Source organism: Pelodiscus sinensis, chromosome 1 (assembly GCF_049634645.1).
Source record: "Pelodiscus sinensis isolate JC-2024 chromosome 1, ASM4963464v1, whole genome shotgun sequence".
Classification (NCBI taxonomy): Eukaryota; Metazoa; Chordata; order Testudines; family Trionychidae; genus Pelodiscus; species Pelodiscus sinensis.
Window position 1 is genome coordinate 192,017,322 of NC_134711.1, and position 284,103 is coordinate 192,301,424.

At 44.2% G+C, this 284,103-nt stretch overlaps 5 protein-coding genes across 10 annotated transcripts; 3 read left to right on the plus strand and 2 right to left on the minus strand.

The window, feature by feature from the left end:
• Positions 1-2,359: 2,359 nt before the first annotated feature.
• Positions 2,360-102,534, plus strand: TRAPPC10 (trafficking protein particle complex subunit 10). The gene is made up of 23 exons (XM_006137887.3): positions 2,360-2,659; positions 32,253-32,334; positions 32,967-33,102; positions 36,410-36,606; positions 43,218-43,413; positions 45,108-45,219; positions 46,352-46,599; positions 52,973-53,119; positions 56,172-56,286; positions 57,632-57,708; positions 62,120-62,211; positions 64,166-64,306; positions 65,382-65,494; positions 68,419-68,933; positions 77,043-77,184; positions 78,148-78,306; positions 79,608-79,837; positions 80,984-81,084; positions 81,590-81,716; positions 88,710-88,880; positions 92,118-92,295; positions 96,906-97,100; positions 99,011-102,534. Exons 1-23 carry the CDS (start codon positions 2,563-2,565, stop codon positions 99,247-99,249), a joined length of 3,810 nt encoding a protein of 1,269 aa, XP_006137949.1. The 5' UTR covers positions 2,360-2,562; the 3' UTR covers positions 99,250-102,534.
• A 2,394-nt stretch (positions 102,535-104,928) lies between these two features.
• On the plus strand, positions 104,929-139,219 carry PWP2 (PWP2 small subunit processome component). 2 transcript variants are annotated; one of them, XM_075912638.1, is made up of 21 exons: positions 104,929-105,086; positions 105,584-105,696; positions 107,020-107,114; positions 107,460-107,559; positions 108,391-108,534; positions 109,106-109,241; positions 109,674-109,900; positions 111,653-111,796; positions 115,627-115,697; positions 116,744-116,880; positions 119,509-119,657; positions 120,875-121,022; positions 122,059-122,209; positions 125,564-125,744; positions 128,049-128,196; positions 129,889-129,997; positions 132,189-132,254; positions 132,867-133,085; positions 135,424-135,547; positions 137,797-137,871; positions 138,057-139,219. In XM_075912638.1, exons 1-21 carry the CDS (start codon positions 105,069-105,071, stop codon positions 138,205-138,207), a joined length of 2,706 nt encoding a protein of 901 aa, XP_075768753.1. In that variant the 5' UTR covers positions 104,929-105,068; the 3' UTR covers positions 138,208-139,219. The 2 variants fall into 2 exon arrangements, with proteins under 2 accessions (XP_075768753.1, XP_075768744.1); XM_075912629.1 differs by having other exon boundaries at positions 135,397-135,547; positions 138,057-139,218.
• A 2,360-nt stretch (positions 139,220-141,579) lies between these two features.
• On the plus strand, positions 141,580-151,314 carry GATD3 (glutamine amidotransferase class 1 domain containing 3). Its single transcript, XM_006137889.4, has 7 exons — positions 141,580-141,847; positions 144,646-144,698; positions 146,035-146,148; positions 146,808-146,927; positions 148,799-148,891; positions 150,260-150,416; positions 151,042-151,314. The coding sequence occupies exons 1-7, from the start codon at positions 141,758-141,760 to the stop codon at positions 151,168-151,170; spliced, it is 756 nt and encodes a 251-aa protein (XP_006137951.2). The 5' UTR covers positions 141,580-141,757; the 3' UTR covers positions 151,171-151,314.
• Positions 151,315-152,570: 1,256 nt separating this feature from the next.
• Positions 152,571-207,222, minus strand: LOC102447648 (CD276 antigen homolog). 5 transcript variants are annotated; one of them, XM_075912655.1, is made up of 9 exons: positions 207,064-207,222; positions 192,116-192,281; positions 191,905-191,983; positions 181,872-182,013; positions 173,757-173,846; positions 172,232-172,284; positions 166,911-167,252; positions 166,083-166,124; positions 152,571-160,994 (listed from the first exon to the last, which is right to left on the minus strand). In XM_075912655.1, exons 5-9 carry the CDS (start codon positions 173,762-173,764, stop codon positions 160,891-160,893), a joined length of 549 nt encoding a protein of 182 aa, XP_075768770.1. In that variant the 5' UTR covers positions 173,765-173,846; positions 181,872-182,013; positions 191,905-191,983; positions 192,116-192,281; positions 207,064-207,222; the 3' UTR covers positions 152,571-160,890. The 5 variants fall into 5 exon arrangements, with proteins under 5 accessions (XP_075768770.1, XP_014436504.1, XP_075768773.1 ...); XM_014581018.3 differs by lacking the exons at positions 191,905-191,983; positions 192,116-192,281 and adding an exon at positions 182,180-182,357; XM_075912658.1 differs by lacking the exon at positions 192,116-192,281.
• A 25,834-nt stretch (positions 207,223-233,056) lies between these two features.
• Positions 233,057-255,518, minus strand: ICOSLG (inducible T cell costimulator ligand). Its single transcript, XM_075912693.1, has 7 exons — positions 255,136-255,518; positions 248,443-248,483; positions 246,467-246,826; positions 242,823-243,107; positions 241,636-241,806; positions 238,788-238,823; positions 233,057-236,515 (listed from the first exon to the last, which is right to left on the minus strand). Exons 1-7 carry the CDS (start codon positions 255,147-255,149, stop codon positions 236,484-236,486), a joined length of 939 nt encoding a protein of 312 aa, XP_075768808.1. The 5' UTR covers positions 255,150-255,518; the 3' UTR covers positions 233,057-236,483.
• Positions 255,519-284,103: the final 28,585 nt, after the last annotated feature.

A 284,103-nucleotide genomic window follows, 5' to 3' on the forward strand; every position in this document is an offset into this window, starting at 1 on the left:
GCGTAGTGCAGGGTCTGTATTGTGCCACAAGCGGTTTTCCCTGTAGCTGCAACTGTAAGCTGTGCCGGAGAAGGGAAACCATAGAGTTCTGAAGGGGCATGGGTAGAGTGGCCACCAGGGCAGCTGTGAGATGCCCTGGAGGCCAATTATTTCAAAATAAGCACTGCTGTGGCATCCACACACACCCTATTTCGAAATGGGCATCATTCCTCTCAAAATGCAGGTTTACTGTTTCGGAATAAGAAGCCTGGTATATATATAGTAGCCCAGTGTCTGAGTCTGTAATGCCAAAATGCTGGCTGTTCCCCCTGGGGGGGGAGGGGAGCTGTTGCCTGAAATGCTGGCTGTTCCCTCTGGGCGGCCCGTGCTGCATGTGGAGTGCGGGGCCCAAACGGCCGCTTGCTCCGCCACGGCAGCCCGGCTGAGTGGCACAAAAGTCAGCCGAGCGCCATGGTGGGAGGCGAAGGGGAGCAGGGTGGTGATGTGTGGCATGACAGCAGCTCCAGGCCCCGCCCCCTGGTCATGAACATCACCACCCCGCCCCATTTCGCCTCCCACTGTGGCGCTCGGCTGACTTTTGCGCCACTCAGCCGGGCCGCCGCGGGGGCGCAAGTGGCCGTTTGGGCCCCGCACTCCCCATGCAGCAAGCAGCGCAAGCAACCATTTGGGCTCCACGCCCCCCATGCAGCACGGGGAGTGTGGAGCCCAAATGTCCATTTGGGCTTTGCAGTCTCCCTAGTGAGATAGTGATAGAAATGTAGCCGTGTTAGTCTGGGGTAGTTGAAGCAAAATGCAGGACAATGTAGCACTTTAAAGACTAACAAGATGGTTTATTAGATGATGAGCTTTCGTGGGCCAGACCCACTTCCTCAGATCAAATAGTGGTTGTGACTACTTTCTTCCACTATTTGATCTGAGGAAGTGGGTCTGGCCCACGAAAGCTCATCATCTAATAAACCATCTTGTTAGTCTTTAAAGTGCTACATTGTCCTGCATTTCCCTAGTGAGAGGCGGGGTGGGAGGAGAAGTGAAAGAGAAAGACAGAGAGAGAGGCAGGAGGCGAAGGAGAGCTGGGGGGAGGGGGAGGAAGGAGGAGGAGGAGAAGAGAGACGGAATGAGACACCAGAGGCTCAGGAGAGAGGACGGATGTGGAGGAGAGACCTGAAAATCCCAACGGGCTAATTGGCTCGTCATATATATAGTAGCCCCATGTCTGTGACTCTGTAGCATTACGAGTCATCTCTGGGGGCGCTGTTGCCTTGTGCCGTGCTGCATGGGGACCGCGGAGCCCAAACGGCTTCTTGTGCTGCTTGCTCCCCAGCAGCAGGCTGACTGAGCGGTGCAGAACTCAGCAGAGTGCCATGGCGGGAGGGGAAAGGGTCAGGGCGGTAATGTATACGGCCAGGGGGCGGGGACCGGCTGTGTACATCACCACCCCACTCCCCTTCACCTCCAGCCGTGGTGCTCAGCTGAGTTCTGCGCTGCTCAGCCGGGCCGCTGCGGGGAACCATGCGGAGCAATCCGCTGTTCAGGCTCCACGGTCCCGTGCTGCATGGGGGAGCGTGAAGCCCAAACAGCCGCTTGCCCCCGCACGGGGAGCACGGAGCCCAAACAGCCGCCGTTTGGGCTACGTGGTCCCCCGAGTGAGAGGCAGGCGGGGGAGGAAAAGAGAAAAGGAGAGAGAGAGAGGCAGGAGCGGGAGGAGAGCTGAGCGAGGTAGGAGGAGAAGAGGCAGAGGAACAGACATGGAGGAGAGACCAGAAAAACCCTGTTCTAAGGCGGGCTATTGGCTAGTTTCCGGGCTTGCTCTGCAGGCGCGCACCCTGCTAGTTTGAAATCCCTCTGTAGGAGGGGCAGGCCCGAAAGAGGCCACAAGCCGACTCCCGCTCTCCCGAGAGAAAGAAAGAGCGGGCGGGTCAGCAACGTGCGAGCCCGGAGGGGAGGAGAGGAGAGGAGGGCTGCAGGGCGAGGGGCAGCAGCCCCCGGCCGGGGAGGGGCGCAGCGGCGGCGCGAGGGCAGTGGAGGAGGCAGCTCTGTGCCCGCCCTGCGGCGCGTGCCACCTGCAGCCCCTTGCGCCTCTCCCAGCGCGAGCCGGACGTGCGCTGCTGCTCCCCGCTGCTGCACGCGGGCCATCGGCCCGGCGCGTGCCCCCCAGTGACGTGGGTGGCGCTGGCCAGGCGCTCAGCTAGCCACGCGGGGCAGGTCTGACAGCCCCCGTCTCCCACTGCCCTGGGGCTCGCGCCGCGCTTGCCCCACCCCCTTTCTCTGCGTAACGGAGTCTCCTCCCGCCCTCTCAACGTATTTTCTGCCGGCGGCGCCCCGCCCCTCTCCCCTTTCACCCCGCCCCTCCCCCCGGAAGCGGTAATGCTCCGCCAGCCGCACGGGAAGTGGAAGAGCCCGACTCCCCTCAGTGTGGAGCAGCAGGGCCGGTGGGGGAGGGGGGAATCCCGGCGCGGACCGGCCCATCCTGGCCCTTGGCGCGGGGGGGGGGGAGTCGGCGGCAGCAGCAGCGCTAGTTCCATGGCGCGGAGCGGGCGCGGGGGCTGAGGACCCCGCCCGCCCATGGACCCCGCCGCGCCGGCGGCCGCCGAGCAGCAGCAGGAGGAGAAGCCGCAGCCCCCGGTGATCTACACCATGGAGAACAAGCCCATCGTGACCTGTGAGTGCCCGGCCGGGCGGGTCCCGGCTCCGACCGCTTCGGGGAGGGCGGGGCAAGGCGAGTGCGCCCGGGGGAGGCGGCCGGGCACGGGCTGCTGGACCGGCCCCGGGGCAGGGCTGCGTGGGGCCCGGGGGGCGCGTCACGGGAGGCTTGTTCGTAGCGCCTGGGGCTGGAGAAACCGGCAGTAACCGCGCTGCTTGTTCCCCTCCCCCTTCCTCCGCCGCCTCCCTTAGCCCCTCGGGGCTGTCGCTGGCCGGTGCGGCGGGGCCGGTGGGTTTTGCGGGTGTCTGTGCGCTGTGACCCTGCAGCCTCAGCGAGTCTGTGCGATGGGTGTAAAGGAGCGGCCCGTGTTCGTTAGGTTTGGGTTTGGCAGAAAGCTCGGCTGTGCTCTCACGCTGGGTAGTCTGCTCTGCAGGAATGGCCGTGGCGGCTAACCGCTCCGGGAAAGGAGATGTTCAGGCTCCATGTTGCAAACCAATCCGTATTAGCGATTCGGGTGAAAGCTAATGTTTAGTGCAGGCCCCACGACTACACCGTTCTTACGCTTTATTTTGAACTGCCTGGTGCTGGCTACTGACAGAGACAAGGCTAAATGGGCTTTGGGAATTAGCCGTTCTAACCATTTCTGTTTTCTAACCATTTCCCAGAAGCACAAGTTCCCTTTAAACAAACAACTTTCTCTTAGGGTTTGGGGCATGTCTTTAGGACTGACATACTGGAACGTGCAAGATAGTTTTCAAATCTTGCTATGTTTTAATTTTTGGCACCAGGATTTGTGATTCGTTGATATGCATATAAATTGCTGGCAACAAGGAATCCATTCAAGTATGGCTAAATCCTTGCACATGTTTTCATCCATCAAATTGCTACAGTACTTTCTGTTGAGGTAGGATTGTGGGAAGAGGGGAAGTTGTGAGACTGCTACTTTTTACTGCTCCTTAAAAATACTTGTGCTTCTTTGCAAGTCGTCCTCATCCATATGTCCACGTTTACTTATAAGATTTTTTAATGCATGTTAATGCTATGTTGCCTGAAATGAAGTTTTCACTTCTTGCAAAACCTTTAAAAATATCTGGTATTTTAAAAATGAGTACCTGTATTTGTCTTTTTAATTGATACTGCTTGTAACTCTATTACGAAAAAACTCTGAGAAATGTATAGTTCTGCTATAATGAACAGCTTTTGGAAGAAACAGGGGTAGAGGCAGGGCAAGTTTATTTTACAGGGCATTGGTAATTGGGGAAGAGCAAACTTGAAGCTTGGAGAAGAACAAAGTCTAGACTAGAGCAGTGTTTCTCAACCAGTGTTACAAGTACCCTTGGGGGTACTTGAGAAGTCTGGGGGAGGGGGGTATGTCAACACAATTGAAACTTGGAGAAAACTGAGTTTTTGTTTTGAGTTTTACAGCACTTTATTATTTTTGTACTTTTTACACCTCAAAATGTCATCACTCACCCAGTTACGATTAAGCTGTTTAAACAAATGTGGTGCAATGGTAGAAAAAAGTTTGTGTCTGAAAACTGTAGGTACCGGGGGTATTTATATATATATTTTTTAAAATAGGTACTTTATAAAAAAAAAGTTTAGAAACACTGGTCTAGAGAACATGATTAGCAGATTAGTTTAGATAACAGTGAAAAGGTTTTAGTACGGTAGTTCTGTCTGGGAACTCAATCAGATCTGCTTTATACTCATATGGACTATCCTGATGCACACCAGAATTATTAATTAGGAATTGTTAGTATTTTATCTGTCCAAGTATTTATAGGCTTACTGTCAATTCCAGTTGTTATAACTGTTCACTGTCGCTGTTCACTATAAAAGTATCAAAGATGCTTAATTAGCAAATTCTTCTCCTATTTAACAAAATGGAACTGTTAACTGATTGTTCATTTTGTCTGTTGGGCAAGACTTAGGGGTTTTTTTTTTCACAGCTTTATATTGGTGACAAGTAAAATACCATCTTCAAAATGTAAAACTAAGTTTAGAGTACTGAGTACTGTAGTACTACATGCAGTACACCTTTTTGAGCTGACTATAAAATAAACCACAACCCACTGGGTGTATACTGTGCACCTTCTTTATCAATGTTATATTTTTGTATCTGATTATGATAGTCACAGATTTTACAGAACTAACTCATGTACCAAACCAGTCTAGAAATACTTCTCTAATCCTAACAAACTCCCATATAGCCTGGAATGATTTTTTTTTTTTCTTTTTGCAAAACCCTTAGAAATATTTTTCTATTTTAAAAATGACTACCTGAATGTTTTTCATTGAGACTGCTTGTAAGCTATGTTAAGTGATATGTTGAATTGCCCTCCTATTTCCCCCTACTTCACAACCCTTTCAAATCAATTTGACTCCAAATTTACACTAAGAAAAATACACATGAATGAAACTTTAAAAATGCCTTCATGCTTTCCTTGTTATGTTAACATGATTGGGCTAAGAAGAACAGTATTTGTAGTAGGGATGTTGGCCTGTACTTTAAACAATTAATCAATAATCCTGGGTTTATCTGGTAATCCTAACTACTCCCCGCCACCCCCTTGCTGCTTCTGTATCAAGCAACAATAGGGTGGGAGCCAATGTTTGGCCTGAGCTGGTTTAAAAGCCAGTTCCCCATGAGCACTGGCTCCTGTGGAACTGCCTGACCCCTCTCTCCATGCTGCTTTCTCTGATAAAGAGGGACTGAGAGGGGCAGACAGGATTTGGTACATTTGGGAAGCTGACTGCCCGCACATGCCTGCTCCCATGCAGGGCCAGACAGGAATGGGCGAGCCGGGCAGTTGCCCGGCGTGCCAACCGATAAGGGGCGCTTGATGGCAGCTGTAAGGGGCGCGCAGCGTCCCTTATAGCTGTCATCAGGAGCCGCGTGCCCGGCTCCTGCAGTGCTGGCCCTGCAGCGCCCTTCCCCCTGCGGCTGCGGGGCCCTGCATGCGCGCCATCAGCGCTGGCTGGGCCAAGCTGGGCAGCGCGTGCGCCCCGGGTGCGGGCCCCAGGCTGTGCGGCAGTGGCTGTGACCAGTGTGCGCATGTGCTGTGCGCCCCGGGGGGCGGGCACGTACCCTGCGCCTGGGGGCAGCGCCGCGCACCTGGGCCCAGGGCGCCAAAAGGGTTCAGGCCGGCCCTGCTCCCATGGAGCTGCCTGTCTCCAGCCCCTCACTGCCCAGTCCTCCCTCCTTCCCCCGCTGCTGCTTCTCTGTTAGAGGGGGCATGTGGGAGTTAATGCCCGCGGGAAGCCCCAGCTACCCCCTGCCCTCGTGTGTGTGTAAATGTTTAACCACTGAAAAATTCAGTGGTTACACGTTTATGAAAATAAATGTTTGCTAACACCTCTAATTTGTAGACTTGCTGTTTCGAACTGTTACCCACTAGGGATGTTAAATACTGGTTAATGGAATAGTCAATTAAGCTCATCAGTTCTTACTGGTAACTCAACTGTGTAGGAAGCAGGGCTCGCAGCCAATGCACTAAAGTCCCTCGCCCGAGGAGCCCTCTGCACTGCGGGCCGTGTGTTGAGTAGCTTTGGACTATACTATTAGTACACTATTCCCCACCCTTGCCAAATGTGACTTTAGGATGAAATATTTTGTGCGAGAGATCAGTCTGTTTTGTTAACTTGACAATTCTGATGAAAGTTGATTCAGTTTTTTTAATTGAAAGAATACAAGACATCTTTTTAGTAATTGCATTCATCCCGCTTAAAACATTTCAAAATGATAGTTAGGATTTCATTCTCATTTAGCACCAATCATCTTGGAATTAACAATTCATCTGTGAGTTTACATACAGTAAATGAATTTAGGATTTACCTACACTACAGAGGTTTGTTGACAAAACCAATGTTAATACGAAAAAATCGACAACATCTCTGTGCCCAGCAACATTATCTGCTGCTAGACATTGTGGGAAAGCAGAACAGAGAGCTGTGCATTTTGGGACTGTGCAAAATGTCCTGTCAGGCACTGCTTTGTGTTCCAGCCCTCCAGAGGTTTCCAGTTTTCTTTTGTGCCGTTTTTCCAGCTGTCATTCTTTGCTGTTCACTTTAGCATCTGCAGAGAGAGAGCACTTTTCTTAAGCGTTCTGTTAAGTGTTGTGAGCACATTACGCATGGCAGCACAATTTATTGGAAGAGGAAGACTCATGAGCATCTAACATTCTGCGTGATATAGACAGCAACAACTTCACATTGTTTTTGGCATTCACATAGTAGCTACCTAGGGTAGAGTGTTGCTTTTTGGGCTAGGAAAACCAGCACTAAATAGTGGGTTTTGCATCATGATGCAGGTGTGAAGTAGGGATGTTAATGGTTAACTGGTGAGCCTCACCCTTAACAGTTATGGTTAACTGGTTGGGGCTGCAGCAGCCTCATACCTGCTGTGGGCATGGAGCTGCTCCAGCTCTGCAGGGCCCACCATAGGCAGGAGTGGCAGAGGGAGGGTGCTTCAGCTTGACTAGAGCAGCCCTCATCCACGGTGGGTCCGTCCTGTGCACGTTGTGGGCTGTTAGTCCAGCCCAGGTGGCACGGGGAGGGAGGGTGTCGCCTGCCCCCATTTAATCAGTTAACTGGATAAACTTAACATGTAACTGGGTAACTCATTAATTAATTACATCTTTAATGTGTGGGGGAAAGAGCATTGGCTACAGAATGTGTAAAGCAACCTTCCTGGAGCTGTGCACTGAGCTGGCTCCTGACCTTCTGGGCCAAAGCACTATAATGAGAGCTGCCTTCTTAGTTCAGAAGCATGTGACATTTACTGCCTGGAAGCTGGTGACTCCAGACTGCTACTGGTCAGTTGCTAATCAGTCTGGAGTGAGGAAGTCTGTCATTGGGGTTGTATTGCTGCAAGTGCACAGAGCAATAAATCACAGTCTACTACAGAGGATTGTGATCTGGGATTTGTGCATGAAATGGTGGATAGGTTTGCAAAGATGGACTTTCCTAACTTGGGGGGAGAGGGTCAACAGACAGCAAATATATTCCAGTGTTAGCATCAGATCACTTTGCAACAGAGTACATCAACAGTAAGGGATATTTCTCCATGGCATTTCATGTGCTTTTGGATCATCATAAGCGTTTTACAGACAGCAGTTTGACGTGGTCTAGAAAAATGCATGTTGCACTCATCTGTAGTTACACTGGACTGTACAGAAACTGCAAGAGGAGACGTTTTTTACAGACCACAAGATTACAGTAGGGGATGTGGAAATGCTGACAGTAATCCTGAGATTACCCGAGAGGCTTACCCCTTATAGCCTTGTCTCAAGAATACCTTACAGAGTGCACCTGTACAGCAGTTAGGAGCATTTTAACAGGCAGAACAGGTACCATATAGTAGTTGAATGTGCCTTTGGCAGATTGAAGGTGAGATGGGGGTGTCTTTGTGGTAGGCTAGACCTTATTGAGGTTAATATTCACATGGTGATAGCTGTGTGCTGCACTTGGCATAATCTATGTGAATCTAAAGGTGAAATGTTTGCCCTGGGTGGAACACTGAGGCACAGTGCTTGGCTGCAGAGTACGAGCATCTAGATATGAGGGCTGTCAGAGGAGCGCAGACAGCAGCTATTAACGTCAGGAAGGCTTTGAGGAAGTACTTGGACAATGAAGGGCACCAACATACTTGTTTTGGGAGTTGCTTGCTTACTGTGTCCCATGTAAAATTTTGGGTCTGCGTACCCATGCAAGAAAATACTTGGAAATCCTGCACCTGGGGATGAATTGATTGCTATGGGAATTTGTGGAACACAAAACAGTTTTATAATGGTACAATGCTTATTATTGATCAAGAGAAAGTTCAGTGACACACCAAAACACATGTTTGCTGCTAAAAGAGGAGGTTGGAAAGGGTAAAACTTCCCAATTATGTGTAGGTCCAGCTATCGTTGTCAAAGTCTTGAAAGGGGGTGGAGTGAAGGGGAAACCGAGGACTCCCATGACATGAAAAAGAATGTGTGCGGGAGTTGGTAAAGAATTGTGCGTGTGCTGCAGGCGAGGTTTACCCCTGAATCTAATCACTCTCCAGCATTGTCAAAGACTTGAGCATCTCTATCTGATCTTCAATTATTTGTATCATCCACTCAATCATGTTCCTAGCAGATGCTTGATTCTGTTTTCAGTCCTACCTTTTGGCTTTCCAGCACTCATTTTCCTTTTTTTCTGGGAAGGGGAGTGCAGTAGCGCCTCCTTACAAATATTATCTTTGCCAAGTCTTGGCCTCTTAACTGCCCAAGATGCTAAGCGGGGATGAGAGTTGTGAACCTCAAGGTGTTGGCCACTACAGACATTGTACAAGAGGGATTGTTAAATTCTAGTACAGCATTTAAATATTTCACTTACAAACACCTTCTGTGATGTGTACCAATCATTTTCTCACTGATCATTGTCAGGCACACATCTCTGCTGGGTTTGGGTGGGGGGTGTGTGTGTGTGTGTGTGTGTGTGTGTGTGTGTGTGTGTGTGTATATGGACAAAAGAAAATAGTTTTTTTCAGAGAACTCAGTCTAAAATCATCTGACACTTTTCCACAGGGGGTATAATTCTAGCAGACATCTCGTTGCTAAGGGGTAAGCAAGAAAACGAGGTTACAACTACTGCATGCTTATGGCTTTTCATCCTGCTCCATATGCAGCTCGTTCGTGTGCCGTTTTGGTCTCTGCATAAGTGATCGCAGAATGGCACAAGACCGTGTCCTACAGTGGGGGAAGGAACAAAGCTGCACTTTCATGCAACCTGCAGTAGAGGATTAACAACTACTTCCAGGAAACTTTCCAGAACATCTCTGGAAGATTCTATTGATCTTGGTGTGCATCAACAGCCTCCTGGGCCATACCTATTAGCTAGGATCTTGGGAGTTGAGGTGGAATCACCACCAAAGATAATGTTTGTAGTCTTACTGAAATATCAGATCTTTGGTGCAGCACTGGTGTGATGATTTACTTCCCTTGCCTTGTGATATGACTGCCTCACTTCCTTTATCTTCACTCGGCACTGCAACATGTGTCCTTTTCTCACAAGCTTCATGAAATATGCCTGTACATGTTCCAATTCCTATGGGTCACTTGCGTCTGGGACTGCAGTCTCTTCCCTCCACACACTGGTAAGATCCAAATGCTCCATGGTTGTCTAACCTGGAGAGCATTTGGAGCAGCTGTCACCAACCAGTAGATTGGGATCTACTGGTAGATCTTGGAGCCTCTGACGGGTGATCTTGACTGGTTTGGCCAAGAGGCTATCAAATGCTGGCACTTCTGCTGCCCCTCCCCTCACTTTTCCCTGCCCTGCACAACAAGCAAGGGAGGGTGGACAGCTCCACGGAAAGGAGAGGAGGGGGTGGGCGCTGATGTCAGAGTGACCACTCCCCCCAGCCCCCCATAGTCTATCCGCACAGAACAGAGGGGGGCACAACATGTCTTGGGATGGAGGGAGTTTGCTGGATGCTTTTGGGAGTGGTGCAGGGCCAGGGCAGGAATAAGCCTGCCCTAGTCCCCTGCACAACCACCCAGGAGCCACCTGTGGTAAGCAGTGCCCATGTGGAGCCTGCATCTTGAACCCCTGCCCCAGTCATAAATCCCCCTGCACCCGAAGCCCCAGCCATAGCCCTGACCCCTCCTAGACCCAAACTCCCTTACAGAGATTGTACCCTGAACCCCCTCCTGCACCCCTGCCCCAGACTCAGCTCAAACACTAAATCCTTTAGCCCAAGACCAGAACGTGCACCCCAACCCTCTGCCCCTGCCTGATGAAAGGGAGGAAGGATGGGGGAGGGAGGATGGAGTGAGCTGGGGCAGGGCCTTGGAGGAGGGGCATAAAGGAGGCAGGGCATGGATATTTGGATTTAAGGTAGATCCTGGATTGAACTTAAATTTAAAAGTGATCTCGTGTTTAAAAAGGTTGGAGACCACTGATTTGGAGTGATAGTCAGTGTTGATCTGCTGTCTGGCTTAGCAAGAAATGGAATTTAAAGTACCTGGGGCTTGCAAAGGGAGGAGGAGGAGTGCAGATTTCTGTATACCTACCTGGTGGCAAGGCAGCAGAGGTCAAACTGCTGACCAAAGCGGCAGCATGGGGATTATGGGAGACTTTGTGGAAGATAAGAAAAGCGCAAAAACACCTTATGGTGCATAGGCAGTCCCCGGGTTACGTACAAGATAGGGACTGTAGGTTTGTTCTTAAGTTGAATCTGTATGTAAGTCGGAACTGGCGTCCAGATTCAGCCGCTGCTGAAACTGACCGCCAGTTTTGACTTACATAGAGAATCAACTTAAGAACCCCAAGCGTCCCCAAGTCAGCTGCTGCTGAAACTGATCAGCAGCTGATTCCAGGAAGCCTGGGGCAGAGCAACTCTGCCTCTGGCTTCCTGTAGTCAGCGCTGGTCAGTTTCAGCAGCAGCTGACTTGGGGACGCCTGGGGCAGAGCAGCTGGGGTGCTGCTGGGTTGCTCCATTAGCGCCGTTCCTTGGCGCTACTGGACCAACCCAGCAGCACCCCAGCTGCTCTGCCCCAGGCGTCCTGATTCAGCCGCTGCTGAAACTGACCAGCAGCGGCTGAATCAGGAAGCCTGGGGCAGAGCAGCTGGGGTGCTGCCGGGTTGGTCCAGTAGCACCCAGAGCGGCGCTGTGGGACCAACCGGCAGCGCCCCAGCTGCTCTGCCACAGGCGTCGGGAGAAAAGCCTAGTCTGCTGGGGGGGCGGGGGGGGCGTACTAGCTGCGCGCCCCCCCCCCCCCCCAGCAGACCAGGAAGACGCGGGCGGCGGACCGAGACGCACAGCGGTCCTGCCGCCTGGGTCCTCCGCGGCTTTGCTCCCCGTCTCCCTGGTCTGCTGGAGACCAGCATACCAGGGAGACGGGGAGCAAAGCCTCTGAGGACGCCAGCTGCGGGGCATCTGGGCTGTCCCGCTGCTGGCTTCCCCCGAGACATTGCAAAGCCGCGGGGGGGCTCGGGCAGCGGGACAGCCCAGGCGCACCTGGGCTGCTCCGCTGCCGGCTTCCCCGAAGCTTTGCAAAGCCCCTCCGTGTCTTTGGTCCGCGTCTTCCTGGTCTGCAGACCAGGGAGACGCGGAGAAAGCCCCGGAGTACACGGGCGGCAGGACTGCGAGGTCCCGCAGTCCGTGTCCTCTGGGGCGAGCCCCATTCGTAACTGCGGATCCAACGTACGTCGGATCCGCGTAAGTCGGAGACTGCCTGTATATGCTGTATATTTGTTGACAACCAAGGAAGGAGAAGAGAAAAAGGTTTCTTGTAGTGGTGACAGCTTTTTGTTTTTAGAACTGAGTGTTTTTTGCAACAAAAGTCTCATTGCATTGTTTGTGCTGTTGCCAAAAAACAATTTTCAGTAGGAAAAAAACTTGGTAGGGTAGACAAGGCCTTAGTGCTTGTGAAAAGTGCTGCTAATAAGCTGAAAACTGAAATCACCTCTATGCAACGTAGATGTGGCATGAGATGCAACAGTACTACATTCACCATATAACTCTGCCATGTATCTCAGTATTAAATTGAGAGATTTCTGAAACAACTTACAATAATTATAGTTGTAGTGTTTTTTGAGATGTGGACATTTCTTGAGAAAACAGGACTATGACTACTTAACTCAGACTGGTGAAAAGGTATAGATGGTGAGTATTTCAGATCACTACTTTCCTGAGCTGGATAGGAACATATGGCTTAGTGGGCAGAGACTTTATAACTGGGGCTCTTTTTAAGTCATTCAAAAGACCACCTCTCTCTCTCTCTCTCTCCTTTTTTTTTTTAAGTGAGTGGGAGATGCACTTTGGTTCTACTTCCTATTTTCCCCATCCGTATAGGGAGAGGTACTGGGGACCATGGAATTACAAAAAGGTGAAAACAGAAGTAGACCCAGCTTGTGGGAGCTGAGGGATGCATTGTGGATGTGTGTAGTTGAGAAATCCTGATGATGGCAAGTGCTATTTTGCAGAGGCTACCACAAAAACCTCTGAATAGTCTTGCTTACAAAAATTTGTGACCATAAGTGGTCAGGGCTTTGGCGAGTGGTGCCATGGGTTTTGGTTTTGGGATGAGACATGCAAACCAAAGGGTGAACCTGCTCACTACCTCAATACTGACCTGAGAGAAGGGCCAATACTAGACCCTCAAAAAACATGGCTTTTGTTGGGAAAGGTTTGGTTATTTTTCTGTTTTTTTTTGTGACCCAAACTGTCATTCAGTACAGTGTCAAATTTAACTAACTTTCTGTTGAAGGATTTTTCAGTGCTCTGTGGGAGTACTTCTATAGCTACTACATGCAAATCTAGATACATGAGCTATAAGACTAGGGCCTATCATTTTCATTTTATACTTCTCCGTTTTTTGCACTGAATTTCATCTGGTTTTGATAAATTCCTATCAGTAATTTTGTAGGTAAATATTGTGGCTTATTTTGGAGGATGGCAGGACAGTGAAGTATTCAGTAGACCAGGGGTCTCCAAACTTTACACCCAAGATCACTTTTTAAATGTCAGGACAAGCCAAGATCTACCCCATCCCTTCCTCAGGACCCCACCCGTTCCTTGAGGCCCTGCCCTCTGTTCCCCTTCTCTCCATCACTTGGTATCCCCAGCCCTTATACACTCTCAGGATACGGGTACACTGCTGCTTTTATTCGATCCTTCTGTTGGAAGAAATTTGTTGTGGGGGTGCAGGAGTTTGGTGATGAGGCACAGGACAGGGGGTTCTAGTATATGGTAGACTCAGGTTTGGGGTTGGTGTGGGGGTGTGTGTGTGTGTGTGTGTGTGTGTGTGTGGGAGGGGGGGGTTCAGGAATGTTGTTATGCTGTGGCCAGATTAGGGTTTGGCCCCAATTGGGGGCTTGTTGGCTAGGCTTCACTTCTAAATAAAATGTCAAACACAAAAGATTTCAGCACTGTCTTTATTTATAAGAGGGGCAGGGAACCTGTTTTGAGTCAGGGGTCACTGACCCACAGAAAAGTCAGTCAGGGCTACGCAGGTGAGATACAAAAACACAACCCCTCCAAACCTTTCAAGCCTCACTAATGTGGCCCCAACTGTGCTGGTGGGGGCAGGGGACATGATACTGGAGCAGGGGACAGGGTGCCTGTGGGTGCTGGGATAAGGGACTGGGTGCCGGTGGGTGCTGGGGCAGGGTACTTGTGGGGCTCTGGGTGGGGAGAGAGGACAGGGACCGATACCTGGGGATCCTGCAGATGCACACTAAGGCCCAGGAAATGTGTGGGCTGCTCCCCCATTCCCCAAACAGCAGCATGGTACTTGAAATGCTGGTCTGTTGCGTGCCTGATGCCTTCCTGTGCCGTGTGGGAATGGGGAGGGGGAGGAGGAGCCCCTGACTGCGCCAGCTGAAGCCGGCATGCTGGAGACTATTCTCCTGCTGCCTTTCTGTGCGGGGGAGGAGAGAGGAGTTGGCCAGGGCTGCACCAGCCCCAGCTGCTTGAGCAGCGCATGCCTTGCTCCTCCACTCCCTATGGCAGCATGCGCTGCCTGAGCATCTGGAGCTGGCGCAGTCCTGGACCCACCTCCTTCCCTGCGCGCAGGAAGGCAGCAGGGGAACAAAGTCTCCAGTGCATGACAGTCTGGTGTTTTAGGTACCGCGCTGGCTGTTGGGGGGGGAGGAAGAGCAGCCTGCGCACTTCCAGGACCTGGCGTTCAGCTGCAGAACTCCCTCCCCCCCCACACTGGAGGTAGCATCAGCGTGGCGTTCATCTTGGGGGTCGGGGGCATTGAGGGGGGGCCCCCGAAAGCCTTATGATCTACTGGTCGGTGACCACGGCAGTTGACTAATGCTTCAGATTCTTATCGTCATTGTAGTTTGCTGCAGAACTAAAACAGACTCTAAAACATCTGTGTTAAGTAAAATGCAGGACAATGTAGCACTTTAAAGACTAACAAGATGGTTTATTAGATGATGAGCTTTCGTGGGCCAGACCCACTTCCTCAGATCAAAGGAAGTGGGTCTGGCCCACGAAAGCTCATCATCTAATAAACCATCTTGTTAGTCTTTAAAGTGCTACATTGTCCTGCATTTTGCTTCAACTACCCCAGACTAACACGGCTACATTTCTATCACTGTGTTAAGTAAATCTCTAATCCCCACATAAATTTTTCATTTGAATAAAGTGGTCTGTTGTAGACTTGTAAATATTTACAGGCTAATAGTTCTATTTAATAATTGGGCCACACTATTTGCATTGCATACACTCAGTTTCATCCATTCCTCCTATTTTTTTCCTAATAATTGTTGGACCTTGCTGGTCTGTGGCACCTTCAGAAACTGACTGGTCCCTAATGAGGGATTTTGCCAGACCGCAGAAGGTCCCTCCCCTTGTTGCTGTGCTGCTATTGGGCTAGGGGTCCAGCCTCCCGCTGCTGCTGCCTGGAGCTTTCCCTGGCCAGGCTGCTGCTGGGGTCTGAGCACCATTGCTGCCTGGTTCTGCAGCTGGGCCCAAACTCGCTTGCAGGGGCTGGGGCTTAAGTTCCCTGGCCGCTGGAGCCAGAATGGAGCTGGAGCTCCATGGCTGGGGATGGGGCCAGAGCTCCCTAGCTGCTGCTGGGGTCAGAGCTCCCTGGCCAGCGTGGAGGTCCATGGCTGCATCCAGACTAGAGCTCCCTGGCTGCTGAGGCCAGGGAGCACCTGAGGGCCAGAACTCCCCACCATGCTGTCTGTCCACTTTCCTCCCTCGCCCTCCCCACTGCGGGCTCTGGCTGAGTCTCCAGTGCCCCTTACGGTGCTTTTACCCCACCACCAGACCTCCCTCTTCCTGGGCTCTGTGGTCCAGGGACATCATGGTCCTTGCCCAGACCACAGATGATGCTGGACTTGGGAGTCCTGGTTAAGGGAGGCACAACCTGTACTACTTTGCATTCTGAAACTTATTCTGACACGAATTTTCATTTTCTTTCCATTTTGTGTAAAATCTGTGAGCTGTTATCTGCTATCATCTTGAAATGTGTGTGGTGAATGAAACACTCATCAGGATGTTCAGAAGCAGCTGCACTTGAGAGTATACTTATGTGTCTGACTATCTTTTAGAGTAATACAGGCAGTCCCTGGGTTATGTACAAGATAGGGACTGTAGGTTTGTTCTTAAGTTGAATTTGTATGTAAGTCGAACTGGTGTCCAGATTCAGCCGATGCTGAAACTGACCAGCGGCTGACTACAGGAAGCCCGAGGCAGAGTTGCTCTGCCCCGACTTCCTGGAATCAGCCGCTGATCAGTTTCAACAGCGGCTGAATTTGGACGCCTGGGACAGAGCAGCTGGGGCGCTGCCGGGTAGGTCCCCGTAGCGCCACACCTCAGCGCTGCAGGGACCAACCGGGCAGCACCCCAGCTGCTCTACCCCAGGTGTCCCCAAGTCAGTCGCTGCTGAAACTGATCAGCAGCTGATTCCAGGAAGTCGAGGCAGAGCAACTCTGCCTCGGGCTTCCTGTAGTCAGACGCTGGTCAGTTTCAGCAGCGGCTGACTTGGGGACGCCTGGGGCAGAGCAGCTGGGGTGCTGCCGGGTTGGTCCAGTAGTGCCGAGGAGCGGCGCTGTGGGACCAACCTGGCAGCGCCCCATCTGCTCTACCCCAGGCGTCCTCGGCGAGAAAAGCCTGGTCTGCTGGGGGGGAAGGGCGCGCACTAGTTGCGCGCCACCCCCCAGCAAACCAGGGAGACGCGGGTGGCAGGACCGCCGAGACGTGCCGTGGTCCCGCCCGCATCCTCTGCGGCTTTGCTCCGCGTCTCCCTGGTCTGCTGGGGGGGGCGCTCCTCCCACCCCAAGCAGACCAGGGAGACGCGGGGCAGCTTTTCTCGCCCCGGAGGACGCGGGCGCGGGACCGCGGCGCATCTGGGCGTCCCACCGCTTCTGTCCTCTGGGGCGAGAAAAGCCCCGTTCGTAACTGCGGATCCTACATAAGTCGGATCCGCGTAACTCGGGGACTGCCTGTATATAGCCTTTTTTCAACAGGCAGCTTTGGATATGCATACAGATCAATATGCTGTCACAAATGCGCATATCTTATGCAGCGTATTGTGTTTACTTAAGTTATTTTTATATATATTTGAATGAGTCAAAAGTAGGGTGGAAACGGGGGAAAAAACCTGAATATACTTATGTAAAACCTGGGAATTTTCCAGGAAAAATAAGTTTAAACTGAAAATGAAGGGGTTTAAAGATTACATACCGACATCTAGGTGATCTGGTGATTTCATGGTAACTGTGACAGTAAATCTTGAATGGTTTGTGACCTCGTTAGAATTGAGTTTTCCATATTTGGTAATTTCGGTGATCTTTTCTGTACTTGACATCACATGAGAGAAATGCTTTAAGTCTTACACAGTACAAAACATCTTTGTGGCTATGTGATGGGGCGTATCCACCCCCTGCTGTTCAGGAGGGGGTTAACTCCTCCTGGAGAGTAGGGGAGGCCACAACCCCTTTTTGCTTATAAGGCATGCTATGGCTGCACTAGTATAAGAAAGGGCTGCTTAGCTCAGTTGGGGTAGATGGCTGGAGGGAAAGAAGCTCAGGATGGAGCTTGTGAACAGCCACTTCAGGAGCAGCAGCCCTGGCAGCCACCGCTGCCCCAGGAGAGGCAGCCCTGGCGGCAACAGCCACAGTCTCAGTAACCACCCCAGCCAGTGAGGCCGTCAGGGGGTTAGCAACTCACCGAACACCACCACAAAGTCTACACTACATACTGAGAACGGTAGGAAGTGGCCTAGGGTGGAGGGTTGTTCTTCAGGAGCTCAGCACGCTTTGGTTGGAATCGCTGCTCGGCAAGTGGTGGAAGCTTCCACTGCCAACAGGGCCCTGGGCTGGGACCCTGTGGAGTGAGAGGGCCCAGGTCCCCCTACCTCCCCCAACCCATAGTAATGTCTCTCCCAGGCTCCTGTGGAGGCTTACATTTGAACTAGGCTTGCAGGGCTGTCTGTACCCTTGAGAAAGGGAACTGTACTTTGGGACTAGGCCAGTGAAGCTGTATTTACTGTAATAGGGGAAGCTGTACTTTGGGAGTACCAGCAGGAGTTGTCCTGGGGATGAGGACACCCCTTGACAGGCTAGTACAGAAAATAATTTAATGTAAGTACTTTGTTGGTGCTAGTGTTATGATGTTAGAAGTAACTCAACAAATAACACTGCTTACTTTGTGTACTGCAGTTCTATTTTAAAATTTTGTAAATGGTCTCTTATATTTAAAAAGGTTTTATGATGTATGTACAGTGTTTAGATAACTATCACTGGGAGTAATATTTGTCCCCAGCTAATAGTAGACTCATTATGTCTGATTAAACGTATAAAACGTTGATTTTGAGGAATTGAGATGCTGAAAAATAAAATCAAATAAAAATAATTGCTGCCATAGGAAATAATAGAAAGCCTCGAAGTTGCTTTGGAAAGAGTGCTACTTTTTTCTGCAGCAAAATTGATAATTCATTTGTAATCACATGCCTGTGAGTAGTTCAGCTCTGTCAAAATAATTTATGAATATATTGGAAAAATCAAGAATTCTAGGTTTTTCTGCATTAGCTGTTTTATGGTGGGATTATTATATACATACTTGATTTTTTTTAATCTTTTTTACATGCAAGTAGTGATTAGTCCCCAAATGGTCAGTATTTTTTCAGAATTCAAACTTGGATTTCTGAAATGGAAGCTTTTACAACAGTGAGGGGCAATCTAGGCTATATCAGTGAGCTACAAAATTATCTTAACCAAGACAGTCTCCTGGGATATAGGGTACTTCTATCAGTGCTTTCTTACTAGAATCTGCCTCTTGAACTGTAGCAGCACTTTGGATGCATAGGGAGCACACAACTCTCACAATGTTGTGTGCAGTCAGCACACATCTCCCTTCATGTACCCTTGCTTTATGTGCATGTTACACTTGTAATAGTGTTAGGAAGAAAGCTACTCAGATGAAAACCAGCAGAATCTGGCAACCCTGTTCATGGGCAACAGTTAATGTTTCATGGGCCATACATAGGACCTCAATGGGCCGCAGGTTACCCACCACTGTTCTGCTACCATCACCTATGGGTGCAGAGTGAAACTGGTAGACAAGTCAGTTTCAAGATTGCTATTCAGAATCCTGTAAGTACTTTCTATGTTTAAGTTCTTATACTACGAAACTCGTTCAGGTGTCTGAACACCTTATTTCATATCTCTGAAATGGTTCATTTCCAACGAGGTATGTTAACATGAACCTGTGCACATAGTTAACCAGTGAGCCTGGACTCATTGGTTAATCCTCATGGTTACATGCACTCCATCTGTCCCCATGCTGCTACCCCTGTATCAGAGGCAGTAGTGTGAGCGGGGGGACAGGCAGGAGATGGTGATGCAGGGAGCCGGCTTTCAAACTGGCTCCCCAGCGAGCACTGGCTTCCGCCTGCCCTCTGTTATAAACATGTAACTTCAGAAAACTTCAACAGTTTACAAAAATAAATGCATTTTAACATCCCCATTTCCAACAAATGATGAATGCATTTGACCATTTTTGGCATGTAGCAGGGAGGCTGGCAAAATATAAATGTTCTTAAACTCTTATAGTTGACAGCTCTTATATGTAGTTATTATTCACTTAGATTTAGGAATGTTAAATATCAGTTAATTGAATAGTCAAGTAACCTCATGAATTCTTATCGGTTAGTTGATTATTCTATAGTCCCTGGGAGGTGGGACTGACAGCCAGTGCGCTCTGGCCTCACTCACAAGGAGCACCTGCCAGTCTGTACTGCAGTCTGTCAGGTGCCAGGCAGGAGCTGGTCTGTGAGGGAAGCCAGTTTAAAAACTAGCTCCCCTAGTGGATGACTGCCTATTGCCCTATGCTGCTGCCTGTGTCAGAGGTCTGAGCTCCCAGATCCTACAAGAGCTGGAACTGAGCTGGGCTACCTACCTGCCCAGCTCCCTAAAACACTTTAAAGGCAGACCCTGAGCAGAGGGCGTAGGTCCTGGGCCTGGTGTGAGCCAGGGCTGACCCGGGCTGCTGGCCAGCCTGCTAAAGAATTTACTGGCAAGTGGAGGAAGGGAAATTTGTGTAGTCTATAGCATTAACCTAATAAGCTTTTGATATAATCGATTATACTATTACATTCTAATACTATACTATTACATTCCTACTTAGATCCCCAGAAAAAAATCCTTAAGGTTCAGAATAAATACAACTTAGCACCAACAGTAATTTAAGCAATACAAATACCAGCGCTAATGTGGTAGGTAGTTAGTGTATTTTTTTTAAACTCATTAGAAATGTAGACGTACAAAGTTAAGACCCAAATGTTAATGCTGCCCTTATTATAATGTCAGTCTCTACTTTCCCATCATTGTTCATTGCATACCTACAGTCTAGTTAGGCAAACCCCAATTCACATGAATTAAAGTCTTGAGTATCAGACTGCTGTGTTATAAGCTGTTTATGGATCCAGGACTTTATGGATCCAGGACTTTTTAAAGGTTTTAAGAAATTCAAATTGTCAGTGGATACCTTATCTTCAAGAAAGCTGATGCTGGGTGTACTATTGCCACCATTTTTTTCGTTATCTTTTTTCACAAGGGCTCTAAATTGCCTGCAGAAGCTGAAATTTTAAATATAAAGGTTGTGATTAGCTTTTATAATTTGTATGTTTGATACCAATTGTAAGTGCAGCATTTGGTATAATGCTTTTGCTTTATATAATTTAAGTACTATAATGAAGAATATTGATTTTCAATCTCAGGAATTTGTAAAATATCTATTTATGCAATTTCTCAGGAATTTGTGAAATCTTTTTTTCCTGTGGACGGGAAGATAGCCACATCTGGCTAGATCAACATCCATGTTACGTGTTAGGCTTTTTGTTTCTCTGAATAGACAGACAGATCTCAGAGGAGAACTAAGCTTTAATTATAGTTCCATAACCATGACTATAGACAGCGCCCATAAAGCTCAGCAGATCACTGGAGGTCGTCTTTTCTTCTATTACATGGAGAGAGATTTGTTGTCCGATGCCCCAAAAATGGTTGCCTTGGAGTTCGTTTCTACAAGCACGCTATGTTATGCAATCTAGTTTCTCCTACTTTCTGCTCTTTCCGTATCCCCTCCATACCTGCTCTTTCTATGATTGTTTGCATTATCCCTTTTGAGGCATTAAGAGTTCCTTTCTCTTCTCCCTCTCCTCAACAGTTTCCCAGGTTGTAAAAGTAATTACCATGGAAAGTCTGAATAATTTTTCTGAAATAGCCAGTGGGGCTCTGCATCATGATCTGAGTAGCTATTTCATCACTGTTGGGTTGCAAACCAGAGGGTTGCACTGGAATCCAACATTTTGTGTGTGGCTGTGCAGCACTACTGCATTGCCACTATCGCCCTGACTTCTAGTTCTTCTTCTCCTTCTTACTCCATGTTTATTCCAGAAGAAGAATATTTCATGAACAGGAATATGCTGTAGCTTTCTACCATAATATTTTCATGCAGCTGCTGGAGTCTGAAAGATCATTTAAGTGGTTCAAGTAAGCTTCAAACTTTTGGAGCCAGTGCTGCTGCAGAAGTATTACTGTGCTGCAAATTTGTTAATTAACCAATGTTCTTTTAATGTGAACAGACAATATTTGGGTGTCAGGTAAATGAAGGAGCAAACTGACAAGTCTTGAACTCAGGTCTTTGTTTTCCTTTGAAGTAACTTTTCTCATGAACATCTTAAAATAGTGCAGACTGCATTCTTTGGTATTGTAAGTTACTTTTTGAAAGAGTTGAAATGTGAAGTTTGACATGTCAACATTTGTCCTAACATGCTTAATACGGTCATCCATGCACTTTAAAAAATAAAGTGAAAGAATTTTAGATGCTCTGTCTAAACAATTGCCAGAATAGTCAATGTACTTCTAGCTGACTTGCTTTTAAATGTTACTATCCAGATTATACATTTGTATCATAGGATGATACCACTTGGCAGAGATCTGTCAGTGATTCTTCTCTGTTTGATCTCCTACATCCCTGCAGACTGACTTGTCTTTTTGCTCAACTATCCCAAATAAAGGAATATCTCTGGAGATGCAAAAATACAGCCATCCAGCAGCTGCTCCTTTTTGTAATTATTTTTGTAGTTTATCCACAATGCTATATGGCTGGGGTGGCCTGCCATATAGTATTACTTTCTTAGTTGGCATGATGAATAGGAAGGGTGTACAAATACAAGACTATGCCTAACTTGATACCTTTGACTCTTTGTTCAAGGAGTGCTATTTAATCTGGTATAAACTGCAATTCATATGAAATTGAATGTTACATCTAATTAAAAATCCTGGATCTCTTGCTATGTGGAAAAGTAATGGTGTAACAAGTTTGTTCATTAAGGGTTGTGTTAGGTTGTTTTCCAAATACTGTAGCTTCTTTTATCACTTAATATCTTGGTTTACGGCATATAGTAGCGTGCTTTGTCAGTTTGCAGCAATAGATCTCCTCACTCAGATGTTCTAGTTATCGGCCTGTGTGTGTGTGTGGGGTGTTTTTTTTAAGGTAAGGGAAGTCCATCCAGGCTTTCTCTCCAGCTCTTTTCACTCTCTGCACTGAAGGATTTTGTTGTAGTGTTGATCTTTTGGCATGAGTCTAAATGTTGAAGCCTTTGGGAGTGTCTGCTAGTGGGATCCCTGGGGAACAATGTGAAGTGTTCCATTTAATTACATTTACTCTTCAACAATAAATGTGATTTTTTTGTTTGTTTTGTTTAAAGCCTTTGACAATTCAGGGAGTTTTGGATGAGAACTGTCTTTTCCCATCATGTGCCAGTAAGCTGTTACTACACCATTAAGGAATAGTTCATTTTGTACAAACTGCCATAATTTGCAAATCAGTATCTGTCTTTGGTGTCTTAGGTTACCCAGTGATAATTGGCCTTAGGTTTGTTTAAATATTAAGCATATAGTAAATTCCATAGATTGTAACATTATATCAGTCGTAGGGTTGGGTGCAACACTGCTGGATTGCAATGCAGGAAAAATACTGTGGTGAAGAATAGCAAAATTTCTGTAGTTCAGTATAAGTATATGGAGATAGGGATGTTAGATATGGGGTAATAAGATTCATGTGGTTACACAACTATTTATCAGTTACATGACTATTCAGTAGCCAGTGCATTCCAGCCTCACTTCTGGGGAGCCCCCAGACACCTCATACTGCTGCCTCTGGAAGGGGGTGTGGGTGGGGAGGCTTTGCAAAGCAGTCTGTTTGCAGGGGCCCGGGCTAGCTGCGGGCAGGGGCTGGTCCGCAGACAAGGCTGCTGCTAGGGAGGGGTCCAGGCTCCCCATGGACAGAGCTGCTCTACCTCCCATGGAGCCGACTGGCAAGCCTGGGCCTGCAGCAGGCAGAGGCTGTTCCCTGGCAGCAGTGCGGGGGTGGGAGGGAAAGAGTACTGCAGAGCTGGTGCTGGCTGGAACCAGCTTTTAAGCTAGCTCCCTCCAGCCCAAGCTCCTGCTTCTCTCCCTTCCCCCTTTGCTGCCTCTGAGACAGAGGCAGTGGGAGGAAGGGAGCGGGGGGTGCATATTCAACAAGCATTGGCTTATTGGTTAATATAATCAACTACATGTTTTGGGCAGTTCGTCTGATCCGCCAGCTGTGACCCTTCCTGAATAAGAACGACTTGGCTACAACAAAATACAGGACTATGTAGCACTTTAAAGACTAACAAGATGGTTTATTAGATGATGAGCTTTGGTGGGCCAGACCCACTTCCTCAGATCAAATAGTGGAAGAAAATAGTCACAACCATATATACCAAAGGATACAATTAAAAAAAACACACATGAAAAGGACAAATCAAATTTCAGAACAGGAGGAGGATGCGGGGTGGGGGGGGAGAGGTAAATGTCTGTGAGCTAATGGTATTAGAGGTGATAATTGGGGATGCTATCTTTGTAATGGGTAAGATAGCTAGAGTCTTTGTCGAGACCCCCCCACCCCACGTAGTGTCGAATTTTAGCATGAATGACAGTTCAGAGGATTCCCTTTCAAGTGCAGATTTAAAAGGCTTCTGAAGCAGGATGCAGGTAATTAAGTCATTGAGACAATGTCCTTTCTGGTTGAAATGGCAAACTGTGTTTTCTTTGTGATCCTGTCTAATATCTGTTTTGTGGGCATTGATCCTTTGGCGAAGTGTGAGACATTTGGCTACGGTGATTCATGCTCTTGTCACATCCCCATTGGATTATTGTAATGCACTCTATAGCTACGTCTAGATTGCATCCCTCTGTCGACAGAGGGATGCAAATCAAGCATGTCGAAATTGCTAATGAAGCAGGGATTTAATTATCCCGCGCTTCATTATGATAAACATGGCTGCTGCTTTTTTCGAAACAGAGTTTTTTGAAAGCCCTTCCCTCCCCCCAAAAAAGGCAGTCTAGACGCGGATCTGTCAAAAATAAACCCTTTTTTGACAGATCCTGTAAATCTCATTTTTTGAGGAATACAGGATCTGTTGGAAAAAGGGGCAGCTGATCCTGGACTCTGGCACAGCATTTCAAATTGGCAGCACAGCATGGAATCCAGGGTCAGTGGGGGACTGAGTCCCCCACTGACCCCAAGCTCCATGCTGCATTGCTGCTCTGAAATGCCTGTACTGAGGACTTCCCACTGGCCCTGGGCTGCATGCAGAGTTCTGCATTACTCCCCCAGCGGGGGCTCTTGTACATTTCAAAGGAGGAATGCGGAAGTGCCTATTGACTAGTTGATGGAAATTCTGTTGACTGCTTGATTAGCAGATTAATGGTTACTTAACATCCTTATCTCTTTCATTGTTCAGTCTATTCAAGGAGTGGCCAAACATACTGACCCTCCAAACTTCATTTAGGAGTCTTCAGAAGTTTGAGAGCTGGGGCATATCTGCCAGGGGTTGGGGCTTCAGCCTGATAAGGTTGTGTGGCTAAGGGTTTTTTCCTATGGGGTGGGGCATCTCAGGGCTTCAACCCTGCTCCTACTGAAGCGGTATGCCCCACCACTCTGCTGCATGCCTGAAGCCCTGAACTTGCCCACATTGTCTGGTAGGTGGAAAATGGGGAGAGGGTACATGTGGGGGCTGCATGAATTGCACTTCAGTTGTACAATAGCCACATGCAGCTTGAGAGACAGTTTGGACTAGGGATGTTTGATATTGTGTAATAGAATAATCATGTAACTGCATGAAATTTTAGTGGTTATACAATTATTTGATAGTCCCTGAGGGTGGGGCTGGCAGCCAGTGCATTCTGGGCCCACACCCGGGGAGCCCCCTGTTACTCTATGCTGCTGCCTCTCTATCCAAGGCAGTAGCATTGGTGGAAGGTGGGAGCTGATCTGTGAGGGGAGCCAGTTTAAAAACCAGTTTCCCACTCAGATTGGCTCCCTCCTGCCACCTTGTGCTGCTGCTTCTGATACAGAGACAGCAGTGTGGAGTGGTAGCAGCCGCTGTTGGGCAGGGAGGAGGAGGAAAGGGGTCTGAGCTCCCGACAGGAGAGACTGCTCCATGGGATGCAGTCCTTTTCCCCCACCACCCTGTGCTGTTGCCTTTGATAGAGGCAGCGCTGTGGTGGGGAGGGCAGATGGCAACATGGAGCTGGTGTTGGGAAAACTGGCTTTTAAGCCAGCTCACCCCAGCAAAGGCGCCTGCCTTCCCTCTCTCCCCCTGCTACTTCTGTAGGAGGCAGCAAGGGGAGGCAGATGGGTCTGCTTGAAAGCTGGCTCCCCATGTGTATCAGCTCCTGCCTGCCCCCTTCATCCTCCACACTGCTGCCTCTTTATCAGAGGCAGAAGTGTAGTGGAGGCAGGTGGATCTGGCCTCGTGGGGAACTGGCTTTTAAGCCAGCTCCTGATACTGGCTTCTGCTCTTCCCCGACCCCACAGCCTCTGGTACAGAGGCATTGGGGGAGGAGGGAACAGTGAGTGTAGTTGACAAGATTAACTGATAAGCCCACTCCTGTTGGTTAATCGTGTTGTCTATATGTTGACATCCCTAATTTGGACACCCTGACCTATTTCCTTCAAATACAAGGTGGTATTTCTGTCAATACCTTTTTAGTTTCTTGCAAAGATTGTTGGAAGGAAAATATGTACAGGCAGTCCCCGACTTACGCGGATCCGACTTATGTCGGATCCGCACTTATGAACGGGGCTTTCTCGCCCCGGAAATCGGGGCGAGAAAGCCCCGTTCGTAAGCTGCTCCGGTGCCCCTGGTCTGCTGGAGACCGTCTCCAGCAGACCAGGGGCACCGGGTGGGTTCCCGCGCTTCTGAGGCTTTGCCAGAGCAAAGCCTCAGAGGCGCGGGGAACCACCGCTGCTGCCGCTTCAATCTGGGTGCCTGTGGTCTGCTGGGGACCGTCCAGAGCAAAGCCTCAGAGGCGCGGGACCCCCCCGCGGCTGCGGCTTCAGTCCGGGAGCCTGTGGTCTGCTGGGGACGGTCCCCAGCAGACCACAGGCACCCAGATTGAAGCGGCAGCAGCGGCGGTTCCCCGCGCCTCTGAGGCTTTGCTCTGGCAAAGCCTCAGAGGTGCGGGACCCCCCCAGCGGCTGCGGCTTCAGTCCGGGAGCCTGTGGTCTGCTGGGGACGGTCCCCAGCAGACCACAGGCTCCCGGACTGAAGCCGCAGCCGTGGCGGGGTCCCTCCCTCTGAGGCTTTGCCAGAGCAAAGCCTCAGAGGCTCTGCTCCCCGTGTCCCTGGTCTGCTGGGGAGGGGGGGGCGCAGCTAGTGTGCTCCTCCCCCCCCCAGCAGACCAGACTTTTGTTTTGGACTCTGGGGCAGAGCAGCTGGGGCGCTGCCGATTGGTCCTGCAGCGCCCGCTCTGGGCACTACTGGACCAACCCGGCAGCACCCCAGCTGCTCTGCCCCAGGTCCTGATTCAGCCGCTGCTGGTCAGTTTCAGCAGCGGCTGAATCAGGACGCCTGGGGCAGAGCAGATGGGGTGCTGCTAGGTTGGTCCAGTAGCACCCAGGAGCGGCGCTACTGGAGCAACCCAGCAGCACCCCAGCTGCTCTGCCCCAGGCGTCCCCAAGTCAGCTTCTGCTGAAACTGACCAGCGCTGACTACAGGAAGCCCCAGGCAGAGTTGCTCTGCCCCGGGCTTCCTGGAATCAGCTGCTGATCAGTTTCAGCAGCAGCTGACTTGGGGACGCCTGGGGTTCTTAAGTTGATTCTGTATGTAAGTCAGAACTGGCGGTCAGTTTCAGCAGTGTCTGAATCTGGACGCCAGTTCCGACTTACATACAGATTCAACTTAAGAACAAACCTACAGTCCCTATCTTGTACGTAACCCGGGGACTGCCTGTACTGAAAGAGCAGCACCTATCACTTGCAAGGCCATACTGTGGAAGATTTTCTGATTACTTAATCATGTTATGACAGTAGTTTTCAACCTGTGGTCTGTGGACCCTCAAAGACTTTTATGTTAGAATTGACTATCATGTCTAACCTCCTCCATATTACAAGCCACAGAGCCTCATCCACCCACTGTAATAGACTCCCCTACTCCCCACCCCTCCCCCTGGCAATCTCTGGTTGACTTAATGAAGTCCTTCAATCATGGTTGAGTAGAGATGTTAGAATGAGGTAATTCGCTATTTGTGTAGTGGATAGAATTTTTATCAACTACACGATTAGTCAATAAGGGAAGGCAGCCTGGCTCAGTCTTGGCTCATGCCAGATCTGGGACCTATCCCCACTGCAGCTCTGCATTTAAAATGTATTAAGAGCCCCCCTGTAGAGCCACAGCAGGGTTAGGTCTTGGACCTGGTGTGAGCTGGGACTGAGGTGGGCTGCCTGCCTGGCTGGAGCAGCCTTTGCCTGTAGCCAGCCCAGGTCACCGAGGACAGGGACTGCTTCATTGCAGCAGCCCCTGTCCATGGGGGGGTTCCAGAGGCAGCAGCGCAGGGGGTGGGGAGGAAGGCAGCAGCACAGATGGTGCTGTGGGGAACCAGCTTTTAAGCTGGCTCCCCCAAGTACTGGCTCCTACTCCCCCCCCCCCCCCCCCCCGCTGAAATTATACAGAGGGGGAAGGGGGAATGAGTAGTCGATTAGACCAGTGTTTCTCAACCTTTTTTTATAAAGTACCCTCCCTTTAAAAAAAAAAAAAAAAAAGTTTTAAATGTACCCACTGCCCCAGACTTCCCTTGAGTACCCCAAGGGTACTCATACAACTGGTTGAGAAACACTGGACTAGACTAACCGGTAAGCTTAGGCTTATCTATTAGTCAAGTACTCACATCCCTAGTTCAGAGATGGTTACAGAGAACTCACATTTTACACTAGTTTAAGCCTGCAAGTGACCAGTGCCACACTCTGAAAGGAAGATGAAAAATCCCTAGGGTCTCTGCCAATTTGACTTGGATTGGGGAAAATCTTTCCTGACCTCAAATATAATGATCAATTAGATCTTGAGCATGTGGGCAAGACCCATCAGCCTGATATCTGGGAAAGAATTCTCTGTAGTAGCTTAGAGCTTTCTACATCTAGTATCCCATTACTGGACTTTGGAGATGTTTGCTGCTAGTAGTCACAGATCAGCTACATGCCCTTGCAGGCAGTCTCATTATACTACCCCTTAGTAAATTTATCAAGCTCAGTCTTGAAGCCGGTTAGGTTTGTGTGGTGTGTTTTTTTTTTTTTTTTCTTTTTTTTTCTCACTGCTCCCCTTGGGAGGGTGTTCCGAAACATCACTTCTTCGATTACAAACCTTCATAGAATTTCAAGCCTAAACTTTTTGATGGCCAGTTTATATCTATTTGTTCTTGTGTCCACATTCTTACTTATCAGGGAGGGGAGAGGAGTTCTTTATCTCTCTGATGTAATCAGCGCAATCATATCTCTCTTCAGCCTTCTATTGGTTACGTTAAAAAAACCTTGCTCTTTTGAGTCTCCTCTAAGGTAGATTTTTCATTCCTTGGTTCTCTGCATTTGTTACATTTTGAATGCATCTTTCTTAAAGATGGGAGACCAGAACTACACACAGTATTTTTGATGTCTGACCAGTGCATTCTACTATAGCACTAACTTCTATATCTCTACTGGAAATACCTCACTTCATGCATCCTAGAACTGCATTAGCCCTTTTCACAGCTGTGTCTCTGATCAACCAACACCCCCAGGTCTGTCTGTCTTTGTCACTTCCAACTGACAGGTCCCAGCTTACAAAAATAATTCTTATTGTTAAATAAAATACCTTGTACTTTGCTTTATATTTCATCTTACTTCTGTTGTTCCAGTTTACAAGGTCATACAGATCATCTTGTAAGATTGTCTGATCTTTCCCTTCTGTTGGCTCTATCCCAATATTTGTCTGCACGTTTTATTAGTACACTTAAACTGTCTAAGATTTCTAAAGGAGTTTGCACCTCCTTTTGTAATGTTTAGGGGTCTGCAAATGAAAAAAAGGTTGAACATGACTGTTCTACACTACTGCCAGTGGAGCACAGAAGCAGGATATCTACTCTGTACTGTCATTCTTATATTAAAGATAGAACTCAGAATCAAACTTTTGGTATCAAAATGTTTTATAATGTGAAATCTGAAACTAAATATAACTAAACAGCCAATATATCTCAGTGCATTTATAAAGATGAGTTAATGCTAGTTGAGATCTTCATAAGCACCAGTTTTTTCAATAAAAATATGAACAAATTCAAGTGCGTTAGTATGATATATATTTTTTTGGCCTACTGTTCTCTTCCCCCCCCCCCAAATAACACTTGTTGCACATTTTTGGTAGAAACGAAAAATATCCAAATCCCCTATTTAGGTGCAGAACACAAATTACTTTTCCTCCTTTTGGTACTTTAGGTGGTGGTGACTGATGGTTCCTTACTCTTTACTAAAAAACTAAACTAAGAAACATATGTTCTGAGCTATGTTATCAATCCAAAATGTGATTTATGAACCAAATTAAAAGATGACTGGTTCTCAAGTTCCTAGGCGTTAAGGCAAAATAAGGAAAGGCTGGATATGTAAGTGTTAGCGTGAACTGAGAAGAAAGAAAACTCCTTTACAGGATGAGGTTGTACTATATGCTTAGTAGTGATCGTTCAAGTTGAGAGGCAAAGAATCCGCCAACACTTACAAGTCCATTCCTTCATTAATTCAGCTTATGATGCTTTGGAATGACATTATCCCCAACCTTAACTACATCAGGCTTTTTTCATTATGTTGTAGATTTTGGATCATCTTGTTTGGTTTTATAGGTCTAAAATTTGACCCATTAAAATTTCAATCTGGTAGGTACTGTAATTCAAATTGTGTTCATTATTGATTAAATTTAGTCTCTTATATCAAATATACAATTTGAATCTACTCTGACCTGCAATATTGATGCCATTTTAATGGAGGGGTGGTGCTTAAATGATTGAAAGAACAATGTACTGAATGGAAAAAATCAATAGCTGACTCATGCGCTATTTTAAAAGCAAGCAAAATTAATATGTAGTAATTAGAAGATAAAGTTGCTTGAAAGTAAACTTCTGTTCTTGAGGTTTGAAGTTTATAGGATGTGAACTTTTTTATTTATTTATTTATTTATTTATTTGGAATGTAACTTAAGGAGTATTGAAATAAGGGATATAGTCTTTCCTGTTTTTGTAATACTTAAAATTGTTCTAAAACTAAGGGATTTGTTTGCTTAACTTAAACATTTTTTTAAAAAGAGGCTTAATGGTATGGATGATTTCATACTACCTCTTGTTGCCAAGTTCGTAAATATCAGCTAGCTACTGTTACTTTTCTGAAAATCCTTTACTGTTTTCTGTGCTGGATTGTAAATGTTTTCTGTTTATCTTGTTTCATAAGACCGTGGATTTGGTATCTGATATGCCTTTTGTAAGCTGGTTGATGTTTTTGGATGCTGGCTTTTTTTTTTTCTTTAAACCAGTGATTCTCAAGCTTTTTGACCCATGGACCACCTGGCGCAATGTAAAACTTTATGCGGACCACCAGTTGCTAATGGAAACTCACAGTCCATTACATAATTTCACCCGAGCCATTTTGCTAGTGCTGGAGCAAGGGAGACTAGTTTAATTTATTAAATAGATGAAGTGCTTTACCTTTCTCATGTTAGTTTATCAAACTTCATTTTAAATAAAGTAAAATATTAATTTATGTCCAACACACAAGGTTTGAATGTTTTCTTTCTTTATGGCAGGTGTGGGGAACCTTTTTTTTTTTTTTTTTTTTTTGGTCATGGGTCACCGACCTGCAGAAAAATCAATTGGGGACCACACAAGTGAAAAGCAAAACTCCAACAAAATCCTTCAACCCTCACAGATGTGGACCCCAACTGAGACACCTCACTCCTCTGGCATTCCAGCCCCATGGGGCAAGGGGAAAGGAAAGAGACAGGGAAGACTAAGGTTCAGGGCTTTCCATAGGCCAGATTTTCCTTTCTGGGGTTCCGGAGTTAGTGGATTTTATGGACCACTTAGGCTCTGGGTTGGGGACAAAAATGAGAGGTTCAGTGTGCAGGACAGGGCTGCCATTGAGTAGTATAAGGATAGGGTGCAGGATCTGTAAGGGAGGTGGGGTGCAGAAGAAGGCTGGGAGTAGGGTGTCTTGCCAGAGGGAGTGAGCAGGAGCAAGGGAGGATGTAAGGAGCAACTGTGGATGTAGGAGCAGGGTTGGGGGTAGGTGTCTGGCCTGGTTTGGGGCAAGGAAGGGTGCAAAAGCAGGCTGTCTGGCCAGAAAGGCGTGCTGATGGGGGAGCAGTGTGGCTGAGGGGGTTCAAGGAGATGGGGGGGCAGGGTGCCCTTAGGAATAGGCCTGGGGTCAAGGTGGCTGGAGGGGTTGTTCCAGGGAAATGGAGGGGCAGGGAGTCTGGGCGTGGCACAGCAGGGCAAGGGGTGGGGTCCCACCAGGTGTCCAGGCCATGGAACTTTCCCTCCAGACCAAGCCCCTGTGGGTGCAAACCCCCGAAGGGCCCCAAAACCTCACCTGCTGCATGTGTGTGCAGGGTCCTCAGCCTCGCATCCTCCCACGGCTACTGGGTCTTGTGCAGTCCAACATGTTGAGGGGGAGGCGTTGGCTGCTCATTCACTGCGAGAGCCTGCCCAACCTGCTCCCTGCTCCGTGGGACCAACTGAAGGATGCACTGCTCTTACCATGGTGGCGACACTCCTCCACATGTAGCTCCATGGCCTGCGTGGGGGGAGGGGGGTAAGTTTGCTTGCTGGCTGTAGCTGGTGCTGTGGCCTCGTGGCTCTGCCGACCACAAGGCTGCAGTGGCAGTGCAGGCTCCTCGTGAGGGGAGTAAAAGGGGTGGATGAGCTCCCACCACAGACCATCTGGAAGGCAGCCACAGACCACTAGTGGTCTATGGACTGCGGTTTAAGAACCACTGCTTTAAACATATGACATTGGCTGTAGCAGAGTTTCTTGCAACTTCTGTGAAATTGGAATAGCTATATCAATGGTGTTTTGTAGAGAGATTCTATTAAGATGTTATTTGTAAAGCATTTTCTGTACAGCAGTATTATCCTTGCATGCAGTATGAAAATCAGTCTCTTAAAGACCTAGCATGCAAGGATAATACTGCTGTATTAGTCTAGCCTGTAGACCTTTTTAAAAGCCCGTAGACTAATACATATATTTTTTTAAAAGGACCTTTTTAAAATACGGCTCTCTTTTTAATTGTAGGTGCTGGAGATCAGAATTTATTCACTTCTGTATATCCCATGCTTTCTCAGCAGCTTCCAAAAGAACCCATGGAATGGAGAAGGTAGAATATTTTTCCTGCAGTATTGCTCTATTTTACATGTTGTTGGGTTTAGAAAAATGCAGTTGATTTGACACTGTGCAGTGATTTGTGTTGAGTTTAAAAGATGAACAGAAGGAAAGATGCCTGGTTTTCAGAGCCAGTCATCACTGAATTCAGGATGTTGGGCACGGAGATGGATGTTCCTGCATTTAGCCCAAGCTAATTTTCAGAGAGATTGGCAGCAGTAAAGATTAGTTTTTTTCCGCCTTGCAGGTTGCCATGCTCTGAAGATAAGCCTGGTTCTTGCTTTAATGGGAAAGACTTAAGAACAGACTTTGAACCCTGTGAATCCCACAGCCAAAGGCCTCCTCTAATTTTGGAGGAACACTAGTACATGTAAAAGATTCTCTTTTTAAAATAAAAGCTGGAAAATTTCCAGCCCTTCTCCTTGAAAACTGAATATCTTATTTTAAGAGAAAACAGGTTATTATTTTTTGAGTTCATACAAATCAAGCCACAGAGAACATAGATAAGTTTTGTGAGTTGTTTTTTAAAGCTATATTTTAAATAAATGTTTGCCTGTCATTTCTGTTTTTATAGTTTTACTGCTTATATTAATTTCCAATTTTAATTAAAAAAAAAATTCTGTATAGGTCTTATGGACGTGCTCCGAAGATGATTCATCTTGAATCTAATTTTGTTCAATTTAAAGAGGAGCTCTTACCCAAAGAAGGGAACAAGGCTCTCCTGACTTTTCCCTTTCTTCATATTTATTGGACAGAATGTTGTGTAAGTATTATGAAAAATATTAAATGGGAGCCATGCATGTAGTAAGGTATATAAGTGGGACTGAAGGTAAAATAATCTCTAGCTTATCCCAGGTTGGTAATTGGGACCTGCTGATACAGTATCCTATCCCCTTACTCCTGTTGATCACATTGGTTACCTCTAGGGTCACTAATGGGGGTGAGTGGGAATTGTACAGTGTTAATATAAGACAGGTTTGATGTTGCCAGATGGGACTTAAGTAAGATGAAGCTTTAGGGCAACTTAAGTTTCTCAAGTGCATTATATCACTAGGGTAATCAACATGTGTAATTTGATGGAAGATGAGGTGTAAAATGTTATGCAGTGTACTAAAACTAGTAGACTAGGAAATCACGGATGTGCAGATCTGTCTTTGCTAAAGTAGGAAGTTAAGGAGATCTGGGAATTATGGCTCCTGATAGTGGGAATCAGAAAGTAAGGATGGTAAAATCAATGCTTGCAAGTATTGATGTGGACTAAATAAAGGAAAAATCCTGTGCTAACCATCTAAAGTTACTTGAAAAGTTAACAACAATAAAGGTAAGGTGATTACAAGACTTTAAAGCTTTTTATAAAATCTACAATACTAAGTAACTAATATTGACCATGTTTTATGGTATGGACTAAAAAGTAATTAAGCAACACCCAAGTCTTACTGCAGGGCAACATGCATGACTGCACAGTTTAATGCGGAGCACCCTGGAAGTCTGTTTTGGGAACAGTCATATTAGTAGATTGGTTTGAAGGAGACAGTAGCTAATGACTTAGTGACAGTTTTAGTAAACACTAGAGGTGGGTGAATAACACCAAAAATCCTGCAAGTTTCTACTTGTAGCTTTTTTACTTCACTGCTGTCCCCATACAAAACTTCTTTTGTTTACCTTCCGCGACAGTTCGAATAATCAAATCATTCTTGAAGTGCTCATGAAAAGTAAATATTAACTTGCCCACAAGGGATGTTAAATATCGATTAGTTGAATAGTTGATTAACCTCATGAATTCTTATTGGTTACTTGACAATTCGATAGTCCCTGGGGGGAGGGGTCGGCAGTCATTGTGCTCCAGCCCTACTCTTGAGGAGCCCCCTGTATCCGAGGTATTAGTCCCAGGTAAGGAGTTGGTCTGAGAGAGAAGCCAGTTTAAAAACTAGCTCCTCTCATGGACATGTCTCTGTGCTGCTGCCTCTGATAGAGGTAGAAGCATAGGGTGGCAGCAGCCCCTGTCTGGGGCTGGGGCGGGGGCTGAGCTCCTGGACCTGGTGAGAGCCAGAACTGAGCCAGGATGCCTGCCCACCTGGCTCCTAATACACTTCCAGTGCAGCTGGCGTAGTCCCAAACCCAGTGTGAGCCAGGACTGAGCTGGGTTGCTGGTCAACCTGCTAAAAAAAACTTACTGGCCAGGGGATAGAAAATTCATGTCTATAGCATTAACAGATAAGCTTTTGCGTATTGGTTAATTGACTACACTATCACATCCCTATTGCCCACTTGCGCATTTGAACTGTAAATTATATTTACAGCAGTAAGGATAGGATTTCCAAAAACCTCTTCTGAGACCTTTGGCATAGTGGAAACTAAACTTCACAAGGATCTCACAATGTCTTTAGCAGCAACACAATGTATCCATGTCCCATTATGAAAATGGGAGAATTCATGCAGCCAGTAAATCGGAAGCTCATGTGCTAGAAGAATCATGTGTTAGACAAAGGTTAGTGATCCAAAATGGAGAATATTTGAAACGCCTTAATCTTGCTTATCTGCAATGTCTCCTTCACTGGAAGTTAACCTCGTTACAGGAAAAACGCTCATACTATAAAAAGACTAAGCTGCTGATTTGTGACCAATCTTAACTAACCTAACACAGCTTTGCATTGTGAATATTCATAGCAACATATTCATAGTTGATCTGTAGAAAGAAAATTGCAGAAAATTATTTCAATGGTTTAAATGTAAAGTCACTGAAGATACTAACAACCTATAAACTTTCTAGTACAGGCAGTCCTCGGGTTACGTACAAGATAGGGACTGTAGGTTTGTTCTTAAGTTGAATCTGTATGTAAGTTGGAACTGGCGTCAGCCGCTGCTGCAACTGATCAGTTTCAACCGCGGCTGAATCTGGACGCCAGTTCTGACTTACATACAGATTCAACTTAAGAAACGCAGGCGTCCCCAAGTCAGCTGCTGCTGAAACTGATCAGCGGCTGATTCCAGGAAGCCTGGGGCAGAGCAACTCTGCCTCGGGCTTCCTGTAGTCAGCCGGTGGTCAGTTTCAGCAGCGGCTGACTTGGGCACGCCTGGGGCAGAGCAGCTGGGGTGCTGCTGGGTTGCTCCAGTAGCGCGGGTCCTCGGCGCTATTGGAGCAACCCAGCAGCACCCCAGCTGCTCTGCCCCAGGCGTCCTGATTCAGCCGCTGCTGAAACTGACCAGCAGCGGCTGAATCAGGATGTCTGGGGCAGAGCAGCTGGGGTGCTGCCGGGTTGGTCCGGAGCGGCGTTGCAGGACCAACCCAGCAGCCCCCAGCTGCTCTACCCCAGGGGTAGGCAAGAAAAGCCTGGTCTGCTGGGCGAGGGGGGGGGGGGGGGGGGCGGCGCTAGCTGCACCCCCCTCCCCCCCCAGCAGACCAGGGAGACGGGGGTGGTGGGACCGCCCAAGTCCTCCACGGCTTTGCTCTGTCTCCCTGGTCTGCTGACCTGGGAGACGCGGAGCAAAGCTGCAGAGCACGCGGGCAGCGGGACAGTCCAGGCTGTCCCGCTGCGGGCGTTCTCCAAAGCTTTGCTCCCCGTCTCCCTGCAGACCAGCAGACGAGGAGCAGCTTTTCTCACCCCGGAGGACGGGGGCGGCGGACCGCGGCGCATCTGGGCGTCCCGCCGCTCCCGTCCTCCGGGGCGAGAAAAGCCCTGTTTGTAACTGCGGATCCGACATAAGTCGGATCCGCGTAACTCGGGGACTGCCTGTAGTGTTCAAAAACCTAAATGCCACAGCACTGTTGGTGTAAAAGAATCAGAAAATGAAAGTAATCAGTCTAGTTTCATTTTTCTTAGTTGAGTTGAGTTCTAAATTTCAAGGAGATGTTCAGGGTAAATTTGACTTTTTTTTGTTTTCAATAGTCTAATCAAGTAAGCAATTAAAAGAATAAAATCTTACCTCGACTTTGTTCTTGTTTCCCTTTTTAATAATATGTCACTGATTCAATTTTGATGTTAATTTTTTTCATTTATTTAAAAAAAAAAGCCTTTAACATTTTTCCAGATTGTCATTTTTATTTGCTAATTGATTACTTATAATCGCAGGACACAGAAGTGTACAAAGCTACAGTAAAGGATGACATCACCAAGTGGCAGAACGTTCTGAAGGTTCACAGCTCTGTGGATTGGCTAATTGTGGTGGTTGAGAGTGATGCAAAAAAAAAGAACAAAACGAACATCCTTCCCCGAACATCTATAGTAGATAAAATAAGAAATGACTTCTGTAACAAGCAGAGCGACAGGTAAGGACTTTTTGGAAATATTGTTTTAATAGATCCAGGTTCTCACTTCAAAGAATAGTAACTTCCCTGATGACTAACAGTAAGTGCATGGTTTTGGTAAAATGTATACACTTTCTCAAAATATGTAGCAATGGAGAAAAAGATTTGCTGACTTACTGCGAGGAGGCCCCTTATCACGCCTGCCCCTGGGCCACCTGGGACTTGGCCGACTCGACCTGACCCAACTCGGAATTAGTAGCTGTTTGGGATTAAAAATAATAAAATTTCTGTAAGGGCTACAGTTAAATTTGGGCTGTTCTCCTCTTCCACAAAAGGTAAAAGGCTTTAAGCATATGAAAGCAAACTTTTTTTTGTAGATGCAGATTCAGAATGAATGAAGTAACCAAAATCAATTTTCAGAACTTCAAATCTTTGTTTTTCCAAGATTTATGTAAACCCACCGCCAGCGGAGAAGCACAAGAGTTAAATCTTAAGCCATGTCTACACTACAGAATTAGGTCGACTTAAATTTTATCGCTGATCATAAGTCCCTTTAATGACATTGGTGAAGCACATGCAGAGTCATTGTTCTTGCATCGACACTAACCATTGCGTCAGGGATAGCTGTCTTTCCACCCCCTGCCACCTAGAGTTTTGGGAACAGATGACGGTTCACCATGCTTGCCATTACAGGATGAAGTACTTCTTGTCCCTTCATTCCATGGGCTTTCTACTTCATTCTTTACTGTTTTTTCAACAGCCTGTATAAACTGCATCCACCATCTCTACCTGACAGCATAATTTCTGAGCTGTAGAACAGTTTGATCATGAACACAATGTGGCTGCTCTTGCAGTATTTCACGAGCTGCAAAACAGTCAGTCGCCAATGCCTGCCCATCTGTCTGCTGTGGAAACATAATTCAAAATTATTGGTGCTGCTCATGGACCAGCTTGCCATGGTGGACCATCAGTACTGGACTCTAGACACAAACGCTGAGTGGTGGGATCGCATTGTGATAAATGAAGCTTCAGGGGGTAGTTGCGTTGGTCTGTACAGGATAAACTTAAAAAACAACAAATGATCTGGTGGCACTTTATAGACTAAATAAAACATGTAGATGGTGGTATGAGCTTTCGTGGGCACAGCTAATGACCCTTCATCTGACTGGTCATCTGAAGTGGGCTGTGCCCCCGGAAGCTCATGATATCATCTACATGTTTTGTTAGTCTATAAAGTGCTACCAGACCGTTTATTGTTATTAATGTATGGGATGACGGAGTGGTTGCAGAACTTCGGTATGCACAAAGCCACCTTCCTGTGTAGCGCTCACCCTGGCACAGAATGAGAGCTGTCCTCACTGAAAAAGTGTGCAATCACTGTGTGAAATCTGGCAACTTCAAACTGCTACCAGTCAGTTGCAAATGAGTTTGGAGTTAGAAAGTCCATTGTGTAGGCTGCAGTGATGCAAGTGTGCAGGGCCATTAATTGCCTCCTACTTTGAAGGACTATGAGAATCACTAATGTCTAGGAAATAACCGATGACTTTGAAGCATGAGATTCTCTAGCTATAAGGGGCTGATATATCCCTATTTTGGCCTCAGACCATCTTATGACAGTGTATATGAACTGAAAAAAACTATTTCTCCATGGTCTTGCAAGCGCTGGTTGTTCACCAGGGTTGACTGTTTGACATCACTGCAGAGTGGTCTGGGAAGGTGCATGTGCAAGCATTTTTCAGATTGGCAGGGTGTTGCTCTGTACTGGCCCTTTAAGAAATTGAGACCTAGAGTCAGGAGGAAGCCCAGCTGCGGCAGCTAACGAGGGCCTGGCTGGAGGCCATATAGAGCAGCTCCTGGGAGGAGGAGGAGAGACCTGCCTGAAATGGGGGAGGCTTCGGCGTAGCAAACCCAGGCTACCCGGTCTGAGGCCCTGGGCTGCAAGGAGACAGTCATGGAGGGCAGGGCTCACATGGAAGCAGCCCTAAAAGGCCAGGCTGCAAGGAGTAGGGTTGTCAGATGGTTGAAACAAAAATACTGAACCCCCCCCCTCCAAAAAAAACACAGGGAAAAAATTCTGGTGCAGGAAAAAGGGGGACCAAAGTTGTTGGGGCGGGGGGAATTAAAATAAAACAGTATGTCCCCTTTAAGAGTGCATGTAGTGATAAGAACAGGGGAGTGGTTGAGCACTAAGACCCAGGGCTTCCCCTTGGTTGGCAGCCATCTTCCCCTGCAGCCTTGCAGAACCAGGTAAGCATGGGGGCTGGGGGTGTTGGGAGCTGGTGGGGGAGGGAGAGGCCGGGCGCTGAGTGTTTATAGGGTTGCTAGGTGCCTGGCATTTTCGCCTCCCGGCCGGGGAAAAGTCACAAAGTACCAGACATTTTAGGTGTCCAATATCTCTGAATTTTTTTCCTCTAGACAGGAGGCAAAAATACTGGACTGTCTGGGGGAGTTTGAGCCAGGGAAGCCCCAGGCCATAAGTCTGCAAGGCAGGGTTGCAGGAGGCAATTGGGCAGGCAGAGTGGGAGAAAAACTGGGGGTCCTAGGGAGTAGGGAGGACTCTGCAGGAGGAGTGGAGGAAGAACAATGACACCCCCTCCCCCCCCGGAAGGAGGCTCAGACCAAGATCAGAGTGGTCACTGCCGGAGGGCAGTGCCCGGAAGAGAACACCTCACCCAAAAGAGTCGGAGCCACCCTGAGGGAAGGAGCTGTGCGGAAAGTGAGTTGAACCCGCTACAAGACACTGGGCTATTCAGAAAGCTGCACACTGAGACTTTCTTTCCAGAGCAGAGCATTCCAATAGGGTATCTGTAAATGTCCATAGTTATCCTTGGAAACCCCGCCGACACCTTATTCCAGAATAATTGTGTGTTTTGTGTATGCATGTCACAAATTAAGACTCACGTTTAATAACCGCATAAACCAAAAATTGTAGAACGGGGATATCAGGGTTCAGGCTTCCCCTCAGGCTTACAACCCATTCATCATCGGGGTCGCCTACCCCAAAATCACCCCTCTCCCCCTGTACTCTTTAATTCAAAGTCTCAGACCGTCCTGTCCTCTGAGTGCTCCTCCCCGTTGCCCGACGGCTCAATCCACCTTCCGGCTAGTCCCTTGTTGGTGCTGGACATAATCCGGGGTCTACCTCCCTCCAGGTTCCGGCATGGGGTCCTGCCTGCCTGCCAGGATGTTCTCCTCAGGCGGAGACTCCGCCCACAGCTTGCTGGTTCACCCCCGCATTGCTGTGGGCTTCTTCCCCCAGGCCCCTCTCCTTTTCATTCTGGCTCTCCTTCTTCCCTCCCTCCAGGCCGGTGTCCCGGCCTTTTGAATCCCCCTCCAACCCTAGCCCCGCCCCCTTACCTGTGGGGCGCAGGCTGATGATGTCATCCGGTGTCTCTGCACAGCCAGCTCTCCCAGCCCAGCTGGTGTATGCGCGTTGCGATCCCGCTTGGAGTTGGCAGGAGGAATCCCCCTCTTTGCGGGTGAGCTCCCTTTTTGTAATTTCCGCTTACTCTGGCCCCGCGGGGGGTCGGAGAGTGCGGGGGGCCGAGGCCTCCGTTGCGTCGGAGCCTGGCGCCCCGTCACAGGGGATATAACAAAAAGAACAGTTTCACAGTTAGGACTCTCATGGCTGGATATAACTTCAGCTTTCATTGGGAAACCAGTCCTTAGCCCTGGAGTGCCTGTGTTGTTACAAGGGTTCTGAAAGATATGCATGCATTGGAGGCGTTTGGGGAGGGCATGGACTGGAGTTCAGTAGTGGTTGAAGAGAACTGGATACACATTTGCTGTGATTGGAGGCTGACAAGGCACTTGAACATCTGTCAGCTCCTTGAGGAGCTTTATTATCTCTTCCTCCCTGTGTCCTTTCCTGGCTATCCAACCGTAGTCTTTCATTAATTATTTCCCTCCTTGCAATTGTTTCACTCTTCTGTATCTGTTGACTGCAACACCTCACAAACTGTGTTGTGTCTTACTCCTCCTGGGTTGCCACCTTATCTGATGGATGCACTCCACTTGTGTCCAGGAGTATAGTCTCAAGGGCTTGTGTGGAGGCCAAGAAAAGGCAATGACTAAAGACAGTATTCTGTGTGCTCACAGCTGTGAATGACAAATTACATGCACACCTTTCTAGCTGTCCTTTGACTAGCACAAGTTGCTGAGAGTCCCAGTTTTGGTGAGTTTACAGGGAAGGAGAGAAAAGGGCAGGAAGGGACAAAAAGTGGTTTGTGAAGGTAGTTACTGTAAGCATCTAGGGAGCCTATTCTGAATATTTGTACCCTTTTCTACAGGTGAAGGCCATATCTTTTCTCCAGGGAAGATCAATGCTGCTGCAATCAATATTTGAGTTTGATTTAGTGGGTCTAGTTAAGACTCACTTATCAAACTCATAGGATGCCCTTGTCAGTGGCTGGTACTCTTGGTCCTGCAAGGACTAAGCCTCCCACTGTGGAGATGGCAGGAAAACTTAGATCAAGGTACCTCAACTCCAGAGATGTAATTAACTGGAGTTGTGCACCTTGATTCAACGTTCACCTTTGGTATAGACCTGACCTTTGGTAATAAGGGTAACTCAGAATGCAAGGATGCATCTCCTGCATGCATGTGTCTTCAGACTGGCTTTGAGTAATGCCTATCTGTGTGTCGCTCTGGTCCCTGCAAAAATAGAGTGGGACTGCAAAAGTTCCAACAGCAAAGGGAGAAACAGAGCAATTTTCCCAAGGAACTTCCTTCAGAGGATTGCAGAATGCCTACAGGAATGTTTCCTAGAGGTCATTATGGAGGATTCCAGAGACATCCTGTGTACATTAAACTTTTTTCTGCCATGGCCCCACTATAGATGGACAGGCTCTGTTAGTTTCTCTCCCTTATGCTACCTCTACCATATAACAAAGTACATGAGAGCTCAGTTGCCTTCCACTGTTCAGTATCAAAGCAAAATGAGCACTTTACCAGAGCTCCCCTCTCCTGCATCCTATGTGCTGAGACTATCTAGGACCCTCCAGATTGGAAGACTCCTAACTCTCCATGCCACCAGCTGACCCTGCCATGTGCTCCACATCCATCACTTCCCAACTAGTTAGTGTAGACAAGGCAGTAGTTTGAACCACTACTTTCCTACCAGTGTTAAATGTTTTTTTCCCTCTGTACTGCATCAAATTCAATTTTCGAAGCTTTTGTTATTTTAAGAAAAATACAGTGATTATCACAACCTTTTCCTGTTTTGGAAGCGGGGAATGAGATTGGAGAAATCACCATTTCAAATCAATTTAGCATAGTTTACTTTTTAACTAAGAGCAAAGAATCTTTGTGTAAAGAATGAATGACAAGATGTTCCGTTGCAACATCAGGTGTGAACACTCCTGAGATGTAAATCTAAGTTGACAGTGTGACTATGTAGTATGTTGTCAGCTTCTTGTTTGTATTTGGATACCATCGGCCTCTTAAATTTATGGTGGCAAATAATCTGAATTAAATGAAGCCGAGGTAGTTCAATTTCAAATGGTCTATCTTGGATTGAAAATTGTATAGCAAAATAACTTTGTTTTCCATAATTGGGAACTCTGAATTGGGAAGGGGATTTCCTTCTGGCTATGTCTAGAATACAGGATCCTGGAAGAACTCAGCTGCATCTAGGGAACTTGTCTGCTCTTCCACAAAAAAAAGTGGAAGAGCAGATGCGCTCTTTTGGGAGCCCTGTCTTCCTCCTCCTATGAGGAAGAAGGGCTCTTCCAAAATTTGGCCGAGTGTAAACGGGCCAAATTTTGGAAAAGCCTCCTCCGCAATTTACGTACCTTTTTCTGATTGTTTTTTCGGAGTGAACTTTGCGTACCTTTTTCTGATAAAGCTCTGTAATGAATACATAGTCTCTGTCTGCAAGGGTTTGTTACTTTTTTGAATATTAATTAGAAAATCACAGGACGAAGCCTGTCCCGAATGTGAGTTCTCAAGTGACTTTCACAGACTACAAGGGAAGCTGTGGGAGTCCCACCATGTGGAACATTTGAAATAAAAAAGAAACCCAACAACCTTACAGAATCTACTGTAGGAATATTTTTGCCTTGTCCCATGACAGATGGTCTAGATGTGAACTTATAGTGTCTTCTTTGTTACATAGAAATGACTTTCTTGGAATGACTTTAGCTATTGCTCTGCTAGCAATCTTTCCAAGCATAGCTTTTTTTTGTGTTAAAAATGTAAACATACATACTGATTTAAAAATGTCCCTGTTTTTTAAATTCTCCTGCCTTGTGGAACACAGATTTAAATTTCTTTCTAAGCCTGTGATAGAAGTGTATGTTTGGAAGGTAGATCATCCTGCCACTCCTGACCAGTGTCAGGACCCTCTCAGCCTTCCTCCCGAGTCTAAGTGCTTCCTTTCTATCTACAGTATGCTCAAGGCTGTTCAATATTCATTATAATTTTAAAACTACTATGTTACATTCATTGACTGTGTCCTTAGCTCATACCATTACTTATTAATAAAACTCTTGAATTGATATTGAATGGAAATCTGAGCTCCCTTATGCCTTCCATTTTACACTGTTTATAGTATTTAATTGTAGGGGTTAAGATTATTTTATGTATGGATGTTACTTTTTATTCCCACAAAATTTCTGTCAATATCTTTACAGATGTGTGGTACTGTCTGACCCCTTGAAAGATTCTTCCCGTTCTCAGGAATCCTGGAACGCCTTCCTGACAAAACTTAGGACTCTGCTTCTCATGTCTTTTACCAAAAATCTAGGCAAGTTTGAAGATGATATGAGAACTTTGAGGGAGAAGAGGACTGAGCCAGGATGGAGTTTTTGCGAGTATTTCATGGTCCAGGTATAGGCTCTAAAGAAGAAGTTTAAAAAAAAATTAGTCCTTTATTTTGTCGAAAGCATTCTTCTTTTGGATGTATCTTTTTAGATCAAACTCTCCTTTTAAAAAGATAGGAAGATTAGTATTATGGCAACACTTCTAACTATTATGGCCTGCTATGTTCACCTGCAAGATCTGTTCAGACTTCTGCGTCTTATGCTATGGATTACTTGGGAGCACATATTTTTTTACAAGCATTTTATTAGTTGTTTCCTTGCCTTTTGTGTGAAAGGTGTCTTAAAAATTCAAATATACTTAGGCTATGCAAATGAACTCTTATAGTTAAAATAATATATCAATATGCTGTACTTTATTTATGTATTTATTTATTAATTAATTAAAGCATTCTTTTGCATAGATTATCAGAGTATAAATGGACCTTGGTCTTATGCCTGAAAATGGAATAATGTAATTCTCTGGAAAGAATCCTGGTATCAGATACATTTCCAGATTTGGATGGTTTCTAAATGTATGGGATTTACTATTAATAAACATTCAAACACTTACAGGAAAAAAACACACGTTCAAATTATGACATTAGTGATTGATTTGATTATAATATTTCTCTTAAAGTATTTCTCTCCCATGTGTCATGCCATATAGTACTGAATTTTTACATTGTTAGATTGGTCTCACTACCTCTTGAGACTCACTTCTGCTTATGTAATACAAAAGTAGGTGGTTGGACAGGAAAGATCACATTAAGGTGGAGTTAAGGGTGAAAGTACATACCATAATTTAGGGTAAAACACAGTATAACAATGGTGTTGTAATTATCCCGAATCCAAGTATGTTGAATGCAGCAAATTTATCAGTTAAAAAAAAATCTAAACGTGTTAAAGCCTTTACTTTGCTTATCATGACAAGTGGGGAAGAGAAGAAAAATAAATTCAGTTTAATCTGGAGCCAGAAATACTAAATATCTTCATAGTCATACGACCATATGCTGAAGTTCAAAGTCTTTGCATTATTTTGTTAACCCTGTTCAGGATGGGAGGAGAAATGACATGAAGTGCTAAATTTCTTAAATAAACTGTTTAATTTTAACCCTTAAACTCATTAATAGATTTACTTGTAAATTCACAGAAAATTTATTCAACTCAGTAAGTGCTGTTATTTGGGGGATAATAGGTGGAATTTGTCAAACAGAACAGATGTTGAATCCTCACTTTTGAGGTTAAAATTCAACTTTTAATTTTGGAGCTACTATTAATGTTTCCTTAATACAGATAGAATGAATAAATTATAAGTGCATCAGTGTTTTCTGAAGAGATGGGTTTTCATGAGCTTCCTGAGAGTTAAGGCTTGTTCTAAATATTTTATTGTAGTGAGTCAGGGCTTGTCTGTATGGAAAAAATGGTCCAGTATAACTGTACCATTATAATTTCCATGTGGATTGTCTTACTGTAGTTTAGTTTTTTTCCCATTTAGCTTTGGAAGCAGTATAGGCTAACCTGGAAAAAGGCATTCTTGTTCTGGAATAAGAGGATCCACATGGGGAATTAGAGCAGTATAGTTGTAACATGACCTTGTCCTGCGTATTGATGTCCTTTGAGACAAGATTGGAGAAGTGCTTTTGTGTGTGTTAGTTCTTAAAATCCACATTGACTACAACACCTTTTGATAGTTTGTACCTTTCTTTGCCTTTGTGTTAAAAGGAAGAACTGGCCTTTGTCTTTGAGATGCTGCAGCAGTTTGAAGATGCCTTGGTGCAGTATGATGAGCTTGATGCATTGTTCTCTCAGTATGTTGTTAACTTTGGTGCTGGTGGTAAGTATTTAAATCAGCAAGTGAATATGTGCAGCAGATTAGTTACTCACTCTGTTCTGCTCAGGACCAGATTAAAGTAAGAGGGGTCCCTAAACATAAACTATATTGCTTTTCCATTCCCTTGCCTGGGATGGCAGCTGATTTCAATTAAGTTGAATGAGAGAGTTTGTGCTACTTGGAGCTGTTTCATGCTCTCTCCTTATTGAGACAGGCAACAGTTGTACTCTGGTCATGTGTTCGTGTTTGCATCCATGAAACAAAACTGGGGCCCTAGGCATGGGTTTAAAGTACCTATATCTTGACTTGGCCCTGGTGCTGCTGCTTTTTCCTACAGCTTGCTTTCGAGTCATTAAATAATGCTATTTTGAAGGTTTCCCGATTAAATAATGCTATTTTGAAGGTTTCCCGTTGATTCTAACACTGTTTTTAAACAACACACATGATTACAGACTGCCTGAGGCATTGACTAAAATGTGGCTTTCAAATTAGATATTGTAAAGAATTCTAGACACTGCAGTTATGCCATGCCTAGTTGATGCATATGCATATAATTCTTTTCATATATTTAATATAAATTACTTTCTACAAGCAGCATGAGGCTTGAGAATTCATTTCATTTTGATAATACTACTGGATACACACCTCTTTGGAAAGTGTCATGTAATGTGAAAGCCATTTTTGTCTGAGATGTCGTGGTATTTCATAATTCAGCATGAGGTGCTCAGGTATCACTAAGTGTAGATCTAAAAATACAAAGGTATATGGACCACATAACATGTTACTTAGCATAGTAGTGGGAGAGAGGCCGATATGCAATAAGCATGGGAGACACTTGTTATGGTGAATTGTAATTAATGGATGCTCAGATACAAAGCTGAGTAACTTTAACTTCACTTAGGTTTACTTTAATCACTCAGAAATGCATTGTAAACCAATTCTTACAGCTGTCAGGCATTTAGGTCAACATTTTGGAAATTGGGAGCCTACATTTAAGTATCCACAGTAAGTAATGGGAGGTGTGGGTGCCATAGGCTGTTGATATGGTTGAGTTAGTTGCCCAACATTATTGTGGGCTTGAAAAAAGTCTTATTTATAACATGGATTTGTATAATAACTGTCTTTGTTTACTTAGATGGAGCAAATTGGTTGACCTTTTTCTGCCAGCCAGTGCGGAGCTGGAATGGATTGATTCTTCGTAAACCAATAGATATGGAGAAACGAGAGCTGATTCAGAATCAAGAAGCCACTCTATTAGATTTGCGCAGTTACCTGTTTTCTCGCCAGTGCACATTGCTGATCTTCCTGCAGAGACCGTGGGAGGTGTCCCAGCGAGCTCTAGAGCTTCTTCACAACTGTGTGCAGGAGCTTAAGCTGCTAGAAGTGAGTTAATGTAATATAATGCATTATTTGTTTTATATCTTTTAATAATTACATAGGTTTCTGTCCAGTTGTTTAACTGCTGACACATTTAGCACTGTGTGCTGTCAATATAATGCTATGAAGGTTGATAATTGTAATATTGCCACAATTCATGTGACAGTTTTAAAACAAATCCCTACATGTGAGGCTCATTACCTGTGTGGTGAGAGCGTCCCAGAGCTGGAGCACCAGCCAGAGTCCAAACACCTGCTCAGCAGTGAAACAATTCTGCAGACTGAGCCCCGCAAGCCTGAGTTGGCTGGCATGTGCTACCCATGGATTTTTCTTGCTGGGTAGCCACACATTTGGAGACTGCTTAAAGATTTGATTTCCTGGAGGCAGTATTATGATTGCATTGTATTGATAAAATATTCTGAGCATTATCAAAAAAACTAATATACATTTACTATGAAGCTGATTAAAAAAAACAATGATGAGCTCTGTAGCATCTTAAAGTCTAACGGATTTATTTAGGCATAAACTTTTGTCAATAAAACCCACTTTGTCAGATGCATGGAGTGGCAATCACAGAGATTTGGAGCTACCTCTCTTTCCTCACTTTCCTATCAAAAGAAGGAAGTTGCTTATCAAGAGTAGGCCCAATGTTAATGAGGCCAATTCAGTCAGGGTGGATGTGGCTCCCTCCCAGCAGTTGACAGGGAGGTGTGAATACCAAGAGAACCATTTAGTGAGAGAAGCATTATTCTAAGTCCTTATTCAGTCCTAATGTGATTGTGATGAATTGCAAAACTGCTGTTTCTCTCTCTCCTCTGGTTTTCAAGTGTTTTGTAAAAAGGTGGCTACTTTTAAGTCTGTTGCTGAGTGTCCAAGAAGGTGTTCTCTTACTGGTTTTTGTATGCTACCTTTCTTGATGTCTGGTGTCTGACCATTTATCCTTTGGTGCAGAGATGATCTGTTTTGTCCAATATACATGACAGAGGGGCATTGCTGGCACTTGATGGCATATATCATGTTAGTAGATGTGCAGGTGGATGAGCCCCTGAAGGTGTGATTGATGGGGTTAGGCCCTATAATGGTGTCACTTGTATAGAGATATGTGGACAGAGTTGGTAACAGGATTTGTTGGAGAGAGATTCCTCAGTTGTGAAGCTGAGTCATTCATTTGCTTCTTGCCTGAATTCTTTACCTATGTCATGATCTATAGCCTATAATTAACTTAAATAAAGTAACACATATAGCTGTGTAAGAAATCGGCCTGGAAAGCTGTCAGCTCCCTTCATAACACCTTTTTTGGATGTGGGTGTGTCTGAGTGTATGTGAAGGAGTATCGTCTACTGCAGTGGTCTCCAATGGGGGTGGGGCCATGTATGAGCCTGGAGGCGAGGCCACCCATACGCTGCGTGCCCGGAGTTGGCGCCACCCATGTGCCATGCTCCCGGGGCTGGCACCGCAACTGTGCTGCATACCCAGGGGTAGGGCCACCTATACACTGCACGCCCAAGGTCGGAACAGCCCATGTCCTGCATGCCTGAGCGCGGGGCCGCCACCGCCCATGCGCTGCATGCCCAGAGCCAGGGCCTGTGCCACACACTCAGGAGCTGGCAGCACCCATGTGCTGCGCGCCCAGTGGCGGGGCTGCCCATGTGCCGCGCGCCTGGGGCCGGCGCCGCCCCTATGCCACGCACCCGGGTCGCCGCTGCCATACGATGCAAGCTCGGGGCCAGCACAGCCCTCGCGCTGCTCACCCGGTGGCGGGGCCTCCCATGTGCTGAGTGCCTAGGGCTGGCGCCGCCCCTGTGTCACACGCCTGGCCTGTTGCCACCCATACGCCGCAAGACCAGGGCCAGCACAGCCCTCGCAGCGCGCACCCGGGGATGGAGCCGCCTAACCGCTGCACGACCGGGGCTGGCACTGACCATGTGCTGCGTGTTGTACCAATAAAAGCAAGCAGGATCGTATGAGGGGGGATAAGGCAAAAAGCCACATTTATTGTAAAGATAATAATAAAGAATAAAGAAAAGATAGAAGCAAACAATGTTGTTTAGCTACTTATTCCTGTCACTACTTACACACACACACACACACACACACACACACACACAGATAGACAGATATAACCATTAATTTAATCATTCATCCATTCATTCAGGTTCTGTGTATTTGTTATAGTTACCAGCCTGGAAGTTGCTTGTGACAGAATACTGGCCAGGTATTCTGTACACAAGTGATGGTAGTGGGAGCGAAGTCCTGATCAGATGCGCATCTGAAGCTCCTGGTGGGCTGGCAGCAGAACCTTGAACTCTGACTCCATAGTCTTTTGGTCCAAACTTTATAGGAATTTCTTCCTATGCCAGTCGATGGGAATTGCTGCATCATGCTGATGTCCAGAGTGGCTGTCAGGTGCGCGTCAGTGATCTCATAGGGTGGACCTCCAGTATTTGGTTTTCTCCACTTGACACCTTTTGGTTGCACTGGCACCTGACGCCTTCTTCAGCCCTTTAATGCGGCATTCTCAGGCTGGCACCTCTCAAAACCATTCATTCATTGTCCAAGTACTCTCTCTTACATACATTCCTTAATTAATGTTTCACATACAGTATTTTGTATAATAATAACTTTACATATACAAGAGTTGTAGTTACAAAAAGTCACAAGTTTCTGGGTGGCATTTTTTAAAACATTCTCTCTCTGAGTGCTGAGTTAGTTACTGTTATAGTTACAATGTTTCACTTTGATTAGGGTTAATTGTTTCACAATGCTTTGAAGAGAATGGGCATCAATTGTGTAACACTAAGTTTGAGAGTGCCCTGGGACACAGAGAAGGGAGCTGTTTCTGGCTACATAGTATTATATTTTTAACAGTTTTAAGTTACATGACCTAATATTACATTCCTAACCAATTATATTCTCGAGGGGCAATAATTATAAATCTAAACATTTAACAATCTTAACTAATAATAATAATAAATCTAAACACTTATATGCTTCTTCTACTTAAACTTATAGTACTTAGACTTTTAGTTGTGGGGAACAAATTATGGGGAGTCACTTCCACTTGGGGGAATCATTTTTAATACTTTAAGATGTTATCCCATCATGCGTGCCCGGGGCTGGCTCCGCCCGTGCACCTGGGGGTGGTGTTGACCCCCATCACTTGGCGGGCGCACAGAAATGGCCCAGCGGGCGCCACGGCGCCCGTGGGCACCGCATTGGAGACCACTGTTCTACTGTGTCTTAGGGTGTGTTTAAACTACAAAATTTTGTCGCTGAAACGAATGTTGACACAAGTAAGCAAAAAAATCACCAAAGCATGTTTATACTTGCTCTTTGTCTAAATTTTTAGCTTCCTCTTCAACAACATGAGCAATGCACTGTGAGTATGTATCCCACTGTACCTGGCAACACCAGCTGTCACTAGGCCCTGGTGGGAATGTGGAATGTAACACAGTGCATCTTGGGACCATGCAAAATGTCCTGTCAAGCACTGCTTTGTTTCCCAGGCCTCCGGGGTTGCAGGATTCCTTTCACACCATTTTTCCAACTGCCATTTGTTATCCACTCGTGCATCTGCAGTAAGAAAGCATGGATCTCACACTTCTCTCCTACTTTTTGTTCAGTGTTGTGAGGACAACACATTACATCAGTCTGTCAGAAGATGTCTGAATTGGAAAGGTCTGATCTGTAACTTAAAATTTAACAGTTATATTCTTTTTCAACATTGAAACATTTCCCTTAAGCCCTTTTTGCAACATATGCAGCCACTTTTCCACTGATCTTTGCAAGGCACATGCACATCTTTGCAGGTATTGTAAACATGGCGAGTGTGAGAGGAAAGGGAAGAGGGGAGTGAAGAGTGAGCACATGGGCAAAGGAACACACAGTTGTGGCTTGTGCAGCAGGTTTACAAGGAAGTACTGTCATGCTTCTTCACAGGCAAGTATATCTGTAGGAGACATCTCAATACTGAGGGTAAGGAGGGAAACCAGAGTTTAACTTTTGGATGATAGTGGCTTTTGCCCTGCTCCATACGTATTTCATCTATGAGCTGCTTTGATCCCTGCACCAGTGATTGCAGAATGGTGTGGGAGAGTATCCTGCAACAGGGGAAGAAACATGGTTGTACAGCCTTGGAACCTGCAAGAGAAAATCAGGGAGTTTCCAGAACATCTCTGCAAGATTCCATTGACATCTTGGTATGCATCAACACCCTGCTTGGACTTAATGGCTACACAAGGCTATGTGCAATTCACGAACACTGCCAGCCTCCCACTTTACAGTGCTCTGCCCCTACCTTTGCACACTCCAAACCAGTCACTCTGTGTCTCATTTCCTGCTTCCCTTCTCCTTGTGGAGCAGCTACTGAGAGTGACCATTCACCTCAGGAGTGGAGAATAGTTCCTGGCTACCTGCTCCACTGGGAGACCCTGCTGGGATTAGCACATCCTTTCTAGCTCTACGTTTCTCAGCAGAAGGTGATCTCCTGCTGACAAGCTTCTGCCTCTTATTTCTTCCCCCCTCCCCCTTAATATTTAAAAATGTTGACTTCTGTTACCAAGATACTCAGTCTACTTTGTTAGGTTTTTCGGGTTTATTGCCATCCACCCTAACCTGAATAATTTTGTATTCTTAGCAATTTTGATACTTTAATGTGTTCTAGTTATTTATTAAATGCATTGATCCTTGTATTCATTTTTGAGCTATTGCAAAAATAACCTTTTCTCATGTGTTTATCTCTGTTTTACTCCGTTATCTGTAACAAGATTTCTTACCTGACAAACTTCCTTCTATGAGGGGCATCTGTAGTCTTTTGAAATATTAAAATCTGTTGGATAATTTTTCCTTTATCCATTAGTTAATGTTTGTTAAATTTCTGTAGCTAGTTAGGTGTGATGTATCCTGACAAAAGGTGTGCTGAATCTATAGATCTTGATCTACTTTTTTTTGTCCCCTTCAGATTATTCTAACTTCACCATTTTTAAAAATACCTTTTTCATCTTCCATAATACAACTTAAAGTTCTCTCCCTCGCCTTCCATCATGGTGAGGCAGTCAAATCTAATTATAATGTGGTCATTTTATTTTCTTGGTGGCTCAACCACATTTGCTTCCTGAATTTTGTATATTTTTCTGGAAGGAGTCAAGAGTTAGTGTCCTCTTGTATGCTGCAGAGCAAGTTGTTCTAAGAATTTATACTATGTAGTATACCTTTTTTTTTTTTTTTTTTTTTTTTTTTTGGCCCCACTATGTCCTAATATGATCAGGCAGTCCCCGGGTTACGTACAAGATAGGGACTGTAGGTTTGTTCTTAAGTTGAATCTGTATGTAAGTCGGAACTGGCATCCAGATTCAGCCGCTGCTGAAACTGACCGCCAGTTCTGACTTACATACAGATTCAACTTAAGAACCCCAAGCGTCCCCAAGTCAGCTGCTGCTGAAACTGATCAGCAGCTGATTCCAGGAAGCCCGGGGCAGAGCAACTGTGCCTCGGGCTTCCTGTAGTCAGCGCTGGTCAGTTTCAGCAACGGCTGACTTGGGGACGTCTGGGGCAGAGCAGCTGGTGTGCTGCTGGGTTGCTCCAGTAGCACCGCTCCTCGGCGCTACTGGACCAACCCAGCAGCACCCCAGCTGCTCTGCCCCGGGAGTCCTGATTCAGCCGCTGCTGAAACTGACCAGCAGCGGCTGAATCAGGACGCCTGGGGCAGAGCAGTTGGGGTGCTGCCGGGTTGGTCCAGTAGTGCCCAGAGCGGCGCTGCGGGACCAACCGGCAGCGCCCCAGCTGCTCTGCCCCAGGGTCCACAACAAAAGCCTGGTCTGCTGGGGGGGGGGCACACTAGCTGCGCCCTCCCCCCCAGCAGACCAGGGACACAGGGAGCAAAGCGGCAGCGGGGGGGGGGGTGCCTTGCCTCTGAGGCTTTGCTCTGGTGCCGGACCGCTTTGCTCCCGGTGCCCCTGGTCTGCTGGGGACCGTCCCCAGCAGACCAGGGGCACCGGGAGCAAACCCGCAGCCACGGCGGGGTCCCCGCGCTTCTGAGGCTTTGCTAGAGCAAAGCCTCAGAAGCGCGGGACCCCCCGCTGCTGCGGGTTCGCTCGCGGTGTCCCTGGTCTGCTGGGGACGGTCCCCAGCAGACCAGGGGCACCGCGAGCCAACCCGCAGCAGTGGCGGGTTCCCGCGCTTCTGAGGCTTTGCCAGAGCAAAGCCGACCAGGGGCACCGGAGCAGCTTTTCTCGCCCTGGAGCTCGAGGTGGCTGACCGCTGCCTGTGAGCTCCGGGGTGAGAGAGCCCCGTTCGTAAGTGCGGATCCGACATAAGTCGGATCCGCGTAAGTCGGGGACTGCCTGTACTCATTTCTCAAACTTATCTGTTCATTTTTCAGGTCTGTGTTCCTCCCGGAGCTTTGGATTGCTGGGTATTTTTGAGCTGTTTGGAGGTTCTACAAAGAATAGAAGGCTGCTGTGATCGAGCTCAAATAGATGCCAATGTTTCCCACACAGTTGGCTTATGGAGCTATGCCACTGAAAAGGTAAGTATGCTGATATGTTTCAGTTAGAGACTTCACTTGAAATGTGCCAAGGTTCTATGACAAACATGGACATGTTTTAACATGTATTTAGAAGTTCTTTAATACACCGATCTATAGACTATCCTGGTGTAGTACTCTGTGCTATATGACATAACCAGGCTTAAATTTTTCCCCCTGTTTCATTGGGAGGTTCCATGCTTAGCTCCTTGATGTGGGGAATGAAGAAGTGCTTCATTTTGCTAAGCAAGTGACCACTCTAGCTAATCAAGTAGTGGTGCTAATTTGCTTTGAAAGAAGCCTATAAAGTCCATCAGCTGAAAGGAGGAGGTTGCAGTGAATGTGCTGCAAGAAAACAAAACCTGAGCTGAATTGAGAACCTTTACACCTCCAGGATTGTTATCTCTATTTTGATGTTTTCCCCCAAACTTCTTGTTTGTTCTAACAGATTTACTAGAAATCTGGTAAGAGTATAGAAATTGTGGATGTTGAATAATTACAGGAGAAATAATTGATCCTTATCTTTGTTGACAATGTTTGCTTAAACAGCCTGCTTATTTGCTACTCACCCAGCTGGATGTTTTCGTATGCTTCCCCTTACACAAGGGATGAAAGTGTCTGTCAAAAGCCATTACCTGATCCTTCATTATACACTTCCATAAGCATCACCTCAGCTATGTTAACTTTAGATCCCTGCCAACAGCAAGGAAAGAAGCAGGTTGAGATTTTGTGTTACTGAAATTTCTGTGTACTATGTTAACCTTGCTTGTCTAAGTGTTTTCTTCCCCCACCTTCCTGTTTGTCTGATTTATCCACCTGCTGTGTCCTGTCAGAAATTAGACCACACTCTTTGTGGCAGGGACTTTCTTTTATTACTTGTTTTTACATAGTGGAGCACTAATCCTAAATTGGGATTGCTAGGCACTATTGTATTAACTCCTCTTACTAATAATAGTAACCATGTATCAGTTAGTCATTGTGACACAGTGGTAACTTAAATGTTAATTACTGACTTGTGAGCATTTTTTTACTGAAACTCGATCTGTAAATGACTTTATTGTTCTTGCTGCAGGTGTTAGCATTTTATGCATACCTGTGTGAATGGGAATGAGCTGTGTGAGCCGATTTCCTTCATACTGCTAGGTGGGAAAGAGGGACTGGAGAAATCTAGCCTCTGTTTTTTTGTCTTTTGTTTTTTTCCTTACCTAGTCCCATCAAAGCTTTGGTACTCCCTAACCAGGTAGGCAGTGGAGAAGAGGCTAGAGTGAAGGACTTGAGAGATGTTTTTGGTGAACTGGCATGGATGAGAAATCATACTAGACAGATTGATGATACAAGTTGAATGCTTCCAGTGGAGCCTTGTGGTTATAGCTCAAATAGTTAGTGTTTTTGGTGGTTCTTAACAGAGGCTTTCCTAAGATTATATTGGTCTGCCCCCTCACCAGATGAGTCTGAGGAACTGCAATGAATGCCAGCTGTACCCCATCTCTTCTGGTTGGTATCTTCTCAGATGACTAGCTGAAGCAAAAAAGTTCTAAAAATTCCCCAAATCTGCATGTAAATTTTAAACAAGACTGTTTGTCTACTGCTTCCACTATGGCAGGAAAATACTAAACTATGTGTTTGACAGTGGCAGGTATGTAAAGGCTATTATTCTGGCCTCATTATAAATTAAAAAAGTGGCTCCCTGCATGCACTGGCTCCCTCCTCCCTCCCTTCACCTCACCCCCAATTCCCATGCTGATATAGAGACAGCAGTGTGCGGGGAGAGAGGTGCGGAATGTAACTATGTAGGTTAACCGATGAGCTCAGGCTCATCAGTTACGTGTGTACATTATCAAATCCCTAGTATGGAATGGAGAAGATCCAGGATTAATAGCAAAACAGCAAATGAGGTGGAATTTAAAAAGTCCCTTTAGAATGATTAAAAGAAAATTAGTCCATGCACTGTGAAATTTACTACTTCATAAGGGCAAGACAAATAATGAAACCCTTTTATAAAATAGGCTGGGTAACTGGTTGATGGCTAACCTCTCTCGTTATGCTAAAATGACAGCCTAATTCTTCAGGTCAAAAAATAATCACCAGGGTTGACTGTCAGTCAGACAGTATAATTGGACACAGAATATAGCATATTACCCCAATCCAGTCCCATAATGATTGGTAATTCTTCACCTATGTCTTTAATGACACTAGTGATAGAAATATAGCCGTGTTAGTCTGGGGTAGTTGAAGTAAAATGCAGGACAATGTAGCACTTTAAAGACTAACAAGATGGTTTATTAGATCTGAGGAAGTGGGTCTGGCCCACGAAAGCTCATCATCTAATAAACCATCTTGTTAGTCTTTAAAGTGCTACATTGTCCTGCATTTTACTTTAATGACACTGTACTTGTTAAAGGAAGTACTGCTAATCATCTATTTTGTTCAGGAAGAAATGTTACACTTCCCATAGAGAATTTTATAACTCATTAGGTGTGAATTTTCAGTGTGTATATCCACCCAATCTATTCTTTGGAGACTCAGCACTTCATAGAGTTCTGTGTATTTTAATTTTTTTTATTGAAAAGTAGAATACTAATTAAATATAAAAATCTGGAATTTTAAATGCTCTTGTCAATTGATAGCTGCCAGACAGATGAATGTTGTTCTATGTACATTTAAAAAAAAACCACCCTAAAATCTCTACTCCTGGGTTTGATAAGTATTGATATTTCAAGTGTTTCATAAAAATAAGTGCTAAGTGTTTACATTTGTAATGTGTTTAATACCTAAAGTTATTGACTCATAAGTTTAATTTAAGCATAGACAAGATTCCTTTCAGCTTTTCAAGTAAAAATGTGTGTCCATTTTTAGAAGGCTCCTATCTGTCCCTTTAGGAGGCAATTTTAATAAGGGTTTTTAAAGAGTTGTAATATAACAACAGTATTTTTATGAAAACATCCTTTACTGATCTATTGGGATTCATATTGTAGAAGACATTTGGTTGCAAGACTTTTTGTATTGATATTTGTAACATTTTGAAGCACATTTATTGCTTGTTTTATTTTCATAGCTAAAGTCCCTTGGTTATCTGTGTGGACTTGTGTCAGAAAAGGGACCTAATTCAGAGGATCTTAACCGAACAGTTGATTTATTAGCAGGCTTGGGAGCAGAGCGCCCTGAAACAGGTAATACTAAAACACATGCATGCTTTATTTAATACCTTACTGTCTGTTTAAATATGTGATGACTTCCCTCTTAGATTAGCTCTTCAGGGAAAATTTAATTCTATTGTGTAAGTGGACACACGTACAGATAATAGTGGGGTTGGAGTAAAGAAGGGGGTCAGGTGTTCTTTACGAGTGATATAGTTTGTATTTTTTCAATTTAAAAAAAAATATAGCGCTGTGATGTTGCTTGAATTACCCAGTATATATTTAGTTTATCAATGTTATGAGGTGCCACTTAGTAATCTAATCACCTTTGGTTTTGAATTATTTATTACTTTTATTACTGCTCCTACAGCAATCCTTAACTTTAAAATTCAGTTTGAGAATGAAATTAAAGAATCCTGATTTGATGTAGTATACTCTACATGAAACTAGGGCTATAAAGTGATATCATTATACTATATTAGTCAGAAACGTAGATTTAGTTATCTTTGTGTTTCTCAGTCTGAATCGCTAAACAATTAATGGAAAAAATTCCAGATGTTAAATATCTCCTAGTACAACTTGTGTGTGTGTGTGTGTGTGTGTGTGTGTGTGTGTGTGTGTGTACCATTTGACACAGGCTGGGATGTAATTCTGCTTTTGCAGTCTGGCTGAGTGAAAGGGAATCCAAACCAACTACAGCAAATCAAAAATTATAAGAGGGAAAACTAGCTTTTAATGGAATTGCAGTAGAATGAATATTTATTTCCCCTCTTCACTCCCTCTCCCCCACTGCCACACCAAGTGTGTGGAGTGACAGAGATGAATTGCAGACTTAGAATGCAATACTTTAAGATAATTTGAGATTAAAATACCATATAAAGTACAGACCTGAAGAAGAGCTCTGTGTAAGATCAAAACCATGGCTCTTTCACCAACAGAAGTTATTACTTTACATACCTTATCTCTTTTCTAATATAAAGTACAGTAAACTTCTGATACTTTTTATAAAATCCTGTGATGGGTAACTAAGTATGAAAAGTTTTAAGATAGGAGGAGTAGCTAAATGTAATCTTATGTTCTGACAGATTTTGGTGAATATGGTAAGCAGTATTTTAAAAACAGTGTAGGGAAATTTTCTTTGCTGTAATGTCACTAAAATGTAGTCTAGAGCAGGAAAGGTAGTCATCAGTAAAATAAATCCTGTTAACTAGACCTTTAATTTAGAATTTGAAAATGTGAAAACAAGATTACGCTACCCAAATAGTCTGGACAATCTTGAAATGTAGCACATAACATTATTTTGTTCTCTTTCTACCTTTTGATTATTGTGTGTTTAAAATAAGAATCTGTAAATCAGTGTCTTCACTTTATTTTGTAGCCAACACTGCACAAAGCCCTTACAAGAAACTGAAGGAGGCCTTGTCATCTGTAGAAGCTTTTGAAAAACACTACTTAGTAAGTATGGCATATAAATATTTACACTGTAGCAAATATACATACCAAAAATGGTGAACATATTATGCATATTCATGGATAGTTACGGCCAACATTTTCAGACCTTGGGTACCTAATATGAAGTTTTCATGTGTGTTTTGGCACTTACGAGTCAGTCTAACTTCCAAATGTGAGCATTGTCGTTTAGTGCCCCCATATGGAGTGGGGAACCTAACATTAGGCACCAAGTTCGCAATTTTTGGTTTAATTTGCATAAGTATTACTATGGCGATGTAAAGGAATTTGTAATTTTTATATGTTCTAAAAAAAATTGGCCATAGGCTTAGAATAATAGTTTCTGAAAGTAAGTTACCTGATGGATAAATTAGATGCATCCAGCTTTTCAGGAAATTTTGTTAAGGTCTTATCTGCAATGGGACTTACTCCCTCTAATTATAATATCATTAAAGCTGATAGCCAGACTAGATTAAGGGTCAGAGTTAGCAAATCTTATTCAGAGATCAAGACCTTAGTTTTGTGTTGAAGAATCATAACTGGTTAGTTTGAAACCTAGTTTTTCTTTTCTCTATTATGGAGCCACAGCAGTGATTATGTAGTTATATCTGTAAGCTACTTTGGATTCAATCTTATCTTTGTCACTCAATTTTTGTTTCTTCATGGAAAAAGCTACCCTGTGCCTGAAAGTTACGTATATTTTTAGGCCATTAACATTCGATATAGAAGATGTTGAGGGCAATTGAACAAATCACATTTAAAGTACTAGAAGGCTTACTAGAAGGGCAGCGGGGGGGCGTGCAGCCTGTCTGCTGGCTTCTCCCCAGGGACTGGCCAGGGGCTGCTCCACTGGGTTGGGGTGCTTTCTGCCTCCCTGTGGTCATTCATGAGTATAACTGTCCCTGCTATCTAGGGACATGAAGAAGTAAACAGTTAGCCTATTACTTGGTAAGCATCACCCTTTCAGGCAATGCTTATTGGGTATCGGTTAACCGGTGCCCAGGAGCAGCCTCCCTCCCACTGCCTGCAGTGCGTGGAGGACTTCTCCAGTCCCCCATTCATCACTGCCTACTGGTCAGCTGAGTGGGAGCAGTCCCCTGCCTGGGATCCTGCTTAATTGGTGAAACACTTAAATCTAACATTTAACCTATCAAACAGGATTTTATATCCCAACTGCTATCATACCTTCCTTTCTGTTTGATGCAAAACAATCTCATTTCATGCACATCCCATTGTCTTGGTATAACCAAACCCTGACCTTGCTTTAAGTTCTGATAAGAGGAAGCTGCCTACCAAATTTAGTGATCCTAGCTCTTTAATTTAGGAGGAGTTCTTCAACAAATGAACTCAAGGACAGACACACATTTCTAAAATATTTTGTAAAATGGGATTTTGGAAATTGGAGTGCCCTTTTTCAAAAGACACTTCAAGAGTATTTCATAAAAGATTTAGTCCAAACACTTCAGATTTGTTATACGTTATTTCTTGGTATGCTCTAACGTAAATTAGCAGACTAGCAAATTTTTGGAATGTCTGTAAAAGTTTGAATTGAACTTATGAGAACATGTCAAGGTCTTTGGTAAGTTCTCAGATCTAGCACAAATTAAGAAATGTAAACTGAATAAATGCCTGCAGAGCTTGGCAGTTCCATTATTTAAATTCCTTTTTGTTTCTGACTGTCATATTTTTATACATTAGAAATTCAAATAAGTAACCACGGCTGCAGAACTGATAAGTAAACAAACCAGAGCGGCCTGGTAGCAGCTTTCTCAAAGTGGGTCCATGGACCATTTTGAGAAACACTGATAGAGACTTGATAGGGATGATCTTAATTGTGAAGTGTTAAATGGAAAAATCTTTAGACCATATGTGGGAAGTGAAAGGTTGCTGAGCATAGCAGGAAGGGAGGGTTGTATTTCTAACATGTATATGCATATAACGATAGAAAGTGTTGGAATCGGTGGCCCAGAGCCTGGGGTCTGTTGCCGACATGTGATGGCTTTCTGGGGGAAAGAGGTCTGTAGCCATATTAGAAATTTAGCTAGGGTGGACTAAGAAGACTAACCTACAAATTGTGGCTGTGTACGGAGTGGGGCTCAGGGTTAGTTGCAGAACCTTGTGTCTCAGAATAGTTTGTGTTAAGCAGAGTGCCTCAAACTATTTGTCTGTCTGTCTGTCCATACTTTTTCCTGCAGGCTACAGTGATGTCAGCATGTCCATCTTGTGTCGTGCAGGAAACATTTTTGTCCTTCCATCCTCAAACTAGTGGATCCTCCTCTCTGGCCGCTCCTGCACTTCTTTCCTTCATACTCTGTGCCTGGGGTCCTCTCCTAGGCAGCACCTCACTGTGGCAGTAGGGCTCTGCAAGCAGTCTCTTCAGCACTACCACTCCCTGCGCCTGCCTCAGATCGAGCGCCAGGGAGCGTTTGCCCTGGCCCTGCACATTGGCAACCATGGCTTAGTGGGGCAAGCAATTCACCCGCACCACCTATGCCCCCAAGTTGGCCAGGATCATGCTGCGGAGTGGGGAGGGCGCCAGGCACTCCAACACCTATGCCCCAATCAACGCCGTGGCAGTGGGGCTCACTCTGCAGCCGCCTGCTAAGCGATGAAACATCAAGTGGCTGTCATGGCCTGACCCATCCTAGCCCCTCTGGAATAGACACCGAGCCTACCCAGCCCCTCCATGTTGGGGGGGACTCTGCGGCGCAGCAGCTCCTGCCTGGCTCCTTTCCCCTAGCCAGGAGCAGGGCCCCTCTGGGTGAGGGTAATGGGGCCCCTCATCATAGGCATGGTGGGAAAGGGGGACACGCAGCGGAAAGGGGAGCAGAGAGCAGCAGCACGCAAGAAGTGAGGGACACAGGGACCTGGAGGAAGCAGGGACACTCAAGACAGGGGGCTCAGAACAGGGCCTTTCTCTGTTGCAGGTGATCCCCGCTTCTCCCTGCTGTTGCGCTGTATTTTATCTCTCTACAATTTTTTTTCCTTGTCATCCCTCCACTGTGTGGCCTCCACTCTGCTTCCTCCCTGGTGCTCGGGGGAGCTGGGGCTGTTGTGGCCTCAGCCCAACCTTCTCCACTGGCCTGGGTGGGGAGAGCCAAGGCTGCCACACCATAGCCTTGACCTGGCAGCCCGGAGGGAAAGCTGGGGCTGGTGCGGCCTCAGTGCTCTCCAGTGGCCGGGGAGAGCCAGGACTACCTACCCCCAGAGAGAGGGGTATTGGTGAGCGGGGGGGCAACACCCCCTAGTTTAACTGGAAAAGTGTTTTGACTTGATTTTTAGTTTGAGAATTGTAGTTGTTGATGGAGTTTTCTCTTTCAGGTTAAACTTCTTTAGAATAAGACCAGCTATATGATCACTTTCACACCAGCAGTGCGCATACACGTTTCCAAGTAGTGATGCATAATGTGTTTAATTAGAGCACCAGGAGAGAAAGCTCTTGTGCAAACTTTAACTATTTTGATAAATATGAACATGATATTCAAAGGTCTAGCCTAGAGAGTTAGCGAATATTGTCACCTCGAAATATGGTCACTTCAATACATGAATTTTAAATAGTTTTAACTACAACAGCTGCTCTTGAATCACTATTTGCGGTATTAAAATCTCATTATCCTGTTTAAAAAGGGGTTTTTCTTTCCTTTATTCTGTGTGTAAATGTGAGACAGAGGGTTACTGGTTATACATGGCCAACACCGATGATGAGTTAGATGTAAAGCAGGGCTACTCAACATGCAGCCCCTTTGTTTGTGGCCTGCGGTGCAGTTTGGGTTTACACAGGGCTCAACACACGGCCTGCTGGTGGCAGCCAAAACAAAACAGTAGCCAATATAATGGTCTTCTGTTGATATGCATTTTAGTAATACAATTCCTGGACTGCCGTTCATTAAAAATGCTGTCATATGGGTGGAAATTGGGTAAATATTGCATTTTATTAATATCAGCAGAACTGACTTAAATAGGGCCTGTGTGTTGTAAAGTCTTGCCTTAATCTGTGTATTCATGTCCATCAATGTGAAAGAAGCTATTTGCATATACATTTGCATGTATATGCAACCACACTTAAGTTGTGGCCCTTGGCATGTGCTGAGAGTATCATTGTGGCCCTTAGGGCTTCCAAAGTTGAGTAGCCCTGATGTAAAATGTTACCAGTTGTACAAAGTCCCCACAACATTTCTCCAATTTTTTTCAGTTGTAGTAATTGATAACTTGTTCAAAAACATTTTTGAGTTGATGATTGTCCATTTAAATAAACTAGCATAATTGTGTGGCATTTCTCTTGTGAAGTATCTCTTATGTGCACCACTTATGTTGACTTGGAACTGTACATTGTGGGTTTTGGATTAAGAATGAATTCTTTTCTCTTCCATGTTTTGCGCTTGTTACACTCTTCATTTTTTTTTTACCTTTTAAACAGGATCTGTCCCACGCCACCATTGAAATGTACACAAATATTGGAAGAATTCGCTCAGCTAAACTTGTTGGAAAGGACTTGGCAGAGTTTTATATGTAAATGAACTTTTTTAAATGTCTTCTAAAAATACCATAGCGTTGAAAAGCTTGGACACAGTCTGTAAGGGAATTCTGACAGGTGCATTTAACAACAGAATATTTTTAATAGTACAGATACTGTTAATACAAATACTTTAAGTTTTCTTTTGCAAGAAAATATATAATACAAAAATTAACAAGATATGCTGTCATGCTAAATCATGATACCCAAAATAATAAACAGATCATCTGACTATTAGCTACAGTGTGTATTAATAGGAATTAATTGCAGTATGCTCAACCATAAATTACACTGCAAGGTAAACACCAATGTGCAGAACAAGCTACACTGAGAATCTAAAGTTGGTGTAGTATACAGCTACCTCCTGGTTTAGCAGCATCAGCTGTAAAGAAAAAACTTCTAGCAGTTGTCCAGAGATTCATATTTTCTTAGCAATCCAACTTCAGATTAGGGATGTTAGCGACCAGTCAACTAATCGATGGATAGTCACTTTCCTCCCTCCCCCTGCTTCCTCTATCAGAGAGAGGCAGCAAGTAGGTGGCAGAGGAGGAGCAGGAGCTGGTGCTAGGGGGAACTGGCTTTAAGCCAGTTCCCCCCCAGCACCATCTCCGCATGGGGCACGGGATGCAGAGGCACAGCGGGAAACCGGCGTGAGTGGGGACTGCTGGCACCAGTTCCCAATGCTGGTTCTTCTGCTTTTGAAATGTACAAGAGCCCTTTGGCAGAAGTGCCCCAGGGAACACAGGGTGAGCGGGGACTCAAGCAGTTCCTGCTTGTGCTGTGTTCTCTGTGGCACCCCCTGCTTGCTGCCTCAGAGGCAGGAAGGGTGGCACAGGAGCCGGTGCTGGGGGGAGCCAGCTTAAAAACTGTTGCCTCCAGCATGGTCTCTGGAGTGCCACCTCCCCACTGCCTCTGGTAAGGGAGATAGGGGATGCTACTGGGAAGCAGCCCCTGTCTGCAGGGGACCCAGTGGGGAGCTGAGCCCCCCTGCAGACAGGGATTGTTGCCACCAAGAGCCCAGTGGCTCTTACTACCTTTAAAATGCAGAGCAGCAGCGCAAGTGGCTCTGGACCTGGCTCCTGGAACTCATCTCTGCTGTGGCTCTGCATAGCAGTGCTTATTGCATCAGCTATACAATTACCCAGATAATTGCATTTTAACATCCTTACTTCAGATATTGATTTAGATCTTTAAAGATTTTTTGGGGGCTCTAACTACTAGAGAAACTGAAACTCTCCTCTGTTAGTTAAACTCTGCTGAAGAGCTTTCATTTAAGGGGTTCAGTTTTACATTTACATTTCTAGGAGTTCCAGAGTAGGGTTTTAATTTGGGTCCTGTTATACTGGACCTTGTTCCTTTGTTGGCCATGGTAGCTAATTAAACCTTCTAGTCATAATTAAAGGCTTATAAATTTACTAAGGCTTTTGGCCTGAGGGACATGAGAGAGGGATAGTATAGTGCTCATTTTTAATTAAATGGTCCATCTTCCTTGTTCTTTTAGTTTTAGTATATTTGGAACTTGTTGAATAAGTGGTTTTGTTTTTTTTTTAATTATAAAAACAAGACAGCTGCATCACACTAATGAACCCCAGTGGGCTGGAGGAAAACTTTAGTTTAGTTCCTGTGATGTTGGGTGGATTTGTGTTTGGAGGCTTTGTGTAGACATGCTATAGGATTTCTTAAAAAAAAAAAAAAAAAAAAAAAAAAATTGTTGGGATGAAATGTATAAGCAGTCCCAAATATACTGTGTTGTATTCACAACATTAATGGCATCATCCATTACAATGCTTTGTCAAGTTCATATCAAAAGATGATATTTCAGTGGCTGTTTTTCAGTTTTGTTAATTTAATAGAACTTTGAGGTTTGGGATATATGTAGGGAAGCTTTGTGTCCATGGTATTCTATTATACTTAGATCAGCTGTGAACTATTTGTTCTTTATTTTCCAAGGAGGAAGAAGGGTCCACAGAAGGCGGAGGTCTATCTCCAAGGAGCGCTAAAAACTTACGTTGCTGAGGGCTGGGCATTGCTTATCACACATACAAGAAAACAGTTGGCAGAATGTCAGAAACACCTAGGGCAAATTGAAAAGTATCTTCTAAAATAAACATGGAAAATTCAGATTGGAGTACCTTTGACATGTGCATATTTTCTGACATAAGTTTGATATGAGGCTGGAGTCCAGTCAGTAAAATTAATCTCAATCTATTCTTTGTCTTTGACCTCTTATACCAGTTTTTCTTGTGTTTGCCTGTTTTCCATTTCAACATCTTGAGACAGAGTTGACAAAGCCTAGATAATGTGATGCATTATATTAGACTAACAAGCCTAGCATACACATTGTCTGGCTCTTGTGGAAGGGATATACTGGCCCTGAAGTTTGTATGATGATACTTATTTTTGGTCTAGTAAACATCATATTATACACTGTTTCTACTAATGTGTTAACATAGTGGAGGCTAATCTAAGTGGCAAGTGTCTTCTGAAAGTGGGATCTAGGTTCTTAAATCACTTGGGCACATTGGAAAATTTTGTTCTATATATTTCAAAATGTGCTCTTATGAAAAATACTGTTTAGACAATGATAATGTAATGTTAGTAAATATTGTACTGCAGCAAATTCGTACTTGCAGTACTTCAAAAGACCATAAATTCTTTTCTTAGATTAGTTGTAAGTGTTGCTGTTCTATTTGGTGGATTCCCAGAGTGGAGTTCTGTACACTAAGTGCATGGTACGCACCAATAAATTACAGTTTAATCAAATGCTAAAACTTATTTAAAATTTAATTTTTATCACAGTGTAATGTAATCCATCAATATTTTGGTCATGCAGTGCTTTTATCTGTGGTTAGTAAAGAGCAAATGAATTTTCTACCAGTCAGTAATATGTTTGAGATGCTGTTTATGTAGCAAAGTGTAGATTAAGTGTGGAGGATAAAATGTTTATTAGATAATCTGCATTGAAATCTGTAGTGAAATTTTGCATCAGTTAACGTTCCATTGCTTTCTTTTCAAATGGGAGTTAGTTGATGCTAAAGCAGCTCATCCAGTATCTTGAGGACAGAAAAGCAGTAACACAGAAATTCAGTTTTCCCCACCCCCAGAAAAGTGTTTCTGAAATGGATTGTAGTCCTTTTCCTTTCAATTCCTTAACATGGTGCATCAGCTATCTTCAAACAAGCAGTCTTTTAGCTAGTGATGATCACTTAACAGAAGATGAACGCCAACACTTCTGCCAAGAAATTTTAAATTTTGCCAACCAGCAAACAGAGGGCAAAGGTGAGACTGGATTTAAATACTTGTCCATAGTATTTAGCTAATCAAATGTATAATAGCAAGTCTTTCTGATCACAGCTGACTTCCCTGAGTAACTTCTGGACCATAACCCATCATGTATTTAGTTACTTAATTTCATTATCTGACACATGGCAATCTCTTTCTACCTTCATCACCCCAAATTCCTCAATTTTCTGCTGTGTCTGTGTGTCTGTGTGTTAGGGGAGTTCTTCAGAGTAGGTTTTTTTCTCCTGTTGCCTCCCCCCCTCCCCCCCCAGCCCAGTGGCTATACCTACACTAGCATATCTTAGGTCTGTAATGTGCTTCTGGAGAATTGGTGTTAGTGGTGTAAGATGTAATATGGACAAGGTGCAAGCATTTTTTTACTACAGGTTTTGTCTGTGCTCGCTCTTAGCTACACCTCCCACCATTGCTTCAGCTAGTGAAGCTCCACCAGTAGTGAATTATAGCTCTGAGGTTCACTATTATGGTTTTTGTTTTCCAAATGTTTCTTGATATTTGTGGTCCCTTTGTTTCTGCATATTATTTCTTGTTCATCCCATATCTGCTAGTTTCAGCTTGTTTTAAAAGTCACACATGCTCCTGCACAAGTTTGCCCCCAGAAGAGCAGAACACCATTTTAAAACTGTCTGGTAACATGTTTCTAGTTGCTTTAATCATTAGTTGCATGTAGATTTGACCTTAGTGTTCTATAATTCTGCTAATGCGCAATTAGCCTTCGGTTTGAGAATCATTAGGTTCTGTTAATGTTACAAATTGGAACCATGTTGTAACAATAGTATAGGCAAGCCCAGAGGTTGTGATGTGATATACTTAGTTTTGTGTCTGTTCCTGGAGTCACAGGGGATGTGCTACTTGTATCCTAAACTGTAGCAATCAGCAAGATGGCTCACTATATTATGGGAGATATAACTGTTTAAAGAGAGCCAAATTTTGGGCGCTCAGATTCTGTTTCTCTGGAATTTGAGTAGTTAAGTATAGGATAGAGCCTGACAAGATCTGAAACTTTGAATTGCCTGGCTTTTGCAAGTTTGTTATACTGTTACTCAGTGGATTCTTGAATATATGTTTCTGCTTTAGCTTTATAACTCACACTAGAACTTAGATAGCTCTATTATATCCTTTTCATGTAATGGTATTCATTAGGCTGAGATAATTTTGGAAGTCCTTCTTAGCAAAAAAGGATTATTGCATTATTGGCAATAATGGATGATGCACTAATTAACATGACTAGTTTGAATACCAAAAAGGTTCTTTGGGTTCTTTTATTTTTTTCCCCCCTTTCTACTTTTCCAGGACAGCTCTCAGATATCTCTGGCGATCTTATACACCCTGATTTATCTCTCCGCCTCTGGATACCGCTATCTGGAGCTCTGAAAGCATGCTTGGCAGACTGTTGTCCTGCCTTCTTTGGTGTTAGGCTTGTACTCCTTTCTGGCTGATGCTTTCTTCTGGCTTTCTTCTGCCTTGATACATTATTTGATTTCCTTCTCTCTCCTCCACCCTGCACTTTACTTTCAGAAGTATTTACTATGATTTAGGCTACAAGTACACTGTGGGGCAATTTTCCTGAAAATGTACTGCTCATCCCTATGTGCATATTTTTTTGATATTCAGCTTGGATTACAATAATGAAGGCAACTTGGAAATATGAATGATTGTGTCAAGTTAGGCCTGCTTCTTATTTGCAAGATTTTTCTTTTTAGTGTTTGCTGTTGTTTTCTGGGATCCAGTAATGATGTAAGAGGGAGGGGAACACAATCCTATTGCAGATAATGGCTCCAGGCACCATTCTGATTATGGCTTTCATGAGTTTGCATTTTCTACTATGGTGTTCTCTCTGGAATATTTGCTCTGTCGTGTTACATTAACTGTTCATGTGTACAGTAGCATAAGGAATAATAGCCCATAGGGATATAAAATCCCATTTAAAATGTTAACCAGTTAAACTATGTTTAACTGATTAACCAGTACTCTGTGGGATGAAGCAGTCCCTTCCCTCTGCCTGTGGCACATCAGGCCTGACCAGGCTAGAGCAGCTCCTCACCCACAGCATGGGCACAGAGCGGCTCCAGCTGAGTTGGGGCCTGCCCATCACACCATGGTGTGGGGCTGCTTTGCCCCAGCCAGGCATGGGAGTGCCGCTGCATTGTGGGTGGGAGGCTGCTCCAACTGCCCACAGCTCCAGCGAGGGGGCTGCTCTGCTGCGGTTTGGGCACCCCTTTAACCAGGTACCCTGGTAAGCATGCCAGTAAGGTAATGCTTATTAGGTAACCAGTTAACCAGTTTCCCCTTTACTTACCTAATTAGTATTGTGATACTGTGCTGCTTAGATTGGAAACCTTTAACTGCAGTAGTAAGTGATCCTGAAGAAGTTGAAGGAATAACAGGTCTTGCTATGGGCACATTTACACTGGAAAAAAAGTGCTCTGAGACCCACTCCACTGGATTCCAGAGCCTGGGTTCTAGCCCAATTGAGAGAATCTGCACTGCTGGTTTTAAACCTTTATAGCAAGCCCAAGTCAGTTGAGGCGCAGAATTGCTGCCATAGGTATGCTTTTTGGTTTTTTTGCTTTGTTTACAGTGTAGTGTACTATACAGCTTAAAAGCTATTGGAAAAATACAGTTGTAGTGAGAAAAGGACAAAATAATTGTATTTGACAGAAATAAAATTGTAACTTTGTAATATGTCTAATCTTAGGAGTCATGAGAATTTTAGATTCTTCTTCCATTCAGATTAGAAGAAGATGGTAGTTTTTTGGTCACTTTGGCGCTGTGGGAGGGAGACAGGGATTTTTTTTTTTTTTTAAAGTTTAGAAAATTTAAAACTGATTTCTGTAGAGGCTAATCTTGTATTATCAAAAGCAGAGTGGAATAAAATACCTTGGTTTTGTTTGTATTTCCAGGTCAAAAGGTTATACTGTCTCTGCATTCCTTTGCACAGTTGAAAACTCTTCATTTTGACCCTCCAAATGCTGTTATCCATGTGGGTGGAACATTGTCCGTTGAGCTGACATTGCTGAGTCAAATGCCCATGCCAGTCCAAGTGGATCAGATTGCCCTCAATGTCCACTTCAGCATTGAGAAAAATAGTTACCGGAAAACAGCTGAATGGCTCACTAAACACAAAACTTCTAATGGTATTATCAGCTTCCAGAATGATGTTGCAGGCTTCCCTTTGTCAAGAAATAGCTTGCCAGCACTGGAATTATATGAAATGTATGAAAGAAGCCCTTCGGATAATTCTTTGAACACGACGGGAATCATCTGCAAAAATGTGCACATGCTACTGCGAAGACAAGAGAGCAGCTCCTCTCTGGATATGCCCTTAGGAGTGACTTTAGAGGATGGGGCACACATGTTAAAATGTAGCAACTTTATACTGGAACCGGGGGTCAATACAATAACATTCAGAACTCAGGTATGTTTTTACAATTGAGTGAATGTAGCACTCATGAAAGAAGATCTAAAAGCACTGACTAGAGAAGGGCGTAGTGCTGGCAAGCAATATCCAGTTTGCTCCCATTCCACAGCTTTGCCAGTGCAGCTTAACCTCTTCCTGGCTCACCCCTTTTATTGCAGACTTTGGCCTATCCTGAAGAGAGGCTGCTAATCCTGCCAAAGGGTGTGGTTGGTTTTCTGTTGTGCATAAATGGGACACTAGAATGATCCCACCAAACTCATTTTTATTTATCCAGTTACCATTTTCATAAAAATAAAACTTCTCTAACCATTACAATTCAGATGAGTATTGCATCTGTCCCAAACTGCAATGTTCATTGTTCATCATGTTCTAGAAAAGGTAAGATTTCCTTGTTTCATAGTCAGAGTTGCTTAGAGTAATGCATAAAAGATTCCAGCCAGGGAGTTATTTTTCTTATTTTGTTCTGTTGCAGGTAATCTTTTTTCCCCTAGAGTCAGTATCTGCCAGTCTTAGCTGTAGCAATACACAATCACATTGGTGGTTGCTCTTTTCCAGTGTGTGGCTGCTTATTTAGCAGATGTAGTACTTATTTTTGTATGCAATGGTTAAGTAAAAGAATGTAAGATTTCAAAGTCAAGCACCTGCTCTTAGGAAATGTCAAAGTTTAATTCTTCCTTATGAGTATGATAGTCTTTAGTTACGTTATCACATACTCTTTTCCCCAAGGGACCATGGTCCCTTTCATTCCAGAAGATGGAAGGTGTGTAATGATTAAGGGAGAGAGCTGCAAGAAGAGAGAATAAATATATGGTTACGTCCATACTAGAAACTAGTTGTATTCCTGCCTCTGCCACAGTGTTTCTTAATATGATGCTGGTCACATCATTTGAAAGCAAAATTCTTAAAGATAGCTTCAGGGGGTAGCCAAGTTAGTCTCTACAGAAAAAACAACAAATGGTCTGGTAGCACTTTACAGACTAACAAAACATGTAGATGGTATCATGAGCTTTTGTGGGCACAGCCCACTTCTTTAGATGACCGGAGTTTTGAGTTTAGGATGTGTAGACGCAAAATAAATAGGAGGGAGGGAAGAGGAGGGAGAAAAAATCCATCAATTGTGCTGAAGAATGGTTGGGGCACTATCAACTTAATAGTCGTTGAAGGTGCAAACAGCTCTTTGTGTAGACTCCTATGTCAGGAAGGATCGTAGAATCATAGAATACTAGGACTGTAAGAGACCTCGAGAGGTCATTGAGTCCAGTCCCCTGCCCTCATGGCAGGACCAAATACTCTCATCAGACCATCCCTGATAGACATTTATCTAACTTACTCTTAAATATCTTCAGAGATGGGGATTCCACAACCTCCCTGGGCAATTTATTCCAGTGTTTGACCACCCCGACAGTTCGGAACTTTTTCCTAATGTCCAACCTAAACCTCCCTTGCTGCAGTTTAAGCCCATTGCTTCTTGTTCTGTCCTCAGAGACCAACATGAACAAGCTTTCTCCCTCCTCCTCATGACACCCTTTTTAGATACCTGAAAACTGCTATCATGTCCCCCCTCAGTCTTCTCTTGTCTAAACCCAATTACAGGCAGTCCCCGACTTACGTTGGATCTGTAGTTATGAACGGGCTTTTCTCGCCCCGGAGGACGCGGGCAGCGGGACTTCCCAGACGCGCCGCGGTCCCGCTGCCCGCGTCCTCCGCAGCTTTGCTCCGCGTCTCCCTGGTCTGCTGGGCGGGGGGGGGAGGGAGGGCACAGCTAGTGCGCCCCCCCCCCCAAAGCAGACCAGGCTTTTCTCGCGGCAGCTGGGGTGCTGCCCAGTTGGTCCCGCAGCGCCGCTCCTCGGCACTACTGGACCAACCCGGCAGCACCCCAGCTGCTCTGCCCCAGGCGTCCTGATTCAGCCGCTGCTGGTCAGTTTCAGCAGCAGCTGAATCAGGACACCTGGGACAGAGCAGCTGGGGTGCTGCCGGGTTGGTCCAGTAGCGCCGAGGAACGGTGCTGCGGCACCAACCCGGCAGCACCCCAGCTGCTCTGCTTCAGGCGTCCCCAAGTCAGCCGCTGCTGAAACTGACCAGCGGCTGACTACAGGAAGCCCGAGGCAGAGTTGCTCTGCCCTGGGCTTCCTGGAATCAGCCGCTGGTCAGTTTCAACAGCGGCTGACTTGGGGACACTTGGGGTAGAGCAGCTGGGGTGCTGCCGGGTTGGTCCCCGCAGCGCTGAGGTGCGGCGCTGCGGGGACCTACCCGGCAGTGCACCAGCTGCTCTGTCCCAGGCGTCCAGATTCAGCCGCTGTTGAAACTGATCAGCGGCTGATTCCAGGAAGCCCAGGGCAGAGCAACTCTGCCTCGGGCTTCCTGTAGTCAGCGGCTGGTCAGTTTAAGCAGCGGCTGAATCTGGACACCAATTCCGACTTACATACAGATTCAACTTAAGAACAAACCTACAGTCCCTATCTTGTACGTAACCCGGGGACTGCCTGTATTTCAGCCTTCCTTCATAGGTCATGTTCTCTAGACCTGTAATCATTCTTGTTGCTCTTCTCTGGACCCTCTCCAATTTTTCCACACCTTCCTTGAAATGCAGTGCCCAGAGCTGGACCCAGTACTCGAACTGAGGCCTAACCAGCGCAGAGTAGAGCAGAAGAATGACTTGTGTCTTGCTCACAACACACCTGTTAATGCATCCCAGAATCGTGTTTGTTTTTTTTGCAACAGCATCACACTGTTGACTCTCATTCAGCTTGTGGTCCACTACAACCCCTAGATCCCTTTCTGCTGTACTCCTTCCTAGACAGTTGCTTCCCATTCTGTATGCGTGAAACTGATTGTTCCTAAGTGGAACACTTTGCATTTGTCATTACAGCCGCTCCCTGAGTTATGACCACCTCCACTTACGACCATCTGCACTTACGACCAAAGCGGTCGTAAATGCGGATCAGAGTTATGAACGGCGATCCACGCTTATGAACAGCACAGTTGCCATGTAACTCTATGGGATCCAAGTTACGAACACTTCGAGTTACGGACCAAATGTTGGTCCGTAACTTGTTCGTAACTGGGGGAGTGACTGTATTAAACTTCATCCTGTTTACCTCAGACCATTTCTCCAGTTTGTCCAGATCGTTTTGAATTATGACCCTATCCTCCAGACCAGTTGCAACCCCTCCCAGTTTGGTATCATCTGCAAACTTAATAAGCGTACTTTGTATGTCAATATCTAAATTGTTGATGAAGCCATTGAACAGAGCCGGTCCCAAAACAGACCCCTGTGGAACCCCACTTGTTATGCCTTTCCAGCAGGATTGTGAACCATTAATAACTACTCTGAGTACGGTTATCCAGCTAGTTATGCACCCACCTTATAGTAGCCCCATCTAAATTGTATTTGCCTAGTTTATTGATAAGAATATCATGCGAGACTGTATCAAACGCCTTACTAAAGTCTAGGTATACCACTTCCACCGCTTCTCCCTTATCCACAAGACTCGTTATCCTATCAAAGAAAGCTATCAGATTGGTTTGACACGATTTGTTCTTTACAAATCCATGCTGGCTGTTCCCTATCACCTTGCCCCAGGAGTGCGGCCTCCAGCCCCTGCTGCCTCCATTCCTGGGGAGGAGGCTTTGCTGTGCTCTCTGCAGCCAGCTCCTCAGGAGTGGGGCTGGGCAGAGTTTAACCAATAATATAACTGATAAGCATCAGCCTATCGGTTAACCAGTTAATCTATTAAACTCTTAATATCCCTAATAGTAACTGACCTTCCTGACAGGGTTTTGTGAGGAATAATTTGGTATGTCTACATAGCTTTTTAAAAATTCTGAAAAATAGGTGTTTCAACGTTCAGCCTCTTGCAGGGTTTTTTTTTTTTGCCTTAATCACATTGTGCTTCAGTTCCCAGCCTACATTTCAAAACAAAAAAGAAGTCTTCAAACCTTCAGCAGGGTGTTCATTAGACCTGGATACTATAGTGATGAGCACACTGTAGATACACCACAAGGAAATGAATAACTCTGTATTCTGTGCAGTGTCTGGGTGGTGTACAGTCAATAAAGCATGGGACAGTGGATTGAGTATAAAAAGAAATGATGACTTTCTGCCTCCATTTCCAGAGCTCTGCCTGTCCTGTATATTGAGTTAGGTCAGGGTCAAGTGAATAAAACAGTATATGATCTTGTAATTATATGTCTCAGGGATTTTGGCATTTCCTAATGGTTTAGTACTTAACTTGCAACATTTTTACAGAACTGAACAAAAGCAGAATTGTAGATTATTTTAAAAATTGAAAGTTTAACAGTGCTGGTCATAGAATTTTTTTTCAGTGTTCTCATATTGTCTTGTGTATTTCCCCACTTTAAAGCCCTGTACAGATACAAAGTTGGTATCTGCATTCACAAAAATGATTCATGGGTATAAAGCAGATATCTGCAAATTTTCAGGGTTCTAGATACAAATTTTGCATCTATCTGCAAAAATGAGCTGTGGATATCCGCATCCACAAATAAAGAGGATATCTGCAGATTTGCAGGACTCTCTCTAGTCTCCTGAGACTTGGATTCATCTTTTAGTTTTTCATACCCTTTTCCCATTGTCAGTCACCATTGTCTGTCAGCCTGTAAACTACACAGAAACATTATATGCGAAGTGCCGTATGTGCTTTCCCATTTCAGTCTCTGCAGCATTTAGACAGCAGGTACTAAAGAGACAGTTGCTCACATAGGGGCAGGCTAGCACTATGAGCCTCTATGGGGTACTTTCTGGAGATGTAAGTTCACATTGGTACAACAGGTGCTTGGATTGAGAGCTGGCAGCCATGTGATCTGTATGTTACCTACTGACCTAATTTTTAGGTTGTTGAAAATCTCCTGTGAATCAGTTGCTGTTGCTACTAAATATGTCTAGGTAGAATATCATAGAGGCAGTGTAGTATGATTTGAAGATTTCTGATAGCTACAGATGCAGTTTCATGTAGATACAAAATCAGACCTGAGTCTGAAGAGCCTGACTGGGAGAAGGCTATAGGTGATTAGTGTGCACATTATTCTTGGCTTCCTGGGTGAGGAAGCCACCTACTAAACTGTAGAAGCAGAAAAATGGAATATAAATGAAGATACAATTTACTACTTGGTCTCTCACATTCCTGGTAGCCACTATTGTAGGAGGGACAGTTAAGTTCCTAGTTCTCCTATTTTTCAAATCTTTTCCTGTAGTGAAGGAACATTATGGGGAAATTGTGCTGTGACTGTAGGAAGGTGGCTTCATATTGGATCCCTTACTCCTATTACATTATGTAACAGGACAAGGGATTTAAAATAAAAAGAAGATAGAAACCTTTTCTCACCTTTGCAGGATTAAGGACATGTCAAAGCTAAAAATGGCTGCACTGGTTTAGTGTCTTAGTGTAGGCACTTCCTGCAGTTGGAAAGCTTTTTTTCCATCACTGTAGATTTAATCCACCTCTGAGTCTGGTAGCTAGGTTGCTGGAAGCGTTCTGTTGTCTGAGCTGTATCTACACTTGGACTTAGGTCAGCATAGTAATGTCCGTCTGGGGGAGCAATGTAAGTGTGCTGATCAAAATTTTAAGTATAGGCCAGCCTAACAATCAATTCCATGAGGGAACAATAAAGGGGAACTTGCTTTTTCCACCTTCATATGGGATGTATGTGCATTCTGCTTTGTTTCAGGTTTTTAGACTGACCATAAGCACTTCCTTCTTGCTAAATTTGCAGCAGTCTCCAAACTGAACTTCTTTAACTGTATTAATCCTACAGTTTTATAGCAGGTCAGAAAATGTTTTCTGGGTTTTTTTGGATCTGTATTTCCTTCTCCTATGACTCCTAAAAATTGCTTACCTTTGAATTACGTAAAATCTCCCATGACACTTGCATATAATATGAACTAATGATTTTATCTACAGTAAACTTCCAATAATCCGGCACCTTTAGGACCCAGGGGGTGCCGGACTATCAGAAGGGGGGGCTATGAGGGGTCTGGAGTGCGGTGGGAGGGGATGCCACCCCAGAACCCTCATAGCCCCCCCTTACGATAGTCCGGCTCTGCCCCAGGCGTCCCTGATTCAGCCGTTGCTGGTCAGTTTCAGCAGCAGCTGAATCGGGGATTCCTGCAATAGAGCAGCTGGGGTGCTGCCGGGTTGGTCCCGTAGCGCTGCCTCTCGGTGCTGCGGGACCAACCTGGCAGGACCCCAGCTGCTCTGCCCCAGGGGTCCCCGATTCAGACGCTGCTGAAACAGATCAGCGACTGATTCCAGGAAGCCTGGGGCAGAGCTGCTCTGCCCCGTGCTTCCTGGAATCAGCTGCTGATCTGTTTCAGCAGCGGCTGAATCGGGGACCCCTGGGGCAGAGCAGCTGGGGACTTGCCGGGTTGGTCTCGCAGCACCGTCCTTTGGCGCTGCGGGACCAACCCGGCAGCACTCCAGCTGCTCTGCCCCAGGCGTCCCCAAGAGCAGCTGGGGTGCTGCCGGGTTGGTCCCGCAGCCCTGAGGGGCAGCGCTACGGGACCAAACCGGCAGCACCCCAGCTGCTCTGCTCCCGGTTTCTCCGATTCAGCTGCTGGTCAGTTTCAGCAGCAGCTGAACGGGGGAAGCCTGTCCAGCTGCCCCAGCACTTCCGGGTTCCTGATGGTGCCGGACCCTCAGGAGTCCCGGAGCATTGGATGCCAGACTAATGGAGTTTTACTGTACTTACAAGATGGAAAAAGGTGTGAGAAAACACTCAGATGGTGAAGCTTTGGGGCTATAATTTGGGGGCAGTACCCCCTAACTTAAAATTGAAACATTTTGGATTTGAGTATTCACTTGTCAGATCAAACTCCATGTAGTTTGAAGCATTTGGGTTTTTTTTATTATGGGTTAATTTCACATTAGGTGAGATGTGATATGGCACAGATCTTATGTTATGCTCAAAACAAATTAGGAAGATTTTTTTTTTTAAGAGAACCTATTCTACCTAGATGCAAAATGTATCACTGGCCTCTCAAATCTGTAGTATTTTGAATTTTTCGTGTTGAAATGCCCTCAGTGCTTTTAACAGGATAAACTGAGGTATTTCAATTTTTTCATCAGTTTACTCTAACTCTGCTGGTTTGATTAAAACTAAAGTTCATGTCCAATGCCCAAACATTTCTAATTCTGTTATGAGAACATTGCGTGACATTGACAAGATTTAAGAATGAAAAGAACATCCATACTGGGTCAGACCAAAGGTCCATCTATCCCAGTATCCTGTCTGACAGTGGCCAATACCAGATGCCCCAGAGGGAGGGAACATAACAGGTAATCCTCGCATGATCCCTCTCCTGTCATCCATTTCCAGACAAATTTGTAGCATTTCTTATGCTGTGTAGTAATAAGTGACTAAAGGGGGGGAACTCACTACCAAACCTCAAATCTTGTTTTATCAGCAGTGGCTTTATTGTCCTTAACAAGGATAGAAATTATGCATCTTCTGAAAGCACGCCTACAGGTGTACCATTTTATTATCTTTTTACAATGGTGTAATACTATCATTTAGAGTTTGAAATTGTGTGGACACCTATTAAAGAATAATGTATTTCGATGTGGAAGAGAGTGTGAAGACATTATAGGCTTACATTGATTGAAGGCTGTGTTTTGCACAGTGTGGGGTTTTTATGAATGTTAGCCAAATACACTCTGCTGTTTATGACTACCTAGTAAAATCTGAAATATTCGTGAGCATATTCATTTTATTTTAATGTATGTAACCCTCAGTTCATGTGTATGTATAATATGTGCTATGCTAGGTACTCTGGGTGACTGTTAAGGCATTTGATTCAAATGGATAAAATTCCTATACCCCCCTCACATTATTAGATGGGGTCCTTTGAGGTAAACGGTTTTACTGGATACTTATGAAAATTAAATTGAGTGCTTAAGGAATTTCAAGAACTTTTTTCTTAGCTCTTTTATCTAGTTATATTGATAATTGTACCAGTTAGAAATGGTCTGAGACATTTTGTCCTTCATTTGTCAGAAATTCAATTGCAAAAACATTTTTCTTGAGAAATGTAAAGGTAATTGCTAGCTTGAAAACTACTTTTCAGTTTTGTGTTTTTATTTTTCAAAGGCCAAAGAACCTGGGACATATACTCTCAGGCAGCTGTGCACATCACTGGGTAAAGTGCATTTTGTCCTTCCTCATATTTACCCAGTTGTGCAATATGATGTGTACTCTCAGGAGCCTCAGCTAAAAGTGGAGCCATTGACTGGTAGGTAAACTTGTAAAACTAAGCCTTTGTTTGTTTTTGTTACTTGTTTAAACAAGAAACAAACTAACTTTGCTCTTTTGTGTTTTACAGCTTCCTTTTAAAACTAGGAATGTTACAATGCGTTCATTTTGGCAGACATGTAACTGCTGTAATTTTCAGGGATTACATGTTTATATACAAGGGTTAGATGTTTACACTGGGCTGGATGTAGCCACTGGCTGGCCTGGATTTGGCCCTGAGGTTCAGGGCTTCCCCTTACTCTTTTTTCTTTTTCTTTTTTTAACGTCAATGCATTTTATTTATTGATTTATTGATTGTGTTTTACTTGTGTGGCCTCAGACTGATTTTTTTTTTTTCTGTGGGTCAGTGGCCTCCAATCCAAAATAGGTTCCCCATTCCTGGTTTACACTTATTCCTATTTAAAATTACTTCTATTGATAACACATATGAGAGTCATAAGGCTTTAGTGAATCTGAATACTATGAAGCCCATTTGCCAAGTGACGACACAACTAGTATATTTGAATTGCAGAATCTGGCGCTCTGTGTGTGTGAGTAATATATATTTGCTTTTGGAGCATAAAGTGAGATTTTTGTCTTGCATCATTGGACACTTTGATGGGAAAATAGTGATTTGACTTCACCAGTGATTGTGAATTTCTTTACTAGTTTTGTGACATTGTATTGGCTTCAATAATTTAATGAAATCCCTTTATTTTGCATTCTCACTTACCAAAGAGGCCCTGATATAACTTTTTTTAAATCAATAGGAGTCTTTCCTTTGAATTCAGTGGAAGGGGAATCACTAATCTAAGTTTTTTCTATAAGATGTGTCACCATGCTTAAGAACATTCCTAGTGAATTAGATTTTAACTGGTAATGTTTACCATTTGCAGCAAACTGTAACAATTTAATAACTAGAGTGCTGGAATACACTTCCACTGTTTGCTTTCTTTTTCTTCAGACAGCCTTTTGGCTGGTATTCCTCAGAAGGTGAAGTTCACAGTGACTACTGGCCATTATACCATGAAGGGTGGAGATACTCTGCAACTCAGTAATGCCGATGCCATGCCTTTCTTATATCATCCAGAGAGCAAAGCATTGATCTATTCCAACACCAGGGGTAAGCAGCATGCCTGAAATTCATTATCTGTCACCAGTCTGAATATACAGAAATCCTACAAGCATGTTATGAATAATATTGCATTAGCAGCAGTATACAAGAATGTTTAACACTGTTGTAACAATCAATTTAGGATCTGGCAACTCAGAAACATTTAAACAGGTCCTATGCCACCTTCTCCTAAAGCTATGCCTAATGCATCTTAATGCTGTCCTTCAGCTTGTATGTAAAAGCAAGAAGCAAAGACTCAGTAGTTGAATAAAGCGAGGTTCAAATGTAGATACCTTAAATTTCATATAGGATATGTTACTGTTGCTTGTGGAATCCTCATTTATCACAAGTACACAGACTTGTGCTATCAGCAGGGACGGATATAGGGCAGGGCGAGCAGGGCAGCTGCCCCGGGCCCCACACTTCAAGAAGCATGCGCTGTGTCAAAGGGGGGGCCCCGTGAATTTGTGCTGCCCTGGGTCCCGTAAAATCCTCATCTGCCCCAGCTATCAGTAATGAAGCTTGTGTAAAATGAAAGGAATGAAGTAATAGGATATGAAGAGTCACAGGGACTAGTGGCGAAAAACAGATTGGCTAATGTGACAGATGAGAACTGAAGGAATGTTTATTGATAAAGTTCAAGTTAATCATTAAATTGCTCTGTTAAGAATGCACTTGAATCCTGGCATGGACTACCAGGAAGGTAGCCAGTATAGCCCTTCACCATTTCCCACTAGTGTTTCCTTAATTCTTTGTGAAGGGTAAGGTTCTTCATAATATGGGGTCTTTGGCTTGATCTACACTTGAAAGTTATGTTGATATAGCTATATTGGTCAGGGATATGAAAAAAACCCATATACCTAACTAACATGGCTATGCTGACAAACATCTGGTAGAAATACAACTATGCTGATAACAGAAGCATGCTTCTGTTAATGTAGCTACTATCATTCAGGAAGGTAGTGTTTGCTTATGAACAGTAAAGCTAGTTCTGTTGGTGAAAACTGTCTCTCTCTGGGGGGCTCTGCCAGCCTAAGCATCATAGTGTATGTGTAGTCAAATATTTAATCAAGGAAGCCTATGTGGAGTTATTTGAGTTCTACAATGAGTCCTGTGGCTGCTATCCTTGCTAATGGGAAGGCATGGCTTCCAGACTCCGTAAATTCCAATCATTCAGGGCTCCTTCTTGATCTAAGAAGGAATTTCTAGCTTTTCAGTATATGGTCTTATGAACTGATAACGAGAGACTAAAAATGGTTGTGGAGGGCAGAAATGTTTCTGAATCTACTTCACATTCTACACAATTATAGAAAAAGTCTCAGAATCATCATTACTGATCCAGTCTTCTGAAAAGATCACAAGCATCGCTCTGCCAGTGGCTCCTGCATATCATGTGATTGAATTTGAACTAGAAGTTATCTATTTGCCATCAACCCCAACAGCTTCAGTGGAAAGTGAAAATCTGGTAAATAAAGAACTGCACAGGAAGAGCAAAGAAAAGCAGAAAACGGACAACTGCATGGCTACAGTTGACCAAAAAGTAAGGTGACAAAATAATGTTTTGATCACAAGTGCTTAAATTGACCAAAATATAGGTGAGACAATCTTACTTGCACAGAACACCTTCTAGCTGAATGGATATGAAAGCACTTCAGACTTGTATGAAATGGATGTATACTGAATCATAGAATAATAGAACTGGAAGGAACCTTGAGAGGTCATCAAGTCCAGTCTCCTACATTCATGGCAGGACCAAGCACCATCTATGCCATCCCTGACAAGTATTTGTCTAATTTGCTTTTAAACATAACTACTGATGGAGATTCCACAATCTCTCTAGGCAATTTATTGCAGTGCTTAACCATCTTGACAGTTAGGAAGTCTTTCCTAGTTTTCATCCTAAATTTCCCTTGCTGCAATTTAAACCCATTTCTTCTTGTCCTGATACTTAAAGTATATACAAAACCATACAGTACTTTATATGAGGATAAGTCTCTCTTCGCCAAATACTATCTTTCTCTGAGATTTGATATGCTGTGCCAATAACCCACATTAGAATCTGTCCAATAAACCACAGTTAACACCCCTTCTCTTGCTTAAAGTGACATGGAATCTTTATTGACTTCAGTGTTCAAAGCCTCTCTTCTGATCCACCAGAGAGAGAGAATTTCTATCTTCATAGTAACCTTGCACCGTTCTGGGACACTGCTTCAGTATTAAGATAAAAGAATATCCCAATTAAACTAGTAACACCACTTCCTAGTGGTGGGGGTGTTCCTAAAGAGTGTGAACATATATGAAAAACGATATTTCACTTTGTGTACATGTTAAGTGAAAACGTTGCGTTCAGTTCTTGAGGAACTTTCTTTTGAAGCTCTCTGCTGAAGTTTAGAATGCAGTTACATCATCCCTTATGTTACACTTATGATAATAGGCTTTGTTCTTAGTAATTTATATTTTTGTCAATATAAAATCAGGGAGACATCAAGCTGACAGCACCAAAATAAATCCTCTTCCCATCTTGATAACCTTTGTTTGTTTGATATCATTTTTTCCTCTGTTTTGGATGCATTAGGTTTGAACTGGTGAAGACAAATTTTCTGGGAAATGTTTGAGTGTTTGGAATTGGAAAATAAAGCCATTACACAAATGAATACCATGAATAAGAATTATTTTTTTCCTCCAGGTAACCATTGATTGTCCGTGGTCAATTTACTCCACCATTATTGCATTAACATTCAGTATACCTTTTAATGCCAAGCATTCCTTACTGTCAGCAGGCAAACGGTAATGTAGTCTTTAAATATTTATAGTCTCTTTCCTCTTAGAAAATGTTTGTTGAAGTTGATATTCTATGTGTGATCTTTCTACATAAGCTTTCTTTTGTAAATGGGTGGTGGAGTTGATAGATTTTGTTACACTATGAAATGCTTATTTTTGGCTTCACGTATTCTCCCTTTTCCACAACAAATACATTATGTATATTAAGCAATAGTTACAGGTTGATTTTCATCATCTTTTGTTCTCCATGTAAAAACACACTAAAAGCAAAACTACATTTAAAAAAAAACACCTGTACCATAGAGCTACTACTACAGACTCAGAGATAAGCAATTAAACAGAGGAAAAGAAATAATATGCCTTCAGTTTTTCTTGTTCTTACCTAAGCCACACAGGGAAACTTATATGGCAAAGATTTAAATGTTTTAATGTAGTTTTCTTTGAGCTTTCAGTGAAACTGTTCTCAGTATACAGTATACATTATTGTATGTTCAATATGCTTAATTTTCAGGAAATATGTACAGGTTTGTGTACAGAATTTGTCAGAACTCTGCTTCCAGCTGTCAGACAATAACCTGAAAAATTTTGGTAACTGCATAGATCTACAGTTATTACCTCTGAAGCCAGAATCCCAACAGGTAAAGATTCTTCTTGGTGACTCATTTACTTTAAGTATGCAGAATAAGGTGAATGTATCCAGGCACAAGTGAACTCATCTTAAATTGAAAAATTGGAATCTTGTATTGCTGAAATTCTTAGCATCTAGGTAAATACCTTTTGTAAGTGTATAACAAGACTGACACACCCAAATGGAAATATTCAGACCTTTGCATTCACTGAGAAGCACATCAGCGTGATTTCCACTCAAGGGTATTTTGGGAACTATGTCACTGAAATAGATTTTTGCATCTGCAGACTCAAGATGAAAACCTGACATGGGTTGCAGATGATTAGTTCTTTGAATGATGTCCCTATGGGTGCTTCACAGTAGGTGCAGCAGTGCACCATGCACATGGTAATGGAGATCTTCATTTGCAGTCCCCTTTGTAATGCACATGCACTCCTCCCCATTGAGTGCCATGAGCAGTATGTATATCTAGCACTTAGCGATCCAAGCACCCACCAAGTTCTTAACTGCCTTTTGGTCTGGGACAGAATCTGCAGAAGATTCTGCTTATCATTTGAGCTGTTAGTGCCTTGCCTGTTACTTTTAGTGTTTGAATTTACTACTTGTCCTCTCCCTTAAAAAATAAAAATTCCTTATGCTTGTCTTCCCCATTAGTTCATCGGTTGGGACTTCATTTTTTGCCCTTTTCAACTAGGAAGATTTCTCCCTCACCCTGAGACCTGGATCTCCTGGACTTAAGAGATGCATTTCCTGCTGTGACACTTTTTTCCAGTAACCAGTGGTCCACCATAGTGCATTCATTGCCTGCAAGAACAATATGTCCCACAGAAGTCTTTGCCACACATTGCCACAACCTGATTTCCAAGGCCAGAAAAGACTGGATATTCAGCCGCAACTTCTCATGGAGAAATCCTTCATCTAGCTTCAAACCCTGGCCTGGGCACTTCCCCCACATGCATTTTACGATCTACTAGGTTGTATACTGACCCTTCATTCACCCCATATCCTAAGAAGTATTCTCTTTCCCATGCTGATGGGAAGGAACTGACACTTGCATCACCCGCTGAGGCTCTGCCCACCAGAATACCATCCCCTGTGAGATCAGTGGCCTTGACATTTTCAGGGATGAGATGTAGCTTCAGGACCATGTAAATCTCTTAAGTTCTGGAATTAAACAGAGGTCTAAGGGCCCTAAATGGGTAAACTGCACGTTGGCACACTTTGGAACAGGAGTCTGCAATGTGAGACCTTCAAAAATAGCACCAACCACCCTGATCAGAAACCACTGGCAGCTCTACCCACACTCATGTACCTTTCAGCACCGACCAAGCTCTCAGTACCAACTACACTGGCATTGAACAAACTCTCTGCCCTGAGCAAGTCCTCAACTCCATCTGCTGGCTGCTGAAGAAAATGCACCTCTTCCTCTGTACCAACATATCATTGGTGTTGATTGTACGCTTCCCTCCTCCCTTGTAATTCAGATGCTCCAAAAACTTGCTTGTATCTGACCTGCCTGAATTATTGCTATTCAGACATGAACTCCCTCCATCTTTGCCCACTTCTCTAAAGTAACAGCATCACTCCCTTTTCTGTCCTGTCCCAGCGAGGAAGACAAGGAGCATAATCCCGCCAGCCCTTATATTTGGGAAACATAAAAAGCATGTTCTCTGTATGTCCTCACTATCTGCAACCTCCAACTGATCCAAGGTCGTGGTATGGACTGTTGTGGATGCAACTCCATGCGTCATTACCATACTGCAGGCTATGGGACATGTACAGATTGCAGTTAAGGAAGACTCCTATAGAGCAAAGCCAGAGGCCTGCATGTTTACCTTTCAGATTGGTTTCTTAACCCTAAGAGACTGAGCCACTCCTGATAACACATGTACAAGAAAAACTGGAGAAAGTGGTTATACCACCACTCTGTTTCTACTCCTCTTCCCCAGATGAGGCTATTATGCCTCCACCCTTACACTATACAGGCAGTCCCCGGGTTACATGGATCCGACTTACATCGGATCCCTACTTACAAACGGGGTGAGGCAACCCCGCACTAGCTGCTTCCCCCCAGCAGACCAGGGAGATGCGAAGCTAGCGCCCCCTCCCAGCAGACTAGGGAGATGCGGAGCGGCTTTTCTCAGCAGACACCTCAGCTTGAGAATAAAGGACTGAGGGAAGTGAGGTGTGGGAGAATAAAACTGAACTCTGGAGAAATGTTTGGCTAGAGTTTCCCCTACAATATGTACCAGTTCCGACTTACATACAAATTCAACTTAAGAACAAACCTACAGTCCCTATCTTGTACGTAACCCGGGGACTGCCTGTAGCTAGTGAATTCAAACACTTTCAGAAGCTGTTTTGCAGGATAGCAGACTCCTTTCAGGTTCCTTTAGAGGAAGTGTAAGAAAAATAGCATAAGCTGCTCAACATCCTTCACGCGTCCTTGTTCTCCAGAATAGCCCTCCCTGTCAATGATGCTATTCTTGACTCAACCAAGATGCACTGGCTGATGCCAACATCAATCCCAGTGACATACAATGAGCAGACACAAATTATTACGTTCCTACTAAGGATATGGATTTCCCCCCTCAGTCTACTGCAAATTCCTTGGTTGTCAATGTCATGCACAAAAAAAGATACCAGTACCAATCTAGATCCACCCATTAGGACCAGGATTGAAAGTGACTGGATCTATTACTGCAAAGTGTATTCATCTGCTACACTCCAGTTCTGCATCTTCAACTATCAGGCTCTTTTAGCCAAATTTGTCACTTTTTTCCCAAAATACAGGAACTCTGCCAAGACTTTCCTGATTACAAGAAGGAGCTGATCCTCCTATCTGAAGGACTCCCTCTCAGTCCATACAGCTTCACAAACTTCCTTGGATTCCATGGATATTGCTGTCTGTTCCATTGTGACTGCCGTAATCATGAAACAGGCATCATGGCCACACATCTCCAGCCTCTGTAACGTGGTACAAACAGCCATTAACTACCCTTTTGAGGGCCCCAAATTATTTGCACATTGCAGAGATGAGTTCACATGCTCCCTGAAGAACTCTTGCGCAGCTCTGCTTTTCTGGCATTTGTGCCAGTGCTGAAGAGACAGCTAGAGAAATGTTAATCTCCTACATGATCCTTACTATCTCATTCCACTCCTCGTTGATGGTACAACACACAGTACCATCAACAGAAGCCCCCTACCTAGGTGCAGACATACAACTTTTCAAGGGGCTATCTCTCACTTACCTTTAGCCAAACAGCAATTTTGAAGGTGTGGTTGAGGCACCAAGAAGCCTCCCCCAATTCTAATCACAACAGCCTTCTCCAGCATGCCACCCATTTGGCAATCATTTACTCCTTTTCTTTCCATTATGGTGGCTAACTACCTCAGGCAAGTGGATTCTAGAGATCATCAAGAAAGGATACCTCAACCCATTCCTATCTCACCTTCCCTTTGTATCCAGCCATCTTATGGACTGTTCTCATGAATACATACTGCGAGAAGAAATAAAAACACCTTCTGTAACTGGGATCTACAGAGCTGGTCCCATATCAGCACAAAGGGAAGGGCTTCACTCCCATTGATTTTTCTAGTCCAAAACAAATCTGACAGGGGGATACTGATCCTGAACCCTTTGAATCCTCAACAGCTTCATCAAACTGCAGTGTTTCAAGAGGATTACCCAGTCTACCATTAACTCAGTACTGGATTGGAAAGGGATATATGATATATTTTTTTGTTGTTGTTTGATGTGACAATACACATCTTGGAGAACAAAACAAAGTATAGCCTGACTAGAAAGCTACTCCAGTTCATTCTGGGGACTAATCACTGTCCATACAAAGTACAGCCTTTGGTTTCATTATAGCCCCTCAAGGGTTCTCCAAAGTCCTTGTGGTAATGGCTGCCTACTTACACAAAGAGGGCTTTGTCATATTTGTGTACTTAGATAACTCTCTCCTCCAAGCTGCATCCAAATCTGTCCTTCACGCCATATGAGAGATAATGAACCTTTTTTCAAGCCTCAGCGTTTGCATAAGCCTGGAGAAATCTACACTGACCACCTATGAAGCACCTGAAATTTGAGGGCACAATTGGATACCATACAAGCCAGAGTTTTCCTCCTGTTTATAGATTTTCAAAATAGTCTCTGGTATCCATGATGAGAACCTGTTCCCAGATCTCAGTAAGGATATGCATCTTGTTGTTCGGCTACATGGCAGCACCCATGTTCATGGTAAAGCACACATGGTTGCACACTGTCTCCAGCCATGGCTACATACAGTCTATGTACCTTATGGACACAGCCTTCACACACTCCTATCTATGCCTGACAAGAACTTAGTACTTTGGTGGAGACAACCAAAAATATGTAAGTGCCCCTTTCATGCAACCAGGACTATCAGAGACGCTTATTTAATTTATTGTGGAGCACAGCTTCAGACCCATATAGTGCAGGGCAGGTGATCTTGACCAAATCCACCCTACACCTCAATCTCTGAGAGCAGGAGTGGCCCACATGTTCCAGACGAAGAGCCACAATAGCAGCGGAGACAACGTGAAGAGCCAGGGCAAAGTTGTTGAGGGTCTTCCCCCTCCCCACCCCCAAAAAAATTTCCAACCCTAGTGCACCTCCAATCATGTCAAGGCAATGATCGCTACATTACCACTCATCCTGGACTATATTTTACATCTTAAACATTGGGTTATCCAACAGCTCAATTTGAGCGCATTCGGCAGCCATTGTGACCTGGCACCCTGAGGTAGACTGCCACTTTGTGTTCAGCTACCTGCTAATGAAAAGATTCCTGAAAGGCTTCTAAAATCTTTACCCTCACATATGGGCACTCACCCCAGCATGGCATCCCAAGCTCATCCTCTGTTCTCTTTCTAGATTTCTGTTTGAACCCATGGCAATGTGTTCTTACGTTCACTTATCCTTGAAAACAGCATTTCTTGTCACTATATCACCTCTGCGTGTTGAGTTGCTGAAATTGTGCGTACCCTCTGCACACAATTTTTATAAAGACAAGATTGTTATACCTACATCCCAAACTTTGACCCAACCCTACTATCTTCTTTACATTTAAACCCACCTCTTTACTGGTCCTATTTCTTTCCAGAGCCACACAACAACCAGCAGGACCTGACATTATACACCTTGGACATCAGACAAACATAGCCTTTTACCTGGACAAAACTAAATCTTATAGACAAACGCCATGCTTTATTCCTAGCAACAGCTGAAAGATCAAAAGGTGCGGCTATTTCTAAACAATGTCTTTCCAACTAGATCTTGCTATGTATACATGTGTCCTGCCAACTACACAATTGAATGTGTGACTCCTCACACATTCCACCTGCTCTCTTCACCTTGGTTACCTTTCTTAATGTTCCATTTGAGAGAGGCAGCAGCATGGGGGGAGAGGGGAGCGGGAGAGTGCAAGACAGGAGCTGGTACACATGGGAAGCAGCTAAACAGCTTTTAAGTTTGGTCTGTGTGTGCTGGCTCCATGGAGCTGTCCTTCCTCTTCTCTTCCTCCAGCCCTCCTCCCCCGCCTCGTGGACCGGCTCCCCACTGCCACAGTGGGGGGGGGGGGGGGTTGGTTTCCAGGTAGTGTGACTGGGAGTGCTTTGTAACCACTAAAAATTATTGTGGCTACACGATTACTAAAATACATGGTATCTAACATCCCTATTATTCACGACATAGCATCAGACACTGCTAGGGGACAATGTCCTATCATCCACATTATATGCTGCTCCAATGCTCCAGCCTTCCAAATAGGGGCACTGTTTCATAGTTGCCTACTGTGGAACACTCATAGGAACATCGCTCGCAAAAGAAAAGACAGTTACTCACCCTGTGCAGTAACTAAAGTTCTTTAAGATGTCTGTCCCTGTAGGTGCTCTACTGCTTGTCCTCCTTCCCTTTGCTTTGCAGCTGAAAGCTAAGTTCCGTGGTAGAGAAGGAACTGGATGGCATTTGGACCTCACAGCGCTATATACATGCTGCTCATGGTGTGAGACAGGGAGATGCATGTATATGGTCCAACAGGCACTTCTAATGAAGACCTCCAATCTCAGGTGCAGGGAGCAATGCCACACCTACAGTGCAGTACCCATAGGGGGACCTCTAGAAGAACCTTATTCACTGCACATGGTGATTAACCTTTTCTTGGGTTTCCTAATCCTTTCTTGTTTCTCTTGCAAAAAGCTACTACATAACTTATTGGAGTTGAGGGCTTATGGTCAAGAATGGCCAAAAAATTGAGTAGCTCAAGTGCTGCAAACTAGGATTGAGATGCAATGGCACAACAGTGCTCTGCAATATGCATCAGTCTGCTTTGTGCCTGGACTTAAGACAGTCATGTTTTTGTGTGTTTTCCTGAGTAGCAAACTTTAAAACAAAATTAGACTTTTTTGCATTTACCCTTCAGAAAAAAATTATGTCTAATATACCGATTCTGATAACGAAACTTTTTCCTCCTCTAATTTTAGCAGTCTGGGTCAATACATATTTAGGGATTTTAGATAGAGAATTGTAAAAAGGTTATAGTTTCATGGAATGATAATTGTATGCATGTATAAATATAAGTTCTGGCATTATAGGTTGGACCTCTCTGGTGTGTCGGTTCTGGTCGGTCCCGAATGAGGGAATTTGCTGGACCAGAGAAGGTCCCCTGTCACTGGCCCCACCCTTCCCACTGCTAATCAGTGCTATTGACTCCACTTTTGCCCCAGCCAGGCTGCCACCCCAATCCCCTCCCAAGGCTGGCCGTCATTGCCACTAGGCTCCCAGGACAATCTGGTCCAGGATCATCTGTGATCCTATCAGACCGCAGATGTTGCCAGATCAGAGATTGCTGGTTTTGGGAGGTGCATCCTGTATTGTGTATAACAAGACTATGGTAAGAATTCCCTTTCGTTACACAAGCAGCATAGAATCTGATATTAAGACAAAAGTTCATACTATGAATCAATAATTTTCTTTCAGAACGTACACAGTAAGCAGTCAGTATTCTTTGTGTGGGAATTGAAGTGGACAAAAGAACTTCCTCCCTCCTTGCAGTGCCAATTTTCAGTTAACTTTTGTCCAGCTACCTCTGAAGAGCAGTCATTCTCCTTGAAGCCGTACACTTATGAATTCCAAGTGGAAAACTATTTTGTAAGTATTTTTATCTACATACACTATGTCTTAGGCTTAAAAGGGAAAGGAGGAATTTGGGTGATAGGAGGCCCAGGGAGAGAGAGCTCTCTAAATAGAATGTCTTTAAATGGTTGCACATGTCCATTCCAATTCAGTTATGTGCCTGCCCACTACTTTGAAAGTGGATAATTTTTACCCATCCTGAGAGCTATCAGGACAGTGTGTGCAACCTCCACATGCACATACTGTCAGGTGATGGCATAAAAGGCAGCACTGTCCCTGCTGTTCCCTTGCTTCTGTTGCTGGTAGCCAGTCTCTTTACACAACTTCTTCTTGCAAAAAAACTTTTTGTAAATAGTTTGTATAGTTAAGTAGTAGTAGTAGGAAGAGGAAGCAGTTTCAGACTCACCAGAGATGTGCTTTTTATCCAACAAGACAGCCTGAGCAAATTAATACACAGTAAGTTCCAAAGAAGGAGAGCACCTCCCTTTGCTAGTCTGATTTGGCTTCAAAATCAAGGCCGAAGTGTGTAGTCTGCTGCCAAAGGGACGATAGGAGATTATCTGACTTCATAGCTTCTTGGATGCTTATTACAGCTGATCACTGATTGCTAAGCACCACAGAACTGGGGTAAGCCTGAAGTTTGTCTCTGTCCTCCTTCCCCATCCCTTCAGGGACCAATCTTCCAAGAATTTTCTTGTTCAAAATAGTATTTTTTTTACAACCAGTGGCTATACAGATGGTTGAAATAAAAATACTGAACCCTCCCCCCTCCCCCCCCCCAAAAAAAACACCAGGAAAAAATTCTGTTAAAGGGGGGAAAAAAGTGGGGGGAGACCAAAGTTGTTAAATAAAACAGCATCATGTCCCCTTTAAGAGTGAGTGCAGGGATAGGAACGGGCGAGTGGTTGAGCACTAAGACCCAGGGGAAGCATTGCTTTCCCTAGGTCTTTTTGCCGGCAGCCATTTTGTACCGACAGCCTTGGGGAACAAGGTAAGCATGAGGGCTGCGGGTGTTGGGGGGGGGGGGGGGGGGCAGAGGCCGGGTGCTGAGTGTTTGTAGGGTTGCCAGGTTGCAGGTGGGCTGTGGATTCAGAGCTTGCCTCTATCCTGCAGCGGAGAGCCTGTGCTGGTGGTGTTCTTAAAAGTACTGCACGGGATCTTCTCCGGGGAGAAGGCAAAACACCACATTTATTGGAAACACAGTAGCAATCAACCCTTATTGTATGCATATGCTATATTACATTCACACACATGCACACCCTGTCTTGTTACCAACAGTTGCTCCCTCTAACTGTACTGGCCAGGTGAGTTAGGTGGGGGAGGGGTGGAGCCAGGCTTCTGCTGATCCAGATTGATGTTCCCATGTTGACAAAACCAAACCCGGGGTCCCCCTGCAAGATGCTGTAGATTTATAGTGTCTTCCCTCTCGCTAACACCAGTTAGTCATCACATGCATATACATAATCTGTGAGAGGCATATGCAGTTAGTCATCTGTGGCGCCTTTCTTCTGGTGTCTCAGTGCTGCAACATTCACCTTCAAAGAGGATGCTTCCAAAAGCAGGCACTTACTGTTGACTTCTAAGGCCATCCATGTGTCTTGCAATGAGCCCACTTCACAGGTCCCATTGTTCTTCTCATTGTTCTTAGATCTTGCTTCCATCCCCTCTCCAACCATTGCAAGTACCTGGAGGTGTTTGCCTTTCACGTCTTATCCATTCACACCTCATTTACTCAACAGGGAAATCAATTAAGCAAAAAGGAGGTACAAGGACATTCTCTTTTTACCTTATTTTTAGGAACGATTCTATGAGATACAAAGTTGCATTGTAAAAAGACGTAATACCAATGATTTATAAAAGGACTTGATACAAATTAAAACTTCAGTGAGAAAATGATTATTACAGGGATTTATGATTAATACAGAGCTGTATCTACACTGGCTGTCCAGCCCCACATCCCTCTGTGTGGTTGGAATGCCAGTGCCTGCTTCAACTGGGTGGGTAGGTGGGATGGAAGAGGAGCCCCAAGCCTCGTTAGCTGGATACAGTTCATGGGGCAGGAAGCAGCTCCATGTGCTGCCACATCCGTCCCTTCCCCTCCTTTGGCTAGGGGAACAACAGTGCAGAAAACTGTTCACTTTCCCCACTGCTCCCATTGGCTGGAATCCCAGCCAATAGGAGTACTGGGGTGGGAGTGGAGCCAGGTAGGTACCCCCCCCCATCCGCCTCATGATCAGACTCTGTACCCTCAGCCCGCACCTGCCCACCCTTCGTCCCACTCCTACACGCATTTTGTTGTCATGGGTGATTGGCTGGTGGTCTGCGGAAAGGTTTGCATTGAGCAGGGTGGGTCATGGGCCAAAAAGTTTAAAAACCATTGCTATAAGAGATGATTACTACTTGTCAGTGAGGCCAGCTAGATGCTATGGACCTATATCGGGATACCGTCATTGCTCAGGGTCTGAAATAGGGATGTATGTGACTAGTTGACTATCTGATAAGCAAAAGTTTATTGGCTAGTGGACACACTAGTTGACTAGTCACTCCCTTCCCTCCCTGCTGCTGTCTCTATCAGAAAGAGGCACCAATGGGGGAGGAAAGAAGAGGGAGTTCTGGGGGGAGCTGGCTTAAAAGCCGGTTTCCTCCAGCTCCATGGGAGGGAGCAGGTGCGTGGCGGCGGCGTTCCAACTTTTAAATGTACAAGAGTTCCCGCTGGGACTCTTGTGCATTTCAAAGCGGAAACACTGCCAGGAGTCTGGGGTCAGCCAGGGACTCCCTGCAGGCCCTAGGCTCCACATGATGTTTCAATATTCTGGGGTTCTTGTACATTTTAAAGTTGGAACTTTGTGATAGTCCTCATTGATTAATTGAATAGTTAATTAATCAAAATTTAACATCCCTAGTTTGAAACATCCTGAAGTGGAATGCCCTGAACAACATAGTTATATTAGAGACAGGGTCAAAAGACCTTTTCCCACCCACGTACCTGCTGCCTCGGGGAGGTGGATTAACTCTACACCAACAGAAGTTCTCTTGTTAGCATAGTTGTGTATTCATTAAAGCACTACAGTGACTTTTGTAGAGATGTATTACAAAAGACTATGGGGTCGTCTTCACATACAGGTTGTAGTATGACATGGAACTTAAGTATGAGTTTGTAACTTACATCGTCAGTTTTAATTTATGTAAAAACAATTTTTTGTATGATTGATTCAGTATTTACAGAGCACTATTTTTTTTTCCTCTTGCCAGACATTGTATAATGTGAAGACACAGATTTTTCCACCATTGGGGGCTGAGTATTGTAAAACGGGCTCACTCTGCTCTTTGGAGGTGTCAATCACCCGACTTTCTGACCTCTTGGATGTGGATAAAGATGAAGCATTAACAGAATCGGATGGGTACTGCACAACAAAACTTATGTATGAAGGTAGTGACTATTTCTTCTCCTGTAATTTTTGAGGAATTAGTGCAGTTCTCATTATTGGTTTTGCTTCTGTTTTGGTACTACCTGCCAAACTTTCTCATCTTAATGCTCTCTTATAGACAATGTTGTATATTAAAATATTTAATTCTCTCTATTAAAATATACACACACAAACAGGCCTTGAGCAACATGGAGTTTGACACAAGTCACACAGCGTGCAAAAGGAGATATAGCACATTATTTTGAAGTAAGACTAAGAGAACAGCTGCAAACAAAAAAAGAAGAAACTGGCAAAATTATGCACTGAGCAGAGCAGAACCCTGAAACCTTCCATGACAGTGGAGGAAAGATTATTATTAATTTTTTTAAGTCGTGCAATGTACCTGTTAATTTTACAAGAGAGGCTAGCTGTGTAAAGCATTTTAAAAGTACAACTCAAACATGCAAATGAAGGGAATAAAAACCAGATGAAGCTAGAAATTAAAAAAACAAAACCAGTTACTGATCTCTTTAATACCAAGGCTGCATGGCAGCTTTATAGGAGAAATAAAATGTTCAAATTAACAGAAGCTTTTTCTTCTGCAAGGTATCCCCTGCATATTCTTGACAATTTAAAACAAAGGATTTTTAGAGAGCAAACTAGGTGTTATACCAAGTGCAAATCAACTTAGAAAGTTTTACCTACCCAAAGTTCATCTCACTGAAGAACTAAAGGAAAAGTACAGCTGTGTCGGAATGGTCACTGTGTGTATGATACTACTGATGAAGATGGGTATGTACTTGTTTTGCCATCCTATTCCCAACAAGCAGTGAAAATACAGGCACTTCAGATGCAGATGATCGCAAGCTGGATGTATTTTTGTTACATTGTGAAGTTTTGGAAGCAGTTAAGTCAACAATGACAGATGGAACACTATTGAAAATTTTTTAATATCCTTTGATCACGTCACTGTTTGTGTGACTGATACATACATGTGGAAAGCTTCGGATCAATGTCTGAAACCTTTGTTTTTTAAATGCTGTACATCTTATGTGTATGGCACATTTGCTTAACCTGGTGAGTGATCTTTGGAAGAGGATACTTTAAGTAAATTATGACTCTAAAATGTGCTTTCACTGCATGCCCTGTCAGAAAATCCCAGTTCCATATGTTCATAATGAAAAGAGGGAAAAGTCCTTTCATCCCACCAACCTCTCTAATGCAGATGGAACAGCTGTGTTCAATGCAGCTCTTTATCTAATCAGACACCATTGAGGATTGTTTCCTTTTTTACTGAGGAGAATAGTAACAGCAGCAATACAAGTGTCAAGAGCAGGGATGACACCTGGATGGGGCATGTGCCCTCCCCTGAATGCTCTGGGCAGCTAAGGGAACTACCTCTGCTCCCCAGCTCCCGCTGTGTCACTTGGGAGGTGGCAGGACCACCCCTGCATTCATGGTCAGGAAGCAGTGTGGTGATGTAGGAGTAGTAGGGGAGGAGTCCTATGGGATACCAGTTGTGGCTGGTAGCATCCACCCTCCCTATGTCCCTTGTCAGCAATTGCCACTAGAGATTATGGATCTTTGCCAATCTGCAGCAGTTATTGAAGAATTCCAGGCTCTAAAAGAGTTTGCATTGGGAATTATGAACATGCTTACTGCTATGAAGAGCCCACAGTTTGTGCTTCTCACATCCATCATTTGTGACTTGGTGTTGTGAGCTCCTCTGAAACTTGCCAGCACCCAATAGCTAAAACAGCATTCTCGGAAAGCTTAAAAACAGGCATTTATGGCTACGGACTCAATCTGCCACTGTGTGTGCTGTGTATTTGAGCCAAATGAAACAAAACATCTTGATATCTGAGAGGCCACAGTATTTGAAAAATCTATTGTTTGAAGACAGTATTCCAGCACACACAGAATGAGGCTTAATATGGAATAGCTCAAGAATTGAGGAATGAGAAGTTTTCCTGTGCTGAGGAAGTATGATGGCCTGATTTCCAGCTCTGCCTGTAGTTGTCCTGAGATTTTTAATACCAGTCAACAGCATAGACACCTTCTTATCTTATAAAAATGTGCTTGAAGACAACAGATGCTGCATTGTTATTTTTAATCAACTATATTTTTGAGAGAGTTTGTCCAATAACACCTCTTAAACCGTAAGCTAGGACTACCAAATTTGGTATGCCCCTTCCTCTTTTCGTAACTTTAAGCAAGATAAGGGGACAATGGGATGTTCCTGGAATGGGATTGCGTCTCATAAAACCATACAGAATCACTAGGCAAATGAAAGGGGCTGGCTGGGGTCATGCACCCTCACCCCCAGTCTGGAACTGCCCCAGCTATGAGTCTCCACTCCCCCAGGCACCCTTTGGGGGAGGAAGGGGGACTGAAGCTTCCCCTCCTTCTGATTCATACGGGGACATTGGCTCTGTTTCCCCTTTCCCTGATGAAGGGGAAGTGCACAATTTGTGGCATTCCTCGCTTTTTGGCTGGGAAGTGTAGAGGGCAGATGAGTTGTGCACTTTGCTCTCGCTCCATGATAGGGACAGGAAAGGAAGAGCAAGCAGTGCTGGTACGAATCTTGGGCGAGGGGGGGCCCTGGGCCAGCTCCCCGCGCGCGCAGCGCGCGCGCGCGCGCGCGCACACACACACACACACACACACACACACACACACACACACACACTCACTCTTCCCTGAGCAGATCCCTTTCTCATTCTCCCAATCCCAGACTCCTGAAAACCCAACTCCCCTGCCCAGAGCTCCCCCTTATCCTCCCAACCCAGACTCCTGCACATACCAGCAACTCCCTCAAACCAACCGCCTGCCCTGAGCTGCTCCTCACACCTAATCCTGACTCCTGAACCTCCTGCCCTGAGCCCCGCCTCATTCCAACCCTGTCTCCTACACATCCCTAACCCCCTTCCCAACTCCTGTAACCCCATGTTCCCACACCTTGACATGCCCTAACCTCCTGCCTTGAGCCCCCTGCACTCCACCTCACACTTAAATTTCTTAAAGGTTCAGTTGTATTGCAATCCCATCTCCCAGCTTCCTGCCCTGAGAAGCCCCATAGTGGGGGAGGGGTGTTCGTGATATGACAGTGCCTGTAAGAATTTAAGTTACTTTCATTCCTGGACTGAATCAAGATGAGCCAGAAAAATAGGATGAACCTGCGATAGGATTGCTTCTCAAAAAACCTTACAGAAAAGAGAGCAACTGGAGATGGTTTGGAGTACTGCTGTATCTTGGCATCACTAAATCCCCATGTTTATGGTTTGAAAACTCCTTCTAAGGGGTAAGAGCTAGGACCTCCAAATTCAATATACAGCTTCCTCTTGTAACTTAAAGCAAGGTAAGAGTTTGGTTGTGCCAAGAAAATGGGATATGCCTGGAACAGGATTGCTTCTCATAAAACCAAACGAGAGACCATCACAAAATCAAGTACAGTCTTCGAAATTGACATAACTGAGCAAATGTTGAAAGAGGGCTTGGGGCAGGCACTCACGGTGGGCACACAGTGCTGCCTTTGTTTGCTGGCCCCAGCACAGACCTGCCACAGAAGCACTGTTCTGGACTGGTGGGGGGGCTGTGCCTCCCCTCCCAGTTGAGGTAGCTCAGTGCTGGGGCCATGGGAGGGGAGGGGGCAGCTCCCCCCTCCCCTCCCCAAAGCCATGTCTGCTCCATGTTGGGGCCAAAGGAGGAGGGTGCCTCCCCGACCAGCCATGGCACCCAACCTGGAGCTGCCTCAAAGTTGGCACTGCTGGGGGACAGATGGTCCTTCCGAGGCCTTTACCCAGCCTAACTTGGACCTACCCCAGTTGGGGGACATGCACCCCTCCCCTGGCTTGCCCACTGGAGCTGCAGCAGCTGTAGAGAGATGCTTCTCACCACAGCATCTTGGGGCCAGGTGAGGGCTGAGGTAACCCTTGCTCTCCAGGGCAGCCTGCATACTGAACCCCTCATCTCCAGCTCCACCCCAGAGCCATAATTTAAATGAAACATGTATGTTTTCATTCGGTTTTCCAAAAATTGAGTAAGGACCCAGGCAATGCTAGGTAAATCTTTTAGTCTGTATGGCCATGTCTATGCTATGCTATGCCCCTTTAGTGTAGACCTGGCCTATATAACTTTTTATACCAAAATGAAAGCTATTGCATTAATATACTTGTTTCATGTAAATGTTACACTGCAATATGTGAAATTATTACACATTTGTGTTGTGACTGTACCATGATTTTATTCATTTTTACCATGACTGTTCTATGAATTTTGTTTAATTTTACCATCCCAAAAATCTTATCCATTCCTATAATAAATTTAAAGTAAACAAATATAATAAGCTGAACAAAAACTCTGCCCTTTTGAGGGATACGGGGGAGGGAAACATGAAACACAAGCAAAAAATCATAGAACTAATTTGACCCTGTTGAATACTCATTCTGTTTGTATGTGATCTCTGTTTCCCCTATCCTGTGTGATAATCCCATCCCAAAGAGCTTGTGATTTAAACTTATCTCATAATACCATTTCACTATAGGGCCATGTGGTCTTTTGGAACTGCTGCAAAACAAAAATGAAGAAGCGTAGCTATTTTCAGAATTTTCATAGCATTTTTTTTCCTTTCCAGTTGTTGACAACAGTAGTAACTGGGCAGTCTGTGGGAAAAGTTCAGGAGTTATATCTATGCCTGTAGCAGCTCAAGCAACTCACAAAGTGCACATGGAAGTGATGCCACTTTTTGCTGGGTACCTCCCTTTTCCTGATGTCAGACTATTTAAATACCTCCCTCATCATTCTGCTCACTCCATGCAACTTGATGCTGGTAAGGCTGTCTTGGCTATGTCGCCACACAGAAAACCTGGTTTATATAAATGGCACTCTGTTTCATTGGCTTTCTTGTAGTTTAAATAAAACAAAACTCAAAGTAATGAAATCTGTAGTTGATGTAATTGCATTCCAAATTCACTGTTTTTGTTACTTTTCATTGAGCTGCTTGTAACTTTCAAAATGGGGCACTGCTTTAATAAGAGAAACAACCTTTCATTTTTAAACTTGAAATTCGGAGTCTATAGCTTTAGTTTGTAACAAAGAACAGTAACTAGCAAGATTGTTCAGTACAGTATCTTAGGAGTTAATTTCTACTGATGCATTTTAACAAACTCAGAGAGTTGGTAGGTAAAGATCTCATGGAAAGCATGTTTAAGGGGGGGAAATAGTTCGAGAGTTAGCAGTTTATCAAAGAGATTTAAGTGCATAACAGCAAACTATCCCGTTGTGTAGAAAAGATAAGTATGGCAAGAGACCACACTGGCTTAACCAGGAGATCTTCAATGCTCTGAAATACAAAAAAAAAAAAAAAACCCCTTACTGTGCACTTTGTTGTAATTGAAAATAATATATTTGATGATGTAGAAAACATTCAAAATCTTTAATACATTTCAATTGGCATTTTATTGTAGAATCATAGAATAGAATCCTAGAATACTAGAACTGGAAGGGGCCTCAAGAGGTCATCTAGTTCCATCCTCTGCCTTCACGGCAAGATCAAGCACCATCCCTGATAGATGTCTGCCTAACCTGCTCTTAAATATCTCCAGTGATGGAGATTCCACAGCCTCCCTAGGCAATTTACCCCAGTGTTTAATCACCTTGACAGTTAGGAAGTTTTTCTTAATGTCCAATCTAAACCTCCCTTGCTGCAACTTAAGCCCATTACTTCTTGTCCTATCATCAGAGGTCAAGCAGAGCAATTTTTCTCCCTCCTTCTTGTAGCACCCTTTCAAATGCATGAAAACTGCTATCATGTTCCCTCTCAGTCTTCTCCTTTCCAAACTAAACAAACCCAATTCTTCCAGTCTTCTCTCATAGGTCATGTTTTCAAGACCTTTAATTATTTTTGTTGCTCTTCTCTGGACCTTCTCCAGTTTCTCCACATCTTTCTTGAGATATGGTATCCAGAACTGGACACAATACTCTGACTGAGGCCTAATCAGTGCAGATCACTTCTCATGTCTTGTTCACAACACTCTGATACAGAGGTAGCAGCACTGGGGTGACAGAGCTCCTCAGGAATAGGGCTGGGAGGGCACTGGTTACCAGCCCCTGGGGACTATCAAATAGTCATATAACTGCTAAGATTTCATGTGGTTACGTGATATCTAACATCCCTAATACTAAGTCCTATCATGAGTGTTAAATATATAATGAATTGGACTAGATGACCTCTTGAGGTCCCTTTCAGTCCTGTGATTCTGTAATGGTCCCTGAATGTTAAAATCCCAGGTTTTAGCTTGAAAACAGACTATGGGCACCTGGAAAACACTTACGTTCAACCTGTCTTATCTGAATTAATCTTTTTCTGAACATTTTCCCAGTAGTGGAAGCAGTAGTGTAGATAAGTTACTGGCAGTCCCTAACATGTAGACCAGCTCAGAGCAGGTGTAGAACTTTGTAGTTAAAACACAAGGGCTTTCTGTAATCTAGCACTTCCACTATTTTTCACAGTAGCAAAACTGCACCAGTGATTGCAATTGTGGAAAACTTAAAAATAAAATGTATATAGTTTGTACTTCTAGAGAGGGTAGTAAATGGCCATGACTGTTCCTAGGATGATGAAGTCTTAGTTTTGTCCTCACTAATGAGTAGTAACTCTGCACTGTAGCACAAGAGTATTAATTTAAAGCTGTTTATATCAATTAATTTTGTAGAATGATTGTTTTTTTGTTTTCTTAGACAGTTGGATTGAAAATGATAACCTCTCTGTGGACAAGAATATGGATGATCAGGCTGACAACAGTAGCATAAAGAGTAGAGGCAGCTTACATTCAACAGCCAGTGGGGAACATAAAGGTTTGCCAATGCCCCGTCTACAATCCTTTTCCCCAGGTCAGGTCTTCAACTGTAGCACAGGCATGCAAATCATTGTTATTCCCAGCAAGGATGACCATGTTCTGGAAGTCAATATCACATGATGATTCAGTATAAATTAACAAGGAAAACAAAACCATTAAAGACTTGATATGAATGCACTTTAATAGATCATAACCTATTCTTCATTGTAACATTCTGATTTAAACCAGACCTGTGGCAACTCAACGCTGACTGGCCATGGAAGCATCAGACAATTTTATCAATTTAAATGTACAATGGAGCTTGTGTCAACTAGTTTCTATCGTTACTTTAGTATGTTTTGTGTAAAATGATTTTTTTTGTTTTTCCTTTCAATCACATCCTGCTGGTAAAGTCAAGATGCTTGCTGCAGTTGGTCTGTTGTTTATGTAACTGGAGCATCCTTCAGATCTGATGTTTTCTTTTAAAGCAGTCAGATTTCTGTTCACATAAATGTTTCAGGTTGACATACAGTAAGCCTTGCAATGTGGCTGTTAATGACTCAAATGTGTGCCTTTCTAGTCACACGACTGTCTGGTTTCCTGGACCAGGATAGCTTTCCAGATTTGTAAAGAACAGGGTGAGTGATTCTGAATCCCACAGCATATAGAAGAGTTTAAAAATTATATATATATATTTTTCCTGCAGATTTGTTTAACCTCTTCTGTGCGTTGGGACATATGAATTATTTACCCATATAAGTCCTTTGGAATCATACCAAGATGTTCATTTAAGGTAGACCTTTTAAAAGGCATGGCCCTCGACACAAACAATAGTATGGTATGTAAGTGGTTATGTTCAGGAATAAATGTTCATGGGACCATGTTTTTTCCCTCGGATATTGATAACTAATGAGAAGTAGCAACAGATCAGATAGGTAACTTTTTATTAAATACTAGCTTATTTTTTTAAACCAAAGTCTGTTTCCTTTTGACTACCTGGCCCTAATTAGTGTGTACTGTTATGGACTCCAGAGTCATATATATTTTTGCACCTTATCCTAATTTTCTGAAGTAAATAATGTTTAAAATAAAGATATTACTTGACTTTCTATTCTCATTATGGGGGAAGGATTAAAGTCCTAGAATTGAACCTCTTCTGGTCCAGCAAACTGCAGTCATCCCATACCAACTGATTATTTTTCAGTTGTAAATTTTATTGTATATATGGTTGATTATTTAAATAAAAGTCCAAACTAACTGATATGTCTGTGTATAAGTTGCACCAAAAATAAAGAAAATAAATGTGTGTTTTTATTGGAGTGAAAGTCACAGCTTGTAAATAAGTGTAGTGTTTTAAACCTTTTCCAGTTCTCAAAAGCTCTGTATTTTTGTACATATGTATTTCGCTGATATTCACTGGTAGTCTTTGGGAGGAAAAAAATCAGAATGAACTGATACATGATTCCAGCAGATATGTGGCCTCTTGGTGAAAAACCTGTATAATACAAGCTTTAAAGGAATAACAGGAATTCTCTGCGTTTGTTTCCATGGGTTCTTAATACTTCTAAGTAAAGAGAAATATAGAACAAAGAAAAATCCACATTTAAATTATCTTCAGGGTTTTTACTTGTTTGTGACTCCTTATGCTTTAAAATTCACTCAGTTTGGCTGTTGCAATAATCAGTTTGGGGGGGGACGGGTGGTTTTTAGATAGGAAAAGATAAACATTTAAAGTTTTTTCCATGAATCTGCCAAAATATTTGCTCTACAATGCATGGAATTTAAAATAAATAAACTAATTAAATTTGCTACCTAAACTAGAACTTTAAATTAGTTGTTCTGCTGATTTTCCTTTTCTTTCATATCATGAATTGCTTTTGTAGCTTTCTGAGTAGCTACAGTCTATTTGCTGTGCATGTAAAAATCATTAAGGGATGGAAGAGGGATCCACAAAAACAACCTGGATGAATAGTCAGTTCTAATGTTCTCACTGAGGAAGGAAAAGTAGGTTTTACAGTCTATATACACTGGGATTTCCTCTGCACTACAAAATTGATCTAGGTCAGTGGTCCCCAACCTTTTGGGGCTGCTGGGCGCCCGGGGCCGGGGCCACGTGCCCTGGGGCGGGGCAACGCAGGGGCTGCTGAGAGTCAGCACAGTGCATGTGCCATGTGCCCAGGGCAGGGCTGGCCCAAATTGTTCGGTGGGCGCACATAAATGGCCCGGCGGGCGCCATGACACCCGCGGGCACCACATTGGGGCCCACTGATCTAGGTTGTGGTTGCTAGCCTGCACTGACCTCTACTGAAGAAAATGTCAGTGTTTAAAAGTGCATTCAGATAATGTAAGCTGTTTGGTTTCTAATTAAGTTCTCTGATAAATTTGTATTTGTATTTAACTGGTTTGCATGTTCTCTGCCCTGATTATAAAAGAGGAAAATATTTAAGTATAAATGAGACATCTAAACAATCAACTTTTATTACAAAAACTACCACAAAGGCTTAGTCTAATTAGTCCTACTTAAGAGGTAAGACTTCTGCATATAGGATGGATGAAGTAGGTTGGACTTCTATTTAGGAAAATGTGCAGATGTAGAATTATTGTGAAGCAAAGTTAAAATTTGTGTAACTGGAGATAAAGAATTTAGCTATATATATTTATCTGTTAAACATTGTATATACTGTCACATGTAAAAGAGGTATAATTTTGGTGAATGTCACAGCTTTGTGTGTGACTGGAAAGATTATAACTCTCCTTGTTGTTTCCTCCTGCTAGCACGGAAATTGTTGCACTTAATGTGAGATTGTGAGTTTCTACCTGCAGTTGTATACGGTCCCATTGTCAAGGCACTCAACAGTAAAATTATCCCGTATTAAATATTTGTCAATAAAAATTAACCTACAAGAAATTGATAGGATAAACTTTCATTTTTTCCTTTGTTTTAAAACTCAGGTTATGTGAAAAGTAAAGAAATAAAACCATCCTCTTTGAAAGGGAATGGAAAAAGAAATTGGAGAATGAGTAAACATTCTTGTAGTAATCTACATAGTTTACTTAGACCAAGGTTGCTAAAATAATTAAATGTGCTAGTACAAAGCCTTATTTTTATTCCATCTTCTTTCTGTGAAGGGGATGCCCTTTTTTGTGGAATTTATACTTAGACAATTTTAATCCAGATAAAACCCGTAAAACCCAAACATCGTTTAATATGGATGGCTGCTGGGATTCTGTGACTGGAAAAGGTGACAAGTTAGTGACTTTGATACTGTGGGTATTATGATTGAATCCATTTTCTTGGTTTACTATTAAAATCATTTTTCACATTGTTCTGTAATATATATTGTTAGACTAAACAAATTGTATTAAGATGGTTTACTGAAAATGTAAGCATTATAATTCTAAAAATATACATGTTTTAAAAAGAAATCCAGAGTCTCTGTTGTGATTCTCAAACTTTTGCACTTTAAATAGCAAAGTGACTATAAATCCTTTTACTACTCTTCAGACTGTAAACTTTACTTCCTCTGATTGGGTTGAAGTAGATGAATATTTTTAAAGCAAGCCTTAGTTAAATTTAAATGGGAGGTATTTGAAACATAACTGTTACAGGGGAGAAGGGGGAAGCATTGGAGAATAGGTTTCTCCATACAGGCAACTCTAATCAGTTAATGCTTTTGCACAAAGGCATCCCAAGTTTGAAACCTAGGCTGCTGCTACTTACTGTTTCAGGTAACTCCACTGCTAGAATTGAATTGCTAGTCTTTTGGTGCTCACTGACCGCCCCTTTTACTGCAACGTGTAGTGATTACAGAACAGAACTTACGCTCTATGGGACCTTCACCGTCACCTGAGGAAGGAGAGAAGACTAAGATACAGTTTCTCTCCTGAGCCAGCCAGTTGCCAGGTGGCCTGTCCTTTGTAGAAGAGGCAGATAAGATAGAGTACAGACTCAGAGGAGAAAGTACAGTGATGTGGGAGGGACCAGGTAATCTCTAGAAAGATTTTCAATTTAATTCTCCTTTAGAAGTACTAGTTGATCTCTTGAGCCAGCTGGTGAGTTAGGGCCATCTCTGTTTTACCTGGGAATATTCTGGTCACTTAACATAAAAGGGTCTCACCTGGGGTCCCTACTCACTTGAAAAGTGAGGGGTGACTGCGGTTTCTTGCCATTAGTGCCCTTGGTCAGATTCTAGAAAGCTCAGTACTGAGAGCCAGTGTGTTAGCTAGAGTGGAGTTCACTTACACTATGGTGCTGGTGTTCTGTCCTAGAGAACAATAAAGATGAGCTTTGGAGAAAAAACCAATCTTGGTGCCAAGACCATTCAAATCCAGGGATAAGTCCTGCACTGGGTTTCCTTGCCATGAATAGACTGAGTAGACTACCTGGGAAATTTTACTCTTCTCCTTGGTGCTTTGATGTATATTCTTCCCTGCTGCATAATTTGAGCTGACACTGCCTGAGTTTTGTCTTGGATCATAGTTAGACTAGGAAATGTCTTGAAAGTATGTTAGTGTTAAAACTGAGCTATTTTTTTTAGTCTAGATGTGAACTCAGGGCATGCTGAGCAAGCTCCTGTCATGGGAACAGAGAGGGATTTACATATGCCCCCCCACAATAGACTGATGTGTTACTGCTGGAGCATAATTGCACATACAAATCTATTTGACCACTAGCAGTCTCGAAATAAATCTGAATGCATTGCCTGGGTTTGTTGACAAATCAGTGCTGGCTACTCCTCATAGCCCTGTTACCTCCTTCTGTTAAACTGATGATTTGTTGCAGTAGTTTTCCAGCTAGCTGAGCTAATCGGGCTAGTTTACTAATTTCCCAGAGCCCCTTTGTTCTCGCCAGCCCAGCTTTATTTAAGAAAAAAAAAAAAAGGCAAGTACTATGCCCTTCAACAGTCCTGTGGGGTCTCCTCTGTCAGTCATTCTTGGAGAACTCGTGGAAAACAGGAAAAACGTAAATAATGAATAATCTGGGAGTACCTTAAAGACTGATAACATGCAGGTGCCATCATAAGTTTTTGTGGAGCCATCTAAAGAAGTGGGTTGTGCTGATGAATGCTCGTAGAGGGTATGATACATGTTTTGTTCGTCTTTACGGTGCTATTTGACTGTTAGTCTGTAACAGGAAAAAACAAACTTGGCTTCTCTGAAGCTCATGCAAAATGGTTTTGAGATTGAGGAAAAATAGAAGTAAAGTGGGGTCTCTGGCCCCCTGGGCCCTATAGGGGCCGTGCCAGCAGCGCTCTGGGAGCAACTGCTAGCCAGATAGGCAGTCACCTAGGGCACCAAGTTAAATGGGGTGCCAAATGGTGGCGCAATATCATTGAGGGGTTTGGAGGCGGGGGTGCTGATTGCATGGTTTGCCTAGGGCACCAGTTGCTGGCAGCCACTCTAGCGCTGCCCTTGGCTAGCAGTGTGTACAAGGGGGTGGGAAGGAGGGGGAGCGAGATGGGAGACACTGGGCAAGAGGCTAAACCAAGGGGGAGGGAGGAAAGGGGCAGAAGAGTCAGGGTAGGAAGAAGGTGGCAGAAGGGTGGGAATAGAGTGGGAGTGGGAGGGGGGTGGGTCAGGGCCCATTATGAAAACTTGAATTCCAGAGGGGGGGGGTCTGAGCTTGCTAACGGGGAGAGCCGCTAAGCTCGTTCCTTACCCGCCCCCGGCCCCCCCCCCCTGCTGCGGTGACCACGCGTAGCTCAGCTGCTGCCCCTTGTTTCCTGGCCGGCCCGCTCCCCTGCCCGCCCAGCCCCCGGGGCCGCGCCAGACACGAGCTGCTGCCCGCAGCTGCGGAGCCTTTTCCCTCCCGCGCGCCAGGGGGCGCTGCCGGGACAGGCCCAGGCCGCGGCCGGGAGTGACCCGGAAGTGAGGGAGCTCGCGGCGGCTGGCGAACGCGCTTTCCACGTGCCGGGAGAGGGGACTCAGCGGGGCCAGCGCGCGAGCGAGCGGCCGCGGGGATGAAGTTCGCTTACAGGGTAAGGGGGGGAGGGGCGCGCGCGCGTTTCTCACTAGCACGGCCCGAGGCCTCCCCCCCCCCCCGCACCCTGCTCCTGGAGCCGCCCCCTGCAGCGCCCCGCGGGCACCCCCGGGTGGCTCCCTCTGAAACACTCTGGGACCCTGGTGCCCCCTCCCTTACCCCCCCCCCCGTGCACCTCCTGCCCTGGGCTCCCTGCAGCGCCTCCCTGCCCCCCGCACACCCCCTACCCCTGCAGCCCTTGGGATCGCCCCGTCCCTTGTTGCATGGATCTCTGCGCTCCCCCCCGCCCCCTGCACTGCCCCACGGCTCCCCACACGTCCTGCTCTGAGCACCCAGTGGCTCTTCCCTCTTTACTTGCACCCAGCCCTGCCCGCCCTGCCAGCACATTGAGCTCCCCCTTGGGGCTGTAACCGCCCTGATCTTGCAGCTGCTCTTCCCAGGGATGCTCCTTCCTGTGGAGTCCCCACTCAGCGCTTCCTCTCCTTCTCTCCCAAGTTCTCGAACTTGCTAGGCACTGTTTATCGGCGTGGAAACCTGAATTTCACCCCAGATGGTAATTGTGTCATCAGCCCCGTTGGGAACAGAGTCACTGTCTTTGACCTGAAAAAGTAAGTGATTTCGGCTTGCACCATCTACGCCTCTCTTGCTGACATCTTCATTTAAACTCCTAAAAGGCTGGCCCCAAAATAGGGTTGGGGATGCTGGATAGTGAAGTGTGTGGATGCGACCACAGCAGTGGGCAAGGGATTACTGGTAGGAAAACTTCTAGCCTAGTGGTACAGGTCTATGCAAGACCTGGATTCAGTTCTTGGCTGGATATTGATCTGCTTCTTTGGGCAAGTCACTAAATCAGTCTGTACCTCTGTAAAATGGTTCTCCCTATTTCTTTGTGGTGTTATAAAATGTACTGATGACTGGTAGGCATACAGATGAGCCCTGTATGAGGAACTCTATATGTGATAGTGTGAAAACCTGAAAAGAACAGGATTAGTGTATGGCTAGTTAATCAGTGACAAGCAGGCGGAAGATTTTGCTTTGTATACAGACACTGCAGGCTTCCAGAATAAAAGTGCACTTCTTCTCAAATGAAAAGTATCTTGGTGAAAGGGAGGGGAACAATCTGCCTGATACAAAGGTGTCTGGAATAAAAGATTACTAGCAATTTCAGACTCCACCACTCCCTTGTAGTAGGATTGTTCTTTTAAAGTGAAGCCTTTATACAGGTTGGACCTCAGTAGTCTAGCACCCTCAGGACCTGACTGGTGAGGGAATTTGCCAGACCAGGGGAAGTCAACCATGGCACTTACTGTCAGCCTCCAGGCAGCCTTTTTCCCAGCCTGCCCATGGCTGCGTACCCTGGCCCTGGATTCCTAGCCAGCCCCTCTCCCCTTCTGTAAAAGGCTGCCAGGAGATTTCAGAGAATGCATGTTTCATGTGTAGAGCCCTGCATGGATATAATTTTTTTATCTGCATCTGATCCACAAGTATGGTCTGTGGATATAGAATGGATGTTTGCAGATTTGCAGTGCTCTATTCATGTTCCTGGATCGGGAAGAGCAGCTGTACAAATGAAAACATTTTAAAACCACAAGTCAAGATGGCCAATAATGTCAGTATGCATTTGATGTGGTGTCCCTGATCTCTACTTTTAACCTTCCTGTCTTGAAAGGTCTGCATTGTGGTGCTGTGCACTAGGCAGCTTTGCATTCAGCATCACTGCTTCTTCATTCACAAGGGTTACTATTGAACAGTGTGAAGTAATCCCAAGGTTTACGCACCGTTTCCACATTGCTCCCAGCCCATGCTGACCCTTTACTAGCAATTAAGTCATATTCCTATGAAAATGAAAAGCGTTAATATATTGCAAAGTCATTAGATCACTGTTACACCATTGTGATTAATATTGTTTTATTGATTTTCTTTTCCTCCAGTAATAAGTCGGAAACGGTACCATTGGCAACACGGCACAATGTCACATGTGTGGGGCTCTCTCCAGATGGAACTCTTGCCATATTAGTTGATGAAGGTATTTGGTGAGGGGGAGTTTGTTCCTAAAGGGGTGTCAGAGGACTACAGCAGACAATCCATTTTATTAAACATGATAATTATCCATAACTAGCCACACTTGAGAAAAACTAAAGTCTGAAAACATACATTTCTTCCTCAGAATTTTCAAAGTTATTGAATGAGAATGTGGCTTCTTTAATTTTCTTCAGATTTACTATACTAATTCTTTTAACTGGTGTTCCACTGAAAAGCCCGCCCCAACCCCAGAAATGATGATTGGATTAAAAAAAATTAAATCTACGCATCTGTAGTTTATTTAGAATGTCAAATAATTTCAGTGATCCCTTTCCTTCCTTTCTTACAGAGGGAGCTGCCTTGCTTGTCAGTTTGCTCAGTAAATCTGTAATACATCAGTTCCATTTTCAGAAGCCAGTGCACTGTGTCTGCTTTTCCCCAGATGGCAGGTAAACAGAATCTTTAAAAAACCTTTTAAAGTGTGTAGGTAATGAAAGCTGTAATTGATTTAAACGTTTGGGTAAGTCAAGGAATAAAATTTGTTAATCTGTGGTGCTGGAGGGGTTGGAGGAAGTAATCAATGAATATTTGAACTGAGTCAGTTTCTGTACGCTGGACTGTGGGTTATGGGGCAGAGTAGATGAGTGGGAGATAGTCAAGCTTCACACCTTGCTTTTTTCCAGGATACTCTTTACCTCTGGTAGGGCACTATTTTAAAATCTTTTTTCTGACTTCACAATATGTTTTCTCATGGGAAAATGCAACTTCTTTGGTGCAGAGGTGTCTAAGAGATACACATGTTGATGCACCAGAGGTTAAAGTTAAGGTTTTATATTATAGGATCTTGAGTGGTGATAGAGAACTTATTTAGAACGGGGTAGAGTCTGTCCATGAAAATAGTAAAAAGGTGAGGGTTTAGGTATACTGAAAAGGGTATCTTAATTATTGACATTTCCTTGCTTCTAAGAGTTTGTTTTCCTGGAGCTATCTTAATTGATTTTAATGACCATTTTTCTTCGTGGGTATAACAAACTGTTTATGTACATATGTACAAATTTGGTGAAATGGAGGGCACTATAGACACAGGTGATGTATTTTACATGCCAGGACTTTTTTACTCTTCCAGCTTAGCAATAGTACATATATATCCTTTAATCACACAAGAAGAAATACCCCCATTCTAATATTATTTTGGTGTGTTGTTCATGTTTCTAGCACTGAAAGACTGGTTCCTTCTACAATTCTGTGTATGATTTTGCTTTCTGTTTTCTGTGTGATAGGAAATTTGTGATCACGAAGGACAATGTTGCTCTTATGTACCATGCCCCTGGAAAGAAGCGAGAATTTAATGCCTTTGTGCTGGACAAAACTTACTATGGTCCATATGATGAAACAACATGCATTGACTGGACTAATGATTCCAAGTAAGTAGTTACAACAATCAGTGGGACTTGTGCTCCTAGCTCCTTAGATGGTCTTGTGAGCCCCACTTTACAGTAAATTTTGGTATACATCAGAAGAATGTACATGTTGGATCCTGATATTTTGCTCCGATAAAAATTACATTTGTTTGTTTATGAAAGCTCTAGTCCAGTCTCCAAATTCTCAAGTCTCTCATTGGCTTTGAAAGCTCCTTTTGATTTCTCAATTGCTCAGTGTATTTTCTTAAATCTATATATAATTAATTTTTTTAAAGCTGTCTGAATACGTATCTATAGCATATAGACACATCTGGAGCAGCAACCGGGTACAACCATCCCTTAAAATGTGTCTCCACATGGGGGGCAACTCTTATGGAGTGTGTGTAGTTGACACACTCTCTCTCTCTCGCTCTCTCTGCCGATTCAATTCTTGGCATCCCTGTCAAGACTGCCAGCTGTCCAGTCTGAATCACATGTTAAATGTCTGCACCTCTCTGTTAAAATGGCATCCACATAATGGGAAAGTTTGTGAACCCATTCGCTGATCTGACTTGCCCTGTATTTTCTTTTGTAGGTGCTTCGCAGTTGGTAGCAAGGACATGTCAACATGGGTGTTTGGAGCTGAGCGATGGGCTAACTTGATTTATTACTCTCTTGGGGGACATAAAGATGCAATCGTAGCCTGCTTTTTTGAAGAGAATAGTCTAGATGTATGTAAAGAACTTATTTGAATGCTCATATTAAAATTGTCTCAGCATCTTTCCATCTTTAGATAACCCTACTGAATTTCCTTTGCGCTCATATTCCAGTGAAGTGTTCCATAGAAATTACTGATGGAAAATACCTATTAGATTATTTAAGGTTCTGTAATTCAAAGATGATTTACCAGATTGTCTTTTAGAAGTTGCAGAAATGTTTTTCTCTGTCGTCAGAGTAAACCTTGTAATTTTCAAGATAAATGAATTTTCTAAGCCAAATGTATAGGGGCACTAAAATAATGTTTTATATTGTAAACTGGTTACAACCTGAACTATCAAGTAATCTGTTTTATGATGGGCTGATATGCTGTTTAGTTCAGCTGATTATGATACCATAGGGTTGTATGATGTTCACAATAGATGTATGTGTGTTTTATACTCCAGCTATACACAGTTAGCCAGGATGGGGCTCTGTGTGTGTGGCAGTGTGATACAGAGCTGGACGGTCTAAAGCCCATGCCTCCCAAAGATAGAACTGAAGACAAAAATGAGTCAGTGAAAGACCTGGGTGAAGATTTTATTGAAGAACCCAAGGGTGAGGTGATTCATGGAAAAGCCACTACAAATGAACAAGAAAGGAGAGAGAAAGTGAAATATTCACGTGCAGCAAAGTAGGTGATCTTTCAAAAATAACAGGGATCTGTCTGTCTGTCTCATAGACTCATAGACTTTAAGGTCAGAAGGGACCATTATGATCATCTAGTCTGACCCCCTGCACAGTGCAGGCCACAGAATCTCACCCACCCCTCCCAGAATAATCCTCTCACCTGTCTATCTAAATGTTTAAAAGATATAGCATAGATTCATTGCAATGGCTTCTGCTCACTTTGCATTAATTTACTCTGTCTTATTTGAAGCTAGTGGACAAATCTATCCAACTTTCAGTCATTAAATCTTGTTATTATTGCCTTCAATAGAACATCCTTTTGTCATTCCCTGAGCATGTGAATAGTGATTTATACAATTTGTGAGGAATAAATAGAAGATTTCCCTTCATTTGCTAAGGATTAAGTTCTTTTGTTTTATGGCACAAAAGATTGCTTGCAAAGTTTACACCTTAAATTAAAAGCAGAGGAGATGTAAAGAGGTCCAGCGTGTGCCATCTTGCAGTAGCGTTCATAGATGTTTTGTTTCTGCTGCTGTGGAGCTATATTTCTGTGAAGAAATATGGGTTGACATCAAAGTACTGAATTTTGGTGCAGTGACATTAGCTTCTGATAGGTAGTAGATAACTTCAGCAGTTTGGGTGACCTTTCTGAAGGAGTGCTACATTTTCAAAAGTGACGAGGAGTCCTGTGGCACCTTATAGACTAACTGAAGTGTTGGAGCATAAGCTTTTGTGGGCAAAGAATCAATGGACACAAATCAGATATTAGGAATGGCAACATACAAAAACCTGTTGGGGAACACTTCAATCTCCCTGGACACACAATTGCAGATCTAAAGGTAGCCATCCTGCAGCAAAAAACTTCAGGACCAGACTTCAAAGAGAAACTGCTGAGCTACAGTTCATCTTCAAGTTTGACACAATCAACTCAGGATTAAACAAAGACTGTGAATGGCTTGCTAACTACAAAAGCTTCTCCTCTCTTGGAATTCACACCTCCAGATCAGCTACTAGAAGTGGGCCTCATCCTCCCTGATTGGCTCCACCTCATCATCTCCAGCCTGATTCTGGCCTGCATATCTATACCTTCCTCTGGAAATTTCCACTACATGCATCTGACGAAGTGAGTCTTTGCCCACGAAAGCTTATGCTCCAACACTTCGGTTAGTCTATAAGGTGCCACAGGACTCCTCGCTGCTTTTGTAGATTCAGACTAACACGGCTACCCCTCTGATACTTGACTACATTTTCAAATAAGACTTATTTTGTAGTGTGAAACAGTCTGGGGTATATTGTCCTATAGTGTAAGGAAATTTTTAAAATGGAATATGCAATTGTTGGATAACATTCGAACTTATGTTTATTTATCCCTGAGAGCCATCAAATACAAAACAGTCATAAGAGCTACAGAGTACCAAGAGTACAGTATTTAGCTCCTGTGCTTCAATTACTCATTTAGATTAATCTAAGAATTCAGGGATAGACACCTTAAGCATCTTTCATTGTGTATAATCATATGCAACTTCTGTTAAATCATGTTACTATAATTGCTGTGAATCCAAGTCCATGATGGGAGGAGTGGTTCAACTGGTGGAATAAGGCAAAATATAAAGAAAAGCAACTTGAAGAACTGTGTTTTATTGTTTTTTGTGGCACTACCTCCGAAGTACTTGCCATATATTGAATAGTCATTGCAAGAGTACATCTGTCATTCATCTTCACATTGTTTTTGTGGTGTATTATCTTTGGCATATAGGTACTTTTTCAACAAAGAAGGAGATTTTAATAACCTGACATCTGCGGCTTACCACAAGAAAACACATCTTCTAGTCACTGGTTTTGCTTCTGGAATTTTTCACCTTCATGAGCTTCCAGAGTTCAACCTCATCCATTCCTTAAGGTTAGTATAATTGTGCAAGCCCCATAGCAGATCATTGTGCCTAATAATGAAGGAAGAGTGTAATGGAATGACAGTCTTGAATAGTCTACTGGGTGTTGTAATTGCCGTTTCTGTCATAAATTGAAATTAGGAAGCCACACTGATTAAAGAGGAACATTAATCTTTGAAAGATTAAATGAAGCCATTTAATTGCACTTAATTGCTTTATTAAGGAGAGACATGATTTGAACCAGGAACTGAGTTCTAATCCCAGTCTTGACAGACCCTCTTTATGATTTTGAATTAGTTATTCACCAGCTGGGTCAGTTTCTATTTGTATAAGATGAGAATGCTACTTACCGGTAATTACTCATGCCATAAAGGTATTAATAAATAGCATGTGTAGAGTGCTTTCAAGACAAAATGATATACCAGATGAATATTTTTATATATTTTAATGGCTGCTATGTAGAATGGTGTGCTAAACTTAAAAGGGATTGTGTAAAGAATGAAAGTACAATTTCCATTTACAACAAAGTAGATTTTTTTCTAGACTATGGCAAATTTTAATCTTGTACCTCAAAGTAGCTCTTCACTCAAGTTCATAGTTGCTTTTTTAAAAATTCAAATTTGGGTTTTTTATTCCCATATTACATATTTGTTCCTTCTATCCCACGAGAAGTCTGAAAGATATCTGAAGAAATGATTCACAGCTAGCTCAACGCTGTCTTTTAATAAATAAAAGTTTTTTCAATGATTGAAATTTTCAAAGTTGATCATTTTTTAAGCAGTGTGGCAGTGTTTTTTGTCTGGGGTGAAATACATTTAGCGCATTTTAAAAAACACAAATTTCTTTACAAATCACTTCAAATCGAGACTCATTTTAAAAAAAATTGATGGGGCTAAGGAGATTGTATTTGTTTAGTGATAGTCATTTTGTATTGATATGTTGTCGAGATCAGGAATGCTGACCAGCACCCAGTGACTAAGGGGTTAACTCAGGTACTTAGCAAAGGTGTGTGTGGATGGGGGCGGGAGGGTCAGGCAGTCAGTCAACAATAATGCAGGTAGGAATTTCAAACTGGAAAAGAGGGCTTCTTTCTCTCTCTCTCCTTTCTTTGAGAGCAGAGAACTTTCTCCCAGGTAATGAGGGAGATGGGAAACTCTTTCTCTCTCAAGGAACGGTCTTCTTGAAATGTGTAAGTTGGGAAAAGTTTAGATAGTCCTCAGGGTTTATTATTTTCCTTGTTTGGGGGTTTGGAAATCATGTCTGAGCTGGATAATTGTTTTTCTCTTTTGTAACTAAGGATTACAGCCCAGGGACTTTCCCTGAGTGTGTATATACAGGCAGTCCCCGACTTACGCGGATCCGACTTACGTCGGATCCGCACTTACGAACGGGGCTTTCTCGCCCTGGAAGTCGGGGCGAGAGAGCCCCGTTCGTAAGCTGCTCCGGTGCCCCTGGTCTGCTGGAGACCGTCTCCAGCAGACCAGGGGCACCGGGCGGGTTCCCGCGCCTCTGAGGCTTTGCCAGAGCAAAGCCTCAGAGGCGCGGGGAACCGCCGCTGCTGCCGCTTTGACTGAAGCGGCAGCAGCGGCGGTTCCCCGCGCCTCTGAGGCTTTGCTCTGGCAAAGCCTCAGAGGCGCGGGACCCCCCCGCGGCTGCGGCTTCAGTCAGGGTGCCTGTGGTCTGCTGGGGACCGTCCCCAGCAGACCACAGGCACCCAGACTGGAGCGGCAGCAGCGGCGGTTCCCCGCGCCTCTGAGGCTTTGCTCTGGCAAAGCCTCAGAGGCGCGGGACCCCCCGCGGCTGCGGCTTCAGTCCGGGTGCCTGTGATCTGCTGGGGACCGTCCCCAGCAGACCACAGGCACCCAGACTGAAGCCGCAGCCGTGGCGGGGTCCCTCACCTCTGAGGCTTTGCCAGAGCAAAGCCTCAGAGGCGCGGCACCCCGCTGCCGCTGCGGCTCTGCTCCCCGTGTCCCTGGTCTGCTGGGGGGGGGGGAGGGCGCAGCTAGTGTGCTCCCCCCCCCCCAGCAGACCAGGCTTTTGTTTTGGACTCTGGGGCAGAGCAGCTGGGGCGCTACTGGACCAACCCGGCAGCACCCCAGCTGCTCTGCCCCAGGTCCTGATTCAGCCGCTGCTGGTCAGTTTCAGCAGCGGCTGAATCAGGACGTCTGGGGCAGAGCAGATGGGGTGCTGCTGGGTTGGTCCAGTAGCACCCCAGCTGCTCTACCCCAGGCGTCCCCAAGTCAGCTTCTGCTGAAACTGACCAGCGCTGACTACAGGAAGCCCCAGGCAGAGTTGCTCTGCCCGGGGCTTCCTGGAATCAGCTGCTGATCAGTTTCAGCAGCAGCTGACTTGGGGACGCCTGGGGTTCTTAAGTTGATTCTGTATGTAAGTCAGAACTGGCGGTCAGTTTCAGCAGTGTCTGAATCTGGACGCCAGTTCCGACTTACATACAGATTCAACTTAAGAACAAACCTATAGTCCCTATCTTGTACGTAACCCGGGGACTGCCTGTATATCAAATTGTGGCTCTTTCCACCTAGCCAATTTATTATGCTTGCAGCTGTAGTTTTGTTTTGATAATAAAAGTTTGGGCTTTTTAAAATTCTAATTAACTGGTATTGGTTGATTATTGTGTCCTTAGGACTAAGTGCGTAGTTACAAGAGAGGAGTCCATTGTTGTCTGTGCATTCCCTCTGTTTTTCCCAACTCGAAGCAAAATGGAGGTTGGGGCAGGAGGGAGAGCTTTACCTTAGGGAGGGTATTCCCAAGTGATCTCTTCCCTGATTTTCTTGAAATCACTTGGGTGGTGGCTGTGAAGAACCAGTCTTTTTTTTTCTTTTTGGATCTCAGGTGGACTGAGATTGAATAAGTTTGTCTCGGGGAATCACAGAGACAGGTTTAGCAGAGGTTATTCTGCTAGCCGGCCCCCCAGCACTGCACACATAGTGTCAGGTTGCGGGATTGAGCTGTGACAAATGTGCTCCAAGGCTAGAAATAATATTTAACGCTTGTGTAGCATTTTATATCTTCAAAATGTCATCTGGTCATTAACTGGAAAAAAAGAGGCAGATAAGAGTAGTATGCACTGATATTGTTTGTTCCTGCTAGCCCAGTCCCCAGAATTGTATTACTGGGAATAAGACACCTACTGCTCTCTGGTATAATATTCAGTTACCACAGTAATGGTCATGTAATAGCACATAATTGGCTGTGTTCTGTATATTGAGTATGATCAAGGAATGCTTTCAGCTACTGCTCCCTTGACTCTTAGGATCAAATTTGTCACTAGTATAAGCAGACCCAGATCCAGAGACTACAGTGGAATTTGCCGTCTTGTGGTAACAGGAACTTTGGCTCTCATGATCAAAATATGATACATTTTTCAGTTTAACATAGAATTAAATGTGAATCTCTCAATGCACCTTTTGCACTGCTCTAAAAGTGGCTCCATATATCCTTGATGTGTAAGCCCCAGGGCTGATCTAACTTAAGACAGTGCTGTGTAGGCAGTGTATTTTTGCTAGTTTCCTTTACAATTATTAGAGGATACTAGGGGGCTGCACTTGCTGCTTACTATGCTTGCCGACCCCCCTCTCTCTGGTGGCTTTCGCAGACGGAGAGTGTGAGAGAGTGATGATGTCATTCTGTTACCCAGCAGGAAAAGTTTTTTTTATATATAGAGAGAGATAATGTGTTCATTATTTCTGGTGTCATAGGAATGTGAAAATCAAAATCAAAGGACTTGTTTGAAAAGAGGAAATCAACCCCCTAATTTCTCAAATTGACTTTTTCCTTATTCTGTATCCTCAACTTATGTATTTCTTTGACATTTGTCACTTAGTATTTCAGACCAGAGAATTGCATCCATCTCTATGAACTGCACTGGTGACTGGATTGCTTTTGGATGTTCAGGTTTGTAAATCAAGGGACTTCTTTCTAAGGAAATATGTTGTAGGCCTGCAGGTGTGAAATCTTCTTGGTCCTGCCTGATTGCCACATTTTAAAGTTTTATTTATTTTATAGGCCCAACCCCATATCAGAGTACATTGCATACATGAATGTTTTTGTCCTTATAAAATGTGTCTGTAGGAGAATATTATTTCACAGATGAAAAAAAATGAAATACATAGATTTAGTGGTTTGCCTGAAGTCTGTGGCAGATCTTAGAATGGAATCTAAATCTCTTGATTCCCAGTTTAGTACCTGACTCATGAGACCATCTTCCTTCCAAAGGGAGGAGACCATAGCACCAGCCTGCGCATAGGTTGTACTGTTATAGAATACCTTCATTCTGGGTTTCCTCTCTTCCTGCATGTGTCTGCCTCCACAGATACAAATGTCATCATTCCTATAAGTGATGGATGACTGTACCAGTTAACCTCCTCCAATCCTGAACTGCAAATCTAGTCCATAGTCAGTCACATGCAAGCTAAACCCCTCTAAATGTATGTATCTGCGTTAATACCCTTTTCCATGTAACAGAGAACAGCAGATTGGCTGCTTTTGATGAATATTAGTTCTTCTGTGGTTTATTCATGTTGATATACAGTTTTGATTCACTTAAAAAGGCAAGATTAAAAAAAGTCACGTGAAAAAACAATTTTTAAGCTTGTACATGTTTCATTTTTATTTTATTTTTTCTCTTTCTAGTGACTTTTAAAAATGTTTTTCCTCTTTTTTTGGCTGCTCATCAGTACACATATGTCTTGTGCCAATGACAGCTGTAGTATTGGCTTGGCCAAGAAATAAAATTGCCAAATCCTAACTGCGGGTGTTTAGAAAGTCTGTTGCCTTCATTTTGAAATTGCATTGTGCATCCTTTTAGGGTGAATGTACAGTGTGTTTATAGGCACGTGATTTTTTATAAATGGGAAGGATATTGTATGCAAGTATTATATAATATCTCCCATCACTGAATCAAAATTACTTATCTTTCCTCTCTTCCATTGTATTTACAGGTCTTGGTCAGCTGCTGGTGTGGGAATGGCAAAGTGAGTCTTATGTGCTGAAGCAGCAGGGCCATTTCAACAGTATGGTCTCATTGGCATATTCTCCAGATGGGCAATACTTAGTTACTGGAGGAGATGATGGGAAAGTAAGTCAATCACAGTTATTAAAAACTCTTGGATCACAAAAGTATAGTAAACAGTGCAAATCTGAATACACCGTAGAGCCATGGTCATTCGATCATCATTGACTGGTCGATCGCGAGACCTCGACCAGTCAATTGTGAGGCGTCCTGTCTGCCCTGCCCCCATTTCCTTCCCACCCCTGGGAAGCTCCACTACTTACCTCAAGTGAAAAGGAAGTAGTGTCAGTTTCCCGGAGATGGACAGAAGTCCCTCAACTTAGCGCCACTTCCGGCGATTCCGGAAGTGCGCTAGCTGCTCTGCTGGATGTTCTGCGGGAGGGAGCATCGGCTCCCTGCACCGCACAGGAGGGGTGAGTGAGCCCCGGGGGAGGCATGCAGGGGATTTCCCTGTGTCGGGGGAGGGGGGGGCGGTTGGCCCTGTGGGGCTTCCCTGCGTGGGGGGCTTGGCGTCAGGGCAAGCGCGCGCGGGGCTTCCTTGTGCGGTGGGGGGGGGCTTTGGCCCCGGGGCAGGCATGCGCGGGGCTTCCCTGCACCGCGGGAGGATCAGCCCCGGGGCAGGAGCGCACTGGTTTCCCTCTGGGGGGGGGGCATGGGCAGATGCAGGGGAGACTCTGCCTCCACTGGCACCCCACTCCCCGAACTCTGTCCCTATTCCCGTCCCCACTCCCCGAACTCTGTCCCCACTGGCACCCTGTCCCCAGCTGCAGAAACCTGTCCCCACTGGCTCTCTGTCCCCTGCTGCAGAACCCTGTCCTCTGCCCTCCCAGCACCCTGTTCCCTCTCCCCTGCCCCGAGCCGCAGAACTCTGTTCCCACAAAACGTATAATTATAAATGCGTCATTTTAGATTTAAATAGCATGAATAAAAAACAGACCATTTATTTCATAACTATAAATGCATGATTTTAATTTTATACATCGCATAATTTAAAAATAAACTGTTTATCAGAGTGTGTAAGTAAGGGCTGGGGATAGCAAGTGATGGACAGGAGGAGAATAGAGAGGGCGGGGCTTCAAGGAGGGGGCAGGGCGGTAGATCTTCGCCTGTTCTGAGATTTAAAAAGTGATCTTGGGTGTTAAAAGGTTGGAGAGCACTGCCGTAGAGAGCAGTGTTACTGTAACTCATAAATCATTTTTATCATCTAAAAATCATGTTTTTGGCCACATTGCCTATAAATGTGTTTTGGAAGGTAGGAAACCATTTACTTTCCCAGTGCATCCACTTTCTGGTTTGTTATCTTGAGATATTCTCGAGGGTTCTCCTGCTTGTATTACTTACAATTTTTAGCAATCAAGAACTTGATTTGGAACAGTTGCAGATATAATGCAGCCTAAAGAAAGAAGTGGGCCTAATTGTGGGCTTGACAGTAGCGTCGCTAATACATATCCACATTAATACCCAAGTACAGATGGTGGATTAATACTGTACAAAGCCATTCTAACAGTTAGGGTTTACCAATCTCAGAATAAATAAAAAATAATTTTATAAAGAGATGCAATTCTTAAAGGATATTTTCTCAAATAGTTGCTGTTTTAAAAGAAAAATGAAAGCATCTTTTAGCTGAGATTTGTATTGAAGCTATAGATTAGTGAGAGAGCCTGGTTTTGGATTTTGAAGGGGGGCATGTTTGTCTTTTCTAATTATAGTCTGCAGACTGTGTATATAACTGGAATAGATACATTCTCTCCTCCCCCTTGCTGTTATTTGGGTCTGGGAAAGAAAATAGCCCCACTGCCATCAATCAGATTTAGAGCTGAGTGGAAATGGGAATTCACAATCTGTGGGAAATTCTGAAACTTAAAAAATAAAAATTATGAAATGAGGAAAGATCAAATTTCCCACAGAAGGGGAATTCTGACATTTTGTTTAGAAAAAGTCAAAACAACAGTTTGATTTGATCTTTTCACAAATATTTTTACTCTGCCTGGAGCTTTGGCTTCCCTGACCTAGGATAACAAGGGAGACTCTCACCCTGGTGGGGAGCAGGGAAATCATTGACTGGAAACAGTTTTTCAACAGAAAATTGAAAATTTCTTGCAAAATTGAAATCTATGGAAAATGTCATTTTTATGTAAAGTGTCAGAAAATCATTCCAATGGAAAATTGTAAACCAGTTTTAATCAGACTTTCACCTGTGTGTTTCACTGAGATTTTACAAATAAAAGCCCTGGGCCTGCATTCCTCCCTTCCAAAAAGAACTCCCACTGACTGAATTGGGAGTGCTATCTGAGGGTGCATCTACACAGCGCCCTAAATTTGAAATAAGATATGCAATTTGCGTTACTCAATTTGCATATCTTATTTCGAATCGATTTTGAAATACCTTATTTTTAAATTTGGCACGTCTACTTCTATTTCGAAATAACGTGCTATTTTGAGACATCCCTTAGCCCTTGTGGGATGAGGGTTACTGGGATGCCGAAATAGCGTACCTGTTATTTTGAAAAATATTTTGAAATAATGGGCGGCTTGTGTAGATTAGCTATCTTGAAATAGCTATGCAATGTACCCTAAGTGAGCGAGGCATGCAGAACTGGGCTTTCGGTTAGAAGAAATAATGAAGCTATGCTGGAGCATTTTCTGGTGTGTTTATGATGCAGGATTTCTTAGAGGGCTTTTCTTCTTTTGCAGGTGAAAGTTTGGAACACCAGCAGCAGCTTCTGCTTTGTAACTTTTACAGAACATACCAGCAGCATCTCTGCTGTAACTTTTACCTCCACTGGTTATGTCGTTCTGAGTGCTTCCTTGGACGGAACAGTGCGAGCCTTTGATCTTCACAGGTAAATCCTCTTTAAGCCTTTCTGCATCACCCAGTTTTGTCTAGAAACTTATCAGGTTGTTTGCAGGTGGACTCTAGTTTATTGAAATGTCAAGCACTCAGCTCCAAGGCTTGATTGAGGACTATGACTTCATTTTTTTTAATCTTGTGTATTCACTTCAAGTCTCTAAATCAGTGATGGGCAGTCTAAGCTAGCGAGTGGCCTTCCTTCATCAGTGTGCTGCAAGATTGTTGTAACCAAGGCAGCATCCTGGGATAGGTTAGTTTTTGCTAACTCTGCTTGCATATCAAGAATTTGCCTGTTGTAATCCCTCTCTCTGGGGCATCTGGTATTGGCCACTGTTAGGAGACAGGATACTGGGCTAGATGGACCTTTGATCTTACCCAGTATGGCTGTTCTTATGTGAGGAGGATGAGGAGGACTGAACTGTAGTAGCACTTTGATTGGACACAGAAGGAGCGTACGGCTCTCATAGTCAATGATTTGTCCAATCAGCACACACCTCACTTAAAGTACCTTTGACATTTCCCAGCAGGGAAAGCTCACAGAGCTGCAAGGGAATCCCAAGAAGGGCAGGGATCAGCTCTGCCTTCCCACAGCACTGCACTGTCAACAGAGGAGAAATGTTGACAATGGGAGGCAGAAAAACTGGTTTCAGCGTTTTTCACTTTTGCACGTCGACAGCCCTTTTTTTGCCAAACCTTCCCTGTGTAGATGTAGCCTCAGCAAAGGAAACTTCTAAAAGAGATGAACATATTGTTGCTGATCATTCAGCAAAGGTGTGTGTTTAAAGACACATGAGCTATCCATTATTTACATATGTATATGTAAAAGAAACAAGCATCTTCAAACAAGTACATAGATATTTTTTGGATTTTTTTGTAGATTAAAAATAGCATCTTAGCACGTTCCCCAGATTCTGCAGTACAGAGGTCCCTGAGTTATTTTCAAACTTATTCATATGAGACAGTCACGTGTAACTCTGCTGATAGAGCAAAAATGTCTTTTTCGAATGTCTGTTTTAATTTCTGTATGTAGTAGCTTTGTTAAATGTACTCCAGATTTAAATTCTTATGCTTCTTGGTTTAAAATGCTATTTTTAAAAAAATACAAAATATTGAAGTGTGAAATACAAAAATTGAATTAATATAGTCTTAATTATTTAAGATGTATTTAACATTGTTTTTTACATCATATTTGTGTATTGTTTACAACAGATACCGCAATTTTCGCACCTTCACTTCTCCACGACCATCCCAGTTCTCTTGCTTAGCGGTGGATTCCAGTGGTGAGATTATTTCAGCTGGTTCTCAGGACTCGTTTGACATATTTGTCTGGTCAATGCAGAGTGGCAGACTGTTAGACGTAAGGAACTGAGATTGTTCTAGAGCACTCACATTTAACATAGAAAGCGCTGTGGTTATGTTAAATGTATTTTTGGATTAGTTGGTTCTGTCTGAGGCTTATGATCTAGTATTCATTTGCTGAGTAGGAGCTGATGCTATCTTTCTAATCCCTATTAGCCTGCCCACTCCAGGCAGACTATAATGTGGTACTTCTGGACCATGTTATGTTTATGACCGGGGCTCGCCAAGCAGCAATGGTCTCAGGTTACAGTGGGGGAGGTCTAGGTTGGACATTAGGAAAAACTGTTTCAGTAGGCTGATGGTGAAGTACTGGAATGGGTTACCAAGGGAGGGTGGTGGAATCTAGATCCCTAGATGGCTTGACAAAGCCCTGGCTGGGATGATGTAGATGGGATTGATTCAGTTCCTCTGGCTAGTTAGTAATACATTCAAAAAATCCATTATATCCCTGAATTCTAAGTTGATCCTCTTTTAACAAGAAAGCGAGGGCTATGGCATTCTGTTATCTAGTTTCTATTTCCTGTCCTTTAAGATTCAAAGGAAGTGTAAAAATCTGCCCAGTGACCTAGATCCTCACTGCTGTGCCACATTCTTCTACACTCAACCCCCTTGGTGAGCCCCTACCACCTTCACTTGGACCAATTGCAGAGTCCCATTGGCTCCTGCACATTGAACTCCGCCAACGAGCTCCTATGCATATGGACCCCCCACCTGTGAGCTGCCCGTACCTAGATTGCTTCACACAGAATCCTTTCACCCCACACCTGGAACCCCACAACTAAGCCCCTCCACACTTGGATCCTGTTGGGCTGAGCCTGCCTGGTGTGCCTGGCATGGGGCTCCTGTCCTGAGCTGCTTTACCTACTACTCCCGAGGGAATTCTTCTATTGAGAAAATAATATGCTCCTTAATATAGGTACTAAGAGTGTCTATAGCCAGTGGACATAATCATAGTTTTTGGAACATGATTATCTGCTGAACTCAGGCTTGTTACATTATTCCATATTATTATTTTTTCTTTCTTTCTCCATTAGGTTATATCAGGCCATGAAGGCCCCATCAGTAGTCTGTGTTTTAACCCAATGAGGAGTATCTTAGCTAGCGCATCTTGGGATAAAACAGTCAAACTCTGGGATATGTTTGATAGCTGGAGAACGAAGGAGACACTAACACTGAATTCAGATGGTAAACTTCATTTACTTCTATCTAACTTGCCATGCAGATGCAGTTCTGAATGAACTGTGGTGTTCTATAGATATTCTCAATATATTTTTGATAGATGTTGAGTTTAGGCAGCATTTAGTCTTGGAATTTTCTGTACTGCACACAGAGAATTCATGTCCTGTGCAGATTTCTTTGCTTTCTCACAGAAAAATGACTTTCTGATGGGGAAGCAAAGGGAAGTGATAAGAGCAGTCAGGTGCTCCTCCCCAACAACATGGGCATGTTATTTAAAGTGCCTGGAGCAGCCAGTGAAGAGAGAAATCACTGAAGGAGTGGGTGAGGCTTGGGAACATCCTGGACTGTGCCAGAGCAGATTCACTCCTCACCTATCCAACCCTTGTCTATCTGGATTCCCCATGCCCAGAACCTCCTGCTGAGCCTGAACCCTCATACTCAGAACCCGTCACCAAGCCTTATACCTTGAATCCTCCTCCCCATCCAGCCCAGGTCTCCTACCCTGACTCCAGCTCAGCTGCTAGTCCCAACTGGGATGGGGGAGGAATGCATTTCCCTTGCATGGAGCAGCCAGTTTAGAGCCACCCCCAAAAACTTCCCTTGGTGCTGCATACCCTTCTCCCTGCTTCTTGTCCCTATTGTTCCTCAGCTGCGTGGAGAGGAGGTCACTGTACAGGTAGCTGCTCCCTGTGCATCCGGATACCTCATACCTAGACTCCCCACCTAAGTTCCCTCTCAGGTGTGTGCCTGTTCACAAAAAGTTCTAAGCCCACGCACCTCCTTCAGCTCTGGTGGCCGCCACATGGCTTTGATGGTGAGGCTGCATGACAGGCGGCTGCCCCTTGAGCTGGAGCCGAGCCTCTGTGAGGCTGTTCTGGGTCCAGCTCCGGTGGCTGGGGCCAGGGCCATGTGGTGGGTGGCTGCTCCCTCATTTTCTTTTGTTGCTTTTTTAATTATTCATATAAAGCTTGCATGCTAATGAATGACTGTGATGCAGTCTAATGCACTTTGTCACCGTGACTTCCTGCAGGTAGCATGCGTCTGTACAGCCAGTGAACACAGAGCTGTGTGGGGTGGGAAGGAAAGGGCGGGACTGAAGACCCAAGACTGTTGTTAATCAGAGCGTCAGACGTGTGCAGCAGTAACACATGCCAGCTTTGCTGCAGGCTGGGATTTCAGATGCTTTTCCGTCATGAATGTTTCCAAGGCAGAAATGGAATAAAGCTAGTTGTGGGGGAGAAGAAGGGGGGGAAAGGCTTTACATATGCTGCCCCTTGCTGGAAGAGACTGGGATAGTGTGAGGTTGGGCATGGGGCATAGGACCTGGTGCTGTTGGATCCATGCTGTAGAACGAGTAGATGTGGTAATTGGTACCATGCTAGTCACACAACATTGTGCCAGCGGCACCACTGGTGCTCCACAGCGAGGGACCAGAGCTCCATAGTGCCAGACAGTACAGACCCAGGACAAAAAGCCAGCCCTGCCAGCAAGGGTTCCCAAAATACTCCTATGTCCCCGATCCTTCCACAGTGAGATAGGCGCTGGTAGAAAGGAGGGGCCAATGGGTAGGGTGCTGCCGTCGGACTTTGCAGACAGTGGTATGGGGTAAGGATGTAAACAAGTATTTGACTAGCTGACTACCTGATAAGCAGGAACTCTAGCACTATCGACTACTTGCTCATTTCCCACCCCCCACACTCCTGCCACTCTACACTATTAAAGGGATAGGAAGCCGGCGCAAGAGGTTACTGGCTGTCTCCCTGGTCCCAGGTCTCAGCACAATTCCCCCGCCCCACTTCTGCTCTGCATTTTTAAAGGGACAGGGAAGCCGGTGCAAGTGCTGAGACCCGGTACCCAGCTTCTCTGTCCCTTTTAAAAATGCAGAGGCAGTGGGAGTGGGGTGTGTGCCGGGACTAAGGATTCTCTTGTGCCATCTTCCCATCCCTTTAATAGTGCAGAGTGGCAGCGGGGACTTGTGCGGAGACCTGGCGTGAGCTGGGAGTGAGCGCTGAAACTGCCCTTCCTTATTGACTAATCGAGTAGTAGCCAACTAACCACTACTTAACACCCCTAGTATGGGGGTGAGTCACTTAGTCTCTAATTCCCCTGTGTACAGTTGTGAGGCCACATGCATTCGCCATTGTGAGGTGGTCAGATATTGGAGTGAAGGAGGGTGAGGTGAGTTCATTGGTAGGCAGACTGCATGTGTCCCAGTGAGGTTAGGGGAGTGCCATTAACACAGGCCTTGTAAACCTGAGCTCCGATGCCTTCAGGAAGGAGTCATGCTTCCCTCAGTTGGTGCAGCTTCTCCTTCACCTGGCTGTGGGTCTCTTGCCATGTGCTCCTCACATTGGACCTAGCTAGCCCCTACCTCATGCCTTGCCCCCTATTTGTCCCCATGTGCCTGGGAGGGGGAGGCGGGCGGGCAAAGAATAGCTACAGCACAGCGTTAATTATCCCATAACATAGATGTCTACGATATTTGTCAGCAACTGGTGGGTGCAACGGTGGCACACATTTGAATGAGTGCACATGACCTCAATATTGGTGCACATGACACAATTCACTCCACTCATGGATCGAAAAATCTTAAAGGGAACACTGGTCCCCGCCCCATCCCCCAGCATCTGGATCTGCATCCCATTAGCAGCTTCTAGTACTAGACCACCTGCCGTGCCCCATGGAACCCCCCTCAACAAGCTCCTATGCATCCAGATTCCCCCCACTGCTGAGCTGCCCATACCCACATTGCCTCATACAGAATCCTTTCAACCCACACCTGGATACCCTCTCGACTTGGACCCCTGTTGGGTTGAGAGAATTCTTCACCAAAATATTATAAATTTCTGTCCCTCCCGCCTCCCAAAATAAAAGTTCTGCACACATTCTAACATTCTGCAAATGGTATTTGTTGATAAATAAAGGCAGAGGCTCCAGCATTGCAGTAGGGAGTACAGGCCACTGCCTGCATGAAGGTAGGAGATATCCCTGTGGCCCAGCCCCTTCTCCTCAGACACAGACCTTGGACAGACTTGACCATTGAGCTGTGCCAGAGTTGGGTGCTGCCCCAATGCTAAGTCTGTGTTCTGAGGGGTGAAAGGACAAGGGGCTGAGCAGCAGGGTGATATTTCCCATCTTCATGCAGCCAGTGGCCTGTGATCTACATTGCCGCACCAGAGTCGCTGCATTTATTTACTGACAAAATTTGCAGAATTTTAAAATATTTGTGTTAGCTCCCAGGTTTTAGTCAGCTCAGAATTGCATTTTGTTATAAAAATGTGAATGTATCCTTTATTATAGTCCAGAAAAAGTGTGTTAAGACTGGAATATATTTTTATTCATCAACCAAATTCTCTGCAGTTCTTGCTGTTGCTTTCCGCCCTGATGGCAATGAGCTTGCAGTTGCTGCCTTGAATGGAGAGATATCTTTCTGGGATCATGAAAATGCAGTGCAGACGGGATCAATTGAAGGAAGACACGATCTTCAGATGGGAAGAAAAGAGTTAGACAAAATAACAGCCAAACAAAGTGCTAAAGCAAAGTAAGTAAAATATTCGGGTAGCAACGACAAGAAATTGACAGTGCTCATTTGCTCCTATGAATATTCCTCTTAGCTTTAAGTGAGAATTTCAGAATTTAGCTGAATATCTTGAGTCTGAGATGGTTTTAATAACTTGAATAATCTTGTGACTGAATGTGCTGCCCACTAATTTCAAACCTTTTTTCCTGATATCTTCTTCATATGTCATTGTCACTTACACATCTAATCCTGATCAAATTCTGTCACCTAACCTTAATTCATTTATATCCTATTAAATCTTTTGTGTCATGCTGTGCATCATTTAGCAGTGACAGTTAAAAGCAGACACAATTGCATTTTTGTGGATATCTGGTATATAGCAGGTGATTCATTTCAGAACATGTAATAGGAGCTCCTGCTCACTTCATTATCCAGACAGTGTGCCTCCTGAATGCATTAGTAATAGTCACATTTTTTTAAAAAAAAGACACAAACAGTAAGTACACTTGCTATTGGAATGCCTCTGATAAGCAATCTTTCCTCTCATCCTCTCACCCCCCAAAATGGAGGCAGCTCTATTAAAAATACATAACTTTTAGTTATGAACTCCAATCGGCTGCTGTCTTCAAAACAGAGCTCATCATTTAATACTCATTTTTTTCTGTCTCTTCTGAATCACCTTGATCCCAGGTAAGACCAGACCTTTGGGAAGAAAGCAAATCATCTGTAGTGGATATTTGTCTCATACATGGCTTACTGCTCACTCATGTTGATGCACATCCATGCAGTAAGCATAGTTGCAGGAGTGTATGTTAGTGATGGGGTGTTGAGTAAGGATGTAAATTCCCATTAAGAATGTCAACCGGTTAAACCATTTTAATCATTTAACCAGTTAACCAAGGGCTACTACAAAGCAGCTTGGGATTCTGTGGTAGGGACTGCTCCACAGGGGCCCATGCTACCAGAGGTCCTGTCAACTAGCCTGCCATGGAAGGGGGGGCTTCTGCAAGCCTGGGTGGGGAGCTGCTTCTGTCCTTGGTTAACTGGTTACCCCGGTAAGCCTGTCAAGAAAGCTAATGTTTACCAGATAACTAGTTAACCTTTTACATCTCTGGTGTCGAACAGAGACTGGTTTGTCTTGGGATTTATGTTTAATGAGGTAAGAAAGGTGAGCTAGATGGAAAAGCCCAGGATAATTGTTTTGCTGTTGACATGACATGGCTGCATTACAAGTGGTAATAATATTTAGCATTTACATCTTCAGAACCCAATACAAATATTAAATAATCCTCAGAATAGCTAATGAGGTAAGGAAGTACACCAACAAATCTTTTGAAATTTCCAAAGTGATAATTCACAATAAAGAATTTGTGAAGTATTCAATCATGGCAAAACAGTTCTGTACATTAAATAAATTTATGACTCTGTAAGATAAAACTAGAAAAGGTTTTCTTTAAATCATATAGCAACTATGGTTCAGTGTTAGGGCCCTACTAAATTCACAGTCCATTTTGGTCAATTCCATAATTTAAAAATAATAAATTTCATTATTTCAGCTATTTAAATCTAAAATGTCATAATATTGTAACTGTAGGGGTCCTGAACCAAATAGGAGTTGTGTGGGTATTACAAGATTATTATGTGAGTGGGGGGGCTGGGGGAGTTGCAGTATCCTATCCCTACTTCAGTGCTGCTGCTGCTGGCGGCGGCTCTGCCTGTAGAGCTGGGCAGTTGCAGAATGGCAGCTGCTCGACAGGAGCCCACTGTGAAGGCGAAGGCAAAGCCGCTGTCAGCAGCAGCAGTGCAGAAGTAAGAATGGTGTAGTACTGGCACCCTTACTTCTGCACTGTTGCTATCTGCAGAGCTAGGCCCTCAGTCAGCAGTGCCCCTCTCTGGCCACCCAGTCTTGAAAGTAGCAGAACAGAAGTAAGGGTGGTATTGCCACCCTCACTTCTGAACTGCTGCTGGCAGTGCTCTGCTTTCAGAGCTGGGTGCCAGGTCAACAGCCGTTGCTTTCCAACCATCCAGCTCTGAAGGCAGTGCAGAAGTAAGAGCAGTAATACTGTGACCCTACTGCAGCTTCCTTTTAGGGCAGGACCTCAGTTTGAGCAATCCTGGTCTTCCCTATGAAATCTGCATAGTATAAGTTAAAAGCACACAAAACACCAGATTTCACAGGGGAAGACCAAATTTAATGGTCTGTGATGTGTTTTTGTGGCCATGAATTTGGTATGGCTGTTAATTGTTTTTACATTGTATTAGTATTGAATGTTTGCTCAAAGCTCGGAAGTAGAAGTGAAATTATTCATTATATATTTTTTTCAGATCTTTCACTACTCTGTGTTATTCAGCTGATGGACAGTCTATTCTGGCAGGTGGATTATCAAAGTTTGTCTGTATTTATAATGTGAAGGAACAGATTCTTATGAAGAAATTTGAAATCTCATGTAATCTTTCCTTAGATGCAATGGAAGTAAGTGACTATCTCAGTTTGTTTTGTTGAATATTTTAAAGACTGTTTGGTTCTGGGACAGTGTATGGTAGGTGAGGTTTGCAATATGCATGTTTTTGTTTGTTCATTTTGTTGGTATTGAGTAGGAGACACACACACAGGTGGAACCACCAAAAGAAGGAATAAAATCATGTAACTGCTAAATTATAAGAAATCCCAAAGCAGCCAGAGTACTTGGTCTTGAAAGTACAGATTTCTTGACAATAAATGATAGTAAAGTCAACTTTCAGTAACATTGCATTTGAAGAGTGTGAGATTTTAAAATTACTGATAATCTTGTACTGAATAATTTTCTTTGTTCACAACATACTTGTGCCAAAGAATGGATGCAGCATTGGAGAAGGGGCACAAGAGTTAGAATTATGAATGTAATCTGACAGCTTCATCAAATGCAGGTTTTAAGTTCATTTAAAAGTAACTACAGTATAGCAATATCTTCCATCACTAACTACAGTATAGAAATATCTTCCATCACTATTCCCATCTTGTTAGGAGTTCTTGATTGTTACTTCTTATTATCTGTACTTTCGTTTGTCCTGGCTACTCTCTGAGCAGAGCTGACTTGGACTTTTATGAAATCCGTTAATGATCACTTCAAAATCAAGAAGAGGTTGTTGTAAGAGAACCTGAGGTGCACTCCCTCCCTCTCTCACAGTGGCTGAGCATTGACCCCAGAGTAGCGCAAACTTCAGTTTCTTCCAGGAACTGGAGGAGACACTTAGGGTACGTCTAGACTACCGCGTTTTGTCGACGGAAGTTTTGTCGACAGATACTGTCGACAAAACTTCCGTCGACAATTTGCGTCCAGACACATGGAGTTCTGTCGACAAAGCAAGCCGCTTTGTTGACAGAACTCCGTAGTCTGGACGCAACGTTACAGGCAATAACACCTTCTGTCGACAGAACTCTGTCGACAGAAGGTGTTTTGCCTCGTAAAATGAGGTATACCAGCGTCAACAAAACCGCGGAGTTCTGTCAACGTTATGTCGACAGAACTCCGCGGTAGTGTAGACGCTGGTATTGTTTTGTCGACAAAAGTCCACTTTTGTCGACAAAACTAGGTAGTCTAGACACACCCTTAGATACAAGTACAGGTTGAACCTCTCTAGTCCAGCAACATCTGTAGTCCAGCATAATTTTAGTTAGCTGGATGTCCACTTATCATGGGTGCGGCCAAGTTTCCAGCAGTCCCATAAAGTTTGTTTACAGCCACCAGTCTTGGCTCACAGTGTTCTGTGCTGTTGTTTAGCTCTAATTTACCCCTAAATGGCCTCTAAGAGCCTATTAAGCAGTAGAGGTGTTGGTAATGCTTCTAGGCAATATTGACCTCCCGTGGTTTGGCAAATTCTCTAGTTCAGCACCAGTCGGGTCCTGAGGGTGCTGGACTAGAAAGGTTCAACCTGTACAAAGCAATAACCAACTAGGCTAGCCCCTTAAATGTTTGTGAATTAGTTCAGAGCTGCCTCTGTATGTCACTTGTTCCCTCACTTTTTTCATTAGGCTACCCTCTTACCCGTGTTCACATCCCCCAAGAGTTGGGTTCTAGCCCACAGTTTGGGGACCTCTGCTATACATGTATTCTTCAGATACAGAGAATTATGTGATGTTGGAGAGAACTAGTATTATAGCAAATGGAATATGAATATTTTTCAGGAGTATTTGGATCGTAGGAAGATGACTGAATTTGGAAGCATGGCGCTGATTGATGAAGGGACTGGGGATGAGGATGGTGTTGCCATTGCTCTTCCAGGTGTAAAGCGAGGTAAGTTCAGTTGTTAACCCCATAGTTAGTTAATTACATTGCTTTTTGCCATTGGCTCCATGGGATAAAAAACCTTCCATCCTGGTCAGTAGGAGATGGAAAAGGGGTAATACTATTAGATGTGTCCTACCAAAATTGTTAGTTTTACATTTGCACACTGTTTTCAGTACATAAGAACATAACATAAGAACGGCCGTACTGGGTCAGACCAAAGGTCCATCTAGCCCAGTATCCTGTCTACCGACAGTGGTCAGCACCAGGTACCCCAGAGAGGGTTGACCGAAGACAATAATCAAGCGATTTGTCTCCTGCAATCCCTCTCCAGCCTCTGACAAACAGAGGCCAAGGACACCATTTTATCCCCTGGCTAATAGCCTTTTATGGACCTAACCTCCATGAATTTATCCAGCTTCTCTTTAAACTCTATTATAGTCCTAGCCTTCACCGCCTCCTCTGGCAAGGAGTTCCACAGGTTGACAACACGCTGTGTGAAGAAGAACTTCCTTTTATTAGTTTTAAACCTGCTACCCATTAATTTCATTTGGTGTCCTCTAGTTCTTCTATTATGGGAACTAATAAATAACTTTTCTTTATCAGCCCTCTCCACACCACTCATGATTTTATAGACCTCTATCATATCCCCCCTCAGGGTGTGTCTAGACTACATGCCTCCTTCGACGGAGGCATGTAGATTAGCCAGATCGGAAGAGGGAAATGAAGCCGCGATTAAAATAATCGCGGCTTCATTTAAATTTAAATGGCTGCCCGGATCTGCCGATCAGCTGTTTGTCGGCAGATCGGGGGAGTCTGGACGCGATGCCCCGACAAAGAAGCCTTTCTTCATCGACACAGGTAAACCTGGTTTCACGAGGCTTACCTGTGTCGATGAAGAAAGGCTTCTTTGTCGGGGCATCGCGTCCAGACTCTCCCGATCTGCCGACAAACAGCTGATCGGCAGATCGGGGCAGCCATTTAAATTTAAATGAAGCCGCGATTATTTTAATCGCGGCTTCATTTCCCTCTTCCGAGCTGGCTAATCTACATGCCTCCGTCGACGGAGGCATGGAGTCTGGACACAGCCTCAGTCTCCTCTTTTCTAAACTGAAAAGTCCCAGTCTCTTTAGCCTCTCCTCATATGGGACCCGTTCCAAACCCCTAATCATTTTAGTTGTCCTTTTCTGAACCCTTTCCAAGGCCAAAATATCTTTTTTGAGGTGAGGAGACCACATTTGTAAGTGACATGTTGTTGAATATTTTTTCACAGAGGTAATAGGAAAGAGATGTACTGTGGCCTAGTGATAAAACATAAGACTGGCTCTCAGACTTAAGTTCCTGGCTCTGCCATTGACCTGCTTTATGACCTTGGGCATGTCATTTTTCCTCCCTCAGGTTCTCCTGTCTACCTACACTTTTTGTCTTGTAATTGTAAGTTCATCAGAGCAGGGGCTGTCTCTGTGTGGAGCATCTAGCACATCAGGGTCCCATTCACAGTTGAGGCCTCTGGAGACTGTTGCAATACAAGATGAATGATTACATTTGCGTGTGTGGTGAACATCATGTCCAAAGTGCTACATGGCACATTGCTCATGTTTGAGATCAGAATAACAGGATAAGAAAAATAGAAAAGTTACTTTGAGCTGAAAGTAAATGTGATTCCTCAGGATTTGTTTAAAGTAATTTGTTGGTATCTCTCATGTTTGCCTGTTGTGCAGTAGTTCAGCATTCCTTTGTCAGAGTTGTGTCTAATGATGACAGTAATTCCAGGGGGAGGATTCATGTCTGCATTGTGAAAATTTAGTTCAGGGGTGGGGAACCAAAGGTGTGGGTTCCAGATGGGGCTCCCAGCTTGCTTAGATTTGACTTTCAAGGCTCAGGGCCCCTCCTCCCCACATGGGGAGCCCTTGATGGCATGCCAACCCCTCAGCTGTCCCACCCTGGGGCTGGAGCACACAAAAGCCACTAGCATGGGTCCGCCTAGGTTCTGGTGTGCAAAGGGAACATGGGGAGTGTCTTTCTCCTTCAGTCAGGGGCCGCATCAGTGAGGGGATTGTTTTTTGTTTTATTTTCTTCTCACTTGTGTGCACCCCCAACTGATTTTTCTGTGGGTCAGTGGCACCTGACCCAAAAAAAGGTTCCCCAACCCTTATTTAGTTGGATGTGTTGATGACTTGCTTCTCATTTCTTATTTCAGGTGACATGAGTTCTCGGCACTTTAAACCAGAGATAAGAGTAACATGCCTACGTTTCTCTCCTACTGGTAGGTGTGAACAGTAAATGTAGTTTATCAATATTGTCGATGCCCCCATTTCTACCCTGCTCACACAGCCCGCAGAAAGAATGAGTGGTGGGTGAGACCTGCCAGGTGTGAACCTCTAATTTCTGTGTCAATCGTTCAAATTCACCCCAGATTTAGGGTGACACGAACACATTGTCATGTGGTGATTCTCTAGAGGGTTATGGGAATTGAGTTGGCCTCAATCCAGTCACCCAAAACACCAAGCAGAAACCACATTAATTATTAATTAATATTGTCATGTTTCCCCCTTATTGGCATTCTGTGCAGAGGCACTGGTTTCTTGTCCTTAGAGGTGATCCTTCAGAACATGTTACAATGCTGTTTATCAGGCTTATTGTTGCCAGTGTTATTCCTATGCTCTGAATAACCAGAAGATTTAAGTTCATAGTGCTGTCAAGCTGGTACCTTTCACAGACAGTGTTTTATCAATCCAACCATGCAGTGTTGAGAGACCACCTCTTCCCAAATCACTTTCTCTGTCTAAGCAAACAGAACTGTCTTTATGTTTATCACTGCTCCACAGAAAAAAACAAGCATGTTGTGTTTAAATATCAACTGCCGCTTCTCTTTCAGGGCGAAGCTGGGCAGCTACCACCACAGAAGGCCTTCTCATCTATTCATTAGACTCTGGACTGATCTTTGATCCATTTGAGCTGGACATTGACATCACACCTACCAGTGTGCACAAAGTGCTAAGTCAGAAGGAGTACACCAAGGCCATTGTTATGGCCTTCCGGCTGAATGAGAAGAAATTAATTCAGGAGGTCATAGAAACTATACCGTGTAAGGAAGGTAAGAAGGGCTCCCCCTACAGTTGAATTAAGCACATTTGAGACCTGGATTCTTTTGAGCTGAAGTCTGAGGGCAGAGTGTAGCCCTTAAACTTTCTTTTATTACCAAACATTGTATAATGCAGCAAGCCTACCGCTTGTTTATGAAAGGTTGTATTAATTCTGGACACTAGTCCTTTCTACCTCAGTCCTGATGTGTCTAAAGAGGAAGAGGGTGAGAATCTTGCAGCTGAAAGTAAGAATGAAAGTGAAGAAATCTGAGGGTGTGTCTAGACTACAGGGTTTTGTCGACAAAAGTGGACTTTTGTCGACAAAACTATACCTGCGTCCACACTGCCTTTGAGTTATGTCGACGTATGTAAACCTCATTCTACGAGGAATAACGCCTTTTGTCGACAGAGTTCTGTCGATAGAAGGCATTATTGCATCTACACTGTCCTTTGCGTCCACACTGTTATGTCGACAAAGCGGCTTGCTTTGTTGACAGAACTGGATGTAGTCTAGACACTCTATGTCGACATAAGTTTTGTCGACAGATTCTGCCGACAAAACTTATGTCGACGTAAGCCTGTAGTCTAGACATACCCTGATTTCTGTTTCTTCTCTGCCATTCTTGTTTTTGACCTTGCAGAGGTCACTTAACCTTCTCTGTTCCTCAGGTTTATAGCTGTAAAATGGGGATAATGTTCATCTCGCAGGGCTCATGTCTAATTCATTCATGGACCACAAAGTACTCTAAGATGTTTGAATAGAAATGGGTGTAGAAATCATTGTTCTTATTGTATCTAATTAATTAAAAAGACACAATTTGCTATTATACATTACAATGCTTAATAATTGCTTATTTGGGGCCATAATTTTCCTGCCCAGAAGAGCTTAAAATGTAACTTCACACAGATAGGAACAGGAGACTGAATGTGTTCAAATAAAAAAGTCATAAAGGAAATCAATTTTCTGATATTTTTATGTAAGCCTGAGGTGTGGGGTAAGGAAGGAAGAAGCATATAGAATACAGGAGCAGAAGTCACTGGTCAAAAGATGCAGATTTTTGAGTTGGCGAGTGAGTGCTTGGCATGCTAGGAAAGTAAAATTGTTCCAGGTGTGGGGGGCAGCATAGAAAAAGGCATAAAGGCAAGAAGGGGAGGACATGACAAGAGTGAACAGGGTGTGGCTTTGAGATGGGTAGCGCTCAGAAATGTAGGCAGAGCTTTAGGCCTGAGAATGAGGAGTTAGAATTTCAGGTAGAAGGATACATGGGATAGGAAAGGGACTCAAGGAAGCAGGCATGGAAGGAACGTGGTGGTCGTAGAAGAGGAAGGCTGTTTTATGTTGGATAGAGAGGAGAACCAGAAAGGTTGGAGAGAATTCAATCTAGTGGGAAAGAGAGCCATGCAATAGTGACTGAGAGGAATGGGAGGGCTTTAGAATTGTTAAAGTTAAGCCATGGAATTCATTGTAGTGAGGTATCAGAGACCCCAAGGGCTTGTGGGGATTCAAAAAGGGTTAGACATTCATAAAGATGATGAGAAAATTCAGAATGACATTCGATTGGACTTTTATTTGGAAGAGTTATAAATAAGGCTACGATTTTGGAATGGGTCTTATTAAAAGTCCTGGACAGAACACAGGCAATAAACAAATCATGGAATGTACCCACGTAATCCAGTAATGAAGCCCTGTTACCAATGAGTGAAGCTGAAGGCAGAGAACTCGCCGGCATCTCTTAAAATTATGGAATCTGCAATCTCCATGACACAGTTATGGCTTTAGTTGTGAATTCTCTTGTCTCAGAGCATTGATGTCTACTAACAAACAGAGGTTAGGAAGAAACTAGGTCAGGTTATTCTGGTTCCTTCCTCTGAAACATCCTATACTGGCCAATGTTGGGAACAGGAATAGTGAATGAGATAGAGCACTGTTTTTTTGATCTTGTATGGCATTTCCTATACAGTGAGAAGCAGAAAGATTTTGCTAGAGTTTGGATGTGCAGAGAAAGAGGGGAGGGGTAGAAGAAAATGGTGATGGAGAAAAAGTGACATTTTAATAGGAAAAATGTTATGGCAGACTCTGTTTTAGTGGCAGATAAGAGGAACTTGCTTTTAAGTCCTTTGGAGGTTGGAAGATTCAGAAAGGAGTATCATACTTTCGGAAGGGCTGGTGAGCGATGTTCATTATACTAGCAGATTACCTCCTGCCAAGTGATGCAGAGAAGTAAACTGGAATAGACCCTCAAAGGACATCTCTTTTTTCCTTCCTTTTCCCCCCACCTGTTGTTCTATATGGAAGTTTGATGGTTGTTGTTTTTTAAACAGTTGATGTTGTCTGTTCATCGCTCCCAGAGCTGTATGTGGAAAAGCTGCTGGAGTTTCTAGCCTCAGCCTTTGAGACATCTCCTCACTTGGAATTCTATCTTACTTGGGCTCAGCGCTTGCTGATGCTTCATGGACAGAAGCTAAAAACAAGGTGAGTGGACTTAAAATGTCCAATTTTCTGTGTTTTGATTTTAAGCTAAAGTTTAAAATATTTGTGAGACAACTATCTCAGATTCCGAAACATACAGACTAATTAAAGTTACTAAATTATGATGACTTCAAAATACTCATATTTCAGCATATATTGGTCAGTAGGGAAATGTAACATGATTTCTGCAGTAAAGCTGCAGAGGAGGTGCCCCTAGACTCTAGGTAGAACTTTGTAGGAACTTCTAGCTTTAGGTGATATATGCATAAAGAGCTGTAAGAAGACTTGTAGGAATACTGTTCTTAATTACATCAAATGTAAATAATGATTTAACATCCAGTTGGGCAGTGGTTCACGCCTAAGCAGGTTGATTTTGTACTTTCCTTATGTTTTTTATACAGCTGTTAGTTAATCATAGTTAATGCCTGTGATTATTGAAAACAAAATTAGCACATTAATTGTAGACTTTCTGGGTGGGAAGGGAGGGGGAAAAGGGTTGACGTTCCAGAGCAGACTAGAACCCTGCTCCCCAAGAGGGGCTGAAGATCAGAGCATAGACCTGCTAGCCTATATTTGAAAATACAGAAAACCTCAAATATCTGAATGCTATTCTATTATTGTTTAACAGTTTAATTAAAACTGACTAATCAAGTTTAATTTTTTTAATCTTGCATTTAAGTGATTAATTTTTTTTAAATCGAATGACAGACCTAAATTTTTTGGAAAGCAGTATGATTATTTCTGTATTCTGCATTACTGCTGAGTTCCTTTCAGGCAGTTAGACAAGATATGAGTGTTACACTCAGCCCACCTTTCTTTTAGAGCAAGGGTGGCAATAATTTGTAATGGGGGGGGGGCACTGTTAATATTTTGGTAAGTGGTCAAGGGCTGCATTTCTATGGAGAGGTGCAGGGTCTGGGATGGAGGTTAGGATACCGAAGGGAGCTTGAGGTAGGGTACTGGGGTGCAGGAGAGGATGTGGGCTCTGAGAGGGAGTTTGGGTGAAGGGGAGGTAGGTATGATCTGGAGCAGGGTCCAGCAGAGGGTATGGGTGCAGGAGAGGATTCAGGCCTAGGGAAGGAGGGAATGCAGGGTCTTGGGAGGAAGTTGTGACCTGCAGGAGGTGGGAAGTACAGATGGTTTGTTTGGTTGGTGACCTGGGGCATGTAGTTGGGGGAGGAGAGAGGAAGGGATGCCAGAGGCAGACTCTGGCTAAGAGGTGCTTACCTAGATGGCTCCCAGTCAGCAGCCCTCCAGGAACCTGAGGCAGGCTCCCTGCCTATCTGCTGCAGTTCCAGTCTTCTCTGCTCTGGGCGGGAGAGGAAGGAGGCTTTGCATGCGGCTCCTACCCCCTCAGTAAAATTTCTCAACTCCTATTGGCTGGAAATTGGCCAATGGAAATTGAGAGGTTTTTCTGGGAAGTGGGAGCAATGTGCAAAGCCTCCTCTCGCCTATCCTCCCCAGCATCCAGAGCAGAGAGCAGCAGACTTTAAAGCAGCTGTAGCTGATCTGTGCTGAGGGTCCTGGCAAGGTGGCCACAGGCCAGATCTGGCATCTTGCCCAGCCGGATACGTCCTGTTGGCCATATCTTGCCCTACCCCTGTTTTAGAGGTTTTGGGTAACTGGAATGAGGATCTTCAGGGGGTGGCAAATTAAGTTGATAGCTCTTTCCAACTACTATTTGGGAGTTGCCAGAGGAAGAAGCAATTACATATTCATTTCCTTGCTCTATGGGGTGAAGAGTTAGTATTTATCGCACGTGCAGCCATTTAATGAATCCCAAAACAGCAAGGAAGACTGATTCTTTCTTTTGTTTAGTTTTAAAGTAGAAAAGGATAGTTTGTAAAGTCCAAATTCCTGCCTTGCTTTTCTGAAATGTATACCTCGAGTAAACATCATTATAGCAAACAGAATCAACTCTGCAAAGTTATTTGACCTCAAAATGGAATGGTTTCTCTGTTGGTGATGGAGAGGGAGAAGCATTTGAATAGCTCGGCTTGAAGATGAGTGATAAATTGCATGCATGTGATGTAGTATGCTAAAATTGTACGCAGTTTTATTGGTAGACACAGCACAGAGTTGCAAGGTCATTTTTATTCAGTGATATTTTAGGTTTAGAACATTGGTATGTAAAAACGAGCTAACACTTTAACCATTTTTTAAAAATTTGAAGAATAATGGTGAAAAGGGATTCTAAAACTCCATGTGTAAATATAGGCTATGCAGTTAATTGCATGCTCTCTCCTTTACAGATCAGGGAAGCTGCTGCCCATAATTCAGTTCCTTCAGAAGAGCATCCAGCGTCACTTTAAAGATGTTTCTAAACTGTGCGTATTGCTGTCCTTTAAATCCTAAAGTTTAAACCATAGCTTTGTACAAAAGCTTAAGGCTCTTGAATGTTGGGAGGGAAAATGTGTATGGTGTATTTTGGTGAAGCAGAACCTAACTTTTTATTTATTTATTTATTTGTTTGTTTATTTGTTTATTTATTTATTGTGACTTATTTTTACAGCTGTGAGTGGAATCGCTATAACATTAAATACGCTTTGGCCATTTCACAACAACGGGGCATGAAACGTCCTGCAGAAACATCAGTGAGTGAAGAGGAGTTGGAGGAATCTAATAGTGATTATCTTATGGAAGAAGAAACCACACATTCATAACAACAACTTATTTTCCCTATTTATTTTGTTTTGGAGACCTATAGAAGCAGTCATTTGCGCCAGTGGTATTCACTGAGATTAAGTAGCCCTCATAGTGGCTCATTTTGTGTATGTTGTGATATGGGGCTTGGAGTAATCTGCAAAGGTTACAGTAGAAGCTGGCTCATTTTAGGATAACTGAAATGCAATCCATAAAGTCCCTAAAACATGGCCACTGGCCTCCCTCTTCCCATAACTGAGGGAGGAAGGAAAACTCTGATCAGATAGAAACTCAAACCAAAAGATATTTGTTTGATATTTGTCTGTCAAAGATATTTGTCTGTCAAACAAAATAGAAGCGCAAGTAAAAATATTTTAGTAAAAATATTGTGTTGTGTGTTTATTTTGATAAAATGTATATAAATATACAGGCATTTTAGGTATTGCACATCACCTCTCTGAAGCCTTTGCTGTCACAATATTTCTGTGCCTCTGGATTAAACTCTTTTTAAATGATGTGTGTGTGTCATTTTTCATTAACTATTTGGAAGGTTGCATATTGACCTCAACTTATTTTGAAATGTTATCCTAGCTAGATTTAATAAAGTAGTAGTAGTAATAATTTGCTAAATTCTAAAATTATTCAAACTGTAATCTGAATATTGAAAAAGTTATTTGAAATAAATGCCATAGCATAATGTGAACAGATATGAGCAAAGATTCTGTGCAGTACAGCATTTGCAAGGAATTTAATTAGTTAATGACCAAGGGTGTTGAAGTAAAGATTTATGTCCAGACATTTCCAATCCGTTTGAATGCAACTTGTATTACTATGTAACCAAATCAGAACCATAAATACCTGAATGTTTGATTTTTTTTAACATATCTGTTGTACTGCTTATCATTGTTTAGCATCAAAAAAATCTTGTCATTGTTGCTTTTATCCCTCTCCTCCTGCTTTTTGTTTGTTTCCATCTCTTTCCTATGTATCAGGATGTTAAAAAAAAAAAAACGGTATTAAAACATACCTTGGAGGGCTTGGAGTATATGTCTATGGCACTCTGGATTGTTTTTAAACCCTTATTTTTTTAAACCCTTATTTTCTCAAATGCAAACATTGGTTTTAGGGGCATCTGAGGAGCACTACAAGGATTATAGGTGGATAGGGACTTTTAAGATAATAAAATGTAAAATTTGAGGACAAAGTTCTACATCATCTATCAGCCTATGTAACTATAGATTGGTACTACTGCAGGTTGAACCTCTTTAATCTGAGACACTGGTCCGGCACCATTTGTGGTCTGGCATGGTTTTAGTTAGCCAAATGTCCACTTATCATGGATGTGGCCAAGTCCCATTAAATTTAATAGCCACCAGTGCTGTCTGTCTGTCTGTGCTATTGTTTAGCTCCAATTTACCCATCAATGTCTTCTAAGAGCCCAGTAAATAGCGTGAGTGTTGGTAATGCTGGCAAACAATACTGACCTCCTCTGGTTCTTCAAATTCTCTGGTTCGGCACCTGGGCCCAGAGGGTGCTGAACTAGAAAAGTGCAACCTATGTGTTATCACAGTTACTTCCCCATCATTAACAGTTTCTTGTGTGTGTCTTGCCTCTAATCTAGACTTACTGTCTTACTGTCGATTTGCACAGTACCTGGTAAAAATGGATATTCACTTCAGGGTGATATGTGTGTGTGTGTGTGTGTGTGTGTGTGTGAAATAAGCCACATTTGTGTTAAATCAGCTTTGATGTTGCCCCTAAATTTGTATGCCTACTGTTCTTGGAGGCTAGTTTGGACCATAAAGGTAGTACAAAGGATTACATCAGCAGAGGGAGAGCTAAGGTTTTTATTTGCTATGTCAGAAAACATTTAAATTGATAAATACAGTATTTTTGTGAAACTGTACAGCTGAGGCAGCACAATGAAACCCAGATTTCTCTGTGGAAGTCCTGAGAAGTTTCATCAGTTGAAAAGTCAGGCTACGTCTACACTGGTGGCTTCTTGTGCAAGAACAGCTGTTCTTTCACAAAAACTTACCCAGTGTCTACACTGCACAGGCAAGTCAATTTACAGTCTAGCGTTGTAAAACAGGGCTCCTTCCGGAAGAGTTATTCCTCTCCCCATGAGGAATAAGCCCTCTTGCGCAAGAGCTCTTCCATAAGAAGGCAGTGTAGACAGGCAACATGATTTTCCTGTGCAAGAAACTTCTATGGCTAAGATGGCCATCAAAGCTTTCTTGCGCAAGAGAGCATCCACCCTGCTATAGACGTTCTTGCGTAAAAGCACATCTCTTGCACAAAAGCACATACCAGTGTAGATGCGCTCTTGTGGAAGACTTTTTGTGCAAGAACTCTTCCGCAAAACGGTTCTTGCGCAAGAAGCTGCCAGTGTAGACGTAGTGCTTACTCCTTCCAGAGGGGTATGGTGGTTGTCTGCTCCTTTGTTCCTCAATTGAGATAAGATTGAGCTATCAGAATAAATGTATTTGTCCTGCCGAAGATGTCCAATAACATTTTTATAAAGTTCTCATGGGGCATGGTGATGAATGAAACCTGAACAGAATGAGCAGCATTAGGCCTAATTTTGCCTCCTGTTTAACCCAGTTTATGTAACTGAGAATGTGGGCAGTTAAGCCTTGAACCTGTGCTGACAAGTGTATGCTAAACTTTATGCACAAGTCCTATCAAAGTCAAGAGGCCTACCTAAGTGCCTACAGTTTGCAGGGTTAGACCCTGTCTAAACACACTTGCACCACTCTGCATAAAACAGCTAAGCGGAAGGTGTTGAACATGTTTGGCCTAATATTGCTGCTGGTCTTTGTTGATCTTTGCAGCCTCTTGCTGCACTTCATTATGTGCCACATTTACTCTGCTAATGAGCTTGTAATACCTGTAATGAACTCAGTTTTACCAATCCCTAAATAGTCAAAACTTGAGAGATTTTTTTTAACAAGAAAATGTATCTCTGGATTTTTATTTGCACTCTAATCTTTGAATAGGGTGTTTTCAAGCTTTTCTCGGAAACTGAGAGGGCAAGAAAATTATCTTTGAAACCAAAGAGCTGCGGTTCGGTTAGTGCCTGTTTTCGGGAGTTGGGGGCTTTCAAGAAAACAGCAAATATCAGCTGTGGCAACACAAACTTGAGCTTAATCGTAAGCCCCATTAAAATGTGCTTTTATTTTAAGGAAAGGTGCCTGTGTGGTAAGCACCAAGGGGCAAGGTGACGAGTTAATGTTTAGCAGACGTATACAGCTCTTTGTGCAAAGGCCGGTCCGGGCGCTCGGTGATCTCTCGCCAGCGCCGTCGAGCATGGCGCTTGCTATAACTCGGGAGGCGCCGTCAGCGCTGCTCTAGCTGGTCGGAAAGCTTGTCTGGCGGGGCTGACGCTTGGAGGGGGCGGGAAGAGGGCGGGGAGGGGGCTGCGCTCTGTGCGGGGTGCAAGAGGAGCAGTGGGCCCGGGGCCTCCCCGCCTCTAGCGGGAGCTGTGCAGCTGCAGGCGCGTCCCCTCGCCAGGCCCAGCCCGCTTTGCCGTGGGGCTCGCTGCTGCGCCAGCCCGGGACACGCGGCGCGATGCTGGCTGCGCGGCTGCTGCGGGCCCCGCTCGGGGCAGCCTCCCTGCACAGCTCCGCCCGCCGCCTGCGCGGGGCCCGGGTGGCCGTGGTGAGTGCGGCCCGTGGGGGCTGGGCTCCCCCTGCCCTGGGGCTTGCAGGCCAGTGGGAGTGGGACGGGACCTGGCCTGGGGGACAGCTCCAAGGTGAAACTCCCCCTGCGGCCGCGGTTAGCTGCCTCCTTCGCGCAGGCTCTGGAGCACGTGTCTGCCCAGCTGGCAGCTGTCTGAGTCGGGGTGCAAAGGGCAGTGCAAGGTGAAGGACACTGGCCACCAAGCGCGGGAACGCTCTGCCTCGCCTGGGTGAGGCCAGTGTCTTAGGACTGTGCTACTAATGGGAGCGTAGTGATAGAAATGTAGCCGTGTTAGTCTGGGGTAGCTGAAGCAAAATGCAGGACAATGTAGCACTTTAAAGACTAACAAGATGGTTTATTAGATGAGGAGCTTTCGTGGGCCAGACCCACTTCCTCAGATCAAATAGTGGAAGAAAGTAGTCACAACCATATATACCAAAGGATACAATTAAAAAAATGAACAAATATGAAAAGGACAAATCACATTGCAGAACAGGAGGGGGATGGGGGGGGGGAGGAAGGAAGGTAAGGGTCTGTGAATTGATGATATTAGAGGTGGGGAGAGTGGGATGTTTGTGAGTTAATGGTATTAGAGGTGATAATTGGGGAAGCTATCTTGGTAATGGGTGAGATAGTTCAAATGTTTAAGTCCTTGTTGGAAAGTGTCGAATTTTAACATGGGAGCAGTTTCCTGAAGGAGCGTTTCCTGACCCTCGTACAAATAAGAAAATGCTACGGGCAGCACATTCCTAGAAGGTAGCAGCTCTCTACCTTAGGCGGCCGCCAGATACTGCTGTGTTCACACAGGGTATTGTAATGCTTAAGGACATAGGAACGGCCATCAAAGGCTGAGATAACTCAGTGTCCTGTCTTCTGGCAAGGGCCAAAGCAAGGTGGCTCAGAGGGAATGAACAAAACAGGGCAATTTTAAAGGAGCCATCCCTCATTTAGGGGCATCAGGAGCGTGATTGTACATCCCACCCTGACCATCTTGGCCAATAGCCACGGGTGGATCTATTCTTCATGAACTTGCTCTTAGATTTTGTGAGCCCCTATTGACTCATGGGCTGGGGCCAAAAATGAGGAGTTCAGTGTATGGGATGAGGCTGCCAGATAACGGGCTGGGTGGGAGGAGGATGCAGGAATGGGCAGGGGTTGGGGTGGAGATCTGGGTGGGAGGTAGGGTGTGGGGTCTGGGCAGGAATAGGGTGCAGGAGCGGGGTGGGAGGTCTGGGTGGGAAGGTGGTGTAGGAGCAGGCTGGGATTGGGGTGGTCTGGGAGGGTGGTAGGGAGTAGGAATTGGCTAGGAGTGTGGTGAGTAGGCAGGAGGGAATGCAGGAGTCAAGGGGAGGTGCAAGGTGTGGGCGATGCTGGTGTATGGTCCCTGCTGCTGGGGGTTGGAAAGGCCGAGCCTTGGAGGCCAGATCCAGGCCTTAGGTACTCTTGCCCCCCCCCCCCCCCCCCCCACTATAGATTATTCTCTATTAGAGCTGAAACTTTCTGGGTTTTTTCATCTGATCCATGACACACAGTTTAACTTTTATGTACATACATCTTGGACCAAACTATGTACATTGGGTCCTCTCTTGCAATCTAATTTGCACTGGCAGACTGCTGTGGGCAATACAAATCAGTGTGCCAGTGTGAGGAAACAGAACCATGGAAAAGGAAACCAGAAGGCATTAAAATTACAAAAGAAACTCAGAAGAAACTTAACAGGTTATAAAAATAAAATCTAAAGAGGTAAATTGCACAGAGCATCTAAAATAACAAGTTTATATATATATATGTGTGTGTGTGTGTGCATGCAATGGATAATTGAGAAAGCATCTACAGGCTGCTTAAAAATGAGGTGAGAGCTAGCATTAAGAAAGTAGAGTTATTAAAGGGACACTGCCATTTGGAAAGCTAATCACTGCTCAAAACTTGAGTTTAAAATAATTTCAGGAGCAAGTGTCCTTGGAATTTTGTTATGTCTTTACAGTCACAATTTCCCTATTTTAAAAATCACTTTTTTGTTGCTATCTAAAAGACCCACACAAACAAGGAAAATTGACCATGCAGCCATTGAGACAAATGCATAAAGGAAACAAACTGCAGAAATTGGAGAACATTATTTTCTCTAATTTCTAAGTTCTACTATTCTTCAGTAATATTTAGGAGAACATGCTTAACTAACAAGGTTGGCGTTATTTGAATGCATTGTTGCCATGGTTAATAAAGGAAATTTAATTGAGCGACTCAGTATACTTAAATGTTTAAAAAACTACTTAGCCATTAATTTCTGGCATGGATCCTAAGAATAAGAGTCATGTAACAGATACAGTAGTGTCATAAATTCTGTTTTTTTAGGTGTGCCCTTTAAATGAAATGCGTCTGTATGCATCCAAGTCTGAATATATTCCCTCCCTAATATGTAAGATCATCCTCTTTACATGTCTTAAGGTCATGAAAGCTCCTAATATTTTAGATGCTTTTGTGACAACCATCACATTTTAAGACAATGTGTAGGTTTTTCAAATCTGATAAAAATGTAAAATACTTTTTGCTGTTCAAATCAATAGTAATTGCAGAGCCATTTACTTGAATGGAGCAAGCTACTCTAAATAGGACATTCCAGTTCTTGTGTAACCCAGCAATACTGAGACTATATCTGTTTTGTTTGATAAGGGTGCAGCCACAATTGCTTTATCCCCAAATGTTGTGCAAGATCCCTAAAAAAGAGTCTGACAAATACATATTTTGCCTGAAATACTGTGTTGACTTTCCCTTTGCAGGTCTTATCTGGATGTGGTGTGTATGATGGTACAGAAATCCATGAGGCCTCAGCGTAAGCAGCTTTCCTTTACTGCAGAGTCCAGACATGTATTCTTCACACGACTAGAGCATTTTATTCTGTTTAGTTAATTGCTATTTTCCTAGGGCTATCAATACTAAAGAGCTTTGATGGTGTGCGGTTTTCTCCCAAGATTGATTCTTTCCACACCTCTTGTCTTAGCTTTATGTTCCTCTTTAAGTGCTCATAATGCATACTTCTAGATGACGAAGTATGGGCATGCTAAATTGCCACCTCACATTCAGCCAGAGCAATGAGCTATTGTCAGCCAGTCCTCTGCTAAGGGCTAGCTGCTGCTCTGAACACTAGGGCTATGTTTAGACTGCATCATTTTTGCAGTAGAGGAAATGCAAATGAAGTGCTCATTAGCATTTCTTATGCTCTCATTTGCATAGTCTCTTCCGATCCTTTTTGCAGAAGAGGCTTTTGCGGAAAAAAACGCAACGTAGATAGGGCCATTGTTCCTCAAAAAAGCCCTTTTGTGCAAGATCCCTTATTCCTTAAAAAATGAGGTTTACCAGGCGCAAAAGGGTTTTTTGGTGAAAAATGGCCCCATCTACACTGTGTTATTTTCCGCAAAAACCTCTTCTGCAAAAAGTATCGGATGAGACTATGCAAATGAAAGCATGAGAAATGCTAATGAGCGCTTCATTTGCATTTCCTCTTCCGCAAAAATGATGTAGTGTAGATGTAGCCTTGGTCTCCTCTTACAGTCATCCTTCAGAAGAGGCTCAGGTAACCTCTGTAGCTCATCTAGCCTTCAACCTCACTCTTTCTCCTCCCTCCCCCATTGACAGGTTATAATAAACCCCCACTGCAGTGGTGCCCAAAGTTTTCCTGTCACTCCCCTTGCCCCCCTCCCTTACCTGTGATGGAATCTGTCTGTGCCTGCCCCTCAATTATTGCACAGTTGACTCAGCAGAGAAGAATGTGCTGAAGGCAGAGCTAGGGAGCAGAATGGGATGGGGAAGTATCTGGGGCTGGAGGCAGAGCCGCTCTGAGGTGGAGAAGGAATGAAGGCAGAGCTGGGATGAGTGGTGCTCCCTCCATACCTTCCCATGGATGCGGGTCCGGGCCCCATCACTCATCTTATTCCCCAAAGTGTTCCTCCACACTCTCCCGAGAGGGCAAACCCCACAATTTGGAGACCCCTCTCCTGTGCAGTCTCTAAACAGTGATGGTATATAGTCATTTTTATGCTAATTTGTCACTGTTTTCCAAAACATGTAACATGTTTCCCGTAAAACTCAGCCAGATAAAAAACCTGCTCTAATTGTCTCCTTAATACTCCTTCTCTTCTAAAGCTTTCGTCATATTTTTAATGTTGTAGCATTTTGGTTCACCTGAGTCGTGGGGGAGCTGAAGTTCAGATGTATGCCCCAGATATTCCTCAGATGCATGTTATTGACCATAGCAAAGGACAGCCAACTGAGGCTGAGTCAAGGTAAGAGCTAGATTTAATTTGCATAGGATGACTCCTGCTTGTTCTGCAGGGGTGTGTTGCAGAGGTCATGCCCTATACCAGGAGTAGGGAACCTGAGGCTGCGGGGGCTGGCTCTGGCTTGTCTAGATCCATCCTCCAAAGCTCAGGGCTCCCCTCCATCCAGCATTGGGGATTAAGCACTGGTGCTCCACATCCCCCTCTATAAGTCCTTCCGTGGGCCTGCACGTGTTGTGGGGGGAGGAGCCTCACAGGTGAGAGTCAGACAAGCTACAGCTGGATCCGATTCATGTGCTTGTCACTTGTGTGTGGTTCTTGACAGATTTTTCTATGGGTCAGCAGCCCCCAACCCATTCCTGCCCTATACTAAATATTTACTAATAGCAGTTTTCTCAAAGTGTTTAGCTTTATGCCAACTGATATTCTGTACGCGAGAAAAACTTAGTCCTCCTCTTGTGGCTACCACCTAAAATCTTATCCTATTCGTTGCTCATAAGTCCAGTGGATTCCAGTGGTTTGATTTCAGAAGCAGCCACGGCTGCAGTTATTCAGGGTTGTCGTTTTCAAGTCTTCAAAAATAACACCTTCTCTTATACAGTTTCACCAAATTTGTGCATGTATTGTCTTCATTTTCCTTATTGCTTTATTTCTTGTTCTTCAAGAAATGTTTTAGTGGAATCAGCAAGGATTGCTCGTGGTAAAATCACAGACCTGGCTAAACTTAGTACAAAGGACCATGATGCTGTGATATTTCCTGGTGGATTTGGAGCTGCTAAAAACCTGTGAGTGCCAAGTTAAATAAAGCAATAGAGAAATCCTTTATGCATAACTCACATGGTAATAATAGAAAACAGTGGCCTTTTTATTAATTATGTCAGTTTACATAGTCTAGCCCAGTGTTTCTCAGCCAGTGGCGTGCATACCTTGCATGCAGAAGTCTTTGAGGGATTAACTCATCTAGATATTTGCCTAGTTTTACACCAGGCTACATAAAAAGTGGTGTACAAATGTGGTACAAACTAAAATTTCATACAGTTACTTGTTTAGCATGTACTATACACTGAAGTGTAAGAACAATATTTATAGTCCCAATTGATTCGTTATAATCAGGGCTTGACAAACCGCTGATTCTACTCGCCCGTGGCAAGTAGATTTCAGCCGGTCGCTCTGTGCGCCCCATTTACCAGCGCTGCACGCTTGCCACCAGGCTGGCGAGCAGCTCTCGCTGCGGTTTGTCAAGACCTGGTTATAATTATACAGTAAAAAGATAAAGCAAGCAATTTTTCAGTACATTTTTGTATTTTTATGTCTTAATTTTTTTTAAGCAAGTAGTTTTTAAGTGAGGAGAAACTTGGGGGTACACAAGACAAATTGGATTCCTGAAAGGTATACCGTCTTCAGGAAAGATTGGGGGCTATTGGTTTACCCTAAGGAAGACTATGTTCAAATTGTTTGGGGATTTCAATAGCAAAACATTCTCAACGCAGATGTGAATGTGGTGGAGGGGTTCCCCATGTGATTCTTATTATGGTTATAGTGGCAATTTGTTATCTGAAAATGCCACTCTGAAAAATTTCCCACCAAAATTAGAGAGCAGTTCTGCTTACACAGCACATTTTTTTTAAAAAAGCCCTTTCCATTCCCTGTGGTGCTGTGATGATTGTTTTGGGGCATGAAGAGGGGAAGTGAAGATTATAAGACTTTTTGTTTCAGATCATCTCCAATATCATTCTCTCAATTCCTTTCCACCTAAGTCTTGGAACAGTGTAGGGATAGTACTAAACAAATCACTAAGTAGTTTCCTTTCAGAAAGCTAATGGGTGTAAAACCCCGTGAGTCTTGTGACCTAGTCTTCTACTTTTGATTCTTTTGAAATATTTAAGTATATTTTTACCATCTATCTTGGATGGTTTAGACACAACAAATTCTGCATTTTGACAGGGGGCTAGACTAGCTCAGGGATTCTCACCCTTGTTCTTTCTGAGATCCTCCCCCAAACATGCCATAAAAGCTCCAGGGCCCTGCTGTGCCATAACAACTGGTTTTCTGCATATAAAAGCCAGGGTTGGGGTTAGTGGATAGCAAGTAGGACAGTTGCCTGGAGCCACGTACCATAGGCCTCCTACAAAGTTAAGTTGCTCAAGCTTTGGCTTCAGCCTGAGGGAGCAGGGCTCAGGGCCCCAGGGTTCAGACCTATGCGGTACAGCTTCAGCTTTCTGGCCTGAGCCCTGCAAATCTAATGCTGGCCATGCTTGGAGGATCTCCTGAAACCTGCTCGAGGCTCTCCTGAGGGCCCTGGATCCCTGATTGAGAATTACTGGACTAGATGATACTTCTGGGCCCTTCTAACTCTGGGGTCTATGATTCTATGAAATGTCTTTTTCTAGGATGTCCCTTGAAGATGAGAAATTATTTTTTCTCTCCAAGTAATGATTTGAAAATCTGGTAGCACTGTCATCCTGTTTCTGCAGAACATTGGAAGGCTCATTTGGTAACGCTTAGTACTTAGTTAAGACTAAGATTTGTTGCTTGATGCCACAAGGAGTTCGTATGCACTTTCCATTTTTGATGTCCGTTGAGAGCTGCCGTGCACGTGCACATATGTAGTCATTGCATAGATATGTAAGTGTTTGACAGCCTCTTGTTGTGGCAGTTCCACCTTTGCTGTGGATGGGAAGGATTGCAAAGTGAATGCAGAGGTTGAACGTGTCCTGGAGGAGTTCCACAAAGCTGGGAAACCTATTGGGTATGTACATTCTAGGTGCATCGTGTACAGTACATTTATACAACAGCATTTTTAATTGCTCCTATAGTTGATAGTTTATATGAGAACAGAGAGAAAACAAATTCTAGATAAATAGGTGGATCTTAGTTAGGGATGTAAATGACTATCAGTTAAGCAAATGCTCAACTAGTCGCTTCCCTCCCCTGTCAGAGAGAGGCAGCAAAGGGTGGGGAGCAGGACCAGTGCTGTGGGGAACCAGTAAAGCTGGTTCCCCCCAGCACTGTCTCTGTGGGGGTTAGGGGAGGCAGAGACACAGTGGGAAATGGTGCAAATGGGGACTGCTTCAGTCCCTAGTTGCACCAGTTCCTACTGTGGGCGAGTCTGCTTTTGAAATGTACAAGAGCCTTGTGGGGCTCTTGTGCATTTCAAAAGCAGAAGTGCCACAGGAAACATGGGGCTAGCAGGGACTCAAGCAGTCTCTGCTCATCCTGTGCTCTCTGCATCACTCCCTTGCCTGTCCCTCGTCCCTCCCCCCCCCCCCCCCCCCGGCCTCTGAGAGACAGCAAGGGGGGGACAGGAGCTTGTGCTGGGTGGTGAGCCGACTTAAAACCTGGTTCCCCCCAGCACCATCTCTGGGATGTCGCCTTCCCCCCCCCCCCCCCCCGCTCTATTAGAGGCAGCTGAGGAGTGATAGGGGGATGCATCTGCGAAGCAGCCCCTGTCTGCAGGGATCACAATGGGGAGCTGAGCTCCCACCCGCAGGGGGGGCTGTCGTCACCAGGCAGCCCCTGCCTGCAGCCAGCCCTGACCACCACAAACAAGGGCTGCTCTGGCACTAGTCTCTGTTCACTGTGGACAGGGGCTGCTGGATTCCGTGCATTTTAAATGTAGTAAGAGTCTAGCAGGTTTTACTAAATTTAAAATGCAGAGCCGCAGCACAGGTGGTTCTGGAGCCAGCAGGAGCCAGGTTGGCTCAGTCTCAGCTTGAGTCGGCTCCTCTGGAGCTACCCCTGCTGTGGCTCTGTAGAGGCGCTTATCAACTAATTGTATAGTCGATACAAACTGTATTGAGTGTACGATTAGCCAAATAATCTCATTTTAACATCCTTAATGTTAGTACATGAGCTAGAAAAAATGAATTCAGCCCTGCTTTTATTGCTAGTTAATTTTTTTTTTAAATCTTCCTTCAAGATGTTAAGAAGAGAGAGAAGTCCAGGAAAGAAAGGGATCCTTTGCTTTCCAGGGAAAGCCTGATAGTGTTGGAAGAAATTATCTTATTCATGTTTGACTTTATGATCTTGAAATCCATGTGCATTTGAATCATCATAATTGTAACAAATCCTTTTAAAAAGTAGTCTAATTGGTGTAACCTTTCTATTTTTCTTTCAGCCTGTGCTGCATTTCACCAGTGTTGGCTGCAAAAGTACTCTCTGGAGCTGAAGTTACTGTGGGACATGAAGAAGAGGAAGGTGGGAAATGGCCTTATGCTGGAACTGCAGGAGCCATTAAAGCACTCGGAGGAAAACATTGTGTGAAAGAAGTAACTATATCCTTTCCACTTAAAAATCACCGACCAAAAGTTATGGGGCATTGTTTTTCTTAGTACATAAGGCATCACAGTTACAAAAAAATATAGTCAATGCTTCATTGTTGATAGTGTGAGCCTACCAGACTGTAATGTGAGGCATTTGGATTGGACAACACTATTCCAATTGTGTGGCTGAGTCCTTACACATTATGTTCAGTTGTTGCCTGAAAATTTCTCTGGCACAACCAGTAGCGTGGTTAAGTCAGAAGAGCTATAGATAAAATGGCCTACAAGTACAATCTATCCACAGAAAAGGGCCCCATAACTAGTCAGTTTTGTTTGGAAAAAGAAAATAAATGAATCTCGAAAGTCTAAAGCGGTGACCAAAAAAATCTTAACCCTGAAACATTAACTTCTAAGCAAAGAGTTTCCCATCTTTTCATGTAATCTTTAGTACTATTTTCCCTGTTGATGCAATACTGGTATTTTGGGCAAAAAAAAGTAGAACTTTCCTAGGCTATCACTGTGACTACTTTTGTATAGAATGGGCGTGGGGAAAATAAGATACAGGCGGTAGTGTTTCATTCTACAGACAGCATATGCAAATACTAGGTTGGCTGTGCTTTCCTTAATTCTCTTCCACGAAGCTCATATAGATGTGAATAACAAGGTGATAACTACCCCAGCATTTATGTGTGAAACAGAATTACATCACATCTTTGATGGTATTGGAACCATGGTAAAAGGTGTGCTGAAATTAATAGGCAAATGAAGTGGCTAACTGTAATAATAGTAATCTTTAGAAAATAAAGCGCACAGTACTGGAAATATCAAGCACCAATGGAAATGTATTTCCCCTGTTTGTCCTATTGGCACTTTTATAAACCACAGAAATAAAGTCTGATTCCCAGCTCTGTCCAGATGTTGCAGAAATGTTTGCTACATAAATGCATTGGTTTCCAAACACATCCTAACAAAAGAGTCTGCTGACTAACTTATCCTGTAATCTAAATAATGTTTTGGCATTGGGCACTTGGTGAGGGTTGTGTGAGAATGTTCTGAGACCAGCCAGTATACTATTCCAACAAAAAAAAATCCTCTTTGAAAAATACTAGGGACGCAAATGAAAACGCAACAACAAGAATACTGTGGGAGTCAGAATATTGGGAGCAGCAGCCTGAGCATAGGGCTGGATATGAAATTGCTTTGCAGAACTCACAATTCTGTTTCAGAGGCTGTGGATAGTGTGGTTGAAATGCACCAGTTAAATTGTGATTGCAAGGAGCAGATAGATACAGCTGCTATAGGACTGACTGCCATTCAAAGGTGAGGAGTAAAGATACTACTAATCCTTGTGAGGAAAGCTATGTTAAAATTCATTCTTGGCTAGTCAAGCTGCCTGTGGGTATGTGAGTCTGAACTTTGGCATTAAGAAATTGCTGGAATCTGGGGACAGAGACATTTATGAGGCTTGAGCTGTAGGGTTACACTTGCCCCTGTGTTTCAAGCACGACTACAATAGTTTGCTGAGTATTCCATTATTTCCTATGTTCATGAGGTAAAGTCAGGATCAGCTTTGATGTAACCAATGGAAACACTCGTTTCTATCCCCATGGGTTAACTAAACATTATTAAAAATATTGTGTTGGATGGTCCTTCTTTTCATGGCTTTTTCCCCCTGTTTTTAAAGGTGTGCTTTTTCCAAATATGAATAAATCTGTATGTCAAGAGCAGGACACACTTTATTGTAAATACCCTAGCATTTTAAGATTTCTTTCATAATTTAACCACAGAACAGGAATGGGCCTTTTATATCTAAAAGAGGGTTTGAAACAAGGAGAAAGGATCAGCTGTGGTGCCTTGCACATTTTAAAGGCATCTTTCACATTCATGTAGTTACTTACCAGAAATGGGTAACAGGCTGACTGCACTGCTATTACCCCTCTCCCTTTCCAGACTAACAGAGCTTCTTCTGTAGAAATAAAACCAAATGTAAGAAGAAGATATATAAATTAAATGTTGTTCGGTTATTTTTTTACCTCTTCCCCGCATCTCTTTATCATTGAATATTTGCATTTGAAGGAGCCTTTACTAATTCAAAGTCCAACAATATTCAGCATTTTGTCTCTTTCCTAAATTTTGTCTGTTCACTTGTTTTTATTTCTCTTCCTACCCCATTATAGACCAACACAGCATTCTGTTCCTTGTATTTTCTTTGAGTGCCAAGTCATCTTTCTTTTTCTCTATTCACAGAAAAATAATGTTGACATAACAGAGTTTTATAGACAAGTATCATGTTCCAAATACACTGTGTTTTAATCAACTGGAATTTTAAGACATGTACGTGAAGTCATTTTTCAAGAGTCCCAATATTTTGTTGCTTTTATGATATTAAAAGATGACAACAAGGATTTTGAGGATGTTTTTGCCAGCACATATTCTAATTTGTAATGATGTGAATATACATTGTTCTAAATTAGTTTTGATGCGGCTACAGAAAATTTCTGTATGTGGTTTTAATGTTTCAGTTAAAAGTGGTTCTTATATATTTAATGAGCTTCATTTATATTTTGATTTGGTCTGATTTAAGGTTTATTGCATAATATCGTATCGAGGTCTCATAAATACTTTCTGTGCCCTTGTCTGGAGAGCAGTGGGGATTTAAAGATATTTTTCCTTGATTAAAAAAAGATGATTAGTTTGATTTTTTTTAAAAAAACTATGTTCTTATCCTTGTTTAATCAGTGCTCATGTAAAAAGAAAAATACTCTGGAAGAGATTTTTTTTCTCTATTAAGAGCAATTAAAAAATACAGAACATTTTGGTCTCAATGGTACATGTCTATTGTGAGTTGAGGTTTTGTAATTGCACCACAAAAATATTCACTTTTCCCATTGATATCTTTAATACTGTAGTCAAAACTGTGAGCTTCAATAGTATCCTTGAGGGAGATTCTCATGAAACTAAAAACTAATTATATCATTAAGTGTGTTTGGGTGGAGATTAGTAAACTTCTTGTTTCTCAGAATTTGTTACAATGCTGGGTTTGTGTGTGTAGGAAATTGTCAGCCATCAAAGGAATAAGAAATGAAATGTAAGACATTGTTTCCATGTAGTCGACTACAAATAAAGGCTGCTTCCATATGTTTCTCTTGTAAATGCATTTATGTATCAACTTATTTTTACAAGTATGGGGTTATCTTAGTGAGCAGAAGGCAGACTTTGAATCATATTGAGGGTATAAAATGTTCTGTCTTTAACGTTGTCAGCGGGAAAGCTCCAGAGGAAAGAGTTGTATAAAAGGAAAATGTTAAGCACTGTTCTTAAATGTATATCTTCCTTACGTGTGCAGGAAATAAGAAGAGTATATAAACCTCACCAGAAAATTTACAGTACAATAAATGTGTGCATGTAGATGGTAGTGATCTACTAGGATGAATGAGAAATCCTGCAATCTGTGCTAGATGTTGTGTTATCACCTATGGGGCTCGTGTGTGTTCCTTTTTACTGGCACTACAGCTCCTGGGACTAAGTGGAGGGTTCTTGCCTTACCACAATAAGGGTGTGGCAGGAATGAAAAATCTTAACCTACAAACCCCAGTGAATGCAGCTCCATTGAGGTAGCTTGAGGATAAACTCTGAAATCATCTCTTTCTGTTGGAATAAAGCTTCCTTTTGTCTGGGTGAGAGAGGCGATCTTTTTGAGAAAGGGAGACCACCAATCATTGCAGAACTAGCCCATAGTTCAAAACAATGCACAGATCTTCAGTCTTGGATATTTCACTGAATGTAGATACCTAAATTAGAGTAAGGCTATGTCTAGACTGCAAGCCTCTTTTGAAAGAGGCTTTTTCAAAAGATACATTCGAAAAAGCCTCCTTCGAAAAAGAGTGTCTAGACTACAAACAGTACTGTCGAAAAAGCAAGCCACTTTTTCGAAAGAGAGCACCCAGGCAGTCTGGATGTTCTCTTTCGAAAAAGCACAGTTTGCATTACATAGTGCCTTTTTTCAAAAGAGCACTTTTGAAAAAAAGGCGTTATTTCTCGTAAAACAAGGTTTTCCACGGTTGAAAAAACTGCCACGTTCTTTCGATTTACTTTCAAAAGAACGCGGCAGTAGTCTAGACTCAGGGGAAGTTTTTTCGAAAAAAGGCCACTTTAAAAAAAAAAAAACCCTGTAGTCTAGAGCCACCCTAACTTCCAGAAACCCTTTCTTCCAACTGTGCCCTCTTTGGACAGTTGCAATACCACTCAGGGTGATCCATAGCTTTGTGACCTCCAGCTTGCATTGCTGCAGTGTCCTATCCCTCGGAATCAACATATGAGCCCTTAAAACGCCAACTAACATAGAATGCAACAATGCACCTGATAAGCAGCAACAGTAGAGAACCTCACATTATCCTGGAGTGCTGGTTTTCTCTATGGGAGCCCGGTTAACAATGATTCAAAGTCACATTTCTAATTTTCCAAGTTTTCACATGATGGGTGTCTGACCTAGGAATGCAGCTAGCAGTCAACAAAAACTTTCAAGACAGCTGTGCTTCTTAGGAGTAATGGAGCCACCCACAAAAAGAGTACAAGTCATGAGTGCTGAGGACAGCCTTTTGCAGGATGGGCACACAACTGTGGGGGAGATCAGAAGGAACATGAAGTTCTTCGCCTTCACAAAGAGGAGACTGGTCACTGCTTTCAGCAATAAATGCATTTTAAAGCCTCCCTTCAGCAGCAATGAATGACAAGGGAGAGAATCAAATAGACAAATCTTTCATGTACAGTAAAACTCCAATAGTCCAGCACTCCTGATAGTCCAGCATCAAAATGGCAAGAGCCTAGTGAGTGAGCTTTGGCAAAACATGAGTCACAAGGTAACAGTGGCAGCTGCTGAACTGAGCGAAAAGGGTTAAAAAAACTAAAACATTACAGTAGACTGTATACAGTATGTACAATAAAAAGGGTTAAGAACATATATACATAACCAGCTTATAGTACCTCCCGATACACCGGCATATCTGATAATCCGGCACCACCTAGATACCATAGGTTCCGGATTATTGGAAATCTACTGTACTTGACACTCGGATTGCCCAGTGATGAGCACAGTTCAAAAACCTTTCTGCTACTTGTTGTGTGTTAAAGTTTTACACTTGCTACTATTGCAGGACTTAATATTACCCAGCCTGGCCTTTACCTAAGTGTAATTTTGGAGGGAAAGTCCATGTGTTGGGGGTGGGGCAAATTAATAGGAAGGCAGAAATACTTCTCTGATAGGATAGGGTTTTTTTCCCCCTCCACAAAATGGTGGCTGATTGAAGATGCCTGGAAGATTATTATTTCTGTCAGATGCGGACACAAGTGCAGATGAGGTGGTCAAAGGTGTGTAGTAAGTACAGTTTAGCATGAGACTGTCATCAGAAAGAGGTATTCATATATTCCGTCTTCTCCTCCTACCTCTGCTCCTAGCAGGTATTCATTCATACAATAGTCTGTCCATAGACAATTTTGTTTTCAGTCTGCAGCCAAAATGTTTTGAGAGCCAATTTGTAATACTGAAGTGTACAGTTTAGTCCATAATTAGCATGGCGTCTCCAGCAGCTCACATATCTAAATATGAGTGGTAGTTCTGGAATATGGTTAACTGATCCTCTGGCAACCTACTTCTATTACACTTTTTGGGAGACTAAGTGGGGGAGGGGTTTGCTCTGTAATTTGCTCAGTGTCACACTTGTACACGCACGGTCTGAGCTGGAGTGTTCCACATGAACATGTAGTATGTTCTGTCATTTAAAAGTCCACTGTAGCCTGAGTGAGACCCTTTTTTCTGCAGTTTGAAGCTTTAGCCCGTCTCACCCCCAACAGCTGGAAACTTCTGATTCCTAAGAATGAAACTTTTGACAGGAGCTTTCACCCATTCCTTTCCTGCTTGTCTTCGCGAAGTATAAAAAGAATCTTTAAACATATTAGCCGCCTGCAGGGGGCACCTTTGGAACGGTCTTATGAGAGAGAGGTTTCCTTCAACTGTAAATCTACTTTAGTCTTCTAGTAGTTGTTTTCCATTATAATGCTGTTGTCTGTATATTGACATTTGGGGAACTGAAAAAATAAGGTAAAATAATATATGTTGCTTTCCACTTAATAAGTTTTAGGGCAGTGATACTTGGACCTCAGGGATTCAGGAGCCAAATTAGCCATCAGCATTAGTTTTTACTGACAAATTATTATTTTATCCGCTACAGTTGGTTAATAATTAAAACATCCTGACTGGCTAATAATTAAATCATACAGTGTTTTAATATGTGCTGTATAGAGCAGCAGGAGGCACTTTCAAGAGTTGCCTGCAGCTCTCGAACTTCAATCTGAGTATCACTGTTGTAGGGTTTTGTTTTTAATGAGATTGGATGGAGCGCTATTTAGATTTCTCATTTCTCTCCCTCTTCCCAGGCTTGTAGCAGCTATGGAGAAGGTTGTGTCTTTTGTAGATCAATGGCAATCTTCTGAAAAAGGAAGGAGGTTACATCTAGTCCTCTTTTTCTAGAAGGGGGTGTGGTTTGTGAAAGAAACCCTGGTGAGTGCTGTGAGGTGGGAAGTTGGAAGGAAGGGAGCTAGCCACCCCAGAAACAAATGCAAATGGGAAGCAGGGTACATGTTGAGACTGTTCTTGGTTCACATTGCTCTGCTTCTTAAATTTGTTAATAATTTGTCCCTTTTAATAGTCAGCTAACTTGCTTGGTCTGACTAGTGACAGAACAAGGGGGAACACTACCTATGCTGTGAACTTCTGATACTGGTGATGAAATGCCCACACATTGCTCTATAATGGCATTCCTTTGGTGCGTGGCAAGTGTTGCTCCGTCCACATCAAGATAAGATTCCGAACGCTCTGAAAGCATGTAGCCAGTTAGTTATGAGAGGCAGGTCTTTAAACTAGAATAATACTATACAAGCTATAAAAAATGAACTATTCAGCTAAAACTACTGCTCTGTTTACTTGTGCCTTACTATAACTAAAACTTATAAGCTGAAAAAAGTCACTCCTGCCATCAGGCAAGCCCATAAAAGAGAAATTCACAAGGGCTGCCTGGAGATTTATTTAATCTGACAGATTATTTTATCTGTGCAGGGTCTCCCTGTATCAAATGGGGGTATGTGCCATTGGTGAACTTCAAGTAAGAAAAATTAAGATACTGGATTTTTAAATCTACAAATTGTCCATTTTAGAACTTTAAAAGCTTTCTGTCCCTTTAGTTCTTTCCAGAGGCTTAGAGGGTGAGGCACAGAATGGTCTGTTCTGTCATTACATGTTTTGAGAGTACAAGTGGCTTGCCTGGGGCCAGATAAGGAGGAGGGGTGGTTCTTTGCTCAGTTTCTACCTATATTTCCAAACTTCTCCAACAAAACAGCTGTTGGTTAATGGTATATTTACCATAAGATATGCAATTAAGTGTTGACATGGAGAAAATTCTATACCGTTATTGTGATAGCCATTTTCCTGTGACTACTATGCAATTTCAGTCTGTCCATTTGCTTGCCCAGTCTTACTGTATATTTTAGAAGCTTACTCTTTAGGGGTGTTCAAGATGGACAGATGCACAAAGTTTCTAAAATATATAAAAAAACCCTTAAAAAACAACAAATAGTCTAGTAGCACCTTAAGGACTAACAAAACATGTAGGTAGTATCATGAGCTTTTATGAGCAAAACCCACTTCTTCAGATGACCAGAGATACTCCTCCTAAACAGTAAGAACTAGGACCACCACATTCGGGATGCAGCTGCCTCTATCATAACTTAAAGCAAGGTCAGGGTTTGGTTGTGCCAGGGCAATGGGGTGTGCCTGGAATCCAACTGTTTTCCATCACATGGAAAGGGATGAGTGTGATGGGCGGAACAAGTATGATCCAGAATGACCCCAATGAGGCAGCAAGCACTGGGGACAGATCTTCTGCAGAGTGACTACAGAGGGATGGACACACCTGTAACATCGGCAGGCTGAGAACAGCTCTCTGCATGTTGCTGGCAAGTAGCCCCCCTAGTCCCAAAGCCAGAGCTGAAACCATCCCTCCTAGGCCTTTGCCCCAGCACTAGACACCTGGGGGCATCCCGCCATCCAGCAGCCCCCTCATGTCCACCCAGGGAGCAGCTGCTTGCCAGCCAGCCAGCATAGCCCCAGCTGGCCTTTGGGCCCCCACACCTCCCAGCACCCCCCACACCTACCTGTCAGCTTTGCTCCTGCTCTGGCCAAGCTCTGCAGCAATGAGGAGCTGGCACCACCACTATAGGAAGCTACAGGAGGTTTTGGGGTTGGTTGCCACTTGCCACCCTGACAGTGCCCAGGCGCCCCTGCACATGCAGCCCAGAGTGGGCTGCGAGGGTCACAGAGTGGAGCAGGGAGCAAGTGGCTGTCCTGAAGGGAAGGGAAGAAGCCAGGGTGTTGCGGATCATCCCTCCTCCCCAGTCATGCTGAACTGGGACCTCTGATGTTCCCCTCCCTGCAGAGCAGCTGCTTAAGCCCTGCTCTGCTCTCTGGCTGTAGTTCCTGAGCCCCCTGCCAGCCCTCTCAGCAGCTGCATGTGCTGGGGTGCCTGAGGAGCAAGCACCAAAATCTGACTGTGTTCTTGTGACCAGCAAGCAGCTCTCTGCAAAAAGCTTTTTCTGATCGGTTAGCATTGAAACCCCTGCAGCCCTCAAGCACTGACTTTGGTTTTTGCCAGTGGGTGCCCTTTTCCATGCCACCTCTGCTGTGTGAGTCTCTGGAGGGAAGAGATTGGCGGGGCAGGGGGCTTGGGCGTGGCAACAGTCTAGGTACTGGGGCCCACAAAAGATGTATCTGGCCCTGTGGGAGCTTGAGTCCTGGCACACCCAGGAGGTCAGTACCTGTACTGCAGGCTCGCTGGTAGTTTCCTTGAAGACCAGTGTTCAGACATGGGTAGGGTTATGCTGATCTGAGCTGCTGCCCTTTATAAAGGGAGGTGTGGCTTCTGTTTGCAATAGACTGTGCTACAGATTGTGGGCAAAGGACTGACTAAGGAAGTTGTCCCAGAGAACTCTGGGATACATGCAGAGGCGTTCCAGGGCCCATGTCAAGTTGGGATCATGTGCACTGCACATAGGAAAGCAACAGGGCTTAGACCCTAGGTTCCAGCTTAACATGGGCTTGGACTCTCCAACTCTCCAATGTCCTAGGACCCTAGGTTAACACCCGTTGTCCTAGGTTTGAGCCCTCGGTTAACATCTATAGTATGTGGATCCAAGGGGGCTTTGGTGTAAAGCAGGAAACCTGGGCTTACATTGCTATGTATCTATACCCTGCATTGGCATTGTGTCACACTCTCTCTCTCTGTTCCAACCTGGTGAGAGAGTCCTTAGTCTGTTCACAGCCACACAATAGTGTAGTTGCAATGGACAAAGAAATACTGTACTTTGTATTATCAGTAGGAAGAAAGTTTCAACTTTAACAATGTCAAGACAACATCTTTAGTTATGGCTGTGTGTCACAGTTTAAGGAGGAAGGCAGTGAATGCAAACCAGATGGGGAGGGATGATAGATTTTGCTCCTTAAACATGGATACTTTAAACAAAAACAAAACAAAAAAACAAAAAAGGAAAGCAAAGTGCTGAACACAAACTAGAGAACTTAGTGACTCCATATCCAAAGGCTGCAGAATTGCTCATACCCAAACCTAAGTAGTACAGGAGTTCTATACTTGTCCTTTTGCTGCATTTAATGTACTTATTTTCTTTGGGGGAAGAAGGGGAAAAATCAGTTTAAAAGTCTTTGGTTTATTTGTCATATGTTGCGCACTTCCTCCGGGATTGCTTTTTATTTTTTTTTAAACATCCTCTGCCATCAACTTCTCCTTTGACTGACTGAATGGGTCATTTCTTTGTACTGATGATGCAGTTGATATTCAGGAGTAAAAGGAAGAGCCATAGTTCACAGCCTCCAATTTCATGTCACAATATTTCCACCCTTGATTTTTCACAAAGGCAGACATCCCTACTACTTCCACTTTTTCTCTGACGCACAATGTGGCTATGCTTTCTCCAACTTCCACTTCTCCTTTTTGTGAAGCACATGCAATCTTATCTGAAGGATCACATTGGCAGTATAATTGTCATTAATCTGTTGGCACTGTGAACCTTAGCTGGGTTCAAAATTGTCATTAAAAAAATACAAGAAAATTGCATGGCTAGAATTTTCAAACTTGAAGGCCTACAGCTAAGGTTCTGAAGGTGGATGATAAAACCAGGCTTAGCACCTCTCAGTGAAGCCACTTGGTCCTGTAGATGGCCAGTGCCTCTGAAAAAAAATCAAGTTTCTTTTTTGAACACCAAACTATGGATATAGGTGCCTAACAGAAGACCAGTTTTCAAGGGGTGATGCCTTGTTTTTTTGTAGCTTCTAGAATAGTAGTTGTGCAGTCCTGACAGATGAGTGCTGTGCTGAAAGTCCCTCACCAGAATAGGTTTGCAGATAAAAACCCTGATCTCACAGTTACAAGATCCAAACCACCAACACCATAAGAAAGTGAGAACAGAACACAAGAATATCCACGTCCATTGTATCACCAGGACAATTTGGTAAACCGTCCATATGACCTGAAAAAGAAAAAAAGGTTTGTGTACAATGAGAAGACAATGGTCTACGTACATCACCTTCCCATGTTGCCCATTATAGGTGTTTCTTATCACTTCAGTCTTCTGTGTCTCCTATTTCTGAATCACCTCAGAAATGAACTGAAGTCAACTGGCAGTCTACTAGATATGGCTTCAGTTATTCCAGGCAGAACAAGGCATTCTAGAAAATGAAGGGTAGCTGCTTCTCCCCATCTCCCTCCCCCCGCAATGTAAACAAATGTTAACACCCTTCTTGAACATGGCAGTGAATGAGTCTCAAATTGGCATAGAGTTGTACGACTGCTTTACACATCTATGAATTATAGGGTTTTCTTTTAAATCACACTCCTATCTTCTGCATTTTGAATTATTTGAAAAATTCCTTTCAGGTTCCTGAGTTAACCTCAGTAAAGAGATAGCATAGAGGATAACACACCTGAAGTATTCCCCTTCACAAGAGGGACACTGGACACTAAACAACAAATAATGATATACTTTCCACTGCTGGTGATGACATTGTTTAGACAATTGGCAAAACCACAATAGCAACAAAAGATACTCCAAAGGGCCCTGTACCTAAGGCCCTAGGTCAGGTTCTTCTTAGGCTGACCTGTTTAAATAATTACTGCCGTTTATACAGACATTCCCCCAACCACTATTTGGGCCAGAATACTTCTCTGCAAAGACCAGGTTCTATTTTATTGTATTTGGTGTTAGGTCTACTGTAGGGATAACATATTAAAGTACAGGCAGTCCCCGGGTTACGTACAAGATAGGGACTGTAGGTTTGTTCTTAAGTTGAATCTGTATGTAAGTCGGAACTGGCGTCCAGATTCAGCCGCTGCTGAAACTGATCAGTTTCAACAGCGGCTGAATCTGGATGCCAGTTCTGACTTACATACAGATTCAACTTAAGAACCCCAGGCATCCCCAAGTCAGCTGCTGCTGAAACTGATCAGCGGCTGATTCCAGGAAGCCCGGGGCAGAGGCTTCCTGTAGTCAGCCACTGGTAAGTTTCAGCAGCGGCTGACTTGGGGATGCCTGGGGCAGAGAAGCTGGAGTGCTGCTGGGTTGGTCCAGTAGCGCTGCCGCTCCTCGGCGCTACTGGACCAACCCAGCAGCACCCAAGCAGCTCTGCCCCAGGCGTTCTGATTCAGCCGCTGCTGAAACTGACCAGCAGTGGCTGAATCAGGACGCCTGGGGCAGAGCAGCTGGGGTGCTGCCGGGTTGGTCCAGTAGCGCCCAGAGCAGCGCTACAGGACCAACCGGCAGTGCCCCAGCTGCTATACCACAGGCGTCTGGAGCAAAGCCGTGGAGCACGGGGGCAGCGGCACAGCCCAGACGCGCCGTGGCTGTCCTGCTGCCCTCGGGCTCCACGGCTTTGCTCTGCTTTGCTCCCCGTATCCCTGGTCTGCAGACCAGGGGGACGGGGAGCAAAGTAGAGCAAAGCGGCGGAGCACGTGGGCAGCGGACAGCCCAGACGCGTCTGGGCTGTCCGCTGCCTGCGTGCTCCGCCGCTTTGCTTCCTCTCCCTGGTCTGCTGGAGACCAGGGAGAGGGCCCCGTTTGTAACTGCGGATCCGACAAAAGTCGGATCCACGTAACTCGGGGACTGCCTGTATTAAAAATGATTCCCCCAAGTGGAAGTGACTCCCCATAATTTGTTCCCCACAGCTAAAAGTCTAAGTACTATAAGTTTGTTAAGTAAAAGAAGCATATAAGTGTTTAGATTTATTCTTGTTAAAGTGTTTAGATTTAGTGTTATCAAGCTTGATAAGTATTTAGAATGATTATTATTTTATTATTATTTGTTAAGATTGTTAAATGTTTAGATTTATAATTATTGCCCCTCTAGAATATAATTTGTTAGGAATGTAATATTAGGTCATGTAACTTAAAACTGTTAAAAATATAATACTATGTTGCCAAAAACAGCTCCCCTCTCTGTGTCCCAGGGCACGCTCAAACTTTTGCAAGTGGCTGCTTGTCAAGCCACTAACTCTGCTCTGGGAGCCAAGCCCTGTAATTGTCTAAGGGCATTGTTACACAATTGACTCCCATTCTCTTCAAAGCATTGTGAAGCAATTAACCCCAATTGCAAAGTGAAACATTGTAACTATAACAGTAACTAACTCAGCACTCAGAGATAATGTTTTAAGAAATGCCACCCAGAAACTTCTGTAACTTTTTGTAACTACAACTCTTGTACATGTAAAATTATTATTATACAAAATATTGTATGTGAAACATTAATTAGGGAATGTATGTAAGAGAGAGAGTGTACTTGGACAATGAATGAATGGTTTGAGAGGTGCCAGCCTGAGAATGCCGCATTAAAGGGCTGAAGAAGGCGTCGGGTGACAGTGCAACCAAAAGGTGTCAAGTGGAGAAAAACTAGAGACTGGAGGTCCACCCTATGAGATCACTGACAAGCACCTGGCAGCCACCCTGAAGACATCAGCATGATGCAGCAATTCCCATAGACTAGCATAGGAAGAAATTCCTATAAAGTTTGGACCAAAAGACTATGGAGTCAGAGTCCAAAATTCTGCTGCCAGCCCACCAGGAGCTTCAGATGCGCATCTGATCAGGACTTCGCTCCCCACTACCATCACTTGTGTACAGAATACTTGGCCAGTATTCTGTCACAAGCAACTTCCAGGCTGGTAACTATAACTTGAATGAATGGATGAAGGATTGAATGAATGTTTATATATATATATATACAATAAATGTGGCTTTTTGCCTTATCCCCCGTCATAAGATCCTGCTTGCTTTTATTGGTATAACACTACCATCCATATCACTGCAGTAGCTGGATGCTTTCCAGCAGTGTATTTAAGTAACATGACTAACAGCTGTCACTATGTGGTTTATTCTCTCATCCTCTCTTCAGAAGGAAAATTGTGCCAAATGCTAGTCATCTGAAGAAGTGGGCTGTGCCCATGAAAGCTCATGATACCATTTACATGTTTTGTTAGTCTATAAAGTGCTACCAGACCATTTGTTGTTTTAAAGTGTGACGGGGCAGAACCGCCCCGCCACTCGCAAGCGGTAGCAGGGTCCGCGGGAGAGAGGGACGCGGACGCCGCAGCGCTGGAAGACGCAGTGAACGGGGACAGGGAGGCCGCGGCGCGTCATCACGGCGCGCCCGGAAGCGTGGCAGGTGACGTCACAAGTGCGACGACGGAGGAGGGAGGGGGGAACCCGGAAGTGCAGAGGGGCAGAAAAGGGCCGGAACGGGAGCGGCAAGGGGGGAAGCCAGGAGGAGGAGAGGCGAGCCGGGGGCAGAGGAGCCCCGAGCGGAGCGGTCCCGGACGGGAAGGCAGGGAGCGGAGCAACCCGGTAAGCGGGGCAGCGGCCGGCGGAGTGGAGTAGGACCCAGGGCGGGTCGTGTATCCCGGGAGCAGGTGCGTTTGGGGTACTACCCCCCTGCTACCACCGAGAGGCACGCTCTCGGTGTCAGGGCCCTGGGTCGGGGTCCGGAGTGAGGGTGGGCCCGGACCCCCCACTCCGCCAAGGAGGTGCGCGAGCAAGTGGTGCATTGGGCACTACCTGACTGTAAACAAAACAGTGGGGGGGCGGCGGACTGGGGTCTCGCCCCGTGACATAAAGTTTATTTAATTTTAAGCGGTTCTTAGTAAACCCTCAAGGTAAAATTATGAGAAGAGTTTTCTGTCCCAGAGACAGCTTGAGGCTTACTACTGTTGGCCCAGAAGGGTTCTCCCCATGAGCTAGTACATCCCATCCCAGCATGGAGAGAGTCTCTGAGGTTTAAAAAAAAGAAAAAAGTGGAAAAAGAAGAGCAAAGTGTTTGTTTATATACAAACCAGCAAACAGTTGCTGAAAGGGTTTAATAGCTAAGCTGAAAAGTAGACATTTAACTGAGCTTGTGCTCTCTCTCTCTCTCAATTCTTGTCTGAGTGCATTCTAAAAAAAGAAATAATGCAAGACAAGACAACAGCCAACAAACGGTTGTTCCTTTGGCGGTTGCTGGATATATAACTGTTAGAGACCGTGAGGAAATAGTTTTCCCAAAATGTTTTGATAAAAGGAAATATTTTTATATCTCTATTTTTTCTTTGAAATTTCATGTTTGTGGCAACCAAAACGTGAGAATTTTACAAAATACAATATTTACAACATGAATTTTTTAATGAAAATTTAATGTTCAGTAGAAAAAACATGTTTTCATTAAAAAGTTGCCAAAATGTGTGTATATATATATATATATATATCCTTTAAATGTAGGTGGCTGAGAATGACTATCAACTCTTCCCTCTCCTCTCTTTTCTGTAATCCTAGGCTTTGTCTACTCTACACAGTGTTTTTGGCAGAAGCAGTTTTGTAAGGAAAAAAAAGTGGAGGTGTACACACTACACTGCTACCTTTGGCAACAAAACTCTCCTGTTTTGCTGACAGTGCCACAGTGTTTTTTGCAGCAAAGTTAGAGCAAAAAAGCATCAGGGTGAACTCTGTGTTCTACATGGCTCAATGGGATTGAGAAATCCACACTATGTGATGCTTGTAATGCCCATGAGGCATTACAAACTCTTTGCAAAGCAGTGCACCCTGTGGCCAGTTGTACAGTGGGATAGCGAACCACAGTGCACTGCTCTGTGGTGATACAAGAGCGGCTAGCATGGATGTGCTCTATTGATACAAAGAGCATAGTGTGGTTATTCAATATCCGTTTAATTAAAGTAGTGCTTGTATGCTGACATAACTTCCAAGCTGCTTTTTTTTCCTGCAGGTTGCCAATATTGGTAAAATATTAATTACTATTAATGGCCTGAGATTGTAGCTCTTTTCACTGTGTGATAGGTCCATTTTAATGGTAGATTTGTTCTTATCAAGGATGTAAGTGGGAATCTTTTCTGATACTGAGTATACACAAACCTTTCTTCTGTAGCTTTCCGGATCAGTAGGTGGAGTAGCCAGTGACAGCAAAAGTCAAAGGATTATAGGGCTTTTCTCGATTTAGCAGAACTTGCAATGAGTCACACCAATTAGATATTGAAACAAACCAGGCCTGTTAATTATCTAGCAAAGTTTGGGGTTGTTCACTTACCTGAAGGCATAACATTTCTTTCCGTTAATTGATTATCTGGAGCTGGAAAAAAAATCCAAAATTATTTATTTTGGAATGAATACCATGGGATAGTTAAAAACCTTGTACAGAATAAGCAGTCAGCATAATTCAACTTTTTGTTATATCAGTTATTTTCACATTGGAGGAAAAAATAGACCTTTGTTGCATGTTCTAGCATCCCTTGACTGATAGGCTAAGTCGGACCTTGTTCAGCTCTTTGCACAACAGATTTTCTCTTTGCATCCCAGCACTAAAAGAAAAGTCACAGGTGCAAAGACAGTTGATTTTGTGTCTTTGCTGTGAAAAAATATATGGCCTGTTCCTGAGCTGATTAAAATTAATGAAAGTCTTTCTTTGACTTTTTGGGGATTTGGAATGAGCCCATATGAGTGAAGTTATTGATGCATGGGGTAATAGACTCCCCACCCCCTTCTGTTAGTATAGGGAAAGGATGCACCTAGCAGAATATGTAAACATGGGTGACCAAATGATTAAAAACTTGTGTGGCAATTCTCCTTAAGATGTATTTCATTTAAAGAGGGGAAGATCAGAGATTTGGTTTCTCTGGTCTTGGATCATCTGCTGATATTTGAGTTGTGAAGTTTCTGAAAAATTCTCATTCTTACTGTTCCTCATTTAATTAGAAGAATGAAATGGATGGAAGTGGCGAGGTGAAAATCAGTGGAACTTTAACAAGGTACTCAAGCCTAATGTCAGCAATGCATAGGCTCCACCAGGATCAATAAACTTTGTACAGCATCTCCCTCCTGAAATCCCTGTTTCAAAATCAACTTCTAAAGGTCTTACATGAGACGTTGAGTTTCACATATGTCTTCCTTGCTCCGGTCACTCTGTTTCTAGAGATGCAGGTATACACAGCTTCATCAGTTGGCTCAACTCCAGAGAGCATCAGAGAAAAGTTACCATGCTCCAGCTGATCCAAGAAGAGCCTGGTTCTATTGTGGTATCTTCTGGACTGCTCTGTGAGCCGGTCCTTCCCCTTGTAAAAAACATGCACTACCAAGGATGAGTTTATCTGCCAGTATATCGAATAATCGGAAATGGCCAACTTTCCAGGAGTTTTAATGGCACAGGGCAAAATAACAGTGTCTCCGCTGACTGCATGGCACAAGACTGTGTGGGGAACGGCTGTAAAATAAGAAAATGTTGAGAGAAGTGTGAAAAGATACATTTATATTGCTGAGGGGCAAATCATACTGAGCACCCTCAATTCCCATTGTTATTCTCAACTCCCATGGTCCGCACTCTCAGAATGTGGCTATAAATTTGTCAATAGCTGTAATGGGAGAGACATCTGTACCAACACCTATACCTTAGTGACAGCTTGAATACAGCAGCTGTTAATAGCCACCAATAGCTGGCGACTCTCCTATAAATCTATTCATCTGTGGCACTTATGTGGTGCTTATTACCAATAGTAGCTGAGAACCTCAATCTTTAACACATTTATCCTTACAACACCTGTCTGAGTTAAGAAAATCTTATTCCTCCATTTAAGAAATGAGCATGAGACATGAAGAGATGAAGGCCCAGATGTACAAAGACAGGCTCCTAACTTCCATTTAAATCAGTCAGAGGTGAAAGTAGCTTAACATTTGTGACAGGTACTGTCCTATTGCAACCCAGCTGTAGCCAGACAGACCCTCCCCCCCATCTCATCCATCTTATTTGCCTCTCTGAGGTTCCTGAAGCATACAGGACAGAGAAGGAGCAATAAAATCAGCATAGTCTATGCTGGCTCATCTGATCCTGAGAAGCTGAAAACATAGATATGAGGAGAGAACGATTAAGGCAATAAGCTGGCCTCGAGGCTGTGAGAAGTGCCCGGCTGGCACCCATGTTGATACGAACACACAGCCATCACTGGGAGAGGAATCCCCCACTGAGAAAAGAATCTCCAGTACTTCCAATTTAATCCTCTCAACTCTCTCTTACAAGTGTAAATTAAGTTCACAACTCCCTTGTAAGAACTGGTCTCACAAAAGGCAGACCAGCACCATTTGGCATCACAGATAAGAAAGAGAAATACGTGACCCCATGGGTATAAAGATGGGTACAGCAGCACACTCACTTTTGAGTGTCAGTCTACCCTCTACCTGCTGGTCAGGTTAGGTGTTTGACCTCCCGAGGTTCTATGGGGATGCCCACCTCGTATTTTCGTCTTTCCTAGGAATTGAGGGACTGGCCCTGGCCTGACACGCTGGAGTCAAGAGGCACAGAAGGGGGTTAAAAATTGTACCTGGATGTGGTCCTCTGTTTTAAGTGTACACAGACTAAGAGCTCTTTAAAGGTTAAGCTGTTACTTGATACTATTATTTCTGTTTTTCCTATCTTTATCTTCTCTGTAACCATTTTTAAGATCTATATTTTGCTAGCAGTTAAGAAATAGAACAATAGCCATTGCAACCATATGATTTATAAGCTTCCTCAATAAACCTGTAACTGTTTAAGCTTTAACCTGACTCCTTCAGCTGCTGTAACAGAACCAGGCACAATTTAAAAGAACTTCAGCCAGTCTTAAGGGACAGATATAGGGGCTACGTCTACACTGGCCCCTTTTTCGGAAGGGGCATGCTAATTTTGAAAGCGGGAATAGGGAAATCCGCGGGGGATTTAAATATCCCCCGCGGATTTAAATAAACATGTACGCCGCTTTTTTTCCGGCTTGGGGAAAAGCTGGAAAAAAAGCGTCTAGACTGGCCCGATCCTCCGGAATAAAGCCCTATTCCGGAGGATCTCTTATTCCTACTTCGAAGTAGGAAAAAGAGATCCTCCGGAATAGGGCTTTATTCCGGAGGATCGGGCCAGTCTAGACGCTTTTTTCCTGGCTTTTCCCCAAGCCGGAAAAAAAGCGGCGGACATGTTTATTTAAATCCGCGGGTGATATTTAAATCCCCCGCGGATTTCCCTATTCCCGCCTTCAAAATTAGCATGCCCCTTCCGAAAAAGGGGCCAGTGTAGACGTAGCCAGGGAGAGCTTGGGCGTTTGGATTTGTGTCACTCCCAGGTAGCAGATCCGTTGGGGCACTTCTCAGCGTCCCCCAGGCTGCCCGCTGCGAAGGAATCACAGATTCTAGCAGCTAAAATCTGAAGTGTAATAAACTCTCCCTGCAAACTTATTGGGGCGCTCGTCAACCTCCTCCAGGTTGCCCGCTGCAAGGGACCCCGGTCTCAGCAGTTGAAGTCTCGGGTGTATAGCATACACACACACCACTCACTGCCCTGACCGTCGGATGACACCAGCTCCCTGCCGGCTTTTGCTGCAGCTCAGCCAGCTTTTGACAGAGCTGCACACCAAGGCTGTGTCCAGACTCAGGGGTTTTTTCGGGAAAAGTAGCCTTTTTCCGAAAAAACTTCACCTGCGTCTAGACTACAGCCGCGTTCTTTCGAAATTAAATCGAAAGAACACGGCTTTTCTTTCGACGGCGGTAAACCTCATTTCACGAGGAAGAACGCCTTCTTTTGAAAGTGCTTCTTTCAAAAGAAGGCGTTCTTGAATGTAAATAGGGCTTCTTCGAAAGAGAGCATCCATACTCACTGGGTGCTTTCTTTCGAAAAAGCGGCTTGCTCTTTCGAAAGTTCCGCGTGCAATCTAGACGCTCTCTTTCGAAAGAGGCTTGCAGTCTAGACATAGCCCAAGGCACAACTGCTTACTTTCTCTCCTTATATCAGTGGAAATTTAGAGCCTACATTTGGTTGTGGATCTGAGCCCAACTCACTTGCCCAATGTCAGATAGGTAATATGTGGTGGAGCACATATCCCAAGTGCCAGACTAGTGCCTAAATCACAGCAAATGTTGATCTCTGAGCATATTTTGTGTGGATGACTTATACAGAGCTTTTCATAAATGTGTCTCTGCATTGTAAACTGAAGGAATTTACTACCAGCTGGAATTCTGTGAAAATTATTCTCAAATACTAGAACATCTTTGTGTTTCACTGTGTAAGCTTGTGACTAATTTTCTCCCCCAGGTCATTTCCTTTCTGAGTAGAAACTTCCTAACTCTCATGAACAATTAGGAGACTCAGGGAGTATTAACAAATGTTGAGAATTGGTGTATAAACAAACAAATGTTTAAAAAATAATCAAAGAACTTATTACAGAATACATTTTATTTAGACATATTTTTTGCTAATTTGTTTAACCACTTCATGATATAGTAGAAAACGTACTACGATGTAGCTTACAAAAGTTGTGACCTTTTAGAAACGAGACTTCACAAACAAACTTCAATGCTTTTAAAGAGAGATGGTCAGGGAATTTCGGCTCAAAAGATGGGTTTTATTAATGTTTTAAAAAAAACTAGAAGGAGACATGCAGAGATGTATTAGTAGGCACCTGTGGAGAAGGTTCCAGAACAGTGAAACCAATGACTATCCCTTTCTGGTTCAACAGGCTCTGAGATGGTATAAGTCTGTGAGTAGCCCTTCATGTTGTTAACCAAACAAACAGGCCTGCAGCAAAGGGCTAATCAGAAATCCAGTCCTCCATTAGAAATAGTGCAGTAGTGAAATGCTTCCCTTTTCTATCTGGGCTCTTAGAAAGATGAAGCTGCAAACTGTGAGGCTGTGGCTTAATGACCTCATAGTTTCCTACAAATGTATTTATCTTAAAATACCAGAAACTGGATGTGTGGGATTGAACTTATACTTCCTTATTTTAAAAAGAAAGGTAGACCGAAGATTTCATTAACCATGGAATTGTCTTAAAGACTGACAAGTTTGACAGCCAGGCCCACTGACACCAATTCAGGGCGCCAGGGCAGAAACCAATGGGACTCCTGCCCCTCCCCTGCTCAGAGACACCCCAAACCCTCTCCCTTCTGCTCCCTTCCCCACCAGAAGAGCCCTGCTAGGAGGAGCCCCAGGGCAGCCACCCCACACCTGCCATCCCTTCCCCCGACCCAAACTGCTTGCTAGGGAAAGCTGCAGTTGCATCACTTGATTCAAAGATATTTTTTATGGGCCCCAGAACCTGCACAGGGCATGTCAAGAGCACCTTTGAGTCAAGTAGAGCTTTCCCCAGAGTGGGCAGAGCTACTGTAGCAGTGACCAGGACCCCTGGGCAATTGTCCTATTTGCACCTCCACTGTCCTCCTCCCCTGGTCGGCTGGCCTGTGGACAACACATTCATCCATTGAACTGGTACCTATTTGGATGGCAGGAATGATATTTTCTTCCTGTCGCACGGAGAATCATGTACGCTTCCTTAAAATAACGAGACTGGTACTTTTAGCATGTAGCCAAAGATTTAACCACACAATATAGTCCGATCCTGCTCTTCTATTCCAAGGCTCTTGAAAACAATGGAACAAACTTCTAGAAGACCTGGCCCAAATAGGCAAAGGATTGAGGCTCAAGGCTTCAAGAGAAAACTCCCAGGACTCCCAGTAGTTTTCCTAATAACCTCCTTCCTTTTTAAACAGCTTCTAATTCCAAGCACTTGTCAGTACATCACTACAACAACACAGCAATGCCTGTGCAATGAAGTAGAACAATTTCAATAAGCAAGCAGGTGTAGAATGAGTGATAATAAGGAGTTATAACATTAACAATATTTGTTATTCTAAGATGTACATTAGGGCTATGTCTAGATTGGCATAATTTTCTGCAAATGCTTTTAACGGAAAAGTTTTCTGTTAAAAGCATTTGTGGAAAAGAGCGTCTAGATTGGCACAGACACTTTTCCGCAAAAGCGCTTTTTGAGGAAAAGCATCCGTGACAATCTAGACACGCTTTTCCGCAAAAAAGACCCAATCGCCATTTTCGCGATCGGGGCTTTTTTTCACAAAACAAATCTGAGCTGTCTACATTGGCCCTTTTGCGCAAAAGCTTTGCGCAAAAGGACTTTTGCCTGAATGGGAGCAGCACAGTATTTCCTCAAGAAGCACTGATTTCAGACAGTAGGAAGTCAGTGTTCTTGTGGAAATTCAAGTGGCCAGTGTAGACAGCTGGCAAGTTTTTCCGCAAAAGCTACTGCTTTCGTGGAAAAATTTACCAGTCTAGACACAGTAGGAGTTTCCATCTTTTGATGTTTAGATTGTCTGCAGTTTGAAGCTATGCGAGTGTCTCCACAGACTAGTGGATACGTATTGTAGGATACTTACCACCAGGGAAAAAACACAGCAGTAAGTAGGAGGGTATCCAGAGAATATGTTCCCTATATAGTAAGAAAAAACAGAGAAAAGAATGAGGCTACGTCTACACTGGAGGCTTCTTGCGCAAGAAGGCTGTGTCTACACTGGCCGCTTGAATTTCCGGAAAAGCACTGATGATCCCATGTAAGATCGTCAGTGATTTTTCGGAAATACTATGCTGCTCCCGTTTTGGCAAAAGTCTTTTTCCAAAAGACTTTTGCGCAAAAGAGCCAGTGTAAACAGCACAGTACTATGTTCTACAAAAAATCCCCAATCGCGAAAATGCCGATCGGGGCTTTTTTGCGGAAAACCGCGTCTAGATTGGCCACGGATGCTTTTCTGCAAAAAGTGCTTTTGCGGAAAAGCATTCTGCCAATCTAGACGTGCTTTTCCGAAAATGCTTTTAACGGAAAACTTTTCCGTTAAAAGCATTTTCGGAAAACCATGCCAGTGTAGATGTAGCCGAACTGTTTTGCGGAAGAGTTCTTGCACAAAAAGTCGTCCACAAGAGCGTGTCTACACTGGCATGTGCTTTTGTGCAAGAGATGTGCTTTCATGCAAGACCGTCTATGTCAGTGTGGACGCTCTCTTGCGCAAGAAAGCTCTGATGGCCATTTTAGCCATAGGGGTTTCTTATGCAAGAAATTGATGTTGCTCGTCTATACTGCCCTCTTGTGGAAGAGCTCTTGCACAAGAGGGCTCATTCCTCGTGGAGAGAGGAATAACTCTTCCGGAAGAAGCACTGTTTTCTGACGCTGTACTGTAAATTTACTTGTGCAAGAACACGTGTGCAGTGTAGACACCCGGCAAGTTTTTGCGCAAGAACAGATGTTCTTGCGCAAGAAGCTGCCAGTGTAGACATAGCCGAAGTGTAATATGGGAATAATATGCCCAGAATTGCTGTTGTGCTAGCATACCAAATATTGCATTGCTTTATTCCATAAATCATCACAGGCCACAGTGTTTTTATCCAGAGTCAGACTGTTTCAGGTTAGACCCAGTTGGATTAATCTTTTAGCAATGGGTATCAGCTATGATTTTTGGCCCAATTCAAGGGGGCCCAGGGCTTCTGCCACTGCTACTGTAGCAGTGGTAGTGGCTGGCCAGCCCTTTAAATTGCCTCCAGCGTGCTGTGCTGCATGTGTGTGCCAGGGAGCTCTGAGGGCTCTGTGGAGTGTGTGTAGGTGGGTGACATGCCATGGCCAAGGTGATGCTGAGGGTTGGCTATGCTTGGCCCCACCCCCTCCAACTGAGGCTCTGCCCTTTCTGAGGCACAGAGCCGGGGCCCCTCCCACATCTTGACCAGGGGCCTACAGAAGCTATTAGCTCCCTTGGGTTTCAGATCTGAACTTCCCTACAGTTTGAGGTGATTTTGGCTCTGGTGTTCATTGAAGGAAGTTAACCAGTGTGGACATAGAGTCTAGTCTTGAAATTCTCTCTGTTCATGGGGCAGTCATGTGCACCACCAGATGAGCTGCACTGCAGTTAAGTTTACCTGTTCATTTTTGCACTGTCCCAATCTCTGTGAATCCTGTCACTTCATTAATGCCACCAGCATGCACTCCTTTATCTGTGCTGGCTTCCCCTGTACAGAGAACAAAGGCAGAGAAGAAAGGGTGCATCATTTTTACTGTCCATGAGAATTTATCCAAAGGAGGATGAAGGGAATAAGTTTCTTATCTCATCCATTCACTATTGCCGTTGTGGATGAAACTCTACAGCTCCCTTAAGGACCAGCATTAGCTCTTTTGGTGGCCCATGTGAGGCTAGTATTATAGGCTTGGTTACTGTCTGGATGGTCTTTTGTGTTGCCAACTTTCTAATAGCGCAAAACTGAATACCCCTGCTCTGCCCCCAGGCTTTCCCCCCTCTTTCTTCATCACCCATCCCTTTCTTGCTAGCTCTCTCCCATTTCTCCTTCACTTTCACTGGTCTAGGGCAGGGAGGTGCAAGAGGAGATGAGGGTCCAGCTAAGGGTGAAGGCTATGAGGTGGGGTCAGGGATGAGGTATTTGGGAAGGAGGAAGGGGCTCTGGGCTGGGCTACAGGGGGTGCGAGCTTTGGCTGGGGGTGAGAGCTCTGAAATGGGGTCAGGGACGAGAGTGCGGGGATCCTCACGGTGCTTACTGCAGCTCCCAGGAAGTGGCCACCAGATTCCTATGGTCTCTAGGTGCAAGGGCAGCCAGGAAAGCTCCTTCCACTGTCCTCATGCCCAAAGTGCTGCCCCCACAGCTCCCATTGGTTGCATTTCTCAGGCAATGGGAGTTATGGAGCCTGCATTCAGGGGAAAGGGAAGTGTCCAGAGCCTCCCTGCACTTAGGATCCATAGGGACCCAGCAACAACTTCTGGGAGTCACACAGATCCAGAGCAGGGGCAGAACTTGCCTTTGCCCTGGGCCCGCGCTGTGCTGCCAATTGGACTTTTAGTGGCAGACTGGAGCTGTTAGGATCCCTTTTCAATGAGGAGCTCTGGTCAAAATCCCAGTACCTGGCAACCCTACCTTCAAGGGGAGTGGGGATCAACCTTGCCTGAGACCATGTAGTTATCCCCAGCTGATACTGCAGGGGGTGGCTTAATTGTCCATAGTGACCTCAGCTGTGAGAGCCTCAGGCTGCACTACAGGAGCACTCATTCAGGAGAAGATGACTCAGTGGATTGAGCTGGGTGTGTATCTGGGGGTAAGGCTTGGTGAAATCAGGCTCTGGGGGGGTGACTGAGATCAAAGCTGTAAGAAGCAGGAAGGTCCTTGGTAGAAACAGTCAGTGCTTGGGGAGGGAATGGAGAAAGGGGCTAAGGAGCTTCTGGGGAAAGCTCTGGGAAGCAGGGCTAAGCCAAAAGATCAGAGCTGGAATGCTGCCATGCCAGGGGTGGAAAGCAGGAAAGTTCAGGATGGCTTGAGAGGGACACGAGAGTGATTTGTTTTGCTGGTTGTTTGGGTTTGTTCATTGGTCTCTTCTTTTGTGGGAAGAGGCCTGGACTGAAATGTGACCTGACTGCAAGGCTAGGCCACCAAAGACAGAAAGCTAAAGAGAAAGAGAGCAACCATTGTGTCTAAAGAAATGTTCACCAGGAACTGTTAGCAATACCATTAATCCCTGTGATACCATGATCTGCTTCCAACAGAGGCTACAGCAATGAATGGATCCACCTGCAGATGCCTTAGGGCCAGAGATCCAGGTGACACCTATGCGTGTTTGCTGCTGCTACATGTTTTGTGTCCTCTAAAACTGCTCCTCAGGCATTGGCAAGCACTAAGCTAGCTATACAGCCACGGCAACCAGCTAGCCCCAGTCAAGCAAAAACAAGGCTTAAACTAGAGTAGGATTTAAAGGAGCCTTTTATTACGGGGCCTCTTTGGAAGGGGTTACATTAGACTTGTCCCCTTTGCTTAACATGACCACAACTTCCCTCCCTCCCACATAAAGGAAACAACACTCTTTCTCCTGAAGCCCTTAGGGATATTTGTGGTGGCAAAAATGAAATGCAAGGTTCTTCCCCAAGCTCCACCGGTAGCAGCAATGGGGGAAGTAGGAGTGTAGATAGGGCTCTGAAAATTTTTTACTACCACATCTGTGATAAGATGGTAAAAACTCCCAGGTCCTTTCTGCCCTATAACCTAGCTGCCTCACTTGTTCCTGGTGAATTGTCTATGGTGGGGAGGGGAGACAAAGTTTTAATAAACCCCTCAAGAACAAACACTGGTGGGGGAGGAGGGAAGGATGAGTGGTCTCACCCTGGCATCTCAGTATTGGGTCATAGGAGGAGACTTATTTATACGTTTCTTTTTCCTCTGCCTGATGCCCACCTACAATTCCTTTGTTTAAAGTTATCCTTCCTGCTTCCCCAGTCCTCCACACCACTAGCTCTCAACCTTTCCAGACTGCTGTACCCCTTTTAGGAGGTTGCTTTGTCTCACATCTCCCAAGTTTCACCTCTCTTAAAAATGACTTGCTACAAAATCAGACCTAAAAATACCGAAGTGTCACAGGGTGCTATTTCTGACATATTGCCCACTTTCTCATTCTTGCCACACAACTTTTCAATTACATCAGTTGGAATATAACATTTCAGTGGGATAATCGAGCTGCCTTTTTGCTCCTAAGCCTCATCTGAAGCCCGAGCCCCACGTGGTGAGACTGAACCATGTAACTTAATTGTCTGGAGCCCCATGGGGCCATCCTGCTTGCCACCCCAAAAGTGAGTCCTGCACTTCTGACACCCTAAACCTGTCCCGTGACCCCTGAGAAACACTGATCTAGATCAGTGGGTACCCTCTGGATGACCTCTGGGTGCCCCCAGGGCTATACCTACACCTGGTTGAGAATCAGTGCTCTATGTTAAAGGCTGGAAGAGGAGGTCCTAGTCCCTGCTCACCTTCCTTCTGCTGACATGCAATTTAAGCATAGAGGTGCCTGGGTCTTCATGATAATCCTGTTTTGCTCCCAGCCTGAGCCTCCTATTGTTTCTTGGTGTGAGCTGACTAAGGCAGCAGCAGCAGCAGCAGAATGAGTCAGGGCAAATCTGGAGAAAACAGGACATTCAGCCTGGAGGCCATAGGGTTGGATTGGATCCATACACAAGCCTTGACTCAGCTGCTTCTATTCTGTTCCTAGATCTTGCCTCGTTTCTAGCATAGTGTCTGCTGCCAACAGGGAACTCACCGTTCTTTGCTGCAGAACATCTAAGGAGGTGCTAGTATATTAAGGGGTAAATCTGGATGATGAGACCCAGATTAGACTCCTGTGATCTCTGATACATCTACAAGGGAAGGCAGTTTAGTCACTCTTCTTAAGGAAGGTTTACTCAGCCTTAAAAAATCCCCCTCTTCTTGCTCACTGTGCATAAAATGTTACTAGTGTGTTTTTTTTGTTCCTTTATGGGGAGGGTAAGTGGATTTGGGATGTGGCTGAGAGAGTTTCCTGAGTGAATTCCTTCCTTGGTAGGCCCCTGCCTGTTGTTTTAGCTGCCTGCTTGGCGCAGGGTTTATCTCACAGACACAGATTTCTCAGTAATGTGCACCATGTGTTATACAGAGATTGTCTTGTGGCTGCCTTCCCCCAACCCGGTAGTGATTGCTACAGCATTTCCTCATATGGCAAAACAATATTACAAGAACTTGGCAGTGGTTTTTTTCTCCTCTCAGTAGTTAAGTCAGCAACTCTCTAAAATCCAGCAGTGCTCCTGTCCACTGACCACAGGTAGTGAGCCTCTCAGCCCTGTGATTTGCCTCTAAGATCCTACACCGCACACACACACAGACTGACACAGGGCTATGTAGACTATTAGCAGTAGCTTGAAAACTGAATGTTAAACTCCCACGACCCAAGCCTGGCTGAGCCGTGCTTGGCACAAGACCCCCAAAAGGGAAGGTGGTTTTTATGCTGCTTTTGCTACTCCCTCATTCAGTTCAGCCCCAGTCAGACCTGATTGCCTGGAGCCGTGCCCTATGCCTCTGTTCACACCACTCCTACAGGAAGAAGGGCGCTGTCACAGGGACTGCTGCAGTGTCCCCACCACCTAGAGAGGCCACTTGCACAGGAGGAACTTGTGGTTGGCCGGGCATCCCACCCATCTCTGTGCACAGGGGCTGTAGCAGCCTTGAGAGCAGACTCAAACCTGCTGACAGTGCATGTAACTCTGCTGGAGTCATTCAATGTGCACCTGCTTGCAATAGTTCTGGGGTCTGGCTCTTTTGTCAGTACATCCCCAAGCTTGCTGAAGTCGATGATGTCAGAACACACCCTTCATGACCTTTCAAGTGACCATGGTGGGTAACATTGGGTGTCGTTTCCTTGAGTAACATTGGTGCAGGCTTAAGAACCCAAAGAACAGTGAGGCTTTTCCTTAAGCCAAGCCTGCTCATTCTTCGGAGTTGTTGCAGCTCTAGCTGATTTGCTTCCACTTAACTTTCCCATAGGACTTCTCCTTCTCTTAAATATGAACATAATAAGGCTTGAAAACAAGGAGCCTGGTAATACAAGCCATCTTTATCTTAAACATGTGTAAATCAGCCATCATTTTAGTATCCAGCCATGTCATTTAACTGTGCTTTTCTTAAGCTCAACCTTTGCACAGAAGTAAGGTCTTGACCCTCTTGTTCACATGAGAAAGTTTCACTGGTTTAATTGGAGGAGTGATTTTCTTTTAAGCTGATTCAGTTAAAACTGTATAAACATTCTTAAATCAACCCAAATGTCCACACATGGGGTTTGCAATTGCTTCACTAAGTTGGTTTAAAATAATACTGTTAGTAAACCAGTGGGGTGTTCTTGTTTAGACCAGGCCTAAGAGCGCATTTCAGATTGGAACTACATAAAGTGTAAACCTCAGGGGAAAGAGACTGTCTTTTTATTCTCTTTGTACAGCACCTCGTTGAGTGGGGCTCTATGATGTGGCTTCCTAGGCACTATAGAAATACATGGCTACATCTAGAATGGCATGATTTTCTGCAAATGCTTTTAATGGAAAAGTTTTTCCGTTAAAAGCATTTGTGGAAAAGAGCGTCTGCTTTTGCGGAAAAACTTGCCAGTCTAGACACAGCCCGGCTACGTCTACACTGGCACCCTTTTCCGGAAATGCTTAAAACGGAACAGTTTTCCATTATAAGTATTTCCGGAAAAAGGGCGTCTACATTGGCAGGATGCTTTTCTGGAAAAGCACTTTTTCCAGAAAAGCGTCCATGGCCAATGTAGACTTGCTTTTCCGGAAAAAAGCCCCGATCATCATTTTCGCGATCAGGGCTTTTTTGCAGAAAAGACTACTGTGCTGTCTACACTGGCCCTTTTCCGGAACAGTTTTTCCGGAAAAGGACTTTTGCCCGAATGGGAGCAGCATAGTTTTTCCGGAAAAACACTGACAATTTTACAATAGATCGTCATTGCTTTTTCGGAAAAGCAAGTGGCCAGTGTAGACAGCTGGCAAGTTATTCCGGAAAAGCGGCTGCTTTTCCGGAATAAGTGGCCCCGTGTAGACACAGCCCCCATGTGTAATAAAGCAGGATTAGAATGAATGGCTTCTAGTTAGTGGGTATAAGAGGCAGGGGAAGGCAATGTCTTCCCAAACTGGGAGGTATGGCCCTGCCCACATTCTGCCCCCAGCTTCAAGATGGCTCCTGGGCTTCAGCCACACTGAGGATGGGCAGGCGGGGGCAGTGTGCCCTCCCCTTGCTCTGGGTCCAGAGACGCTAGGGCCAGGGAGGCTTCTGTGGGGGGCTGGAGACGGACTTAGCTCTCATGGGGGGCAGGGCTTTGGGCAGAAGGGGCAGGGCTGGGTCTTGCTTCCCCCAGCCCTATGCTCAACCACCATCCATGCATCTAGGGGTTCTAACATACCACTTCATATGACGCTAACTGGCTTGTGGTATTAAGCCCCTTTCTCTCTTCTCTTTTCTCTAGTTGTTTATTGACAGCGCGCAATGGAGCAATGCTTTCTTCATTTCAGTCTTACAAAGTGATCACATGGGATTTTTTTTTTAAATCTGTGTTTGAAAAACTATCAAAAAATGGTAGTTTTCGCGGAAGAATTATTCTTTAAATGGTTAAAGAATCCAGTCAAGTCTTGTTCCTACCCTAAACTGTTGAAGGGAATTTTTTTTTTTTAAACAGGAAAAAGCGCGTTTCAGCAGCCTTAGGGCAGCCTTCACAGCAATTAAAATACGACACCATATAAAAACTGCAATTCTAGAAGTCAGGCAAATTAGCCCAACCCTGCAACAAAATTAAATCAGCTAACTTAACAATTATACAAGCAGACAAATACCCATGGCTTTCCCAAGTGCTTGAGAAAATTCATAGGCCTCATATTACAATCTGAAGGCAGATAGATTCAGGGTATTTCCTGCTGTATGTGTGGAGAGTAAATTCCAGTGTTAAGGGGCCTTCATGTTCAGTGTTGACCATGAAACAAGCACTTATTTAAAAATATATATACTTATCTCTTTTCCTAGTCTGAAGCAATATGAAAAACAGCCTGTCATCAATCTTCACTTCAATTAACTCAGGGGAACTCCACCTGAGAACTTTTGCCAATTAAAACTGTCAGAGTAACAGGAAGAAAAATAATTCCTCAGGTAGATGAGTTCCAGGCCATGTCAGGCTCTCTAGATCAAAAAGCAGTGCTCTGAATTTAATCCAAAAATCTATAGACAATCATTGGAGGTGAGACAGCAGATCACAGACAGCTGGTGTAGTGTGCTCCTAGTACAGGATTGACCATATCTCCCAATGAGAAAACAGGACACCCCCAGCTATTCACTTAAAGCCCCCGCTCCGTGCTGTGGCTGAACCCTGCCCTCTCCCCCACCTGGTGAGAGGTTGTTGCCTGGTGGGTGGAACCATGTGGGGTCCCTGGATGTTGGAACACTGTTTTTCCTAGCCCTGTTTCCCACATTCATCTCTGCTTGTCCCCTCCACCTGCACCCTGCTTTTCTGACACAAATGGGCATTTGTTCTCTCTGCTCTTGCCAACTGAGTCAGCAAGAGCAAACGGGACAAATGCCTCCTTTTGAAGGAGAAAAAAACCTCAGGGTGGTTGGGACAGAGCTTAAAAAAAGGGGTTGCAGGAAAAATGGAATGTATGGTCCCCCGTCATACCGTGATGTATCACTTCTGGTCACATTCTGATACTGTATCATCTAAAGCAGTGGTTATTTCACCCATAATCCAAAAATCTAGCTGTGGCTCTCTGCAATGATATACCCAAATGCTTTGACTGCAGAAGAGTGTGGGGTTAGGGTCTAGGTTAGAAATGAGAGGTGACTTGGGGATACCTGGTGGGTTGCTATGGGATGATGCATACAGTAGGGTGCTGGGATGGGAAGACCTGGGAAGGGAGCCTTGTCATGAGCCCTTTTTTTGCTATGCCTCTCTGTTTGCAAAGTCCTGGTCTGCAGTCAGCTGTGCATCTAATAGAACTCAAAACTGAACTCAAGTAATGTCCGATGGGGACAGGCCACCTTTAAGAGGGCTAATATCTTTGCCAACTCTTCCTCTCAGCTCCCCGAGTCTACCACACTGCCGAGCAACGTAAGCAATGCTGGCTTACAGTGAGAGTCTTCAGCACAATGTGGTGATAACACTGAACAAACTTCTACTCTATAAGCCACTGACATTTTCAAAAGGTTTGGAGGGGTCGCTGTGTTAGTCTGTGCCTGGAAAACCTTAAAAAACAACAACATAGTCCTGCAGCACCTTAGAGACTAATAAAACATGTAGATGGTATCATGAACTTTTGTGGGCATAACCCATTAATCCGAAACACTAGTAGTTGGGCTAAGAGAATCAAGGAAAGAGATGTCAGGCACCATTTAGTGCAATTCTTTGGGTTTGGTGCCTTCAGGTTTGGATTGGGGCCTTCAGGGTTTTCTTGGCTTGGACTTTTAATTGAAATTTTGAATTGTCAGACCCTTGTTGCTTGAACTTCAAAACAAAACAAACTGCTTCCTCCCCCACACCCCACCCCATCTTTGCCTTAGTGACCTACTCCTGTAAACCATGACACTAAAGTTAGGAGAGAGGCCAAATGTCTACTCTCCAGTTAAAAGAAGCTGCAAAAAATATGATTCCTCATGGCAAACACCCTTTGCTTGTCTCAGCCAAGACAGTCCTCTTACCTTGGTATCTGGCTTTCAGGGCATGCACAGGTGAATGTGCAAATAAAACTCCAGATCTGGTTTCTCTGAGATAGTGCTGATGATTCAGCAGTCCATACCGGAACTTGGCAGTGTCCCCAGCTGGCTCTTAACCATAGGAAACCTATAAATGTAATGAAAGGTCATTCACTGCAGCTCACTCAATGAGATTTTCCCCAGACATATTTCAAGTTGACAATGATTTTGGCCAATATTCAGAGCTCAGCTTGTGGTATGCACACACACACATATGCATGCAGATTTAAGTCACAGTAGTATATGAGAATTACCTCTCATTTGGAAGTGGATTTCTGGAGATTTCTAGACTTTGGACAGAGCTTTGGCAGCTGCTGCTATTGCTCACGCTTCATGCTACCAAATGTGTCTAGATCACCCAAAGTGAAAAGCCAGTTCCGGGCTGTGGCCTCTGTCTTCCGTTCCAACACATGGTAGAAGGGTTTGGGGCATCTGTGGGATGGAGCAGTAAGGGTGACTTATGCCATCTCTCTGCCCTCCTCTCAATCCTGGAGGCTGTTTGACCTCTAACATACTCTACAACAACCTCAGGGCTGTTCAGAATTACTGTGGTTTGTAGCTTTATAAAAAGGGTTGTTATGCCTGCTGGATACCTCCAGACTATAGCATACTCTGTGCATGCTTTCTCCTGTCCTCAGCACAGCCCTAATGTGCCCCTATGTTGGGAGGGAAGGAGGTTGGTGGTGTTGGCTCTACGCTTGCTGAGATTTCTCCATGCTCTAGGAATCCCCAGTTGCCCAGTTAGGGCAGCTTTAAATACCCTGAGCACATCAGACTGGTGGTTGAGGCTGACAAAGGGGTAACTTTACCAGGATATTGGGATGATGTGAAGTCACAAATTCTAGCTGTGAGTTATATTCTGTAGAAGGTCCAAAGCCCTTAACTGCTTCATTCTACACATGCATGTGACTTTGATAGGATTGTGCAGATCTCACATTTGCACACTCAAAAGCCTTTCCACCTCTCCCCCTCCCCTCCCCCCCACCTACCTCTTCCCAAAAGCTAGGTAAATAGATGAACCTTGCAGTTTGCCCTCAAAGTCACAAGGTCTGGGACCATCAGACAAAGGGGAGGAGGAAATAAATTTTCAGGGACTCGTCAGGCCTTGCTCTTTGATTTCTGAATAAAGTTTCATTTTATGAATACATATAGATGTAACATTGTCTCTTGCCAAACCTGAAAAATGGAGAGGAACTAGATGGCTCAGAGAACTGACAGTATATTAACTCTCACTGCTACACAAATGATTTGAAGCCAGCCTGGGTTTGTAGTGACCAAAAGCAACTACCATCTTATGGATGGTCAATGGTCTTTATGAAATGGTTGGTTATGGGCCCAATTGAGTCCAATTTTCAGTGGTCCATGAAATCCACTTCAGGTGCCACCAGTGTGGCTGATGTCGGGTCAGAAACAAATGTCTGAATGGCCCTGGAGACTGAACTACTTTCTTCTCCTGTGCAAATCCCTCTAGGAAAGGGTGGAGGCACATTAGTATGGGGGTACACAAAGAAGCTTGTACTGTGGTTGCTTAGGGTGTACTTTTTCTAGACTTCAGTCTCTAAGGCAATCAACCCCATGCCTCTCTTAAGCCCTCCATTCTACACAATGTTTACAGCCCTATCTTAAACACACATGCACATATTGCACCAGAGCTGTGTCTAGACTGCATCCCTTTTCCTTATTTAAAGAGGACTAAGGGATCTTTCGAAAAAGGCTTTATTTTACGAAAGATCCACATCTAGACTGGCGCTTTTTTCCGGTAAAGCTCCGAGCCGGAAAAAAGCGGCAGCCATGTTTATGCAAATGAAGCAGGGGGGATTTAAATCCCCGCTTCATTTGCAATTGCGATGTGTCTAATTTGCATCCCTTTTACGGAAAAGGGATGCAGTCTAGACACAGCCCAGAGGTAGCAAGTTACACTTTAGTGAATAACTCCTTGCTTCTCCAATCCGTTGCAGAAAGAAGAACAGCAGGGGTCACCTTCTCTTCCTGCCGTCGGGGAGAAATGGTGTGTGACTTGGTGACCACCTTTATGTGACAGGTTAGTGTGTCAAATATAACAATTGTTGCGTTTCTCCTGATATCAATTATTGTGGATTTCTGAAAGCCCAGAGTGTTTAATATCCCATGGAGGGCCCTGAAAACATATCATACAAACGGAATGTCATGAAGCGTTTCTCTCCATGCCTGGTTTTGTGCCTGATGACTAGACTTATTTCCTGAGGCTAGTGACATGTGATGATCTCCTGCCTTTTTATGAAACTTTGAAGGAAGTCAGAGGCGATTTTTGTTCCTTATTGTGGTCTCTCTCTGATAGCCAGAAAGAAACTGTTTTTGCTTCTGATTCCCCTTTCTTCCCCTGAAAATTTCACTGCCTCTGCTCTGTCATAGAACCATAGAAGATTAGGGTGGGACGAGGCCTCAGGAGATCATCTAGTCCAATCCCCTGCTCAAAACAACAGATTTGCAAGATGGGTGGGTGTGGCTCGTCGCTTCTAGAAGAGACAGGGCCTCCCATGGCAAGGGCGGGGCTGGGAGTTAGCCTTCCCTTGCTAGCACCTCCTGGAGCATGCCACGTGGGGCTCCAGCAGTGTTTTAAAGGGTCTGGGCCCTTTTGAATTGTTGGGCCCTCAGGCAGTTGCCCCTTTGCCCTTCCCCCATCAGTGGGCCTGTCCATGTACTTAATGTAATGGCTGTTGGGCGTTAAGTAGGAATATTTATGTATAAAAGATTAATCACATACATATGTATTTACGGGATCAAGGCCTTAGAGATTTAACTCTTAGGCCAAGATTTTCAAATTGGCATGACTAAAGTTAATAAGTGGGGTGATTTTTGAAGAGGTGTTGGGCTCTCACAATTCTGATGAATGTCAATGAGAACTGAGTGCCAAACTACGTATAGAAATCAGGTATTTTTGGATGTCTAAAGTTAGGTATATTTAAAAAGCTTGGCCTTTGCCTTCCACAGTGTGTGTCCTTGCAGCATTTCTATTCCCTGGCATGAGTTCCCTGCTGTAAGGCACAGATAATCATGGCAAGCTGTAATGGAGTAGAGAAGGAATTACTAGCTCAGCTTCAGATCCATTTGGTATCTTTCATTTACAAGTACCTGATGTCTAGATGAAACAGGACTATGTTGCACTTTAAAGACAATTTTCTTCCGCTATTTGATCTGGCCTATGAAAGCTCGTCGCCTAATAAACCATCTTGTTAGTCTTTAAAGTGCTACATAGTCCTGTTTTTTGTTTCAGCTACACCAGACTAACACGGCTACATTTCTATCACTGATGTCTAGAGTTTCTGTGATTAAAGACCTATAGATTGGTCATCCAAATTACATTCAAAAAATGTGTCTCATAGATTTTGATCCACTTTTAATTAGCTAATACTTGAGGATTTACCTGGCATTGCCCAGGTCCTTAACTCAATTCATTTTTTAGGTTTTTTTTGGAAACTAAAATGAAAATGTAGATGCTTCATTTGAATCATTGCTCTGAGGTGGGGCTGGGATGAGGGGTTCAGTATGCAGGTTGCCCAGGGAGAGAGGACTACCCCAGCCCTCTCTCACCACAGCAACTTGGGGCCAGGTGAGAAGCATTTGTTCATGGCCTCTGCAACTGGCATAGCTGGGGAAGGGGTGCATGTCCCCTAGATGTGTGACAGAAAGACACAAAGGCAAATAGATACACAAAAAGACAAACTCTCTGAAATATATAATAAATAGCTGTCCCTTTCTCCATCCCTGTCCCCTGCTGGCCCAAAGGGATTATAGCTGTCCGGTCCCCATCACTGGCCCCTTGCTGCCTCCTGTCATTATTCCACAGTATAACTGTCCCTACCAGACCCTTCCCTTTCCATTTTATGAGAAACAGTTTAATTCTAGGCACATCCTATTGTCCTAGCACAACCAAACCATCACCTTACTTTAAGTTATGTTAAAAGGAAGCTGCATGCTGGATTTGGTGGTCCTAGCTCTTATAGTATAGGAGGAATTCTTGAACAAACAGACTCAGACAAAGTCACATTTCTAAAATATACAGTAAGAAGTTATGTGACAAGTGTCATGACAAACAGTAGCTGGCTCTTCAAGTTGGCATAGATGAAAACTGAATCAGGATGCCTGAACTGGAGGTCTTTGTTCAACCCTTGTCTGTTGTCATACGCTTAGCTGCAATCCTGAATGTCTCTTGGGATACTCGGTTTTTTCCAGTAACTATAAATTGTCCTTTTGGTATTTCTGCCACCTAAGTTGACTGTTGCTGTGTGCAATCAGTGGCACATATAAGGTGGCAGACAAGAATGAAAGTAAGGGTTGAGTGTACAAAAAACTTTTATTAGCCTGTTACCTGTAGGGTTGCCAGATGGTTTCAACAAAAATACCAGACATACTTGACATTATATTACATCTTATTTAGAAAATACCGGACACTTCTATTTTCTCAATTTGTTTCCTGAACAGAAATCTCAAATACTGGACTGTACAGTTCAAAACCAGACACCTGGCAACCCTCGTTACCTGTAGAAATAGGCCCATGTCACAAAGTCAGGATCCAGACCCAAACTTCTGCAAAGTTTAGCATGTTAGTTCAGCTCACTACAGCAATAGAGACCAGCTCTTGGGTGGCGTTCTGGATTCCAAAGTTCAGGTGTGTTCTGATCTTGGATTTAAGTGCTATATGACTAATTATTGAAGAAAGCCTAGATCAGTGTTTCTTAAACTTTTTAAGCCTGAGAAACACCAAAATATTTTTTATGAGGCACACCAAGGATTTTTTGTTGGGGGAGGGGAAGTGAAAGGGTTGGTGGGGGGGGGGGGGGAGAGGGAATTTATTGAGCAAAAAAAAGGTCTCCTGCCTCTTTAAGGGTGGCCATTTTGAACTCTGTTGTTCTCTGCGGCACACCTCCAACTGCCTCGCGGCACACCAGTGTGCCATGGAACACAGTTTAAGAAACACTGGCCTAGATTCTATGAACACTTCAGCAAACACCTTACGCTTTACTGACCTGAATATGCCCATTCAAGTTAATAGAAGTGCTTTATTCCCATAAGCCCAGTTACACACCTGCTGCAGTTTTGTATTGCTGTATTGTGTCTGAAGGTAACAAGAACATAGCTGCGGTATCTTTATTTTTTGTATTTTCTTTTTATTACATTTGATGACAGCTTCTTAAATCTTTATGAATTAAACTATTTTTCCTCACTTGAGTATCTTTCTCTATCCCGTGTGCACAATGATTGGTTGTTGTGAAGTTGAGCTAATATATTGATGCTAATGTTAATGTGTATTGCAGAGGGGAGTTAATTGAAGAAATATAAACGTATAGGGGTTGGGGTGTTCTGGTGCTAAGGAGGGAATGACATGAATATTGCAAACCCTTGTAGAGAAACCAAGTGGAGAAATCAAATTCTGTCCCCATATATAGTGTTCCTTTACAACCTTTTATTTTTAGGGATAAATATTTTCAGTCACCAAAGCGTAAGTTTGAAGCAGCTACACTGGAGTCAGTGGAATTACTCCAGAGTTACGTGAGTGTGACTGAGCAGCATCAAACCCAAAGCTGGCAATTTGACATTTTTAAATAGCTGAAGTTGTGTAGAAACGTTCACCATTGGGATTAGTTGGTTATACAGGTATTGTATTTAGATGCCAAAAGGGATGCCTCTAAACACACTACCTATATAAGCCACTAATCGCAATTGTGAACATTTCTATCAATTTTGCTATTTAAAAAGTCAGATTGTCAGCTACTAATGGTTGTAATTAGCTTGTAGATTACTTGAGATGCCTTGATTGAAGAGTGACTCTTTAAATTTTCTTTTATTTAATAAACATTTTTTATTTAGTTTATTATTTATTCAGTTTTCAGACAGGCTTAATGCTAAAATTAGCTGTTATTCTACAAAATCCCCTCAACAAATGTCACTAGACCAGACACACACAGAGGGGAAGGAAAAACCACCCTTGTAGTCTGCAATCCATATATTATATTTTTTTTAAAATCATGATCAAAAAGGGAAATTCTGTGGGAATTTCCCAGGAAGTGGAAGAGAAACTTTCATGTATCTGGCTCATGAGAGACTGCTTTCAGGCATACGGAAGTCCAGGCAATGGAATATTTTCTTAGCTCTTTTAAAAATATCCATTCAGTTTCATAATGGCTGGGAGGAAGTGTGCTATGCTTCTCTGGAGATTTTCATTCCTTTGAACTACTGACCGAGTTCCAATAGTGTGAGAAGTGGAAAATCCTGGGCTTCCTTCAGCAAAAACAAACCAAAGACAAATTATTTTAGTTCCTTTTGCCAAGAAGGTAGCTGATTTGGTGTTGGCTAGTTTCCCTTCTGAGGAGCAATTAGTCACAGAAATTCCTCATGTCTTTTCTCCTAGCTTAGTTTTATTCCTCTTTACCCTGAACACAGATAATGAATGGTACATTGTACAAATCTGATTCCATTTGGAGAAATTCTAGTAAGACCATGTTATATTCCGCCATATAGCAAGGAAGCCAGTTCCTTTCTGACCCATTGCCTTGCCTAAACTGATTTTCTGAACCCATAATACCCAACAGGTGCAACTTTGGGGAGGGGGAAGCACAGACAACATAGTGCTTTCATAAAACAAAAGAGAGCCAACAATTAAAAACAGAGTCCTGTCTACACAGCAACCTTTGCTGGCCCAACAGAAGCTGTAACTATTGGATCTGAAAAATCTTAGTCTAGCTACAATAGCCTTGGTCTTGGTGTCTTGATTTCTGCATGTGAGGATGTTCCTACATTAGGAAAAGAGGCTGAGATTAGTTTTACAATAATTAGTTAACTGCAACCTGACTTCTACCATTTTCTCCAACACAGTTTCAGGCCAACAATTAATTTCAATGTAGCTGGTTGAGATCTATCTTAGGTAGTCCTAAGGGTACATAAAGGTCAGGGTTGGCTAAACTGCATTAGCTAATGCCACCCTCACTCCACCTTTCCCTTAATTCTGACAAATCCTCCTCTGCACTCTTGGATGAGAAACCCCTCAGACCAATGCTCAATGGTGCAATAGTAAACGAGGCCTAGTTCAGGTAGGCCTGGGTTTTGATTCCCTTTTTGCCCCCAAAAAAGGAACTACTCCAAAAACTGGGAGTCACAATTTAAATTACCTACTTTAATCATGATTAAAATCAGCTAGCAGGAAACTTTGATTTCACTTGTGTTTTGCATTTGTACGTTTTCATTCTTATTCAACAGTAACCATTAAAACACATTGACTACAGCCTTTACACAAACTTTGGTGCTTCTTGATAATCAGGAAGATACACTAAACACACACATGTTCAAGGAATTATGTATCTTAGCTACATTTATTCTGATTTTTAATTTTTATATTTTATTGAGAAAATGATGCATTTTTTATTCATTAGATGTTAATTTTTCATGTGTGACTTTGGTCAGTCATGCTTGGATGGAAATTAAATTCAATTTAAAATGCACAAAAACAGCATTTCAATGTTAGGGTTTTTTTAATGACATACCAGTACCTTAAAAGATAGCATGGATATCTTACAAAAAGATTATCAGAATATGTTTTTCAATTTAAAATTAACTGGTTTTATTAAAAAAAGGAAATACTATCTGCAGTTAGTTTCTGATCACTATGTCCTTCAAGATCTGAGAACTAATAGATCTCCCTTCACACACAGACTCACAGGCCTGGAAGGAACCTCAAGATGAGAGGACATTTGGTCTAGTTCCCTGTGCTCATGGAAGGAGTAAATACCTAAAAGGTTGTTACAAGGAGGAGGGAGAAAAATTATTATCCTTATCCTCTGAGGACAGGACAAGAAGCAATGGGCTCAAATTATAGCAAGGGAGGTTTAGATCGGACATTAGGAAAAACTTCATAACTGTCAGGGTAGTTAAGCACTAGAATAAATTGCCTAGGGAGGCTGTGGAATCTCTGTTATTGGAGATACTTAAGAGCAGGTTAGATACACAGCTGTCGAGGATGATCTAGATGGTGCTTGGTCCTGCCATGAGTACAAGGAACTGGACTTGATGACCTCTCAAGATCCCTTCCAGTTCTACTATTCTATGATTTTCTAGACCATACCTTACAGATATTGTCTAACTTGCTCTTAAAAATTTCCAATGATGGCAATTCCACAATCTCCCTAAGCAATTTATTCGAGTGCTTAACCACCCTGGCAATTAAGTATTTTTTTTTCTACTGTCCAGCCTAAACCTCCCTTGTTGCAATTGCTTCATGTTCCATCCTCAGAGGTTAAGAAGAAGAGTTTTTTCATTCTCCTCCTTGTAACAACTTTTTATGTGCTTGAAAATTATCACATCCCCTCTCACTCCTTTTTTTCCAAACTAAACAAACCCAATATTTTCAATCTGCCCTCATAGCTAAGGCTACATTTGGTCACAGGTATTTTTAGTACAAGTCATGGATGGTCATCAGCAGTAAACAAAAGCCATGGTCCATGACTTTTCCATTTGTATTATATATACCTAACTAAAAGTTGAGTCAACAGGCCAGAGGTGGCTGGGGCTGGCAGGTTGGGGAGGCAGGAGTGATCTAGGGGTGGTTTGAGCTCTGGCATGTGGTCCAGGAACTGGTAGTGCTGAGGGGACAAACAGTGTCATGTGGTCCAGAACCAGGAGTGTTGGCAGGGCTGACAGGATACCTATCCAGGTCCATGTGTCCCTGAAGCTTCTAGGGGGAGGAAAGGCCAGGAAGGCTCCTTATGTTACCACACCATGAGCTATGGCTCCACAGTTGCCATTGGCCAGAAACTGAACCTAATGGGAGCTGTGGGGGCGGTGTCTTCAGGCAGGGGCAGTGTGCAAAGCCCGCTGGCTCCTCCACCTAGGAGCTGTGATGTAAGTGTACATACCAAAGTCAAAATGGATAAGTGATCACTGCAAGTGGTATGGTTGTATTGAGTCCAGGAAAATTCTCTCTGTTTCCTTGTATGAGCAGATCTTAATGATTTCTTCCCATTGTGAACTAACAGGCAAATAAACTAAGAGGCATGGGGCATAGAGGCTTCAAGAATGGCTTTAATCCCAGGTGAGCTAGATGTAGCCTCTACTTGAAAGAGCCCACACACTATTGTTATATGAGGTTCTGCTTGCATTAGGAGAAGTATTCAAGGGATGCCTAGACCATATAGGGATGACTGTTTTATGATCACTAGAATTCACCAAATTTAACCTAGTAAAATAGCATTACAAAGAGACTAATGCTCATTTTAAAGCTGCATGAAAGGCAATATATAACATGACAAAGCAGTGACTATTATGGAGAAATGGGAGCAGCACAAAAGTGCCTGATATTGTTTGGTGGCATAATGTAAGTGAAACCACTCAAAAGCACAGAAAGCTCAAGTTGACCTAGGCATGTGTTCTAGGAAACCCCCTAAAAGTAGACCTAAATCTTGTTTAATTTTTCCTTTCACGCATTTTGCATTATATTTCCAAATGGAACAAACCCTGAAGGTTGGCAAGATCCCTGAATTAAAGAATTACTCCAGGAGGTATTTGATTCTAATTTTGTATAAAAAGATCATTAATGGTCACTAGCTATGTGGCTGTGTGCTGGGGGTGGGGCGGGATTGGTATGATTTTTCTCTCTCTCCCTTCTGGACTAGGTAAATGGTAACTACAGTCAAGTCTTGAAATAGCTGAATTGGTCTAAAGGGAAACCTGCCAGACTTGTACAGGGATTTATAGGGCAGCAAGGTAAGGCATTGGTTTTGAGGGTCTCAAACCTGCAAATGCTTATGTAAGTGTTGTACCATTAAGACTGTACATGGTTCCTTTGATGTCAATGGGACACTGGCCGTGGTGGCAATCCCAACAACTATTCCTCCTGCTCTGAGCAGCCCTAATAGGGGGGTTCTCATTCTGGCTGTCTCTTTCCAACTCCTTTCTCCCCTGGGTTGGCTCCCTCTGAAGTATCTCCTGGCTCAGTGGTGGTAGCTCTCACCAGTGTTATTCTTGTAGGACTCGTCTAGTAGCTCCCTGCGTAGCAGCAGGTCATGAGGCTCTGGTGGCATTTTCAGCACCTGAGTCGGTGAGGACAGGGTGGAAAAGAAAAGCAGCCTTGTTATCCAGTAGCAGGCTTGAATTTCAACTATAGCTTGGCGCTTTTCAGCTGCTCTTGGTTGGAGCTGTGCCCAAGGGGCTGAGACCCTGACCTGACATGGGTGCCCATTTTTCTGTTAGACATCATTTTCAGAGTCGGAGCATTACAGCTGGTTCCTTGATTAGAGCGGAACATCAGTGACACCACTTCTGCCCTCTGATGGCTGCACTTCAGAGTTTCCAAACTCTGTGTAAGGTAACAAATGATCCATTGGATGGCTGTGAAATACAAAAAGCAAAGCAGTGCCTGCCCTTCTGGGGCTGAATGTGTAATGCCATGCTTGGATAGCCAAAAGAATAAGAGATAATGCTTCATCAGAACCCCTCTGGCATTCTCATCTATAGATATCCTTCTACTTGGCACATCAGCAAAGAGCTGAGCAACTTCCAGTGCCGCATTCAGCAATGTGATGTTTGGGGTTTGTTTTTTCCTCTTTGCTCCCCCCTGACCTGGAGAAGTGTGAGTTGTGAGGGTGTTTTTCAAATTTTTTATATTATGTTTATAGACACTTGTAGCTCTGTTTGCTGGCAAAGGCAAGCTCAAAGCAATGTGCCTTTCACTTGGAGTGGAAGGAAGTGAGGTATGTGATGGTGCCACGTTCCTAGGGGAGTTTCTTCCATGGTCAAGGGCTGGCCACCAAGAAAGTTCTGTCTCCTGCACAAATGAGCTTCATGCTGAAGCTAAAAAGTTACTCGAGCTGAGGAGCTGAGCTATCAACCACTGTCCTTGTCCCAGTGTTTTAGTCAATCTGTTAGATATCCTGGGTGCAAAAACATAGCTTCACCATCTCTGCCATCTCATGCATTTTCCTATGGTAGGAACCTATTTGATCCAGCCCACGCACAGATCCTGGCCCGCCCCCTAATGCGTTGCCTGGGAGCTGGGGATGAGTGAGCCCTTTCAACTACTTCTATTTAAAGGGCTTGTGCCGTCCACGTGGCTGCTACCAGGTAATGTGTTAGCAGTGGTGGGGAAGGCACAAGCCCTTTAAATCGTAGTGATTGAAGGGGCTCACAGCTCCTGGCCCTGCTGCTAGTGCATCGCCTGGGAGCTGCTGGGGAGATGCCAGCCCTTTCGCTTGAGTCTATTTAAAGGGTTCGCACCTACTAGTAGGCTGCCAGGCAACGTGTTAAGGGGCCAGGAGCTGTGATCCCTTTCAGATGTTTCTGTTTAAAGGGCTTGTGCCTTCCAGTGGCTGCTTATGTGCGAGCTCTTTAAATAGAAGCAACTGAAAGGGCTCGCAGCTCCTGGCCCCACCATTGGGAGCCACATGGGAGGCACGAGCCCTTTCACTTGTTTCTATTTAAAAGCCCTGCCTCTTCTACTTGAGGCCCTGCCCCTTCCCGGGCGGCCTGCAACAACTTTGAAAACTTTTGAAGTGGCCCCCCTTCAAAAATGATTGCCCACCCCTATCTTATGGGATGCCAGCAGCCAAACACATCCAGGAGTATAAAAAAAAGGGGGGGGGGGGGAAGAGGGTGGAGCATGCATTTTTGAGTGAACCAGATTTAGAGGATGACTTTGGGAATATGGTCCTACCTGTTCACATACACTAGGGCTAAGATTTTAACAGATTAGTAGTGACTTCTGGGTGCCTACCCTGAGACACCTTAAAGGAGCCTGATGACCAGAAAATACTGAGCACTCCTAGGGCCATTTTTTCAAATGTCTCAATTTTAAATCTAATTTTAGTAGTCTTGTTTTAAAATCTTGTTTCATCTTTCATCATCATCATCATGTCTGAAAGTCTTGAGCCATCCATGAAACTCCCACTGAAGGGCAGAGATTCCCTCAGAGCCGCTGCAAGATGTGCCAAATACTAGTAGAAGGAACTGCTACTAAGTGGAAACCTGCTGCTACTGCCTTTTACATCCAAAATAAAGCTTTATACAAAGACCAACTTCCTTTATTCCGTGTTTCTTGCTCTTTCTTTTGCTTTCAGTTGGGGCAAATCCTGTGCAAAGCTGATTGCCTTCTGCAAGGTGCTGAGCCCTGGGAGCAGATGGTGGTCAAAACCTTGCAACAGGTGTTCAGCACTTCTCAGATTGGACTCTGTGGATGCTTTGAGAAGTGGATTGACGGGTGTTTGATTTATTGCAACAAAATTGATAGAAACCAGTCAGAAAAATACAGCAATAGAATCTGAAAGGAACCAGTTAACTGGTATAGGAGGCCTCTGCTTTACGATGGCCCAATTTATGACCCCCGGCACTTATGACCTTTTCCATAAGTGTGGAAGGGGCTGAAATCCTCAGCCCCGCATTTACAACAGCGAACAACGCCTGTCGTAAATGCAGGCTCAAGTTACGATGCCCCCAACTTGCGATGCTATCCCTGAAGCTGATCAGCGTTGTAAGTCGGGGGCAGCCTGTACAGGCCTCTTAACATAACCGCTTCCAAAACTAGTCACTAATTCCCCTCCAATCGAAACTACTATGTTGCTGTCATGTATGTGGTTGAAACTGGAAGCCACCCCATCACAAACATGCCTGGTTGCTGTTGCTGAAGTCCTTAGATTCCCTACTAAGTTGTTATTCTGGGACACAAGGCATTCTGGCAATTTCATAAGTGACTTCAGCTCTTGCTAGAAACATGGCAACTTTGAGGACAGAACCTAATACTACTGCACACTGATCCTTTGCCTCTTTCGAGTTGTGCTTTAAATTTTAAAAAAGCCGTTTAAAAGAAAATGATGGCGGCCAATGAAAGAAAAGACAAATAGGTTGTTCAAGATAGTGCTGAAGTGGGAATCTGAGTTGAAAAGTACTAGCCCCAGTTCTGAGCTATAGTTTAGGATGGGAGCAAATGTCTGTGTATTATCTCTGTGGCCTTCTAGATTCTAAGGCCAGCCAGGGATTCCACTGATCACTGGTATAAACTAGAGCATCCTCGGGGCTGTTCTAACCTACACCGGGCTGCCAAAAGACAAGAATAGTTGGCAAGCCACAGCACTCCTGGCATGCCTCTTTTCATAAGTTAGAATCATAGAACACTAGAACTGGAAGGGACCTCGAGAGATCAAGTCCAGTCCCCTGCCCTCATGGCAGGACCAAGCACCATCTAGATCATCCCTGATAGATGTCAATCCAACCTGCTCTTAAATTTCTCCAGATGTGGAGATTCCTCAACCTGCCTAGGCAGTTTATTCCAGGGTTTAACCACTCTGACAGTTAGGACATTTTTCCTAATGTCCAACCTAAACCTCCCTTGCTGTAGTTTAAGCCCATTTTCGGCAGCCACTCCGCAGCATGCTTCTTATGTCCCATGCTACAAATGAGAGGAAGGTGTGGAGCGGATGTAGTAGCTCTTTTAGCCGCTCTGCAACATGCTTCCTCTATCACAGGCTACAAGTGAGGTGTGGAGCTGATACAGTGGTTCTATACTAGTCAGGGATTTCCCCTTCACAGAGGGAATTTCTGAGTAGCAGGTTAAGCTAGGTTTATTCCTACTATGAGTTACCAAAAAGGCACAAAACAGGAATAATTGGAATAAATAATATGTATTTTTTCCCGTCTATATTATCTCTATTTCAGATTAAGACAAAGAAAAAACAAACTAGCATATTCAAGTCAGGTCCTCAGCTGATGCCCATTGGTGACACTTCACTGACCTCTTCCAATGGACAGAACTATACTGACTTAAGCCTTGTCTATACTTACTTGGAGATTGATGTTCCGGAGAGCAAACTCCTGGGGTTTGATTTAACAGGTCTTGTAAGGACCTGCTAAATTGAATGCAGATGGTGCCCTGTCAACAAGGTTACAAGGAGTAAGGGAAATCAATGGGATAGTTTCTCCCATCGACCTTCCGCAGTGGGGCCACCTCAGAAATTCAGTTTAAGGTACGTCGATTCCAGCTTCACAACTCTCATAGCTGGAGTTGCATATCTTAAATCGAATTTCTGGCATAGTGTAGACCTGGCCTCATACTGCCTGAGAGTCTGGCCCTCTGTGCATATGTGAGTGAGCAAGTGAGAGAACAGTGAATCTGCATCTGAAATGAAACACAGAAAAGGGCAGCTGCTCTTCCCGAGTCAGAAAGACTCTGTTTAAAGGAACAGTAAGTACACACAAGACAGAATAACAGTGCCTCCTTTCACTTACATAGTCGTCATCACCACAAAGACCACAGAGATTTTAAACTAACCACAGGGTAACATGAAACAGATAGGAGCTAGATTTTCAAAACACGGCTGCAGGAGTTTGCTAGCAGGAGCAGTTTTCAGGCGGAGGTGCTTTTTAAGACACATTTGTTTTACTTTTATAATACAGAAGCCTCATTCAAGTCCTGATACAACTGTTCATGCCTAGTCAGAAAAGTGCTTTAGCCTGATCTTGCCTTTAAACATATGTTATCCCACTGATGTTGATGGGGCTCAAGCATGTGATTAATGTTAAGCAAGGGTTTTAAAGCTTTAATAAATAGAGATGGTCTGAAATGTTTTGCTGAATTGGGATCTCAGTGTATAATTCCTGAGAGGATGAAAAATATCATCTACGACTAATGTAAATGCCACCTCTTATTTGTTCTGAATTTCTTCTGTTAGAATTAGTAGAAATATCAAATCATGTTAGGAATCATAATCTTTGAGTTTCACTTGGAAATATGGAGAAATGCCTTGGCTTGGTTTGCCAACTCCCCTTTTAGGCTTGCTTAATCTTGCAACAATAACTTCCTGAAGTATTTTATGAGCCTTTCATTTTTTTGTCTTTAGTTGAGAAGATGTGTGTTCTGATGGCTGAGTCTACAAAAGTACCTGAATTGTGAGCTCAGTTGTAAAAAGTGAGTGTCAGTTCATAAGGTGTATCAGTCTATAATAATAAATGATGATGGGGGGGAAAAGTTGCAATGAATTAGCTCAGACAAAATGGCCTATCGATATTGTGCATTAAGATTATGACTTGCAAACAAAGGACCTACTGTTTAATGTTAGATAGTAAGACTGAGTTATGTTAGCACTTTTGCTATGTAAAGGTATACAACATGCATGTGGGAACATACTGTAGACAGAGCACTGCAATGTTTCACCTGAAGGGGTATAGAGTCATTGCTTTTGGCACAACAATCCCATCCTCATGCGCTACTTTGGAGATTGCTCAGGGCTTTTCTGCTAGGAATGACTCATCTATGGCTCATAAAGATGCTGGTTTATAAGAACGTTTCATTGTTCTGTCTCTGTAGTATGGCAGTGCCCCTAGCTGAAAGTATACCGTGTCCCAGCCCAGGAAGGCCCCAGACCCCTGGCTGGAGAGACTCTGTGTCCCAAAGTACTTACGCTTTAAATAGACAATACCAAACTGGAGGCACAGAAAGGTGAGGTGATTTGTCCAAGGTCATATAGCAGCTCAGTGGTGGCAGAGGTAGGAATAGAACTCCCCCTGTTTGCCTCCCTCCCCTCTACACCAAGCTACATCCCAGCTTTGCCCTTTGGAAGTTGCCAAGTGGCAGAAACCTAGTCTCAAAAGAATATTCTAGGGTGACCTCCTGTGAGCAGCCCCAATTGGTGTTTGAGGAATTTACATAACAGAGCAGTGAAGGCCCATCTGTTGACTTGATTATCGGAAAACAAAACAGCCCCCCATCCTCACAACACTAGTTCTTACTCTGGTGGTGGCTGCACTGTGCCCTGCCCTCCTAGCTACAAATGGACGTGTCCCACCTCGGAGGGTGGTGTGTGTCAGGAAGGAGGGGAGAAGGCAATGAAGTTCTGCACAGCCAGGCTGATGCAAGTGGAACAAATTTCTGAATAGCCCCCCGCAGTTTGGGAGCATGCCAGTATTATGTTGTCTTCCCTCCTCCCCCCTTTCCCCATTTCACGAAAAGTAAGGGAAGTCAAAGGAAGAGTGTTCTTCAACTTCCTGCTGTGTAGACCGTGCCAAAAGCCGAGTTAAAGTACTTTGACTTTAGCTATGCAATTAACGTAGCTGAAGTTGCATAGCTTAACTTGACTTTAGCCTGCAGTGTAAACTTACCCCCAGAGACCGCAGCAGCAACTAATTCCTCTGAAGCTGCAAGCAAGTTCATTTTTATTAGAAGCAGTACATTGGTTCAGAGGTCCTGTTATATGGTGACACAGAAATGCACAGAGGGAAATGCAGAAACCTCATGAATGTGCAGAATCCACAGACTGAACCCAAAGGATATATCAAAAGGTTATAAACCCTCTTTGAAAAATGTTTATCTGGAAAATGGATCTGGACTCTGCAAATAAACAACTTCTTGCTTTCCTTGTTTGTGCATTGAAACCCCCTTCCTCTTCCAGCCCATTAGCCAGAATATTGCCAGCTGCTAGTCCTGAGGAATTGGATTAGAAAATAAACAAACCAGTACAGAGGATCTAGCCCCTCTCCCCCCATGAACCAAATTTAACACTGATGGTATAAAGACCTGTACATGCTTATGCAACTTACCTTGTATCAGGTTTCATTACAAACTTAAATAATGTTTGATTTATCACAAGATTAGCTGATGTCCATGAGTCTATTCAGTCAAATAAACACTACTTCAAGCAGAAGGAGGTCAAATTACAGTTTAGCATTGAACTTGTTTAAAGACCTGGGTTTGTGGCTTCAGATGACTTACACTTTTGACTTTTGAGTTTCTATCCAAAGTGAAACTCTCAGTGGATGAAATTGCATGGACTGAAATGGAAGAAAATGCCCCAGTGAATAACTGCAGAAAGAAACCACTAAGCTCCACCCAGCTCGGTGGTACATATTTTCATGTTCTTGAGTTGGTGCTGGTGGCCGCAGCACAGGTGTTGCTCTCTTTGCTTTGGATCAGTACACAATCCACACTGCAAGTGCAACTAGGCTATGTCTACACAGGTGGGTTCTTGAACGAGAATGACTGTTCTTGCGCAAGAACTCACAGTGTCCACACTGCCCGCCCATTCTAGCTCAAGAAAATTTACAGTACGGCGTTGGAAGATGGGGCTTCTTGCACAAGAGCTACACTCTTTTCTAACAAGTGTAAACCCTCTTGCACAAGAGCTCTTGCGCTAGAGGGCAGTGTGGATGTGCAAGAAAGCCCTATGGCTAAAATGGCCATCAGAGCTTTCTTGCACAAGAGACCATCTACACTGCCACGGATGCTCTTGCGCAAAAGCACATGGCAGTGTGGACATGTTCTTGTGCGAGAACCAGCCAGTGTAGACATAGGCCTACAGTTTTTGCAACTCATTAGCGGCACGGTCGTCTTAACCACCTACACATGACGTGGTTCTGTTTGTGTCCAAATAGCAGTTTTTCTGCTGTCACAGGCTTGTGGGCAAATCTACCAAACTACCAAAATGTGATTCCCAAAGTGCATGGCTACGTCTACCCTGCAGGCTTCTTGTGCAAGAAGGCTAGATCTACACTGGCGCGATCTTGTGCCAGAAATATGCAAATGAGGCTAAGCATGGAATATCGCCATGCCTCATTTGCATATCTGAGCTGCCATTTTTGCAGAAGAGGATCTTGCGCAAGAGCTGTCTACAGTGCTCCTTCTTGCGCAAGAAAAATCCTCTTGCGCAATACCATTACGCTGATTATTTTCAGGAATAACGACTTTACACAAGAGGGTTTTTCTTGTGCAAGAAGGGGCAGTGTAGACAGCTCCTTCTTGCGCAAGAGCCTCTTCCGCAAAATGGCGGCTCATTACATATGCAAATGAGGCTCGGCGATATTCCACACTTAGCCTCATTTGCATATTTCTGGTGCAAGATCACGCCAGTGTAGACATAGCCGAATTGTTTTGCGCAAGAGTTCTTGTGCAAAAGGTCTTCCACAAGAGCGCATCCACACTACCATGTGCTTTTGCGCAAGAGCATCCAGGGCAGTGTGGACGCTCTCTTGAGCAAGAAAGCTCCGATGGCCATTTTAGCCATAGGGGTTTCTTGTGCAAGAAAATCATGTTGCCTGTCTACACTGCCTTCTTGCGGAAGAGCTCTTGCACAAGAGGGCTTATTCCTCACGGGGAGAGGAATAACTCTTCTGGAAGAAGCCCTGTTTTCTGACGCTGTACTGTAAATTTACTTGCGCAAGAACACGCGTGCAGTATGGACAGCCAGCAAGTTTTTGTGCAAGAACAGCTGTTCTTGTGCAAAAAGCCTGCAGTGTAGATGTAGCCCATGAGTATGAGGCATGGGAAGCTTTCACTTCAGCAGGGCGCAGCGTGTCCAGACAACAGGATATAGAATGACACCAGCAATGTGGGGGGTGAAGCACTCTGGGATTTCCAGCTGCATGGAGATCTGGGAAAGCAGAGGACTAGCCAAATTGGTTAGAGACATGGCTTGTCCTCAAAGCAAACCTTCATCTATCAACAGTACACTTAACCAATAGCGTAGTGAACCAGTGACGGACACTACACTGCTAAAAGTACCGTATTTTCCGTCGTATAAGACGACTTTTGATGTTAAAAAACATCCCCCAAAAATTGCGGGTCGTCTTATACGCCGGGTATACAGCTTTGCGGCTTTGCAAAGCCGCGGAGGGGCTCCGGCAGCGGGGCAGCCCAGGTGCGCCGGGGCGTCCTCAGAGGCTTTGCTCCCTGTGTCCCTGGTCTGCTGGAGACAGTCCCCAGCAGACCAGGGACACCGGGAGCAAAGCCGGGGAGGCGGAGGGGCGCTGGGGTATAAGACGAAACCCTATCTTTTAACTAAAAAATTAGGGGGTCGTCTTATATGCCCAGTAGCCTTATACGCCGGAAAATACGGTACCAGTTTTGATGCAGGGGAGGCACTGCTTGGGCAGCAAGAGGAACATGTAGGGTAGATACCCTAAGGTTCTGCCGTGTCTACACTACTCACCTATGCCATGTCTCATCGATGGCGTTGCTATCTATATCTGTACTATAGAAGTGTGTAGTGTATGCACTCTACAAGCTGCCAAAAGGTGTATGCAGTGCAGGTATACCTTATGTGCCAAGCTATAGCTGTACAAACGATGAGTAGTTCTGTGGCACCTTAGAGACTATATATAAAATCATGAGCTCTCCTGGGCAAAATTCATTTCTTCAGATGAGCTTGAATGGAGAAAAAAGTCTGTAAGGTGCCACAGGACTATTTTTTTTAAGTTACAGACTAACACAGCTACCACTCTGAGACTTTTTAAACCTATAGCCATGGCATTATTGGCTGCTATGGTTACTACGTTGTAGCCTTGTTGTGTGGACACAAAGTATGTTTAGGGCCAACTATGCCCAAAATTTGTTAAAACTCAGTTTAAAATTGCAGTTTGTACAGGATCTATACTGTAAAAGACATTTTTTGAAAACAAATATTTCAAGCTAGTAGACTCTTAGAAAATCTATGACTAAACTTCACTGAATAACATTCCTTACAAGAATTTGCATAGTTAAATAGATATGAAGCTGGAATCAGATCCTTCATGTCTGGAACTGTTCATAGATGAGTTTGCCTATTCTTTCCATTATGCCTTTATATTGTTGGCCAGACAAAGTAAGTCAAAACATTCCCAGGCAAGTTAATCTAGAGAGCCGATGTGTCAAAGACCTATGCATCTTGATGGTATTTGGTGTATGCTAAGATGTGGTAAAAGCAAAGCTTTAATTTAAAAAATGGCAAGCTTCTAGTCCTTATGTTTGAGAAAAATAATGTTGCAAATAGGAATGAATGTAACTGATGCAATGTTTTCATCTTGCATCAGAAGACCGTCTGAACAAATGACTAAGAAGTGTGAACTTTCTCCTTCAAATTAATCTTGTAGGGGTGGGATTTGACTCAAAAGCCAAATGATAAAATTTTAATGTCATTAATTTTTTCCCATTGCTGACTTTTAGAATTTAAAAGGGGGGGGGGGTGACATCTACAGGGTGGTGGGATTTTGCAGATGTTGAGAGAGAGAAATGCAAAAGGAGGTACAGAGGGGAGAATGGAATGATGAGGAAGGAAGAGAAACAAAGGGCAGACTTAGCAGTGGTCCTAATGCTAAGTATGCTTCCACTAAATGATGCTGAATTCAACAATAAGATACTGAACAAATAAATGTTTTCCAGTGCACCAAAATGTTATCCGAGCTCATGATGCTTAGGGCGAGATTTCTGAAGGTATGTAGGTACTTAAAAATAAAATCAATGGGAGTTAAGACACTGCTTTTCCCACATCTGCATGATTAGGTATCTAAATGCCTGCAGAAATCTGGCCCTTAGGCAGTTTTGAAAATTGCCCCCAACTGGTTTAGGGTGGAATTTTCAAAAACATGTGACATTGACTCCTAATTCATACTCCAAGCAAAGTAAATGGGAAAGCGCCCATTGATTTCAACGGAGCGGAGCTGTGTCACTGCTGAGCACTTCTGCATATTGCACTCCTTTGCTGCTCTGTTCAAGTTGTACTCTACTCTTGTTCACCTCCCATTAACATTGGTGACAACATGGGCTTTGGATGAGGGGGTGTGTATCCTAGCTCACTGCTTACAGTATATCAAGTCTTGAGGGATTGAGGATGGGCTAGTAAGAGCAATTTCTGGTTTGGGCTTCATTTAGGCTTCTCTAGAAAACTCTCTCTATGTTTGCAATTAGCAAAGTGGTTATTTTTCATTTTTACCTTTCTTACTGTGTGCTAAATTCTAATCCAGGCCAATGAAGTTAATGGTCCTAGCTGGATGTACCAGAGAACAATTTGGCCTACTGTTTCCTCCCGTGAGTAGTTTTTTAGAATATATGCCACGAAGATGCCTCTTCCCTTCCTTTATTGAAATAGCTGGACCAGGGGATCTCAAACTTCATTGCACTGCACCCCCATTCTGGCAGGAAACATTACTACAGGATCCCAGGTGGGGGTGGGGTATCAAATCTTGAGCCCACTCAATCCCTGCCATCTTGGGTTAGGCCAGGGGGCCAAAGCCTTTCCACCTCAGAAGAAGAGGGGCAAATCGGAAGCTTCAGGGCTTCAGCCCCAGATAGGGGACCTGTAGCTTGAGCCCCTATGGTCTTGGGTTGTAACCCTTGCACTTGGGCTTTGGCCTTGGATACAGCAAGTTTAAGCCAGACCAAGTGATTCCATCAAAATGGGGTCACGACCAACTTTGGGTTCCTGATCTGCAGTTTCAGAACATCTGAGCTAGATGATCTCTCTGCTTCTCTGGATATCGTACTGTCAGTGGTTTAAGTGATTTTTTTTTAATCAAATCCAAGCACAATCAGAGGTGTCAGACTTAAATTACATTACATTTGTTTCATAATGGGCAAGTGATCCAGTGGCAATGTTTCCTTTACACTTACACGTCTCATTTTTTGTGGGGCCTGATCCTGCAAACTTTTATGTACACAAAGAACTGAATCCTGTTGTCTGTTATTTAGCTTATTTAAATGAAGAATGTGAAAAGTTGTGATTCATTGCAGCAGTGGGATCACTTATGTAAGTAAAATTACTTGTATGTAAGTGTTAGCAGGATTGTGTGTATCTATATTATAAATGCACAGAGTGTGTATTTGTAAGTTTATGACTATTACACACACTAATAAACAGAATTAAGTAAAAGACAGGCAGGTAGGGGACTGTCATCCTTAGTAAGAGGTATTGTGCAGAAACCTGAGCAGTAATTGCCTACTAGGGAGTTTGATCTGCCTTGAAATAATCTGAAGGGAATGGTGCTCCCAAGAAATTCAATAATACACATCAGAATTTACAGTGCTCCTTTGCCTTTGAATTTGCATTATGTCCATGAAAGGACAAGTGCTCTGTACTTGATGCAGTTTTACTCATCAAGCAAAATTGCTCCATTGCCATCTATATGCGAGGTATCATCTGTCTGATATCTTTTGCCGTACTTTTATAGGAAGATTATTCTTTAATTCCCATGAATGACAGTGAAAGCTGCCTACACGGCTTTCTGTCACTGGAAATAAGGCATTTCCTATTTATGGGGAGATAGTGCTATGATGTAAGTTCAGCAAAAGAAGAGTGGTGGAGAAACCAGTTATTTTTATTTTTTTTCAAAATATTGTATATACCATGAACAAAATATTTTCAGAGCTTCTTTCTGACTTCCTAATGAAACTCGTGGGCCCAACTCCTGATACTCTGAGGGTGTGTCTAGACTACAGAGTTTTGTCGACAAAAGTGGACTTTTGTCGACAAAACTATACCTGCGTCTACACTACCGCTGAGTTCTGTCGACATAACGTCGACAGAACTCAGCAGTTTTGTCGACGCTGGTAAACCTCATTTTACGAGGCATAACGCCTTTTGTCGACAGAGTTCTGTCGACAGAAGGTGTTTTTGCATGTAGGGTTGTGTCTAGACTACAGGGTTTTGTCAACAAAGCAGCTTGCTTTGTCGACAGAACTGAATGTGTCTAGACGCCCTTTTCGACAGAAGTTTTGTCGATAGATACTGTCGACAAAACTTCTGTCGACAAAAGTCTGTAGTCTAGACGTACCCTTACTCATATTGAGAAGCACCTGGCTCCCCAAATAGACCCATAGACTTGTGCTAAGTAACATCAGATTCCAGTCTGTAGTGACTAAAGCAGATGTGGGACTGAGAATCAATAGGGAAGAGGGGCAGATGGTGATGGAGCACAAGGAGGTAGCAAATATTTGTGTGTGTGTGTGTGTGGGTGTGTGTAAATCAAGCGCAGACATGTTACTTCTGATGAGAGTTCATGAAGGTAATTAGAACTGACTACCAAAATGTGTGTGATTTCTACAACAAAAAAGGGAACCAGAGTAGGATGTTTTGCAGCGAGGTTCAGAGGTGACTAATCAAACCTAGTTACATGATATTTTTTTAAAAGTCTTTATTGATTTAAAATCAATGATAAATTAAATGAGCATAGCACAATGAGCAGGAACCAGCTGGCCTGCTTGTAAAGGAGAGAAGGGTACCTAGTTTTCTCAGGATGGTTTCCCTTGAAGAAGGGCATTCTTGTGCCGTCAAAGGAAAGCTTAGCAGCAGGCATCTTCTAGCAGGACTGAAAGAGACCTTTTGTATTGGTGGGTGAGGCTAGCCAGCAACTTGTGCAACGTCCTGTTAGAACCTCACTAACAAAAGATTATGGGAAAATCTTTGCAAGTGACTGCACTTTGAAAACATTTTGATTACCTAATGTTGGGAGGAAAAGGCAACTGTTACTACTTAAAAATATTCTTTGGCTTCCTGAGGAGGATCCGCTGCACCAATCCCTGCATTTTTGTGTTGCATTCCCTGCACTGCTAAGGGCTTGTCTACTGTTACTGCAGTGCAGCTGCACCATCTGTAGCACATAATGGAGACACTACCTCCTAGGCCAACAGGAGAGCTGATCCCATTGACACCTCCCCAAGAGGCAGTAGTTATGTGAGAAGAGGCAGTAGTTATGTGGGAGAAGCCCTCCTGTCCACACAGAGCTGTGTGTGTGTGCCAGGAGTTTTCTCAATATAACCCTGTCTCTGAGGTATGGATTTTCTGACACTCTGAAGCGACAGAGCCATACTGACATACATTTATAGTGTAGGCTGGGGCTAAGAGGCAGATTGCAAATTACTGAAGACCTTTGGTATTCAGAATGACAGAGATGTTTGTTAATGTGGTTTTACTGTATTTTCAGAACTGATAATGGTGTTTAAATGATGGAAGAACTTTAATTATCTCAGGTCAATTTTTCAAAAGCATCTAAGTCCTATTGACTTCCACATTTGAAAAGGGGAATTAGGAACCTTGGCTTTTGGCAAATAAACATTTTGGAAAAGTTCCTGCTAGCTTTGGTCTGATTATGACCGTGGTTTAAGCTTGCCTCTGAGGACTATTGGAGCAGGGGGAGGAGGGGGCGGAATTTAGCTCCAATCCACATGGTTCATTATTTACAGGTTGGTCTGGTAACTATTTTTATTTACATTTTTTTAAAAAACATTCTGCTCTCTTAATATCATACCTGTTCACTCATAAGTGTCCTTCAGGTTTCTCTGTTCTATATGACTGGAATGTACCACTTCTGGGAGTAGAACTAAATGAGTAATTTATACCAAATATTGTATTGAAATATCCCATTAAAAATCACAACATTATATCCCTCCTAAAGCTTCCCTGTGCCATGGGGTGCACAAATCACTCCCTCTCGCTAAGATGACAAACACCTGTGGTTACTTCAACCTCTATGACTCATCTATGCAACTGTCCTGAACTCTTCGGGGCACAGGCTGTCTTTGTTACCTGCTTGATACGATGCAACTCTAACCTCTTATTGGGATACTTACATGCTACCTCAGCATCAATAATAAATAAGTGAGCACGGCAGTGGTCTGTCAGCAGCTTAAGATTTTCTTGTGTTTATTTGTTTTTCAATATTTGCTGGATAATTTCAACAGATGACTCTCTTGCTCTGTGAATTGGACGCAAGCAGATCATTGGGAAAACTCTGCATCTGAAACTTTAAAGTGTGTTTAGTGATGTGACTAATAGGTTTGTTTGTTATAGTTTCCTTTCCCAGATGGGTTAAATAACTTTCAGCATCAAGTGTTCAGTGTGAATATTTATGCTGAAATTCAGCATTCACTTTTTGCAAACTACTCTAAACTTCACAGCTGCAGCTTAGCTGATGCCAATAATCTTGTTCAACACAATGGTCAAGGAAAGTGAATATCAATACAGATAAAGCATGTCATTTAGTTAATTAAACACATAGTGCAGATAACATTTACCTTCATGTGACAGCGACCTTTGTTCTCACTGGTAAGCTTTTAGTCAGTGGCATTGGTTTGCTTTTCTCCTCTGCAATTAGTTTTTAAGCAGTCACTTCTCATACCTGAGCATGTGAGCACGGGTACGTGTGCGCCCCGCCCCTCACAGCACCCCAAATCAATACTAAAGCAAATTATATTTAAGAGAAATTAGAGACCAATGTTGTTTTCTTTTATCTCCCCCAGCATATTGCCACTCACAGCAGAAACAACTTTCACTTCTCACTTCTAGTTTTCTAAACACAAACACCACTCCTGAAGCAGGTATAAAAAGATCCCAACAAGCTTAGATCTCAGATGCTTTTTTCACTATAAAAAAAAATTCTAACTTACGTCTCTGTAGATTTTCTTGATACTTTGCTCGAGAGGGCTGAAAATCAAATGCAGTGCTAGAATCCAGTCCCTGCTTTAAATGAGGAAGTGCTGATACAAGGCAGAATGTCTGAGGGAATGACTCAGATATGTAGCATAGTGGGTTTTGACTAACCAGTGGAATGAAGGGAATAACCACACTAAACTGAACTACAGCTTACTTCACTGAAGTTAGAGGCACAGTACTACCTAATAACAAATGCTCAGCAACATTTGATCTTCCATCTTTTATTGCCTCCTTGTTTGACCAAATATTATACTGTAAATATAACAGAGCATTCTTTACTGATCCAAAGTCCTGCAGTGATTCATGTGAAAATATTTAGAGGGTCTTAAAAACAACAGTTAGATATAAATTTCAAAGTCTATTTATTGCACTGGCTTTTCTTGATCTTTTAGCAGGTTTATCTTTTTAATATGGGTGCTGGAGATGGGGAGTAGAACAAAGCGAATGGGCGACAATAAGACTGGGGACAAGCTAATACTGGGAGCATTTAATGTGTCCCAATGATTTTCTTAAGCTGCCAATTGGTACATAAGAACATAAGAACGGCCGTACTGGGTCAGACCAAAGGTCCATCTAGCCCAGTATCCTGTCTGCCGACAGTGGCCAGCACCAGGTTCCCCAGAGAGGGTGGACCAAAGACAATGATCAAGCGATTTGTCTCCTGCAATCCCTCTCCAGCCTCTGACAAACAGAGGCCAAGGACACCATTTTATCCCCTGGCTAATAGCCTTTTATGGACCTAACCTCCATGAAATTATCCAGCTTCTCTTTAAACTCTATTATAGTCCTAGCCTTCTCAGCCTCCTCTGGCAAGGAGTTCCACAGATTGACTGCACGCTGTGTGAAGAAGAACTTTCTTTTATTAGTTTTAAACCTGCTACCCATTAATTTCATTTGGTGTCCTCTAGTTCTTCTATTTAGGGAACTAATAAATAACTTTTCTTTATCTGCCCTCTCCACACCACTCATGATTTTATAGACCTCTATCATATTGCCCCTCAGTCTCCTCTTTTCTAAACTGAAAAATCCCAGTCACTTTAACCTCTCCTCATATGGGACCCGTTCCAAACCCCTAATCATTTTAGTTGCCCTTTTCTGAACCCTTTCCAAGGCCAAAATATCTTTTTTGAGGTGAGGAGACCACATCTGTACACAGTATTCAAGATGTGGGTGTACCATAGTTTTATACAAAGACAGTAATATATTCTGGGTCTTATTTTCTATCCCTTTCTTAATAATTCCTAGCATCCTATTTGCCTTTTTGACCGCCGCTGCACACTGTGTGGAAGTTTTCAGAGAACTGTCCACGATAACTCCAAGATCTCTTTCCTGATTTGTCGTAGCCAAATTAGCCCCCATCATACTGTACGTATAGTTGGGGTTATTTTTCCCGATGTGCATTACTTTACACTTATCCACATTAAATTTCATTTGCCATTTTGTTGCCCAATCACTCAGTTTGGTGAGATCTTCTTGGAGTCCCTCACAGTCTGCTTCTGTCTTGACTATCCTAAACAGTTTTGTATCATCTGCAAACTTTACTACCTCACTGCTTACCCCTTTCTCCAGATCATTTATGAATAAGTTGAACAAGATTGGTCCCAGGACTGACCCTTGGGGGACACCACTAGTTACCCCTCTCCAATCTGAAAATTTACCATTTATTCCTACCTTTTGTTTCCTGTCTTATAACCAGTTCTCAATCCAAGAGAGGACCTTCCCTCTTATCCCATGGCCATGTAATTTACACAAGAGCCTTTGGTGAGGGACCTTGTCAAAGGCTTTCTGAAAATCCAAGTATACTATATCTACTGGATCCCCCTTGTCTGCCTGTTTCTTAACCCCTTCAAAGAACTCTAACAGATTAGTAAAACAGGATTTCCCTTTACAGAAACCATGTTGACTTTTGTCCAGTAAATTATGTTCTTCTACGTGCCTGACAATTTTATTCTTTACTATTGTTTCAACTAATTTGCCCAGTACTGAAGTTAGACTTACCGGTCTGTAATTGCCAGGATCACCCCTAGAGCCCTTTTTAAATATTGGTGTCACGTTGGCTACCTTCCAGTCATTAGGTACGGAAGCCGATTTAAAGGATAGGTATCTAATGTTCAGGTGCCATAACCTTGTCAGGGCTGTTCAGCACTCTGGCACTCCAAGTGCAGAAGGTGGGGGCCCACAAAGACCTTAAATACCTTGCCTCTATAGGCTCTGCTTACTAAAACTCCCCAGAATCACAGATGCTCTGGTTCTGAGGGATAAAAACACACAAAAAGCTGCCACCATCAAGTGATTTCACCCTAAAACCCAAGAGGGAACACTTGAATTCCTTTCTGAGGAATACCCCAAGCTCTTTTGCCCCAAAAGAGCTTGAAAAAAGAAAAGAGAGGAACAAGCTGCAATCTCTGGTAGCTGACCACCCAGTCTTAGGCAAGCAAATACACACACAGACCCCATTGTTACTTTCCAGGAAAACAAGAATCAAATCATCACCTTAAAAAAAAGTAGTTGTTATTATTAACAAACAAAAGCTATACTTGATAAAGCATACTTGGTTGCTAGGTGTACAGAGCAACTAAGTAAAACAAATTAAAACTCAGAAAATCTTTGGGAACAACTCTTAGGCTGCGTCTAAACTACATGGCCCCGTCGATGGAGCCATGTAGATTAGACAGATAGGCAAAGGCAAATGAAGCCGCGATTTAAATGATCGCGGCTTAATTTAAATTTACGTGGCTGCTGCGCTGAGCCGACAAACAGCTGATCAGCTGTTTGTCCGCTCAGCACGCTAGTCTGGACGCTCCCCTGCCGACATCAAAGCCCTTTGTCGGCAGCCCCATTATTCCTCGTGGGATGAGGCTTACCGGGACTGCCGACAAAGGGCTTTGATGTCGGCAGGGGAGCGTCCAGACTAGTGCGCTGAGCGGACAAACAGCTGATCAGCTGTTTGTCAGCTCAGCGCGGCAGCCACGTAAATTTAAATGAAGCCGCGATCATTTAAATCGCAGCTTCATTTGCCTTTGCCAAAACAACAAATCTACATGGCTCCATCGACGGAGCCATATAGTTTAGACGTACCCTTAGATAATGAATGGGGGAAGGAAGGCATGGATTCACTCAGAGAAGTTTAAACCAAACAATCAAAATAAAGGAAAATATCCTGATCGTGACTAGATAACCCTTTTCTCTCTACTCACGATACATGCTGATCTGTACTTCAAGGTCCAGTTCACTTCCATGTCAAATATTTCTTATAGGCATAATAATTCTGAATATTGCATTTGCTCTCTTCAGCCCTTTTCTTAGAAATCCCCACAAAGGAAGAGCTGACCAGGTATTTGTAGCCAATTCAAATTTCAGCACTGTATCCTGTTGGTTCTTCTGGCCCCCTGCCAACACCCTTGCTAGTTACCAAGTTTAATCCCTTACTCACTGGGTGCTGGCCAGCACCCCTCCTATTCATCACAACCCTTTTCAGAATTAGAATACAGCGTTTTCAAACACCTTAGGATTGGAGGTTGTTTGAAAAACCTGAAATATTCATAACTCTGAACAAAATGTCATGGTTGTTCTTTCAAAGGTTTACAGTTGAACATTGGCCAAATACAGCTTTCCAACTTTGCTATGCAGAGAAAAATGCTGCTTTAAAACATTTTAATTTAAATAAAACAAGCTCAGAAACAGTTTCCTTATCTGGCCAAATCTTTGTTTTTGTAAACTTTCCCTTTATTTGTTCATACTGTGTTTGCCTTTTATTTTTTTGTCTCTGCAGCTAGTTGATTGTGTAATTCTGATTCCAAATGAGGTGTATGGTTGAGTCAGTTCCTAAATATGGCGCTGGTAACACTGAAGTGCTAGAATACTGATGCTCTCTTACAATAAAATCAGACCCCTATTTTGTTAAGTCAACTGTCTGACTGATAGGAAGCAATTTTCCCCATGAATACATTGCATGGAACATTTACAAACTACTTTTAACATTTCTGAAAGAACTACTGTCCTTTTCCTTGAGCGATTTAGCTAATATGCGGAACCTTATCTGTGAGATCTGTTAGTAGAAGAAACTAACGCTGAAGGCATTTCTCTGGGACTGTTTCTGTTTGTTTACAAAGCCTACACCAATGTTCAGTTTCATGGAAACAAACAGGCAATTTCCTTGTCATAATTTCCAAAGACACTCTCTTGGCTTCCTCTCAAAGCCACATTCACACATTCCCTCTCACTTGTTTACTTGCTTTCTGGTTGCTTTCTGCTTCTGACATGTATGGCTCCACCAATTCATGCCCCATTTTTAGTCATTCCCAAGGGGGAAAAATATCTCCTATTACCCCTGAGGTTGATCTTTCCTAGACCTTCCCTTGTGGTTCAGTGCCTTGCATCCCTGCCACCTGGGGTCCTGGCCACCAGGCCCACTGCTCTCAGTGCTCTGCTGCCAGTCTGGACCAGACTCTGTACCAGAGCTGGCGATCAGCAGGGGCCTGTCTACCAGCCTCAGCTCTAGAGGCTGGTGAGGGGTGCAGATGGAGAAAAAGGAGCAGCACTCAGTCCCCCCCCCCCACTCCAAAAACTGTTTCAGCACCACTGCTGAGGCAGTTCATCCTGGTTTCTGAGCCAGCAGCCCATGCTCACTGAGTTGTTCACCATTCTAAACAGCTTCACTCATCTACAGTTGCATAGCTCTTGTAGCACAGGAAAAGGGAATTTAGTGTCCATCACAGCTGCAGCATAGGACTGCAACTATGTCTTCCCCCACATCAGACACTGAGTGCCAGGCCTGCTACTAGTGTTCTCTCCTCTTGGGCGGTCACGTTGCCGGGTCATCAAAGTAACCTGTGAGGAAGAAGATCGTTTTTTTGGTGGGGAATGTCGTGACAAGGGTAAAGAATCAGGGTAAATATTTCCTAACACTACACAAGAAAGCATATTGGACTCTACATGAGAATGACTCCTACGATTTTCTCTGCCTGTAAGCTTCATTGTAGGATTCTGCCTCAAAATCTATCCCCATCTCTCTCCTGCTTGGCTTCTGACCACAGTTTTAAAGAAATGATACTTACATCATTGCATTTAGGAAACTCTGAACCTTGAAGTTCAGCAGGTTTCCTCCATCATCCAGCAAATGGCCATGCAGGCTGGTGACTTTTTCTTGGTGAAGCTGTGAAAGGCTGCCCAGAAATGGGGGGCCCTGCTATAGTTTTGCTCATGGGCAGTGGGAATTGTAGGCAGGGGAAGGCAATTCCTTCCCTAACTTCCTCCCCTGGCCCTGCCCACACTCCACCGGAGTTTCCCAGACCCCCTCCCTGCTGTTGTGATGCCAGAGCCTGGGGCAAGCAGGTCCCAATGCTGGGACCACTCTGGTCTTGCTGGTCCGGGGTGCGGGAGGCATGGCCTCAGCGTCCCTGTACCCGGCCTGCCCACAGCTCTCCAAAGCTTCAAGAGTTGGGCAAGCTGTTGTCACACCCACTGCTAACTCTCTGGAGCTCTAGGGCAGGCTGGGGCTACGCTGCTGGATGGCTCTCTGGAGCTCTGAGGCGGAGGAATGGCTGGGGGCGCTACTCTGGGGGCATGGAGGAGCTAAGTGCCAGCAGCCAAATGGGGGGAGAGCTGGGCTCTGGTGGGCAGGGAAGGGGTGGAGCAGGAGGGGCTTGCCCCCCTTAAGCCCAAAGTCGTCCATCACCCATGATTTTGCTTCTTTCTTTAGTTAGAATTCCAAAGGTTTGGCTTGATTCCCCAAAATAGTTTATATCTTTTAAATCTGTTTGCGTATTACTTCTAAAGCATTATTAATGTGGCCTCTGTCCCAGTTTACAATAAAGTGGGAGGCATATAAATTATGATCTTTCCAGTTGTTTCTTAAATGTTCCAGACATTTAAAAAGTGCTTGGAGGCACACACAAAGCTACTCTTCCAAATAATGGAAGCCTATTATTTTGTAAAAGTAACACACGCTTCTTTTTGGCCAGGGGAGGGTGGGAAGATGATCCAGAAAATCAAACTGCCCTACTATTAGAACAGTGTGTTTAAAACATTTTTGATGTGGCCCAGGGTTTGTCTGCACTGGAGCTGAAAGGTATAAATCCCAACTTGAGTAGACATACCTATGCTAGCTCATGTGCTAAAAACAGAAGTGTAGCCAGAACAGCATGAGTGGTGGGTGGAATTAGTTTCCCCCAACTACGTATGTACAGGCATAGGCACTGACTCCGTGGGAGCACTCATGAGGAAAAATTGGTGGGTGCTCAATACCCACCAGCAGCCAAACTTCCCTGCTCCCCTTGTGGTTCTTACCCACCAGTGGTCTCCCTCACCCTTCCAGCACCTCTTGCCCACCATAGTCAGGTGTTCGCAATATTCCTGAAGTTCTGGGAGGGAGCAGGTGTAGGGATGAGGGTGTGCTTGGGGAAGAAGCAGGTCAGGGTGGGAGCTTAAGAGAAGGGGTGGAATGGGGGCAAGGACTTGGGAGTGGAGTGAGGGGCAGAGCAGCGGTGGGAAGAGGTGTGGCAGTGGCTTGGGGGAAAGGGGTTAAGAGGGGCAGGGCCTGGGATGGAATGGGGGGCGAGCATTCCCCAACTGGAGGAGGTGTCTGTGCATGGGATTGAACTTAGGGCAGCCCCTCATGTCAGTGTGGCCACACTTCTATTTTTAGCACACTTGTGAGATCAGAGCCAGCATAGGCATGTCTCCTCAAACAGGAATTTACAGCTTTCAGGTAAAGACACACCCTTGGTTAGGGGGTGGGGCATTAAGATCAGCACGATTCCCCACTGGCAGCAGTGATATCCGGTGGCATATGCCTGCCTTTCTAACTACAAAGGGAAACCCATCAGGCCTGTGCCTTTTCTCCTCCCTTCTGTGCCCTATTTGTGGAACTCTGGCAATTGTGCTGAGACATTATCCCACCAAAGTATCTCTTCTATCAAGTAGATGGAACTTAAGAGCACTTTTGTTGCAGCTGGTCTCCTCCTCCTCCCAAATCTATCCAAATCATTTCTGTGCTGGATGCAATGGATCCCTTGAATTCTGCAGCAGGATCTTGCATCAAAGTAAATTACATGTGAGGCCAGTTTCTGCATTTAGGCGCAATTCTTTCCCAGCCACAGAGCCAGCACCACTTAAATCCTCCAAATGGAATAAACTTAAATGGGGGCTAAAGCGGTGCTTATCTGCGAGAGCCTTCTGCACTGGGATGAATTTTGCACACCTGCCCAACTCACATGTCCTTTGGAGTTAGTGGGAGTTTGGGGGAGTGCCAGGATGGCAGGAGATCCACTTCTTAAAGGCCATAGTCCAAACAGATTCATATGAACTCCGTATCCATATATAGCTTTTCATATAGATTGGGAAAATTGCTCTATCAAACATGTGGGCAGAGATTTCCAGCTGAACTCAGAATTTTGATTATGCGCTATGACCAATAAAGATCTAGAAATATGACTATACCTTTGTGACTGCTGAGGAGGGTGAAAATTGCTAAAAAGAATATGTCCCCTAGAATTGCTTAGTTTGGGATTATTATAGATTGCACCTCTTTCTCCCTCTCCCTTTTAGGACTTACAGACAGGCAAACCAAATCAATCAGGTTCTTTATATGGGGAAAGAGAGAACCCTATTTCATAAGGCTGTGCGACGGAATTGCCTTACCAGGACTATGCAATACCACTTGGCTTTCCATTCTTTTCTTCTCTGAAATGGTTTGCTTTTGCTAATGCTAGTTCCGTCTCAGTTTGGATAAGGATAAAGAGGATAATTACCTCCTCATGTTGACCACTACATGCACTTCTTTACTTAAGATAGCTGCCAGCTTGTCAGACCAGTTTTTTCACTCCAGCCTTAGGTTGCTCTAGCATATTGAAACTGACCAATTACGATTCAGCCGTTTCACTTCCTCCTCCATGATGACACGAGTTGCACTTTCCATTGAGCTAGAGGACTCACAAGGCAGGATAAAGGTGCAAAGTGTGTAAAACAACAGGAAGATGGCAACCATCACATACCTATATTCTGTCAAATCCATGGGGGTATGTCTGCACTACAGCACTAATTCGAACTAACTTAGTTCAAATTAGTTAATTCGAACTAAGCTAATTCGAATTAGCGCATCTAGACTTAAAAACTAGTTCGAATTAGCGTTTTGCTAATTCAAACTAGCATGTCCACACTGAGTGGACCCTGAACCGGGGATAAGGATGGCCGGAAGCAGTGCCGGCAGGGCATCAGATTAGGACTTAGAGCATGGAGCTGCTGCCTCAGGCTAGCCAAGGGCTGTGCTTAAAGGGACCTGACCCCCACCCCGGACAGACAGTTCTCAGGGGTGCCCTGCTTGCAAAGCAGTCCTGGCTTGGAGTGCCCTGAGTGCCAACACTCGGCACATCACAGCACTCGGCCATCAGCCCAGCTGCACTTGCCGCAGGCTGCCATCCGGAGGGGGGGTCAATCAAGGGGCTTCAGGAGAGTTTCCACCCCGAGGAGCCTGCAAAGCCAGCCCAGTCCTCCCCATCGGGGGCTCGTGCCCCATTCCTCCCTCACCTCCTTCCACTTACCCCTCCCTAGCCCCCCTTCCTGATGTACAAAATAAAGGACACGTGTGTTCAAAAATAGAAACTCTCTTTATTGAACAAAACTTGGGGAGACTGGGAAAAGAAGGTGAGAGAGGGTGGGAGAGGGGAGGGCAACTACAATGATCAGGGGTTTGGAACAGGTCCCATATGAAGAGAGGCTAAAGAGACTGGGACTTCTCAGCTTAGAAAAGAGGAGACTGAGGGGGGATAGGAGAGAGGTCTATAAAAGCATGAGTGGTGTAGAAAGGGTGCATAAAGAAAAGTTCTTCATTAGTTCCCATAATAGAAGGACTAAAGGACACCAAATGAAATGAATGGGTAGCAGGCTTCAAACTAACAACAGAAAGTTCTTCTTCACAAAGCAAATAGTCAACCTGTGGAACTCCTTGCTGCAGGAGACTGTGAAGGCTAGAACTATAACAGAGTTTAAAGAGAAGTGAGATAAATTCATGGAGGTTGGGTCCATGGAGTGGTATTAGCCAGAGGGTAGGAATGGTGTCCCTGGCCTCTGTTTGTGGAAGGCTGGAGATGGATGGCATGAGACAAACGGCTTGGTCATTGTCTTCGGTCCATCCCCTCCAGGGTACCTAGTGTTGGCCGCTGTCGGCAGACAGGCTACTGGGCTAGATGGACCTTTGGTCTGACCCAGTATGGCCGTTCTAAGCTCAGGGCTCAGGGTCAGGTGTCTTAGTGGACCACCTTGATTTTCATGCCAACCTGCTCCTGGGTGGCCAGGCTGGCAGCTATCCTGCCCTAGACGGCCATTTTCCTTTGCCTAGTGCGGAGGTCGTGGATGAGGTCCACGATGTCCGTACTAGACCAGGCGGGCGCCCACCTCTTGCGGACCTGGGCAGGCTCCTGGGAGCTGCCAGCCTGGTCCCGGGAAGAGGGGGAGGGCTGGGTGGCAGCGGGTAGCTGGCTCGAGCCGTGCCAGGTGCAGGGTCTGCTGGCTGGGTGCTGGCAGGCTTGCACCTGGCACGGGCACCGTAGCCAGCCCATGCCCCTTTAAGGGCTCCGGGGCTGGGAGGGGGACAGAAGAGTTTCCCTGGTGGTGCCCAGAGTGGCCACCAGGGAAAGCTGGGGAGGGCTAGCCTCCCACTAGTTCGAATTAAGTGGCTACACACCCCTTAATTCGAACTAGTTAATTCGAACTAGGCGTTAGTCCTCGTAGAATGAGGTTTACCTAGTTCGAATTAAGCGCTCCGCTAGTTCGAATTAATTCGAACTAACAGATGTTAGTTCGAATTAACTTTGATAGGCGCTACACATGCAAACCGCTAGTTCGAACTTAACCTTGTAGTGTAGACATACCCTTGTTGTGCAGGTTAATGCATAGTCAGTCAGGGCAAGCTTCTTCACGCAGCACAGATAGGGAGGCAATGGTCAACAGCAACATTTCCCTCAAGTTAAAATTACTGCTAAAAATTGGCAATAGGAGTTGGTTGGCAGGGAACCCCCATCCACATGGCCTATTAATCTAAAGGTGTAAAGGGGAGTAGCAACTAAAACTCAAGAGTGGTATTTCAGCTAACACATGGGAAAGAAATTGGCAAAACAAGCTGGGATATTTCTAGCTCCACAAGGCCCCAAATTTCAAAAGGGACCTAATTTGGAAGGCTTCAGCTTTCAGCTGCCCAGTCTGGACACTTAAGAGGCCTGGTGTCCAGAGAAGTTGAACACACCCAACTGGGAAAGTTGATGGGACCTGTGAGAGTGCCCAGTAACCTGTAGATCGAGACCTCAAATGTCTTAAATTTGATATGCAAAATCAGAGACCACTTTTGAAAACGCGGGCCTAAGTTGCATTTGACACAGTGTTGCCAGGGATGCTCAATGAAGGGAGGGGAGGAGAGTCTTGCTTTTGTAAAGGCATATTCCCATTCAAAAGCCTACTCCTCCCTTGCTAGTGGACAGGCTCCAATACAGACTGATGAAAAATCCTACGTCAGAGTTTAAAGCCATTGTAGCTGTGCTGCCCACTAGCTGTGCTGCCCTGACCTCTACAAGCTGCACTGTTGCAACTGAAAGGAATGGAGCAACTATGTATTATTTGTCGATATTTTATAATTGAATACAGGGCACAAGCAACTTTACAGCCAATGGCTTTTAAAAATATTTGCGTAACGAATGCTTTCTCATTTGCTTTTGCTAGATCGCCTCACCATTCCTGGCTTTGCTTTCATTTGCCCCTTCTCTCTTCCTTTGGCTAGATCATCGTGCATCTCTTCCTGTTTGCATCTTCACAGTCTGTTTCCTCTCATTCACCCATCCCAGTAGTGTGCTCTTCGGTTTCTTTCATTCCTTTCCTTTATAGCCCCAGTATAACTTAGCATGGCGCGCCTCTTTTCTACAGTCTCCCGTCAATCCATCTTGCGATTGAATCCCACCCCCATCCTACACTCCCTCAGCTGCCCGTCTCAACAATGGGAAGTGAACACCTGCCTCCTCGGCTCTTGGGACAGAGGGGCTTGTCAGTTCTCTTAACAGGGTGCTGTCTCTGGGCACTGCTATATAGCTCTGAGGGAGGGGCTCAGCAGCAAATTGTCACAGCTCCATTGACTCGGATGGAATTATGACAATTTACTCCAGCTGAGAATTTGCCCTTCTGTCTTTCTCCTTCCTGCTCTGGATAGGGGCATATGCGCTATGACCAATACAGATCTATTGGAGAGGCACATTGTCTCACCGTATCCTTCATATCCTTTTGAGAAGGTATGCTGGGGATTTCCAGTGTTGCACCCTTCCCTCAGCCCCCTGGCTCCTGGGATTGGCAAGGTCTCTACTCTCAATCCTTCCCCCATCTGTGTTTTTTGAATCCTTTCCTCGCCAGTATCAAGCTCTGGTACCTGCCTTTGAAGCTGCTCATCACATTCCCAAACAGCACTTCAGTGAAACTGGCCTGATTCTTGTCATTCCTCACTGAGCTCTGAGTAGCAGCAGTGGGAGCAGACAAGACTTGTTTTTTCACTGTGTGATAGCTTGGCGAAGCTCAGAGCATCAGTACAGTCACCAAAGCTCTTTAATCCAAATCTGGAGTATTGTGTTCAGTTCTGGGCCCCCCACTATAGAAAGGATGTGGACGCATTGGAGAGGGTCCAGCAGAAGGCAACCAAAATGATTAGGGGGCTGGAGCACATGACCTACGAGGAGAGACTGAGAGATTGGGCTTATTTAGTCTACAGAAGAGAAGAGTGAGGGGGGATTTGATAGCAGCCTTCAACTTCCTGAAGGGAGGTTTCAAAGAGGATGGAGAAAGGCTGTTCACAGTAGTGACAAGATGGCAGAACAAGGAGCAATGGTCTCAATTACAGTGGGGGAGGTCTAGGTTGGATATTAGGAAAATCTATTTCACTAGGAGGGTGGTGAAGCACTGGAATGGGTTACTTAGGGAGGTGGATGAAGATTCCACTCTAGAGTTTTTTAAGTCTCGGCTTGACAAAAGCTCTGGCTGGGTTGATTTAGTTGGGATTGGTCCTGTTTTGGGCAGGGGGCTGGACTCGATGACCTCCTGAGGTCTCTTCCAGCCCTGTGATTCTATGATTCTATGATTCTAAAGAGGACTACACAGCATTGATTTAAACTTAATCTCTATCTGTAATTGTTTGTAACCATAAATTACAGTTTAGATTCTGCAAAAGTTGTTGGGACTCGTACATGACAATACTCTGTGTATAAGGGGTGTATGGATCTTACCTAAGTAAAAAACAGGGCCAACACTGGAAAACTAGAAACTGACCTAGGAAAATCCCAAATAAGCTATTTCAGTTCACTTACATAAGAAAACAGAATTGTACTTCTGAAAAAGTCCAGACTTAAATATTGCCTTCAGCTGATTTGTGTGTTTCTGGTACTCCACCCACATACGTACACGCAGTATCTTAGAAGAAAAGAGCAAATATGCATTTAATTCAGCATAAACTACAAACTATTCTGTTGGTGTGTCCAGTTCTTTATGGTGAAGGGGACCCTAGCAAAACGCTTTTCTCAGACAAATAGAAGGTCTGTAAATGAAATATGAAGGGTTGGTTGGACTCGCTTTGCACAGAGGTCACTGACAATTTTGCCATTCAAGCAGGATCAGACTCTAAGGCTGTGTCTAGACTGGCAAGTTTTTCCGCAAAATCATCTGCTTTCGTGGAAATACTTGCCAGCTGTCTACACTGGCCACTTGAATTTCCGCAAGAACACTGACAATCTCATCTAAGATCGTCAGTGTTCTTGCGGAAATACTATGCTGCTCCCATTCGGGCAAAAGCCCTCTTGTGCAAATCATTTGCGCAAGAGGGCCAGTGTAGACAGCACAGTACTGTTTTGCGCAAAAAATCCCCGATGGCTAAAATGGCGATCGGGGCTTTTTTGTGCAAAAGCGTGTCTAGATTGGCATGGATGCTTTTCCACAAAAAGTGCTTTTGCGGAAAAACATCCGTGCCAATCTAGATGCGCTTTTCCAAAAATGCTTTTAATGGAAAACTTTTCCGTTAAAAGCATTTCTGGAAAATCATGCCAGTGTAGACGTAGCCTAAATGTTTTTAAATAAAAACTGAGAGTCTTATACAATCCCAGGACTAGAGGAACTGGAGCTCTAAGTAAAACACCAGAGGAAGGGTTGTGGTGTGCACAGATGAAGACCACTCAGAGGAAGAGATGTTCCTGGAACTCAGGAACATCCTGCCCTAAAGAGCTGATGAATTATGTGAGCTGAACGTTGAGAATAACAATGCCTTCGGTCTTGAGATTCTGAGAAAATTCAGCCATCTGTTCAGACATGCTTTGGAGCAATTCTTATGCCTCAAAAGTAGGATTTGTAGGCTACGTCTAGACTATGGGAAAGATTCGAAAGAGCATATGTGATTTATTTTGAAATAAGTGCTGTATAGACAGCACCAAATTTCAAAATAAGCTATTTCAAAATAAACTATGCAATTTGCGTAGCTCAAATTGCATAGCTTATTTCAAGTTCTGGGTGTAGTGGAGCACCCAATCTGAGCTGGTAGGGATTAATTGACAGAGCACTGAGAGTGACAGATGGAAAAATAAGATTTAAATCTGCATCGGTGCTCTTCCTAACTAACAAACACAGTGCGCGTGTCTCTGTAGGGAGGTGGGTAAAGAACTGTTGAAACAGTTGGGAAGTTTGTTTGCTGTTGTGAGGCTGGTCAAAAATGTTCTGACAAATGTTTCCATCTGAAAATGCTGAGTCTATGGAACCTAAGTGTTCTGCGGGAATATGTTGAACACAGAATTAATGTAATCCACGTTAACTGGGAAGATTGGTGGCCAGCTCATTTGCCTGATGGTTTCCTTGTGGGCTCTCAGGATTCCCACTATCCCTGGATCCCCAGCTAGCAATTTATCTGGGTTGGCCAGCTCCTCTGGTAATTGATCTTCCACCGGCCTGCCAGGTCAGGCAGATCATTCACCAACCAGGTGGAAAAGAGGCAAGCTCAAAACCTTGGTTTTGGTTTGTCAGACATGGAATTATCTGGATTTACTTTCTTATCTTTTCCTTTTTAAAAAAAGGTGATTTAGACTTTTTACATCAAATAAGGATTAAAAAAAACAACCTTGGTTTTTCACAGGAAAGAAATGCTGTTTTCTGTCCAGCTGTGTTTGGAAGTTTAGCAACAATAACCAAAATTGAAGTTGAGGGGGAAAAACTCTAGGGGGAGGAGGGAGGAGGACACACTGAAATATATTTCCATCTTCAGTGACTTGCCATGATTATTACAAGTGATAGGGAAACTCCTGTCTACTGCAGACATGAAAAATAAAAAACACAAAATACATTATTTTAAAAGCATTAATAATTCATGTTGTGTGCTTTCAGCACCGAATGACCTAAAATTTACTGGCATTTTATCAAACCAGCCTGAGAAGCCAGTTTACAATGAGATTTCTGATAAGATGGTTCCAGCTGCCTTGTGGTTGGTCTGACATTTTGTAGTTATTGTAATGTTTGGGAACAGTACAAATATTTACACTATGATCTCCTGATGTCTTCCTTTTTTTACTAAAAAAGTGGCATATTTTGACATCTTTTTGGATAAGGAAAATGCTGATAGCAGATTCAATTGATAAAGAATAAAAGAAGAGGAATACAACTAATGCCTGTCAATAGGATTTTATGAAAATGGGTTGTGTCAAGCAAAGCTGATTTATTCCTTGGTGAAATGACAAGTTTGGTTGATAAAAATAACTTCATAGATATAGTATACTTAGACTTATGTAATGTGGTGTTTGGTTTAGTACTGCACAACATTCCAGTTAAAGAATTGACACTCTATAGTATAAGTGAAGCACACATCAAAGTGATTAAAAATGGCTAATTGACAGATCTCAAAAAATAGTTGTCAATGGGGAGTTGTCATTGAATGGAGTGTTCTATAGGGATTGGTACAAGGTCCAACACTGAAGCATTTTCATCAATGATCTGGAAATAACTGGAAAATAATTTTTGATAAAATCTGTAGAAAATATAAAGGTTGGTGGAGTTGGTAAATGATGTTGACAGGAGCAATCTAGATGGCTTGGTGTGACGGCGCGTTGGGGGTTCCCCGTCTCCTGCACCCCGAAATGGCACAAACAGACTGCACCAGCCAGTGGAATTGAGGGTGGTTTATTGCTCCTCCAGCACAGCGCAGCACAGATGTAATCTGGTTACAGGAACTCGGCTAGGATGCCTCAGGCCCCCTTGAGATGGGGGAGACTGGGCCCCTAAACTCCAGCCCCTTCCCCTAGGCTCTCCTCCATGCCCTCCGACAGCCAGCAACCAACTCCCTAACTTCCAGCCCTGCCCCCAAGCCAAGGCAGCATTCCATCTTCCTTTGTTCCTCTCCATGGGGGGTGTCTGGCCACTGGTTTGCATAGTGACTCATCCTGTTTTGCTGGGTCGTGGTACCCACGGCAGCCAGTGGGGGTTCCCCCAGAGCCAGCAGCATAGAAACCAGCCAGGTACCCCCACTACGTCACAGTTCTCCCCCCTCCGAGAGCGAACTGAGCAGGGTCACTCCGCTCGTGACCTGGGGAAGTTCGGGTCCTCTGCGTGGGAACCCGCCCCGGGGACATGGGTGCTCCCCTTGACTCGGGCCGGCCGTGGCGAGGCCCCACATGAATTGGCTTCCCTCTGTCCACTCGCCGCCCCGCTCCAGGGCGACTGGCGCAGGCCTGTCCTCGGGGGTCACACCCACCCTTCTGCTGGCCTTGATCTCTGGCCGGGGTTTCTCGGGCCGGGGCCATGAGCCCAGCGAGCCTTCTCTGGACAGCCAGGGCGGCTTCCACCCCCGATGCTCCATCCAGGGAGGACTTCCCCTCCCATAACTCTCTCAGCCAGCCCAGAGGGTCTATCTGGGGTAGAGACCCCCAAGCCGCTTTCCTCCTGTCTTGGGCCTTCCCGCCCCTCTGGCAGGAGTCACAGGACCGGCAGTACCGCTGCACGGCTGTAAAGATTCCCGGCCAATAGAAGTGCTGGAGCAGCTTCAGCTGGGTGCTCCGGATCCCCCGGTGGCCCCCAACGGGGGAATCGTGGGCCAAATACAGCAGCTTGAGGCGATACTTTCGGGGGACGACCAGCTGCCGCTCTACCCTCCATGCCCTCACCTTCCTGGGGGGGAGCCACTCACGGAACAGGAGCCCACGCTCCCGCAGGAATCTCTCCTGGCCACCTCTCCCCCGGGGCTGAGCTGCATGGAGGCCAGCCTGGTCCCTCAGCCTCTGCAAGGAGGGGTCTGCCTGCACCTCAGCCTGGAATTCAGCTGCTGAGGCAGGGATCGGGACCTGTCCCCCACCTCTGCCTAGGTCCGGAGTCCCAGCCTGGCTGGACCCCGTGTCCACTGGGATGGGACCCTGAGGACGCTGCCAGGAGTCCTTCCCTGGACCCACGTTGTCAGCCCCCCGCTGGCTCTGGCTCCGGGTAGTGACTAGAGCCCGCTGGGATTCATGGGGCCACTCCTCTAGGTCGTTCCCCATCAGCACCTCGGTGGGCAAGTGCGGGTGCACCCCCACTTCCTTGAGGCCCTCCTTGGCCCCCCATTTCAGATGCACCCTGGCTACAGGCACCTTAAACGGGGACCCGTCTATGCCCTTCAGGGTCAGCTGCGCGTGGGGTAGTATCCGCTCCGGGGCCACTATGTCGGATCGGGCCAGAGTCACCTCCGCCCCCGTGTCCCAGAAGCCCGTCACCTTCCTACCATCCACCTCCAGGGGTATGAGGCACTCGCTCCGCAGGGGTCGTCCTGCCCCCACCCGGTACACGGAGAAATCCGCCTCCTGAGAATCAGACCTCCCAGGGGAGGTGCACTGAGCATCCTTCCCCTCTCTCTGAGCTGAGGTTTGCCTGCCAGCCCCTGCCTCTGGGGCAGCCTGCCCTTCCTCCCGCCCCAGCCAGTTAACCCTGGAAAGTCCCCGGTCCTGGGACCTGGTGCACTGAGCCCTCTTGTGGCCTTTTTGCCCACAGCGCTGGCAAGTTAGGCTTTGGGCTGTCTCTGTCCAGGCCCTGGCTGGTTCTCTGGGGCGCAGACGACCTGTTCCTTGGTCTCGCCCCGTAGTTGACTCCCTCCGTCGCTCAGCCGAGATCCGGTCTCTGCGCGGTTCCCTTTCTCTCCGGGACTCCCGTTCACACCCGGACCGGCTCTCCGTGAACTCATCCGCCAGTCTCCCGGCCTCCTGGGGGTTCTCTGGTCTCCGGTCCTTGAGCCACAGCCTCAGTTTGGGTGGGCACGCTGCATAGAACTGCTCCATCATGACCAGCTTGAGCAGCTCCCCTGCGGTCTGGGCTCCGACTCCAGACACCCACTTGCGGCAGTATTGCGCCAGGCGGGAGACCAGATCCACATAGGTCTCCCGTGGCCCTTTCTGTACCCCCCGGAACTTCTTCCTGTACATCTCGGGGGTCAGCCCGAACTTGTGCAGCAGGGCCTCCTTGACTCGGTTGTAATCCCCGGGCTGTAGGTCCTCCAGCTGACTGAGCACTCCGGCCGCCTCCTGGCTCAGTGCGGGGATGAGCTCCTGCAGCCAGTCAGCTGGGGGAACCCGTTGCAGTCCACAGGCCCTCTCAAAGGCACTGAGGAACCCGTCTATGTCACCCATGTCCTTCAATTGGGCCACCACGGGCCTCTCCAAGCATCTGGCAGTCCTGGGACCCTGGGGCCCATCCGCACTTGGCGCAGCCGGTGCCCCGCCGGTTCTCCGCTCTGCCATGGCCAGCTCATGCTGCCGCTGCCTCTCTCGATCTTGGCGATCCCTCTCTCGGTCCTCTACTTCCAATTCCTTGATCCGCAGCTGGATCTCCAGCCGCCGCAGCTCTGCTTGGCTGGCCCCTGCCCTAGATGGGCTGCAGCTTGCAGGCCTCCTGGGGGAAGCTGTCTCATCTCTCCTGTGGGTTCCAGCGCTCCTCCCCCTCTCTGAGCCTGACACACTCTCAGGGGGGGTCTGGCTGCTTCCCCTGGGGACAAGATCCTGGCCCTGTGGCTGGTCGTTCTCTTCTAGCTGAGCAATCAGCTGGGCCTTGGTTGCTTTCTGCACAGGCAAGCCCCTCTCTCTGCACAGCCCCACCAGCTCTGCCTTCAAGAGTTGGGCGTAGGCCATCTGCCCGCTGGGCCCCTCGGTGCAGACTCACCAGTCTAGTGCTGCAGCGCCCCACGATTCCCAGGAACCGCTTCGCTCTGTCTCCAGCACGCCTGGCTCCAGGGCTCTTGCTTCTACTGCGCCTTGTCGCTTGCCGCTGGAAGCTCCATCCACGGGGTGCAGTGCATCCCACTTCTGACACCAGTGTGACGGCGCGTTGGGGGTTCCCCGTCTCCTGCACCCCGAAATGGCACAAACAGACTGCACCAGCCAGTGGAATTGAGGGTGGTTTATTGCTCCTCCAGCACAGCGCAGCACAGATGTAATCTGGTTACAGGAACTCGGCTAGGATGCCTCAGGCCCCCTTGAGATGGGGGAGACTGGGCCCCTAAACTCCAGCCCCTTCCCCTAGGCTCTCCTCCATGCCCTCCGACAGCCAGCAACCAACTCCCTAACTTCCAGCCCTGCCCCCAAGCCAAGGCAGCATTCCATCTTCCTTTGTTCCTCTCCATGGGGGGTGTCTGGCCACTGGTTTGCATAGTGACTCATCCTGTTTTGCTGGGTCGTGGTACCCACGGCAGCCAGTGGGGGTTCCCCCAGAGCCAGCAGCATAGAAACCAGCCAGGTACCCCCACTACGTCACACTTGGTAAGCGGGATCCAGTCAAATAAAATGCCTTAATACAACAAAATGCCAAGTTATGCATCTAGGAACGGGGGACGCAGGCCATACCTATTGGGGACTGCAACCTAGAAAACATTGACTGACAAGGATTTGGTGGCCACTGTGGACAACCAGCTGAATATGAACTCTCAATACAATGCAGTGTCAAAAAAGCGAATATAATCCTTGGTTATCTAAACAGAAGAGTTGTAAGTACAAAGGGGAAGAGGCTTTATCTCTGTAGACGTCGCTGGTGACGCCAATATTAGACTACAGCGTACAGTTCTGGCATTCACATTTTAAAAAGATAGCTGAAAAATGGAGAGCCACAAAAATTATCTGAGGGCTGGGAACAAAGTCTCTGAGTAAGGGATTTAAGGAGCTTAATTTGTTTGGCTTTTCCAACAGATAAAGAGAAACTTGATTACAGGGTACAAATGCCTTCATGGGGCAAGAATACTGGGTTCTCAAGGGCTCTTTAATTTAGCAGACAAAGGCAGAACAAGAACTTCTGTCTGGAAGCGGAAGCCAGATACCCACCATGCATGTTATCAGCCTTCTCAAACTGCCAGGTGTGGCTCTGCCCACCTTCTGCACCAGGCCTCCTTCACTTCAGCATGGCTCCCTCCAATTTCTTGGTGCTGCCTGGGCTTCAGCTGTGCCGAGGCAGGCCTGGCCATGCTCTGTGGCTGGGGAGGCTGGGTCTGTGCACTGCCTGCCCTCCTTGTGCTCCAGGGCCAGGAAGGCTGGGGCAGTGTGCCACTCTTTCTCCCTGTGCTCCAGGGCCAAGGAGTCTGGAGACTTGCCCCTACAATGGGGGCGGGGGGAGGAGCTTGGCTCCCATGGCCCATACCAGGTAAATTAAGATTAGGAATTAAACACAAATCCTTAAGCATAACCCTTATCAGCCTTTGGAACAAACTATCAAGGAAAATGGTGGATTCTCCATGTTTCGAGCCTGTCTGGAAGGTATGCTTTAGCCCAAGGGTGTGGACCCTGGCTTGCGTGGATCCGGCCCCCAAGGCTCATTTCCTCCCCACCCCCAGCACTGGGGAGCCTGCACTGGCACCCCAGCCTCCCCACTGCCCCACCGTAGGGCTGGAACACACACCATCTACTAGCCTGGGCCTCCCTAGACTCTGGTGTGCGAGGGGAATGTGGGGAGTATCTTTCTCTTCAGTCAGGAGCTACGTCAGTGAGGGTTGTGTTTTGGTTGTTTTTTGTGTTTTTGGGTTTTTTTTGCTTCTCACTTGGCCCCTGACTGATTCTTCTGTGGGTCAGCAGCCCCCAATTCCCAAAAAGGTTCCCTATCCTTGTGTTAGTCAAACCCTAGTTAATAGACTCAGTTTAGGGAGAATTAGGTAAAGGCATGAAGTGTTGATGTACAGGAGGCCAGACTGAATGAGCTCATATCCTTGCTGGCCTTAAACTTTACATGATTTATTAAGACATGAGAACAAGCTTGCACTACGGTTAATCCACTGTCTGAATCGTCTTTTACCACACAATGTTTACTGCAGCACAAAGATGGCAGCATGGTTCTATTCTGGCAGCCTATCACAAAACACATTTTTAAAAAATATACTGGCTAGCTTGGCAAGCTTGTGTTGACTTGTCCTCTCTGGTGGGTGAAGAAAACACTGGAAACAGAAGAATTGCCTATCTAGATGGAGGGGAAGGCCGGGCAAGTGGTTAGGGCATTAGCTTTCGGAAACCCAGGTTTAACTCTCTGCTCTGCCACAAACTTCCTTTGTGACATTGGGCAACTCGCAGTCTCTCTAGCCTAGATTCAGATGGCTCCTAATTTGAAATCAGTGGAAGCAAGGGGCCTAAATACCTCAGGATATGTCTACACTACAGCACTAATTCAAACTAACTTAATTTGAATTAGTTCATTCAAAATAAACTAATTTGAATTAGTGCATCTAGACCTAAGAACTAATTCGAAATAGCATGTCCACATTGAGTGGACCCTGAACCAAAGTTAAGGCTGGCCGGAACCAGTGCCGGCAGGACATCAGGTTAGGACTTAGAGTGTGGAGCTGCTGTCTCAGGCTAGCCGAGGGCTGTGCTTAAAGGGACCCGACCCCCACCCCGGACAGACAGTTCTCAGGGTTCCCCACTTGCTTGTCTACCTCGATGAGGGACAGCAAAGCAGTCCTGTCTTGGAGTGCCCTGAATGCCCACACTCGGCACATCACAACACTCAGCCATCAGCCCGGCTGCACTTGCCGCAGGCTGCCATCTGGGGGAGGAGTCAATCGGAGGGGCCGGGGGCTGTCAGGATCCAGGAGGCCCTGCAGGAGAGCTTCCACCCCGAGAAGCCCGCAGAGCCACCCCAGTCCTCCCCATCGGGGGCTCGTGCCCAATTCCTCCCTCACCTCCTTCCACTTACCCCTCCCTAGCCTCCCTTCCTGATGTAAAAAATAAAGGACACATGTGTTCAAAAATAGAAACTCTCTTTATTGAACAAAACTGGGGAGGGGAGATTAACCTCTGGGGAGACTGGGAAAAGGAGGTGGGAGAGGGGAAGAGAGAGGGTGGGAGAGGGGAGAAGGAAACCTGGGAGAAGGGAGCTGGAAGGGGGAAACCAGGGGAAGAAGGAGGAGGGGAAGTATAAAATTATGGTACACCATATCTTCAGTACTGTGTACAGATGTGGTCTCCTCACCTCAAAAAAGATATTTTGGCCTTGGAAAGGGTTCAGAAAAGGGCAACTAAAATGATTAGGGGTTTGGAACAAGTCCCATATGAAGAGAGGCTAAAGATACTGGGACTTTTCAGCTTAGAAAAGAGGAGACTGAGGGGAGATATTATAGAGGTCTATAAAATCATGAGTGGCATGGAGAGGGTGAATAAAGAAAAGTTTTTCATTAGTTCCCATAATATAAGGACTAGAGGACACCAAATGAAATGAATGGGCAGCAGGTTTAAAATTAATAAGCGAAAGTTCTTCTTCACACAGCACATAGTCAACCTGTGGAACTCCTTGCCACAGGAAGCTGTGAAGGGTAGAACAATAACAGAGTTTAAAGAGAAGTTAGATAAATTCATGGAGGTTGGGTCCATGGAGTGCTGTTAGCCAGGGGGTAGGAATGGTGTCCCTGGCCTCTGTTTGTGGAAGGCTAGAGATGGATGGCACGAGACAAATCGCTTGGTCATTGTCTCCAGTCCATCCCCTCCGGGGTACCCGGTGTTGGCTGCTGTCGGCAGACAGGTTACTGGGCTAGATGGACCTTTGGTCTGACCCAATATGGCTGTTCTTATGTTCTAAGCTCAGGGTCAGGGGTCTCCCTGGACCAACTTGATTTTCATGCAAACCTGCTCCGGGGTTCGCTTGTGGCCTTTGGCAGCCAGGCTGGCAGCTATCCTACCCTAGATGGCCGCTTTCCTGTGGCTAGTGCAGAGATTGTAGACGTTGGAGGCCTCCCCCCAAACCTCGATGAGGTCCATGATCTCCGCGCTAGACCAGGCGGGCGCCTGCCTCTTGCAGTCCCGGGCAGGCTCCTAGGAGCCACCAGCCTGGTCCTGGGAAGAGGCAGAGGGCTAGGTGGCAACGGCTGGCTGGCTCATGCTGTGCCAGGTGCAGGGGCTGCTGGCTGGGTGCTGGCAGGCTTGCAACTGGCACAAGCACTGTAGCCAGACCATGCCCCTTTAAGGGCTCTGGGGCCGGGAGGGGGGGCAGAAGAGTTTCCCTGGTTTGGCCCAGAGTGGCTACCAGGGCAACCAGGGAAGGGCTAGCCTCCAACAAGTTTGAATTAAGTGGCTATACAGCCCTTAATTCTAACTACTTAATTCAAACTAGGCATTCGTCCTCGTAGAATGAGGTTTACCTAGTTCGAATTAAATGCTCCGCTAGTTCGATTTAAATTCAAACTAGCGGTTTGTATGTGTAGCCCCTATTAAAGTTAATTCAAACTAACGGCTGTTAGTTTGAATTAACTTTGTAGTGTAGACATACCCTTAGTGCGCCTTAGTTCTCCCTCTGAAACATGGGGGTAGTAACGCTTCCCTATCTTGCAAGTAGAATAAATACATGCGCCTCTACAAGCCCTGCAGTACAGTCAGGGCCTAAGATACCAATGGAGTTCAATGAAGCTTTGTGCAGACACAAGAGTCTGCTTCTGTAGAAGAAGGTGCTGGTCTGAGACCTAAATCCGGACACTTTGGGGGTGTGAATAACAGTGAACTACTTTGGCGTGCACTGCATCTCCCCCACTTGGAGGCTGATGGTGTGAATGGAAAGTACCCAACTTTACACTAACATGTTCTTCAAAAACAATTGCATTAGTATGAACTAAGACCTTTTAAGTTTGTACCTGCAGCATCCACAAAGGGGAGTTACTGCACAGCACTTGGGCATGCACTGCTTGTCAGGCCTCCATTGTCTGAACTCTAGAGCAGTGTTTTCTCAACCTTCTTTATAAAGTAGCCCTGAAAAAAAAAATTCTCAGTACCTACTGTTTTCAGACATACACAAATACTTTTTTACCATTGCAACACATTTGTTTAAACAACTTAATCATAGCCAGGTGGGAGATGAAATTTTTGGGGTGTAAAAAGTACAAAAACAATAAAGCGCTGTAAAACTTGAAACAAAAATTCAGTTTTCTCCAAATTTCAGTTGTATTGGTATACCCCCCCAGACTACTCTTGAGTACCCCTAAGGCTACTCGTAGGGTTGCCAGGTGTCCGGTTTTGAACTGGACAGTCTGGTATTTGAGGTTTCTGTCCGGGAACTAAATTGAGAAAATACCGGACATCTAAATGTCCAGTATTTTCTAATTAAGATTTATTATTATGAGTATCAGTACATAGTTGTGTACTGCCTGGGTAATAGACACGCTCATGCTGCATGAGCATGTCTACCAGCCAGGCAGTACACAATTATACAGCAGAGAGGAGGAGGGTGGGGGCAGGGCTGGGACGGGGCCAGGGTGGGATGGAATCCCTGGGGCCGAACTCGCTTGTGCTTCTCCGGGACTCTGCACGAGATGGGCAGCACCCCGGGATCTGCGTGTGCTCGGACCAGCCTCGTTCCCTGCTGGCTGATTCTCTCCCCTGGCCGGTCCCGCTCCCTCCGCTCCCCTCCCGGCCAGTCCTGTTCCCCGCCAGCTGATTCTCTTCCCCCAACTCTCCTCCGGCCAGCCCCGCTCCCCCCGACTATCTCCCGGCCAGCCCTGCTTCCCGCCAGCTGGTTCTCCCCCAGCCAGCCCCGCTCCCCCATACTCCCTCCTGGCCAGCTCTGCTTTCTGCCAGCTGGTTCTCCCCCAGCCAGCCCCACTCCCCCATACTCCCTCCTGGCCAGCTCTGCTTTCTGCCAGCTGGTTCTCCCCCAGCCAGCCCCACTCCCCCATACTCCCTCCTGGCCAGCTCTGCTTTCTGCCAGCTGGTTCTCTCCCCTCCGGCCAACCCCGCTCCCCCGACCTCCTCCTGGCCAGCCTCACTCCCCTCCCAGCCAGTATCCCCTCATTCCTCCTATCTGAGATCAAGTGTGTCTTGTATTTTTCGTAAGACATCTGGTAACCCTAAGAACTTGTACCTCTGGTTGAAAAACACTGTTCTAGGGTAGTGTAGCTTTACCTTTAGGCTCTGCTCCTGTATTGTTTATAACAAGTTTCAAAATATTATATAAGGAATACAAATATTTGAAATAGGGCTGTAAAATCCCTGGGGTCGCCCCCCCCCCCACCTCCTACCACAACTCAGCTGTAGTAGCCCCCGCGACGCAGGCATGGGCTGCTCTAGCCTGGCTGCTTCTGGCTCCGTGCAGGGCTGGAAGCAGCGGTGGGGGTGGGGTGCGTAGCCTCTGGCTCTCAGCCTGGATACCAGAAGCGGGAGCCTGCTCCCCCTGTGACGCTTACTGGGTAACCAATTAACTGGTTACCCTTTCACATCCCTAATTTGAAGAGCTGTCCTACATAAGGATCACTTGTAAGTTTAACGATAAAGAAGTTAATAGCCTGTGGCTGTTGCATTTAAATTGCCTCTGTTGCTGGATGAATGGTAGACATGACTTTCAATGCAAGGCTACATCTACATTGCGAGCTTTTGCAGCAGAAAATATGCTAGAGGGACTCATTTGCATAAGTTGTGATCTCATTAGCATATTTTCTGCCATTTCTTTTTGCACAAGGGTTTTTTGCACAAAAAGCAGCAGTGTAGCCCCTTTCGTTTTGTGCAACCTCCCCCCCGTTTTGTGCAAGATCCTTATGCTGCTCCGGGACAGGCATAAGGATCTTGCTCAAAACAAGGTTTTTGCGCAAAATGGAAGTGGCTACACTGCTGCTTTTTGCGCCGAAAGAAACAGAAAATATGCTGATGTACCTCATTAGCATATTTTCTGTAGACGTAGACCAACTGTGTAGCTATAGGTCATTTATTACACAAATCAGGAAAACTTTCAACTCTTAGAATCTTTGTATAGTGCTTTTGAGATCCTTTTATGGAAGCCGATATTGAAGGGTTTGATCATGCACCCAGTGAAATCAGTGCTGATGCTCCTACTGGCTTAAATTACACAGGATCAGCCACTGAGTGAACAAAGGGCTATGACTATTAATAATGGGAGAAATAGGTTTAATAAAATCCCTTTGACACAGTACAAATGGCTATTGAAATGAGAGCGCATTTGGAGTCTCAGCTATGGGAGTGGATTGAGGGATAGCATTTTGAGATATTAAATGTATTAGGTAAACAGATTTAAATGATAGTATTTGACTAAGGAAAGGATGGATTTGGATCACTTAGTAGCAAGGTGTTCTATTTTGGGGCTTTCAAACTGATTTACTAATCATGCCAAGAAACCCTTTCCCTCTCCTGTGAACATGAATCTGTTTCTTAGAATCTGTTTTAAGAGATACATGAGATAGGGGTTTGTATGTGCATCTCTTCTGTCCAGACAAACAACTTCAGCATCAGACATATGCCTGATCAGAACATGGAATTAAAATAATTAATCCTTTTGCATCCTTTTGCTGGCCCTTAAGGCAATTTAGAACAGCTCTTGTTATCTGTGGCTCCATTGCCTTGTTCATGCTCAGAATGACTTTCTAGAGCAGCATAACAGTGCCTGATGAATAGGTTTGAAATCAGCAGCATGTGGGGATTCCCTGTGAGTAACAGGGACCCATGGTGAGACACATATATTTGGCTAAACACAATGAGCAAAATCAGGGTTTGTTTTATTGGAAATATAAATATGGTAACTAACAAGGACAAAAACCCCAAACAAACAACTCAATCTTGTATCCTCATCCCTCTGATAGGAACATGACATTAACCTAGTATTGATTTGCCCCTAAAACATAAAACAAACATACAAAATTAGCCAAAGCAAGCAGTCACAATTCAGTACTTGCTATAGACTGTACAGTAATTTAATAAAATAAAATAAATTTAAGATTAATGGAGAAAAATTGCTATGTTCATTTTTTTACATCTCCAGACAACAGGGGAGGCCTTTTCTGACTGAGGAATACAGAGATGCTTTTAGAAAAAGGTACAAGTGTGTAAGGCACAGTAGCAGGATAGCGGCCGATTAAGCCAAACATATCTGATCTGATAAATTATAACAAAACTTCTGCAAGGTGCTGTATTGGAACATTAAGGAATGTATACATTTACAGCTTTTGTTCACATTTGTAGGGTGTCTAGTTCAACATTATAGCTTTTTATCAATATAGCTCCAGTAAAAATAAAAGGCTGACAGACTTTGGACAGCTAAAAAGAGCCAATGTCTAGGTCAAAGAAGAAAGATATTGAAAGTAGTTTATGACCCCCTATTAATTTTGTCTGCAATGGATTGTAAAACTCCTCAAGCTCTTCTTAAAAACACCATTGTGCAAGGTGTTCAAGCTGAAGATAGACTAATCAAAATCCTCATGTATAACTAAGGACATGGCTACACTGGGGAGTTATTTTGAAATAACAAGGTGTGTCCTCACAATACTAAACCCGTTATTTTGAAATAACTCCTGCTTGTGAAGAGGAATAGCTTATTTTGAAATTATTTCAGGAGTATTTATTTCGAAATAACTCCCTAGTGTAGACATAGCCTTAGACCATGGGTTCCCAAACTGGGGTGTGTGAAGAAATTCCAGGGGGGTGCGAGGGCACCCAGACTCCCCCCCCATCAAGTTTTGCTGCCCTGTTCAGTTTTTTTCCCCCCTCAAGTTTTGCTGCTATTGGGGGAGGGGGAAGGACGTGAAGGTTTTTAAAAAATCAGGGCGTGATGCCAAAAAGTTTGGGAACCACTGCCTTAGATTTTCCCACAGACACCTTACTGACCAAGCATTGCATGTTTTGTCCATCAAAACCTCTTGTTTCATCACAAGTAACAAAAACCAGTCCACAAAATCTTAACTTAAACAACAGTTTCTTGTGCCTCCACTGGCTTTCCTTTACATTGTTATCACAGATTAGCAGGCAGCACAGTAGCAATGTAAAATTCATGTTTTTTAATTACAACAGAACTTCAGGGTTACAAACACCTTGGGAATGGAGAACAAATATTATAGCTATTCTTTCAAAAGTTTATGATGGAACATTAACTTCATATAGCTTTGGAACTTTATTATAAAAAAATTCAGCTTTCCCTTTATTTTAGTAGCTTTAAGTTTAACACTGTACTATACTGGCTTTTTTCCTCTCTCTCTGCTTCTGGTTGTGTACTTCCAGTTCCAAATGAGGTGTCTATTGACTCGTCAGCTCATAATTCTGGGTTTCATAACTCTGAGGTTATACTAGAGTCATAAATATACCTGGCTTCTCTCTTGCTCACATACATTTAGAAATAACACACATATATCGCTGTGTCTTTAAAGCTCACAGACAAATCAATTTAAAAATTATAATACTTAAATGCTTCTGTTTGTCTCATACTGCTTACAGCACTGTGCACTTTACAAAGGTTCCCAATTCTGTTAAAATCTGAGGGTAGATCTAGTTTGCCTTAAAGTGAGGGTTAATTGTGGCTTGAACTAGACCTAGAGCAGACCAATGCTATGCAAACTTCCCACAAAATGTTGGGTCGGTGTTAGAATCTGCCAGTAGAACAGAAGCTCAGGAATGGAAAGCACCTTAAAAGGACAACTATTTTGTCCCCCTGTATTGAGGATTCTTGACAGGGGTTTGTCTTGTTCTTAAGTTACTACACTGTTAGCCTAGTCTTGACTATTAATTCAGCAAACACTCTTAATAAGATCAGATCATTGGGTATATCTGTAATATGCACATTGATGGAACATGGCCACCAAATTTATTTTACTTTTAACTAGGCTTTGAAGGTGAGAAGCCAGGGCACTAACCTGCCATTGCCACCGGGTGCCATATCCCTAGCATAGTTTGGAAAACAGGATTATGATTCTTGCATTAAGATGTCATAAGGTGGTACAATTCAGAATAGTGATTGTTGCAGGGGGAGTAAAACGTCCCCAAAGAAAGCAAATTAAATCTGTAGGAACTTCTTCCTTCAAAACCTTATGCATTGGGATAAGTTATTTGTAGATTTTACATTTTTCATGTGCAGCACCCTCTGGTCATAGCAGTCTTGCAGGCATTGTATTTTCAACTTCTCATGCAGTAAGCATAGGTAAGCCACAGCTTTCAATGTCAGCCATTTCATCTTTTTATTTCAACCATCATTTACTTTGACCATTAATGATACTCTTTCTGTGTCAGTGGCAAATGTGACCATATATTCTGCACACAAGATGGAGGCACGGGGTGCAGGAAGAATGTATTTCTAATCTCAAGTATCCTAGAAGCCGGGAGGGACTCACTGGCACTTGACATGCCACACTATGCTTTTTTGGCCCAGCCCCAAACTGTATGCACAGGCAACTGCTGACCTGAATTCAGCACCAAGAGCAAGGACTAAGGTAGTGATATGCACATCCTAGGAATCCAGATAATTTCTGTGCTCTGAACTTGATAGAGAATCCTTTTTTAATAGAGTATTCTGTAAAATGTAGATTTCACACTTATATTGCAATAAAAATGGCTTCCTAATTTTGTTTGGTCAAAGCAACATGTATTGCTGCATGTCTGTTGGAAGCTTTGGGATGTTTTGTGTAGCTATTGAGGCTCCCCCGAAACAGTGAAAGGATATGTGGAGGAAAGGGAAGAAGTAGGACAGGCAACAAAGCTTGTGCTACACAAAGTCTTGCAGTGTTCACTTGTCTAGCTGACATTCTTCATGTTCAATAATCGTTCTAAGAAGTTCGAGAGGCAGAGAGAACTTTCACCGTGGCTGAAACACAGTCGCTTATCTCCTGATAGGGAATTCCTAGACTGATAAAATAATGGTCGGTAGTCTTTCATTTCTGAAGCAGTGCTTCAACATCATTGTACCTTTCACGCATACAAGTGGGTGAAATGTTGATTGTGTGTCACCAAAGACTGTTTTGAAACCAACACAACTGCTGATTAGAAGAGGCAGACCCCCAGTAAGTGGATTTTGCTCTCTCCTCTGTTGAAGCCCATGCTCTGGAAACACTTTGCCATTCGTGTTGCAGATAATGCTTCCGTCCTTGGCATCAACATTCTCTTGGTACATCACCAGCTGCCGAAATTCTCTGAGAATTTCCCATTTAAATGGGTGAAGACAAAATAATTCTTTGTGCTGTAAAGACAAAATAATTCTTATAGAAAAAGCTAATATGCTTAATTGACATAATCAATGAACAGGGAAAGGTCATGAAGTTAAAGACAGGAAAGGCCCATGAGTCCAGATCCTGCAATTAAATCCTCATGGGTGGATCCCTGCTTCTGCTCAGAGCCCTTTGATTTTAGTGGGACTCCAGTCTAACCTGTGAGTTCTGCAGTACAGAGCTACTTTTAAGTGCAAGGCCTTAATTGTCCAGTGCATCTCTCTTTGCAAATGCAAAGAATGTCCCCCTTCTCCAAACAGAGGCTTTCTTCAGCATTGTTTAAATTAAGTGGCCACAAAAATAATGAGGCACTAATTTTAAGCTCCCGTATTGTAGCAATAAAGCCAGGCCACAGGTGACCCCTGTCAGGATGCTGTCGTTAGCCTCTGTTGGTCAGAGGCTGGGAAAAGAGAGGGATCACTTGATGATTCCCTGTTCTATTCATTGCCTCTGGGGCATCTCGGCAGACAGGATACTGGGCAAGATGGACCTTTGGCCTGACCCAGTATGGCCGTTCTTATGTTGTCTCATTGTCACATCGGTAAAGATTTCCCTGTAAGTGATCTCACCTTCCGTAAGGTGAAAATGTAATTGCTAAAGCAGAAGAATTTTTTGTTATAATACTAAAAAGTAGAACGGCCACTTCAGTCTGCCCAGGGTGGTGTTTTACCTGGGGCTACATACACCCCGTACTGCTAGACTGAAAAGCTGTGATGACGTAGGGCCAGATCCTCTGGTGCATTAGGGCAAATTTGCACTGCGCCCTTGGCAGAAAACAATTCTAAAACTAGTAGATGCACGGGGACCAGCCCAGTGTGGGGCACCTGTCCCTGCAGCAGGTCTTTGAACCTCCTCTGCTTCCCAAGGCTGGAACTGAGCTGTGCTGGGGGGGGGAGAACAGGAACCCGCTAGGCACTCTACACCCTATTGCTGTTAATCAAAGCCATCCAGATTAGTGTTTAGGGGCCCACCCTTGACAAGAGAGAGACCAGAGCTGCAGGGGGAGTTTTTTTTTAAATGTGTTCATATGGCATCCAGCACCATGGGCTCCACCATAACACAGATATTTCCTACTACTAATATGAACGTGGCGCAAGTAGTTTCCCACTTAGCTAAAAATTTATGGTCCAAGTCCTGGGATATGGCTTTCATGGAGGTTAGGTCCATAAAAGGCTATTAGCCAGGGGATAGAAATGGTGTCCCTGGCCTCTGTTTGTCAGAGGATGGAGAGGGATGGCAGGAGACAAATCGCTTGATCATTGTCTTCGGTCCACCCTCTCTGGGGTACCTGGTGCTGGCCACTGTCGGCAGACAGGCGACTGGGCTAGATGGACCTTTGGTCTGACCCAGTATGGCTGTTCTTATGTTCACTCAACACAAATCAAGAGGAGACTTTAAATGATACAGGCAGTTTATTTCAATAGACTTCTCCACTGTGTATAGGAGAAAATCCATTGTTTATAAAATGTCATTAAGCAGGAAATGGTTTAATGCCTGTTGATATTAAATGGGCACCACTGTGTTGAATCAGTCCAGAATGGGGAGTGCGGAAAACAGCTGTTCATTAAGCTAGTTTACATCTCAGAAATTAAAAGCAAATTAAAAGCATTTTTTGGATGTGAAGGATACTTGCTTGCATTAGGTATTTTAAGTGGCATTTATACAAAGCTGTTTGTTGTCATGTGCACAAGTGAGAAGCAAAACCACACACATAAACCTCTGAGCAGAAAGACACTCCGCACATTTCCCTTGCACACCAGAGCCTTGTGGGAAGGAGGGGGCACAGGCTAGTAGATTTTGTGTGCTCCACCATCGCAGGTTCCCCAATACTAAGGGGGAGCCCCGAGCCGCAGGGGCTGGATCCAGGCAAGCTGGGGGTTGCATCTGACCCCCGGGCCTGAGATTCCCCATCTCTTGTTTAGACTGTATTTCTTTTTTAGGAACAGGAGAGTGCTTCCTACATTTTTTTAAATATATGAGCCATATTGTAAGGTGATGTAAACAGGCATAGTTCCATTTACTTCAATGGAGCTATCTGAATTCAAACAAGGGGAGGATCTGTCCCTCTATGGAGGTGGTACACAGAAAGCGAGAGTAGTACTTGTGAGTTTGTATGAAGTTAGAAATGAACAATGTTGTACGATTTTTTAAACAATCAAATATTCTAAAGAGAGTTGTAGCACTGAAGCCCTGAAGTTCTGTACAGATACCTGTGATCAGTGTGCCTGATCTGTTGCTACTTACCATTGCATTGTGCCCCGTCTTCATTTTGTTGAACATCTGTGAAAAGAAATACAGCATTTTAAATCTCTCTTATTTGAACTGCAGTAGCCCCAAAGAGCCTCAACAAAGAAATGGTGGTAGGCATTCTGCAGACAAGTGGTAGGAAAACAGTCCCTGCCTTAAAGACCTTACAGTGCAGGTTATGAAAAGAGCCAAGCGGGGGAGGGAAGAGACAAATGGAAGGAAAGAATGAGGCAACAGGAAAGCAGGCAAATCATCGCACAGTAGGCAAATGTTTTCATTGGCCTTATGCAGATGAAAACATTAGAACAGTCTAAAGATACAAAATTAAGGTTTTGTACATTTCTAGGTCAATAGCATTTCTTCCCTTGGGAATAATTCCAGCTTGGCTCTACACAACATTGATCTTCATGAGAAAAAGTTGTGAACCTCAGGTTGGGCCAAGTGACCACCTTGTCTAGCAATTCATCTTACACTTAATTATCTTATTCTGGGTCTGATGTGGCTACTACTACACTACATACCTTCAGTACCTTTGTATCTAATCATAATGGAGTTTGGAAGCTGAGACTATGGGTTTGAATCTCAGCCCTGCATTGGGCTGGAGTGGCTTTGCACTGGCCCATGGCAAAACCTCAAGTGAGCACAGCAGATGCAGAGGGGGGCAGGTCCTTGTTTTCTCACCACCTCATTGGGAGTGCCTAGTGCTGCTAGCCATTCAAGGGTTGCTCCTGGACACTGAGGTGAACCCCAGGTGGTGACAAAGCGGGAAAGCTCTTTGTGTTTCCCCATTCCTACATGCTCCCGCTTGCACCACTCCAATTTTCACCACAATGAGAGTGCACATACATGGGTAAATATTAGAGATGGATGAACATTTTTTGATAAAACTTTTTCTGGAAATTGTTGCTTTTTAAAAACTCACACTTCCCATGGGAAAGGAGCAAAACTTTTGTCATGAGGATTTCTCAAGTCCGGCATGGAATTTTGAGGGGGAGGGAAGGATCGGAGAGAGACACCCCCCCATACACACCCCCCCTAAATAGTCCAGTGAACAGAGCACTCCTTTAGGATGTGGCAGACCCAAGGTTTAAAGTAGGGATGTTAAATATCATTTAATTGAATAGTTGATTAATCTCATGAATTCTTATCAGTTACTCAACTATTCTATAGTCCCAGGGGTAGGGGCTTCTCACTCTGGAGGAGCCCCCTGCCACACCACGCTGCTGCCTATGTATCAGCAGCAGCAACGTGGGGTGCCAGGCAGGAACTGGTCTGCAAGGGAAGCCAGTTTAAAAACCAGCTTCATTATAGAAGCAGCAGCGTGGAGTGGCTGCAGTCCCTGTCCGGGGGCGGTTTGAACTCCTGAACCTGGCGTGAGCCAGAACTGAGCCAGGCTGCTGGCCAGCCTGATTAAAAAAATGTACTGGCAAGGGGGTGGGGGAAATACATGTAGTCAATAGCATTAACCAATAAGCTTTTGCTTATAAATTAATCGACTACACTATTACATCTCGGCTGCATCTAGACTGGCAAGATTTTCTGCAAAAGCAGCTGCTTTTGCAGAACAACTTGCCACCTGTTTACACTGGCCGCTTGAATTTCCGCAAGAACACTGACGATCTCATGTAAGATTGTCAGTGTTCTTGCAGAAATACTATGCTGCTCCCGCTCGGGCAAAAGCCCTCTTGCGCAAATGCTTTTGTGCAAGAGGTCCCATGTAGACAACGCAGTATTGTTTTGCGCAAAAAAGCCCCGATGGCGAAAATGGCAATCGGGGCTTTCTTGCACAAAACCACGTCTAGATTGGCACGGACACTTTTCCGCAAAAAGTGCTTTTGCGTCTGTGCCAATCTAGACGCTCTTTTCTGCAAATGCTTTTAACGGAAAAACTTTTCCGTTAAAAGCATTTGCGGAAAATCATGCCAGTCTAGACGTAGCCCCCTAGTGCAGACCCCTCTCTGGGGCTCCCACCTATGAAGTGAGCATCTCAACTACCAAATTATTCATTATTCTGGGGTGATTACCTCTGTCATTTTGCAAAAATATTCATAAGGTGTCTGTTTAATTCTGAATGGATATTTTTTTCACCATATAGGACAACAGTACCCCCTCTCCCCAGCTCTTCAGTCTTGTTCTTGAGACATCTATTGGTGCTATCTTTTGTTTTATCATGTAAAGTGCTGAAAATTCTACGGGTGGGCAGCTGCAGAAATGCAAGCAGGCACGTTTGTAAAATGATTATTTGTTTGCTATAGAGGATTATTTCTCACTTGGAAAATTTTAGAAAGCAGGTAGGGCAGGACATTTGTAATAGGATAGGAAGGCTTTCATCGAGAAGCTGCACTTGGTGACTTCACAAGTTTCCTTCCACCCTACATTTCTATGATTCTGTAAACCATTGATTATAGTTTTCCCCACGTGGGTGATAACACCAAATTAATATCATCCAGTATTGGTTTGGTTTATATGAAATGAGTGTGTGATCTCTTTCCAGTTCTTAATGAAAGCTGACCATATTACACAAACTCATTATATTCCTTTTGTAGAGTGTCTCGGTCGAGAGGCCAGAGACAGAATAGGTGTGGTGCTTGAACTATTACTGCATCCAAAGGATTGGTTGCTCAGATAATATCACAAAAAGTTTACACTGCTACTTCTTATGTTGTACCAGGTTTGTGGCTAATTAGGAGTGCAGCCCCAGGTGTTGTCAATTCAGCACTTGTCATGAGCTCTTGTTTCACTCATATGTAGAGGATTCACAGCTACACATGCCAAAATATTTCATATTCTAAAATCTGCCAAATGAAAAGAATGATTCCTAGCTAGTGTAAGTGGTTTAATTTACCTGTGTATGATTCCCGGTGAAAGGATTTCCTTTTCCATAGCCAACAGGTTAAAACAACTAGACCAACTAACACAACTGCAATGGCCACGACACTTCCAGCCTGAGCTCCTGGTTTATTTAGATCTATCAGACTGTCTTTGGTAGCATTAGAGTTTGTGATGTCTTCCAAGTCTGAAGAGAAAAGGTGAAAAGGAGAGAGAAGCTCTCAAAACTTCATTCTGGATGAATGTTCCACTGCATTTTATAGACATGAGTTTCACACAAGTCAATAAACATCTATAGCATTCCCATACATATAGCTTTCATTCCACCACCACTTTACTCCTCACAACTGTGAGGTGTACTGGCACCATCCAGGGACACCCTCAGCATTCGATTCAGTGGGTCTTTACTAGACCCACTAACTCGAATGCCAGAAGATTGAACTCCAGTATGGTAAGTATAGACATGGCTTAAGAGAGCGGTTGTAAACCAATGCGGTGGGACTTTAGGAGTCATGGATCCACCATGTACCAAAATGTCTTTTGTTTTAAAAGTAAACCATCATAAGCTGGGCCAAGGGTGGGCAAGAAAACAGCAGCAATTTGCCAGGGTTAGCCCCTGACAGGCTGCCAGCGCTATATTTACCTGCACCTCCACAGGAATAGGCAATTGCAGCTCTCATTGGTCACAGATCACCATTCCTGGCCAATGGGAGCAGCAGGAAGCGGTGCAGACCGGAACACTGCTTCCCTCAACTTGCATTGGCTGGGAATGGCAATCCATGGCCAACGGAAGCTGCAAGTACCCATACCTGTGGAGGCAATGGTAAACATAACCACGGCATCCCGTCGGGGGCTAACCCTGGCAAATCAGATGTGGCCCGTGGGCTGGTATTTGCCCACCCCTGAGCGAGGCCTGTTGTGGTTCCCACAGGAACTGAAAGGGGAATAAGCAATTACAAAATTGTTGTGTGGACTGAGGAAAAGACCAAGTTTTTACGATCAGGAGGATGCTTCCTGTGTGTGGGTCCAAGACGCTTGATATTTGAAGAATCACATTTAAATACAAACACTATAGCCTAAATTTATAGCTGTTTTAAAAATTAAACTCATTTCAGTAGGCCACTAGACTATCATGATGTTAATGCACCTGATATTCATAAGAGATGTACATGTAGACAGACAGACACACACACACACACTTACAGATGGCAGTTAGATTTTGCTGCAGAAGCTCATTTTCTATGGTGCACTCTATTTTTATATTAGAAGTTGCTTTCATCTTCAGTGTGCTGAAAACACTGTATGTGCCATCTGTGTCCTGGGTGATATTTAATGATGATGGATGGAGGAAGCTGTTGTCTGTTCCATTTATCCAGTAAACGTTTGGCTTTGGGTATCCTTGACTATAGTTGCAACTCAGTGTCATGTCTTCACCAATACTTGGGCGTGTTCCTACAGGTCCACTTAGTACTGGTAGGCTGTTATTGACTGGAAAAGGAAAAGTCACCGCATTTTAGAATCTTTTTGAAAGATTGAGGAATAACACAGATAAGAGTGCACAGGTTTGGGGGATTATAAACTCACAACTCAGATATAAATATCACCATTCATGGACATTAGGCCACTTACATCAGTGATTTCCTGAAGCAGGCAGAAGGCCAAACCAAAAGGGGTAAGGGTCACGTCAATAGCATTATATAAGAAGATTCTGAACTAACTTAGATCAGTTTCCTCCCACTCCCTTATGGAAGAGGTTGTAGGAGGCGTATTGAGAGCAGAGCTCTCCCGTTTTCCTTGTGGAGTCAGGGCTAGAATAAGGGACGGAGCTAGCCGGGCAGCTGCCTGGGGTGCCAACCTATGGGGGGTGCCTGATGGCAGCTGTAAGGTGCGCAGCACGCCGGGGGGTGGGGCAGGCCATGCGTTGTGCGCCTGCTGCCCAGGGCACAGGAATGGCTCGAGCAGGCCCTGCCCACATTACCCTATCAGAGAAAATGGGGATACATACACACAGAAGCACAGAGGAAGTCCTGCCTCCATGCCTGGCAGAACTGCATAAGGCTATCTAGGGCCATCCACATGGAGATCCCATGTCTCCACACTGGCCTTAGCAGCTTCATTCCCTGGCAACATAGTTAAATCCATTATGCACATAAGGCACCCTGCACCAAGCAGAGAGATTTCTGCAGGCGACAGGAGAGAGTATATGGTGTTAAGGAACTGGTTGATCTCTCTATTTCCACATGTGGATCTAGGGAACACCATTCAGACATTCCTTCACACGCAGCACTATTTAAAAGCTATTTGGGGCTAACTGACTTGGTCTCGTTCAGTCCTGCAGCATATCACAAAGTACCAAAGAGTGACATCGGAAGGTAGATTAACAAATTAAATACAGTAAAACTCCATTAGTCCGACATCCAATGCTCCGGGACTCCTGATGGTCCGACACCATCAGGAACCCGGAAGTGCTGGGGCAGCTGGACAGGCTTCCCCCATTCAGCTGCTGCTGAAACTGACCAGCAGCTGAATGGGGAAGCCGGGAGCAGAGCAGCTGGGGTGCTGCCTTGTTGGTCTCATAGTGCTGCCCCTTGGGGCTGCGGGACCAACCCAGCAGCACCCCAGCTGCTCTTGGGGACGCCTGGGGCAGAGCAGCTGGAGTGCTGCCGGGTTGGTCCCGCAGCGCCAAAGGATGGCGCTACGGGACCAACCCGGCAGCACCCCAGCTGTTTTGCCCCAGGCGTCGCGATTCAGCCGCTGCTGAAACTGACCAGCAGCGTCAGTTTCACCAGCAGGCTGAATCCGGACGCCTGGGGCACAGTAGCTGGGGTGCTGCGGGGTTGGTCTGGTAGCGCCGCCCCTCGGCGCTGCAGGACCAACCCGGCAGGACCCCAGCTGCTCTGCCCCAGGGGTCCCGAAGTCAGCCGCTGCTGAAACAGATCAGCAGCTGATTCCAGGAAGCCCGGGGCAGAGCAGCTCTGCCCCGGGCTTCCTGGAATCAGCCGCTGATCTGTTTCAGCAGCGGCTGAATCGGGGACCCCTGAGGCAGAGCTGCTGGGGTCCTGCCGGGTTGGTCCCGCAGCGCCGTCCTTTGGCGGGCAGCACTCCAGCTGCTCTGTCCCAGGCGTCCCCAAGAGCAGCTCGAGTGCTGCTGGGTTGGTGCCTTAGCGCCGCCCCTTGGCACTGCGGGACCAACCCAGCAGCACCCCAGCTGCTCTATTGCAGGCAAGCCCGATTCAGCTGCTGCTGAAACTGACCAGCAGCAGCTGAATCAGGGACGCCTGGGGCAGAGCCGGACTATCGTAAGGGGGAGCTATGAGGGGTCTGGGGTGGCATCCGCTCCCACCCCACTCCAGACCCCTCATAGCCCCCCCTTCTGATAGTCCGGCATATTTGATAATCCGGCACCCCCTGGGTCCTAAAGGTGCCGGATTATCGGAAGTTTACTGTACTGCTTTAAGTCACAAATTACTCTCTACAACAGAAATCCCTAGCTTGCTTATAAAATATTGTTTGCATCTAGATAAATTAAACTTCTAGAGCACATGGATACTTTGCACAAGGTACAAGACTTTACCAACATTTGCACTGCTTGTTGGGCTCTTAGAAAACATTTGGGAATAAATTAGAGCTAAGTAACACACAACACTGAGAGCCACGACTGGTGGCTGTAAAGACATTTAATTGGATAACGGGAAACTTTACTATACCCGTGATAAGTAGATATCTGGCTAACTAAAATTATTCCAGACCATGGATATTGCTGGACCAGAGAGTGTCAGATGAGAGAGGTTTTATCTGTAGTCACTTTTATTATTTGTATAGTGTCTAGGAGCTCCAGTCCCCTGTTGTGCTAAAGTTGTACAAACAGGACAAAAGTTGGTCCCTGTCCTAAACAGATCTTGGTTCAGCCAAGCTTTTAAACATATTCTTAAAGTTATGCCTATTCTTCAATGTATTGCAGAAACTGAGCTAATCTGAATATCTGGAGATGGGTGATGCCAAACAGTTATAAGCCTCCTGAATAATCAAGTATAAATATATTACAGTGCATCACTACAGCAGAATATTTACAATGGGAATCTATATTAAGAGTAAACCTATTTCCCAAAAGATGGCATAATATATGTTATTCTTTCTATTGCATTTGATTACTAATGGGTTATCATAAAATACATTGATAACATTGCACTAGAGATGGAACATTACTTTTGATTCCATTATGTGTATGTTAGGATTTTTCTCACCCTTTATCTTTATCAAAGCTTGTTTTCCACATATGTATTTTGGCACCTGATTCTAAAAAAAAAAAAATTACTTTTACTCCCTATCCTGAACCTGTGTTGGGTTTAGATTACAACTGGTTCCTAGCTGCACCACAGGTATAACTTGGCTTTGGAAAGTCATTAAAAAATCATAATCTGAAGACAAATAGCAAAACTGTAACTGGAATTTAGCCAAGCACCAGTCTGAGGCAGAATTTGGGTACAGCCCTGCCTGAAACTGCCTTGTTTAACTGCTTTCTCTCTCTCTCAGTAAACAGAAGCATTTCCCTGCCCTTGAGTCCTTAACAGCTGAGGGAAGAGTAGGCCAAATAGTTTGTTCTTCAAAAGCTGGATATCTGGATGGTTTTGATTGTTTATGGTGATATTGTCTTTGTCCAAGTTAAAAGCTTGGATTGTCTAAGGGAGGCAAATTAGTGTGGTAGGACCACCACCACTGGAGATATGGGGAAATCCTCCCCTTATCAAACAGTCTGACAAATAACCATCCTACAGCATCCTCTAAGATCTAGAGTGGGAAGGTGCTGTTTAAACATTGAGGTTTACATGGAATATAGAAGACCTTACCTGCTACTTTGAGAGCCACAACTGCTTTGTGAATAACTTGGAAAAATTTTTCCTTCTTCTGTACTATGCACTGGTATGTGTGTTCGTCTTGCAGGCTGACATTTAGCAGCAGCAGAGAAAAAATGCCATTTTTCAGCTTATCCTTGAATAACCGAGTTCTGTTTCTGAAGTCTCTACTCTGTTCGCTTTGGTTTTCATAACCAGAAACAAAGGTGTGTACCACTATAAGTTTTGAACCATTCTGTATTTGCCAATAAATCCGTAGCTTATTTAGCATGAATGTTTCCACTGAAGTATAAATGCAACTCAGTTCAGCAGTGCTGCCTGCTGTGCTGATAACATTTTCCTCTTCTGTACTAACTGCAAAGATAAAAAAGAAAACCAAAAAAAAAAAAAATCAGTATATTAAACTGCTTTTCTTAAGACTGCTCACAACCGTACTGTGATTTCCTGCCCCCCATTGCATGCTTTATGAAATTGACTTATGGATACAAATATGCATAACTTGAAAATGCTTTGGACATAATACTTCACATAATCTATCAACTTTAATGTCACAATTGGCTGGATCTATATATATCTTATTTTGGTGTATGTATCACTTGCATATGTAAAGTTAGAGCTATGGAGTGGTTTATAGTTTTAAAGGTGCAAATGAAAACAATCAAGTATTTCCCTGAATATTTGGGTGATCACCTGTAAACAGCCTTCTTTGTTCTTTAAGTCTAGCAGTGGTTGGTCTTAGGAAGGCATAGGATAATAATATTTCATAGAAGGTGGAGGAGAGAACTCCAAGTTCCCACCCAAAGTGGAATCTATAAAACAATGGGAAGCAAGCTGTCCCTTTGTCTTTGGCTGGCATGGCACTCCCAAGGGAATGAACCAGAGACCCCACGGGAAAAGATCTTCCCTGGTTTGGAGGTTTAGCTGAAATAAGAACAGTTTAGGGTGAGTTTTTAATAAGCTCAAGTGTGTGTTAGAACTAGCTACACATTTCTTGTTAATTTTAAATTTGTAATTCACTTTGCTCTGCCTGTTTTCACTTGCAATCACTTTTACATCCTACTGTCTGTATTTAATAAAATCACTTTTATTTACTATCAAGCCCATTGTAAATGATTGTTACCTGGGGGAGCAATCAAAGTGTACATCCTCTTTTCTTAAGAAGAAAAGGAGTTCTTCTATTTTCAAAACAACTAGATCAATATTCACTAGTCTTATAAAGAAAAACAGTTGCTTAGGCCCAAGTTCTAATCTCATTGCCAGCAAAGAAGGGTGAAAGTATGATCCAGTAATAAGACACAGAGTCGGTTCTCTTCTCTTCCACAGACTAAGTGTATGGCGTGACCCTGAGCAAGCCAGTTAATCTCTGCTTCTCAATTCCCTAGCTGTAAAATAATTGGTATCTGCTTTGTCAGTGTCTCAGTCTTGGTCTGTAAGTCTTAATGTTCTACTTGTGAAGCCTCTTCTTGGCAACTGTGTTAGGTTGTGATCACTACGTCAGCCCAAGGCCAGAACTTGCAGAGGGGTTCTATACAGGAAGGGCTTTTAAGTCTGTTCTGAAAATGTTCATCTCTCTCTAGTCTAGAGGCTAAGGTTAGTACATTTGCACATAGCCCTCTCAAGCTTCTTTTTTATGTTACTGGGCCTAGTCCAACAAATCTTAACTCACTCAGAGCCATATTCTGATAACTCGTTCTGCACTGCAACTGTACTTCCCACTGACTTCCGTGGGAGTACTCTGGTAAAAAGGTATTATTCGATCCGAATAAAGGTCCCAAGGTAGTCCCAGTGTCCTTAAGAAAAATCACAAAGACGTTTGACATTCTTTATGCAAATTACAGAAAAAAACTGGTATTAAAGAATCTTTGTTTCCTGTTCAAAAGTAGTGTTTAGATTTCTGATGTATGTAGTGCAAATAGATAAAAATGCTTGTATTAAGTGATTGTAACAAGAATAAATTTTTCTTAACTTACCAAATCCCAGAGCAAAAAGAAACAGTAACAAATGTCCAGAGCTAAAAACAAAAGATAAAAGCAGGATGATGATAATGCAAGCATAAGCATATACATACTATTCACAATTTTAAATACAATAGCAACAACATATGAGTAGCAGTTCCTATGATATAGACTCAGAATAAATAACCACATTTTTGACAACTACAAAAATGATCACTCTGTGAGAAAAGGCAATAAACGGAAGTATAATACTATACTGGGATGCAAGAGAGAGGCTTGAAACCAATGCTATCTACCTTTCTAAGTAATAGTTGACTGGATTTGTCTGTGGCATGTCAATGGAACATGTGGAGATCACTACTAAAAGAACAGCTTAGTATGCAGATCACCTTCTTGGGTGAATGGGGATATGTACCTATATAAAAATGTGAATAGGGAATACACCAAGGTGTGGAGTGGAATTAAGGCCTCACTAGCATGAGTCTGCAAAAGCTGCATTTTCCACAAGTGGATTATGCAAAACATATCCATCACCGCAAATGAATATTTTGTATATGTCAAACGTTACAGGAGAAAAATATGTTATGAATGTTTTATGTTAAATAAGTTTCACTGAGCAGATGATGAAGCCATAGGCATAAAATAAATGCATGTATTTATTACTGAGAAGATTAAGGCATAAATGGGAGTTGTCCACTGTATAATGTAATATGTCTATCACCTCTGCATACTTGTGTATTAGACACACAAAAACTATGTTAAAAGGACATTACGAGGGTAGCAAAGCCAAGCATTCAAAAGATAGAGAATGTCAGAATTAAGGTGGATTGTACAACCATAGTTCACCTCCCTTTGTGTGTATGTATCACTACATAGTATGTGATCTGCAATTAAAGACTATTTTTTCTACAGGATGGCTCCCTCATTCTGTTCACAGATTGATGGTGCTCATCAGTGTTCCCTCTAAGATTTTCTAACCAAGAGTGGAGTGAGTTTTGGCTTGTGCACCAATATTGAGGTCATGTGCGCTGGTTTGGATGTTTGCCTCCATGGCACCCAATTTATTAACACGCGCACAATCCTGGCCACCGGAGCAGAACGCAATGCCACCCTTCCCCCCGGCCATGCAGCATATCCAGTTCCCAGCCACTGGAACACACATTGTGCCCCCCCCGCTCCCCATGTGGCAGGTCCAGTTTCCGGCCCCAGCCACCAGAACAGGCCCCAGCCCCCCCTGCCACGTGGCAGCCCCGGCCATCGGAGCAGGCCTCCCACATCCCCACCACTTGGCTGCAGCAGGTCCCGGTACCCCACTCCAGAGGCTCCCTCACCACATAATCTCAGCCAGCCCTGCCCACCAGAGCAGCTGTGTGAGTGCTGCTGTACAGCTCTCCAGAGGAGGTGAATGGGGGAAGAATTTTTTGTGCATGGTCACACAGGCGCGCACCTTAGCATTCAATATTATATTCTCTCCTCATTCAAGGAGTGACCCATGTTGTTTTTGCTGCATAGACAGAACTATTAATTTCCTTGTGGACTTTTCCGTGGAGCTCATTACTATAGTATCTGAATGCTTCACACACTTTAATTTATCCTCACTGCCCTCTTCTTCCTGCACCCTCCCCCCGCCCGTGAGTTTGAGAGTGCTTGACTTTGCAACCTCAATAATGTTTGATTAAAGTATTTTTGTGTGTGTGATTCCCTATGCTTGTTAAAAAGCAAACAGGAAAAAAAGAAATTTATCACATGGCATTGGGTGGACGCCTGCACGGGCCATCAGTAGGACTGGAACTTTCAGATCCATTGCAGAGACCTTTGCTACTTGAGCTAATGGATAAGAGGGGTAGCCGTGCTAGTCTAACAGATTTACTGGAGCATAAGCTTTCGTGGGCAAAGACCCACTTCATCAGATGCAGGTCTTTGTCCACGAAAGTTTATGCAACAATAAATCTGTTAGTCTATAAGGTGCCACAGGACTTCTCTTTGTTTATGCAGATTCAGACTAACACGGCTACCCCTCTGATACATGTTAGTGTGTAAAACCTACTTCATCAGATGAGCTTGCAAAAGCTAATGAAGTAACTGATAAGAATAGGAGATAGTTATCCTCTATGGACCAGCACTAGAGGGGGATCAGACATTTTGCTGTGAAACCCACTGGCAGGTATATGGCAACAGCAGAGGAATCTTGGGTTCTTTTCCAGGCTCTGGAGGAGAGGTTGCTGCAATGGGTAAGGAGTCTTTTGCCAGCTCCCCAATCTTGAACCTTTTGCCTGCTCCTCAATCTTGAACCTTCCTGCCCCATCACCTACAACTTGTTCTTGCTCCAGGGTCCTTTCTTTTCCAACCCTGACTCTTGTCTCTGTCCTGTTCTTCTTGAGTCCCCACTACCCTTCTGCCTGCAATCCCCCCTCCCCAACCTTACTCCCTGGCTGAAGCACCAGGTGGGTGGAGCAAATTAGGGCGTGGGGATACCCATTTTCCAGGACCCCCCCAGGAGACTGTGACCCCTGGGCACAGCCCCATTGGCTCAGTGGCTAATTTGTCACTGGATCTAATTTCCTGTTGAACTGAAGAGATGGCAATGCTTGACTGTCCTTCATTAATTGGACATTTCAGAGAATTCCCCTTAAGAATTATTGCTGGTGTCAATGAGAAAGCCAAACTTACACTTGTGCTAAGCTGCCAAAATTGCATAACTGGTGTCAATATAAAGTTGTTATTGGATTAGGAGCTGAATCTTTCAATGCAGAGTTTGACTAACCAGATCCAGTGGCTGATTGCTCTCCCTCCTAAGTGGCTGTTAGTGCTGCTGCTACTGTCCACTCTGCCTGTACACACTGTACACTGCAGAGTTTTTCCAGAAAAACTATACTTATGTCCACACTACTATTGCATTCTTCCAACAGAAAGTCGAAAGAATGGAGGGGTTTTTCCCGATGGCGGTAAACTTCATTCTACAAGGAAGAAGTCTTTTTCCGAAAAAGCTTTTTTGGAAAAAGGCGTGTGTGGACACAGAAGAGAGTGTTTTTTCTGAGGAAGAGGCCTCCAGGAAAAAGCACAGGTACCCTGGTGGCCACTCCGTCCACAGTAATCACAACTTAAATGTGCGAGAGCATCCACATTGGATTGGACACTATCTTTTGAAAAAGCAGATTGCTTTTTTGTTGCTCTTTTGCTGTGTGGATGCTCTTGTCTCTGTCTCTTGTATCTCTTGAAAAAAGTTTTTATGGAAGATCTCTTCTAGAAAAGCATCTTCCAAAAGAAACCTGCAGTCTAGACGTAGCCATACTGAACACCAACCTGAGCAGGTGAGAGGATTCTTTCCTTCCTTCCTTGAAAGCAGAGGAACTCCTCTGTACTGTGCCCATTGGGAATTAATTCCTGCACCAACTGGAGTAGGAATGATTTCCACTAACTTAAAGGGAAACTGGATCAGTCCCTTGGTCTTTCCTTAATCATTTGTTTTTCTTCGTTTATTTCCATTCTCTCACACACCCTTTTTTTTTTTTACTTCCTGTTAGGCAGGAGAAAGTTTCAATTCCTCTTTCACATATTGGCCCAGTGAGATAATTCTTCTCACTCTCACCTGCACATTCACATAAACAATTTTACCTTCTGCTTATGCAAACAGACTTGATGAAGCAGTTGAAAATTGCAATGTATTTTTGTGTGTGTGTTTTTCTTTTTGAAAGCATATAAAAAATAAACTGATGCTCATGGTGCAACAACTGAGTGTTTTGTTTCATGTTTTAAATCCAATCTATAAATCTTGACTACATTCTCAACTGTATTATGAACAGATCTCTGTGCTTCATCTGTTATATTTCTCTCAACTGAGTTATGTAGAATTCAATTGACTTAAATCTTTACCTGTTTCATGACCTCATTCCATTATAATAATTTTCTAGATAATATAAAACTCATTTGCGTAGACCTTTCTATTCATGTTAACCAAAAGGAAGTCTGTTTAGTGACATTCTCTCTGCTTCTCTTTTTTAGAAGATTCTTATAGCACTACACAAACATTTAGTAACCGCCTACGTAGTTACATGTGAGTGCACTGCTGAGGGGTTGAGCACAGAATCGGTAATGCAGAACTTAGTGTTGGAGTTAATACCAAAACCCACTGAAGTCAGTGAGGGTCATTTTACTGACTTTGTCTTTGTATGAATCTGCATGGACCTAATCCTGAAAGGTGCTGAGCTCCCACAACTCCTATTGTAACTGAGGGGAGAGACTGGGACTAAGAACTGCTCTCTCTCATTCAGACCTAGTTGTTCAATGTGACCCACCCAGACAACTGCACTGGCATGCTGTTGCCATATCCACTAGAGGCATAAACAAATGCCTTTTATTTGCCGTGTTGAAGTGCATGGTAAAAATATGTTGTTGGGAATATCCCCCACTGAAAGGAACATGGTAAGCAATTGGTTTTGGGAAAGAATCAAGTTGCAAATAAAAAAAGAAAGTTTAGCCTGATGTTATGCTGTGAATACTTAGATGATGTATTTACAAATGGGCAGGGGTGGTGAACCTCAAGCCCCAGGGGCTGGATCCCCTCCAGCACTGGGAGGCTGGAGTGCCAGTGCGGGTTCCCCAGCCCTCCTGTCGCCCACCATGGGGCTGGAGCGCACAAAATCTACTAGGCTCTGGTATATGAGGGGAATGTGGGGAATGTCTCATCAGTTGGGGGGGCCACGTCAGTGAGGATTGGGATTTTTTTGTTTTGTTTTTTGCTTCTCACTTGTGTGTGGCCCCTGACTGATTTTTCTGTGGGTCAGTGGCCCCCAACCCAAAAAAGGTTCCCCACCCCGACACAGGAGCTTGTTTACCATAGGGAAAGGAGTATTTATATCATCAGGTAAAAAGAGAGAGATAGCAAAATCCTCCACAAAACATTTCTCTATTTCCAACCTGGAAATCTGATGTTTTGATCCAGAATGAAACCCAAACATTTCAGAATTCTCCATGCAAGGAGGTTCTCCAGCTTTGGGGCAGTCTACTTCATAGGCTGTCTTACACATCTACACTAGAGGAGAAAGCTGATCTAAGATATGTACCTTAGGTTGAATTTCTGCAGTGTCTCCACTTTGGCACAGGAGAAACTCTCACATCAACTTCCCTTACTCCTCGTGACCCAATGGAGTACCGAGGTCAGTGGAGGCACCATCAGAAGATGATTCATCAGTCCTTATTGGACATGCTAAATCGAACCCCAGGATACCAGTCTTGGGATAAATGATCTTAGCACTGATCTTGGGATAAATGAAGACCAGCCTAGTTTCTGAGTCTCTAGCAGCCTGCCAGGTGAACTGCTATGGGGAGCCAGGAAACTAAGCTGGTTCCTCTACCTGATTTCTAGAGGAACTTTATCAAAAATCAAATGCTCTCTGCAGAATGTTTTGATTTCAATGAACTGGGAAATGTTGACCAAAAAGGTTCTGTCTGAATTGTTCAGAATGCCTGTAGCGAGAACTGGAATAAGGTAAGAAATCCTAGAGAGACAAGGCACTTTGTAATTTTCATGCAAATTAGGAGTTTGAGGTAAACTGAATGAGTTTAAACGGGGGGAGGGGGGGGAATCTATTCATCTAATTCAATGGAAACTAACGTTTCCACCCACACTTTGGTCAGAATTTGGCTCAGACAGTGCAGGATCCGAGTGCTAATTCTTAACCTGAGAATAAAAAAGGCACTTTTATATTGAGTTAACTAAAACCACAAAGGACACTGCCCTCTGTGTATTTAGTTCAATTAGGTACCATTCCTATTCAGCAGCAAAGTAACCTTTCTGTGTAATAACAATCATAAGAGAGTTTTCTGCTGTTTCCCCTCTAAAATGTAGTCAATGTCAAGGGGAGAGTTATCATTATCTAAGTTGCACATTCCTTCCTCTGTAACACAAGAAGCAGAAATTGATTTCTTGGGAGTAGGATCTGGCTGTCTCATTTGCCCCCCAATGTTCCCTCTTGATAAAAGAAGATTAAATTATGAACCCTAACTTGGCTGCCACGGAGACACATCAAATGGATTGGGGGATAAGAGGGGAAGGAATCAGCCTACAGGCAGACACGCAGACAACAGTCAATGGGAAGAGTTTGTGGAAAAAGCTGGACCGCCTTGCAGCTGGGTCATTTTGGTAGTCAGCATCCCCTTCTCCCCCCAAAGTGTATTGTCAAAATGGAGAACAAGTTTAACTGTACCTAGTGCACGAAACCCCTTCCTGCAGGCAAACACCCACATGCCGCACCTGGATCCAGAGAGATACAGTTTTTGATGCCAGCAGTCATCCCCCCCCCCCCCATTTCTAACAAAGAACCAGTGTAGAGCGTGCTCCTACTGCAGCAAGAAAATCAGGCCCGTGCCCCCCTCTCAGCATAACACTGGTTCTCGCCCATTGGACGTGTGGCTCGCGGCAGGTGGGTAGGAACAGGTCCAGGGATTCCTTTGCCAAGGAAGGGGGCGGATCTGCTCCAGCTGCCTGCCCTGCAAAGTGTGTGGGGTCCGGCGTGCGTGGAGCAGGCAGCCGGCCAGAGGGCTTTAGCCATAGCCCGGGGGCCCGGGCACCGCAACCCCTTCGCTTCCAGTTACCCAGCCGCAGCCAGCAGGCACGTGGGGACGAGGGTCTGGGCAAGGCTGCCTGGAGCACGAGCTCTGGGATGGGACCCAAGGGGTGAGCCTGCTGCCCCCCCCCCCCCAACTTACCCTCTGAGCTCCATCCTGGCGCGGGGCGCTGCTGGAGAGGTCCTCGGTGAGTGTCTGAGGGAGAAGGGCTGAAGCAGCAGCTCGCCTGAGACAGCGCCACCCGCCTACGTCTTTCTCTGGCCTGAGCCGGGGATTTCCGTGGCCGGCCCCTTCCCTTCCCACGCAGCTGGGGACTGGCGCCGAGTGCTGCCCCCTGCGGCTGCCCGTCCCGCCTTGCCAGAGGGAGCGGAGCAGCGCCCAGCGGGCCCCCGGACCGGAGCGCTACGGGGCCGGGGGGCGGAGCTGCTCGTAGGCAATTGGCCGCGCTCGCCTCCCTGCGCCAGCCGGGCTCCCTCCACCGCGCTGCACAACGCGAGTCTGGGGCATGACAAACACGCTGGTGTCTCGCGGTGAGGCCAAGGGGCGTCTCCCTTTGAGCAGGCAGGCGTGGGGCTTGCACAACAGGCGCTAGACGCGGCTGCTGACTCGGGAAGCCGCGCGGGGGAAGTGCAGGGGGGAGCTGAGGCTTAGCGGGCACTTGGCAGCGGCGGGTCTCGCTGTGCTCCGCGCTGTGGCACGCACCCGCCTCACCACACGCCCCTGCCCTTTGCAGAGGCGGAGCGCAGGCTAAGTGGCTTGCCCAGGGTTACACAGGAACTCTGGAGCACAGCAGGGAACTGAGCCTCAGGTCTCCAAGTCCTAGGCTACTGCCCCAACACAGGGTGATGCCATGAGGGGGAGGAGCCCTAAAGTCACACATGAAATAGTGGTGTAACCGCTCTCGGTCACAGGGGCGGCCCTAGACTAGCTGCCAGCTACTGGCGCCCTAGGCGAACCATGCAATCGGCACCCCCACCTGCAAACCCCTCAATGATATTGCGCCACCATTTGGCACCCCATTTAACTTGGCACCCTAGGCTACCGCCTAGTTCACCTACATGGACGGACCGCCCCTGCTCACTCACACACACATTGGTCTTGTCTGCAGGGCGCTTATGGGCCGTGGGTGAAAGAAGGACTTGGGGAGGCAAGTCCCCAGCCCTGCCTCTTCTGTCCAGGTCTGCCCCCCCCAGCACCCCGGGGCGGGTGTGCGTGGCTCCAGCCTCCCCGCCCAGAGCATGCGGAGGGAAGCCGGGCAGTTCCAGGGCAGCAACACACTGCCCCCAGCACACTTCTAGTAGGCGTTCTGGGGGCGGAGTGTGGTCAGGGCCAGGCTGGCAGTGGGAGAAGGCAGAGCCTTTGGCCTGCCTAGCATCCCTACCGTTCCCGATGGTGCTGTAGTGCAAACTAGAGAGATGTGATTGCTAGAGCACTGTCACATATTGTACTCTCATTGCCCTGTGTAGACATCCGTGCGAACATTAGTTATCTTTTAGTCTGTGTCAGCCGTGTCTGCAGGGGGCAGTTAGAGTAGAACAATTTGCTTGCTCTACAATTTAGGGATGTAATATTTTGATTAATTGGCTAATTGAATAGTTGATGCAATTTGTGTCGACTATTTGATGAGTCAATAAGGGCACCTCTGCCTTTGAAGTATAGCCCCAAGGCTGTTGCTACACTTCTAAGGGGAAAGCGCAGTGTGGAAATCAAGCAGTCCTGCACTGGCCCTGTGCTCCCGCAGCATTTCAAAGCAACAGCGCCTCCTGGAGCCCGGGGTCAGCAGGGGGGTCCCCAGCTGATGCTGGGCTCCACACAGCACTGCTGCTTTGAAACATCATTTGCAACCTGGCCCCAGGCTGCACATGGCATTTCAAAGCTGCAGTGCCAGGTGGGGCCTGAAGTCTGGCCGTGAGCTCTATGCGGCGCTGCTGCTTTGAACCCTCCCCCCCCTCCTTTTTTCTCTCCTTCCATTGCTTTCTCTTTCTGATAGTCAGCAAGGGGCGGGGGAAGTGACTAGTTGACTAGCGTGTCAAGTATCCGATAAGCATTTGCTTATTGGATACTCTACTAGTCGTTCACATCCCTACTACAATTCACACTCCTCTGGTTTGCACTGCAGAGCCCTGCAGACAAGGCCTTAGATGCAAATAGAAGTTGCACCAATAGAGCTCATGTCTTTTGGATAGATGTTAAACTAAACTGTATTTGGCAAGCCTAGAGTTGTAAGAATGACCATATTGGGTCAGACCAATTGTCCATCCTGCCATAGATAGCAAGTTATGTGGGCCCCATGGTAACCGTGCTCCACTAATACTCTGGAACATGGGCCTGTTTCCACCACTGGTCCAATGGCACTGGAAACATTTTTAGGGTGGGGTGCTCAGCTGCACTCCCCTTACTCCCATACCTACCCCTCAATGCTCCAGGCTGAGGTCACAGCTGAAGGGGCCTGCAAAGCCCTGGCTGGAGGCTGGGATCCCAGGCTGCTAGGCAGCAGTGGAGCCTTTGGGGGCACCATCAGCAAGCAGGATGCCAGGGCTGGTGGCTGGGATTCCAGGATCCAAGGCAGCATAGGGGCCAGCAACCGAGATCCTGGGGCTGACAGCAGAGCCTTGGGCATGGAGCTGGGGACTGGGTTTCCAGTGCAAGGCATTCTGGGTACAAAGCTTGGTGGTGTTGCAACATTCTGTACACCCCTCCTTTCCACCTTGTGGTTTGGTCTCATATTTTCAGAGATGTCCCATCCATAGGATAGATAAGGGCAACCATCCTAGGCCCTGTACTTTGGGAGGGGGGCATGCTTCATGGGAATGGGGTTCATGGGTAGCCTGGGGAATTAATGAGGGGCTTGGCACCAGCAGCAGCAAGCAATCTGGCCCTAGCCTGCTCCACTCCACCTCTTCCTGCCTTTACTCTGCCCCCTTTTCATCTGCATTCCACCTTTTCCTCCAAACCCAAGCCTCACTTCTGGCCCACCTCATTCTGGCTTCCATCCCCTCCCCCGAATGATGATGGGAGGTGGTGGGGTGGGGTGCCACTTAGCACGGAGGGCTGGGGTCAGGGTGCTTGCTGCTGTTAATGCCAGGACTCCCTACTAACCAATCAAAAGTGAGCTTAATAATTTTATGGAGGGGATGGTATGATGAGACTGCCTATAGTGGCATGTAGCAGATCTGCAACTGCTAGCAGCAAATATCTCCAAAGGCTGGGGATGAGACTTTAGATGTGGAAGACTCTGAGGCTACCTCTAGACTGCAGGCTTCTTTCAGAAGATGCTTTTCCAGAACAGATCTTCTGAAAAAGCTTATTTAGAAAGAGAGCATCCACACAGAAAAAGCTCAACAAAAAAGCAATGTGTTCACATTGACTGGACGCTATCTCACATTTAAGTTGTAATTAGTCAGGATGGAGCGGCCACCAGGTCACCTGTATTATTTCCTAGAGGCCTCTTCTTTCGAAAGAACTCCCTCTTCTGCATCCAAACACGCCTTTTTCCGAAAAAGCTTTTTTGGAAAAATGTTTCTTCCTCATTGAATGAGGTTTACTGCTGTCAGAAAAACCCCTCTGTTCTTTCGACTTTCTGTCGAAAGAACTCAATGGCAATGTGGACGCAAGTAATGTTCTTCCGAAAAAAATGCTGCAGTGTAGACACACCCTGAGTTATTACAGAGAGTTCTTTCTCAGGTGTTTGGCTGGTGGGTTTTGCCCCCATGCTCAGGGTCTAACTGATGATCATATCTGGGGTTGGGAAGACATTTTCCTCCAGCTCAGACTAGCAGAAATCCTAGGAGTTTTTTGCCTTCCTCTGTAGCATGGGGCAAGGATCACTTGCAGGTTTAAACCAAAGTAAATGAAGGATTCTCTGTAACTTAAAGTCTTTGAACCATGTTTTGGAGAGTTCAGTAACTCAGTTAGAGGCTATTACAGAAGTGGATGGGTGAGATTCTATGGCCTATGATGTGCTGGAAGTCAGACTAGATGATAATAGAGTTTATATAAATGATGTACATATATGTGTGTTGGAATGTTAATCGGTGTATTTATGGTTTTTCCTCCTTAAACGAGAAGATATATTTTATGAAACTAGCTGTCAATGCAGCATCTACTTGCTAAGTTGAGGAAATTACCAATTGTAATGCTTCCATTTAATTAACATCAGAAAGAAGCAGAATATAGTAATCTGTTAATTTCTAATACATAAATGTTTGAAATACATTATTAGAAATTAATAATTTTTTATTCACAAATCCTCAAGGTATATTTTAGGATAGATAGAAAAAGTATTATATCAAAACAACATGGCTTGAATGTTATTATTATAAGGATGTTTGGCTGCATGGAGGTTTAAGTGTTCAACCTAAAAAGCAAACATTTGCAAGTCATAAAGATCCACAAGCAACTTTAATTCTGATTCTGTGTCAGTGCCAATTATCCCATCAATGATCCCTTTGTCCTAAATACCAGTCCTTTGACGACATCCTTGTTTCTTATATAGGCTGCAATAACACAGTCACCACAATGTAAATAAAGATAAAGAACTAAAGTTAATAAGATTACCTTGGTAATAGAGTTACATTATTTTGGCTCCAGTTCATTTAGGACATATAAATAATTGACCATGCTATATTTATATAATAGCTCACACCATCATTGTAAAAGGGACACAACATTTCCATTCTGACTGACAGCAAGAAATAAAAACATTTGTCTTTTCTGGATACATTAAAGAACCAATGCTGTCTTATAGCAGACATTCTACTATACATTAAAGAGTCAAATTTATATCCTTCACCAAAATACCTCCTTATTGATCTGAATAACCTACTTATTGGTAACCTCCACATATATTTCAGATCCTGCATCATAAAAGAGGTAGATGCTGAGTAGAGGTACTGTACCGGGCCAGGATTAAGGCTACGTGCAGCTAGGAGTTAAATTCTCCCTAAGCTGCATGGCCACACAGCTTCCCATTAAGCCCAATGCAGTGGCTCAGCACAGCATCAGGAGAGCTGTCCCTCCCCAAGCCTTGAAGCTGCTGGGGATAACAGGGAGTACCCTTCCCACTAGCTCCAGCTCGGGATATTAAATTTAGATTAATTAACTAATCAAATAGTCAATGGGATTTCCGTTGACTATTCGATTAGTTTATAAGGGCTCCTCTGCCTTTGAACTGTAGCAGGCGCCATAGGGAGCTTCTGTACTCCCTGCAGGGCTTTTGCTTCTGCTGGGGCTCTTGTAAATTTCAAAAGCAGAATTGCAGCAGAAGTGGCGCGAGTGGAGACTGCTTCAGTCACTGCTCATGCCGTTTCCCACTGTGCCTCTATCTCCCCTGCCCCGTCAAGCCAATTCCCCCCAACACGGGTTACACTGGATACCCCGTGTAACTCTTGCTCCTGCTTCCTCCCTTGCTGTCTCTTTCTGATAGAGCTGGTGGGGAGGGGCGGGGAGGGGAGAGCAACTAGTCTCATCACTAGTCGACTATCCAATAAGCTTATGCTTATCGAATAGTTGACTAGTTGTTTACATCCCTCGCCCCAGCACAGAGCTGCCATGGCTGGGGGAAAGGGTCCCTTCTTTCTGTCCCTTGAAGGGAGCTGCCCTGGTAAGCCCAAGGCCCAATCCCCAGACCCACTTTGAGACTTCCCTCACCCCAAGCACTCTCCTGTACCCAAAGCTGTCATCCACAGTCCCATCCCAGAGCCTGCACCACTAGCCAGAGCCCTCACACTCCTGCATTCCAAGCCTCTGTTCTAGCTCTGAGCCCTTCCCTCCCTCAGAACCCCGTGGTCCCATCTTCACCACATGAATTTTGTTATGTGCTCCAATATGATGTGTCACACATCACCTCCACATCACACATCACTTCCACATTGGTGCACATAAGAAAACCGATTCCACTCAAGGGTGGAAAAAGTTAGAGGGAACACTGGCCAGGAGTTTCCTGACTGGAAATTATTTAGTATTGAACTTTTTTCATGAATTTTTAGACTTTAATTCATTTATTGTTTTTAAAATTCAGTGTTCTAATATTTTAATCTATCAGACAGCTCCTGTGATATAGTAGTAGTATGCTGTCTGCAAGGTCTCTACCTAGGAGAAAGTGTACTGATCCCTCCCTACTAGCTTTTATCCTGGGGATGACTCGTGGCTGGATATACAATGACCACAGCCTCTGGACCACTGTAAGTTGTACCTGGCTGCATTGACCATAAGGGGGCATTCTACCTATTGAGAACTAATGGAGTGCAAGGGCACATTGATTATGCTCCCATTCCTGCATCAGTGATTCACTAACCTACATTGGGGTAGTAATACTGTACCTAAGAAGTTGTCTTTATGGACCCTTTGCGCTGCTAAGGTACTCCCTATGCTATATTAAAGTCCCACTGGCGCACTCCTACGAGGCAGGTGGCCAGAGTCCCAATTTTATAAGGACAGTCATGATAGTCAAGGCTTGTCTTATATAGGCATCTGTTATCCTCCCCTTCCCCGCCCCCTTCGCCCCCCGTTTGCCCTCCAATGTCTTGACTTTTGCACATTTGCATCTAGTCATCCTAACTCCTACGCACATTTACATACACCTACATACAACTGCAAAAGGAGAAGCAGCTACAACCATGGCTCACCGCGCTTGACAAACACTGAATGGAAGGGTGTTGTATATTACAGTGAAGATTACTATGTAGATACAGATCTGCATATCATTCACTAAAGAAACTATGGCAACAAAAATGTACTACCTCTTTTTCACTCTCAGTGTCATATCTTATGTAGGGCATCTGTTGGATAAACTAATCTGCGGAGTACCAATAGACTACCAATGTTACCTTACTAGGCCATCTGAACTTCTCTGCTAACCAGATATACATTATCTTTCTGCACTGAAAAATGGATTTGCTGGATTACGGGTTTTATATTAACCTCTATCAAAATAGCCTCACTGGCTTTGTACATCAGGGGGAAAACATAGGAAGTTCCTCTCTGGTTGCATCTTTGGCCACAGATTCAAGGATCCTTTGTTGACACTGAAAGCTTATTTATGCACCTATGTATTCCTTATGCTGCTTCAGGATACGTGGAGACATGGCTTCTCTGTTAACATTTTCCTTGGCAGAGCAATATTCCCTTCAGAACTTAGGTTTCAAATTTTAGGCCACTGTAAACCAGAGTCAAGAAATCCCTCCCCAAAATTTTGGTCTGCCACCTCCTCTGACTCATAGCTCTGGGAATAAGTGGATTCCATTGATCATCTTGCTTTTAATAAAATACTGGATCATGACTGTGCTCAGCCCAGCACAGTCTTGGACACTAACTTCACTGCTATAAAGGCAGCTACTCTTGTGAGTTGGACTTTGGCCATGTTGTAATGTGTAATATGGCATAGATACATCAGGTCTCCACATTGTTTTGGACTGCCACAATTACTAAGCCTCTCTCTGCACTAGAGTATAATCTTCATACCGCATCCACTGCATGACCATTATCATTCACTAAAGAAACTATGGAAACAAAAATTTACTACCTCTTTTTCACTTTCCGTGTCTCATCTTAAGTCCACTCCATGACCATTATGGTGCTTTTGGGCTTCCTACTTCCTCCTTAAGTTTAAACACTAAAATAATCACTAGACATATGGAAATTCCTTTGCAAAATGATCCAATTTCCATGGAAGAAGAATCAAGATAGAGTGAAAACTTTAACTGATAGGCTCTTGTCCTTATGAATAGAAATGCTTCTAGGGGCCTTCTTACTCCTCAAGAATCGTTTGTGTTTACTATGGGCAAAATGAAATGACTGATTCCTTCCTACTCACTTGTGCTTCCTATTTACCACCCTGGATTTTCATTCTGATTCCCTTTTCTAGTTGATTTCTTCATAATTTGCCATCCATATATTTCTTAATAGAGGCATATGACTTGATGCTCTGATGGACAGGATCTTTCCAAGCTGTTATTTTCTCTTAAAGTATGTAACACTGTTATTGCCCCATGACAGGGAGCAGAACTATAGGTTGGAATCTCTAGTTCTAGAACTATCACCAGTGTCTCTCCCAAGAATGAAGCTCTTTATTTGGTTATAATCTTTAACGATGACAAATTTTAATGCTCTATGTGCAACTTGATCTTGATCAGGTGGTCAGGTTGGGAATCCGTTTTTCCTGATGCTGCTAACCAGCTTCAGCAACCCTTTGAAATGTCACAAAAAAGACTTTATTTCTGACTACTCCCACTCCTTACAAAAACTGTCTCTGTTATTACTATAACTCTTTGAGCTGCTTTATCCATCTTTGTTCTGGATACCCCGTGTAACTCTTGCTCTGTTGGGCAAGTGGCAAAATCTCACTGACTAGCACCACATGTGGTAGATCAAATGGAATGTAGTAAATGGGAGACCAATTTCTCATGGCTTAGAACATAAAATGCCTGTTGGAACCAGACTTTCTGGTGTTCATACGCAATCAAAGAAAATGTTTTTCACAATCCAAGAGGGTTTGCACAGCTGAAAATCAAATTCAGAATAAATCAGGCAGGGGAACCTTCCGCTAAGGAACAGAGAGAATGGCCCTGGGAATTTGAAATGTCCATGTGAAAGAGGCTTTTTCATTCAATCAATCAGAGCTTCTGCTTTCCCAAAGAAAGAGTCTGATTTCTAGAACATAAGAATGGCCATACTGAGTCAGACCAAAGGTCCATATAGCTCAGCATCCTGTCTTCTGACAGTGACCAATGCCAGGTGCTCCAAAGGAAATTAATAGAACAGGTAATCATCAAGTAATCATTACCTGTCGCTCATTCCTAACTTCTGACAAACAGGTTCTTGGGGCACTATCCCTGCACATCCTTGCTACTAGCCATTGATGGAACTATTTGCTATTAATTTATCTGGCCCTTTTTTGAACCCTAATCTTGAGCTTCACAGCATCCTCTTGCAAGGAGTTCCATAGGTTGACTGTGTGTTATGTGACAAAATACTTCCTTTTGTTTCTTTTGAACTTGCTACCTATTAATTTAATTTGGTGGCAGTAAGTTCTTTATGAGAAGGAGTAAATAGCATTTCCTTATTTACTTTTTCCACACGACTCATGATTTTATAAATCTCAATATATCCCCCCTTAGTCTCTTTTCGAAACTGAAAAGTCCCTGTCTCAATCATCTCTCCTTATATGAAAGCTGTTCCATAAACCTCCCCCCCCTTTTTTTGAACTTTTTCCAATTCCAATATATCTTTTTTGAGATGGGGTGACTTCTTCTGAGTGCAAAATTCAAGTTGTGGGCGTATCATGGATTTATACGGAGGCAATATGATATATTTGGTCATATTATTAATTCCTTTCTTAATAATTCCCAGCATTCTGTTCATTTTTTGACCACATCACATTGGCTGTGTCTACACTGCACCCCTTTTCCGGAAAAGGGATGCAGATGAGACAAGTCGGAATTGCAAATGAAGCGGAGATTTACATCTCCCCCGCTCCATTTGCATGAACATGGCTGCTGCTTTTTTTCGGCTTGGGGCTTTGCCGGAAAAAAGCGCCAGTCTAGACGGTGATCTTTCGGAAAATAAAGCCTTTTCCGAAAGGTCCCTTATTCCTGATTTGTTACACTGAATATGTAACAACTGTCATGAATAAGTTACATAGATTATTCTAGTTTTCTGCTGCACACGGCACGCAAGTAGCTGCACATGTCACCACATGCTGCTGCACACAGTACACTCACCCCAGACAGTTAGAAGCTGTTTATTCAGACACCCAATCAGAGACCTTTGTTTATCCAAGTAAGGTCCAATGAGTTTAAAGTTACAGCTCATAAATATTCATGGGGGGAGACTACTTAAGTTCTAGATACCTTTCCCGCTTGTTCGCTTCTGCATGCTCTTTTGTTAGCACCTGCGTTCCACCCTATCCCCTGTCCTTGTCTATTAGGTAGCTAGATTAGTTAGAGGTTCATCATCGAGTCTGTCCGTTAGTATAGTGCGTCGGTTCTACGCTCAAACGGCCGGGGTATTATATCGTGACGGGAGGCGTCGTGTTAGTTTAGTTAGGGATTTTGTGTATCCAGTCTGGGTACAGGAGTAGCTCGTCTATCGCCGGTTCCAGCTGAAGAGCGGAATCAACCCAAAGACCAGCGCCAGGCAATTTACCAGCAGTGAATCCTGCGTCCAGGAGCGGAAGGCCCTGGAGTAGGACTTCACCACCTGCCTGCATTCCACCCGTCCCCAGGGTCTACGAGGGACCGCCTCTCTGTTCCTCGCCAAGGGCTCGGAAGGAGCATACGGCTTGAGGTCGAGAGCACTGCAGAGGACATCGCTGCGAGGGATCGCCTCCTAGTCTCTCACTAGAGGCTTTAATTAGCCAAAGGCTGGAGAGACAGGTGCATCACGTCCATCGTCGACAGCTGTATAGTGTAATTATTGTCTGTGTAATACCTTGTGTTCGTGGGGTACTTTTCTATCCTCCTATTTCTTCTTGGGTTGGGATATTAAGAGTGTTTACCTATTTCCTTGTTGTACCTTTTAAATTTCTACAATATATGGTTTGGCCCCTTTAAACTGTGTAACGTTTTTATTTCTCTGCGGCAAGTTAATCAACAAACACCTATGATAGATGAGGTTTGGTGGTATCTGCCACTTCCACTGAGGTTTAATTAATATTAATCAGATTGCAAATTTAGTCACAAGCTTCCCTCAGTGTAACACCGGAAAAGGGGTGCAGTGTAGACACAGCCATTGAGTATAGGTGAACAGTCCGCAATGACTCGAAGATCTCTTTCTTGAGTGTTAACAGCTAATTTAGATCCCATCATTTTGTATGTATAGTTGGGATTGTGTTTTCCAATGTGCATTATTTTGCATTTATCAACATTAAATTTCACCTCCCATTTTGTTGTCCAGTCACCCAGTTTTGAGTGATTCTTTTGTAGCTCTTTGCAGCCTACCTGGGATTTAACTGTCTTCAGTAGTTTTTGCCATCTCACAGTTTACCCCTTTCTCCAGATCATTTATGAAAATGTGAATAGGACTGGCCCCATTTCAGACCCCTGGGCTATATCTAGACTGCAAGCCTCTTTCGAAAGAGGCTCTTTCGAAAGATACTTTTGAAAGAGCCTCTTTCGAAAGAGAGCGTCTAGACTGCACGCGGAACTTTCGAAAGAGCAAGCCGCTTTTTCGAAAGAAAGCACCCAGTGAGTCTGGATGCTCTCTTTCGAAGAAGCCCTATTTACATTCAAGAACGCCTTCTTTCGAAAGAAGCACTTTCGAAAGAAGGCGTTCTTCCTCGTGAAATGAGGTTTACCGCCGTCGAAAGAAAAGCCGCGTTCTTTCGATTTAATTTCGAAAGAACGCGGCTGCAGTCTAGACGCAGGTGAAGTTTTTTCGGAAAAAGGCTACTTTTCCCGAAAAAACCCCTGAGTCTGGACACAGCCCTGGGGGACACCACTAGTTACCTCTCTCCTTTCTGAAAAATGACCATTTATTCCTACCCGTTTTTCCTGTCTTGTAACCAGTTACCTGTCCATGAGAGGACCTGGACAGCTTATTTTACTTAATATCCCTTTGGTGAGGGATCTTGTTATAGGCTTTTTGAAAATCTATGTAAACTATATCCACTGGATCCAACCCCCTTCAATGAATTCTAGTAGATCATTGAGGCATGATTTCCCTTTACAAAAAACATGTTGACGCTTCCCCAACAAATGAAGTTCATATAGATTTTCAACAATTTTGTTCTTTACTATAGTTTCAACTAAGGATGTTAAATTTTGATTAATTAACTAATTGAATAGTCAATGGGATTTCCATTGACTATTTGATTAGTTAATAAGTTGTAGTGTGGCATTCCACCTTTATTGCTCAAAAGACATTGAAGTGTTTTCTTATCAGCTGCTGGTTGGGATGTATAAATCCCATTACATTTGAGTTCCGATCTGAACCTCCCCAAAGCTCAGTGTGGTTTTGACCTGGTGTTGAAATCAAAGTCCATCTGAGCTTTTAATGTTTGTCATATGCTAATGGGTGGATAAGTGGCATGTTTAGAACAGACTAAAGACCTAGAGAACTACATTAGCAACTGGTGATATAACAAGATGTATCTAAACACAAACAAATGGCTGTGTGGGCTCATGGTAAAAATTATTAAAATAATGGAACACAGCTATGAGCACAGTATATTGCTTACAAAAGAAGATTGTTTTTTGAACTGATTGGACATCTGCAAGAATTTAAAGGAAGATTAAAAGAAAATGCTATTATTGGAATACTTAATGGTCTAACTGTAACTTATGAATGTTTTGGTTGCCTTGGGTGAACTGATTCTGGGATGAGGTAATAAAACGGATTCAATAATATCTTGGAAATTGACATTACTGATGACCAAAAATTCATATATCTAGAGATTTTAGGAGAACTGGCAGCCTAAATTGACTTCATATAAGGTTCTTTTTAAGAGCAAGAGCTCTAGAAAAACTCGTGATACTATAATATTAGAAACCAACATACATCCAAATGTTGTAGACCTCTGCCCTGGGCTAAGGGAACTGGCAAATTATTCCTGGTTATAGGACTACATTAGTTCCCTTTCTGTGAGAACAATACTATTCACACTTCTAAAATATAGAATGTAGATTGATGTTTTAATGTAATTTTTTAATACAAAGTACAATGAAATAGGAAACCACGCACTACAACAGGATGTCAGATGAGTCCCAAGAGCTGAGGAACAGGAACTGAAATCTATGCATTTTGGGTTGTTTAATACAATTATTTGGTTCTATTTTTTGCTATTGTAAGAGTAATTTCAACAACTTTTTTTTTATCTTAAGGGGCCATGTACATCCTTGAGCCATTCACGCAATTCTCATGGTTATCAGTGATACTATGATGTGTAGATCAATTTCTAATGTGGCCCATAATCTTTTTAGAAATATGATATTTATAAAATATATTCCTGCTTCTGTTGAATTCCCCTAAAACTCCAATGTCTTGGGAGCTACATTAAAGATATTATTAAATTAGCTGATTTGTCTGGCAGCTACAGGTGTAGTACAATGAAAGTATCATTAGGCATGTAACATTAGCCATTAATTTTATAAAGAATAAACAGGAACCATATTGAATGGCAACATCGGTTGACTGATCAGCTTTGTAAAATCTTTCAGGTCCATCTGCTGAACCCACTTTCGTTTTAATGTTAGACATGTTGGAGTTTTGAAACAGTTTAATTCCTGAAGAGGATATTACTAATGTGATGTTTTTCAATAGAAATAGGACCAGCTTTACCATCTGCTGCATAGTTTTGAGAGCTTCAGCCTTCAGACATGTATTCTTTTAGACACTTACCTCCAAAAATATATGTTGATGTAGCCCCCTCAAATATGCTCCTCATTTCCCATCACTGACTTTGGTATGTCAGACCGTATACAAGTTTCTGTGTATCAATGTACAAAATCTGCCAGACTTCTGACATCTTTATTATTGTACATTGTTTCAGCTTATGACTAATGAGGAAATAACTGACTGACATTTTTTCTTATAGTTCCCTGGATCGTCCTTCTTCCCTTTTTTGAAGATGGGCACTACATTTGCCTTTTTCCAATCATCCAGGATCTCTCCCAATCTCCACGAGTTTTCAAAGATAATGGCCAAAGGCTCCTCAATGACATTTGCCAACTCCCTCAGTACCCTCAGATGCATTAAGTCCGGACCCATGGATTTGTGCACGTTTAGTTTTTCTAAATAGTTCCTAACCTGTTCTTTACCCACCAAGGGCTGTCCATCTTCATCCCATCTTGCATCACTTAGCGCATTAGTCCGGGAGCTGATCTTGTCCGTGAATACAGAGGCAAAGAAAGCATTGAGTACTTCAGCTTTCCCCACATCATTGGTCACTAGGTTACCTCCTTCATCCAGTAGGGGCCCCACACCCTCTCTGATCACCTTCTTCTTGCTAAACATGCCTGTAGAATCCTTTCTTGTTATCCTTCACATCCTTTGCCAGTCGCAATTCCAGTTGCGCTTTCGCCTTCCTGATAACCCCCTGACATTCTCGTGCTATACATTTAAACCCTTTCCTGGACATTTGTCCAAGTTTCCACTTTTTGTAAGCTTCCTTTTTGTGCTTAAGTTCACCAAGGATTTCCCCTGCAAGCCAACCCGGTCTCCTTCCATGTTTGCCTCTCTTGCTACGCATCGGGATGGTTTCTTTCTGTGTCTTCAATAAAGCTTCTTTAAAATACTGCCAGCTGTCCTGGACTCCTTTCCCCTTCATGTTAGCATCCCAGGGGATTCTGCCCATCAGGTGTCTGAGGGAGTCCAGACCTGTATGCAATGGGCAAGTTAGCAAATATTTACACACTAGCCAATTAACTCATCATAAGACAGGATTTTCAGGTCTTTCCTCCACGTCAGTCTTCTCTCCTGAGCCTCCAGTCTCTCGCTCTGTCTGTCTGTCTCTCTCCCCTCCTACTGCCTCCCTTTCTCTCTCTCTTAGCTCTCCTCCACCTCTTGCCTCTCTCTTTGTCTCTCTCTTTCTCTTCTCCTCCTCCTCCTGCCTCTTACTTGCGGGACTGTGGCTCCACGCTCCCCGTGCCGCATGGGGAGCGCGGAGCCCAAACGGTCGTTTGTGCCACTTGCTCCCACATGGCAGCCCAGATGAGTGGCGCAGAAGTCAGCTGAGCGCCACTGCGGGAGATGAAGGGGGGCGGGGCAGTGACGTTCACGGCCAGGGAGCGGGGCCTGGAGCCGCTGTCATGCCGCACGTCACCGCCCCACCCCTCTTCGCCTCCCGCTGTGGCGCTCAGCTGACTTCTGCGCTGCTCAGCTGGGCCGCCACAGGGGAGCAAGCGGCGCAAGTGGTTGTTTGGGCCCCGTGCTCCCCATGCAGCACCAAGCAGCCAAGTGCCACAGTGGGAGGCAACAGTGCCGCCCAGAGGGAACAGCCAGTATTTCAGCGTTACTGAGTCACAGACATTGGGCTACTATATATATGATCTGATGAATCCTGCAAGTACAAGCCTTTTATTTGTACACAAATCTATACTTTTTTTGTTGGAATTATGCTCAGAACTTGCCCCTTTTTTAGTACAGCCACATATTTTAACCTGTTTTTGTGAATTCAACAGGTCAACTTTGGAAATTTGGAAATCCCCTGACCTAGATTTTGCCTTATGTCAGACTCACATCTCTTCATTCTATCTTTCTGCTTGTATCTACCAGATGAATAATTGAACTTCAAGTTATGTGATATAGCCTATACAAAACAAAAGCTAGGCCAACATTTTGTTAATTTCCATTTTCAACTAAAGTTTTGTCAAAAAATCATTTTAATAGAAAAAAATGAATGGTTTTGACAGGACTTTTCCTTTTTGGCATGCTTTAGAGCTGGCTGATAATTTTCATATGTTGAAAAGAAGCCAGCAATAATGAAAAAAATTACATTTTACATAGAACGGCCATACTAGGTCAGACCAAAGGTCCATCTAGCTCAGTAGCCTGTCTGCCGACAGTGGCCAGCACCAGGCGCCCCAGAGAGGGTGGACCGAAGACAATGATCAAGCAATTTGTCTCCTGCCATCCCTCTCCAGCCTCTGACAAACAGAGGCCAGGGAAATCATTCCTATCCCCTGGCTAATAGCCTTTTATGGACCTAACCTCCTTGAAATTATCTAGCTTCTCTTTAAACTCTGTTATAGTCCTAGCCTTCACAGCCTCCTCTGGCAAGGAGTTCCACAGGTTGACTACACGCTGTGTGAAGAAGAACTTTCTTTTATTAGTTTTAAACCTGCTACCCATTAACTTCATTTAGTCTGTGTCTAGACTGCACGTTTTTTTCGAAAAAAGTAGCCTTTTTTCGAAAAAACTTCACCTGCATCTAGACTACAGCCATGTTCTTTCAAAATTAAATCGAAAGAACGTGGCTTTTCTTTCGACGGCGGTACTCCTCATTTCACGAGGAATAACGCCTTTTTTTGAAAGTGCTCTTTCGAAAAAAGGCGCTATGTAATGCAAACTGTGCTTTTTTGAAAGAGAGCATCCAGACTGCCTGGGTGCTCTCTTTTGAAAAAGCAACTTGCTTTTTCCAAAGTACTGATTGTAGTCCAGATGCTCTTTTTCGAAAGAAGCTTTTTCGAAAGTATCTTTCTAAAAAGCCTCTTTCGAAAGAGGCTTGCAGTCCCGACGTATCCTTGGTGTCCTCTAGTTCTTCTATTATGGGAACTAATAAATAACTTTTCTTTATTCGCCCTCTCCACACCACTCAGGATTTTGTATACCTCTATCATATCCCCCCTTAGTCTCCTCTTTTCTAAACGGAAAAGTCCGAGTTGTTTTAACCTCTCTTCATATGGGACCCGTTTCAAATCCCTAATCATTTTAGTCGCCCTTTTCTGAACCCTTTCCAAGGCCAAAATATCTTTTTTGAGGTGAGGAGACCACATCTGTACACAGTATTCAAGATGTGGGCGTACCATAGTTTTATACAAAGACAGTAAGATAGTCTGGATCTTATTTTCTATCCCTTTCTTAATAATTCCTAGCATCCTATTTGCCTTTTTGACCACCGCTGCACACTGTGTGAAAGTTTTCAGAGAACTATCCACGATAACTCCAAGATCTCTTTCCTGATTTGTCATAGTCAAATTAGCTGCACAATACTGTACATATAGTTGGGGTTATTTTTCCCGATGTGCGTTACTTTACACTTATCCACATTAAATTTCATTTGCCATTTTGTTGCCCAATCACTCAGTTTAGTGAGATCTTTTTGGAGTCCCTCACAGTCTGCTTCTGTCTTGACTATCCTAAACAGTTTGGTATCATCTGCAAACTTTACCACCTCACTGCTTACCCCTTTCTCCAGATCACTTATGAATAAGTTGAACAGGATTGGTCCCAGGACTGACCCTTGGGGGACACCACTAGTTACCCCTCTCTATTCTGAAAATTTACCATTTATTCCTACCCTTTGTTTCCTGTCTTTTAACCAGTTTTCAGTCCATGAAAGGACCTTCCCTCTTATCCCATGGCCATGTAATTTACACAAGAGCCTTTGATGAGGGACCTTGTCAAAGGCTTTTTGAAAATCTAAGTATACTATATCTACTGGATTCCCCTTGTCTGCATGTTTGTTAACCCCTTCAAAGAACTCTAATAGAGTTTTAAGACATGACTTCCCTTTACAGAAACCATGTTGACTTTTATCCAACAAATTATGTTCTTCTACATGCCTCACAATTTTATTCTTTAGTATTGTTTTGACTAATTTGCCCAGTACTGAAGTTAGACTTACCGGTCTGTAATTGCCAGGATCACCTCTAGAGCCCTTATTAAATATTCATATCACGTTAGCTACCTTCCAGTCATTAGGTACGGAAGCCGATTTAAAGGATAGGTTACAAACCACAGATAATAGTTCAGCAATGTCCCATTTGAGTTCTTTTAGAATCCTTGGATGAATGCCATCCGGTCCCGGAGATTTGTTAACATTAAGTTTTTCTATTTGTTCCAATGTGTCTAATGACACTTCAATCCAGGACAGTTCCCTACATTTTTCCCTACATTTTTTGACCAGTTCTAATTATTGACTTAGTTTGCTATTGACTTTATTTCTAATTACAAAAAGGTTATTCTTTGGCACTGAAGGTTACTTAAGAGGGTTATAATCAGGAAAGAAAGAGTAGGTAAGAAAAATGCAAACCAAAGAATCATATGTGCCTTGGGAGAGAGTTGGTATAGCTTCCTCCTTGTGAGGTGAAGTCTATAGGTTAAGCTAAATTTTGAGAATCCCTCAGGAATAAAAGATTTCATGCAGTTGTTGTTTTTGAACAGGACATCTCAGTGTATGCTGAGGAGAGTTCCAGTGCCTCTTTGCTAAAAGGCAGTAAGCCTTTCCAGCACTGTAGAGGGCTGTTTTTAGAAAAGTGTGATTGCTATTAAAACTAGATTTCTAAGGGATCATCCTGTGGCCACACGCCATATGCTGGTTGAGAGCCTGGAAGGACATGGTGTGACACTGCTGCACCGCCTGTAGTTCATGCCAGAATTCCTGAAACAAGGGAGAGGTCACTGGGGCCCAGTTTACCAGCTTTGTGCTTGGGAGAGCATTTTCTCTCAAATGACTATTTGAATTGTAGTAGCCCCCACAACTCCAACTGAGATAGGGGCCCCATTTTACTAGGCAGTGTAAGAACACTCAGAGATGCTGTGCCTGTCCCAAAGAGCTTATATTCTAAATATGCATTTTATGCACACAATGATTTGCTTAATTATATAATACAACTGACAGCTGAAAACAAGTATTTAGCTCTTACTTTATATCCAAATATTCCTTTTAAGACTTCGTCTTACAATATTCAGGGATGTACCATGCAGCTAAATTCTGACCTTTCTTCTTCATTTTATGACTGGCCTTTCGTTCTTTGGGTTTCCTAGTCATCAGCATATCTGAAACCAGAGTTAACCACAGCTGCTCTTTCGGCCACAGGCGTCTCTCCGCATTGAAAACAGAAACCGAGAGTGAGCTTTCTGGTTGCTTTGTATGCTGTCACCATCTTTCCTTTGATAGAGCATAAAGCTAGAAGGGTTCCTGAAATCTTATAATCTGACCTCCTGTATAGCACAGGCCATTGCATTTCACCCAGCTGTCCCTGAGCTGACTCTGCAATCTCATGTCTGACTAAAGCATAACTTCCCAAAAGACATCCAGACAAGGAAACCTACTACTTCCTTTGGCAGTTTTAACCAGTAGTTAATCATCCTCGCTGTTAATAAAATTGGATCAGATTTCTAATTTGAATGTGTCTGGCTTCATTTTCCCACCATTGGTTCTTCTGCTGCTGTTCTATGCTAGATTATAGAGCCTTTTAATACCTAGCATTTTCTCCCCATGAAGATACTTCTACACTGTAATCAAGTCACCTCTCAGTCCTCTCTTTGATAAGGTAACCAGGTTGAGTTCTTTAAGTCTCTGATTGTGAGCAAGGGTGGCCCTAGACTAGCAGCCAGCAACTGGCGCCCTAGGCGAACCATGCAATCAGTGCCCCCACTTCCAAACCCCTCAATGATATTGCACCACCATTTGGTGCCCCATTTAACTTGGTGCCCTAGGCGACCGCCTAGTTCGCCTATATGGACAGGCCGCTCCTGATTGTGAAGCATTTTCTCCAACCATCAAACCTTTGGCTCTTTTCTGTATCCCCTCTAGTGTTGCTACACCATTTAAAAAATATGGTCATCAGAACTGTAGGCAGTCTTCTAAATTCAGTCTCACCAATACTGTATGTGGCAGTGAAATCACTGTTCCTGCTCTCTACTCCCGTTATATATCCAAGGATCACATTAGTCCTTTTGCCACAGCCTGAATTTAGAACTTCACATTTAGTTGCCCATCCACAATGCTTCCCAAATCCTTTTCAAAATCACAGTTTTCCAAGAGACGGTCCCACTTCTAAAGCTATGCATTCTTTGTTCCAAGATATGAAACTTTGCATTTGGTTGTATTGTAAGGCATTTTGTTTGAGGTCAATTTATCCAGCAAACCAGATCACTCTGTATGGCTGTCCTGTCCTTATCATTACTAATTCCACTAATCTCTGTGTCATCAGCAAATGTCATTAGCATATGATTCTGTAGTTACTTTTGTAGTGTAGCATGACACTAGCTGTGATGTTGTAGTTACTTCGGGTATGTCTACACTTGCTCCCTATCTTGAGATAGGGATGCAAATGTAGTGCACTGAAATTGCACTTAATTAGCATAGTTGTGTCCGTCTGCCATTTTGAAATCGCATTATTGCGAAATAAAACGTCCCGTGTAGCAGCGTTATTTTGAGAGAAAACCCTTATCTCGAAATAACTTTTAAACCTCATTGTATGAGGAGTAACAGTTATTTAGAGAGAAGGGTTTTCTCTCAAAATAACGCTGCTACCCGGGGCGTTTTATTCCGCAATAATGCAATTTCAAAATGGCAGCAGGATGCGATTATGCTAATTAAGTACGGGATATTTAAATCGCGTGCTTCATGAGCAATTTCGGTACACTACATTTGCATCCCTATCTTGAGAAAGGGAGCAAGTGTAGACATACCCTTCCAGATTAGTGATGAAAATTGAACAGCATTGCATTTAGTACCAATCCCTGTGGCTCTCCACTAGAAACACTCCCATTCTGTAAATCCTTGTTGAGATGTGGCCGCCAGTTTTTAATCCACATAACCAGAGGCTTTTTTGATTTTGTGCATTGTTACTTTTTCCATTACCCTTCACAATTTGATGAATTAACAAAAATCAATAAAAAGATGGTCTCCTGCATTTTAGATATGCAGTATTCCAGTTTGCACAGAACTACAGGCCTGATCAAAAATCAGATTCAATCAGTGGAATAACTAATTGACTTGGAATGCAGACCAAGCTCTGAATCCCTGATTCAGGAGGGAATTTACGCACATATGTTCCTTTTAAGTACACTAGTATACCCTTGGTAGGCACTTAAACATGTGGTTTTATATCAGTTGGATTTAAACACATGTTTAAATCAGGATGAAGGCCTATGTGAAATTATCATATTGTATTTAAAATGTGAGGAAGAGAACAGTATCTCTGATTTTGTAGTACTAAAATTTGCTAAATTAAGCTTGAATTTGCTATTTTGATTTATACCATATTTTTTATTTAAACAGTTGTCTCTGCAATAACAAAAAGATGGAAAACTCTACTCCTAGGAGGTTAATCTGGGGCCAGGCCAGATTACTGTTAAATAATTGCTGTCTGATATTGATGAGCATAAATATATTTATTCTGCATGTGGCGTCATGAAATTATTCTGTTGGAGATTTGGAGATTATTTGCATATTTGACAGCCACTTGGGTATTTTTTCTTTCTTGGTGGTTCTTGTACCACGCTAATCTGTTTTCCTTTACAAATTTAATCAATAAAACCTCTCTTTTTTTTTAATAAAAATGCAAAGAACGTGACTGTTAACCTAAATCTCCTAAAGGAACACTGTGAAGGCTCACAAGCCTTAAATTTAATCATCCTCTCTTAAAAAGTTACATTTGTGCTTCGAAATACGTCCCTAATGAGGGAATGGGGGGAAAGGAGGTAGGTAAAGTAAGTCTGCAACAATCTTTAAATCCCAGCTGCTAGATCTGATAGACTCAAACAAATGGAATTCTTTGCATTTTGCTCATTAGAGCTGGCATAGTAGAAAGAGACTAGAGAAGAGTTAAAGTTCATACCATTCTCAAATCATACGTGTGTTTGTGTTACAGCTGCAACAGTTCCAAAGTCCTTTTGTATTTCCTGCTTTTGTGTTTTGTCATTACAGAATGTTAGTCTTTTGCCATCATGGAAGTAATTAACAAGAGCAGAAGTGTCCTAAATACATAGGTTTTGGTTGATCTGGGGCTATATATTTTTCTGTGTCAGTTCATTAAGGTTAACACAAACAATTGAGCAGGCACCAAGCCAAAACATTTGCCTGGACTTTTCTTGCTGCAGTTACTATAGACACAAGCTGCATCTAAAGTATTTGATTTTCCCTAGAGAAAATCACCACCTTATTATTTGAGAGCATCAGTCCTGGTTTTCTACTCCTGTTGTACATAGACATTTTCATTGTTGTGAAAATAGAAGCGTTATGATCCCATTTAGTGGACACTCATAAAAGATGACTTGTCTTCTATTTCTTCTCTAAAGCTTTATAAGTTTGATGAAGCCTTTTATTTTGTAAGGGCTACTCTAAAGAGTGTTAAGAAGAGAATCTAATCGCATCTAACCCGTCCTTCCCACTAGTACAGTGGAAGTGCCAGTTCCTGAAGAAAGACAAGTGGTGCTTGTGTCACTGTCCTCGCATTTACAATTTTGCTTGAGAAAAGCAACTTTACATTATGATTGTGGCTCAACAGGAGGTTACCTAGAGAATAAACACACCTCTTAGCTACTGTGACCTCTTCCCTCTCCCCAGCCAGTGCTACTCAGCTTTGGGAGGGGAGAGGATTCTAGAACTTTATGCTGTTGCAAATCACCTCTGGGTGTGTGCTGTGCTGCAATAGCTCAGGGTTAAATCTCGCCTATTGTGTTCACTGAACCCAGTGCCTGGACACTGAACCTGTAGCTGCCCAGTGATGTGCTGGAAAGGACTATGCATGGCTCCCTGCCACTAAACTAAATGAAGGGTTGGGACCATTTTTCTGGTTCTAGTGGAGTTCCTTGTCTTGCTACTTCTAATTCACCCTTGCCAGCAATGCAAGCTATCTTTAGGGCTCACAAAACTACTCTGGAGAACATTTGTTTTTGTTTTCCTTTAGAATGCACCAGACTGAACCAAATGACAAATATTGTTAAACAACTTTCCCAGGAAGTAGGGGAAACCCTCAGGTCTCCTACAAGATATTAATGTGCATATACTCCAGAGCAAATTTCACAGGTTGGGTGCTGTGCTGTGCTATCCATTCATCTAGTATACTATTGGGGGGGCAGGAGCGGGGAAACATGTATAGATGCCCCGCAAGCTTATATAACTTTAATGGCTGAATCTATTCCTTAGTCCTTCTCTCTTCAAACACTTATACCCTTGGAACACATGGGGTTAGCATAGAAACAGGGAAAGGAAACATCAGGAATGTACTGGCAGCATATCACTACAGCAGTGCCAAATTCAAGGGCCTTTTTTCTCTTGCTTCATTCTTTGCACATGCTGTGCCTATGCAAGTCTCAGCCAGATCCTCGTTTGGTGTCTGAGAAGTTTGAGAAAGTACACAATATATGTCTAGACTACATCCCTCTTTCGAAAGAAGGATGTAAATTAGACATATCGAAATTGCAAATGAAGCCGAGATTTGAATTTCCTGTGCTCATTTTTTGCGGAGTACAGAATCTTTCGAAAAAGGCTTTTCTTTTTGAAAGAACTGCGTCTAGACCGTGCTTTCACTTTCGAAATAGCATTTTTCAAAAGAACGCCGTGACGCAGTTATGCAAATGAAGTACGGGCAATTCAAATCCTGGCTTCATTTGCAATTTCAATATGTCTAATTTACATCCCTCTTTTGAAAGAGGGATGTAGTTTAGACGTACCCTTAAGATTCTTCACTTGCTCCATTATTGTTTGTTAGTTGAACATCGGTCCCTGAGTCCAGGGGACCATGGAAGATTTTCCTGGAAACACACTTGGGAAGTCTCACTGCAACCTGCTCATATACTCACTTCCTCTGCATGCTTTCTGTCTCAAACACCCACTTTCCTTTTACCTACTCATGTGCATCCTCCATGACTACCACCCACACAACCACAAAAGCAGAAGCACCTGCAACAGATGTACACACCTAAGTTACAAGGGACTAGCAGTGACGTGCATATCAAAATGGAAACTATTAGGCAAATATGTCAGCTATTAAGAAGTTACAAAATAGTGACATTAGAAGTATCTTCTGAATGTCCAAAATTTACATCTGATCCTTTCTATGACTGAAAATACTCCTTCTTAATAGAGACTTAACAGTTGAAAACAATAAAGGGGGAGAAAGACCTGGGTGTATTGGTTGATCACCAATGAGCCATCAATGTGATGCGACTGTGAAAAAAGGCTAATGAAGTACTAAGATGCATCAGGTGAGGTATTTCCAGTAGACAGAGAAGTGCTAATACCACTACACAAGGCAGTGGTGAGACCTCATCTTGAGTATTATGTGCAATTCTGGTCTCTCTTGTTTAAGGAAGATGAATTCAGATGGGAACAGGTGCAGTAAAGACTTACTGAGGTGATCTGAGAAATGGAAAACTTACCTTACAAGAGGAGATACAAACAACTTGGCTTTTTTATTCTAACTAAAAGGAGACTAGGGGGAAAATATGATTTCCCTCCATAAATACAGGAAAGGGATAAATAGCAGGCAGGGAGAGGAGTAATTAAGTGCCAATGTTAACACAAGAAGAAGAAGTGAATATAAACTGGCCTTCAACAAGCCTTCATTGCTCAAAATTAGGCAATGGTTTCTAACCATCAGAGGAGTAAAGTTCTGGAACAGTCTTCCAATGGGAGTAGTGGGAACAAAGAAGCTTAACCTTCAAGACTGAGCTTAATAAGTTTGTGGAGGGGGTGATATGATGAGACTGCCCACAATGTCATTTGGCTGATCAGTGACTGCTAGAAGCAGACAGCTCCAATAACTAGTTGTAGATAGAATTCTAGATGGGGAGGGTTAATACAGAGAATTCTTTCTGAGATGACTGGCTTGCCCATATGCTCAAGGTCCAACTGATCACCATATTTGGGGTTGGGATGAAATTTCACTCAAGGCAGATTAGCAGAAATGTTGGGGGTTTTTTCCCCAACTTCTACAGTTTGGGACATGGGTCACTTGAAGGTTTAAACTACAGTGTATGGAGAATTATCTGTAACTTGAAGTCTTTGAATCATGATTTGAGGACGTCAGTAATTCATCCAGAGGTTAGAAGTCTATTATAGAAGTGGATGGATGAGGAACTGTGATTTGCATTGTGCAGGAGGTCAGAGTAGACTAGATAGTTACAATGGTCCTTCTGACCTTAAAGTTCAGCTTTTACTTTTAGTGGCAAAGAAAATCATTTATTCAATGTTCTTTGTGATTTCATAATCTTCCTGAAAATGATGTTAGTAAGCTGCAGTCCTACAAACACTTATGCATGTGCCTAACTTTACTATGCATTGGGTTAATTCATGGTTTTAGACTAAGCATGGGTGTAAACATTTACACAATCAGAGCCCAGATGAAAGCTATTGCTCATTTTGTTTCTAAACTTGAAGTTTCAGAATCTTCTATTATCTCTAGGGTATGTCTACACTGCAAGGCTATTTGGTATCCCAAAATAGCTACCCTGCATCTACACAAGCTGCCCATTATTTGAAAATAATGGGCATGGTATTTTGCCATCCTGGTAAACCTCATTACCTGAGGGATAAGGGATGGCTCGAAATAGCACATTATTTTGAAATTTGGCGCTGTGTAGACACGCCAAATTTCAAAATAGTTTCGAAATAAGATATGCAATTTGTGTAATGCAAATTACATATTTTATTTCGAGTTTAGGATGCTGTGTGGATGCACCCTCAGTAAAAACTTAGCAAGTCTACCTATGAACTTCAGTAAGCTAGGTGGCTGTATATCGCCTTGTGCTGAGGTCGATAGGGTTAATTTTGTAAGTAGGATTGTACACCTTTTCCCATGTGATCACATGACAAATAGGGTTGCCAGACATCTGGTTTTAGACCAGACTGCTTGCTCAAAAAGGGACCCTGATGGCTCTGGTCAGCACTGCTGAGCAGGCTGTTAAAAGTCTGGTTGCTCTTAGGCAGACTGGGGCATGGGAGGGAGTTAGGGGTGTGAGCTCCCGGTGGCGCTCACCTCCGGTGTCTCCTGGGAAGCGGCAGCATGTCTTTGTGGCTTCTAGGTAAGTGGCAAGGAAGGCTGCCCCCAAGCTCTGCCTCTGCCCCCACAGCTCCCATTGGCTGCAGTTCCTGTCTAGTGGGAGCTGTGAATCAGTGCTTGGGGGCAGTGCACATAGCCTCACTGGGCATCCCTGTGTCTAGGCGCTGCCAGCATACGTCACTGCTTCCTGGGAGGTGCCTGAGGTAAGCGCTGCCCGCAGCCTGCACCCCACCCTCCTACCCCAACCTTGAGCCCCCTCCTGTACCCCAAACCACTCATCCCCAGTCCCACCCCAGAGCCCTCACTCCTACTTGCATCCTAATCCCCTGCCCCAGCTCAGAGCTCCCTCCTGCATCCTCAACCCCTCATTTCTGGTCCTACTCAAGAGCCAGTATCCCCAGTTGGAGCTTTCATCCCCTCCTGCACTCCAAACACATGCCCCAGTCTGGATCCCTCTCCCACATCCTAAGATTCTCATTTTTGGACCTGCTCCAGAGCCTGCACCCCCTGCCCCTGCCCAGAGCCCCAGGTTGATTGCTCATATCCCACACCTCAAACCCTCTCCCACACCTCAACCTCCTGCCCCAGCTTGGTGAAAATGTGTGTGAATGAGCAAGGGTGGAGAAGAGCGAACAATGGAGTGGTGGGGAGGGCCTCCGAAAAGGGGTGGGGAAGGGGCAGAGCAGGGAATGGGTTAAGGGTGTTCATTATTCTTCAGCTAGAATGTTGGCTACCTCACGTGACAATATAGCTAACACACTAGTGGCTGTGCCAGATTCGGTTTTCCATTTGCTAATTTAGAGCCCTGTTCTGCAATGCAAGGTGCTAAATGCTTTGTGGGAGTTTCTGAGTGCCCCAAACTCTCTGTGAAGCAAAGGTGAGTTGAGTTCACTCATCACGTAACATTATTGTACTCAGAGCTCTTTTATTATATTTGCTTTATTTTGTATTTCTTGTAAACCCTGAACTGGATTGATTTTTCTGATTATTTGTACCTGTTTTTACTAAAATTGTAACAAAACAATATTTTAAATATACACCCATCAAAAGAAAATAAAGCATTATCAAGCATGCTTACAATATTCTGAATCTTTTTTTTCTTCATTCCAATCATACACAAAAAAATGTGCTACATTTTTAGATTAAGAAATGTTAATCATCTCTCACATTCATTATATTATTCAGGCTTTTTAAACCTTAATTACACAAATCAGTTGTTAATTATAAATATAGAACATTTAGGTAAAAGTTTGCAATAATAAAATATTAAAAGATTTTCTGTTATATTAGTATTTAGGTAAAACATGAACTAAAACATTTTCTGCTAGTTCTAGCATTAAGGTATAGGCTATATAGAATCAGATGTCTTTAAATAAAATTCTACCCTAAATCTTGATCCTCCAAATGATTACATATATTAGTAATTTTCTGCAAATGATTCACCAGTGAATTAAATGAAATTATTAACATGAGTAAAGTTACTCACATCCCCATGTGTTTGCATGATCAAGGTCTTAATAGGCTGTTAAATATCAAATCAAAGATAGCATGTACTCAATAGCTCTGTGTATACTAAAGTAACATCTATAAAAGAAAATACAGCAACCCATTAAATAGCAAAAAAGCTTTGGGCAGCACAAGAGAATTAGATATACAGCATCAATAAATACATGCAAAAGAGAAATACTTCAGTATGGATTTGATCCAAAGACCATTGATGTCAGTAAAAAGAATCCCACTGATTTAAATGAACTTTGGATCAGGCCTGAAGTGACACAGAATTTTTTTTTAAATGTTATGGGATAATCCATTAATCTGGACCAGGAAGAACTTCTTATGAAAAACATTTAAAATATTCTCTCAAGGGAAGAAAAAACTTTGTCACTAGAGTGGCTGGTCGTTGGGATAAAATTCTTGTTCTGAGGATCTTCTTTGCCAAGAGGTCTAAATCCAGCTCCATGTTTGAAAGAGAATACTTACTGAAAAAACAAACAGACAAACAAAACAATAAACGCTCAAAATGTTCCTCCCATAAATTGTTCTTTAAAATATCTCTTCTGTATCGGCTCAGTCCTGCTAACTGCGGGGCACGCTGGCTCTGATGCAGTAAAGCATTGGAGTACATGCTTACTTTTAAAAATGTTAGGAGTCTCCTTGGTTTCAGTGACCCTTCCTCCCCACTTAACATTGAGCACGTGTGTCAGTGCTTTGCTGAATCAGGGCCAGCACGCTCAGTACCTGCAGAATCAGGCACTACCTGTTGATTGGTCTTGATCAATGAGGCAGAGTCTGAGACTTTCATTTCCCCCAGCAACAGAACCTATCCGGCAAATATTATTCACTGGAGTAGTCCCATTAGTGTCAATGAAATTATTAACATGAATAAGGACTACTCGTACTTGTCCATGAAAAGGTTTGCAGGATTGGGCTCTACATTTCAAACAAACCAGTGGATAGCTTTGACAGGATGAGGCTACTCCATTTAATGCTGTGAAAAAATGTCTTTTGAGACATAAAAAAGTTTAAGACTATTTCCCAGCAACAGATTCTTTGCAGTTGTTGTAATAACTGGCAATGTAACTGAGAGTTTCTCTGTCTGAACGAGTGCCATATTGGCTGTAATTCAATTAAAAAAAATTAGCCTTAAGCTCACGTTTTTTAGTAAAGGGTTTGATTTTTATTAAAACTATGTCTTGTCTGCAGAGTTTAGAGTTTAAAATGGTCTAATGTAATTTTCTTGGGGCATAAAACCAGTGGTTATAGTGACATTGCCTGTGGGTATCTGCAGTGTGGAGCACATTCATTACATGAGAAATTCTCAGAAGCCAATTTTACAGAAAAACATTCTGGGAAAGCAGGAAGTGAGGCAAGTCTTGTCCAGAGGATGTGAGAACTCTGCATTCTTCTTGTAAGCATTTTCTAATGATTGCATAGATGATTTGCAGCATCTTGCACCTAAATGGATATAATTAAGGTTCCCTTGAAGTAACAATCATAAAGCCCATAACGAGAAGCTTCATACCTGGGATGTAAAAAACCTTAAGGCCCCAAACTAGTACTCAATGGGTACTCACTGCATTTCAGGATCAGATCTTAATACAAGATTGAAACATGGCATCCCTGATGGCAATGTTCTTAAAGCAGTAATGGGTACCAGCGGCATGTTCTATGTGTGGCCCATGAGACATTTTGTTTACTGTTCCCCAGGCTCAGGATTGCCAGATTCTGCTGGTTGCTGTCCACAATTTTCCTTCCATTTTACTAAGGTGAGGGCATGTGACGTGACGCTTGGCTGCACACAACATTGACTGTGAGAACTGTGCACTCCCTCTGCATCTAATCAAAGTGTGCTACAGTCCAAGCAGCACACCCCACAAATTCTAGGAACACAAGTGCAGTTAACAAAATCACCTTATCCTGGGAGACCATCTTGGTTAGGACAATCTTGCAGCCCATTGAGAGGGAGGGCCAATCATGCAGCCCATTCTCTAGCTTAGGTTGCCCATCATTGTCTTAAAGGGATGAGAGTGAGGCGATAATAGAAATAAGGGGATGAATTGGAGAAGAGATGGATTTCTCCAGTCTTCTTTTGCCACATCCACATTCCCAAATGGCTGAGTAAGGCTTCAGGCTCCATTTAAATGAGAATGGAATCTATTTTAACTTCTCCCAGCAGGTTTCAAACTCAGAATGCAAGTTTGGCATGCCAAACTGA

Bases quoted from the DNA above. Each gene is read 5' to 3' on its own strand.
- TRAPPC10 (XM_006137887.3), top strand. From the start codon at position 2,563: ATGGACCCCGCCGCGCCGGCGGCCGCCGAGCAGCAGCAGGAGGAGAAG. The intron at 56,287-57,631 runs GTAATACTAAAA...TTTATTTTGTAG, and splicing joins AGCAGAGCGCCCTGAAACAG to CCAACACTGCACAAAGCCCT. The intron at 92,296-96,905 runs GTAGTGACTATT...TTTCCTTTCCAG, and splicing joins AACAAAACTTATGTATGAAG to TTGTTGACAACAGTAGTAAC.
- PWP2 (XM_075912629.1), top strand. The intron at 107,115-107,459 runs GTATTTGGTGAG...CCTTTCTTACAG, and splicing joins TGCCATATTAGTTGATGAAG to AGGGAGCTGCCTTGCTTGTC. The intron at 133,086-135,396 runs GTAAGAAGGGCT...TTTTTTAAACAG, and splicing joins AACTATACCGTGTAAGGAAG to TTGATGTTGTCTGTTCATCG.
- GATD3 (XM_006137889.4), top strand. From the start codon at position 141,758: ATGCTGGCTGCGCGGCTGCTGCGGGCCCCGCTCGGGGCAGCCTCCCTG. The intron at 141,848-144,645 runs GTGAGTGCGGCC...TTCCCTTTGCAG, and splicing joins GCGGGGCCCGGGTGGCCGTG to GTCTTATCTGGATGTGGTGT. The intron at 150,417-151,041 runs ATATCCTTTCCA...ATTCTCTTCCAC, and splicing joins ATTGTGTGAAAGAAGTAACT to GAAGCTCATATAGATGTGAA.
- LOC102447648 (XM_014581018.3), bottom strand. The intron at 167,253-172,231 runs GTAAGTATCCTA...CTTATTTTACAG, and splicing joins GCTGTGTTTTTTCCCTGGTG to CCGTTCCCCACACAGTCTTG. The intron at 160,995-166,082 runs GTAAGTGAACAA...TTTCTTTTTCAG, and splicing joins AAGAAATGTTATGCCTTCAG to GTCATATGGACGGTTTACCA.
- ICOSLG (XM_075912693.1), bottom strand. The intron at 246,827-248,442 runs GTAAGTTAAGAA...TTATCTTTGCAG, and splicing joins TCTTTTTGCTCTGGGATTTG to TTAGTACAGAAGAGGAAAAT. The intron at 238,824-241,635 runs GTAAATTAAACC...TTCTTTTCACAG, and splicing joins TCACCGGGAATCATACACAG to ATGTTCAACAAAATGAAGAC.